Source organism: Brienomyrus brachyistius, unplaced genomic scaffold (genome assembly GCF_023856365.1).
Source record: "Brienomyrus brachyistius isolate T26 unplaced genomic scaffold, BBRACH_0.4 scaffold90, whole genome shotgun sequence".
Lineage (NCBI taxonomy): Eukaryota > Metazoa > Chordata > Actinopteri > Osteoglossiformes > Mormyridae > Brienomyrus > Brienomyrus brachyistius.
This window is the reverse complement of record NW_026042365.1, coordinates 452,695-739,661: the sequence shown is the minus strand read 5'-3', so window position 1 is coordinate 739,661 and position 286,967 is coordinate 452,695. Positions and strand designations below refer to the sequence as shown.

Genomic DNA, 286,967 nt, shown 5'->3' with positions numbered 1-286,967 from the left:
ATGCAAATAACAAGGGCTTCGATCTGTAAGAGACCTCAGAGTGACAAAAGCTGACCCAGCGATGGTGAAACGGTTAACGGCTCTGGTGTCTTCAAGAGGAAGTTGAAGGGGTCAAATTCCAGCACCTCATATATGTCATACACCAGTACGAACATAATGATTTAATTGTGTTTGAAACATGGAATTTTAATATCATTATTCCAGAATGAGTTATTCGGTAACATAAAGATAAGTTTTCTTTTCACTTCCAGTCTGACAGAAAGGATTTTTAGGCCAGGGAAATCTCATTGAAAATGTCAAAACATGCAAAGAACACACGATGATCAGAGGCAACAAGGCAGCACTGGGCTGAAATAAAGCAGAATTACATTTCATGCTTTGCGTGGGAACATTTTCAGGCCTAAAAACTCTGTGGTTACACGTTACCGGCGTCACGAGCAGGGACCAGCAACACGTTTTCTAAAGGTGGGACCGAAATATTCAACATCAGACTCCACATTCGGTGGAGAAAAACACAGGAGTACAACATGGACATTAAATTGTACTTCCTGTTAACCCCATTATTTGTTTTATAATCTGGAATGGAAGCAGAAATCAAACAGGAAACTATTTTTAAGCCTCCGAAATGACCCCGAACAGAGTCCGCAAAAGCAAAGGTTCGGACTCTTTACTCCTCAGGCCCCGTCAAGGCGAGAACTCGGGTCATTATCCAAGAACAATTAAACAGAGAGGACTTCCTAATTCGGCATGAACGGGGCCCAGTCGCTGCTGGGATACGTTAAAAGCTCAGAATTCATGCTGGAACGTTTTAAGTTACTAACTTTATGGTCTGTTCCCGTAATACGTGGAATGTGGCAACATCATTTCCACACGTACATTTAACTGGTGACTAAACCCTTAGGGAAAATGTGAGCGTCTAGACCGAGAGGGCTGCCCCTTTTAAAACACCTCCCTTTTTTGAGGGGGCGGGTAAAGCACCGTACCAGAGCACCAGCTGCACGTCGGAACGAAACCGTATAGAGAATCTTGCTGTTAGAACGAAAGTATACACTAAGCAGACTGCCCAAGACGCATGACGTCAAGCTGCCATCACATGTCAATCTCTCCCTCAGGAGATTTTAATGACTCCCGAGGCCGTGATGTAATGCGGCGCGATTATCGCTCATTTGGACAATTAACCTGACTTGTTTATTCGAAAGGAGGCAGTCTGGCACAAAATGGCCGCCCGACGGGGCTTTGCCACCAGGCCTTGGAGCAGCACGGGGACCCTGGTCGGACTCCCCTCCACGGCCTGTGGGTCGTTCTGAGCGTCCAGCCCGCTCCACTCCTGTCCGCTTTCATCCTGACCCAGCCAGAGGTGCAGAGGGAGTCGGGCATCATCCCAGCAGCCTTGTCACTGGGGGCACCCCGATACTCAGCTTCCACACAGTGGGGGCCTTATGCAAGGTTCTCATGTCATATACATACATAAATCACATGCACATATACATACATACACGTCCCCAAAAGGGCCCTCTAACCTTTAAATAATCTAATGGAATAATTTGTCAAAAATACATGTGGAAACTTCATATAATATTTCCCACTTCTTGACAGTGGAATAAAACACGTTTAACTTCGTGCCCATTAATGCGCAAAATGGTTTGGTGTGTGATTCGAAAAATTTTGCCACCCCCCACCCAGTGAGGGTGCTCAGAAAAGGAGATTCAAGTGAAACGTGAAAGAGAGGAAAATGATAGCAGAGGTGCCAAGGGACTTTGCGGCCAAGTACCTCCCATGCGAATCTGACGCTGAAAGCAATAAATAAAACGTTTATTATAAATTTTCCAATAAACACAATGTCAAAGCATTCGAGGCGGGAATGACAGCATGTCTCTAATGCGAGTGCATTTTGAATTTTGCTAGAATTTTAGCTTGTATTTTGGTTAAAACAGTGCTTGGTTTTTTTAGTGCGAGCTCTTATGCTGTGTGTGTTACCTGTGCACAGTTGGGAAATGTGTGTGTGTGTGTGTGTGTGTAGAGGTGGAGGGGACATCGTGGGGGGTCTCAGAGATCACCTTCTCCCCAGGTAAGAGAAAGGCACACAGCAGGCCTGTATATAATACAGACCCATTATGCACTAATTACCAGATCATACTCCACTCTCCACATGCACTTTCGGGCTGCAGACAGTCATCTGCGCTGCAGCTTATGTTCATGCTACATTTAGCTGTGGATGTAGATGCATGCCGCGGCCGGCGCATGCATGCCGCCATGATATTCCACCAGACCAGCACTGGGCAGATTTATTGCAACAAACACAAATGCAAGCAGTGTAATGAAATGGGTAAACTTTTATCAACAGTCTTAAAGTTAGCAGTTAAGGCTGAGAGCAGTATTACGGTAATAAGGTAAATGACAGCATTCCGAAATTCTTACGACAAAATCAGCCAGGATGCCAGTGCCCCAATCCACTGCACGAATTTTAAGGCCGAAATTGAAAATTGACGAAATAGTGCTGCTTTTTAAAATGCCGTATAATATCTGTACAGTATGAAAATTAGGCTTGCGGCTTCATACCGCTTATACGCCATAAGTACTACAGCAACATCAACTATTCTTCCTCTTCTCTTTCGTCGTTCACTGCTGATCTGTGAGAGTCCACGCTGCCATCTACTGGAGACACCTAGTCAATTACCTTGTATACGCGTAGTTGATGCGCAAAGTTTACGCTAGACAGAAAAAATGAGGGCTACAAGCACACTGACCACAGCTGTCCACAACAAACCCCCGATGACTAAATTTACACCACGTCCCCTCATCCACGACTGAAAGCTCCTGCAGAAAAGTGATGAGGTATGAAGTGCCTTTAAAGAAGTACTTGATCACTGTTTTCCCACAATGCAATGCTACTTCGTCCTCATAACAATGCCTGGAAAATAAAGGCAGAGGGGAATTACACTGTCGCATCTCAGTCTTGAGAAAGGGGCTGAAGTTTTATCATGAATCATTTCTTTGTCTGTGTTGCTGTTCTCTCTAGGGGGCAGAATGATTGATGGACTGATGATGATTGAGGGCACTGTAAGATCCAGAACCTAGATGCTAGCGTCACTGGGAAAGGCTACATAAAAGCCTGCTGACGGGTTCTCTTCCTCCCTCGGTGTGCTGTGCTGTTCCAGTTAATATCGTATGGATTTGTGCAACGTGGTTCTGCCTAACAAGAGCCATTATTAAAGTGTTTAAAGAAAATGTTTGTCTTATTTAGCAGTAAAAACGGTCCAATACATATCAGTCCAGTAGATCTCACAGGTGATCATTCGATTATTTTCCACGATCTTAGTACTCCTGAAGGTTTGATGGTAACCGTTATATTTACTGGATTTTCAGGAAGGTAGGTTTGATGGCCAGGCAGCCTGCGATTAACCTAAAAAAAAAAAAAACGAACTAATTACATCTGCAACGGTTTAGCGTTAGTCATTAAAGGTGACGAGGGACGGGGGTAGGCCTCACTGCGAGGCCACATCACGTGTCGGGCAGAGCCAGAAGCTGGCACCCGTACAGAGCCGCCTCCCACATGCACACAGACGTGCGTCTGTGCTGATTCCCCGTGGGCACGCCGGCGGTCAGCTCCCGGCATGTTTTTCCATGGGTGTCGGCCACTGAGACAGCCAGCTAAAGCTGCATCACACTCACATGGGATTGTGTTCGTTAGAAACCTCCCAATCGATCAGGGGCCCTAGGGACATACATACTGCTGAAGCATTCTGAAGGATACAGTCAAGCTTGCATCCCATCTAGGATGTAGGCCAACCCCTACCCTATGTAATTCTAGGTTCGTGCCATGACTCTTCTCCAGTTGAGTGCTTAGAGGATGGATGGGTGGATACATGGAAATTTAACACTCTGTGGTGTCACTTGAGCACTGTAAGAGTGCGCAAAGATTAACACTGTAAAAACAACACTCATTGCACTCTGTAAAGTGTTAAATGTAACACTGATTGGCATAGGACACATATCCCATCCCAGATTAAACGTATGGATGTATCTCAAATTAGCAGGGATATAAGGGTGATAAACTTTTAAATTAGTTTTCATCTAGGTTTTGAAGAATTACCTGGAGAAAGGTGTGTCCAGAGTGCTGACAAAGTGTTTAATAGCATCTAAGAAAGACCTGCAGCTATGATTTAATGTTAGATGACAGCACAGCAGAGAATAGTCACACTGAAGTCATTGGGAGGAAAAATGCAATAAGCAGAATTATTGGACTGTAGAAATACTTCACAATAAATATGTAATTTCTTTTTTTATAAATAAATATTTAATGATATGCTGGTATCGCAGCAAGTTACATGGCGTCAGCTGTGATCATCAAGCCATCAGACAGTATGCTGTACTTAAACTGGAACAAATCCCTAAGGCAGAGTTAACACCACACACAAGCCAGAAGGGGGTGAGTTCTACAGCCTACTGCCATTGTGACCACGACCATGATAATCAAGCGGTTGGTTTCCGTCCCTGGCCCATAATCACCCCAGCAGGTTAACAGGACATAGTGTTACAGAAATACAGTGGAACGGATTAGGCATGGAGTTGGGTGGGGGTGCTCTCCCACCAGAGCGAGGGTTTTGGGAATCCTGAGTACATCGCGGGACTCGGACGGCAGTAAACAGACGGTGAGCAGAGAGACCGCACACGCTGAGAGCGGGGGGAGGGGGCATCCGCGGGGGGGCATCCCAGATACCTGCCTGTCCCGTCCCATACCCCCCCCCCGCGCAGACCACCCAGGGCTGGCAAAAAGTGGGGAACGTAAACACTGCGTAAATGTCACAATGTGACCGACTCGAATTTCACAGAGGGCGCCGGATAAAACCAGCCTAGCACATAAACTGAACGTTTAGCCGTTTCCGATTATTACGTTTAATATTGATATTGCTGGCAAGGCAGCTGAAATGCATAACATGCTTCTCCGAATCATATGCATGCGGTTTTAATTGCGGCATCCTTTCTCGCCTGCAATGCATGGCGGCGGAGCCTGATTTCCGCGCTGGATGTCAGTGTGGTCTCTATCTCCGCATGTCTGTCGGTCGCTAACACGGACTTCCTGAACGCCCATTGCACTCGCATGCCGCGTCCTCAGACCTCGCATACAACCCCAGTCTCATTCTGTTCCATCCTGCCCTCCGATTTCTCCCCATTTAACAGCCACGGAGACTCGGACGACGAGCTGTGGCTCTTTCTGCGGCCGGGCGCACTTTAATGAAGATGCCGTCTCCAGACAGCTCGTTACCCCCAGTGGACACACGGGCTCCCGTAACGCCGCCCCCAACAAAAGACAGGGGGGCAGAGGCGCCCCCTCCCGTCCCTCCCCCAAAAGCAGCCGGCTGAGACCTTGTTTTAACCCTTACCATTCCAATCCAAAATGTACCCCCCCCTCCCCTGGCCACCCCACTGACAGCCAAAAGCACTGACGGATTCCAAGGTCATTTAGACACGACTTATTAATTTTAAATAGACTCACACAAAAACAAAGTGTAACTTCTAACGAAAGCAACCGACCACTACTGGCAGTATAAGGAGAGGCGAAGAGGCAGGATGGGCCCCTATTTCGGCAGCTCCAAGGCGGACCGGGGCTCAGCTTTTGGACGGCGGCGCGGACCTCCAGCAGGGGGCTGGGTTTGGCCGTCGAGGAATCTGGACACGATTCACTGTCAAAGTGGGCGAGAAAATCGCAGCCAACTTGTAAGCGACTTGAGGATAAAGTTGAGGGGCGGGGCCACAGCGAGCAGCAAGGCTTCTGATTGGACAGCAGGTCTTGTGTGACCCACTTCTGGCCTCGATACTGTGGGTCGTCCCCCCCGATTTCACGTCCACGAAGCCAAAGAGTGGCCGTCTAAACAACTGAGGCATCTAAGCTGAACGAAATGACTCTACCTAAAAAAAAAAACACCTACACTGCTTTTAACAGTAAGGTTTTGTTTTAGTGTTTTTTAAAACAACACAGATGGAATTTACATTTGGGGAAAAGTGATTCTTTTTCTCTCCCCCCACATTCCGCGATTCATTTGCCTCCCTCTGGTCTGCGCTGACTAATCCTGTTTGCACAGACGTCTCTGCGTATTACCTTGACCGTTCGCAAGTTCGCTTATGTCACTGTGCTCCCAGCAAGAAACGCACCAGTATGTAATCCTCACCGACGAAAAGGGCCCGGTCCATTTTGAAAGGGACTCTAAAGGAAATATGTGTATGTGCTTAACAACGTTAAACATGTGTGTTTTACATATCCTGCCTGCCATTTTTGGACCGACTCACCTAAGAGAAGCCATTGAACTTCATCCAAGGTATGTAAAGAATTAGGGTAGGGAGACATCAGCCTCTTATTCATTCAGGATTCGACTCTGAAAATGGCAAACTTGGGAAAATAAAGGTCTACAGGATAGACTGGGGACAATAGTTAATTTTTTTTATTTCAATTTTTAGAAATTGTATAAAAATAACAACTAAAACATTTTTTTTCTTTTCAAAGTAAAGTCATACCAGTTTACTAATCGTCAGTGGCGTTTGGAAGAATCTCAGTTATGCAGGAAGAATTCTGCCTTTGAACAACTGACCTCATTCCACAAGTCCATGATCTCCCCTAATGACCCAGAATCTGCACATTCATTCATTCATTCATTCATTCATTCATTCAGCATATCACAGTTCATATTATAAATATACCGTCAGGTTATTAACACGTCGCTCTCAAGCTGACTGTAACAATATCAGGTAATCTGACTGGCTTTTACGACGATAGTAAAACAGACCATTTACCCTCAGAGGACGGGGGCAGATGCCTCGGGGCTGAAGGGGCCCCGCAAAGCGTATAAATAAGATAAATCAGGCCGTCTGAAGCACAGTGACAGCAGGAGGCAGAGTCTGATGAGGCTACCGGCCGTGGCTATCTTTAACGGCACGCTGCTAAAGCATTCACACGCTAACGAGCGTGAAACGACCTCGCCCTTGGCGAAAACGCCCGGCGGGGGGGGAAACGCTCGGGCGACCTCCCTCTACGGTCGGTTTCCAGGACGACGGGTCTAACAGACGAGCACGGACGCCGGCCGGCTAAACCACTTTAGGGAGCCTCTTTGACCTGATGGGGCGCCTGGATCCTAAATCCTCTCAGTGCCACGTCCGAGCCTGTTGGCATTTGGTTAAAATGTCTGGCACCAGATTGCGAGACGTCCAATCACATGCTGAGGAGCAGCCAATGACAGCCCAGCCAGGTCCTCTGGCACAATCCAGCCAAGACATTGAGGCAGGCGAGCTTTCCGTCATGGACCAGCTGCAGGACACCTCCGCCCACGGGGGCCGCCCAATCCCATCCTGGAGAGTGATAAGTGATTACACCAGGACACACCCAGTTAGCTTAGTGCTCAGAGACTGTGTGGGACTCTGTGGAGTTGATCAGAAGGTTGTCGGTTCAAATCTTAGTGTCAGCAGAGTGAGGTCACCATTGGATCCTTGAGCTAGGCCCTTAATCTCCAACTGCTCCAGGAGCTGCCTGACTTCGCTTTGTAAACTGTATGTAGCTGCAGATACAAGTGGCAGCCAAATGAATGCACCTCTGAACGATTCTCTGCTCTTTAGCATCGTAGTCTAGAGGCAGGGAACAGAGTGTAACGGAGATCCAGCACTTATCAAAGCAAGGTGAAAAGGGGTCTGCTACTGCTCCTCCCAGCCACCAGGGGGCAACACCCACTCCTTCCTGTTTAGGCCACCGTTTGCTCTTTGGTCGACCACACATACAGCCACATGGATCCGTTCACGTGTGACACCCAACGAAAGCCACAGCGCCCCGACAGGAATCTGGCAGTGGGGAGGGGAGGTCACTGATGTCACTGAAAAGTCGCAAGGTCACTGGTCACTGCACACCCCCACACGCGCGTGGCTGCCTCTTAAGATTCCCGAGATAAGAAATGTGCTTTCTCTAAAACATTAACTTCCCCTGAATAAACACTGGCTTAAATTTAGGGAGAGTTTGGGATACCCAAGTGGATTTGCCGTCTCGCTGGACGACAATTTACTGGAGTGAGACTGAACCCGAGAAGCATAATTACTAAAACCAACAACCAGTTGATGACGACATAAATAACCTGAACGGAGGGAAAACACCATGGAATAGAATGTACAGGCTGTTGGGGAAGGGCACTCTTCGAATTTAAAACCAGCCATTTCCTTTCACAGCCACCACCTAAAGAATTATACCAGGGTTAGGAAAGACTCTCCTTCACAGCGATGTTTCTCAAACTGGACCCTGGGAGCTGGGAGGGAGCAACGGGCAGCATCTGGGGAACTGTGTGAGAAACGCTGCTCCAGACTGCGTTAGGCATTACAGTTCCCATAGCAAAGATCCCACTCATTTACATAAAAGTCACGTAAAGTCCAAGGTCCACAGTGCATAATTTTCTGAATTTCTGAACAGGAAAACTTTCTGTATGAAAACCAGCAGGACTGAGAAACATATACGGTTAACTGGTCAAACCTGCACAAGCCGGCACACTTCTCCAGTGCTGTGTGGCGGGGGATCCAGTTGGTCGGCTATGTCCCGAGGGCGTCCATACAGCAACTGATCTTAATGCTAAGCGGGTTCGTAAGTTCTGACCCCAGCCAATCCAGTTCTTGGGCACCCGCAATCAGTCCATGTTTTTGCTCCCTCCGCGCTCCCTGCCTGGGAGGGAAAAAGTGACCGGTATGTGCATCCCCAAAGACCGGACTGGGAAACACTGGTCTATAGGAACGGTGGAGCTGATCTGTCGAGTCTAACCCTTGCCTTTTGCTCATCTAGTTCTACATAGATTGCATTTCGTTTGACTGCTAAAACAGAAGTACAAGTGAGAATAACTTCATGTGTGAAACTACAAGCAACTTGCATCAGTTCCGGATTTTTAAAATTCAAATAACCAATATAAATGTGGAAAAAGATTAACCAAAACGCTGCCCATTACAACAGGGCGCAAGGGTGAAAGTTATTTGGATCAGATAAGACCCGGTAAAACCACGGGACCCCGGGGGGGTGGTTCAGCACGTGTTTCCGGTCCCATACTTTGTAACTCCGAAAAGTGGGACCCATACCTTGACTTCGGCCCATTCAAAGACACACATGGGGTCCAGGGGGACTGCTATTCCCCCAGGCTGCCAACAGGATGTGTGGCCAACATCCCCCTCCCCCCCAACCACACACACACCAGGAAATTACATAAGGAGTTCCTACACCCCCAGCCCAAGAGTAGAAAGGAAGGATCCAAATGGTCAATGTAGCCTTTGACTAAGTAAGCCCTTCTTCTCTCCAGCGCTCGGTGTTAACCTGGGGTCAGTGGAACGTGAGGCACATGCATCAGGAGGGTTGGCAGGGTGGCAGGCAGAATGTCTGACTGACATCTCATCACAAACATTCCACCTCAACGGCGATAACAACAACATCTTGTGAAACCGTAAAGTCAAATTTAAGATCATTAACCCCCATCTCTGCCCAACAGCGGAGGTTCAGTCGCTGAAATGGAAGCCTAAATCACCTTTGTGGGGTTACTTTGGGGCAAAATGTCATGGGCTCTTAGAACAAATGGGTCATTTATCAACTGGTATGCAAAATGTGTGTATCGGTGAACTGCCAGCAAGTAATAAGGAACTTAACCATAACTATGCCTATTTTCAAGCACTTGATGCATGACAAATATTTGCCCTATCAAATCAAATATTATCTTAGAATGCGACTGTCAAACCATTATTTAGAAACCTGTATACAAACACCACTGATTTAGCTATCCTCTTGCATATACTTCACTACAATTCAGGCTACCATTTCAACACTTCCTTTAAGCAGTTCCAGATTAATGTGTAATCCCGAACATCGTGCCACACAGAACAAAAAAAATAGATGCAAGACACATTTCCCCCGCAGATCAATAAAAACTTATTTTTAAAATTCAGCTTTAAAAAAACTGAACATCTTTCGCCAAATCGTTGTCAAAACACCACGTGAAGAACGGGTATGAGTTTTGTAGGGAAATCTTAAGGCTCAACACATTTAATGCCGGCTCACTTCATTACAGTTCTGAGGGTTAACCGTTCACACCGACTGATGCACAAGAAAAGATCAAATATTAGAGCCAAAACTCACGAAAGTCTATTATCACGTGGGGCAACTCCCTAAATTAATGTCTCCAATCGGTGGCTTCTTTGAACACTCTCAGGAAAAAATGGTAAAAATTTGTACCTTTGCTTGTCACTGGGGTTGTACCTTTGTACTTGTTCCTTTTAAAGTACAGAAATTGATTCTGATGAACATCCCAAAGGTACAAACAACATTAATGTACCATCAATGGTACAGAAGTGTTCTTCAGAGTCCATATCTGTACCTTAAATTAGACTAAACGGTACATTTACCTACAGCTAAGGGTAATTGGCAGACCCGTGAGGGTACAGCCCCGGTGACAAGCAAAGGGACATTTTTTTAAATTCTTTTTTCATTGGGAAATCAACGGCTAGAAACCTGAAAAACTTTTTGGGTCCGACAAATTAATTGTACATTTTGGGGAAAATGAAGTTTAAGTAGTTACAGCTCGCCCGTGGAAGCAGCATAACAAACGAGTATTAATTATCTTAAAGATTGTTAATGGTGCATGTTTTAGCACCGCTACGGACTCTGAAGTGGAAAGCGTGAGACGCTATTTCAAAAACTGAGCTATTATAGGGGTCATTTACTTAAGGAAACAAGCCATTAACAAATCTGAAGACAATGGCAGCCAAAAACGCCAAGTCCGAACAGTAACTCCTGCTAACGGGGAGGCATAGAGGTCCCAGCGTCTCCATTTGCTGCTGACACAGTAAATATACTAAACATGTACTCAATACACGCCGTTCAATACTTCAGACTTATCCGTATGCAAAGTTAGTTAATGAACGGAATTGCATGTTTATCATCGACGCGATGCACCCGAAAGTTAAGCAGTGACCGGCAAACCGTCTATAACTTTGATGCTAAAGAGATCTGGCGATCTAGCAGAGTCCATTGGGTCTGATCTGCCCCAAGATCCCGATCGCTGCGATCAGAGCGGGATCCCGCACATGCGGGCGTCCGATACGGGAACCAACAAACGGCAGCAACTTACTTTGGTGATAATGAGCGGTTCTCCGTGCTCCAGCCCCCCTTTCAGCGTGAAGCCCCAAGGAGCGCCTCCCTGAAGCTGGACCTGGGTATGCTGGAATGACACCAGTTGCTCCACCGTTTCCATTCTGTCTGTCCCGGAGTCAATGGAGGTCTGCCGCGCGATCCCACGTCTCCATCAGGCACCCTCGCCCGGGACGACAACGAGGGAGAGGACTGGGGATGGGGGGGGAGGAAATACCTCTGCACTCTCTTACATGGAAGAAGCGTGACTCCCGGGGAGTTTGAGTGGCAGGGAAATAGGGGGGGGGATCAGCTTCAAAAGTCCGATGTGGATTGCGGAAGGGGGAGGGGTCGCCGCTGCTGCAGCATCAGTTTCATTGTTTCCCCATCTGAGGTCCGCTGCAACCAGAGTTCCCTCGGCGCCAATAGTAAGCGCTCTTTCAGGGGGAAGAGAGCGTTCACGTAAAGAAAAGTTAAATAAATAATCTGCATTAGCGATCTCTCGCAAACGCAATCCTTCGTATGTATATGCAGCCTTATGTCTGTACATGAATGTGTGTTTGTACTCAGTATCAACATGAAGGCAACACAGTGCGCATTCAGGCGCTCTTCTTAAGTAAATAACTGCTCGGACTCCTCCCTGGCAGTGGAAATATTTGAGAGAAAATTAATGTGCTGCATTAATTAAACTCAATGCATCTGCCGTCCCGACCATCTATAACCAGTTTGCATGTGCAGGATTGAATTTCTGTTTGCCAAATACTCTGCCTTTCTAAATAATATAAACAATCGTCTTTGTATAGTAATACTACATGACTTAAAATGTAAATATATAATCACATCTATCAGCATGTCATTTTAAGCATTTGAAATTAGTGGAGTCGGTTACGCAATTGTATTAAACAGAGCAGGAGTTTTTAATTGTAATAATCCAATGTAAAATAAACCTACCGTTAAAAGTTGATTTCAGTGGGGAAAAAAACATTCTGTTAGGAAGCCTGTAACTCTACAGACATGTTGTGAAATTTTATTTTGGCTCCGTGCGCTGATTATCCCTGATTGGTGCAATTAACATTTTAGAATTCGCAAAAAAAATACTTATAGCTATTAACTTAATGAAAATGTTGAATGTTGTTAATGTGTGATTTATGTTCGTTTCTCCAAAAAATGTGAGGTCAGCTGACTGAACCAGCTGGGATCCTGAGTATATGGCCCCCACCCAGTCCCTTAAACCCTGATATATGTGCTTTTGCCAACTCAGATGCTAACTACACTTTAGTAGACAATGTAAAGCTCAATTACTGTTATATTGGAAATAGAAAGATATTACGTACAATAAAACCAACTTTTGGTACCAGATATTTTATTTTTGTTATATTTATTGAGCCTAAGCATGGCCACGGCAGAGGGATCGGGGCAAACACCCGATATTTTTGGAGACTAACTCATATTACATCTCTAGGTTAAAACTGACATTAACTGTCTTGTCCTACCCAGAACTCCAGCCCACTTCCTTAGGGATGACATTTATGGCAACTATAATTAGCCTGTCGAGATAAAAACGTAAAAAAACACTGTGCGAATTAACTGAATTTCCTCCTTGACTTCAGCGAGTGATGTCATTGCTCAGCACTGCACGATACACCGGTTTAGCGTCATCGCGCATGCGCAGCAATCACATCGCATTTATTGGCACTGGTCTGTTGACGCAATTCGCAGCAATCTGGCACACTTTATTAGCGCGCCAACACAATAGGTTCTGTTTGGCTGTGGTTTACTTGTGGTAATTGCATCTCTTTTTGTTTTGTGAATATCGCAATATAACTCGCATATATTTCACGTACGGCGATATGATACCGTGCAGCAATATCATTGTTACCGAAGGCACATATAGCCTATATACTAGAATAACTTAACTTTAATTATATTTGGAGCATATGCAGAAAGCCTAGACTAGGTCTGATAAGCAATAAAATGACAATTAAAATGCCCCATTTGTTTATCACACAGAGGGACATCCTGGCAATGATTATATTCATGTATGCATTTTCTAGAATTCTTAAAGTCACAGAGTGAGTCTGAGTGAGTCCCTAAAATCTGATGCTTTCACAAGCTTGGAGCGCTCATTGTTCTATAAGCTGCATCACAAAACCATAACAATTCTAGCCGTTCCTTCCCTAGAGAACAAAAATAAATCATCTGGTCTCGACATGGCTACCAGTGTGACCTCTCTGATTACAAGAAAATGGGCGTGTCATCAAAATATGCAAATATTTTGCTTTTCAGAGAATAACAAGGAGCAGCATGCATTGGCCAGAACAGAGTCCTACACTGAAATCAGCAGAAAACCTCTGCATTCCGGATGGCTGGGAAGGCAGCGGAGCTTAGCGAAGCCGCGAAGCACATTTGGGGGCAACGGCACCTGCTGTCTCACAAGAAACACTGCGGGTGCAGGTTCTTGGGATGGCCTCTCAATCAGCCAATAACAGAGGGTCCCCAGGACTGTTTTATTAATGGCTGATTGAGAGGTCGTCCCAAAAACACACAACAGCTCTCCATAGATCAGGTTCCCCACCTCTGGTCTAGGATCTCTACATCTATATCTATAGTGCATGTCTATGATGCATCTATATCTATGATGTTGGACCAGTGTTTCTCAACCCGATATCAGCTGCAGGTAATATCCACAGCCACCTGATGTGTTTCCTTTCCAGATTGTGCCATTTAAGGATTCATTTCTTTTTAATCCCAGAAGCACACACACCTATGCCCTCTATCATACCATAATGCTGTGATTGCGCCAGCTCAAATCCAGGCTCATCAGAGTGATGTCACCTTCGGGCCCCTGGGTGAGGCCCCTGATCCCCCAACTGCCTCAAAGACTGGCTGACCATGCTTTCTCAGCTGTAAGTCGCTTAGGATGAAAGCATATGCTAAATAAATCAACAAATAGTAATTGTAATTGTAATAGAAATAGTAATTGTGGGTAGTGGTGGCTTAATGGTTAGGGAAGCACACTTGTAATTGAAAGGTTACAGGTTCGAATCCCCGCCCAACAAGGCACCACTGAGGTGCCCTGACCAAGGTACTGCCCCCAAGCACTGCTCCCCAGGTGCTGAATTAGCTGCCCCAGTTATGTCACAGTGTCACATATGGGTTAAATACAGAGGATGCATTTTGTTGTTGTGTGCTGCGGTGTGTCAGCAATGACAACAGGCCACTTAATTCTAAACAATGTGGGTCCCCTTGATCGAATGCATTTTATTGACGTGTACTGTAACTGCCAACAGCACAGCACTAAACATATTCAGTTTAAAGGAGATGCCCCCCCCCCCCATCTAGAAGAGTAACAGACATTCCCAGCATTCTTCCACAAACACCCATGGAGGCATGAGGCCCTGTCACACAGGCATCAGTCTCTGCCAGGTACCCTGCTCACTGACCCAGTGGTCTGGGACACACCAGACTGAGATTAAGGGCTCCTCTGTATAATTACAGGAATCAGAGCAACAGTGCAGTTCAGAGAGCCTTTGATAGAGCTGCAGCTCACTTTTAATTTAGCTTTATTAAACTAATTCAAGTTTCAAACCGATTTTGACTTTGTAGAAAATTCCTCTATTAAGTTCGCCATACCAAAATGTCAAAAGCAAATACGTGCACGTCAAGATAAACCGTCGTGGTAATTAAAACCATTCCATAAATCTGTTTCTTTTTTTACGGGTCTAACTTTGTAAATATCTGTTATGTAATTGGACAGAAAGAAAATGATCTCTGCCAGCAAGATCAGAGCATTCCTTCGTTTTCCATGTAAACAACCTTAAAAGAAACGTACGGTCTTTCCATCAAATGGTGGGTTATACAAAGATATAAGCCATAATAACGCGTGCTCAGGAGATATTTATACATGTTAATGAATGTATACTAATATAGGGTGCATCATCGGTCTTTTCCAACACACACTACAAATGTTAAGGAAACAAAGACGTATAAAGAGGATGTCAAACGGAACTGCATCCCTTCGGCGTCATGAAGCGTAATTCGGCGGCGGACGTGGAGGGTTAATTGGGGTCACAGGAAAAAAGAAAAAACATCACCGTCAAATACAATACGTGGGGTGGCCGGTGCAACGTCGATGTCTGGCCTTACGAGTTTTGGACGATGGTAGCCTTTCTGGGTGCAAGTGTTTGCTCCAGAAGTTAAACATGAAGGCTGCCGGCAATTGCACATTTTTCCGGTTTTTAGCACTGATGCATCTGTTCCCGAAGCCGTCCGCTTTCAAGCCGCCGGCGTGGCTCGGCGACGCGTCCCCGCTGCCCCTTGGAGCTGATCTGAATTTCAAAACGCTGACGAAGGAGCAGCACGCCGATCAGGGCTTGCAGTTCATGCTGAATCTGTACCGAAGAGCTGCAGACGAGGACGGGAGACCCCGGCAGTCTCGGGCGTTTGGCTGCAACACGGTCCGCTTGATTCGCCCGAGCCGCCCCGACGCCGGACAGAGGCGCCGCGCCTCCGTCTCCTTCGGTGAGTTACTCCAGCCACTTTCTTTCCCCTTTGTTTAGAATCGTCATCAGTCGTTGAAATTTCACTAGGTCTTGTTTGTTCCAAATCCTTAACATCATTGCTTCTAGTTAGTGATTTTGTCGAATTGTACTACTTTAAAATACTGAGTGATTAACGTGGTACAGGCTGCGTGTTCAGGATTGCACTCCTTTTTACTGCTGGGTGTTTAATCATCTAGCCACGGCTCATGTACTGTTTTATCTTAGACCAGCAGCACACGTACAGGTTGGACTATGAGCTGAAGATCCTGCCCAGGGAGAGGCTGATGAGGGCCACCTTCATCCACCTGAGATCCTCTGCCTTATCGGGCCTGCCCGTGGCCTGCGAGGTCAGCATCTGGTCTCGGTCTGGGTCTGACCAAGGAGTTCCCTTGGAGGGCAGCGTGGTGCTCGGGCCTCTGGACCAGTGGGCCGAGACGGACGTCACCCCACAGGTGCTCGCGCGGAGGGGCAGCCACCTGACTCTGGCTATGCGGTACTGGTGTGTGAAGGGCAGCCTCTTCGAGCCTCTGGAGATGGAAGGATGGAGGCAGGGAGGTAAGCCTGGAATCTCCTCCTCCAGGGCCCTGCTGAGACTTCCTGCCTTGTTGCTCTACCTGGAGGAGGACGGGGCCCCCAAAGGCTGGGCTGTCCCCACCAAGGTCTCCCCATCCTTCACGTCTGTGTGGCCCCGGCGCCGGAGATCCAAGGAACCAGGCAGCATCGGCTTGGACATTCCCAATTACGTGCGCAAGAGCGCCTCCCCCAAGAACCAGTGCAAACTGCACTCGTATCGCGTCACTTTCCGGGACCTGGGTTGGGATCACTGGATAATTGCCCCGCATGCCTACAACCCCCACTACTGCCAGGGTGACTGTCCCCGCATCTTGCACTATGGCTACAACTCGCCCAACCACGCCATCATCCAGAATTTCATCAGTGAAATGATGGCTGGTGTGGAGGTGCCGTCTCCCTCCTGCGTGCCCTACAAATATAAGCCCATCAGCGTACTCATGATGGAGAAGAATGGTACGGTCACCTACAAGGAGTATGAGGACATGATCGCAGAGTCCTGCACGTGCCGGTAAGCTGGAGGCAGGGCCAGGTGTGTGGCCCCACCCCCCCTGGAGGTGGAGCCACTGTGCTGCACCATGATTGGCTGTTGGGTCTCTTGTTTTAAACTCGCTCGCCTCCTTCCGGGCTCGACTCTGCTCGACAGCGCCGCCCGGTGACCGGAGCACTTACGGAGAAGCAGGGAGCCTCCTGGAATGCGGTCGAGTGCGTGTCGCTCTGTCCCGATCCGGAGAAATTGACAGGCAGCACACGGGATTGGAAATGTGTGTTATTCCGCACTTTACCACTGTCAGCACCTGGTGGAGATCTGCTTGTTTTGGAGTGATGGGTTTAGCCTCAAGATTTTTTAAATGAAAGTCACTCCAATTGTTTTTTTTTTTTCTTCATTTTTAATCGGACGCAGGGAGCTGTAGGACTTCAGGGTTACAAACTGCTCCTCCGTCTCCCCTGATTCCCCAAAATCATGTCTTTTTGCACATTTTGTGGGTCGGCGCGAGTGGCCCTCCCAATGCATGCTTAAAAAAAAAAATGAAAAAAAGAAAAATATTATCTCCTGGCTGCTGTGGGGGGGGTGGGGGGGGGGATGTAATCTATGGGATGTGTGCAATGTGTTTCTGAAAATGTCTTGGCTCTGTTGATTGAATAGTTCTGTGCGAACACATTTTATGATTTATTGCAAGAAATAAAATAAAATGCATTTTTTTGTAAAACTGCTATGCACTTTGTATGCTCTGCTTGCAAATCGACATTTTCTTTTTTTTTTTGCGTGCACTTTGTCAACCCAGAAAGCCATAATGTGGATGGACGTGTTGAATATGATGCCTGTGCATGACGCTAGTGCCCCCTGGTGGTAGCTAGCGGCCTGACACACAGTCTCTCCAGGGTGCTACAAAGGGGATTAAATTTTGGTCTCTCTAGGCCTGAGGAAAGTTTTAAGCTAAGCGATTTTGTAAATGTAGCAGTATTTACATTTTTTTTCTTTTTTTTTTGGTTAATAGTTTTGCGCACTGTCTGTGTAAGCAGGTTGGCTTACATGTGATAATTGTACCCTTCCTAAATGGCCAGTTAATGGAGTCTGGTGTAGTTTAGCTTTGTGATGTGTGTGTGTGGATTGAGCATAAAGTAAGTTTTATGACTGCATTACGGCCTGTTTGCTTGCGTATTTATGTGAATGTCTCCTACTGGAATGGTCATTAACTCATGAGATCAGTTAGGTGTTAGACATGCTTTTAAAGCTACTTATCTGGTTTTGAGGACTGCTGGCCTCTCACAAAGCACTTTGTCCCTGCACCTGTCACATGACCACCTGCCATATTTCCCCGTATATGTGTGCCACTCACATTCACCTCCAGTGTTCGCCAGTCTCTGCTGGTTACACTGTAAGACATTCCTTGCCTAATGCTGTCTTTCAAATCATTTTCAAATCTGTCCTAACTGTCGTGGGACCCGGCAGATTTACGAAGCTCCTGTCGTGTGCAGGGGTAGGTTAACTTCTCTGGGGGGGCCCTAGGCTGACAGCATGGGCAATCGGATCTTGTTTAACAAACCGTTCCGTTTTTTTTCGAGGTGAGGTTTGGCCCTGATGATTGCCAGGCTGTAGCTGTTCTTTCATCCACCCTGGCTGTGCAGTGTTTAGCATTTCTGTCATTTTCAGGTATTACAGCAGAGAACCAACAGCCATATGTAGCATTGTTGACATGCCTCTCCCCCCCCTCTTGCTCTCCGTGGCCAACATGCGTGTTTTTCGTAAATTCCTGGCGCACGCGTTGCTGTAACCCTCCTGACTTCCTGCCACGCCAGCCGCTCTCAGTATTGCTTCCCGCCTTCGTAAACAGATCCTGCACTTTCTGCGCAGTGACCTAACGCAGCCGTTGAGCGTCAATGGCTCGGGGGCGTCCCTGCTGGCGCAAAAGATGTTCCGAGACGTGCTGGACTAGGGCGTCGCGTCTGTCTGCGATCCGCCAAAGGTCGTCCGCGTCTCCAGGTCGAGCGGGAAAGTACCAGCAAAGGTCACGGCTGCTCCCGCGGTAATCAGGCAGGCCACCCGGCTACTCGGAAATTCAACCGCATGAGGAAAGATGTTGAAATTTGTGCTATGAGCCTAACCCCGAAGTGACACTGTGAAATTCCTGTGCTGCGTATTTGGAATTATTTCACATGCAAATAATTAAACTCTGTGACTTGTACGTGGTCTTTGAAGGAGCTGCAGTGGTGACGTGTGAGTTGTAATCGCTTTCCCAGTTGAATATCACAACTGGGAGAGCAGGGCATTCACAGATGTACCTGCACGTCTCCAGTAAATTAAACTGAATTTATTGCTGCCCTCTGACTCAGATTTTTTTTTCTTTGAAATGAGACGCACTTGGGTGTGCGGGACTGCAGTTTGGGAACCGATGCAGCGGATCCTGAGAGCAGGTTCCTGATCTCCTTGGAAGTCGGCAGGGTTATTGGAAGCTTAGGCAAACGCCCTGTAAACAAGAAAAAGCTTGGTCCCGTTTTTCTCTTTTTAAATTTTTGTTCATAAAAACATTTATATTCTTTATGTAGTCGTTGGACTGGGGATGGGATTGAAAACAGACACAGGTTGACAAGGGTGCCTGAGCAGGGGCACAGGAACCGGGGCGGGGGGGGGAACGTGTACCCCCCCAAATATTTCATTTGAATTCCTCCCCCCCTATAAATATTTACACTAAGTTTTGTCCCCCTCAATATCAAACTCTCTCCTATGCTGTTGTGCCTAAGGGTACAAACCACCCTCCAGTGGAGGTCAATCTCCGTACCTGTGATGGGTTTGCAGGCTCGCCAATTTCAGAGGCACCCTTGGTGATTATATTCTGCACCCGCACTGGAAAACACTGATGTAGTTCAGTTTGTACGGTCGATGTTGAAGACCGAACCGAAAAGTAACGCTCTCTGCCCCGTATCCATTGTGAGGCGCCTTGGGCTGGCTGCTTCTCCAACGAACAGCGTGCTGAGCGACAGGCAGTGTAATCGCAGGGTTCGTGCAGTGAGACTGCCGAGTGGCTCCCTCGTTTCCGTCGTCTCGCATGAACCCATGGTGTCATTTAGGGAAACATCCTTATTCTCTTCCTTGGGCTGTACACCTAGATACACTAGTAATTCGGTAATATAACACAAACTACAGGCGCACAACGTCGTACACATAAGATATGATGTGCTTCATTTTATATAATAGGGGAAAACCTTGTCCATAGAGTGGCAAGGAACATAAAATGTACAGATAAAAACATATATTGCAGACAAGTTTAAACAATGCACGGTGCACGAATGGAATATTCTGGAAGTGGAATATCATTCAGGAAATTAATTAACGGTAGGTACATTGTATGTGTGACTAAACAAACATGAATTTGTTAGCAATGGCTCCCTTCCTGCTAGGGGTTACGGCCGGGTTGGGGGGGGGGGGTTAATAAACATATATAAATAGGTATAACCCATACGAAAGTCCATACTGATGAGTAAAAGAAGGATAGCGAGGGCGCAGACATTAACGGCTGTTGTGAAAATTCTGCAGATAAGCCAAGAACACTGTGAATGCTGCCTTTCGGATAATGACTTTTGTCCTCTTCTGAGTCTTCTGGGTCACAGTCCATGAGTCACATGTTCTGAGACCTGATTGGCTCATCTGCTTTTTGAGCTGTTTGTCATCAGTAACGCTTTTGAAATATACCCTCCATCCATCCATCCATCCATCCATCCATCCAACCACCTATCCCAGTCAGGCTTGTTGGGGGTGAGGGTCCCTGGAGCCCATCCTAGGCAGCATGGAGCACAGGGCTAAAGTACGCCCTGGACGGGATGCCAGTCTTTCGCAGATGTACAGTGTATCCCCTCAAGAAAGGCTTTATGTGTGCCAGCTGTTTTGCATTTGACCAAATGCTTTGCTTAACATGCATGCGTGAGGAGGAAGGAAGACTGTTTTATTATGGGAGAATTTCCATTGTTATATGAAGTTTTAATTAGAGTGGAGAAGAATTCTGGAAGTTTCCAGTTGTCCAGTGCTGCCTCTGAGGGCTCTGCAGGGTGGCATCCCCCAGCGTCTGTGGCGCCTGTGATGATCCCAGTGACTTCCTATAGCTCCGGGTGCCGGCCTCCGATTCCGTGTCCCTGCTGGCCCCGAGCTTCCACCCTTAACTTATCCTCCCGCCTTTGGTGCTCAGAGCTGTTGACTCATAACAGGACCCACCAAAGTACATCTGTCGGCTTCGAAAGCATCTAGACCCACGTGACCCCCTACGAGGGTTCGGAATGACCCCGGCGTGTAGGGGGAGGGGGGCAGGAGAATCCTCGGTGGAGCTGACGTTGGATATAAAGAGGCAACGCCATGCTTGTCCCCCACAGAAACATCTGTAAGCCATTATGTCCATGGCCTGCTCCAGAAAGACTTCCTGCAAGAGGCGAGCGGAGATGTACAGCAGGACAGGCAGGGCCCTGGGCTTGCTGCTTATCCTGGTTATCCATCAGGTAAAGAGACATTTTCTACTTTAAACTCTTATGCATGGAATATCGTTTATCAGCATTCTTTAATGTAGTTTAGTTTATCCTCTCTTTAACTCAGGATTAAGTAGATTAATCTCGTATCTTAAAAATTCTACTGCAACTGTTATTATGACTATAAATATGAGTAATAAAAGTGAATAATAGGGAGGAAATGACACAAATGTTTTTCACTGATGTCGTTTGTAATACACTGCACACGTCTGTGAGAATACAGTGGTGTGATTCTAAGAACAAACTTTTCGTTAAAGTGCAGTTTAGTGCAGACTCCAGTTAAATGTCATTTTTCTTTTTGGTCTCTGTCAGCTGCGGTTGATGTTTAGGAATTTGAATTTATCATACAAATCCGAGTATACGATGAAGTTTATAATAAGCCGATCCATCATTCAGCTGGTTATCCAGTGCTGGGGGTTACAGTTAATACATTATCATTATATCCAGAGGCGGACTGTTCAGATGCAGAAAATGCAAATGCAGACCAAGATGTCATTCCAACCAGGTAGTTAAGTACAGGAGGGGGGCAACTGCAGCCCTGGGGGGGGGGCGGAGCCCTGTGTGGCTTAGTTCTTTCCCTGTTCCACCATAAATGGTTCAGCTCAAGAGTTGTGGTTATTAGCACAAGGAGATGAATCAGGTGTGTTAAATGAGGGGAAACCCAAAAATGTGCAGGACTCTGGCCCCCCAGGACTGGAGTTGGGCTCCCCTGGTTAAGTATAATACGTATAACTCAACTGGTGGATTGAAACTAAATCTTGATCTGGATTTGCACTTTCTAAACCCTAACTACTCTATCTACACCATCTCTGCTTATAACATGCTGTGATGTCTGCAGGGGCCCTAGGCTGTAGCCTATGCATTAAGTCTTAGAGATGTTGCATTGGTCTTTTGGTCTCCACCTCCCCACAAGGAGAATCTCTGCTGCTGTGTATGTGACAGGTGTCCAGCAGCGGCAGGCCAGACACGGGCGGGCAGCCTGCTCACAGAGAGTCCACGTGGCCACTGAGACGGGCAGTGCGCATGACGCCTCTGTGGAGGACCCTGGGAAGCAAGCCCCTTGGGGCCTTCTGCCGGGACAGCTACGAGTGCTCCACCCGAATCTGCAGGTGGGCCGCCGGCCTCTGCGTTTCAGCTGCCCTCATTGTGAAACTAACAGAATCAGAACTCAATTCATTGGCGGTAGTTACAAGGCATCGCATGACTCTGCCGAAAATAAAGGAGATAACAATTTTACATACAGGATAAACATTTCACAACATACTCAGTGTAGATAATAGGGTTCCCTCCTAATCCATATCAGGGTGGATACTATGAGTTTCGTTTCCTTGATTGAAAGACTCATCTTGCTGTTTCACATTATCATTAGTGACACATGCATGATTATAGTAGACTGACCAATCAGCATGCAGTAGGAACTCAGTGCTTATGTGAAATCCAGATCTATCCATCCATCCATCCATCCCTGTAACTGCTTAAACTGGGGTCACCAGAGCTTATACTGGGAACGATGAGCACAGGCAGGAACCAGTCGCCAGCCCACCACAGGGCTCAGACACTCACCCATTTGCAGGGCCCCCTTAGATTCACCAGTTAATCTATCATACACACTTTTGGACCGTGGGAGGAAATGAACACTGTGACACCCCCAAGAGAAACCCATGCAAGCTCCACACAGAAAGGACCTACACCCGACCTGGGGACCAAACCCCGGACCTTCTCGCTGTGAGGCAGCAGCACTAACCACAGCGCCACCTGAAACCCTGTCGTAGCTCATAGTGTCCCTCCTGGCATGGAGTAGGTGGTGACCCTAGTAGGGATACAAATAAGAATACAAATATTTACAGTAGACACAGTGCAAGACATCTTAACTCGATACAAAAAACATAGCGCACAAGTTCGAATGACATTGCATGCGTATCACGTCTGACTACAGGAAGAGGGGACCATGTCCCTGGGTGAATGGATCGCACCTGGGCCATGTTTCACCACTATATCAGCATATCGTTCGCCTCCTCTTAGGAATGGTCATTGTGGCTTCCACCAACCAGCGATATCGTGAAGGAAGACAATGGAGAGAGAAGAAAGGTCTTCGGAGGAACTGGAAACCCGCTTTTTTACATTTACGCTTTACGTCTACACTCTTAGATTAACGTAGGGGGGGTGAACAAGCATAACGTCGAGGCTTTACTCTGATCCTTTCAAGAGAAATGTGTTTCGTGGCCGCATGCAAACACGTTTTTTTGAGGTGGGTGTAGTTCGTCGTATGTTAGTCTGTAGCGGTGTTTCTCAACTCGGTCCTCAGGGACCCCCAGACGGTCCACAGATTTGCTCCCTCCCAACTCCCTACCCCGGCGCAAAAAAATGTGGACCGTCAGGCAGGGAGCTGGACCAAAATCACGGACCGTCTGGGAGTCCCTGAGGACCGGGCTGGGAAACATCGCTTCAGAGCGTACAAAGGAAGCCAGGTGTATCATTTGATTGCTAATAGCGCTGGTTTTGAAGGCTATTCCCTGAAATAATAGTATGTGTGTTGCTGGTATACAGTTTGCTATGTGCATGAGCTATAGATGCCTAGAGCTGAAACCTGGACTTACTTAAAAACATGCGGAATAGCAAATATGGTGCCTAGCTTTGGAATGTGGGACAGACTGCTCCCTTTGTATCTGTAGGATTTTATCTGCCCCTAACGCTGCCCCCCCACGTTCCTTATTACCACAGCAGTCATTCCTCCAGAGAGGAACGTCACACCATGTAATGTGTGATATTATTCACCGCATTGAGGGATCTGAGACTGTTCACTGGGGGAGGTCACAGTGTTTATGTGCTGCATGAGTGGAAAAGCTTTGGAACTTTTCGTCTCTCTGGTTTGTAGGCAGAGTATGAAACAGGAGTGAAACGCCATGTGGAATGAGAATCGAGACAATAACACGATGAAGATAGACCGTTTGAGGAATTTGTCTGGGTGAAATCACATGTATTGTCCACTTATTTAAAGAAAACATTCTCATATATATGTCCATGTTAGTTACTCTGTGTTTTTTGTCCTGTCATTGTACTGTAATTCAATTTGTTTTAAATTTACAAGTATACTGTCTATCAACAACTTGAAATAAATAAAATCAGACTTAGAAATTAAAAGAATCTGTCAGTGTTTATGGTTTAAACTCTGAGTTTCGTCCCTTGTGTGCCTTAGCTTGCCAAACTGTCTTGTTATTAAGAAGCAGGGATGGGGGCAAACTGGGGGGGGGGGCGGGGTCCCAACGCTGCTCTAAATACCTGCTGTCTGCATGTTCTTTCTGCTTGATATGTTATTTTAAACCAGTCATTTTACAAATAGAAATATGAGGATTTCTGTACATGTGTTATTGAAACAGAGGGACAACATCAAGTGTTTATTAAAATCACAAACGTAATGGATCGTTGCAGTAGTACTGCCATCTAGTGGGTAATTTTCAGAAAAAGAAAAATATCCATCCATCCATCCATCCATCTATCCATCCATCTTTTTCCTGGTCAGGGATCCAGAGGAGCACAAGGTTGGTATACACCCTGGATGGGATGCCAGTCCATCACAGGACAAGCAGTCACACACGAAAGCTGGCAGTACATGCGTCAGCAAACCATACTGCATGTCTATGCACGATCAGAGGAAACTGGCAAACATCCATCCATCCATCCATTTTCCAAACCGCTTATCCCACTGGGTCGCGGGGGGTCCGGAGCCTATCCCGGAATCAATGGGCACGAGGCAGGGAACAACCCAGGATGGGGGGCCAGCCACCACCATTCACTCACACATGCACACCTATGGGCAATTTAGCAACTCCAAAAAGCCTCAACATGTTTTTGGACTGTGCAGGGAAACCGGAGTACCCGGAGGAAACCCCATGACGACATGGGGAGAACATGCAAACTCCACACACATGTGACCCAGGCGGAGACTCGAATCCGGGTCCCAGAGGCGTGAGGCGACAGTGCTAACCACTGCACCACCATGCCACCCCACTGGCAAACATTTAATACTTTAATAATTCCTTCTGTCTTATTAAGTGAAATGAGGCTTTATTTGCCATTTTCACACGCATGAGGACATGCACATTGGAAAGTATTTCTTCACATATAGCATCCTGCTAAGACACACCCCGGGGTGACGGCTGAGCTTCGGCTTTGTGGACGGGGTCAGCCATACATTCAGCAGCCGTGGCGCATTTTTAGGGGGTTATGGACACAACAGAGATGTGGTTCTTCTATGGAGCATGAGATTTGAGCCAACAACCTTCTGATCACAAGCACACAGGCCTTATCCATTACACTCCAAAGTCATGAAAGTTTCTTCATATTAATAAAGGTGATGCTACTATTCTCTCAACTAGGGGAGCTTATAATCACTGACTCAGAGCCTCAGACTATAAAGAGTGACCCTGACGTGATTCGAACACGCAACCTTCTGATCTGGAGTCAGACGCGCTACCTTTGCGCCACAGGGTCAAGACTTGTCGCAGTATTACGATCAGGTGCCAACAAAATGACGTCGACTCTAACCTATACAGACGACACTCCTCTGCCGTCTGCCTTGTGCAGGATTGTCTGCTGAAATATAAAACAAACAACCTATATTCAAGCTGCAATATTATGAATTAATAGAGAGAATGAATTAGTGAATCAACTGTTTATCATTTTTACATTCATAAATATACAGTAAAACTAAAATAAAATAGTTTGTGTTTTGTGGGCTATAATGCAGGTTATGCATTTATTTACTGTATTTATAATGTCTATTTATTTGGAGCTGATTGATTAAAAAACATTCCAAAGATATTTAAGCTTGCAAAACAGTGTCAGACTATCAGCATTATGTAATAATTAGACTGAACCCCATTATTTTGCATATAATGCAGGGTGCAGGACTGAGTAATATAAATGAAATATTCACTTATCGTCATATAAAATTTAAGAAACTGAGGAATTAAACTGTCTATATGGGGCATTGCTTGATAGCGCGCGTCAGCCTATCATATCTCAGAAGGCAACACAATTCCAGCCAATCATATGACAGTATTTTACGAACGAGCAACTTAAAGCCCAACAAACACACATTAGGGACTGGCAACACCATCGATTTCTTTTTTTGATCCAGTTTGATGGAAGTACTGACCCCGATACCAATATTTGGATCCAGCCCAACTCTGACCGTAAAATTTGACTGGGGGGATCGATAGCTCAGTTTCCCTAGTTATTAGTGTCTGGGTCCCTGAAAATCTTCCCCTTCCCCCCCCCATGGGCGACCCTGCATGGCCTGCCCTCTATAATAATATATACATTTAATAATATATACATTTAAATTACCAGATTTAAAAAAGTGTTTATAACATTACAATGATTCTCCAAGTCAGCCATTAAAATTTAAAGAATCGATATTTGAGTATCGATCTGCACATCCATACTTCAAATCCCTGTCCTCAGTAAATAAACGTCGGCCAGGCTTATTGGCAACCTGGAAGGGACACAAATATATCCCTAAGCTTAATGTATTATTGGTGAGCTTCTGCAACAGCTGAGGCCAGATTAATATCAGAATCTGTCAGGGCTATTCAAATCACGGTCCTGAAGGGCCGAGCCCTGCTGATTTTCCAGCCTTCCTTTACCTGTGAGCTGGGTGTGAAACCTCCAGCCAATCAGAATCAGTAATTATTAAAGTAACTACCAGGGGGAACTGAAAACAAGGCCTGGATTTGGAATCGGGGTCCAGATTTGAAGAGCCCTGATCTATGTACTGAATGTTTCATTTACTCTATGTATATTTCATTGATGATACTGCATTGTAGGGTATTAGTATTGGTTTAATTCCTAAATAGGCCTGTTTATTTACAAGCAATTGAATATCTATATGGTGTAGTGCAGTGGCTGGCACTGTCCCCTCAGTCCAGGCTTTGAGTTTCTGTCAGGGCTCCATGCGTGTGGAGTTTGCATGTTCTCTCCGTGTCATTCTGCAATATGCAAAGGGGATTCAGAATTATTAAAGTGCTAATCCTGTGTTGCTCCTGTAGGTTCGGGGATAAGGTCCGCCCCCCAAGTAATTAAAGCTGCTACAGGAAATGGATGAATATATTGTATTATACCTGAAAATGTACATAAAAATTCTTATTAACTTGTACTGGTGGAAAAGCTTGATCAGGGACCCTGTCAGGTGTCCATGATCCATGGAGAAATAATCACTCATGTAGTAGCAAAGAAATTCTTCACGTCACGCTGGAATGTTCCATTACTCGGTGGGGGTGATTTTAGGGTGGGGGTTGGGATTCTGTGTAAATCCACTCCTCTGAGGCAGGCAGAATCCACATAGAAATGCAAACATGTGTAACATGCATATACTACACAGATTAAGACATCGGCAGCTTTTAGAAGATTCTGCTCTGGGAACCAAAAAGCACCAAAGCAAACGCCACTATCTCATGCAAAAATGTTGGTGAGGTCCAAACAACTGGACTGGACGAAGCAGGATCAGAACATCTGATTGGTTGGTCCCGACTCCTCTAGATTCTTGGACCCACCTCCTCTACAATCTAATTGGTTATCTCTCTGGACCAATATTTTTTGCATAAGTAGAACTCCCATGAGCTTTCCCTTGCTCCTGGCCTGGCTATGCAGTCAGGGACAACCCCATGCAGTGCTGCATCTCTATTGCGGCTGCTCCATGCACAGGCCGCAGGCCAGACCCACCAGCACCTCTTGGATCAGGACCAACAGGAGGTCTGGCAGGTGGTACTGACAGGCTGCCTAGCCCAGGGACACCACAGTCAACAGAATCAAATAAAGATCCATCTGCACACACTGGACCACTTGGCATCTGAGCATGAGCAGGGGCAGAACAGCCCCCCCAGTGGGCATGCCGGTCGATGCAAAGATGACAGTACTGCTTAGTGAGGTAGGTGAGGATGAAGCCGCAGAGTCCCCCAATGGGCGGCGAGCAGCAGGAGAAGAGGCACCACCTTGCTGCGTTTCTCAGTCTCTGTGATCCACTGCTGGCAGCGCAGCAGTATCAGGACCTGGATCGGCGAGGCCAGGGCCGTCGGAACCGCCTCCACATCTGTCATCGCCACCACTGCCGCTGCTGGACCCCAACCCATGACCAGGTCACACAACGGCACGTAGGGCCTCTTCAGGAGCGAGTCACAGCCACCAGGAGGACCTTCATCCCCTGAACAGCTGCCATCCACCTGGGAGAGGATGAGGAATATCAAGGGGAACAGCGTCACCGGCACACAGAGAAGTAAAGAGAACAGAATCATCTTATGGGTGGAAGAGGTTTTAGTCCAACAGTGTACTGCTGAGGTGGAGGTATCACAGGTCACAAACAGAGCAGGTCACAAACTGAGCAGGTCTGAAACAGAGCAGGTCACAAACTGAGCAGGTCTGAAACAGAGCAGGTCTGAAACAGAGCAGGTCTGAAACAGAGCAGGTCACAAAATGAGCAGGTCTGAAACAGAGCAGGTCACAAACTGAGCAGGTCACAAAATGAGCAGGTCTGAAACAGAGCAGGTCACAAACTGAGCAGGTCTGAAACAGAGCAGGTCACAAACTGAGCAGGTCTGAAACAGAGCAGGTCACAAACTGAGTAGGTCACAAACTGAGCTGGTCTGAAACTGAGCAGGTCTGAAACAGAGCAGGTCACAAACTGAGCAGGTCACAAACCGAGCAGGTCTGAAACAGAGCAGGTCTGAAACAGAGCAGGTCACAAACTGAGCAGGTCACAAACTGAGCAGGTCTGAAACAGAGCAGGTCTGAAACAGAGCAGGTCACAAACTGAGCAGGTCACACACTGAGCAGGTCTGAAACAGAGCAGGTCACAAACTGAGCAGGTCACAAACTGAGCAGGTTACAAAGGAGCAGGTCACAAACAGACTGCTCCGACGTCTGAGCATCATACTGAGAGTGTGTGACTGCGGGCACGTCGTTAAAAAGCAGAAAGCACCACTGTACAAAGTCAACAAGCTGAACAGCTACACGAGTGTCACAGTACGTGTGTGTGTGTGTGTGTGTGTGTGAGAGAGAGAGAGAGACCGAGAGAGAGATTAAAGGCAGTCACAACACAAAGCAGCACCACATATATTTGTTATGTCAACAAATTGGTAGCTCTTTATTTATATTTATTTGTTTGTTTAATCATAACAGTGAGAGAAAAGACAGCAGACTGAATGAGAGACAGTTGTGCTTACGACTATGGACAGATCAGACGGAAATGTGAAACAGTGTGTGTAGGAGCCCAGGACACCGGCAAAACAGAAATGAAAATTGCCCCAGACACATGGTGGCACATGCACGGGCCCCCACACGTGTGTTAGCCTGAGCAGGCATCCTGTTACCACTGAGAGCCTACAGAGAAATACGGCAGGACTACATTCCTCAACAAGTGAAACACAGCGTGTGCCTTTTAGGCGAAATTCAGCACTCAACTGATAGGCTGGAATGGTTTCGCAAGACATAAAAACTGTCGCGGGCTAACGGTGGGTTTTTGCAAATAAATAAAACATAAAAAACAAAGATTTTATGTAGCAGAAAGTACCACTGGTTTGCGAGTGAAAAGGCCAGGTCACCATAAAGGTAAGGACTCGTTAATTTTGGGTTCATAGCCACCTGATAATTAAATCCACCCTTATTGTTCTGCAAGATAAACTGCAACTAAATCAGGAGACTCAAGGTGCTGCCCCCCCCCCCCCCCCCACAGTAAGGAGTTTTACTGTCAGCATTTCTGCACATTTCATGTAGCCTAATATTTTATTTGGCTTCATTTTTCACTCCCAAAATAATAGACCTTTGCATTTCAATTATTTAGTTGCCCCCCCCCCCCCATATCAAACTCCCTGCCCCTTTGCCCAGCAGCACAGGTGCTGCAGGTCTTACTGAGGGGTGCTCTGAGATGATTATTATGACAGTTGGCGTCTTGCTGTTTGTTTCCTCGAGAGTAAATAAAACCAAGAAAGTTTCAGGGGCCGGCAAAGGTGTGTGACAGGGCTGCTTATTCGCAGCGTGCCCTAGCGCAGGCAGGCCAGCAGGGGGTTGACTGACTGAGAGCGTGGGTTTGCGCCCTGGAGCCTGTCACTTAGTGGCAAGCTGCAGCTGCGGTGGACTCGCCTCGATCAGCCGTCCGCCTGTGTCGCTTCAAAAGAAACACACATGCGATAAATCTGAAAAAAATGTGGTAAAATTCCGAGTCACTTTGGGAACAGAAAAAGCAGAGCAATAATTAAATCAGGCGAATATATTCACAGTCAGCCTGCTGATACCCTGCATGGCCTATAGATGGCAGCACAGCACACCTGCCTTGTCCTTCCACAGCAGAACTAAGTTGAAAAGTTCAAGTATAACAGAAGCACGGTAGACAGTCCGTGCCAAACAGAACACCCACACCTGTGGCAGCGACGGGGACCCCTGCAGGTAGGTGCCTCCTCCGTCTGCTCTTCCTCGCTCAGGTGACACTGTTAAGTAAGGCTTCATCTTTAGGGTCTGATCATCAAGACAGTGACAGCGCTACAGGTAGATGAGTGAGTTTTCCAAATCGGTAACAGCATTGCAGAACAAATGGCAATAACAAACAACAACACGTTGCATAAGATGTGCAACGAGCCAGATTTCAGTGATGTAGTGGGCACAGTTTGTCCACCCTGCCTGCCTTCATTTATTTTTGTGCGTTATATGATGTGTCTTCTTGACTTTTATGAGGACGCTACATGCCCACTTTCTGTCAAGGATTTGCTCATTTCGATCTTGATCTCTTCATCCATCTGGATCTCGTATAGCGTCCACATGGGATGAAGCGGACGTCATTCAGAATCTGCCGTTCCACACGGAAGGTGGCAGCGATCCCCCTACTCTCAGAAAAACACCCTGCAGCTCGCCATCCACACCATCATGTTTCCTTTCCGTTTCGAAAAACAGATACACGGGCCTGTTTACCATTACAGGGTTCTTTGTTTGTAAGGATTCTGGTATGTGGGAATGGAGAGAAGTCCAATTAAGAGATGACACAGATCGATGCCAGCTCCATTGTGCTTCCCAGTAATTAATACCTTAAAAAAAAGTCTTATTGTAATTCACTGCATTTTTCCATTGATTTGAATCTATAATATCTCTTACAACTCTTTGTGCAGTATATACTACAGCGTAGAGTTGCTGGAATCGGTGCGTTCTCATACCACATAACTATTCAGTGTTATGGCTAAAGACCTTAAGATCTTTGGCTCTAGTGTTAGTACTTTATTTACCTCATATACACCGAGTTGTCACTACATCTGAAGGTGGATGGATAGATGGATGGATGGATGCACCAACTATGCATCAGTACCAGTAATAGGCAGACGCCATAATGAACCCAAAATGCTGCATGCCGCATAATGGTTTCCATCTTTCACTCATCATTACATAATGCAATTGGTCGGGGACACTTATTCCACACAGCCAGCTGGGGCAGAGTTGCCCCCACCACCACAGACAAATAGGGATCGCCTAGGGCCCCATTTCATTAGGATGGCACAAAAGAGTGAGTGGAAAAAAATCTGAAAAAACATCTCTGGTTGCATTTTCTGACATCACAGTTAGTTCTAATATTTCACTACCTTTCTTGTGAAACAGACTAGTTAGTTAGCAGAATCTCACCTCGGGTGCCAGAACACCTATGGCCCGCCCAGAGCTGGGGGATTATCGTGAGCAGTACCATCAGCTCTCCAGAGTGAAAGGGGAATTGCTGGTACCTCTCTTGTACAACTTACAAGTTTCCTGAACACAGAATCAAGAATATGGCCTGCGAATCAGGGTGGACATGTTGTTTAAATCGAGTATGATGATTGTGAGAGACAGAAATAGTTAATGTTTCCTAATCTGTTCATCGGGGACCCACAGACAGTCCACATTTTTGCTCCCTAGGGAGCTGGGAGGGAGTTCAGAGGGTGCAGACACATGGACTGACTGTGAGTCCCCGTGGACTGGATTGGGAAACAGAGTTTCAGCTTCCATAGACATGGGTGCTGGTGTGTTGACTATTATTTCATAGCCAGTGTCTGCAGTTGGGAACATTAATGCCGTAAACAGGACAAAGGAGGAGGTCACTTGCTGCAGAGGAATGCATAAGGTCACCCTTCATTCGTCTTATTCAAGAATCAACACGATCTGTCATCACCTTCAGCTCGATACTCTCTGCTGGGACGATATGGATGATGCCATTCCTTTAGAGATGGCCACAAACCCCCCAAAAAAAGTAAATATTGTTTTAACCATTGTGCATTTCTAACTATTGGTTACTGGTCAGAAAAATGTCAGTAGACCTCTACTGCCACCTACTGGCTGGGTCGACATAAAACGGGTTTGTTTACTCTTAGTGAATTTCAGAAGTAAGAGTGTTACAATGGACTGCTAGATTAATGTCGTTTTTCACCAGCAGTCCAAGAGGCTTCATCATCAATCTAAAGAACAACTGTGTGAGAGTGTGAGTGGCCACTGGTCTGGGTCTTCTTCATCCTCGATGGGATCTTCAGCAGCAGCCCGGAGCAGGTTCTGTCTTCCTGGAGCTTCTGATTGGATTTAAATGATGCCAAAGTTAGTTAAGACTCAATGAAATTGTTCTGCTGGTCTGGCTGTGTGGGGACTTCACCCCACTCATGGTGTATCCCACCCCGTAACGTATTATAAGGGAACTGAGTAGCTGCTCCAAGAAAAACCACTGGTAGATCCCTAGCACATAGTTGGCATCTTGGTACCCTTCAGGTGCAAGAATACTAAGAAGCCCTGGGTCGGATTCTGATCAGACAGGCAGCTGGTTCTTCATTGCTTTGTGTCCTGTTTCTGCATACTTGCATTGCACTAGCGGACAAAACTGTGGAAAAACACTTTATAAAATAAATTACACTTTATAAAATTTCTACATGCATATTGTCGGTAGTGTTTATGAACAATCACAGAATGTTACAAATATCATACATTGGGCGATTAAATAAGTAACTGGAACAACAGCTGAATAAAGTTCAGCAATCCTACAAATTGGATCCGGAACATGTCACCTTCCGTTCCAGGGTATACTGGCCCTGGGGGAATTGATCCTCTCAACAGGCATTTCTTCACTGTCCCAAAGCCACTTGTTGTGGTTCAATATGTTTTTCCCTATCTGCAGATGTGGGAAATGCAATACAACATGCAGTATGCATGCGACATAACCGGCAAGGTACATGCAACTTAACCTGTGGTATGCATGCAACATAACCTGCAAGATGTAGGCAACATCTGCAGTATGCAAGGGACATAACCTGCAGGGTGCATGCAACATAACGTGCGGTATGCATGGGACATAACCTACAGGGTGCATGCAACATAACCAGCACTATGCATGGGAAATAACCTGCAGGATGCAAATGTATAGAAAATGCAACAGCACAGAGCTGGTACTTATGATAGCGATGTTTTATTTCAGTTTCGTTTAGTTTGTAGTTGTGGTGGGTCTGTTTAATTTTTTATTTATTATAATTACGTGTTTATAAACATTTAACGTAATTAGTATTGGGAAACAGCAGGCTAAAAATCCCTGTGATGAAGCTTGGATCTGAAGGTAGCATTAATTAATGTTGCCTTTGAATGTCTATTCTAGCAGAGACAGAGGAAATCAGGGAACTCTTGGAGAGTTTTTGTATATATACCCTCCATCTGTATGGCCATACTGAGTGTGTGTGGATTAGCTTTGTATTACATTGTGGGGACCAAATGTTCACCACAATGGAATAAAAACCTGTTTTTTTTTTACATTGTGGGGACCATTTTTCAGGTCCCCACAATGATCTGTGAATGCACAGTAAAAGAGTAAAAATGCCAAAAGCCTCATATTTTGTTTGGTTAGTTATGGTTAAGGTTAAGGCTGGGTAGGGGTTAGGGTCGTCATGTTGGGATTAGAGTTGTCCCCATAGAAATTAATGGAGAGTCCCCACAAAGATAATTACAAACCTGTGTGTGTGTGTGTGTGTCCATCTTACAACTCACCTCACTAACTGTGCAATAGAGGGTCATGGGGTGCGTGTGATTATATGTAGTTTATATGAGTGCATGTTTAAAGAGTTTTTCGTTTTTTTATGAAAGGTGGCTGATTGATGAGAAGTTCCTTTGAATGGAGCCCGTTGTCGTGCAGGTCCACCTGAATAGCTTTAATTAGGCCTCTCCTTCGCTCCCTCCTTCCACACAAAGGGCATAACCAAAGACTGGTAGGCCCTGTCGTCAGACCCCAGTTCCCACCATCATCTGTTTCACTCCGCAGGTAAGAACCCATAATGTTTGTTCTTTCCATACATTCTGCGCTCTGTAGCTCTGTACTGCGGTTGACGTAACATCTTCAGATCTACATTACGGTCAACATCTATCTTCTCCAGAGCTACACAGTAGGCAGCTAGCATGTGTGAATCTCCTGCTGTGGAATTATTACCTAATACGATAGAAACTGGGTAGATGATTGATAAATATCTGGAAGAATGACGCCCCGCTGAAACAGAAGCTGATTGCATGTAAACACCATTAACTTTCACGCGACAGCTGCTGGAGCACATTCGTGAACAGAGAACATCTGATTCTAAATGACGTGTAATCAGCCATTTGGACATTATTCTGGAAGCTTCTCAAAGTGCTGAGCTCACTCCCAAGCTTGAGTTTTCTCCGCTCGGGATTTGGCAGCTAGCCCCATCATTCCCAGTACTGTACACGGCGAAGCTGCCTAAATTAGATCATCCGAAGATATTCCACATATCCTCGGCAGATGGGACTAGCGACGTTCTGTTCGCAAACGATCCAATTCTTTTTACCGGCTGCTTGGTACAAACATAAATAACCGAGTCGTACTTCAGAGCCATTCTTCTTATCATTGTGTCCAAATTGCACTGCCGCCCTAAACTCATTTCACTCGCCTTTACCTGATCAGTGAGGTGGACAATTCCGCCACAGGAGGCAGACGTGGCCGTGTCGGGTTTCTTAAAGAATGAAGCAGAATTCATGCCAATGAAAAGGTTTCTAAGCCAGCAAAGTGTATCTTCTCTTTGCTATTGCTAGTTGACAACCACAAAGCTGCAATCCCTTTGCAGCTATAACAGCTGCCACTCTTCTGGGAAGGCTTTCCACAAGATTTTGGAGCGTGTCTGTGGGAATTTTGGCCCCTTCGTTCAGAAGAGCATTTGTGAGATCAGATACATACACTGGACGTGAAGGCCTGGCTCACAATCTCCATTCTAGTTCATCCCAAAGGTGTTCGATGGGGTTGAGGTCAGGGCTCTGTGGGTCCAGTCAGGTTCTTCCACACCAAATTCACTCAACCATGTTTTTATGGACCTTGCTTTGTACACTGGGGCACAGTTATGCTGGAACAGGAAGAGACCATCCCCAAACTGTTCCCACAAAGTTGAAAGCATAGAATTGTCCAAAATGTCCTGGCATGCTGAAGCATTAAGAGTTCCCTTCACTGGAACTAAGGAGCCTAGCCCAACCCCTGAAAAACAACCCCATACCATTATCCCCCCTCCACCAAACGATGCAGTTGGCACAATGCAGTCAGGCAGGTAACGTTCTGGCAACCGCCAAACCCAGACTCGTCCATCAGACTGCCAGACAGAGAAGTGTGATTCATCACTCCACACAACATATGTCCACTCTTCCAGTCTAGTGGCAATGTGCTTTACATCATGCAATGCTTGGCACTGTACTTGGTGATGTGAGGTTTGCATGCAGCTGCTCGGCCATGGAAGCCCATTCCATGGAGAACGCAGTGCACGGTTTTGTGCTGGAGTTAATGCCAATGGAAGTTTGAAAGTCTTCCGTTATAGCACTGCCAACTTTTACACACTATGGGTTTCAGCACTCAGTGACCCCACTCTGTTACTTTACATGGGCTGCCACTTCATGGCTGGTTTCTGTTGTTCTTAAATGCTTCTACTTTGCAATAATACCACTTAGAGTTGACTGTGGAATATCTAGCAAGGTAGAAACTTCAGAAATGGACTTATCACAAAGGTGGTACCCTATGGCAGTACCACACTTTAATCAGAGATGGATGGGCCATGCTTTAGTCAGAGATTTCAATTTAAAATACGTGTTTAATTACTTTGAAGTATTTTGTCATTTGTATTTTGCTGGATGGGAAAAAAATCTGATGTCTTTTATAAGAGTATACTTTGAGTGTACTTTGAGTATTTTATATATTTTAAATATTATAAAACATTATATTTTTTTATATATTTATTTTCTGTCATTTTACGAACCATTATCACTAGCTTTACAGGCGTTCAGATATCACCTATCACCACTTTTGGATAGATGCAAGTAAATAACCTCTTGCACACCTTGCTCATTGGGAAACAACCAGTAAACCAAGGAGATAAGCTGCTTTGGTGTTCGCTGCAAAGGTGGTAAGATATATTATCCGGATGTCATTACAGGATAGATAGATAGATAGATAGATAGATAGATAGATAGATAGATAGATAGATAGATAGATAGATAGATAGATGGATGGATGGATGGATGGATGGATGGATGGATGGATGGATGATAGATGGATAGATAGATAACAGGTAACTTCACAGACATGCTCAGGCACTGGCATATTGTGGCTTGTCATTTATGGAAGCCATCATTAGCGATAAATCAACTGCTTTTGTTCCTAAGGACAAAATTAATTTCTATGAGCTGAAACTGAGCATTTTTATAGCCACCGCGCCTATATAAAAGGCAGAATGGACTGGTGAACTTCACCTTAGGAATTATATGTGTTACAGGTGCTGGTTTGTTTGTTTTTTTTGAGCGTAGTTCTTCTTAGAGTGTGGCACCATACTGTAAGACAAAGTGGGAGATTCATGCATTATGATAATTAACGTTGTGCATCGCTTGGGCTCACGCACACACCGGTACCCCTGCCAGCCGGCACCACTAATTCTGCGGGGAACACTGGGTATAGATTAAGGGTGCAGTGGTTCTGAAACCGAGACTGAAGCCACGATACAAGCATTTATAATCTCCTATTGTGGTTCTGGAAGACAGAATTGCGACACACCCCCTATCCCCACTCACGGTTGCGGCTGCAGCCTGTCGAGCTCTCATTGCATTACTAATGTTACAAAAGTCATTTCTCCTTTCGCAGTTAATAATCCAGGCATTTCACACATAACACATGTAAATCACACAATTAATATTCCGTTTACACTTGTAAAGCTGGGAAAGCTGTATAGTTTGTTAATGCATCACGCGACTAGGGCTGAAATGGCACATGTGTCTGTTGTGTACCGTTACTATTTTACATGTATTTTCAAATTACAAATTGTATTTTAATTGCATACATTTTCTCCCACCAGTATTTTATTTTGTTCCATTTGATGAGCAAGTATTTGTGATTTGCAACAAGATTTGTTGCCCTTTTTAAATGTATCTGTGCCTATTCACTGAGCTCTTCTGAACGACTCATTCTTTTACAAATATTTACAAACTTGACTGCATGGCAGGATGCTTGATTTTATGCACCTGTTGTGCAGATGCTGAAACAGACTCCAAAAGTCTTGGACCAGCTGGACATCCTCTATACTTTTTCAAAAACAACTGAGGCTCTGCTTTACTTTGCTTCTACAAGATAAGGTTACAGCCACAAAACACAGTCATGTTTATACCCTGACCACCCCTGGTGATGTTTTTTAGTTTACTGGCAGTTTATCACTCTAAACTAATTAGCAGCAGGGTACTTAGTAGGGTACTGAGTAGGGTACAGAGTAGGGTAGTGAGTAGGGTACTGAGTAGTGTACTGAGTAAGGTACTGAGTAGGGTAGTGAGTAGGTTACTGAGTAGGGTAGTGAGTAGGAGCTGTAACTCGAAGGCGGCTGGTCCAGGTCAATATGCAGTTTCCTTATGAGAGTTAGCCTGAACTGCTTCTGTAGAATATCCATTTGAGACCAAACGAACCCTGAATTACGGGAATTTAGCAACGAGGAACAGATTTATTTACAAAGTAGCATTTTGCAGGGTTAGACGGGGACAGGGAGGAGTTGGGCTAACTCAACACACTCACGAAGAAACAGCTGGGCTTGCAAAACACAAAAGCAAATGCGAAGGGAGATGCATCCAGGGCTCGGGACTGAAGCGATTGTTATCACGAGTTATTTGGGGGGGTTAGAAGAACGGAACATGCCAGTCTCTGTAGCTGGGGGTTGTGGGACAGTTGGGATGGTTGAAATTAGTCAAAGTGTAAAATTGCATTCATCCCATAACAATTGTTACCAAAGATCTCAGACACTGATAGACAGTGCAAAACATAGGGGTTTAATTAGCATCGATGGGGAAACCCTTCTATCACCCCACACGAAACCACCAAAACATCAAGCTGAGATTTGACAATGTCCAAAAATAATGGAATCAAGTCTTTATAACTTTCACCAGGGATGATTCGCCTTCTGGCTGCAAAACATCGTGTTGATCAAATATCAAGGATTCCTCAGTAGCATCCTCGCCGAATGAGACCAATCTCATGACTCACTGCACCCCAAGTTCGTTCTTCGAAGGCAAGTTAGAAAGACCGCTCTTGCCAAGACCACAAGTACGGTCCTTGCATTCTTGGTATTGAGATTCACTCCCTGTTCAAGAGTCTTTCCCAAGATGGACTCTAGAGCTCCGCCTTCTCTGCTCAAGTCAGATGACTTCCTTCCTATTTTTTCCTTCCTTCCTCTCTTCCTGCTATCACTAACAATCACAGTGGAAAAACAGGCGTGTCCCCCCTTTACCTTACATGGATTAGCCTACAGAGAGATCACAGCTGAGCCACTATGCCACCCTCATTGGCTAACTGAGCCACTATGCCACCCTCATTGGCTAACTGAGCCACTATGCCACCCTCATTGGCTAACTGAGCCACTATGCCACCCTCATTGGCTAACTGAGCCACTATGCCACCCTCATTGGCTAACTGAGCCACTATGCCACCCTCATTGGCTAACTGACTGAATTAAAATAAATAACAGTATATGGTGCAACGTCTGTGGCTGTAGAGTATCTAGGGCTGGCTCTACCTTTTCCCAAGGCAAAGGTTTACATGGGAGGGTCCTACTAAGAAAACTGATGATCATTCTGCTTCCTCCACAACATGGCAAATTTGGGGCCCCTAGATAGCTGACTGTTCTGCCTATTAGCAGAGCCAGCCATTTGTGTGGGCATCGTGTGCTCTCTGGTGTGTCTGCCAGGGATGTGCGTCATGTAATGAGCTCTTCACTCCTATACAGGTGTCCAGTTTTAAGTAGCTGCTGATCATTGTTCCCAGGCATGCTTGGGCACATGTTGAGACATAAGAGTCAGACGTCAGTCTGACTGACTGAGCAAAGTCATACTAACAAGGAATTTCACTTGACGTTCATTCCAAGAAAATTACAAGATAATAAACATTTAACGAAGGTCAACGTACGTGAACGTAAACTAGAAATTGTAAATGTCATAAATATATATACAGTCAACCTGAATCTTATTTGGTATTTGAATGATTGCAGATAAAAAAAAAGAATGTAATATATAAGCTTTAAAACCAACCAAAATGCACAATTTCAGACTGGACTGCAAATTGCGTAAGCATGGATTGAGCGCGGTTTGTGTCAGCATGCTGTCTGTTCAAATATTCACTGGCCAGCATCCTAACTCAGTTGTTGTCCAGCACTAGTTAGTGGCGGAGCTGCATTCACTATTTGTATACGGTACTATAGCATTCCCTAATTGTGCTGTTTTTGAGCGTTCGCTAATTGTGCTGTTTTTAGCTTTCGCTAATTGTGTTTTTGTTACCTTTTGCTATATGGATCCTCAAAAAGTTTGTGGCAAAGTTAGTATACTGTACTGTGTATGTACAATAATTTCCCCCTAAACTACTGTACTGTTTTTACATAGATTTTATATTGTATAGGTACAGCTCTATAATCCAGGCATTATTATACATATAAATATATTGCTAACTGGGAATATGTGTATATACAAAGCAAATATGCACTTTTACGTAAGGGTCATGAATGTACATTGCGGTGGATTGTGGAACCAATTGACCATGTAAGATGCAGCAGCACTGTATTCCACGTGGCGATGCAGACTAGTTCTAACCAACGCAAGATTAAATAGTGAGGTCACTGAATGGCTGTGCAGTGTATTCTATGTAGCAAGATAAGCAATATACACAGTTCTACGTACCTAACATAAAGCAAAGAGTTCTGAGCTGTTAGAAGGTTTTGGCACAAGTGTACTGTTCAGTCTTCCAGGTGCAGCATCTGTGTTACTGTAGGAGAGATCTGCACATACTGTCATTGAGCTGGGCCACAGCCTGTGGGAAGGAACTCTCAGCCTTGAAGTGCTTGTTTTTACAGTCCAGTACCTCACCCCTGCGAAATATAGGGTTGCCAGTCTTGTGTTACTCTCTTTCTGCATCTGTTGTAGTAGATCTGCAATGGAGGCAAACTGCATCTTCTCTACTGAGCTTATGATGAAGTTTTGCCTTTTCCCTCGCAGTGCATGATCCAAACCAGGCAGTAAGGGCAGACTCTACGGCAGCCATGTAAAACTCCACCAGCACTGTTCGTGGAAGCTTGAATTGTCTCAGCTGTCGGAGGAAGAACATCCTCCATTGGGCCTTCGTGATGGTGGAGGCAGTGTTGGCCTCCCATCTATGGTTTTGAGAGATGTTGGTCCCAATGTTTCCAGTTGGTTTACCGCCGTCCCATTTATCATGACAGGAGGTGGTTGACAGCGTCATCTACTGAAGTCCATCTTGACAATCTTCTGAGTATTAAACTCTAGGTTGTTTCAGCTGTGCCAGGTAACTAGCTAGGTTACCTTTGTCTGTCCACTGGCTCAATGCCATCATATATGAGACCAATTATCGTGGGCTCTTCTGCAAATTTCAGAAGTTTTACAGATGTGACTCTGGAGACGCAGTCCTTGGTGTATAAAGAGTAGAGCAATGGAGACAATACACAGCCCTGAGGTGATCTGCTGCTGAGGGTCAGAGTCAGAGAGCCTGAGATGATCTTCCCCAGCCTGACATGTTGCTTCCTGTCACTTAGGAAGTCAGAAATCCAATGGAATGCGGCATCAGGCACAGACAACTGGAAAATGATCTGTAACAGAAATGGAATATTGGATGCCGAGCTGAAATCAATTAACAGGATCCTTGCATAGGTTACAGGAGACTCCAGATGCTGTAGAATGAAGGAGTCTCCCATGCGGACTGTATAGTCTGCAGATCTGTTATACACAAACTGCAGTGTCTAGCAGGGAGTCTGTGCTGGATTTGAGGTAGACGAGCACAAGTCTCTCAAGAGTCTTCATGACTACCGATGTCAGGGTGACCGGTCTGTAATCATTCGTGCCTTGTACAAGTATTTCTTGGCTTTTTGGAGACTGGTATGATTGTTGAACTTCTGAAGCAGGCTGGGACAATGCAGACGTTAAGGGATTGACTAGAGGTGTCTGCAAACAGTGGTGCCAGCTGATCCGCACAGCACTTTGAGGAGGTTCGAGATACATCACCAGGGCCAGGTGCTTTCTTCTGCTTCTTGAATAGGCTGCTCGCCATTTTTTCACAGGTAGTTCACGGTGGTGAAGGGAATACTGAGGACGATGGCCATGTGAGGTGTCAATGGAGCACAGGTGATGGGCCTGGCATGAGACGTACAGATCAGCAGCAGAAGGTGTTCGGATTGTTGGCTAGTTGACAGTCCTTAGTGGGAGGTTGAACATTTCTTTTTGTCTTGTATAATGGCTTGCAAACCTTTCCACACCCAAGAGGAGTCGCTGAGGATTGTTCTTCCAGCTTCCCAGAGCACCTATTTTTCACTGCCCTGATTTCCTTTTCCAACCTGTATACAGAATTGTATACAGTAGGAGATCCTGTTTGGGTCGGAACTGACAACATTAACAAACGAAGGCAAATACAAAACAGCAGAGCAACAGGCCATGGGGGCTGCCTCTGGTGCCATCTTGGACCAACCTGCCACATCAGAAGCCCCCGACAGTGGACCTTCCCCTGGAAACACGTGAGAAGAGCAACTCCACTTAAGTTTGTTTACCAAGGCATAAGTGTTAGGGAGTTCAGGGTAGCTGCGTGTCCAGTCAGCTTCAGCATGTTAGCATTAACATCCACTCCAAATGTGACTGTGTTTCTTGCAGTATCTGACATTTAGGCTACGTTCACACTGCAGGCCTTAAAGCTCAATTCTGATTTTATGCTCAGATCGGATTTTTTGCTTGCCTGTTCACATTACTCACACTACTCTTTTTAATGTGGGCGATATCGGATTTCAGTGTGAACGGTTCACTGTACCGAACTGGCCCGTGTGGACACAAAACAACAAAGACGCAGTGAAGCTCACGCCCCAAAACAAAAACGTCAATTTATTGATGCAGGAAGCCAATCATCAGTATGCCAAAAGTATCTTCGAAAACTTTCGAAAAACTGCCCGGTTACGATATGAACCTTCCGGTTTTGCCTGAACAGATTTATCTCCCCGAAATGCTTATTAAATCCAGCACCTCACTGTCCCTCCACTGGCCAGCTTCTGCGCTCTCCTCCATGTTTGGAGGACGGAGACATATGGCGACTGCGCAGAATTGTGACGAACGTCGACTGAGAGTGACAAAGCCGCGTGAATTCCGATTTCGCTGTTCAGACTGACGTCGCATTGCCAAAAATCAGACCTGTATCCGATTCACGACCACATACCGAAGTGGCCCGAATCGGAATTAAAAAAATTGGATTACATGTGACTTGTGCTGTTCATATTGTCATGAAAAAATGCGATGTGAGTCACATATGAGCAAAAAAAAAATCGGATTCGGACCACATTTGTCCTGCAGTGTGAACGTAGCCTTAGATTCCAGGTGCCATGGCGCTGAAATCCGATCTCAGCCTTTGATGTTGTTACTTAAGATCACTTGGCCGGCTTTGTGCTTATCATGGTCTTCCTGCCAATCCGCAATCAAGAAGAACGAATGACCAGGAACCGGCAGCTAACGAAAGACAGCAAAAGTGTTATGGAAATTACACCTCGGCCGGTCCAAGACTATGTACTTATTTGTTCATCATTGTTGAGCGTAATTTCACCGCTGAACACTATCCATTTAACTTTTGGAGAAAATAATTCGCCTTCATGACAGAACTGATGGGTTATAAATATATAGAATCTTGTGTGCTGGTTTATGAAATGGAATGCAGTACAAATCTTATTAACTAATGTCAACGGCACTAAGCAGCTTCTTTCCACACTCATTTTGATGTCTGTTCTTATGGATTTTTTCCTGGAGTGCAGTGATGTTTGCAGCAGTGCTCCGGAGGTGTTACTTAATTGTTATTAATAGATAGATCTTAGATCCAGCATCTGAGAGAATTGCCTATTTTTAAATGTTTTCCTCTTTACAGTCTTTCCTAGACCATCCATCCATCCATTTTCCAAACCGCTTATCCTATTGGGTCGCGGGGGGTCCGGAGCCTATCCCGGAAGCAATGGGCACGAGGCAGGGAACAACCCAGGATGGGGGGGCCCATCGCAGTTTCCTAGACCATTTAATTCACATTTAGCAGATCGAGGCTGGTGTGAGTGACCTTGCACCCTCTCATTAATACCTGTACTTATAATACATTGTAATATGGGGAAATAAAAGCAGAATTAAGATGAAACTACACTTACAATGTGTGCTTTTTAATATCCTAATATTCTCAGTATGAGTTAAAATGAAGGAAAATAGAAAATCAGTTGAAAATGTTAAAAAAAAATGAACATTGGGTACATTATGATAAATGAACATTAATAAGTAGTTTTACACTTTTAGTGACAATTTATTACACAAGATGAGAAGCCTGAGCTCTGAAAGGTGGATTTGAAATGCCGCTCCCTGCACACTTTGTGAATTGGCACAATTTTCACTGTTTTCAAAATAAGTTAAGATCGAAATGTCACTTATGTGATCTCTGAGATCGTTCAGAACGCAGGGAGTCTGTTTTATAACACAGAATCCATCTCCTCATCCGATTGCGATGCGATTATGGGATGTATGAATTGCGCACATACAAGTATAACGTGTGGTTTATTAAGTGAGGGATTAACCATGAGGAGGTGTGTGGTTACATGACAATGATCAATGACAACTTGGTGTAATGCTCCTAACCAATTTGGAGTTGATTATTTTTGTATAACTGTACACCTCAAAGTAGTTTATCTCGCTTGTATGATAGCTAATAAACAAATAATAATAACAGAATGAACTAGTCATGGTTCATTTTTCAGAAGCAAATTATTTCAAATAGTATTTAATAATGTCCCAATGCACTTTCAGAAATATACTCCCTATAAGGGTAGAATGTCTGGGCAGGCAGAGCCCAGACTGGGAGTGGGAAGGCCGTTACGTTACCATAGAAACCGTCAACAGATAGACCATTGTGTTTTGAAAGCCAAAGAAAATTATGCTGATAAGAATAGCTGGTTATTTATGAGTAGAAAGTCACACAGGTTTTTATATTAACATGTTTAATAAAACATAAATACACACTAATATGGAACTGTTATTAGGCTCTTGGAATTACCTCTCACGTTACACAAAAATTATCGACACCCATGTGACATCCCTGGACCAATAAGAAAACAGTATTGACTTAACCTGTAGTGCCTGACAGTACATTAACATCCAAACAATCATTGACTCAGTACTGAGATGCAGGGAAGGAGGCCTACAGATTCTTTCTCCGTTACACAGAGGAACAGACTTTCTCCCATCAAGTTCCTTCAGGCAGGTCTTGGCATTCTCTGAGCCTGGGATAGTTGCCAGGGAACATGCATCCACAGGAGACAGCCAGATGGCACGCTTATACCACCTGATCGCTTATACCAGAAAGCATGGAAGATCTCGGAGAAGGTGGCATGTTAGTGCCAGAGATCGTGTTTATGAAATGCTCTGTTCTTCCGGGCTTGTGTTCGCAAAAAATGGCCACTTGGGTTTAATGACCGAAGCTGGTGCTGCTGCAGCCTGGTGACTCCCTGGATATGACTGCTGACTTACAACGCATTGACAAGGGGTTTGAATGCAGTTAGCGCTGAGCTAACATTCCCTCCAGTGTACACTACCTCTGGGCATTCTGCTTTCTGCCCAAAATCCAGATGTGCTGCTCGCATGAGCTTCTGACTGTAGATGACTGAGAGTGGTTATGAGAGCTTGGTATAGTGTACACACACTCTGCTTCCTGAAAAGGCTCAGGAGAGCCTTAATCCTACCTGAACATGCAGGATGCATGGCTGGAATGATGGATGGATAGCTTTACAGTCACATTACTCATCAGAATATCCGAACGCAAGTCTTGCTGGATGTCTATGAAGAAATCTTGTTAATTCAATAATTCCTCTTTGCTAGGTGTCATGGCCTGTCGGCTGAGGGGCGTGTCCTTCCTTCATCAGACACGAGAAAGCTGTGGAAATGGGCAATTGGGCATTTCATCCTGGGGTGTGGTACTTCTTTGGAACATTCTCATGTATGTGTATTGGTAAGGATGCACGCACATTGCAGGAAATGACACTGAAAGCCACTCGTTAGGAACTGAAGTCCAGAAATGTAAAATACATGTGCATCTCAGTGCCATCCGGGTAAAATTTCAAAGAGTTTCTGGTTTTGTCGAGCGGCGGAATAGAGGGGAGGGTCTCCTGAATGGCGAGAGTAAGCTCTTCCAAGGAGGAGTTTTAAAGGGTGCATTTAAAATGCTACCCTTCTGCACCATTTGTGCACCAGCTCTGCTGTCCGTGGTTAATAATAATGAATAAATGAATATTGACATGTTAATGCTATATCATTATTGAACTGACTTCCACCGTCACGTGATCTCTGAGATTGTCTACAGCTTCGGGTGTCTTACAGCTCGCAGTGTATCCTACACCTTAACCGCTTACCCATCTTCTCGACAGATGACCCCTGGTGGAACGACCATCACCGTGGCGACCACCCCAAAGCACATCCCCCTAGCGCTCTGCACGTTTGCTGGGTTTCACATGCCCAGCATCACAGACGTTATCCGCATGGACACCATTACCCACAATGCCAGTGACATATTCTGTTACGACCAGGTCAGCGTCCAACCCTGCAGATTTCACACGCCTGGTGAACGATACTGTTAACTCTATCACTCCCACTGTCATGTATATGCCACAGAAAGCCCTGGGCACGAATGACAATCTCCTGGAGAAAGACCGATCCAACATTATTGGCAGACTTCTATATGACAGCGCCCCCCTGTGGCCAGTTTGGCAACATGACTTACCTGCTTAAGGCTGTGCCCACCTATATCCACGACTACCTGCCTGGTGGATCTTGTGCAGACCAGTCATTTAAAATATGTTTTTTTTTTTTTTAATAAATTAATAAATTAAATTAATTTCCACAGCATTGTTCAGCATGATAGACCTCACTTCAGAACTTTATACACAATGAAGTTAGAAATCCCATAATCTCCCTTACTCTTAAATGAGAGACAGACATGTCCAGTTATATTAAAAAGGACATTTTCAAGCTTCTACTACTTACTTTTCACTTATTGATATATGTTTTTCCAGAGCTGTGTGTGTCTGTGTGTGTGTGTGTGTGTGTCTGTGTGTATCTGTGTGTGTGTGTCTGTGTGTGTGTGTCTGTGCGTTTGTGTGTCTGTGCGCGTGTGTTTGTTTGTGTGTCTGTGCGTGTTTGTGTGTCTGTGCCTTTGTGTGTGTCTGTGTCTGTACGTTTGTGTGCGTCTGTGTGTGTGTGTGCGTTTGTGTGTGTGTGTGCGTGTGTGCTTGTGTATGTGTCTGTGCGTGTGTGTGTGTCTGTGTGCCTGTGTGTGTGTTTGTGTGTGCGTCTGTGTGTCTGTGCGTGTGTGTTTGTGTGTGTGTCTGTGCGTGTTTGTGTGTCTGTGCCTTTGTGTGTGTCTGTGTCTGTACGTTTGCGTGCGTCTCTGTGTGTGTGTGCGTTTGTGTGTATGTGTCTGTGCGTTTGTGTGTCTGTGCGCGTGTGTTTGTGTGTGTGTCTGTGCGTGTTTGTGTATCTGTGCCTTTGTGTGTGTCTGTGTCTGTACGTTTGTGTGCGTCTCTGTGTGTGTGTGCGTTTGTGTGTATGTGTCTGTGCGTGTGTGTGTGTCTGTGTGTGTGTTTGTGTGTGTGTCTGTGTGTGTTTGTGTGTGCGTCTGTGTGTCTGTGCGTGTGTGTTTGTGTGTGTGTCTGTGTGTGTGCGCGTTTGTGTGTGTGTGTGTGTGTGCGCGTGTGTGTCTGTGTGTGTGTTTGTGCGTGTGTGTGTTTGTGTGTGTGTCTGTGTGTATGTGTGCGTGTTTGTGTGTGTGTCTGTGCGTGTGTGTGTCTGTGTGTGTGTGTGTGTCTGTGTGTGCGTGTGTGTGTGTCTGTGCGTGTGTGTGTCTCTGTGTGTGTTTGTGTGTGTGTCTGTGCATGTGTCTGTGTGTGTGTGTGTTTGTCTGTGCATGTGTCTATGTGTGTGTCTGTGCATGTGTCTGTGTGTGTGTTTGTGTGTGTGTCTGTGTGTGTGTGTACGCGTGTGTGTGTCTGTGCGTGTGCGTATAAAATAGAGTTCTGGAAAAAATTAAAAGACCACAGCAAACTTTTTGTTTTACTCATTTCTTAATTTATGGGTGTGTGTCTGTGAATAATATACATATTTATTTTTTGCAAACTGAAGCCTGGTTCTTCTCTCTTTCTCATTCTTCCTTCAGTGCTTCTTCCTTGTTTTATGGGACTTTATATCTACTGTGAATAACCAGAGGAAAAGAAAATCGGACAATAATTCTCAAAACAGCTTCATTTATTTCTCCTGGGCAACTATCAGATCTTTGTGAACCCAAAATAAGACTCTGGCTAATTTGACACTTATATGATCAGAAAATAATAAAATGACTTATGTTCCTTGGGTTGTGAATTTATGCTATACTGCTTTAAATCTTTCAGTTTCTCATTCAGCTATTTCACATACTGCTTCAACCACATACAGTAGCGGTAAAGTTCACCCTTTTGTAGTTTGTCAGTTTCCTCCTTATCTTCAAATCCAGGGGCGTATTTGTGCAGGGTTGCTGAAGTGCTCAGACCCTGTGTATCGCACTGCACCTACACTCTTTATTTCTCCTCGTGAGTTTTTGGAGAAACTAAAATGAGGCTGAAATGAAAATCACAGCCATGTCACCCCCAAGCTGCAGAACAGCAAGCTTTGAACAGTAACATTTTCCTCTGGGAATGTGAACTTTATATGCTTGTTTGCTCTGCTCTTCTTCAGCTTTTATTTTTGTTCGCTTGCTTTATTGGCAGCATGTGGAAGAGAATACAAGGAACTGAATTTTGTAGACACTGCACATATATCGATAAATTGCTCGATTAATGAATCTTAGCCTCATCAGCATAACAGTGTCAGTTTGACTATTGAAAGTCACGTTTTGCGATGTGAATGGTGGCCCTCCTTCTCAGCAGCGAGCTCTTCCGGGGAGATACCCAGAAGCTCCCAGGCCAGCCGAGAGATTTACCCTCTCCAGCATGCCCTGGGTCTGCCCCACCGTCTCCTCTTGGTTGGACATGCCCAAGGCAGGGAGGCGCCTGGAGGCATCCTAGGTAGATGCCCACACCACCCCTGGTTCCTCTCGATAAGCACTTCCTCATGCTAACCTGAGACCCTGGATTAAGTTTGTTTCCTGTACCAAGAGATCACGGTCAGTGTCTTTCTACTAATTAACTAATAGGTCGACTTTCCCTCTCCGTTGTCAAAGTATTTAAGTCGCACTTATTTTTCTTTGAAAGCTCTGGATGAAGAACATCAGCAGCGTGCGGCCAGGGGCCTCGACACCCAAACGGTTCCTGTTCTGCAAGTCGGGTCGGCGTCTGGGTTCATCTCCTTCATGTGGTTTTGCAGCGTCGTCAGCCTGATGCACTCAGGGCTGCCTATGGGGAGACCTATGGGACCTGGGGGGAGCGATTCAAGAAATGGATTTTGGGTCAATTTTGCACAATATGCAGTGAAATATGAGCCTTTATGCTTGCGATGTTCTGAATTCACCTGCTTCCGTGTGATTTATCTCTGTGTCAAAGTGAACTGCATCCCCTAAATAACTTAGTGCAAAATCTACTTAGTTATATTGGCTCATTCTTTTATCTTGAATGATCATTCGGTACAGAATAGACTGCATGTGTGAGCTTTCAGTAAGAGGTTCTTCTGTTAAGGAAAATAGATTGCAGGATGGAATTACTGATGTGAAATAAATCATGCAGGGTTCACGCGGGTCTTGGGCCAGGACTGCGTCTCGTTGCCTTTTTTGGGTTTTGCTCTTGTAAACTGGGCGGCCTTGCTGGTTTAAGGATATCCTGCTTTATATGGCTCCTATTTCTAATACAAACAAACCCAAGTTTGTCGATCCAGAACCGCACCTGAGATTATAAAACTGGATTCGCTCAGGAAAGTTGCAGTTGCCACAAAGATGACAGATTGTTACATCTGTTTTCTTGCTAATATAAATTTAGCTACAATAAAGTTAATGGCAGAGTATAATATTTCTATACTGAAATTGCCGGAGAATGTCAATAATACTTAACCAGACCAAAATACTGTTTCAAAATACAGGAACTTTTACCGGAAAAAAAATGTCTGGCAATACAGTCAGAAATACTGACTTAAAACACTTACCAGTAGGTGGCAGTATAAATTTGACTCATCTGACATCCCGATTTCTTGCCGTTTTTTGTGAACCTTAGAATCTGAGAACTGAGTTTGCTGCTTATAACTGGTCATACAAGGATGGACAGCAGATAAAGGGAAAAGATCGAGATTTGACCAAGCAGTATTTCAATCCATCTCCTAGGTGCAGTACAGTGCAACTGCAGCCTATCCCAGGTTATGGTACGGCATGGTGCAAGCAGTGAAAAGGTAGGGTGACCAGACAATCCATGTTAGGGAGGACACATTGAGCTAGGACAGGATTAAAAAAAAATCATTTTAATTAACAGAACCTGGATCTCGGTTAAGCGCAGAGTTCTTGCTGCGTGCTGATTGGTCAGTCTCCTATAATCATGCATATGCCACTAATGTTAATGTGTAACAGCTGGACAAGTTTTTCAATCAAAGCAGTCAAAGCACAAGAAGACGTGAGCTATTTAGCCAAGCGCAGGTGCCTTTCAGCTTTAAAGTAGTTTGTAAAACCCGGAGTGTCCGGGATGACATGGATTATCTGGTCAGCCCTATGAAAAGGGTGACGGTCCACTTAGCGGCTCGGAGACAAAAGGGGTTTATTAACAAAAACAGAACAGCATGGGAAAGGAGCAAAAGAAAAGGACCACAAGAGGTAGTAACAAAATGGGAGAAATCAGAATGTAACAAAGTGATAAAACGAATACACTGATGAAGATGGGGAACAAACACAGACTAACTAACCACAATGACTGACTGGAGAAATGAAGGCAGGCACTCAAATACACAGGTAATGAGGACGAACAAAGGGCTGATGTTAGTCAAAAACATCCATCCATCCATTTTCCAAACCGCTTATTCTACTGGGTCGCAGGGGGGGATTGGACCCTATCCCGGTAGCAATGGGCACAAGGCAGGGAACAACCCAGGATGGGGGGCCAGCCCATCACAGGGCACACTCACACACCATTCACTCACACATACACTCCTACGGGCAATTTAGCAAGTCCAATTAGCCTCAGCATATTTTTGGACTGTGGGGGGAAACCGGAGTACCCGGAGGAAACCCCACGACGACATGGGGAGAACATGCAAACTCCGTACACATGTGACCCAGGCGGACACTCGAACCCGGGTCCCAGAGGGGTGAGGCAACAGTGCTAACCACTGCACCACCAATCAACAAGGCTATGGAACAAGACACAGGTGAATTAAGTTACAGTTAACAGAGAACAGGGACCAGGGAACCTAACCAACACTAAGGGGTAACAGCACTAGGGAAGATTAGGAACATATACAAGCAAAATCAAACAGGACACAGGCAGGGCAAACTGAAACAGGAAAGCAAAGACAACTAATAACTAACACGAGGGAACAGAAAACCAATAAATACAAACAAGAGGGGAGGCTGGCCTAGCATCCATGATTGGAGAGCCACAGCGTCAGTGCTACCGTATATATTTAACCCACTGAGTCACACAGCAATCTACAGAGCAAGGACAACACACAAGGGTCTAGTATGAAGACAGATGAGGGAACAGGATGGCCAGCGACACCTGCTGGTCAAAACAGGGAAGAGACATAAAGGTCTTTTTTTTTGCTTAAGGCAAAAGGATGGGGTGCACCCTGGGCATGATGGTAGTCCTTCACAGGACACATAAATGTTCGAGCGGGAGACAGTATAGGGGCGCCAATTAGTGTAACTTCAGGCAGAAACTGGACATGGGGAGAACATGCAACTCTCAACGAGGCACAGCAGCGACAGACAGCTATACCCACTGAGCTGCTTTTGGAAAGACAATCGACTATAATTATGGCAAACAGCATATTATTGCAGACGAAGACGTGACGGACATTCTGGTGCAAGCAATTACCATGTTAATGAAGCCAAATGAAAAGCAGATGATTATACAGTGTGGGGTGCGATTGCTGTCTGTATCAATAAATAAACACGCAGTGTATGAAGGAGAAAGGCAAGGTCTTCATCGACTCAGAGGCAGGGGGAGCAGGGAAGCGGGCAGACAACTGAACCAGGTCAGAAGGGCCAACAGATGTCAGGAATCAAACTGGGGGGGGGGGGGGCGTGATTAGTGGAAGGCATTTTACTGGCACTGGGATTCTCAGCTATGTGACAAGAATATTTATATGCCTGATAGATCAGCTGCATTATTTATAACCTGGCTGCATTATTTACATACATACCAGTCACAAGGTGCCTTTTTTGCTAAGAGTCTCCCAGTCGATCCGGAATTACACTGTCTGTGGTGGACGAAATTGACCCCAGACGTGGAAAGTCTGTCTATTGCAATTCTCTTACATCCATAATTTAGGGAACAGGGAACTGAAAGAGGAGATATTTTTCTTTGAGAAGAATTGACTTCATCCATAGTGTTTTTTATTTTGAAATCGGGATAAACTTGATAACCTGGTTAATATATCATGATGGTCTGAGAGAAGATCAGGGTTTAACCGTGAATATTTTCTTGTAATGCATGTAAATGTTGTTCTGTTGCTTTGGTCTGTTGTTTGACTTTGATCAGGGTGACTTGACACGTATAACAGATACTTTCCAGATCCAGTGAGGTAAATGTTACATGTTTGTATGTTTGTTAAAGGCAGAATGAGAAAGTCGAGAGGCCAAACTGCACTGGACAGACGGAGGGGAACACGGCCCATGCTGGGGTACCAAGGAGAGAGAGGGAGCTTGTAAAAGTCTGTTTATAAAGGGCCTTTGTTCAGGGGCCAAGCCTCATCTTTGGCTCTCCTCAGACACAGTGCCGCATGCAACAGGGGAAGCGTTTGACTTTGGAAGAGAGACGCATTGCAGAGGGTGTGGATCTGTTGGCAGGAGGAGTCCAGGAGGTGCCAGAGCTGCTGGGCCAAGTGAGCAGGCAGCAGAGGAGCTGAGGAGACCTGGAGGGAGGAGGAGAGAAGGAAGGAGTGTCAGGGGGGCACAGAATTCAGCCTGCTATAACACCGCATACAGCACGTCTCCTGTAACAGGCAGCATCTCCTGCTATAACACCGCATGCAGCACGTCTCCTGTAACAGGCAGCATCCCCTGCTATAACACCGCATGCAGCGCGTCTCCTGTAACAGGCAGCATCTCCTGCTATAACACCACATGCAGCGCGTCTCCTGTAACAGGCAGCATCTCCTGCTATAACACCGCATACAGCGCGTCTCCTGTAACAGGCAGCATCTGCTGCTATAACACCGCATACAGCGCGTCTCCTGTAACAGGCCACATCTGCTGCTATAACACCGCATACAGCGCGTCTCCTGTAACAGGCCACATCTGCTGCTATAACACCGCATGCAGCGCGTCTCCTGTAACAGGCAGCATCTGCTGCTATAACACCGCATGCAGCGCGTCTCCTGTAACAGGCAGCATCTGCTGCTATAACACCGCATACAGCGCGTCTCCTGTAACAGGCTACATCTGCTGCTATAACACCGCATGCAGCGCGTCTCCTGTAACAGGCAGCATCTGCTGCTATAACACCGCATGCAGCGCGTCTCCTGTAACAGGCAGCATCTGCTGCTATAACACCGCATACAGCGCGTCTCCTGTAACAGGCCACATCTGCTGCTATAACACCGCATGCAGCGCGTTTCCTGTAACAGGCAGCATCTGCTGCTATAACACCGCATACAGCACGTCTCCTGTAACAGGCAGCATCTCCTGCTATAACACCGCATACAGCGCGTTTCCTGTAACAGGCAGCATCTCCTGCTATAACACCGCATGCAGCGCGTCTCCTGTAACAGGCAGCATCTCCTGCTATAACACCGCATGCAGCGCGTCTCCTGTAACAGGCAGCATCTGCTGCTATAACACCGCATACAGCGCGTCTCCTGTAACAGGCCACATCTGCTGCTATAACACCGCATGCAGCGCGTCTCCTGTAACAGGCAGCATCTCCTGCTATAACACCGCATACAGCACGTCTCCTGTAACAGGCAGCATCTCCTGCTATAACACCGCATGCAGTGCGTCTCCTGTAACAGGCAGCATCTCCTGCTATAACACCGCATGCAGCGCGTCTCCTGTAACAGGCAGCATCTCCTGCTATAACAATGCATACAGCGCATCTCCTGTAACAGGCCACATCTGCTGCTATAACACCGCATGCAGCGCGTCTCCTGTAACAGGCCACATCTGCTGCTATAACACCGCATACAGCGTGTCTCCTGTAACAGGCAGCATCTCCTGCTATAACTCCGCATACAGCACGTCTCCTGTAACAGGCAGCATCTCCTGCTATAACTCCGCATACAGCGCGTCTCCTGTAACAGGCAGCATCTCCTGCTATAACACCGCATGCAGCGCGTCTCCTGTAACAGGCCGCATCTGCTGCTATATCACCACATACCGTGTGTTGCATCTCCATATTGCAAAAATTCTTAAATACGGGTAAAATAGATCTTTAAAATGAGTGGAGTGGTTTGAACACTTTGTTAAGACTGTATAAAATACAACCTTAGATTATTGCAGCACCCGGTGGGGGCACAGTACACAGGCTGGGAAACATATGCATATGGTACCGATTTGGTGTCCCTGAACTTTGGCCCCCCAGTAACAATTGTTTGTGCCTGAGGTGCCTGGTGAGTGTTAATCGCCCCTGCAGCCACTGGAGGTGGTCCTGTCCTTACCTAAGCTAATCTGCTCTGTACTGAGGACTTGGAGAGATCCAGGAGCTCAGGGAGGGAAGGTCTGAGTTGTATACAGATAGAGAAGCAACATTCAGGATGCTTCAGTGGGGTAACATTCCAGTGCAGATAATATCACATCCTGCAAAAGAACAGAGGAGTCTTAAAAAACTGCTCTGGGTAAAAACCACGTCGCCGTCATTTTGGAAACTGCTTTGAAACTGCCTCATAATTCTACCCATAATCAAGGCAGGTCAGATAAAAGTATTGAAAAGTATTAACAGGAGAGTGTGTGTGTATGTCTGTCTGTGAGTCTTTCTGTGAGTGTGTGTTTGTGTGTCTGTGAGTGTATGTGTGTGAGTGTCGGTGAGTGTGTATCTGTGAGTGTGTCTGAGTGTGTGTCCGTGTGTGTCTCTCTGAGTGTGTCTATGACTCTGTGTGTGTTTGTGAGTGTATTTGAGTTTCTCTGATTGTGTGTCTGTGAGTGTATGTCTGTGTGTGTTTGCGAGTGCATGTGTCTGTGACTTTCTCAGTGTGTTTGTCCATGTGTGCATCTGTGTGTCCATGAGTCTGTAGGTGTGTGTGTTTGTGAATATGTGTCTCTGTGTGCATCTGTGAGTGTGTCAATGTTTGCAGGATTCTTGTAACATAAAGGTTACAGGGACAGTTGAAATACATATGAGTTTAATATGTGTTACATGTATACTTCTCTGGCATGTTGAGTAGCACACGCTGCTACTGGCCCCGCCTTCTCGGTCACTGGTACTGCTGCACACTGCAGTAAACTGTCTTTACATCACAGTGGGTTCAGTTTGCTACAGATGCTGTGTTTCCATGCAGCGCCTATGTCCTCCTCTAGGTGGTGCCCTCTGCGACGTTCTGCTCCCCGCCTGTGTGCGTGTGCGTGTGCCTCAGGCTCCGTCTTTCCAGAGGGTCACACACTCTGGCTGGTCCGTGATCCATTAACGGCTCCCAGCCACCATGATGTGATTGCTTCCTCATGACCTCCCACAGGATTGTTGAGACGGACACACACACACACACACACACACACACACGCAAACACACACACACACGCGCACACACACAGACGCAAACACACACATGCGCACACACACACACGCAAACACACACACACGCGCGCGCACACACAGGCACACAGAGACAAGATGTAAATTAAATTAATAAAATGCAAATTCATTACTACTCTCATTAACTGCTTTCACTCTAATGGCTGGATGAAAATTTCGATAAAGCAAAACAAGGAAGCATAATAATATTGGGCCTATGGTGTTATCATAGAACAATTTTGGTGGCAGAAATAGTGGTGATGTCACCATTTCTCACCTTCTCCTTAATATGTAATGAGACCCCTGCAAGAAGCACTTTTCCTGCACTGGATGTGCATGTGCATGTTTAATGAACTTATATAAACTTTTTTTAGATAGATAGATAGATAGATAGATAGATAGATAGATAGATAGATAGATAGATAGATAGATAGATAGATAGATAGATAGATAGATAGATAGATAGATAGATAGATAGATAGATAGATAGATAGATAGATAGATAGATAGATAGATAGATAGATAGATAGATAGATAGAGTTCTGACTCGGAAAGTCGGAGAAACCTCTGCAACCAAAATCCAAGATGGCTGCACCCCCTTGTGTGCTGTACCAGAACACAACTAACTCTGGTGTGACGTCATTCCCTGCTCTGGCTTCCGACCTTCGAGGTAAATGGAGTTAACTGCCATCAGTCGACGCACTATACCTCATTATGCATTTTTTCAGCTTTTGTAAAAAAAAAAACACAAAAAACTCCCATACTTAAAGTACTTCAATCGTTTACTGTGACACTCCAAAATGAGCTCATCCTGCTTTTCTGTCATTTCTGAGACGTCAATAGATTCTGACTGTATTCCACCGGAAGTGATCTTGATGGAACCGAGCTGAAGAAGGCACACACCTGTCTTTGTAAGATCACGCAGCTCACAGGCTGCGTCTGAATTCAGGGGCTGCACACAACAAGGCCGAGTGGCTCATTCAAATGCCTCTAGAGATGCACCCTCCTTTTGCTGCGTTGCGAAGGATCTTCCCGATGAATCCTACGCTGCCCGACATACCCCGAGATTCTCAGCACAGGGGTAAAATGGGCGTGTCCCGGCTTGGCGATAGGAGCCGCGCTTGGTGACCACCAGACTGTCCCATCCGGAAACGCTTTCCCTTCGACCTCCTAGACTACGCCTTCCTAGACCACTTCCTTTGAAGGACGCAGCCCCTGAATTCAGACGCACCCACAGTGTGTGGCAGACCAAGCAAGAACCACATCATGGAGTCTGAGGAACTCTCTGTAGACCTCCGTGACCGTGTCAGTATATCTGGAAAAGGGTTTTAAAATTAATGCCGAAGTGCTGAAGCTTCCCGTGAGAACAGTGGCCTCCATCACTGATAAAATCACATAATCTGTGTTAATCAGGCCAAAAACTGAATGAGTAGATGCACCTGAATATGGAGGCATTTTTAATGTTTAGGCCAAGGGGGGAATAACAGATAAGTGGGCTTCTCATAGCGGGAGAGTCAGTTTACATTTCTGGCAAAGAAATCTACCATACAAAACAGTGTATTTAAGGGGTTACCGTAATTTATGGACGCGTTTAGTAATAGTAATCTAGTATAATTAATAAATATGACTTCATGTAAATGTGGCTGAGTAGCCTTTTAATCGCACATTTCAGTCACCCAGCTAGAACGCGGTAACCATGCTGAAATGAGCGCGGATGACGCCGCACTTCTCACATTATTGTCCATTATTCAGCAGGAACAGAGAGGACCTCACAGTGGCTCGTCCGCAGGTCCTGTTTCCGTGCTCTGGGGAGCCGGAGCGCCCTTACAGGTGCCCTTGCCTTTCATCTCCCGGCTCTGGGCCGTCCCTTCCGAAGCACCTCTCAGCTTTGTAACAAAAATCTCATTCATTTGCCAGACGCCCCCCCCCCCCCCCCCCTCAGCCATCCCTCCTGTCTGACTCCATTGGTTTTTTTTACTCAGGGGATGCTTATTTAAAACGCTATGAGGTTTTTATGTCGGCCTGATGTGCAGGTAAAATATTTGGTGTGAGTGTTTTGGGACGGGGGGGGGGGGGTTCTGCTGATTTGAAGGCATTGCTTAATGTAGCATCAACACTACTGGGCTTTCCCTTTACACACACTCACACACACACACACACACACACACACACACACACACGTTTGTACTCATTTCTTTATGGGGACTCTCCATTAATTTGTTTGGGCAAAACCCTAATCCCAGCAATGACACCCCTAACCCCCACCCAGCCTTAACCTTAACCATAAGTAACCAGACAAAATATGAAACTTTTGGCATTTTCCGTTTTTTGATTGCATTCACAGATCTTTGTGGGGACCTGAAAATAATATGTAATATAAACCTAATTCACACAGACACACACACACACACAGTGTTCACAGGCATGGAGCTTATTTGCAGACAAATATTTTGTTAACATCAGACTATGAGATGGAATTAAGAAATAGGTCCGATTGTGGCTGTATTTACGGTTTTAAATGTTCTGTCTAGGTCTCACCGACAGACACGCACACGGAGGTACCGCTTGGGGTCGGTGAGCAGCGCGGAGGCTGCCGACGCCGCGCCTGAAAGCCCGTCGCTCGACCCTCCGTGTCAGTGGTGTGATTTTAGCACCGGACCCTGTTGTCCCTGCTGGATAGAAGTATCTGCTGATGTAATGCAGTCTGCAGCACCTCATCCGGTCCTGCTGTTTGCCACAGAATAAACAAACACGTTATTTTGCTCCGATCCAAAGCAGGCCCGCTTGGGTCATTACCAAAGGTCTGTCTTCCTCCGGTGAGAGCATTCTGCCCCGTCTGCCTCCGGTCGCCCTTCCCCGCCTTCTCTGCAGACCGCCTATCCCCGTCTTCAGTCTGCACTTGGGAACGCTCACGGCTGGGCAGCGTTTAAGCGCCCCCGCGGGAGTCAGAAGGTCTGCACCGCTACACTGTCAGTGACTAGGGCTTATTGACGTCTGCTGGCCATCTCTGGCAGCACGTCTTACCGTAATGGCGCAGTCCGATGACGAACGTGGCGTATATTTGGTATGGATGGTAGGGACTATATTGTGGGAGTGCCATGTGCGTTTAGGGGGGTGGGGGGTTTGGGGCAGATTTGGTCCCTACCAATGTCGAACACAAACCTACGCCCTTGATTTTGAGATTCAGTGGAAGGTTCCAAGCTGTATGAACTTGATGCAAACGGGGGTGCAGTACCTACAACCTGCGCGGTTCTCTATCCTCATCACTTTTACCATCTCCTGACCCCCCCCATCTTGCCTGGCATAGTACGCTCCATGATTCTATTGCCTCTCTTCTTCTCCTCTCCTCTTCAGATGCTTTATTCAGAGAGATGAAATGTACAAATTGATTGTGCACAAAGAGGCCCTTGCGGATATGGCACCCCCCCTCCCCCCCCCCCCCCCCCCGTCCTCCCCAGGTTGCCTTGCCTGCCAGTTTTAGCCCAGGCTGAGCATGCCAGTGACTAGCCAGGCCATCGTGCCAAGCGGGCACCGGCAGATGAAGATCTGCAGTGGCTCCTCTTTCAGCTCTCTAGCGCCCCCTGCCTTCGCTGAGTCATCCCCCTAATCAGAGATGTCCGAGCGCCTCAATAAAGCAGCTTGTTCTCAGGTGCTTAAGGGGAGGCCTAACAATACCAGACTTTGTCCCTACAGACAGACATAGAGCACCTTGTATTCCTTGCTACCTTTGCATATTTTCTGGAGAACCTAATGCAAGCTTTATTCCAAATTGGGCCCTTTTTTTGAGGAAAGGTTGAAAATTCCAAGATAATTATACAAGAAAGGAGACATGGAGGGGTGGGCAGACGAGGCTCCAGTCTGCTAACCCCCCCCCCCCCAACCCAGGAAACACAAAGAGAGGCTTTGAGGTAACGTAAGATTTTTTTCTGTGAGCGCAAATAAAAGATGTTCTTGTTTTTCTAAGCATGGCCTTTATTCTGCACACAGCCTCTGGCCTAATTAAGATACAGTGATCTGAGGCGTCCTCACGTCCAGTGAAAGGCAGGATATACCATCAATTTGTTGGTAAAACTACTTAAGGGGACACAAATAATGTAGTGTCCTACTATTTATGTATCGATTAACCACAAACTAAGTCTTAGTTATGTGTTGATCTCATTGAACTCGTCATTAATGAATTACGATATGCGCATTTTTGAAGCAGTTATTGTATCTGTTACTATATTTGCCAATTATATAAACCTTTGTGAACTGCTTAAGGAACTACTAGAGGAACAATAATGAATAACACAAGTTAAATACCGATATACTGATCTCATGTCTGTTCTTTAACGAATCGTGACGAATCTCAAGTAGCTGCTATATTTGTTCACGATCGGTGACTGTAGTAGTAACTGAGTTACTGATAAGTATTTGTGCCCCATAAGGTAAAGTGTTGCCAATCTGTATGGAAAAAAAAAATCTCATTTGTGTTTATTAAAGCGGAATTTCTGCTGCTAATTAGTAACATCTTAAGGACTCATGGTCTAATGATCTCAAAGTGCAACGTCAACCTGCTGCCCGAGGAATAAAACAATATGGATAATTCTGCCTTTGGACGTCTTCATTTTGACATGATATCTAAGTAAATAAATCAATTGAAACCTATTAAGTGGAAGAACAGTCTGCTAACTGAATAAATTTATAAAGTTGATGTGGATGCATTAAAGAGTTTAACAGGGTCCCGAAGAGAGAAAGTCACTGAACGTAAAAGTGGCACATTCAGAATGCAGGGGACTGACTTGGGAGGTGAAGGATGAGGGGTCACAGTTTAAGAAGTTCAAAGGGACTAGATTAGAAGGATGTGTTTGTTCCTCAGACACCTGCCTGCTCCTTGTGATGGACTGACAAACAGCCCCCACAAAGGGCACACGCTGTGCTGGCACCTACGCGCCTTTAGGACAGTGTCGTTCCCAGCTCTCCCGCATCTGCAGCTTTGTGTCTCTGCTCTCCTTTCAACAACCTGTGAAGAGACCATCCAGCTTCCCTGTCACCCCCATCATCCATCAAAGGCCAGACTGCCCCCCCCCCCCCGCCCCACCTCGGCCCCCTGCATTCAGCCGCTACCTTGATGTTTGTTTGTCCATTCGCACCGAGCAAAACAATTTAACCTCAGCGGTGCTTGTGGGAGAGACTCAGCAGAGGAGAGCAGGGAGGCAGAGTCTTCACTGATTGGGGGAAACGACACGTCCTGTACCTGAGCAGGGATTCCCATTGGACTCTCCAGCTGTCCGTCTGCTTTCAGGGCAGGGCAGAATTATCGCATAGAACAACAAAACCTGAGACAAGGAGCTCTTTCACAAAGGGGACACCCTATAGAGTGTGTTGCCTTTAATGCCTTTTAGTGCCCAGACTGGCCAGCTGGCTTTGTGTGTTACTGAGCAGCAGGCTGACTGGCTTCTTTATAAGAGACTCCAAAGGAAGGAAGATGTGAGATGGTACATCTGAGGTCAGAGAAACGTTTCCCAGCCAAGATGGCCGGAGAAATAGCACCCTACATGCGTGTAACTCCACGTTTATTTAAGCACCTTCTCCCAGCGTGAGTCAGCAGGGTCAGGCGGCGCCTGGAGTGACTGAGGGGTCCAGTGATGAAGTCGGCAACCGTGGAATGTGAATAAGCGACATTCCAGTGACAGGCGCTGTGCCCTATCTCACTGAGTCATCGCATTCAGCTCACAGGGGACCATTATCTTTATGCTCAGAATGCATATATATACAGAGAGTATGTGTGTGAGAAAGAGAGAATGCATATTTCATTTTTGCATAACATTGTGTTTATTGCACAGTTACCTCCGTGCCATTTTTTTGTTGCCTGAAAGCAGAGGGGCAGACGCCCGTGTGTCTGTAATCGCACTGGCTCACTCACCTGAGGAGTGAAGATAAGGAGATTTCCTCTGGGGTCGCGAATGACCCCGCTTCCCGATCCAGCCCTCAGGACTGCCGTCCTGAACACACTGCCATGCCTGCTAAAATGTCCACATTCTGTCCTCGGTGTACGCACTATGGGCTCTCATTCTTTCTCTCTCTCTAAATATATATATATAGCTCTCTCTCTATATATATATATATATATATATATATATATATTTCTGTTTATGCTTTTGGGTGGATTTCACCTAATCACCTTCGGCAGGAACTCTGGAAGCCCCCAAAGACTGGGGTGAGCGTGTAGCGCCGTTTCCTGCCGCGGTGTGAACTTTGCCCAGATGCCGATTTCCTCGCAGAGGACGCCGTCAGAGACGGGACCTGTGGTCTGATGAAAGCACGACGATCCAAACAGAGCCGTAAGACCTGCGCCCGACCCGCTATATCGCCCAGTCACTAATCCCCGCGAGACAGACATTCCCACTGAAATGAAGCGTCGTGGCCAGGGTCGCGCGGAGTTTTCCGGAGTGCGCTGGAAAAACAATAAGCCTGTTCTGCCCTCAGACCAAAGGTTGTCTTGTATGTTTGTTTTATCATGGATTGTATGGTGCAATTATAGGTTGAAATAAAAGCAGAGATGATGTGTTGTTAGTGAGGTCCACGCTGCTTTGGCCTAAATGAAAGGCAGAACCAAACCCTTACGTCCCCCTCAAAAGCAGCTCATCAGCTCGACTCTGTCCAATATACATACTGAATTACTGCATTAAACAGTGACACAAGAACAATTTGTGTTTTTCACCCCTGATAACATTAGTGCCTTTGCCACCGTGGAGCAAATTCTGCTGAATTCATTTGTTTACTAGAAATCATCTGGAATCCAGACAGTGCTTGGTGTCCGGTAACTTTCTGAAATGTGCATGAAAACTCTTGCACTCGCACATATATGTATGTATACATGTATCGGATTAAATTATGTTTACAAATATTGTGATCGCAACCTACAAACGTATCATAAGCAGAAACAAATGTGACTAACAAATGCTAGTAAGAAATAATTTGTGTAGTAGATGACAGTTCACACTCACAGGGACACAGGTTCGAATCCGACCTGCCTGTTCACCTCGGTGTCATGCCGATTTCCTCTAGGATCCAAAGGCATGCAGGTAAGTTAACTGGTAAGGTTGATTGGTCCACAGAGTGCGACAGCATGGGTATGTGTCCTTTGATGGACTGGCATCCCATCCAGGCTGTGCCCATACCTTGTGCCCTACGCTGCCTGGGACAGTCTCCAGGCCCCTCTGTGACCTTGACTAGGGTAAGTGGATGGAAGATGGATGGATGGATTTTTTACTGGCATATTTAAATCCAGCATTTCATATTTACTTAGATAAGCCTCTTCCTAGCTTCTAGGAACGATGAAGATCTTCAGGGGTGGGGGGGGGGGGGTGAGGTTGTGGGTATCTGACTCTCTGACACAGTTTATGTTTACTACTGTTTCTCCATGATGAATGAATTGACCCCCCCCCCCCCCAGCTGACCAGAGCATGACAGGAACCTAAGTAACCTCCACACAGATGGGATTTGCAGTGGGCACGTCAGCACACCCAGCGATCCCGCAGACATAAACCCCGCCTCCATATTAATCAGAAAGGCATTCTGTTTGAAATGGCCAGGAAAATGTCTGGGCGCTGGCCAAAGCCACAGATGTTTAGATAATGACCGAAATCCGTATAGCTCTCAGTCTGGCAGTTTGAATAATATGACTTCCACTTCAGAAATTTAAAACTGCTCTTCGTCAAAACAAACGACTGAACAAATGACATTAAATGTCAGGGAAAGGCAAGGGGATCGTTTGAGGAATGCAGGCACGGGGTACGTGGCTAATGGATGGGTTTACTGAAGTCAGTAAATCAGCCATAAATAGTTGCTTGGAAAAAGGAAAAATTGTCCTTAGCAGTTATGTTTGCATTTATTTGACGAATGGCTTGTTTTACACTTTGGGCTGCGACTCAGGGCTTGAAGTCAGTATGTTAGTTTACTTCCAGGTTTCCAGAGTGAGAAGGTGGCTTATCAGAAACTGCAGGGGTTCAGGTCATACTCACACTTGTTCCGGTTGCCCTGTACTGTGCCTGAGCACGATTGGCCCCCATCCCCACTCCCCCGCTGGCTTGCACTCACGTTGCACGTAACAGCCCTTCCTGAGCACTGAGCTTCGTCATCACCGTGCAACTTTTAGTGTTGAAGTAAACGTAGGAAGGAAAGCGCTATCTATCTATCTATCTATCTATCTATCTATCTATCTATCTATCTATCTATCTATCTATCTATCTATCTATCTATCTAAATATCTATCTATCTATCTATCTTTTTATTTGTTTGTTTATTTGTTTATTGTACATTCGTTTAGAGACACTAATTTAGCGTCATTTAGCATAATGATGGTTATGTATCACAATAAACACAAAAAAGGTGCTAAACATGATGTAGCCATAAATAACTATAGTGATGTTTTACCACCGAGCAGCTGACTATATAAAAATGTAGAGATATAAAAAAATGACCAGATAACCAAATAGCAATTAGCACCAACATGTCAAGGGTGTACAGAGCATGAGAGCAAGTCGATCTTCTACATAGTAAGATATATTGTTTCACAAGTCATTTTCTCGCAGTTAAGTTGTCGAAACAGGGAATGTTCCATGTTGTTATTGAATTTTAAGTTTTGTTGTTACGCCAAACCAGTTCAGAGATTTCGTTTGCGCGATTTCGTTTGCGCAATTTCGTTTGCTCGATTTCGTTTGCTCGATTTCGTTTGCTCGATTTCGCCAGGCAGAATTCTAGAGACTCAGAAGAAGCCCTCGTAATAATTGCCAGAATTATTTTAGGCCAAGGAGGTTTTTTGAGAGCCCTGCTGACAGGGTAAGTGGCTTTGGGGTGTCCTCCCCCCCCCCCCCCCCCCCCCACCCCTATGGAGCAGATGGAGATGCAGGGAGGTCGCTGGAAGGAGCATCGTTTGTTTTCCTTAAACCGCCAACTATCTGAAACCATTCTTACTAGAACATCCCGACCTTCTGGAGGAACAGAAAAGAAGAAAACAAGTGCATGACCCCTGGTCAGACATCATACGGGAGGACGAGGGAGGGGCCAAAGGGGAGGCTGCGGGCCCCTCATCGCGTTCAACGAGCAAAGAATTACATCCACCTGCCACATCTGCGGGAATCTGATGCAACCGGGGGAGACTCTGGCTAAGGTAGCTGAGCATCACTCTTTCCTGCTTGATAGCGGACAGCCAACAAGTTTAAAAAAAAAGCATTTTGAACCGGGCAACTATGTTTTCTATCATCGGCTAGCTAGCTGACAATGCCGTAAAGCTGATGATAATTTAATAGCCCGTGTAATTTGTTAGAATAAAGACCACTTCTGGTAAGCTTTCAAAATATATTTATGGGTTGCAGGTTGCACAACACGGAGTCGTACAGGTAAGACGATCTGCCTGGACTGCGGATCGGACCTAAATTCCCCAGTGAGCTACCCTGCTAATCCTTCATTATGCAAAAGGACTTTCCATAACAGGTATTAATGCACCACAATGTGGAGCAGAAGTTCAGAGCAGAGCGTCCATCTAGCTTCAGCAACGGCTTAATCAAATGTAGACCGTGATGATAATGGGAACCTACTTAGTGCATCATCTGGCAAAATGTGGCTGTGAGGAATGCATGTCACAAATAAAATATATTATCATTACTAGTCTCCCTGTGGACTAGTATTCCTCCGGATACTCCAGTGTCCCCCCACAGTCCAAAAACACGCTGAGGTTAGTTACCAAATTGCCCATAGATGTGCCTGTGCGAGTGAATGGTGTGTGTGTGAATGGTGTGTGTGTGAATGGTGTGTGTGTGCGTGTGCCCTGTGATGGGCTATCGCCCCTTCCTGGGCTGTTCCCTGCCTTACACCCATAACCTCTGGGACAAGTTCCGGACCCCCCATGACCCTGAATAGGACAAGCAGTTCCAGAAAATGGTTGGATGTATTTTATTATGAGCATTTAAGATTAACTTCTATGGGAATCTCCTGCTAATAAATCTCTCTATATGCTTTGCTGTGTATCTGCGTCTATACTCTCCCTGGGCTTCCTCCCACGGTACAATGACATGCAAATTGCCAGCAATGTATGATGTGTGTGAGTGTGTGTGTATAGATCCTGGCCCCCACCCAGGGATCATCCAGGGTGTGTACCATCCCAGTGCCCTGAGGTAACACTTGGAGATAGAGACACCTCTGTGGTGCCAACCAGGCCCTCACCCACTGATGCCTGGTGCCCTTCTCCTGCCTACCAGGACTGTTCTGAGTGCTGGAAGGAGAACACAGCTATCAGAATGTTCTAGCACTCAGCGTCATTTTAGCCCAGAGGCAGCAAAAAACGAGTGATGTTCAGGGCTGGGCCGGTGCTGTGTGTTTGTCCAGAGGCTGTTTTATTTGGACTAAAAGTGCGGCAGATTGCTGCTGATGCCGACTCTCCCGGTAGATGAAGACTTCTGGATGCGAACGGGGCGGATGACAGGGTGTTTGATGACCAAACTACTTGGAAAAAGACTGGGGAAAGTTTTGCTTGATGCAGTTCAGGAGATTTGCTGACAGACACCCAAAAGCAACATTCCTCACAGGGCAGCAGGTAGCAGACGGGTTATGGGTGAAGGCTTGCGACTGATTCAAGGACGCGGCTTCGAGTGCAATGAGGGCCATCGCTGAAGTGCCCTAAATTGCTCTTCCCGGGTTGACAGGGTGGAAAGTCGTCCCAGCTGACTTGTGCTAACGTAACACGACGGTGTCAGTGCAAACTGGGTCTTGTAAGCACTTAGGCGTCATTTAGCTCCATTGGGTCTCCAGGATGGACTGAGGCCTTGAAGCAGGGAGTCAGAGAGCGCGGATCCTCCTTATTACAGAGGATATCTTGCTTATTTTCAGTGCCTGCTGCCTGTGGCCAGGCCAGCTGCACTCGGTGGTAAGGATCAAAATGCGGAGGAGGTACGGCTTTTTTGAAGAGGTCTGTGGAGGCTTGGCGGGGGGGGGGGGGGTGATGGTTGTGGGACATGGGCAGCTTTGCCAGGGCGGGCAGGGAACCGAGAGCTCTCGATTTAGGAAGCGGGAGTGGAAACCGGCCATTATGGGTGGAGGTTTGGTACGCAGGCTGGCGCGTGGCACGCACATGCCCTGGGGGCAGCAGGAAACCGGACAGCTCTGTGACAGACACAAAAAAGCACAAAGGTTCAACCTTTCAGTTACTGACGATGTAAATGAGGCATGTAGGAAGGCTGAGGCCTTCTGGGTAGAGCTTCTGTTCCTTCACATAAAAAGCCACTGGTGTGTAACACAGACTGTTTTCAGACACGTCCATTTTCCATTAAAGACACAGAATGACTGCACTATTAAACACTTTAATTATTTCTCCATACTGTTCCATGCTACCACGAATACTGAAGCCAGGGGGTGGGGGTTTATTAGCCTGTCCTGTGACGATACAGTCTGACTTTGAGCCTGGCTATTTTTCTGCTGTTAATGCTTTATACTGTGTTTCTGATTGGGTGGGTCATTTTCGCCCCCGGACAGAATGAACTGCTGCAGGAAGGGGCTTGGGGTGTCCCAAACGCCTCACTTCTATCACGACCACTCAGGAGCGTTTTAACACTTAGCCGACACAGAATAGCCTATCCCAGTGCTTCTCAAGCTAATGTTTGCTGTTGTCTGGGGGTCCCACAGGACTGGGTTGAGAAACACCAGTTTAGACAGATTAAAATCATGAATAAAAGCAGAACAGCATCATCTGTTTATTGGTGCAGTGGCAGTGTGCATTAAGGAGAATGAGTCAGAGTTTATCTTATGACTTAACTAAGACTCTACACTATAAATACTCATAAACTAATACACATTTCTGAATACTGGTTATGCAAACTGCACTAGGTACTCTATATCAGCTGGACTGGGGATAAACCCCATTTTATGTGTATGATGTGCTAAATCAAGCATTAAAATTTAGATAGCAGAATGTAATGTGGAAATTTTGACAACAGAACTGGGTCAGGCTTTGAAAACCTTCATTTGCGGAACTGTACTGCGTTTAACACTTCTTAAATGCGATACGTAATTGCTTTCCAACGCGAACTTTGCGGGCGCATGCCTGATTCTGCTTTAGCAAATACAGCCGGTATTTTGTTTTCCAGTAACGAACAATGTTTGTAGAAAGTAAAAATTGGCAAATATTCCAATGGAAAGCTTTTGTAGAGAATTAGAAGTGGGTCGAAATGTGTGTATTATTAATTCTACACGATTTTCCATGCACACGCTTCAGTTTCTTCTTGCTTGTTGTTTACCGGGAATCTTAAGAATGCATTCGAGAGAAGGCTCCAGCTCAGTCTGCCAAATCCGTACCGCTACGATAATGAACACAGTATGTGAAAGCGATCACCAGCGCAGGCTTTGGAAAACATTACTCAAAGATTTCCAGGGATTTTTTATAATGTGAAATCCAGTGTGCTCATTTCTCCTGGTTCACCATACCTCCAGTTCTTCGAAAACACGGCAGAATGTGCAGAGAGTGGTAATTCCGCACCGATTTCCAAAGATCTGGACAAATGCACGGGCTGTCCATTGTACATTACATGGAAAACGATCCTCTTTTATAGATCTTGAACCGAGAACTCTGCTGGCTTTCAAAAGGACAAGCAGGACGCGGTGCTAACAACCAGCCCCTACGTTTGGAGGCGCCAAATCTTTGCTAATAAAAGTCTGCATTTGCAATTAATAAATGAGTCGTTATGTATAGCTATAGGGCAACCAGTAAATCAGAATCACCTGACATACACCCTTTTGGGAAGCTATAGTCACAGGTCGATAAAAACACAATTATACTTTTTAAAAGTAGTTGAACATTTGTTTCAAGGTCAACAGCTTGCATGGCTGAACTCTGGAAATACATGTACATATACACCATTTTCTTACATTTCGATAGGGTATTTTTGGTGAGTCAGAGTCCATCAACACCTCCATAACCTTGGAATAGACAAGGAATGTCAAATTTCCAAAGATATTACCAGGACTAAAAAAAGTAGGGTGTGCAGATATTCAGAATGCACAATAGAGACATTTTCCTCAGAAGACTAGTGGCTGAGTGAGTAATTAATGCTCTTACTGAATTCAAACTGCCCTTTGCGTGAGGTTATAACTGTTAAATTGCATGACTCTCCTCTTGCCCAAAGGTAAACAGTTAGAGTAACTGGCATCTTTAACTAGCAAATAGTGTGTGTATATGAGTCTGCTGTTCCGGCTACGGTGCACCGTTGACTTGCCCTAAACTTCCAGGGGACACTAATCAGGATAATTATCTTAAGAAATATAGCTTTATATTCTAGGAATTCATAAAAATGTTGTAGCTTCAAAACGTTGCTTTGGAAGCCTATAACAATACGTTTCTTTAACTTAACATTTTTCTTTTAAAAAGCAGTTTTCTCCTTTTAAATGCCGCGTAAGATGTAATTAAAGATCATACTCGAACGAAATCCCAGGTTACTGCAGGATTGACGATTCGCGTCTACAGATACACGTGTTGCGCATTTGTAACTAATTAAAGTCAAACCCAAGTCGCTGAACGGCTGCGAATGTAAAACTCGTCAAAGACGTTTGGGAAACAATAAAAACGCGTCTGTCTCGTTTAAGGGTAACAAAAAAGTAATTGCATCTGGCAGATTTAACAACAGGAGTGGAGAGATGAGGAGTGGAAAATTATTTTTAAAAAATAATAATAAATAAAGTACTTATGTGAACGCTACTATCATTCTGTCACAGTGGTAGGTTGAAGAAGAGTTGAACTACATATTTGAGCAGTAAATCCTCTTGTAAAGTTTCATGCAAAATTAACTCGATGTACCCCCTAGCTACAAATAGCACACTTATACGCAACATGTATTGTATTATTTTATAGGTTACATGGTGGTTATTAAAATAGTACTCTTCTGTTGTGAGCTTTCTACCGCAGGGCACCGACCTGAGGATGTTAGTGACATATTTATTAAATAAAAAAAGCATGTTTGGCTTTCGACTGGAAACCTTAGACAAAATCGTGGTCGAGCTCATTTTATATAACCAGGCAATGGGGCGACTGTTAATTATCACGAATCTGTCCCGCCGAGACATGCGTGTCTGTTATTCGTAAAAAGGCAAAAACATAGAAAACGAAATTTGATTATGTCCACAGAAAAACATGATTCTTAAAAACATGTCCGATCGACCAGCCTATATAATTCACTATTTTGTTATTTTTAAATCAAAGTTGGGTCTGTCTGTATTTTAGCTGTAACAGCGGTTTAAATCCGAAACGAGAGACGGCTCTATGTGACAGGAATTATGCTACGTATTATAGCCTTATGTTAATATGTTAATGTTGCTTTTCACGAGAAAAGTTATCCAGTTACTAGGCTGAAGTAACTGGCTTCCTCTTACTAGAAAATGTAAGAAATCAGTTACATGCATAATACATGCACAATTAGGTCTACGTGATAATAAAGAAACGATATGGCTATATTTTCAAAACAGTAATATATTTTATTGTTAATTCGCTAAGATATTATTAGATATTTCCCTTCTAGTTAAGTGTAAAACAACATTCAATTGCTAAGGTCAGCCAGTGCAAAATCAATTTTGTGTGTTTTTATTAACTGACACTCAATGTGAAATCTGTCAATAATGTTTTATTTAATGATTTTGCAAAAATAAATGTGAAGCCTGGTATGAGGTCAAAACGACTTTTCATAACACAGAACATCTGCCCACTTAAAACCACTTTATGGCGGAGAGATATAAACTGTAGAGGAAAAAATCCGGTTGTGCTTTCCGAGGACCGGAGTGGTTATATACCAGAACCAAGTGGGATAAAGTGCATATCTAATCTGTTAACAAGATGGTTACGCTTTACCAGTTTTCTGAATTACTTGAGCCACACAAAACAGACTCAAGAAGTAATTCAGTGGAAGGGGAGAATTTAGTGCGTTTCCCAGCAAAAACAAACAAACAACCAAAAAAAAAAACACACACAATACGCCCGAAACCTCAGCAGCCGTGGAGAGGAGCGCGTCTCGGTCCGATCCTCCGCTCGCTCCACCCCGAGTTTTCCCGGCTTCCCTTCGGAGTCTCGCCGCTTCTCGGTGCGGAGCCGCTGTGTATATATGCTCTATGCGCCGCGGCTTTGCTTCTGGGAGAGCATTCAACGCCCTGGACAGGTGGAGGTGGTCATGCAAACAGGTTCATACTTTGAGGAATAAGTCAACGTGCCCCCCCTCCCCGTTTTCTCATTTAAAAAGCCTCGGATTTTAAATGTATCTCTAACTACGTTAATCAGTATATATCTTTTACTCGTTAGTCTAGTGTGTCGTACTGCAGATTGAATGTTGAATTAATAATCCCGATACCTACAGCACAGGTAAGTTTTTATATACCGTGTTTTGAATTGTGAAACGTATAGACTGATTATTTAAAGGCGCGATCTTATGTGAAATGTTAAGAAATAGGATTGATTTTGAAAGTCAGTTGAAATTAGCATTATATAGGTGACCTGAGTTTACAGTTTCCACCGAATTATGTTTTAGGCATTTTGTTTAATCTTTAATGTTTATTTTAAATAGCTACAATAATCCTTAAAGGGCCGTGCTATTGTTATTTAACGTGTTTAGTTAAACCCAATAATAATATTAAGATGTCATAATACAAGGTAATTTATATTTTTTAATTCTAAAAATGCTCTAAAACTTTTAAACTTGAACATTTGTCAATCTTTCTACAGTTGCTACTAAAATAAGATCATGTCAGCATTTATTTCTATCATCTTTTTAGAAGCTTAATTTATTCCACGATGTTTTTGGCAACTAAAGACCATCAGGAAGAGGTTTATTAATTTAAGTTTCCTCTGCTAGTCACATGTGTTGGGTAATTAATTCAAACACGAATCCCATTCGGCGCACCAACAAGCTAAATGAGACGAACGCTCACTTAAGGCTGAGCTTTTCTCAAGGTATTTACCCTTCCGTACGAGGAAATAGATTCTTCGATGATACGTCTGGTGTGGTTAATACATTTAAAGTAGAAAATAGAGTCTTATAGCTGAAAATAAAAAATGCAATTGTTTTAAGAACTATAAATATGCGTAACTGGCCTCTTGTCAGAACCAGATACTTAAATTGTAGAGTCCTGTAAAGTTACGTTGCTGTTCAGCCCTCCTGCGTTCATTTGGCCATCGGAGCCCGTATCTGCGTGCCTGATGTAATTGTCCAAGCTGACAGTCTGTGAACAGAGATGCAGATCAGAGGCGGGTATGAAGGCAGCACATGGGCCTCTTTCTGGAAAGGAGGCTGTTGCTGCCTGTTGCACAACAGGCTGATTGCAGCTGCTTGCAAGACTTCAGCGATTATGATCAAACATAAGCTCAGGAATGGTCCTCACCCTTAAACAATTAACTCACTTCAAGGAATTCCCCCCGGCAAGAGTGTGAGCTGGGGGTGTGTGCCTTGTCCTGTATCGGAGAGGGTGACCTAAATATCCTTTGAGTCAAGTAGTTGTTAAGGGTAATTTGGAGGGAAAATGTGATTGGATTGGCTATTTTTATCATGCCAATTCTGCTGAAGACTCAGTACTTGCTGTGCGCCCTCCCAAACCATCATCCTGCCAGATCTGTGTATAATTTCAGGTCTTCTACTGTTTTGAATGTAACAGCCTTGTTAGTGACGGATAGAATGCTAACTTTAAATCAGGGAAATAATTGGCTTCTAAAAGCTGAGGGCAGAATGAACCTCTGCATTCTCTGGATTCCTGGGAACAGGCTTCGAACCCCATCCTTTTTAAATGGGTTCTCGCTTTTACTTAAATACTTGTCTTTGAGCTGAAACGAGGCACTGAGGTGCTTCCGTTTACTCCTTTGTGTATCTTCTCGCTTTCCTCCAGCTTCACCCCGGGCAATGAGCTCTCTGCTGCTGTCCAACTGCACCATGAAGGACTGCGAATCCGTTCTCCACTACTCCGCACCGGGGAAGGCCGGCGTGCAGTTCTCGTCCGCTCTGCACTCCCAGCCCAAGTCCCAGACTTTCAGCCCGCAGTCGGGGCCTCACCTGCTGGCCAGCATTCAGCTTCAGAAGCTCAACAGCCACTACCAGAACCTGGCGGCGGCCTCCACCCCCAGTGGCGGACCCACCCGGGGCTGCAGCACAGTATCCGCAGGTGCCGGGCAGCCGGGCTCCGCTGGCACGGGCCAGTGTCCTGGCATCTTTGATTCCGACCCTGTGGATGAAGAGGTTCTCATGTCCCTGGTGGTTGAGCTGGGCTTGGATCAGGCTAACGAGCTGCCGGAGTTATGGTTGGGGCAGAACGAGTTTGACTTCATTTCCGACGTTTCTGCCGGCCGCTGACCAGCTACGGCGCACTCTTACACAGTATTTAAGGAATACAGAGTTTTTTTTCTTTTTTGAAGTGTCTATTTTTGTGAGCCGGCCTAGACAGTGCCTCCCTCTGCATTGTGAAGCCGTTTCTCCTTATTTTAAAGTTCAAGGTGAAGCTCGGATAACATGGTGTTCTTGTGAACTTTGGAATCTCGTCGCGACTTGACGGTACCTTCAAGCTGAAAAGCCAAAGGGAGGATTGTAAACTACTTTATTTGACAAAACCTGTTTGGTTTATTTTCCTTGGATTTATTGTTTTTTTTTTTTTTAATTAAAAACCTATCTATGGCTCAATCTGAGTCTCTAAGTTGAAGATGCGAGGTTTTTCCAGCAAACTGACTGAAAACAGACTTTCTTTGACTTTTTTTTTTTTTCAGCCGAGTCGAGGAGGCAGCTCTACAAATAGCCTTTTGAAGACAAACGGCTTCACCTGACCCCCTGGTCTGGATGGATGGATGGCCGCAGTTCTTTCTTCCCAGGCCTTATTGTGGCAGGCAGTGTGCTGTTACAGCCCAGTAACTGAAGGAGGCCCTGAAATGCGGGCCTGTCCTGGCCCAGTCCCGCCCACCACTGTCAAGCTCCGCCCCTTCAGTGTGCGCGATCAGAGCCATTCCATCCGATCTGTGTGGGCAAAGGAAAAGTTTTTTTTTTTTTAACAAAAGCTGTGTGTGGCTTGTGGGTTAATTTTTCCTGCTTTCTCTGAGAATAATTTTGGTCTAAGCTGCCTTTAAATATGTTTATAAGAGAATTGTCAAAGACCTTCTTGGAAAGGTGAAAGTGACGACGCACGGCAAGTTCCACACTGAAGTTTGGTGTTGGATTTCTTTAAAAGCTTCGGACTAACGCACGGCTGAAGTCAACTCTCCTTCGGTTTTCAGCACCGTCACCTTTTCGGATGGGGTTGTAAATATACCCCTGGGTGGGAACTTTTATTTTTTGGGCAGATGTTGGGGGGGGGGGAACATGAAGCTGCTGTGGTTGCAGGATGGGAACGGGAAGGCGTCCAATGGAAAGCAGGCCTGTGAAATCATGTTTGCATCTAGTAAATATAAACTTTTTTTTTAACCATTAATCTGTTTATCATTTCAATCCAGATCTTTTTTTTCTAAGCACTTATGGTCCACAGTCAAGGACACAACCATACAATTGTATAATTTCCTGCACATTTTGAAATAAATTCTGGAATGAAAATCGCTTGTTTTTAATGATAAATTAACTATGAAATCAGAACACACAAGTAAGTATCTAAAATTAGTGCTAATACTTTGAACATTCGTGCTATAGTACTAGTAGTAAAGAAACAATTGTTTGTTACGTATGTTTTCTGTTGGATGGAACATCTAGCTCCTACTGTGTATAACAAGGCTGTTGAATTGTGCTCGTACACTGCTGCCCATTTCAGATTTCTGTATTCTCTCTAACCCAGTTCAGGTCCCGTGGAACAAGGCTTACAGATGCTAACCCTATCCAGAGGACAGACACGTCCCGGTACCTCTCCGTACACCGATCTTAGCTTTTCCACGATTTTCGCTAGAGTTGAATTTCGGCTTTTTATTATACTGCCATCTAGTGGCTGTTTCGTAGCAACATGCGAATACTTCTCAAAGTTAAATTATTGACTATCTTGCACGCCTGTTTTAACATCAGTGCCGAGATGACGATAGTTAATTGCACTGTATTGCAGCAAATATATTCTCACTGTCAAATATGATCCACACAAACAGTCTTTAATAAATAAATAATTTTTCTGTGTGGATGACTAGCTGAATTAGAGTTCTCAACTAGCATGCAAGAGACAGTCGGATTAATGTCTGCATCCTCCAGGTTTTGAGGATTTCCCTTTGGGATGAATACATTTTCTCTTAATTAAACATTTAATTTAAATATGGAAACGCTTGCAGGTGTACATGCTAGACAGGAAGTCAGTCTACAAAACTAACCGGTTATGAAGTTGTTCTACTAACATTGTACTTATCAGATGCTTTTGTCCAAAGAAATCTACAAGTGAGAATGGGGTCAAAACGACCCATGGACCCAACAGCATCAGCACCCCACCCATCACAAGACTGGAGCCAATAACATGCCCAGAATGGCCATGAGTTCTATCCCACAAAAGCACACGTCACCCTGTTTATGTGGCTGAGGCATGCAAGCAGCCTTTACGTTCATCCAGCCGTCGATGTCAGAAGGAGTTTCACATTGGGGGAGACCAAACTTGCCCCAGTGGCGGGCGGGCGGGGGGGTTATATTGTTGACATCACAATGGGCACACCTATGAAAAGGATACAATGTAAGGAAGATTTTAAAATAATTTAAAAGATTTATTTAAAATGAGACTCACGTTACAGTGTATCTTCTAAACACAGCTAAAATAACTCCTGAAAGGAGCTTATCTGATACAGGTCTACAGTCTTCGTCAGGAATAGGTTTTATCGCTCTCTGCATGCACAGCGAATTGGCCTCAGATTCATAGTGAAAGATAAGGAAAGCGCTCATGTATTTATAGAGAGGGGCCTCGGATATTAAGGTCTGTCCAATTTGTGACACCCCTGCATCCATCCATCATCTCATATCCTCAGGTTACCTCCAAGTTCAGATAAACAAACATATGGCTGTGAAAACATTAAAACTCTATGCCTGATTTCACTTGATACGTCCGATCTTAGTGGTTCTTCAAATAAGTTACCAAGTTCATCTATCTTCCAACCATTTAGCCTGGGCAGGGTCAGGTGGAGCTCATCCCACGAGGCACACACTCACAGGCATAAACTACGGTCAACTACAAGCGCGGCACCAATGTCTTTGGACTGCAGGCAGAAACTCACATAGAGTGACATTTGTCACTCCAAAGGGAAGGTGGGGTCCAGACCCCGTCACTGAAGGTATGAGACAGTACTGCTGATAAAATATGTAAGGTATCTTTTATTTACTCGGACATACAGACCAGTGTATTTGTGGTTCAATACATGCAATGATTCTACCATTATGTAAGTACAAGAGGCGGTGAGTATGTCCTGGGATGGGTTCTAGTCTTTTACTCCTGAGTGTGCAGGTTAACATAAACAGCAATAGTGCTGGGTGGCAGGGGGGCTCAGTGGGCAGCACTGTTGTTTTACACCGGCAGGGGTGCAGGTTCTAATCCCACCTCTGGCATGTGTGGAGTAAGTATATGTGCCCATGTGGACATCCTCCTGCAGACAGTACTGCTGGAGCAACTGGGGCTAAGGGCCTCGATCAAGGACCCAATGATCACATCATTCCGCCAGCCAAGGGATTTAAGTTGATAACCTTCTGGTTATGGACACAGAGTCCGAACCCAAACAGATACACACCATCACTTCACCTTCACTGCAAAGTAGTTACATAATGATTTAAGGGCCACTAACCATGACAGTTTATTTAGTGCAGGATTTCAAAAAACACACAGAGCATAAGACAGCGGAAAGCATGGGGAGGACGCAGGGACATCGCAAAGGACAAGGCAGGGGACACCGTGGGGAGGACGCAGGGACATCGCAGAGGACAAGGCAGGGGACACCGTGGGGAGGACGCAGGGACATTGCAGAGGACAAGGCAGGGGACACCGTGGGGAGGATGCAGGGACATGGCAGAGCACAAGGCAGGGGACACCGTGGGGAGGACGCAGGGACATTGCAGAGGATAAGGCAGGGGACACCGTGGGGAGGATGCAGGGACATGGCAGAGCACAAGGCAGGGGACACCGTGGGGAGGACGCAGGGACATCGCAGAGGACAAGGCAGGGGACACCGTGGGGAGGACGCAGGGACATGGCAGAGCACAAGGCAGGGGACACCGTGGGGAGGACGCAGGGACATCGCAGAGGACAAGGCAGGGGACACCGTGGGGAGGACGCAGGGACATTGCAGAGGACAAGGCAGGGGACACCGTGGGGAGGACGCAGGGACATGGCAGAGCACAAGGCAGGGGACACCGTGGGGAGGACGCAGGGACATGGCAGAGCACAAGGCAGGGGACACCGTGGGGAGGACGCAGGGACATGGCAGAGCACAAGGCAGGGGACACCGTGGGGAGGACGCAGGGACATCGCAGAGGACAAGGCAGGGGACACCGTGGGGAGGACGCAGGGACATGGCAGAGCACAAGGCAGGGGACACCGTGGGGAGGACGCAGGGACATGGCAGAGGACAAGGCAGGGGACACCGTGGGGAGGACGCAGGGACATCGCAGAGGACAAGGCAGGGGACACCGTGGGGAGGATGCAGGGACATGGCAGAGCACAAGGCAGGGGACACCGTGGGGAGGACGCAGGGACATGGCAGAGGACAAGGCAGGGGACACCGTGGGGAGGACGCAGGGACATGGCAGAGGACAAGGCAGGGGACACCGTGGGGAGGACGCAGGGACATCGCAGAGGACAAGGCAGGGGACACCGTGGGGAGGATGCAGGGACATGGCAGAGCACAAGGCAGGGGACACCGTGGGGAGGACGCAGGGACATGGCAGAGGACAAGGCAGGGGACACCGTGGGGAGGACGCAGGGACATGGCAGAGGACAAGGCAGGGGACACCGTGGGGAGGACGCAGGGACATCGCAGAGGACAAGGCAGGGGACACCGTAGGAAGGACGCAGGGACATCGCAGAGGACAAGGCAGGGGACACCGTGGGGAGGACGCAGGGACATCGCAGAGGACAAGGCAGGGGACACCGTAGGAAGGACGCAGGGACATCGCAGAGGACAAGGCAGGGGACACCGTGGGGAGGACGCAGGGACATCGCAGAGGACAAGGCAGGGGACACCGTGGGGAGGACGCAGGGACATGGCAGAGGACAAGGCAGGGGACACCGTGGGGAGGACGCAGGGACATCGCAGAGGTCAAGGCAGGGGACACCGTGGGGAAGAAATTCACCTAGGATGCACGTTTTTTTGTGGGAGGAAGCCAGAGGGAACCCTGAAGCATGCACTACTGCTATACAGTGTCAGAAAAATGGTACCCCAAGGTACAAACGACATTAATATACTCTTGATCGTACAAAAATGTTCCTCAGGGTCTATTCCTGTTCCTGAAAAGGTATATTTGTCTACAGCTAGGGTACAACTGGCAAACCCTTGAGTGTACAGCCCCAGTGACAAGTAATTGTACCCACAAATGCTTTTTCCTGACATTGTGGTATGGACAGGGTTACAGTTTTTCTTGATTGCTTTAGCACATTTCATGAAACAGCTCACAAAAAGCATTTCTCAGAACAGTCCATGCATATAGCATAACACTGTGGATTAGCTACAAAAGGTTGTATCTGACCAAAAACAATTACGGTTTTTGTCAGTTGCTTGGACACATTTTGTGAGAGACTTAACATTCTCAAGAGTATAAGAGCATTTCTCAGAACAGTTCATGCATAAAGCACAACAGTGTGGTTTAGCTGCAAAAGTCCGAAACAATTAACTCAAGTTCTAAAGTTCTTCCTGCGTGCTGATTGGTCAGTCTCTATAATCATGTCCGTGTCTCTAATGTTATTGCGTAACAGCTGGATGAATCTTTCAAACAAGGAAACAAACCAGTCAAAGCACAAGAAGAAATGAACGGTTTAACTGAGCATAGGAGCCTTTCAGTTTTAATGCAGTTTGTAGAACCTGAAGTAGTTCAAGGTGTCCGGAATGACATGGATTATCTGGGCACCCTAGTGCAGGGGTCGGCGACCTTTAACGCTCATAGAACCATTTGGACTCGGTTTCCATAAAAGAGAAAACACCGGGAGCCGCACATCCTTTTCGTATCTAAATTGATAACACTACATATAATGTTTTTTTTTTACTTTAATGCTATGTGTAAAAACTAGGCTAGTGTATTGCTTATGAACTTTTATTCATGCAAAGAAATTATTTTGAACTGTAAAAAAAAACACGCGGAGATGAATGTCTCTTTCAAATGAATTAAAAAGCCGAACTTAACATCCTTGCAACAAACCAAAATTGCCGCATGCCGTAATCCTTTCATCGCCTGAAAAAATAAACTATTTCACTGAACAATGTAAAATACACATTTGCAGAATATCTTATTACAATATGTATTTTACCTGGTTAATGAGACTTTTGCTCTTGAACCTCAGCTCACAGCGTCCGCCAATCCGGGCTGCAAGATTCACCTTCATCTTTACGCCGGATTGTAAGCAGTACTGTGAGGCGTGAGCGACGGATATTTTTCAGCAAAGGCTGTGTGTTTGTTCTGGAAAAGTCTTGCAACATTTGACTTTTCATTGTTGGCCAATTCCTCACCACATATTAAGCATACTGGTAATTAAGCGACTCTCGTCGGAGGTGAATGCAAATGAATCTGCCCAGGCATCATTATATGTTCTATTTTCTTAAGATATTTTTATTTTTTTATATTTATCCATGTTTAGCCTACCTGGGGTGGAAAAGCTTGATAAATGCACGGCGGTTTGGCGGACATATACCGGCTTTCCTGACGCATATCTTGAGCGACAAAAAATGAAACACGCCCGATCCTTCCGTGTGCCACGTGCCCCTTGCTCCCGACTCTCCGTTTCCCGGATCCTTATTCCCCGATCCCTGTTCGACCCTGCTGCATGACAATTTTAGTGTTACAAGATCACAATAATCTTCAAATTTCGAACTACAATAAAAAAAAAACTGAATACTCATTATTTATTTTCCAAAGTCACGGCGAGCCGCAGCATAAGGATGAAAGCCGCATTCTCCTGAGCTCCACAATTCTGAATGATAGTCGGTTCTCATTTTCTCATTGTCACTGACTGATCGTTTGTCGAACTAATACCCATTCATGTCAAAGATACAAGTTTCAATATTGCAAGGCTCTTCATTACAGTACGTAAAGTTCACCGGCAAGAGGAAGCGCTCGCGTGCGCATGTAACTTCAGATCTCAAGACACTGTACAACAGCAAACAAGTGACAGCACCGTATAACACACAAAAAACAGCAAAATGGCAATACAAGAACAACAAAATAACAAAATCATGTAGGACTACTGCGGGAACCTGAACGCAACAATGCCGTATCAGTACAATGGATGAAATGTATTTAAAAATCATTTTGGAATCTTGGTTTACCGTTTTGCATATCGTAATACACTGATGACACGCATATATAATTTTGGAAAACTTTGTAATCTTTTTTGACCAATAAAACAGAATTTACTGAAAATTGTGTCAAATGATGACAATCGTACAAAGCTATTTGCATACATGTGCTAAAACATCTGGGAATGTGCATGCAACAATGAGAAATGACGTTCTGCTGTGCAGAAGTGACATTTGATGTGGGGTTTACATTTGTTAAATGTTAATTGTCAAATTTGCACTAAAGCACTCGTGAAAAACTGTGATATACAAGCGGAACTTTCGTTTGCTTTCATGAGGAGATGCCTTATTTTTATTATTGTAAAACATGACCTACCACACAAATCCTGTCACACTACATTTTGCGATGGTGTTTAATATCGTTTAATAACTTTGGAACACTGTAACACCGCTATACCATTTAAATTATATGGGTTAAATAGAAAGTAACATATACCTTCATGGGATTCCGGTATGAATAATATTATTTCATAATATATTTTATCGGTACCAAATTATTTTTTGTTAGAATTTGGCAGTAAAAGAGCTCATGGCAGAGTTTGTAATTCCGCTCCTGTTGGCCTTCTCCGGCACCCGTCCGCTTCCGCGTTTCAGTTTTCACGCGCTACGTTGCGACGTCCCTTTTCCTGCTGTCTTCGCCATGGTGAGTTTATATTTCTTGCCTTCCGACAGTGAATTTAGCACAAAACATCGTCTTTTCTATAGACGATAATGCATTCCAGTTTTTATTTATAGCATATTCAAGCCATAACGACATTATATTTTACTATATTTCTCTAAACCCCTCTATATTACAACAATATTTTGTCACATTAGCAACTTGTAGCTAATGAAATGCTGTTGGCATTTTAGCACTCCGTAGTTCAGTGCTTGTGCTTTTTTAAAATTGTATTTAATGTATTTTATATGCCAAATTAACCGACTTTATTAGGCCGTTTATTCTTAAAGTGTTATAAAGTGTAATTTTTATCCGTTTTAAGTTAATATGGGTAACACGTCCATGCCGCTACTGACACAGAGTTGAAATCCAACAAGCACAGGCTGGACTTTTCTAGATATGCTTTTGAACGCGAAAGCGCGATGTCCGACACTTTTTCCATCGTTATTGCGATGTTAATTCGCGTGCATCTGTCGGTGATCTTGTATTATCTGATCCCTCCAGGCTCGAGGACCGAAAAAGCACCTCAAGCGCGTGGCAGCGCCGAAGCATTGGATGCTGGACAAGCTCACCGGAGTGTTTGTAAGTCTGATTTGGCTTAATTTGGGTTTCTATGAGGCAGACCGTTGTAAAAATGTTCCAGGGCGCTCAGACCGCAGACTTTGATTTCCTGTGTGTGTATGCCTTCAAAAAAGGAGAGCATGATGGGATATGTGGAAGAAATATTCCAGTGTATCTGTTCTCGTGCGAGTGGCTTATAAAGCTTCATTTTCCCACGTCATTTCATTCTTTGTCATTCAGATGATTAGTTGAATTTGTTCTTTCCCGTCTGTCAGACATCTGCCTTTAGCTGTGAGTTCTCGTTCTGAGGTCCTGTTTCCCCGTTCCCAGGCTCCTCGGCCGTCCACTGGTCCCCACAAGCTGAGGGAGTGCCTGCCCCTCATCATCTTCCTGAGGAATCGGCTGAAGTATGCTCTGACCGGAGATGAGGTTAAGAAAATCTGCATGCAGAGATTCATTAAGATCGACGGCAAGGTCCGCACGGACATCACCTACCCCGCTGGCTTCATGGGTGAGTCCTGGAGCGTGCTGTGGGTTCCGTCCTTCCCTTAACACTGAAGCCTGACAGTTGATTTGAACCTTGGTAGTTTTATGTCCACAAAACCAAGCCTTATACAGTTTTAGGGATGGCAGCAGCCCTCTGATCTGGTAGTGTTCGGCTCAGCGGCTTAGGTGTCGTGCATGTGATCGAAAGGTCATCACTTTAAATCCCACAGTCAGCAGAGTGGTTTCTGCACCTGGGCCCTTGAGCAAGACCCCTAACCCCATTTGCTTCAGGGACTGTCTGATTTTGTCAAATCTGTGTTTTGAATGAAAGCGATAGGTAAATAATCTTTATCTATACTGGAGATGGACTGCAGCGCAGTGTATGGGGTGTGGCTCGGTCCCAGGGAGAGTCAGTCCTGTGGGTGTTGGGGTCGGTGTGCTGATGGGCTAATCTGTAAAATTCAAGTGCATCACTTTATACTTTAACCTCTGTCGGCTGTCCCGCCGGCGTGATCTGGCAGAAATTACGGCAAACCGTTTAAATAACTGCGAGTTTTTTCATGTAAACATTTAAAAAAAAACACACATTTGGAAACCTTGGACGGTCTACTTTTGAAATATATATAGGTAGAAACTAAATATATTTTTACAGTTTCATGATACGAATAAAAAGAACAAGAGTGACTGATTTAAGCTTCTGCGTCTCAAAGCAGCTCTGATCGCCCTCCCACTTGCAGATATTCGTGTGAAAATAACATGATAATCTGATAGTTGGAACCGGGTAAAGAAATATGTGAATATATATGAATATATAGTCCATTGTGACTAACAAGAGCACATGCCTGAGTGGTGTTTACAGTGATCGGCTACAATATGGCACACGGATGTGCTGCTGAATCTTTGCACTACAATTCCCACTTTCAGTAGTGAGTCTCGTACCTGTGTTATTTGTCGCGCTGTTTATTCGCATGCGAATGCGGTTTGAATACATGGTAATGCGGCTATTTAGAATGCGAGTAGCGATCTTCATGTGACAGCGGTACTACACGTCCCCGATGCGAGCAAAGCAAAGAAAGGTGACGTGATTTAATTGTTTGCCTTTAATACTTTCAACAATGGACGAATTGTCGAAGACAGATTTCGGATTTAGTCGGGACGATGCCCTCATCCCCAGAGGGTTAATAATAGTGAATTATTTTATTTCCGTTTACTCTGCGTAGGCACTGCATCATATTTATCGCTTTCTACATTTATATGGTCACAGGTTTTCATTTTTCATTCCATCTACCAATAAACTGTGAAAGGATTTTATTGTTGCTGCTTTTGTTGCGTTTCAAACTCCTTTCCAAAGTGATGGGCGTGGGGTGCAGTGACATTCCAGACTGATGGGCCACTGACAGCATGCAAACTGCTACAGGTGTGGGGACACCTGTCTTATCCATATTCATTGTGTGGGCCACTGACTTTGAGAAAGTGTCACTCCAAAGTTATAACACTTTAGTAATCAAACCACATGAAATTTCAGAATGTCTCATTCACCTATGTGTAGCCAACCCCTGTGTCTATAAGCTTCAGGGCTCAAACGTCTTGGCTAGAAATGTTTATAATGTGATGTTTTTACAACTCCTCAGCATGTCTGAAAATAGGTTTTTGAGAAGTGTATGTTTAACAGAAAATAGAATAATAACATTCTAAGTGGTTTCAGATTATTGGTGCTGAATTTATGTTGAATGAAAGCACTTTGGGATAAATGCTCTTTAAATAGGTGAAATATATGAAAATATCAAGGCATGTCAGACTACTCCGACTGTGGCTGAGAGGCCTCTGACTCCTGAGGGTTAAACCACATGTCCGTGAAGCCAAGTGGCAGATGCACCCAAGATGTATAGTTAGCCAAACCATTTAAGAATCTGATCCAGTCCCTGGTTACCTCAGTGATTTACACGATGCACTGAGCACCTCAGTAACATAGCATTGTAATTGGAAAGTTCCGGGCAAACTGTTGTAAATGTATCTGTGGTTGTGAAGGCAGAGTTGCAAAAGGCAGTGAGCCTCGACCCCAGCTGGTAAATGGAGAACGTTCAGGTTGTGTTCAGGTTCATGCTGAAACGTTTGTTCAGACTGTGAATCTGGATGACTGGCCATCAGTCACAAAACCGATACAGTATAAACTAAGGCTGCACGAAGTTTGTGTGTTTTGGTTGTATCTTTCTCAGATTGGAGTGCGCAGGGAAACGAGTGGATGTTTGTTTAGACTCGGGTGGAACTTAAATTCACAATTAAATGTTCAACATGGAAATTGCGGCTGATGCTGGTTAATCAGTCGCACTGGCAAAGCGAGAGCCGGAAGACACTCCTCACCATTTAGAACAGTCGTTTAGGAACATTTTGGTTTACCAATCAATTGCCTGAACACTGGAGAGTGAGTAGTTAAGACCAAGACTCTCTGTGTTGCTGGAAACACACCCAGCATACTAATTCATCTGACGATCATCTGCATATATGAACGACAGGAGCAAAGCAGAAACGTCTGCAACTTAGTCTCTCTGTGGTATTTAAGGCACTTCTGCCAGGAAACTGTGTACCATTACATGCTGAGTAAAAACCTGTTTTACAGAACGGCCTCTTAAGCAAAGTCGATGCTTAAATGCTATAATTTATTTTCCACACTTGTTTTCTTGTTGGCTTTTGAGTTGGGGTTACACAGATAAATAACAAGGGATGATTAGGGGGCTGATGGTTTATGGTGCTGTGGGTTAGGATCACGTCCTTGTGAACAGAAGGTTGTCTGTTCAAATCCCATGGCTGCCTGAGTGATTTTTACTTATGAGCAATTGAACAAGGCCCTTATCCTCTGGTCCTCACTTTGCTGTGGACAAAATTGTCTGTTAAATAAATTAACGTTGATGAATAGAAGACAGTATCCGGACTCATTTCCAGTGTGTATTCTGTCCTGGGGGGGGGGGGGGGGCTTGATGTCTTGAATAATGTTCAGTAGTAGTACAGCCTTGCTGCTGACCTTACACACGCACGTTTTGACCTCAGATGTGATTAGCATCGAGAAGACTGGAGAGCACTTCCGCCTCATCTACGACGTCAAAGGTCGGTTCGCCGTCCATCGCATCACGGCAGAGGAATCCAAGGTGGGTCCTGAGCCTGAGGCATTACCACGGTGTTTCATTCGTGATCGCTGATAGTGTGTGTGCGCTAAAATTCTCATGTGATCTTTCCCTCAAGTACAAACTTTGCAAGGTGAGGAAGATCCTTATCCGTAACAAGGGGATCCCCCACCTGGTCACCCATGATGCCCGCACCATCCGCTACCCGGACCCCCTCATCAAGGTCAACGACACCGTGCGCATTGACCTAGAGACCGGCAAGATCACAGATTTCATCAAGTTTGACACAGGTAAAGGCCGTGCCTTGGCTATTGGTGGCCCTGAAGCCGGGAGGATTCTCTCATGAAGACGTCTCGCTTTGGGCTGTGGATATCTTGCATTCCATCTGTACTTACCAGCAGAGTTGGGTAGTTCAGGTCCAGAGACTAAAAGTCCAGACCAGGATTTTGTTTCAACCTACCAGTTGAGCATAAAGAGTCACAGTCACAGAGTACTCAACTGGTTGGTCGAAACGAAATCCCGGTCTGGACTTTTACTCTCTGGACCGGAATTATTCAGTTCTGCTTACCAGCCATTCGGCTGCCTGCTGTGATCTCTGCATTCCTGGCTTTCTTGCATTTGGAGGAAAACCTGTTTACCTCTGCAGGCAATATGTGCGTGGTGACTGGTGGGGCCAACTTGGGGCGTATCGGGGTGATCACCAACCGAGAGAGACACCCAGGCTCCTTCGATGTGGTCCACGTCAAGGACAGCACCGGCAACACCTTTGCCACCAGGCTGTCCAACATCTTCGTGATTGGCAAGGTAAGAGCCGGAGGCGACCGCCCCTGCAACCTCTGGCCGTTTTTACACGTATGTAAAACCCAGTCAGTTATCTTCGGATGCTAGCAAGCTATTAGCGTGTGGAAAAATTACCAGGGAGCAGTTATTGTGTCCAGCAGAAATGTTAGCTGTCCCAAACTTCACTGCATTGATTTAATACTTGTGCTTCTCTAAACTAACATTGCAATCTGGAAAAAAAACTTTTTTTTGTGGTTTCTGTTGCTAGTATAACTTGCTACTGAACTTAGTAAAACTTGGGTATCCCTGCTTGCATAGGAAAGCTAAGTAGACTCCAGGTTTTTGTGAGAAACTTTCAGAAACGATGACACACTAAGAGAATATTAAAGTAATGTTTGAATAGGAGCGTGTGCCCATCTGCAGAGGAGTGACCTTGAATGAGATGATAGACTGAATTCCGTGTAAATATTAATGCATGTTTTACTAGTGTCCGGCATAAATGTGTGTTCTCCACATGCATGATGCGATGTGTGCTTTCTGGAGGTCACTAATGGCATCTCCCGCGGTCTGCACTTTCGCTCTCTCTCTCCCTGCCCCTTCTCCCAGGGCACGAAGCCATGGGTTTCCCTGCCCCGCGGTAAGGGCATCCGCCTGACCATCGCCGAGGAGAGAGACAAGAGGCTGGCCGCCAAGCAGGGAAGCAGCTGAGCTCGGTGGAGACTGAGGAGTCTGCAGAAACGATTTCAAATAAAATGTTATTTACAAAAAAAAAAAACAAGCGTAGTGTTATTCAAAGGGCTTGGAGGTGTTTAATAATTTACCTGGAACTGGATTAAGCATCAAATGGAGAGAAATTCCCCTCAGAGTTTAATGGCCTCACATCTCTTGCTAAATTTAAATGTTCTATCTTACTATGGTGGTAAATGCATTGTTCTAATAGTGAGGAAGAAGCCTTTAAAATGTCTCTCCTGGGCTTAGTCTGTGTAGTTTATAAAGCCAGCTGCGGGTATTTGCTGGCAGTAGAGTGATGCTGTTTTTTACGTCTGTAGTCTTGCTTTCCACGGTCTTATGAGTAGCTTCAGTCAGTTGGGTACTGACTGGTACTTGGAGTCGGCCTGGTTTTAACGCGACCCTCCTGTCCCTCACCTCTCCTGCCTCTGTTCATCGTAGTGGTCAGTGACAGTCTTGCAATGGGACCGAAGGTTTTTTTTATTTATTTTTTAAAGGGACAAGTCTTTAAAAATACAAGCTCTACCTGAGATTTTCTGATGCAATACTGAAATAGGCTTTGAATAAATTTGCTACTCCGTCCACTAAAAATACATCCCCTTAACCTGTGTGCCGGTGTGGGGACACGGTGACGGCCCTTATTTCCCGGCGCGTCGGCGGGCGCCGTGGATGTGTGGGCCTGCGCACGTCCTGTTCTCCCGGCTCTGACAGCTCCAGAACGCCGTATGGGTCCTGCTGGGCAGCGAGCTGTTCTTCCTGCGGCTCTGGTCGGGAGGCTCGGCACAGAGCACAACAAACCCTGCAGGAATCTGGACCGGCGCAAGCCATTACGTCCTTGGAATTATTTTAAGGTGCATGTGTAAACGACCGGACCCTGGTAAAGTACCACTGATAATTATCATTACGGTGGTCAAAACAACATCGAGTGTCCTGCAGATGCTGTGTGTTTGTGATATGATTAAAAAACAGGCTTCGGTAGTCCGGCTGAAATTTTTCGGCCCGTCGTCTATCCGATAGATTTTTAATTAACCCATAGGATCAAATCTAGCAACTTAATGCTACTATTTTATATTATATCATTTGATTCCTTTTAGATTTATCTATGAGCAAGAATACACAATCTGCCCAATTATAGATTAATACATTGTAAACATCCGTCACACTTTCATGTTACATATTTATCTCCCAAGTTCTCTCTCCAACCTGTTTTACTGCATGGTTATCGACCTGGTATTTATGCCTTGAAGATTTTGATTCTTGCCCTAATTTTTGCACCGAATTTCGGAGATCGAGATCACAGAGCCCCGCTTTTCTCATTGTGAGGGTAGTATTCTTCATCTTCACCTTTTTAAATTTAATCTCACTTCGTCATTTTAATGGTGGAAGGAGGCGCCGCGTCTCCCGCTTCTGTTTTAGACTTTTTTTTGGTCTCTTTTAAGAATCCTGGGCCTCAAGAAACCCTCCGCTTACCCGTAAAATTCATATTCTCTATTTGTCCAAAACAAAATCAAATAAAGGAGCCTCTGATCTTTATATACCATTTAAAAAAGCTTTTTATATATTAACTAACCTGGGATTTGTCTGATTCTTCGAGTTCACATGGAGAAGCGAAGCAGATATTTTATTAAAATCCATAAGTGCCTGATAAGATTATCTGTACAGTTAGTGTACGGTCCGTAGACCATCTATAGACCATGCATATATGTTTCCACTCGACGGGCCAATACAGCGCAGAAGCAGTTTATTTCGAACTGTCTTTGAGAAAGAGGGAACCATATGTGTAAAGCACATTGCATTTCCATTCACTAGTTATATAACATGTTTTAGCTCCTGAGAGAACTTATTTTTATCCAAAGTGACTTACACAGTATGCTACACATTATGTCGGTGGGTATTTTCTGCTGTGACTGCATGCTTGGTGCAACAGCAAGATCCCACCGGGGGCTTTAACGAGTCCCACAAGTTTATCAAATACTTCCTGATTTCTAATTAAAATCTCCTCCTGGATGTTCATTTCTCCGCCGGAGTGTTGACTGATTTAATCTTGCCATGTGCTGACAAGCGGCGTAACATCAAAGCATGTTGATCGGCTGTAAACAAACAGACAGACGTCACAATCCGCCCTAGACGTGGCCGAAAACACAGGGATACTGTCCACGGCGTGAGCCCTGCCCCTTCACATGCTGTGCTTTATGGCAAATGCATCGCTCAAGACAGCTCCACATAGCGGACGATTATTCGCAATGCAAAAAGAGGAAAACATGAAAGCAACTGCAGCTCCAAGCAAGGTTTCGTAGGAGAACCGCGGACCATTCTTCACGAAGAAGGAGCGGGCATAGACGCCGCAGGAGATGCCGTTTTGCAAGAGGCTGATCGTCCCCAAACATGTCTGCAGAAGTGAAGACAGGAGAGATGGAGAGATCTTCGCGGATCTGGTGGATGTGTGCAGCTTTACTTTGTGCAACCTGCTCCGACAGCTTTCGGATTTATCCCGGCTCTCGGTCAGCATCCTGGAGGATCTGGAGGGAGAACTTCTCTCCATCTGTCAGAGATCGGGGACACTGGAGAGCAAAGTTATCAGTCTGCAAAAGCACGTTTCGGCTTTCGTTACCCGGCCGCCGCTAAATAGTAAGCACTTTTTGGGGAATCATCCGTAGGGATTGAAAATAGTTTGGATTGTGGGAGTCAGTACAGGTGCTTGGTGGCCCCTGTCGTTGCGTAAATTACTGTACTTGAGTTGTATGAATAATCTTCGGGCTGTAGTATAGGTGCAAACATCGCACCAGCGCAGAACCTGCATCTTATGGTTAATTGAAATGCTTTTATCCATAATTACATATTCACCCGCCAAGTTCAAATTGTTGAATGGCTTTAGTGAAGTGTCAGATAAAACAATAAGGGTATGTTTACACGTGCGTAACATCAATGCAGTGTTTTCCTCGCGATAAACGTGAGACACCCAGGACAGAATGGTTTGACTAAGTAATGTATTTAATATTCAAACTTTAATTTTAATTCTAATTCAGTTTTAATTTACGATTTCCATTGGTGCTTGCTCTTCGATGAAACGTAAACGTGGTTTTCCGAAATAGAAATAAATGTCACGCATGTGTTTCGTTCAAATTAAAACATGCGTAGAAATCTGCAAAACGCAGACATGGGATAGTATCAGCTTTCTTTATTATAATAAACATTAATTACGTTTCTGACGATCTGATGCTGATCTGAAATAAGTGATATATTTGTGTTCATCAGTGTCTAACTTCTCTGAGTCATGCCGTAGGACCAGTGTCAAGTGGCTGTGTCGTGTTTGGTATTGCGTAGGCGTTGCATAATGAAAACTACTACGGAAACTTAATTTTAAAGATTATTATAGGTTCGGTTTAATAATTGAAAAACCATATGTATTACTATAACTTGGTTTGGTAAATCTGGCCAAATCATACAAGAGACAAAATGTGCCTTAAGATTAATTCCGCTAAAGTAATTTAAACATTTTACAGCCGGTAATCCACTTAATAAAATCATATGTACTTACTTTGCGCAATCTTATTAAGAGCTAAAAAAAACATTGAAAAGCTTTCTTGCCGTACAGGCATTTTAGAAAAATATTAGAATTGTTACAGTAAATCCTAGTCGGAATTTGATCAGAAACCATTGGTCCTGATGAAATGAGTTCATTTGGACCAAAAACCAGGTTGAAATGCGGAGTGTAAGAAGCCAATCTGTGCGTAATATGTCCCCGCGGAGGACGGGGGGTTGGAGGCGTCTGGCAGGGAGTTGCTAACAGAGGTGCGCTTTTAGCCGGAGTCGGATGGGGTCCCTCCCGGATTAGGATGGCAGAGCGGATCATGGGAGTCGGGATTAGAGCCGCACTTCTGTCTGCCTGATGAGTTTGCCTGTCTGTGGCAGTGATCGGTATTAGCGTTAGGCTTTTGGTTCATTTTGGAGTCTGAAATGTCACTTGTATTTAAACAGAATATATAAGGATATTTTAAATTGTTGCCCCAGTTTGAGGGGCTCAGTGAGAATCATCGGTGTTGAACTGCTGTCTCCGTTCTCTGGGTACCTCGTCTCTGCCCCTAGGCTGAGTGTAAGGCTGCCCTTCGAGGGGGTGGCATCCTGTCCAGGGTACGTGTACCCCTGCCTTGTGCCAGGCCATCCCACATTACAAACTTTAAGTGTTACAGGGTTATTCGATTAAAGACCTTTAAAAATGAAGAAAAAACACTGGTTTTGAAAGATGAGCCGCTATTCCAGGGATTGGGACCTGCATTGTAAAATAAAGCAAAGCGTGGCGGAGTGAGTCTCGGTCAGCATTACTGCGTGACTTTGATTTAATCCTGTGCACTTTTCACACTTTTCACGCTGTGTGGCCGGCATGGTGCGAGGCCAAGTTTGAGTCAGCCAGAAGCCCCCCCCCCCCCCCCCCCCCCCGCATAAACGGGTGGGAAGGAAAACGCTTTAGCCAAGTTCTGGAGGTGTTTTATACTGGTGTTTTATACTCTCCCTTGTTCCACCGGCCCTTTCTTTCATTTCAGCGCTGCAGATAAAGAGCATGTTAGGTTCACCTAATGTTTACACTGATAACAGGAAATATTCGGCACCTCATCTTGCTTTCTGTCCATTGATGGAAATGCCCACTTCGCCTCCCCGGGAATGGGCCGATCTGGAGGAGAGCGAGCCTGGCATTTTACGTGGGTCTCCGTCACGATGTCGGTGACGGAGAGTCAGTGCGGGGGGCGGAGCGCAGTTAGCCAAGTGTGGGAGGGAGGTGTCGCTCACACTTACCGCACACTTACTGCACAAGCCTGTTTGCTATGAGTGTGATGTGTTTGTTTGTTTGTGTTTAATTGCTGGGCTTTCTGCTGGAGGACCGACGAGACGCGTCTGAGCTATTATATCAGCAAAGTAGAGATTTTATCATATTTCACCGTATTTAAATGGTAGAGGCGACGGCATCAGAAAGTCATTCGGCATTTATTAGCATTAGCGTGGTGTTCAAAAAGAACATAGGGAAAAAAATATGTGGATTTTATTTCTCGCACTTTTATTGACTTTTGAAAGAAATTTGAAAAAGTATATAATTTTTATGATGTCTTCCTGAACTGTCCTACTGCAGGGTGGGTAATTCATATATTCCTCCTGGCGGTACGGGACACCCACGGGGGTCTCAGCCCCTCTGAGACCCTGGTATGGACGGGGGGGGTATTGGAGAGCCTGGAGCTACACCTGTACCCTCCTCCTCGTTCAAGCCTCCATCACCATAGCGACCGTGTGTCTAGGAGGTATGGCACAGATGTGAATGCTGACCCCCTGCTGAGATACTGAACGAGACTCATCCTGCTCCTACACTTTTGTTTCTTGTTCTATCTGGGCATCCGCCATCGATAAACTCTCCAGAACCGCAGGTCAGAACAGGTTTTAGGAGACGCCATCGCAGCTGTCTGAATGCCAGGACCATGAAAGCAATTAGGGCTATTAGCTAATGCTTTTAGCTTTAGCATCGTGGCGATTTCCTCCGCTTTACTGTAAAGATGATTTTCAGCAATTCTGATGCAGTTACTGTTTAAGATCAACAAACTGGCCCATTAGCTGGTGCCAGCATGCCGGGGAGATCATTCCCAGATGTGCGGTGTTTGAGAGGAAAACAGAAAGCGAGTGAGCGGCTGAAAGCCGGCGTCTGGCTGCTGTGTCACTCGGCAGTGCGGGCAGGACGCGCCGGAGCTTGAGGGCCACCGGTGCAGAGTGAGTGAATGAGCAGGCTGGTGACAAACACGCCGAGCTTTAAAGTCTTTCGTGGGTGAGAGAGTGATGTTCAGACCCTCTGCCCTCATAGCGGTGCAGTGACTGCACTGGCTTGGGCTTCTGTTAATGTGGCCATCGCCAGCGGAGGCCAGCAAGTTACTGGTCACTGGCATGTTTGTTTAACGGGGGAATTGAGTGGCGGTAAGCCGTCTGGTTTTTGTCTGGACACTTATTCATGGAGGGGGGCACGGTGGTGCAGTGGATAGCATGACTGCTTCATACCTATAGAACCAGAGTTCTAGTTTCCGCCTGGGTTCCATGTGTGTGGAGTTTGCACGTTCTCCCCATGTCATCATGAGATGTTCTCTGGGTAATGCAGTCCCCCCCCCCCCCCCAATAAAGACATGCTGAGGTTAATTGGAGTTATGAAATAGCCCATAGGTGTGCCTGTGTGAGTGACTGGTGTGTGAGTGTCTGTCTGTCTGTCTATCTATCTATCTATCTATCTATCTATCTATCTATCTATCTATCTATCTATCTATCTATCTATCTATCTATCTATCTATCTATCTAATTTACATCCTTACTTACTTAATTACTTAAAAATCCCGCCTACGGAGGCTCATTAACTGACACCAAAATTCACACTGCAAGACATTCCTGTTTTAAATTACCCCAACACCTCTCCCCTCCCCTGTAGGAATGGGGTGCCCCTTTCCCAGAATTTTTGGGAGCATCACACAACAAATCGACCAACAGTTACTTAGTAATTAAACAGCTTTTAAAATCAGGCTTATTATTCAAAGGCTTGCTTTTTAAAGTAATACACAAGAGTATTGTGGTTATTCCTCTCTCATAATTGATTAAAAAGTATCAATTCACCTATGAAGGTCACTATTAAGCAAGAAAACTGCATATTAAGGAGGTTTAGCTCAGTTGTAATTTCTTCAACATGGCTGTGATATTTAATTATTTCTATTAATGAATAAGAGTAAAAACTAAGGTCAGTGTGGTAACAAAATGCTAAATTAATTACAGTTAATGGTCTGATAATGGTGGTGCAGTGGTTAGCACTGTTGCCTCACACCCCCGGGTTCGAGTGTCCGCCTGGGTCACATGTGTGTGGAGTTTGCATGTTCTCCCCATTTCGTCGTGGGGTTTCCTCCGGGTACTCCGGTTTCCCACCACAGTCCAAAAACATGCTGAAGCTAATTGGAGTTACTAAATTGCCTGTAGGTGTGCATGTGTGAGTGAATGGTGTGTGAATGTGCCCTGCGATGGGCTGGCTGCCTCGTGCCCATTGCTTCCGGGATAGGCTCCGGACTCCTTGTGACCCGGAAGGATAAGCGGCTTGGAATATGGATGGATGGGTCTGATAATGTCTATTATCTAGAGCAGGGGTGGTCAGTCTTACCCAGAAAGGGCTGCTGTGTGTGCAGGTTATCGCTGCAACTCCCTAATTAGTGGAATGAAGACTCCTCACACCTGGGCTTGAACAGCTGAAATAAAGGCGATCCCCAAAACCTGCACATGCACTGGCCTTTTGGGTGTCCCCCACGTTTTTGCTCCCCCCCAAAAAGCATGGACTGCTTGGCACAGAGCTGGGAGGGAGCAAAAACGTGGGCGTCCCCAAGGACTGGGTTGGGAACCACTGCTCTAGGGAAAAATGAGGCAAGTTAAACTCATTTTGACTTCTGGCAAGTAAAGTAGAGAACTGTTCTCGGGTAACATTTTATCGCTGCTTTGAAGTAGCAACTTTACGTCAGTTTACATTCCTTCTAGCTATCTAACTGTGACGTGCAATTTCAAGAGAGTTGCAGTCTAAATTTAATCTAACATAGTTAGAATACCTTATACCGAAGTAGGTAATAGAATAATACAATGTAATAAAATGATTTCAGAAATTACAAACACAACACAATATCAATAGATTTTAACATCCGGTCTACTGAGGGCTACATTTTAACATAAATTGCTGGTCTGCTTCATTTTCTGGCTTTTTTCCTCCTAAAAAAGTCTGAAATCGGGGCCAGATTCATTTGGCGATGACTAATTTCCCCAACACCATTGACTCTGAGCCCAGCAGAGAAGCAGGGAGGGTAACCAAAACAATACTGAAAACTATACTCAAACTATACTCAAACAATACTTTACCAACACCGCATACTTTACTAAAACCAGGGCATTTTCTTCCTGTATCGCCACATGCATGCTGATCGATCATAGCAGTCACTGGTCGCTGCTTTATTGAGAGCCTACAGTTTTTTAGCATTTGCATTCTTTCCCTGTTAATTCCATCCATCCACCCATAGCCCTAAGCAGTCCGTGGCCTTTCCGGTGTGGTTGTGTGTTGCCGCAGTTGGGATTTGCCACTCCACAGTGAGAGAAGGAGCATCTCTGGGCATGGAGCTGACCGCATTGGCAGCAGAAGGTGATTAACATTACAAAGCTCCCATGCCTCTTTGAAGGAGTGATTTTTCGTGTATATTGATGTGTGTGTGTTTATGTTAGTGGGTGTTTGGACGCAAAAAAAAGCTGGTTTCCTGTCTGCTCTGGGCCGCTGGAATGTTGGCAGGTCTACAAGGTGAGTGAGGGAAGGACGAACCGGCATATTTCTTTGTAGCCCACTTCAGCAGCAGTGAGGCGTATCTGTGGTGCTGGAAATCAGCCTGTATTTTAAACGTACCCCTTTTAAAACAAAAACAGCAAGCTTTCCTTATAGCGTGCCCACAGACTCTCGCTAGCCTGGAGAGTCCCGCCTTTTCTTATAGGAAGGAAAAACCAGTCTTAGCAAATCTATCTTAGCATTTGCATGGCAGTTGGGCAAAACGTTCATGTTTATTTTTATACGGTCCGAATTGTTATTATGGCATATTTTTGAACGTCGGCTGCTCTTCAGACTCTTCTTTGTGTTTTCGTTTGATTCTGCTTCTGAAGACTGTGCAAGAATATTCACCACAAAGGACACATGGTTTCTGTGTATAGCTGTAAAGCATGTCTTGCAGTAGCTGACGATTAAATGGGACACGACGCAAATGTTTTAGCTTTGCGTGGAACCGTGATGCAGAAACAGAACGTAAAATGGGTGGAATCCTGTTCCATCGTTCTGCAAAATGCTCGCCCAGGTGATGCCTGTGATGGCCCAGAATGCTTTGCGGCACAGATTTGCATTTGCATGCTGGTTCCCCCAGACAGGAGAGACTAGGGTTACCAACTAATCCACGTCTGGGGAGACACTGTCAGCAAGCACAGGATTGGTAAACTGAGTTCGTGCTGTGTGCTGATTGGTCAGTCCCCTGTTACCATGCCTGTGTCACTAATGTTAATGTGAGTCTTTAGTTTGTGAAACCTGAAGTAGCTCATAGTGTCTTCCTGACATGGAGTAGGTGGTCACCCTAGGGGAAGTTTGGGCGTCTGAGTGTGCAGACTTCCTCACTGTCCCGTCCAGAGACTCCTGGGCATCCAGTTGGCATGCTGGTAGTGTTTGTTTATTTATTTATTTGAACAAATCTCTTAGATGTACTTTTGATATGCACGCTAAGAGGGTTTTGGTTTTGAGCAGGGACTCACATCGCCTTTCCTGATGAATTCGGACCTTTCCCGGCCTGTTCCCTGGTCACCTGACCAGAGCCCTGCCTGCTCGGAGTATTGAGCAGGTATCAGTCCTGGCTTTGCGGAAGAGTGGCGGGGAAGTACCCTCCCCCAGGCCCGTCTCCGAAAAGGTCAGTCAGGAGAGCGCATCCGGCAGATTGGGCCGGAGCCGGTGCCAGGCTGCCGAGCGCGATTGGCTCCACTTGGTACCTACTTAGCAAACACCCGAGTCCCTAAATGTGCCGGCAGATGGCCGACTGAGGACCTGCCTTGTTTCCCTGCGAAATGTCACGCTTACCAGTTTATGATCAGAATCTCGGTTTTTAGCTTAAGTAGGTTTGCTGATTTTAGCGCCATTTCTGCTGTTTCACCCAGCACAGGCACTCAGATCCTAACTACCGATGGTCTTTCCTCCCTGTTCGCTCCTTATCTGTTATGTTTCCATCTCAGGTCATTCACTGACAAACAGTTCCGGTCTTTGGCTCTCATAGGCCCCTGTTAATATCTTGTGGTGTGTTTGAGGAAGTTATTGCCTCTGAAATTGATGTTACGGTGTCCTGGGGCAAATACGACGAATCTGTCCTATTACGGATTCCCGATCACGGTGTTCATGGTGTCTACCTGGAAATGCTGTGGATATTAGCTTTCTTGGAACACGTTGGATACAAGGGAATTTTAATCTCTGCTGTTGTGCTTTGTAGCTGAGTAGCACGAGTGGAAAATCACTAATATCCCATTTTCCTTTAGTGTAAAGGCTCACACTAAACTGTTGCGTATTGTAAGTCTTTTGGGTTTTTTTCTGAGAGGACTTGTTATATAACATCTATACTTTTGGTATGTTTTTATGAAAATTTCTGTTCGTTATGAATAACGTTAATAATAATCATTCGCTGTGACCCAATAACCTTGTGTTACTGAGCTTGGCTTTCCTTGCCTGTGACTATAGACATTACCCACTGCAGCAAAAACCTCATCACACATTAATTTAGAAGCGGCTGGCCCCCGATAGCAATGCGATGGGCGTGTCTTGCTCTTACGCATCACTTCCTGTCTGGCCCGGCTTACGCATGCATGTCGTCCCTCTGAGGGTTGCTCCTGCGCGGGACACAGTGAGAGGTGCTCCCAGGAAGGGGGGCTGAAATGAAACAGCCAGTCCCGTCCCTTTGCTGGCCCCCGCCGGCAGATTTGATGGTGCTGAAAGGAGCTTTTGCGAAGCCCTCCACAGGGCGGCGGTCCGCTGAGTGAGGGGGAGGAAACAATGGCCACTGTGCCCAGGGAAGGTGTGTCACTGTCCTTGCTGGGCCCCCCTGCAGTCCGGCTATAAATGTACCTCACACCAGCTGCCCTCCATCGCACACAGAAGGCAGTGTTCACAGCGATACGGCCGTGCTCTGTAAGAAATATCGGCTTACATCTGGAGGTTGAACCTAGCTTCCGTACCCCGATTGCCGGCTCATTTCACCCAGAGAGTAATTGGGAGTCTTGTCTTTGCTGAGCTTTGGGTTTTATGGCAGCCTGATGAGTCCCTCTGCTTGGCCACGGGCGTCGCACCTGGGAACCGCGTCGTTATTAAAGACCGACTTGAGAGGCAATGACTGTAAAGGGTCTGTCACCCCCCCCTCCCCCAACACACACTCGGGGGGGGGGGGGGGGGGTTAGAAAGGCTTCTGTCATATGGAAAAAAGTCACCTCCTCCTCTTGACAGTCTGGAGGAGGTGTGACGTTGATGTTTGGGGACATTGTGTGACGATGTCATCGCTGGGTGTGACAGGCAGGAGATGTCCAAGTTTAGGGTTTTGCCACCACTGTATTCTCAAGAGTTTTTTTTTATAGAGCTGGACTTCTGCGTCCGTGATTTATTTGAAGATGAAGAGGTGTTGGTGCGGCCGACAGGTTAGCCCATCCTGCGGCCTATGTGTGTCCCAGTGCCCCAGTGCAGTGACGGGTACACAGTGTACTGTGAAAATGTCCCTCAGATGAGATGTAAAACTGAGGTCATCAAAGATCTCTCTGACTCTCTGAGGTCATCAAAGTTCCTTGGGCATCTTTTGAACAAGTATGGGTAGTTCCCTGATGCCCTGGCTAGAATTGCTCACTGTGGCCCTATCAAATCTGGCCTGCTGATCATCCGCTATATCTGATTGGTGGATTCTCTCCTGTCCCTTCACCACCTTAGCTGCGGTGTGGTGAGCGTACTGGTGCAGAACAGCTATTGTTGCATCATCCAGGTGGAGGCTGATGGAAGTGGCTCCCTGTTAGTTCTGTAAAGCCCTTTGGACGTCTTGAAAAGCGTTTTATGAATGTAACATTCATTCATTGATCCATTCATCCGTTTGCCAAATAAATCTACTGCTCTTGGTGAAGCTATGAATTGCCTCCAACAACGAGCTCATTCTGAGAGACCGTCTTGACTTGTAACCTAATATCGAACGCAGTCCTCCATGTGAGGCTATTAGCCTGTACGTCTATACCATGCGGTCTGCACCATGCAGTCTGCACCAACGTCCAATAAATGTGAAGGCTCTTGCAAAGTGAAGACCTACCAAAAGACATTATTTGGGCAACAAGAATAAGCCAAAGAGCTGAATGGCCATAAAATAGCCCTTGGATGAGCTGTAGTGCTTTACCCTCAGCTGTGTGGTAGTACATTAGCGGCGACAAAGGACAGAGGGGATGAAGAAGGCCTTTATGACAGGGCCTAACTGAATCGAAAAGGACCGACAGAAAGACATAGTGACATCTTTATGCGTTATGAGACAGACAGGCCCAGTGCTATGTTGGCCGGCAGCCCGGATGGTACTGTGAGGAGGGCCGGTCGCCTGTCAATGCCCACTTTCAGTGTGTCCCTCGGCCCTCCAGAGCTGTCGGGCTGCGGGCACGGTCTCAGCCTCATCGCTCGGTGATCTCTCCCCCCAGCCAGGTCTCGCGCCTCTAGCCGTGGCAACTGGCTCAGGCCCAATCAGATGGCGAGCACAATCTGCTTTGTTCTGATTAGGGTTAGGGACCGGGGTGACAGCCTATCGGCATCGCTGATACTGAGGAGTGGGTGGGCACACGGGGCTCGGTGCACCCATTCCTTCTGCACGGCGAGTCCTGTGTCGTGTGCCGTTCAGAAACTCGCTCGGGCGTCGCCTGATCAGCGCCTGGTACATCTCATCTCCCTGCGTCCTGTACGGCCGGGGGGGGGGGGGGGGGAGCAGGGTGACATGTGTAGCTGCCAGCGTGCCAGGAACAGCGGCTGCATTGAGCGGGGCCCACGAGCTGCCCACACGCCGGGCCCGGGTGGACTGGCGCTTACGTAAGCCGAGCCGCATGTGCGCGCTGATCCAGGGCAGGGCTGCTGGCTGACCTGCCGAGGTCACTCTTCCTTTTAGCTCTGTTACAGCATTGTTTGCGTCTCTAAAGACTCTCGCCATTTTTTTGCCTACAGTCTTACTCTCAAAAATGCCGTCGTCCCTCCATATCCTTCGGGCGTTGCTTCCAGGACCCCCCAGGGATGCCACAATCTGCAGATGCTCAAGTCCCTGATATAAAATAGCGTAGTATTTGTAAATAACCTTTACACATGCTCCTATATATTTTAAATCATCCCTAAATTACTTATAATACCTAATGGAATATAAATCATATGTAAATAGTTGTTATACTTCATTGTTTAGGGTATATTTATAAGGAATTATCAGTCTGTACGTGTTCAGTACAGACAACCATCGTACATATATCTGAAAACATTAGAATACTTTGAATCCATGGTTTTATTTGACTCCATGGATGCCGAGGGCCACATGTATTTTCAAAGGGAGCGTCACACTTTATCTTATATGTTTACGCATCAAGCAGACGTCTCTGCACGTATCCGTATGAATTTCGCCCTTATGCAGTGTGCAGCCGTTCCGCACGATGCATAGTTGCTGTTATTTGTTGATCTCTGTGTCTGGGCTGTATCGCACAAAATGGTGTTTTTGTTCGAATTCGAGAAGTAAGAAAGAGTAGCAGGACGAGATGGGGGAGAGGGAGAAAGCCCTTGTCTGTCTGACACCAGCTGCTCAGGACACCAGCCCTCCGGCAGTTTCCCCTGCTCATGTACGCTCTAGACTTCCTGTTATTTCTAGCGACGTTGTGGTAGGGACAGGGGTTTTTCTCATTCACCTTCTTTGCTGAAACAGAAACAGCCTGTATTTTAGTATCTGTAACTCAACAAGTGGAGCATTGCGCTAAGAACATGACAACAGGTCGTGGGTTCGCATCCCAGGGAGCATACATAATTTGTAAACCCTCTGCTGTAAGTCACTTTGGATAAAAGTGTCAGATGAATTAATAAATGTGCAAAATAAAGTTTACATGCTCGTCATTTAGACATCTGGATCTTTTGTAGATTATGTACTTTGGATCTTAAAAGCTGCTGTTTTGATAACGGCACCAGAATTTAATAATGTAAATTCTTATGAAATTTTCCATATGTTATTTTATAATTTCGATGTATTGATAATTATTCTAAAATGTGGAAATGCTACAAGTAAACGATTTCTATGGGTAGAGGTCTCTTACCTAATTATTATTATTACTTAATAATAATTTTTCATTGCCTAGTGCCATCTATCAGCTAATATGCTGCATTTATGAGGATAAACTGAACATGGTGGTTATTAAAGACTGGATTTGCTTTTCTTGTCACAGCACGTAGCCAATTTTTTTTACCATGCGCCATTTGTACATGGACGCGTTTTGCATGTTGCCAGCAGGGGGCAGTAAAGGGCTTTGTCTAGCATTTCTGCTTTAGTGGTCACCGCAATGTAAAGTGTCTGTATTTCGTCCATTTCCGGGCTTTGACTGAATATATTCTTACGTCATTTGATGATTATTCCTGAATTGCTTCTCCAAAGATTCTTTACATTTGGTTCAAAACTGCAGTGAACTGCAGAGGAAATGTTCCACAGCTGTAGATCACACACACATATTCATATCCCCGACCCGGATTCCTGGGTAGGGGAAGATAATATGGACCGGCGCTCCATATTCTGATCGCTTAATTATGTCCCAACGGCAGCTTGATGAGTGCAATAAGGAGACACGAGGGCGAATCCTCTTCCCCATCTGTTGGTTGCAACGTCTCCCCCTGGTGGACAGAGGACGCAAGCTTTAATTATCAGATTAACAGCTAAAGCGCAGGAATTACAGTACAGATACGACCCCGTGTGTTATGCTGAGGCAGACGGAAGGACCGCATCCGCAGAAACAGACAGGCGAGGAGCTTTTCAGTCAGGATTTAAACCCATGAAAAGCAAACAGCTCTCCTCCCTGCCTGATAGGGATCCGGCCCTGATTTCCTGATACTCACCAGCCGGCTTACATAATTTCCCATCTCAGTTGGTGTGTGAGAGCCTGCAGGGAGGCTTTCACACTTTATGGTGCAGGGCGGGGCTGCCTGGAAAAGCTCCTTACTAAGTGTGGCACTAATGTTAAAGTGTGCGTGGTAGACGGACAGTACATCCTGTAAGTAATATTAGGAAATAAATAATTATATTAGGTATGTGTGTGTGTCTGTATACAGTCACAGAAAAAGTTAAGAGACCACAGCTCAATCTTTTATTTCACTTATTTCTCAGTTTATGGGTGTGTGCCAATATATTGGGTCTTCCCCGTCTCTCATTAATGAAGGGCTTCTTCCTTGGTTTGTGGTACTTCAGTCCTGCTTCTAGGAGCCTGATACAAACTATCTCAGCAGTGCACTTCACACCTGCACTTACTGTTTCCCACTCCTTTTGAAGGTCACTTGAGGTCATCCTCTGATTTCTGAGAAGCTGTCGGATAAGTTAACGGTCGTCTCCGGCATTAGAATGTCTCTTCTGCGCCGACCCGCCTACAGTGGACAGTGATAGTGTCACATTAAACCTCATGAAACTGGCATGGAGGAGACAGTAGGGTCAACCAGTCCCTGGAGCAACTGGGGTTAAGGGCCTCTTTCAGGGGCCCAATGGTGTGATCAGTCTGCTGACCCCGGGATTTGAACCAGCATCCTTCTGAGTCCCAACCCACAGAACTGCCTCCACCTAACAAGTTTTTTTCAGTGCCTAGTTTCATAAACTATTTTATGGTGTTGATATCTTTACAGGGTGCAGTGGTTAGCACTGTTGCCTCACACCTCTGGGACCCAGGTTCGAGTCTCCACCTGGGTCACATGTGTGTGGAGTTTGCATGTTCTCCCCATGTCGTCGTGGGGTTTCCTCCGGGTACTCCGAATCCCCCCACAGTCCAAAAACATGCTGAGGCTAATTGGACTTGCTAAATTGCCCATAGGTGTGCATGTGTGAGTGGATGGTGTGTGAGTGTGCCCTGTGACGGGCTGGCCCCCCGTCCTGGGTTGTTCCCTGCCTCGTGCCCATTGCTTCCGGGATAGGCTCCAGACCCCCCGCGACCCAGTAGGATAAGCGGTTTGGAAAATGGATGGATGAATAGATGGATATCTTTACAATTATTCTATAATGTAGAACATGACCCAAGTAAACCTTTCTATGGGTAGGGGTCTCCAAACTTTTGACTGGTGCTGTATCTATACAGAGGGAGATATGACTGAACTTTGCTGAGCTTTGCTGAGGTGTCATGGCTGGGAGGGGGGGGGGGACCTGTCAGCAGGAGGGGTTGGAGTTCCTGGGCTGATGACAGTGAGTTTGCACATTTAAAGCCGCAGCTGTGTCCCTGGAAGCGGCTCCCCTGAGCTGTTTCAGTCCCTCTCCTTCTTCAGATTTAATAAAACCACCCACGACTAATTTTATCTTTCCAGAACATTTGGGTCAAAATCTGGGCCCAAGTATGTGTCTCCCAGCTTGTGTGGTGGTTGCTGTCTCCTGGTCTCCAGGCTTTGTGGGTATGAAATCCGGGACAGAGACACGGCCCGTCTTGGGGGGGTCATTTTAACGGCCACTTTTTCTCCGGCGGCTCAGTCTGTGTCGAGCACCATGGATTTCCATGTACCTGATGCCCTGATTAAAACATTTTTAAATCAGTGCCCCTGAGGGCAGCAGGTTTGGGAGTCTGACTCTCCTTCTGTTGGCTGGCGCTGCAGTCTTTCTGTTTTAAGCTCTTTTGCTCTGTTGAAACACAGTGTCCTTCAAAAAACCCCCTTAGTTATAAATCAAGATTTTTAATAACCCTGCTGAAAAAAAACAGCTAAGAACCAGCTTATACTGGTAGCTGGTTTTGGCTGATTTTAGATGGTCTAAGATGGTCTTAGGTGGTCTTAGGTGGTCTATGGTGGTCTTAGCTGGTCTAAGGTGGTCTTAGGTGGTCTTAGGTGGTCTTAGGTGGTCTATGGTGGTCTTAGCTGGTCTAAGGTGGTCTTAGGTGGTCTTAGGTGGTCTATGGTGGTCTTAGATGGTCTAAGATGGTCTTAGGTGGTCTTAGGTGGTCTATGGTGGTCTTAGCTGGTCTAAGGTGGTCTTAGGTGGTCTTAGGTGGTCTATGGTGGTCTTAGATGGTCTAAGATGGTCTAAGGTGGTCTTAGGTGGTCATGTCCCAGCTCCTGCTGCTTTGATGGTTTAGCTGGGCGGGTCACCAGTTGGTCATGCTGGTATGACCAGCTGAACCAGTCAGAATGTCCATCATAAACTGGTATGATCAGCCAAACCGTCATTCAAAAACATATCTTAGGCTGGCCAACTATTATAAATTGGTCAACCAGTTTAGCCAGCTTGAACTGGTCAATCTGTTTTTTTCAGCAGGGTATTCTCAAGAAAGCCTATCAGTGTACTGGGTGTACGGTAGAGAGGGGATGGCTGGCAGCTATCGAAGGCAGCGGAGGGCAGGGTGCCCTGAAACACGTTAGGCGCGACTAGCCCTGTAGGACGGCCTAGAAACTGTAGGAGGGAGACCTTATGTCTGACACTGACCTGTGGTTTGCCGTCTCCCCCTGTGTGGGGCAGATGTTTCGGTAACCAGCCCCCGGTGGTGATTCCTCAGTCTTCATGGGAACACAGGCTCTTGCTGTTTCCCCTCAGAGTCCCTCTGCTGACATGTATCACTGGGCATGGATCCTGGATCGTGAAACACTGCCAGATCGTGCTGCAGATACACGGTACAATGTCTTGTGCTGTTAGCTGTGTCTGTGTGTCATCCGCTGTTGGCTGTGTTTGTGGATTATCCTCTGTTAGCTGTGTCTATGGATTATCCTCTCTTGGCTGTGTCTGTGGATTATCCACTCTTAGCTGTGTCTGTGGATTATCCTGTTAGCTGTGTCTATGGATTATCCTCTGTTAGCTGTGTCTGTGGATTATTCTCTGTTGGCTGTGTCTATGTATTATCCTCTGTTAGCTGTGTCTATGTATTATCCTCTGTTAGCTGTGTCTGTGGATTATTCTCTGTTGGCTATGTCTATGTATTATCCTCTGTTAGCTGTGTCTGTGGATTATCCTCTCTTGGCTGTGTCTGTGGATTATCGTCTGTTGGCTGTGTCTGTGGATTATCCTCTGTTAGCTGTGTCTGTGGATTATCGTCTGTTGGCTGTGTCTGTGGATTATCGTCTGTTGGCTGTGTCTGTGGATTATCCTCTGTTAGCCGCGTCTGTGGATTATCATCTGTTAGCTGTGTCTGTGTGTTACCATTTGGAACAACGTTATCTTTAAAGCTTAAATATTATTGTAGGCATTAACTTCATTGGTGTCTAACCAGATATGACAGAATTAATATCGATATATAGAGTTATTTCTGTGGTTTTCTCGCTTGTCTGGGAGGGGGGGGCTAGTGAGTAGGGGGTAACTAGTGAGTTGTAACTTGGTAAAATCGTGCTAAACTTTTACACTCAGTTCCTAGTGGAGTTACCATCACCTTCTGGCCCCTAAATTGGCAACACTTTACGTGTGTGTGTGTGTGGGGGGGGGGGGGGGGCACAAATAATATAGTAATGAGCTATTACTTATGTTTTAATTAACCACAAACTAAGTCTTAGTTACATACTGGTCTCACATTTGTTCATCATCAATGAATCGTGATGCATCTTTTATATCCAGTAGCTACTATATTTGTAAATGAATAAATGAGTTTTCATCCTGACAGAGACGTGCCTCTCTTGTTGTCTCAGGCCCCTAATCCGCTTCTTATGGGCTGACCTCGCACGATCGGGTTGTGTGTAAATGGATCTTTCGAGAGTCACCGCGCGGAATCTGGGGGCGACCGGGCAGGCTAACAGACGTCCCTGTCCTTCAGTCGCCTCCCAGTGGGATCCTGCTGTCTGCTGAAGTGGTTAGAGTCTGCTTTGAGTTACGGAGGCTCTGAAAAAGGCTGCCCCCCCTTCTGTCCCCCTAACGCCCAGCCCCCCATAGCCTCCCCCTAAACCCACCCTCATTTTTCCTTCTGCAACTGCACTCGTCTTTGAAGGCTGAAGTTCTCTGCCGGCGAGCAGGGCTGGGTCCCTCAGCGCGGCCATCCAGCTGCCCTCCTCCTTCTGCTCAGTTTGTTTAGAGATAACCGGCCGGCTCCTTCGAAATACCGCCTGCGTGTTTGTCTGTGGTGTTCTGGAGATACAGCTGTGTGCTTTGTGAGAATGCCGTTGCTGTAATTCCTCCATCCATGAGGTAAATTATGTGCTTTTGTTACATTTCAAGTGTCTGGAAAGTTATTTTCAAATGAACAAAATTGTTCTGGGTGATATCGGTATTTTAGAGTGACAGCGGCATAGGAATGTGTCGGCAGACACAAGGGCAGACATAATCCATAAATTGGCTGTGTTTTTCTGAACTTGAAATTACTTGAATGAACTTAATTTCCCGACCTTAGAAACAATAACCGCTGTTGTTTGTAAAGAAATGCTTCAGATCTTGGGCTTTGTAATTTTGCATGCATCCAAACTCGCAGACTTTCAGAAGTGCAGATAGGAGAGACTATGTTAAACTTGAATGACTTTCTCTTTCCTTCTCTTGGTGAATGCAGGATGTTGAAAATTAGCCAGAGGCAGCTGATTTCTCTTAGCTGTGTCCAGGCGCACTCCTGCTAGCTGCACGCTGCTCCTGTGCTGTGCCTCTGTCATCCAGACTGGCGTGATGCAGGTGTGATGCAGGCACATTCCTGAAATGATGCAGGCATGATTCAAGTACTTCGCTGGCATGATGCAGGCACGATGCTGTCACGATGCAAACACTATGCAGGCGTGATGCAGGCGTGATGCTATCACGATGCCGGTGCGATGCAGGCGTGATGCTGGCATGATGCAAGTGTGATGCCAGCGTAATGCAGGTGTGATACAGGCGTGATGCTGGCATGATGCAGGCGTGATGCTAACACGATGTAGGCGGGATGCTGGCGCGATACAGGTGTGATACAGGTGTGATGCAGGCGTGATACAGGCGTGATGCAGGTGTGATGCTGGCGTGATGCAGGCGTGATGCAGGCATGATGCAGGTGTGATGCAGGCGTGATGCTGGCGTGATGCAGGCGTGATGCAGGCATGATGCAGGTGTGATGCAGGCGTGATGCAGGCATGATGCAGGTGTGATGCAGGCGTGATGCAGGTGTGATGCAGGCGTGATGCAGGCGTGATACAGGCGTGATGCAGGTGTGATGCTGGCATGATACAGGCGTGATACAGGCGTGATGCAGGTGTGATGCTGGCGTGATACAGGCGTGATACAGGCGTGATGCAGGTGTGATGCTGGCGTGATGCTGGTGTAATGCAGACACATTCTGCATAAACTATAAACTCATGGAATTATGTACATGCGGTTTTTTGAAGCATCTTGGTGCCCCAAGATCCGTTAAGTCTGCAGAGGTCACACCATCCAGAGATCATGATGTGTTGTGGACCATTTGATAAGTAGAAGTGATTTCAGTATGGAAACAAAGCAGGAATGTTGTATTTGAAACACAATGTTTAAGTCAAGACATTGTTCAGTAAAGTAAACAGTTGCACTAATGGTCTGTGATTATTTTTTGGTATGGTCTGTGAAGACAAACACGATTCAGCACTGACAGCTCATTGTCCATATTAGAGAGATAATAGGTGCAGACCTTCAGTTGATTTCTGGGGCATTGGCTCCCAGTGCTGTCTGTAAGGGCCAGCTTTCCGATATGGGACCCAGCCAATATGCAGGTAGAGCTGTCCAAGAGAAGAGGTTCCAGAACTTACCCTGCCCCATAGGCCTCCTGTGCAAAGCCTGCAATCCCCGAAAATTTACTTTAGAGGGCAAATGCTTTGGTTTCCATCGGGAGACTGGAATTCACAACCATACCCTTCCCACTGTGTCACTTCTGTCCCATTTAAGTGGCTACTGAGACAGGAAGAGAGAATTATGGGTGATATTCTAATGATGCGGCATGTGGGTCATTTGTATAATATACTGCGGGAAATGAGAGAATGAATGGTGGCGGATTAAAGAGTCGTTTTGAAGGTACTTGGAGACACTGTGCTGATGCTAGAACTGTGATGAGGTCACCACTGTTTCAAAGACCATTGGCAGGTTATAACCCCACAGTGAAGCCAGACCCGCAGGCTGACAGCCAAGTAGCAGTATTACACCGGAAAGATCTGCTGGTGATCCCTCACACCAGACATCTGCTCTGCTGAATTTTACCTGATGGACTGACAGATCGATGCTAGATCCTCGCAGCCTATGGTGTTTGAACCCAGGACAGGTTCACCTTGATGAGAAAGGCCTTCAGCTAGGAGGTCCTGCTCTCTTTCTGCTCTGGAGGACTGAGCACTCTGGCTTCTTTTGCCTAGGACCAGCTAGACCCAAATGGAGTTTCTTTCAGCGTTGCTCTTCCAAGTGAAATTTGATATTCAGGGAAATCCCGGCATTATGGATGGGACGGTTTGGCTCAGGGGTGGCGTAGGGGGGGTGCAGTGGTTCGCATCATTGCCTCTGTGGAGAAAATCCGTGAAGGCATAGAAATGAACACAGCTTGCATGCATCACTGCTGTGGGCCTACTGGCCTTGAGGTCTGCACTGTAAACTGTCTTTCCCAGTCGCCTTCTGCTATCTTGTAGCCGTGGCCCTAAGACACTGTCTTTCCCCGTTTTTACTGGCCTTCCTCCCTCTCCCGTGGATCTGGGAGGATCGCCTTGTTATCAGGTCAGGTGCTGTGCCAGGCCGGAGTCTATGGGAATGTTCTGTCTAGTAGAAAGTGCTTTCGACAGCATCTTAGAGATGACGTAATCCACTTTGCTCATGCCCTGTATCTGCCCTGAGCTACTTCGACCTTGGTGGATGTGCATGTGGGCCCTGCTCTTCTTATACTTTAGTGATTGCTAGTCCAATTATTCTTATTAAATATTTTCTTCATATACAAAGCAAGACTCCAGCTTTAAATTTCTGCCACACTTCACGATTCTGAGATCTTTGCCAGGGTTCCCTGTGTCATCGTGGGGTTTCCTCCAGGTACTCCGGTTTCCCCCCACAGTCCAAAAACATGCTGAGGCTAATCAGACCTTCCAAATTGCCCAGAGATGTACCTGTGCGAGTTAATGGAGTGTGTGAGTGTGCCCTGTGATTGGCTGGCGCCCCATCCTGGGTTGTCCCCTGCCTTACACCCGTAGCCTCCGGGATAGGCTCCGGACCCCCTGAGACCCTGAACAGGACAGGCGATTACAGAAAATGTATGTTTGTATGTATAAGATAAAACATTGTGCATATAGGGTTTGGTACTGTCTGGTTTTGCTCCATTGGCATATAATCCTCTGGGATTCTTGGAACGCACACCCCCCTGCGGATAAGGGGGCACTACTAGTCTGAAGCTGTAAAATATTTCATATTATTGTAAATGTGACTGACCCCTACGGATTATACAACCAAGTCAGTTTTTAATCACAGATTTTTAATGTTCACAGACTGATCGTTTTTTGCGTTTCGTACCTTTCGCTATGTGTGTTAAATGTGATCTATGACAGTGATCTCTGCTGTAATGAGATATTGTCGTATTGGCAAATATATGTCTCAGAGCAGTGATATGTTTTTATGCAACCTCTGGGGTTTAATATAGACAAAATTCATATATTGTATTAATGTACATGTTGGAAATATATAGCATTTTTTCAGTATTATGTGACATTGATAGAATGTGACATTAAATTGACAAGATATTTGTGGGAAAATGTATGGTTTTTAAAAATAGTGGAAAGTATTATATGTGTCACATAAATAATAACACGAAGTATATATATGAAAATTTGTTGTTTTTGACTTTTAGCAGGGGGGTGGCATGGTGGTGCAGTGGTTAGCACTGTTGCCTCACACCTCTGGGACCCGGGTTCGAGTCTTTCAATGAGGCTTTCTCCATGTTACATGGCTTTTCGTTTTCGGCGGGACTTCCAATCTAAGGGGCCGTAACTCTAGTTGATGTTCAGTTTTTTTTTTGTAAAATGAAACCCATAAATTTCTTAAAAACTGCTGATGACGTATCACCTCCTGTGACAGAACTCTGCAGTAATTTCCTTGAAGGCATGTGCTGTGTTTTCCTTAGAAGGCATCATTAGGGTTATGCTTAGGCTTTGGTGTAAATGGTGGCAATTGAGAAGGCATTTAAACACATTTAAAGGGTTCGTGTTACTGTATTTCTGAAGCAACAGACACAGAAACACAAGGAGCTTATTATTATATTAAGTTACATATTTATATGTCTTGACAATTAGCATGGCTTTCAGGAAGTCTGGTACCGACACCAGCTCAAAGGCACCTAATAAATAAAATTTTAATAATTTGTTTGAAATATAATTTTTCAAATTTGTTTCAGTAGTCTCTGGAATGGACTGCAGACGTGCCCCCGCCGGCATCTCCCGCAGAGAGCCTGGCACACACCCCGGACGGGGTCATCAGGAGGGCACCTGGGCAGACGGCCTGTGGTGAGCACAGCTTCCCTGGCACTGCACTGGCTCACGCCGCCAGATGTTCCGGATGGAGAGCACAGTAGCCTGTGCTTAGCAGCAACCAGCCAGAACCTTGGCTAACTATGCTTAAAATGAAGCTGATTATTCAGTTACTCTTGGGGAACTGTGAGAATTACGTCACAGTGCGCAGTTATACTTGGAATATAATCTGTAATTCAATGTAATGCACTTTCGCTGAACCCTAAAGCAGTGCTTTCGTTTTATGAATTAGGGTAAAAATTAGGTTTGGTGATGGGGCGTGGCCAGGATCCAGTGGCACGGGAGGGATGCGTATGATTGGCCGTGGTTGAGAGGGAGGCAGGCTGACATTGGTCAGCACACTGCCCTGGAGAGTAATACAGGGAGCACAGTAGGTGGCAGACACTCTATTGTCACTTTTCTAATGGAATGCGTTCTTGGGTTTGGAGAGAGACAGTGATATAAAAAAGACAAGATGCTTACTTACTGTTCACACTGTGTGCATTATGGTTTACTTTGTGTTAATCTGTGTTAGCACGTCTGTGAGAATCGGCGTGTTGAATGAATGAATGAATGAATGAAAGTTACATTTATATAGCACTTTTCAAGAAACCCAGAGCACTTTCACAGAAGCAGTGGGGAGCTACTTCGACCACCGCTGTGTAGCCCCCACCTGGACGAGACGGCAGCCATTCTGCACCAGTACGCTCACCACACAGGAGGTGGTGAAGGGTGGTTTCATCTGTTAGTTATAGGGGATGATTAGGAGGGCAGATTTGATCATGTTTAAGGGCGTTTAACGGAAGCTCAGTAATATTCATGAGAAGCACTACCCGATTGGCTGATGAACGCTAAAACTCATTCATGTCCTGATCCCTGGACAATTTTGCCTCACCAAATATGGTTGCCCTACAAAGGGCAGCACCATTTTTACAGTACAATATCCGTGCAACTGTACTGGGGCATTGGGATCCATACAGAGCAGAGGCCAGGCTAACCTGTTTCAGCAGCAACCCAGTACTCCATGTTAGTGTCCCATCCACCAAGCGTGCGAAGCTACATCACCTGTTTGTCACAATGTGCGATGCTACTAGTAATTAATAATATATAGAATAAAGGCTTTTTCCTTAAGATAATTCATATGCTGATCACTGGTATCTCCATGCATTTCAACCAGTCAGATGGTGGTGATGCAACCAGCTCATTCAGGCCATGGTCTTGTCCGCGTAAGTACTACGTGGGTGCAGTGGTCTGAGCCTGTTCTTCAAAGCGCTATAGGTGGGGGACATACAGCCAGCCTGTGCCCCCACTTTCCCCGCTACACTGAACTTTCCAGGACTGTTTCCTTCCAGCCGCCCCTTGGTTGTTTGTTCAGGGGGGCCAGGCGCTGGGGTGTGTCTGTGTCATCCGTGCTTGAATGCAGTGCAGCTGCGTAGGGTAGCGGGAGGGGGGGGGGGTTCTTTGTGTGTGAATCTTCTTCTTTTTTACTTTTTTTTTGCTGTGTAGTTTCGGGTCACTGAGACGCTGGGGGCCCACGGCAGCCATAGCCACGCACGTGAGCTGAAGGCGACCGAGACTGATAGACTGCGACTTAACGACGACCTTCCAGGGCACCAGATTTCTCACATCGACATGCGCGGCTTTCAGAATGAAGCCGAGCCCTGCGAGGTGCGGCTGCTTCCTCGTGCAAAGCAGAGGTGCCCGGTGTCATCGACAGCTCATCGCGTGCGTCATACATGAGACATGTTAGCAAAGCGCACGGATGTGCGTCTATCCTGGGCCCCCACTTCTTTGTATCCTGTGTAGGGCTGCAGACACCTAAGATGTATTCATGCGTGTGTCGCCGCCCTGGTGGCAGGCCGTGCTTCCACAGATCCCTTCTTTCTGCATCCTGTCTTTTTGTGCTGGGAAGTGACACTCACTCGTCCTGCTTTTGCTAAGCCAGCCCAAGTATTTTTACGTTTCCAAGGGCCTGCTGTCAGCCTGCCCCCAGCTGGTGAGAGAGGGAGTCAGACCCCATATTATCAGTGTTCTCTCACCCCCCCAGGCCGGCCCGGCGTAGCCAGCCCTCCTCAGGCACCCTGCTGTCTGTCTGCCTCCTCCCCGCCTCCTCCTCAGCCTTCATCTGCTGTTCTCCTCCTTCTGTCTCCCATCCCAAATTATTTATCCTAATCCCCCATAACTGCCAGTCCACCTCACCGGCTCGTTTTAAAATTCCGCTCCCAAATCTCTGACCCCGATCCCTACACACCTCTTACAGTGCGGTTGGGGAATGATGTGCACGTCACAGAGTAACATCTGAATGTACGGCCCTTCTCTTTTCTCCCTCTATTTCTGCACACACACACACACACACACACACACACACACACACACTCGGTCATGCCCAAGCCCGCAGTCATGCTCAGCATTGGCTAACTTCCTCTCTCAATATCCCACCTCCTGTCACAGCTTAACACGTATCCGTTCGGTCTCTCCTTCCCCAGCAGTGGTGTGTAAGTCAGCAGCCGGTTCCGCTGTGCTGACGGTACCACTGCGGGACCTGTTTGGCTCGAAGTCGGGCCCTTTAATCTTACACAGTGGGGCGTCTCCTCCAAGGGGGGGGGGGTGTAAATCCAGCCCCAGAGTCTTTCATTTTCACAGAGCGCGTGTCTCAATCCCTGCCAGTCAGTCAGTGTGTGTGATGGAAGATCTCCTATCCTTCAGTTCACCTTGGTGCTGCACCCCCCCCCCCCCCCCCCCCCGGGGGGGTGTGCATGTCCTCATACAGAATCGGGTGTTTCTCAGTATAAACACCAGTCATTGCTGATCTTCTTGCCTTAATCTAATATACATGTTGTGTTCATATAGGCGAAGACCAAGTAACAGAAACACCATAGTAACAGAAACTGGTGTGATTTGTCATACAGTTTAGTGTCTGTGTATCTTTACTGATTTGCTGAATCAGTAGCTGCCAATTTCTTGCCTGGCTGACAGTGGACAGCCAGAATTTGGCTTCTACACGCCCCCTGTCCCTGTCTGGGCTCCTCCTCACACCCCCTGTCCCTGTCTGGGCTCCTCCTCACACCCCCTGTCCCTGTTTGGGCTCCTCCTCACACCCCCTGTCCCTGTCTGGGCTCCTCCTCACACCCCCTGTCCCTGTCTGGGCTCCTCCTCACTCCCCCTGTCCCTGTCTGGGCTCCTCCTCACACCCCCAGTCCCTGTCTGGGCTCCTCCTCACACCCCCTGTCCCTGTCTGGGCTCCTCCTCACACCCCCTGTCCCTGTTTGGGCTCCTCCTCACTCCCCCTGTCCCTGTCTGGGCTCCTCCTCACACCCCCTGTCCCTGTTTGGGCTCCTCCTCACACCCCCTGTCCCTGTTTGGGCTCCTCCTCACTCCCCCTGTCCCTGTTTGGGCTCCTCCTCACTCCCCCTGTCCCTGTCTGGGCTCCTCCTCACTCCCCCTGTCCCTGTCTGGGCTCCTCCTCACACCCCCAGTCCCTGTCTGGGCTCCTCCTCACACCCCCTGTCCCTGTCTGGGCTCCTCCTCACACCCCCTGTCCCTGTTTGGGCGCCTCCTCACTCCCCCTGTCCCTGTCTGGGCTCCTCCTCACACCCCCTGTCCCTGTTTGGGCTCCTCCTCACACCCCCTGTCCCTGTTTGGGCTCCTCCTCACTCCCCCTGTCCCTGTTTGGGCTCCTCCTCACTCCCCCTGTCCCTGTCTGGGCTCCTCCTCACACCCCCTGTCCCTGTCTGGGTTCCTCCTCACACCTCCCTGTCCTTTTTTGGGTTGCTTCACACTCCCCCTGTCTCTTTCTGGGCTCCTCCTCACACCCCCCTGTCCCAAATCCGGCTCCTCTACACGCCCCACTGTCCCTGTCTGGGCTCCTCCACACGCCCCCCTGTCCCTGTCTGGGCTCCTCCACACGCCCCCCTGTCCCTGTCTGGGCTCCTCCACATGCCCCCCTGTCCCTGTCTGGACTCACATCCCCCTGTCGCAAACCAAGCTCCTCCATAAGCCCCCTGTCCTTATGCGTGCTCTGCTCCGCCACATGACGCCCTGTTAGCCTCCCTCATCACCTCGTGTGTTTCAGGAAGCGGCTCCAGCACCGGGAAGGAAAGCATGACTGGGGGGGTGACAATGACACGGGGGGCTGGGTGGGGGCACCAAAACAGCAGGTTCCTGCTGGCTTCCTGCCTTTCTCCCCAGACGTAGGGGAGGAAGCTGGCCCCCTCTGCTCTCCCTCTCTCTCTCCCTTTCCCTCCCTCAATGGGAACCCCCCCCACGCCCCCTGCTCTCCAGTCGTGCGTCTCCCTTAAACACGCTCTCCCTGCTCTCGGCTCCTCCGCGGTTCCCCTCCAGGAGATCAGGGTTCGCACTCACGCTCCGGGGTCTGCCCGGGACCCCCTGCAGACATGGAGCGGCTGGAAGCATTCAGGGGCAAAGGAGGTAAGGAGGGGGTAAATGGGGTGGTGGTAGGGGCAGCATGAGCTTCCTCAAGGGACTGGGAGGCGTGAATCTAACAAGGGCAGTGCAGTGCTATGCATTGTGGTGCGTTATTCTGCCAGCTGAGCTGGTCTTTGGCTGCTTGGTCAGTGAAGTCCTGGAAATGCGTTTGAGGGGAACGTACTAGTAACAGAATACACTAGTAAGGATCATTTTAAGAGGTTTTGTAGGGTATCCTGTCGATCACCGTTCCCCCTCGTCCTTTTGAGGGACCCTGTACGTCCCGCACACGTGTATCCGAGTCGCCCTCTCTCTCCCCCTAAAACTCGCAGGAAATTGGAGGCATCAGTGCCTGAGGTGTGGAGTGATGTCATGTCACAGATTAAGGGGCCGTGGGCTCGGCGCTGGTCAGCGTCATGGAGCGCTAAAGGCGTGCTCCAAAAAAGTCCCTTGTTTTGGTAGATTCGGTTCACGTTTCCCCACAGGGCTACCGACTGGACTGTAATCATGATGTGAGCCAGAGATGTGAGGGATCCCCAGTGGGGGTCTCACACTGCCAGGGTTATAAATACACACGGAAATGAGCATTAAGCCTCATGCAGTTTTCATGCTAATGGGCCTGCTAACGAGGGCTCTGCATCACCGCTGATATGCCAGACGCTGGTGGACAGGTTTGGGCCTCAAGAGGTTTAGGATATTTGGGATAATAAGAGGCTGAAGCCCTAATGAATGGAGGAGGCTGGCATCACTCACTGCAGATTTATCCTGCGAAGCTTCTCAAAAACCAATCTGTTTTAGCTCCTCCCTCTTTAGGCCCCACCCACTTTGGGCCCCACCCACTTTAGGCCCCACCCATTTTAGGCCCCACCCACTTTAGGTTTGGTGCTGCCTTGTGCTGCTCTGAGGGTTTTGATTTAATTGGCCGGCCTTATGGCTAGCAGTCCTCTGAACCAAGCGTGACACCCCAGCTGAAGGCGCCGCCATTCCGCCTCACAGATGTCAGCAGAGTTGTCGTTACTGCTGGGAGGGGAGGGGGTCTGTCTCCGATGTTACTGCTGGGAGGGGAGGGGGTCTGTCTCCGATGTTACTGCTGACATCTCTCACTTCTCCTATTTCACTCTTCCCTGCTCTCTGCCTCCTCTTCTCTCACTCCTCCGCTCTTCCTTCTCCTCCTCCCACCTCTCTCTCTTTCCTGTCTTCCTCCTCCTGTCTCCTTCACTCACTCCTCACGCTTTTTAATTCAGTTGCTTTTGATGCCCATTTCACCAATGGGCGGTGGGAACGAACTGCACCTGTAAAAGCTTCTCTGTTGTCTTGGAAATGGCTGATCTCCCAGGCTAATGAATGGACTCTTGTATAGGTCTAAGTCAGGAGGAGGTGTGTGGCTCTGTGGGTTAGAACCTGAAGGTTGCTGGTTTGAATCCTGGGCCTGTTGCCATTAAACCTGTGTGCAAAACCCTTGACTGAAATGCTCCCTCATCTGAATGTGTCTCGTGCAAGAAGAGCTATGTGGAAAAACATTTAAAGGAATTCTGTGGCTACTGTAATCATCAGTTGGCCAATAACATACTGATTACTTACTAAATGAGAGTGTTACTTTAAAGGCTCATTACTTGTGAGAGTGTAAATAGGCAGCTGGATCGTGGCGGGGTAGGCAGATCGTTACCCCTCCTTCCCATAATCCCGCAGGCGGCCATTTGACTGTTACATAACTCGGCTGCCCTTCCTGTGTGTTCACACTGCCAGGTGTGGAGCAACAAACAGAAGCTGCACTGCTATCGCAATCCCCATGCAAAGGTGCAGGTAGGAGACGAATGTTGCTGTTAGCTCCCAGCCTCCCAGCATGCATATTGATCCCTACCGTGGGGGGGGGGGCAGCGCCCAGCTCAGATAATCAATAATCACAAAAGGGCGCCGTACTTCAGCATGACCTCGCCTGATTGGCTGAGCTTGAGTAACCATGTAGTCTAAACGCAGAGGGTGCTGAACGCGGGTTCTAGTTGCCCTCCCGCGTGTGGCCCACGCCGCTGCTGGTGTCCCCCAAAGTGGCCTGCTGTCCGGCCTATTGGCGCTGGGTTCTGGAGGATGTCAGCACACTGCTGGCCAAAATAAGTGACATAATCGCTGGCCCTTCCCGAATGATTGTTCTGGAGTAGAGGCAAACAAATCCAGGACAGGGGAACAAAAGCCCAGCCTGGCAGGCGACCAGCTCCCGCATGCCACCCTGTACTATTCCCATCATTCCTTAAAGCCATAATCTTAAGGCTAACGTGGATTTACAGGCATAGAGCCCACTGAATAATTTACACAAACGGGACTGCATTCCATCCGTCCATCCATCCATCCATCCGTCCATCCATCCATCCATCCATGATCTGCTGCCTATCCGGGGTCAGGTCACAGGGGCAGCACGCTGAGCAGGGATGCCCGGACCTCCCTCTCCCCAGCCACCTCCTCCAGCTCCTCCAGGGGATACCAAGGCGTTCCCAGGGCAGCCGAGAGATATGATCACACCCAGAACTGTATTTTAAATTGTAATACAATTTTTAATTATACGACTCTCTCTATATACTCTTTTGATATAGATGCCTGAGTATGTGCACACTGCCAGCCGCCTGCGAGCTTAATTCTGGAGGCAGGGGGGGCCACTGTGCCTAGACTCCCAATGCTGCGAGTTCAAATGCCGGCAGAGTGAATTGACAGTTGGGCCTGTGAGCGAGTCCCTTAACCCTGAGCATGTATGTAGATTTAGACTGAAGTGGCTGCTACATAAATAAAACGAAAGAGAAAATTGTTAGAATAGAACACAGTGCAATATAATAGAATAAAATAGAACAGAATAGAATGTTTATTATTATTGCACAAGTCCGACTGTCACTGCACAGTTACAATGAAATTTAGCATTTTTGGCGTTCATGCTTTAAAAACTACTACACAAATATTGCCGACAATGTTTAGAAACAATCAAAGAATGTTTACGAACATCATACATCGGATGATTAAATAACTGGAATTCTGCAGTCTTTAAAAACTTGAAGCGTTTCCACAATTTTGGCAGGTATTGTATTACTGACAAAAACATCCATCCATCCATCCATTTTCCAAACCGCTTATCCTACTGGGTCGCGGGGGGTCCGGAGCCTATCTGACAAAAACAGTAGACAATATAAACAGTATTGACAGAATGAACAGTGTTAACAGCATAAAGTGTCCAGCGGTATAAAGGGTCAAATCACTGTATTAGTCCTTGTGCACTGGGGTTGTTGGTAGTGCAGTGACCAATAGGCAAACAGGCAAGGAACGGGTGTTAAATTGAAGGTCTGTGCATCGAATCAGAATGCTGTCTGTGTGGCAGAACTGGACCTCCTGTGAAGATGGATCTCAGCGGTTCTGATGAGCTTTCATACAAGGACTGTCGACTGCTTTTATTCTTAGTTTCGGAAATGACAGAGAAAGTTATTCAGTCTAAACCAGCCTCGTGCAGAGAGAGATAATCGCTGGTTCCAAGCTGGAATATAGAAGCACAGAAACTTTAGATGAAGATCATATTTCATACCAACTTGTGGGCTTGAGTTTTATTCATTCGATTCTCTGTTGACTATTTATAAAAGAGCACAGTTAGGATCAGGTGACAGGATGTCAGTGAAAGCCGTTATTATCTGTGCATCGCACTGACTTCAGGGTGACAACGGTGGGCCGAGTGAGTACCGTCCAGGATATTTGTGGCAGTGTGAGGTGTGGGTTTTCAGAGGTCAACAAGCTGAATTGGGGTGGGGTGGGGGGTTCCTTATTTGTGACCATCTCCACTGTGGTTTCCTCTCTCAACGCCTCTGCGCTTTAATTTCCTCTTGGGTGGGTGTGGTGCTTTCGGTGAGTGTTTAGATACAGGAGGAGGGAGGAGCCCCCCCGTGCATTTGGGCGAGAAGTCGTCCCTGCGGGTGGCTGTCGGCACGGCGCGCTGAAGCACTGAACTCCTTATCCGGTAAAATACCGTGCGCTTTTCATTTATTTTCCGAGTTGTTGATTGTTAGTTGCAGTTTATGAATCTGCCTCACTGTTTTGGAGAAAGACACTGCATATCTTTGCTACCGTGGGTCGGTGTCACTGTATATCAGGTGTCTTAGCTGATGGGTATGGAGAGCTGTGTTGTTTCAGTGGGATCTCTGTGGGGATGTGCGCACTGCGAATGTGTGCACCAGCCTGGAGCACAGTGGGATGTGAAATCTGACTGACGAACTTTCAGGCGTAGAGAGACGGCCGATTGGAGGACGGGAGCATGTGACCCAAACCAAGGGCATTTTGTGGGGAGGGGGGCTGGAAGACCAGTAAGGGCGCAAGTATGGGGAAGAACCACGCTGATGTTAATTGTCGTTATTTCTGCATGTATTTCATCATACAAGAACAATGAATCAGAATCAGAATACTTTGAGAATTTTATCTTGTGTTATTCAGTTAAGAATTTGAAGTTATATATCATTTTGTTGATTTATCCGTCGTAAGTGTTGTAGCTAATAGATAAGTCGTATTATGTTCACTCAGATGCTGGTGCTGTTTATTTTCTCCTCCACGTTGAGGCTCTTCCACGGCTTAGTGTCCATTTAAGGTGCAGTGTTCTAATGTGGAGTCTGACAGACAGTCCCGCTGAAAGAGGATGGTCCATCCGCCTAAGAGCTGAGATGGAGCGTACCAGTACCAGTCAGCTGACTTGACTGCATATAATGCTCCACCCTTTTCTCAGAAGCAGTTGTTTTGCTGATATTTGTGTGTGAGGTGTGTATTGCAAAGCCTACAGTAGCAGAACTTGTCCTCGATGTCCATCCGGTCATAAGCAGAAGTTGCTGAATGTTGCTTGAGTGAACTTTCACAATGTCTGTGCCCTGATGCCCAAAGGAAGGCGCCATCTGCTCTTAGCTTTGGCCTCATGCTTTCCGAGGTGTAAACCCAGCCTGTCGACCCTGCCATTGTTCTGCTCCTGTCCGTCCCCATGGGACACACTGCAATGACACAGGAACATCTGTAGCCTTGGGCTGTCAATTGAAAAGACGGTGGGTGGCAAAGTCAAGTGAGATCCTCTTTTTTTGGTGACAGCTGAGGCGAACCAGGCAACCCAGCTAACTAACATTAGTCTAGGGACCTCCTATGGTTACCTATACAAGAACCTTCTCGTAATGTTTCGGGAACGTTTGCTCCAGGTTATTGTGCATCAGAACATTCCACAAATGTTTTGGGAACTAAAAACTCTAACACTACATAAATGTTCCTACGACATTTAGAAAACCTAACTGAAATATTGTTATAAGCTTTTTTTGTTATAAGGTTTTTTGTTTTGCACTGATTAGGGGGATGTTAATACAAACAAACAGAAATGTTGTCTATAGGTTATACAAAAGTTCCCACATTACAAATGTTAGGAGAATGTTTCAAAAACAAAACCATGCAACCAAAAACTAATGTAACAGCTTTTAACGAATGTAACAAAATGGAACAAAATGGAACAAAATGGAACAAAAAACAGCTTTCCTGGCAAACCATAGGTTCCATAACCAAAAAAATTACATTCAAAAACCAAAAATTGTTAGCTGGCAATGAGCGTAAAGAGTGTTTAGACTATTCTGGTGTTGATTAAGATGGAGGTTTGATTCCATCCTCTAACGTATTGTTGTGGATCAGACAGGCAGATATCTCAGATATTCCCCGTAAGAAGTAGTCATGAGAATGCCCTGCAAATGTGAGGTCAGGTTTCAGGTTTTATTTTTCTGTCACATGTGTTGGGAGGGGCGCAGTGAAGTTGTTTTGCAATAGTTGCAGGGGAGGGGACCGTACAGGGGGACAGTAGGACAGACGGCAGTGCGATAAATACGCTCCTCTACTTACGAATGACATACGGTCTGAACGGCCGTTCATAACTTAAAATGTTCGTAAATCGATATTCAGCATCATTTTAAGGGTATACGTAAGTACAAAGAACTAGGATGCTGGGAGTACGTACGCTACGCTGCTGCGTGGTGGGAGTAGCGGCCATAAGTCGTACTAGGTGGAATTGGCGCGTACAAAAAAAATATATGTTGTGGACAGGAAACGGGAGCCCAAGGAACACAATTTGGACTTACAGTCCTCTTCGTTCGTATGTCTGAGAGTTCGTAAGTTGAAAGTTCGTAAGTAGAGGAGCGTCTGTTCAGTACAAGGCAAAGATGCAGGACATACGACAGTATGCAAGGGGGACAAGAATGTCCAAATGGGGTTCCTTCATTTTACTGGCTTCAGACACACTCCGCAGTTCTGTTTCCTGCAGACGCTGTAACACCCGCAGCCTTGATGGTTGTGTTCTAATTTTCTCGTTAGTTTACAGCCATGTTTTAGTACACTAACATGTTTCCTGCGCACAGAGATTTTGTCATGGAAGGTGCTGGGGCAGAAAGTGGGGGCAGGGAGCCAGTCCCTCCCCATGAGAAACCTAACCAGTGTGACATGGTTCGAGGAACCCGCCCTTCTCAGAGGTTACATCAAAGCTTTCTCTTATGCCTCGACAGATATAGAGTGACCTCGTGTGACAGTGAGGTGTGGTCAAATAGAAACCCACCCAGCTTTCTCTGGGTTAAAAACATGCACACTCTCTGTGACGCCTTACATGTGAAATGTGTAGGAGACATATGATTGGATGGACTATATCTGTGCACTGAATGTTCAGCATCGTTTAATAGACCTTATGAGTAAAAATATTTAAAAAGGGGTTTCATTTGGCTTTTAAAGGTAGAAACACTTTGCAATGATATTTTCTGTTACATGTCACAATAGTTTGCACATTTTCACTTAACTTGTTTTGTAAACCCAGATACAGCCTCAGGTTTCAGTTTCTGCATCAGGGAGTGAAAATAATGCTGTTCGCTCTTTGGGGCGTAAAGGAATGGAAAAAAAAAAAAAACGTTTACGTCTCTTACAAAAAGTCCCTTATGCCCAGAGGAGAGTAAGCAGAGCTCCCCTTGTGTTACCTTCAGCTGAAGTGTCTTTTACCAGGACTGGGATCCCTCTCACTAGGTGTAATCATATCGATCCCTCTGCTTGGGTTTGGTTCCTGGCAGTGCCGGGTATCCTGGCTTGGGTGTTTCCCAGGTTCGGGTGTCCGCTGTCCTTCCGAGCTGCATTCTTCAGCGGTGGGAAGTCCTCAGTGTCTTCTCACGTCCCCGACCTTCTTCATGAAGTTTATGGGCTTTATTGATCCTTATGAGTCATTCATGCGCATACAGCAGTAAGGTGCATAGAGGACGAGTAAAGCAAGTACGAAGGCAATGCATAACGCAGTGAAGTCAGTCCACTGCAAATAAACTAAAAAGTACACGGTGCATATATAGGATATCCTGAAAAACAGGGTAGTAAGGAGGTAAAAAATGTATTAAAGATGAATAAATAAGCAAACCAACAAATAAATAAATTAGCAGAGATGCGATTCTCCATGGGTGTCGTTAGGTCGTAGCACTCGAGGTTATCGCTCCGTGTGTTTTAAGCTGAACCCTGAGTATTTTTAGCCGCGATGCTAATCTCACTTAAGGAAAATACAGTCAAGCCCCACTATGGTGCTCTGATGGCCAATAGGAGCTGATCTCTTTCTGACTGATATCTGCTCCAGGTAAGAGCGCCATACATTTATATTCACGTTAGTGCATTTTAACCCCCTCTTTTTCTGTCCTCTCTGTCAGACACCACTGACTTGGACTTGGAGAGCAAGCAACCGGCCCACTTCCAATCGTCATGGCAACAGCACGTGAACGTGTTCAGCCCGTGGAATAGGCCCGAGTGCGTTCAGGAGCTGCATCAGGAGGCACAGGTCAACCTTCATCGGCTGCTGCAAGGTAGGGACGTGGGCGCGCGTGTGGGGGGCGACCCTTAACGCTGACACTGTTAGGCGTTTGTAGGCCACACCCATTTCCTCCGCCATGCCTGCGGATTTCAGCTGTAACACGGCCCTGCCGCGTTTTCCTTCCTCTTGCCTGTTTATCGGTTGGGCAGAATAGGGGACACTTCTCCTTTTTAAGTTTTTCTGAATTTTTGCATACAGTAAAACTGGATTTTTTTTTTTTGCTGGTTTTTGGACATTTTTGTGCATTCGACGATCACTGACGGGATTAGCATTTAAAATTTTTATTCTAGAATAGAGGGACATTCTGCTGCCTTCCTAAAGAGCGACAGTCCCCTCTATCTTACTGTTTGCATTATCTTGTATATTGATGGCTGCAGGACAATGTTGTTGTTTGGTGTGATTTGTAATTTATCCTCTGCTTAAACAACAGGGTGTCGGACCTCATAAAGACCACAATGACATCACACACTAGTCAGTCTAACAATGATAATGCGCTATTAATTACTTAAACACTCAAACATCCACAAGTGCTGCTCCTCTTCTGAGTCTCTGCTTGTTCTCATTAGCATTAGCATCCATGAGTGCTGCTGCTCTTCTGAGTCTCTGTCTGTTCTCATTAGCATTAGCATCCACAAGTGCTGCTGCTCTTCTGAGTCTCTGCTTGTTCTCATTAGCATTAGCATCCATGAGTGCTGCTGCTCTTCTGAGTCTATGCTTGTTCTCATTAGCATTAGCATCCACGAGTACTGCTGCTCTTCTGAGTCTCTGCTTGTTCTCATTAGCATTAGCATCCATGAGTGCTGCTGCTCTTCTGAGTCTCTGCTTGTTCTCATTAGCATTAGCATCCACAAGTGCTGCTGCTCTTTTGAGTCTATGCTTGTTCTCATTAGCATTAGCATCCACAAGTGCTGCTGCACTTCTGAGTCTCTGCTTGTTCTCATTAGCATTAGCATCCACAAGTGCTGCTGCTCTTCTGAGTCTCTGCTTGTTCTCATTAGCATTAGCATCCACAAGTGCTGCTGCTCTTCTGAGTCTCTGCTTGTTCTCATTAGCATTAGCATCCACAAGTGCTGCTCCTCTTCTGAGTCTCTGCTTGTTCTCATTAGCATTAGCATCCACAAACACTGTTCCTCTCCTCACTGTCGCTGCTTATTCTCACTAGCATTAGCATCCTCATATCCATAAGGTATTCATATTGTAGCAATGCTCTTTATGCCCTGTGTGAATCAGGAATATTTATATGCTCTACACTATATATTTGGATCATTTCAGAATAATTGTGAGAGATCTAGCTATTCAGCTGAAACCCATTCAATTCAGTAGCGGTAGCCATTTCCACCAATCATGGTCATTCATGGTGCCATGCTTCTGTAGGTGCCACATCATTATGCATGCCTATTGGTCCACGGGGCACCTATGCAGTCCAGCTGACCTGGTCTGTACTGTCCTCCAGAGTTCAGCTAGTAAACTTTAGGAATTGCTCAATGTCAAATTCCACATCAGGACACATATTGAATGGGTGTATGTAACAGGTCTGATCAGGACTCAGGCTCGGACTGCCCATCAGGAAGCTGGGGTAATGAGGGCTAGTGAGGGCCAGCAATATATACAATAGGGAAGCCGCCCCCCCCCCCCCCCCCCAGCCAGCGAAATATACATCACAGACGGTCATTCATGGTCATAGAAAACAATGAAAGACTACTTCAATATCAACGGTGCCTTTGCCATCATGGTTCTCTTCATATGGGCCAAAGGGCCATGGCAGTATTGTAATATGCATATTGGGACTGTTAGCCCTCATTAGAGTTACCTGGCACTGTCAGTACCACCCCCCCCCATTTTGGGTTCAGAGGTGCCTGACTGAGGTGTTTACAGACGGCACCACAATCTTGTAAACATCTCAAAGTGAGGAGTCCGTTCTGCGCAGGTGGGGTATAAAATCTCTGTCTGCTTTGTGACGGGTCCCTAACTGCAGACGGCACAGGCAGCGCGTGCTTAACAGGCTCGGCACTCTCGCCAAGCAGGCCGCCCTCGCTTCAGAGGCGTCGCAGGAGGCTCCCGTGCAGCTCCGGTCTCTGAAGGGAGCATCAGCTTTCGTTTGTGTGTGTCGTACGTTTGTTCCGCTTCTATCGCGGGTGGGGGCAGAGTTCAGCCCACGTTGCCTGGGCTGATTTCCATTTAAGCCTGAGGACAGAATGGGTGGGTGTAGTTAAGATCTGGTTCGGGGGAGGGTGCAAGGGGGGGTGGTCATAATGAGTTGCTGAAAGCTGTGGCGTAGTAAATACTTTTCTTTACGGGAGTCTCTGAACGGCACTGTGAGAGTTTCACTCGCTGCCCGTGTCACAAGACCCCACTCATTCAGGAGACTTGTGGTCTCTGTGTTACATCATAAAGGTGGTCTGCTTAACGTCACGAAGGCCATCTGTGTAAATAAGATATGCAGTTCTCGCTTCGAATATGAGGTTTCCATTCTTTGTAATGAATTGCAAACGTCGTTAGCGCAAATGTGACACCCATACCGTGCACCTTGATCATATGCTCGACGGGCTTTATGCCTTGGGTCAAGTTACGGTGTTTACTCCGGGCCCTGAAATGAAGAAAGGGGCGGGGCTGGTGCCTTTTGTCTCCTCCAGCGATCGGCCATTGTGTCGGACGGCCCGGCATCGCTAGGCAACCTGGCACTGGGCTCCAGGCATCCATATTTTCCCAGAGTGCAAGTTCATTTTTCCCATCTAGACCATCCTAGGAGCAGGACGTGGGGGGTAGGGAAGCTGCAGATGCAGGGGTGGGCATGAGTATTCGGGGTGTGGGGAGCCTTGGGCTCTGTAAGGAGTAGGATAGTAAGTAATCTGTTTACTAGGCCCTAGGGTGACCAACAAGTATGGAGGGCTTTCACTTTGAGCTGAGCGTACTCCAAAAACTTCCCTCAGCCCAGTTCAGCGTCGTGTCTGTTTGTCTCCCATGTAGAATTCGAGGAGCAGCTTTATGACCACAAAGTGGTGGGACAGACGTTCCGGCAGCCGTCGTCTGAGAGCTCAGAGGAGGCCTCCCACGGCAGATCACCCCTGGCAGTACCCAGACGGCCTCACATTGTCTTCCTGGTAACCTCTCCTGCTTTTTATCTCACACTTTATCTCACTTCAGATGCTTTTCGTATGTTTTGCTAATTTTAATGTTGCCAGTTTTTAAGTATATTGAAATATATGCTTATTTGACACTTTCGGCCAATTACTGAACTGTGGCTCTGTTGGTATTTCCACAAGAATGCATTTTAGATTGCATAAATGCGAAACGTAATTGCTTTAATTACTAATTATGTGTTTGCGCTGGTGACATTTATGTCGCATGCAAGCTGTCTGAAAAATAAATGTAGCGTAAAGTCCAAGTATCTTGTTTTAATCATTTTTATAGTTTAATTAGGGGGTGATAGTTCCAGAGAAAAGGAGGCAGTTAGCACTGGGACCGGGGTTTGAGTCTCTGCCAGGGTTCCATGTGTGTAGAGTTGGCATGTTCTCCCTGTGTCATTGTAGGGATTCTACTGGGTACTCCGGTTTGCCCCCCACAGTCCAAAAACACGCTGAGGTTAATTGGAGTTACCAAATTGCCCATAGGAGTGTATGTGTGAGTGACTGGTGTGTGAGTGTGCCCTGCGATGGGCTGGCCCCCCATCCTGGGTTGTTCCCTGCCTCGCACCCATAGCCTCCAGGATAGGCTCCGGACCCACTGAGATCCTGAATAGGAGGTACTAGCAGGTACAGAAGATGGATGGGTAACTGTTTAAGTAAGAACTGCAAATAAGTGGCCACAACAAAGCAGCTGATTTGCCCTTTCAGAGGTGATTGGCTGTTATTTTTAGGTGTTTGTTCTAGAACACTTCTCTCCTGCCACCCACCTGCAGCCAACCCCCAAGCGTGCGAGCGACTGCAGCACCCTCACGACCTGGTCTGTGAGCTCGGCCAGCAGCAGCCCGGGCCGCTCCCAGCGGTCCTCCCGCGGCCCGCCCGTTGCCCAGAAGCCCCGCTGGCACCTCAGATGCCACACTCCCGCTCACCTGGGCGCTGCTGACGCAGGTACCACCCCATTTTTCCAGCCGCATGCCCAGTACACCCTGCTGCATGATGAAAGTCTCTGTTTTATGTACTCTGCAATATTGCAGAATCAGCTGCCTGAACTGAAAACACTGCTGTCTGTCTGTGTCCTTCAGGGGATGTTTGTCTTCCAGAAAGGACACTGACCTTTGACCTAATAAAAGGCACCCTCTCACCTGAGCCCCTCTATCTCAAGCATTTAGAAAGCGGCGTTCACCATTTTCCACTGCGAAAGACCTTCAGCGATTTGGACCAAAGTGTGCCCCAGTCTCCAGAAAGGATGGAGCAAGCCAGCCTTCTGTGTGCCAGTTCATCGTGGAATGGGCCCAAGGGCTCCACTTTCTCCCCTACCTGGAGCAGCTCTTTCAGCACCTTCCCATTAGCGGCCGAGCTGCTTTCCTCGGAGCACTCAGCTGGCACGGTCCCTTGCAACTTTGGTGACAGCTCAGGTCATTCCGTGAGCTCAGGGTCACGTACTGGTTCCTTAGCCTCCATCCCAACTGAGTTGTCTGGCAAGGCTCGGACCACTCCTTCAACCGATGCTACCCGTGGACAGAGTGGAACCGAGAGCTCTGCAGGAAGTCCCAGAGAAAAGGAGGCGGGACCCAAACGAGCTGATGCTTCCAGAATGTTCCGTGGGCGGTCCCTCTCCACTCCCACCGACTCAGACTCGATGTGTTCTGTTGAAAACCAGGGCGTGGAAGGAGAGAGCTCCACCCCACAGTACCCGAGTGGAAGCTCAGAGGATGGAGTCAGCACCAACAGCGTTTCTCCATCAGGGGTGGACCTCCTACCTGATGGGAGTTCGCGCTTCAGGTCCCGCAGCATCTCACTGAAGAAGCCAAAAAAGAAACCTCCACCCCCTGTTCGTAGTGTGTCCCTGAGGAACGGCGGCACCACCGACGGCCGTGAGCACCCCAGAGACAGCAGGCCCAAGAGCCTCGTCATCCCCAGGGAACACCAGCTGCACTTTCAGCCTGATTTCATCTCCAAGCCACCACAGCAGTTGCAGGACCTGTCTAAGTCCGGCGGGAGGAGAGCTGTAGAGACCCGGGAATTGAAACGAGAGGCAGATCAGTCGGCCACTCTGAACCAGTGTAAGCTTACCAACCCAGAAAAGTTGGTGTCAAATTCAAGTGCAGAGCAGGGCGCCACTGTGGTGCCGAATGTGAAGGTGTGCAGCAGCTCCGAGTCGCTCGCCTCCCCTCCCAGCTCCCAGGCTACTGCACTTTCCCAGCTTTCAGCAGAGACGGAATCAAAAACATCCCAAGTCAAACCATCTGGACTGATGTCTCCATCTAGTGGTTACTCCAGTCAGTGTGAAACTCCCACTCCAACCATTCCCACCTCTACCATTATGGGACCCTCTCCACTGGGCTGCAGGATGCGACCGAAGATCCCACAGAGAAAGTCGTCTTTGCCTGCCCCATCTCCAGCAGAGAGGGCTGCCAGGTGCCGGCTGTCGTTCGAGCTGCCCGTGACCACGCACCTGGACCTGTTCTCCATCAAGCCAAAGTCGAGAGCCAGTCGGCGACACTCTGACTCCTCGGCTGCCATCCGCTCTGGATACAAACTGAGCCCGAGTCAGTCGATCATGCCCTTGGTGACCCAAATGGATTTACGGAATGTTCGGCTGCGCTCTGTCAGCCGCTCGGAAACTGATGACAGTGTGGATGGGTCCTCTGGCATCCTCGAGGAGGAGCAGACCTGTGACCCGTCCCCTTGTGCAACCACAAACGTCAAACCTAAGCCCCCGGTGGCAGTGAAACCACCTTTACCTAAACGACCTCCCAACTTGAGTTTGAAGTCTCCCGGTTCCTCCTCTTCCTCCTCCCACACCTCTGGCTGCCAGCCATCCTCATCAGCAGAACCTCATGGGGGAGACATCTACACAGAGGTTAGAAAACCCAAGAAGCCGCCAAAGTCTCCGATCACGCCTGGCTGTATTCCGGACTCTGGTGGGCAGCTGCAGCAGAGGGTCGTGGAAGATCAGCAAGGGGCAGATCGTTGTTTGCAGACCCCGTCCATCAGCCCAGAAGCACAGGGCAGTGGAGGATCGTTGCCTAGCAGAGTTTCCACCCCATCTGTGGCTGAATTGGATAAGAAGGGGAATAAGGTACCTCCCCCTATTCCAAAGAAACCGAACATTGTTTTTGTGTCTGCGAACACCTTCCACGCCAGTATACCTACAAACAGGCCAGGGAACTCAGTGGAGAGCTGCAGCACGCCCACGTATCAGATGGTGTCCGGGAAACAGGAAAAGCACTCCGATTCATCTCCAAGGGACTGTGATAAAGATGCTGACCAGAGAGCACCTGTCTCCCAAGCAACATCCCGTAAGCCATCGAATTAGACGCAACATTTCCTGCCGTACGAACGACATTAAATCTCTCAACACTGCAGGGAACCGTGAAGCTTCCCATTTCACAAACATGACAAATATCATAAATGTTTTTTTATTCTGCCAAAAGCTGGCGATGGGGGAACGGAGAGAAGTTCCGAAGATTCGGAGAATGAGAGGAGCATGCCGGGTAACACGGACGAGGACTCTGACGATGTGTTCGTGCAGAGCTCGCGGCCGGCTGCCACCGAAGACCTTTTCGCCATCATCCACAGGTACGGGAAACGTGGGAACTATTGGAAGAATCCAAGTGTGACGTTCTTGGTAGCAGGTAATACTGTTCCGAAGGGGAATTCAGCCCACAAATTATGGATGACTTCCTGTATTTACAAAAGGAGGCTGTCCTACATGCTTCATGGGCAGAGAACTTGGTCTTTTGCCATCTTACGCAATCAGCGGATAGTTATAAGCTACAGAGTGTGGAATTTACATGCTTGGCGCATCACCGATGTTTCACCAAGCCCAGCATCGGATAACGGTGTGTGTGTCAGGCCTTGTATTGTGTCTTTTCGTATTTTTTATATTTTAAGAAAGGCACGCAACAGAGCACTCCTCGTTGTTAATTGGTAATCCACTGCCCATGACTCTGTAGCCATAGGGAAATGGTCAGTGTACTTAATATGGAAGCAGTCCTGCAGAATGAAGACCAGAGAGGGTTCTAAACCCTATTTAGAGGGCTCAGTTTATCAAAAAACCATTTATCCCGGATTATCATAAACATTTCGTACCCTCCAGACTTCATTGTGGGGATCCCGCCTCCACTTGGCAAATTTAATGGGGGGGGGGGGGGGGGTTGACATCCCCAAAGACTAGGGACACTGGGGGCTGCCCTCAGGAGCCCCCTCCCAGCTCGGGCCCTAGGCAGTTGCCTGCCTTGCTTGTCCTACGCCTATGCCTCTGGACGTCCCGTCATTCGTCAAGGGCCTGAGCCCCCCTAAGGGTCAAATTTTAGATTCTCCACTGATGAAGACACCTTCTACAGCTTTCCATTGGGATGGTCTTTTTGGTAGATCGATATAAAACTGCAGGTTTACAGTCGCACACCACACATTTACATGCTAAAAATGACATTTCAGACTTTAGTAGACAGTAACAATAAATGATAAACAGCAGAAAACAGTAACAGTGTAAAGAATGTCATAGAAAGTATTGCGCAGAATTCCATAGTAATGCCTGATAAATAAATAGTATAACACAGTCTGTTGTTCAGTGAATGAATGAATGTTCTGTGAATGAGCATAAAGAATTCTGATCCATTCAGACAGTCGTTTGCCACTTACCAGTTGCCATTGTAGGCTTATTTAGATGGCAAGTGTCACATTAAAACATACAAAACTGTCTTGTTTCAATGGAAACACTATTCATGACTTCACAGTGTGTGCTGTCTGTCTGACCACATGATTATGCTATATGCTAGTTGTCATTCATGGCTGCGTTGCTAGCAGGTTATTTTCAGTTTAACTTGTGAACCTTTCTTTGCATCTATGGTTACCTGGGCGGACAATCATCGACTAGCACAGAACGTAAAGAAAAGGTTTATCATCTTGACTGCCATGCTGGACAGAAATAGCTGAAAGTGAAACTGAAAGTGAAACTTGCTGTGCCAGTTTTATTCAAAACATAGTTCATTTATCGCTTTCCTTCCAAAAACCATCCCTGAAGGTCAAAGCGGAAAGTTTTGGGCCGCAAAGAACCGTCGGACCAGTTTGGCAGCAAGCAGAGCTTGACATCTCCCGTGAAGGGCGACGGCGATCAACGCGCCACCGGGGCGGCGCTGTGCTACAACTCCCGCAATGATACCTTCATGGCCCTGCTGCAGAGGAAGAACAGCAAGCCCAGCGGCAGCAGGGGCATGTCGGCCGCCGAGCTGCTGCGGACCACCAACCCGCTGGCCCGCCGAGTCATGGAGTTCACCATGGCTGATCCGGAGCTGGCCCCCAAACCCAGATCCTCACAGGGAAAGTGATCGCCGTGGGCATCGCTGTGATGCTTCTGGATTGGTGCTAAACATCTGTGCATATCTCGCCTGTTCAGTAAATGAGCAGCGAGGCTCCACCAAACCTTTTGTGTTTTTACAGAGTATGTCGGTGGATGCCATTTTTTATTGCTCTTCTGCTGAGGAGAGGAACGGTACCACACACAGTTTCAGGACTAAATCATTACTAAGGTGGAAGATTGACATCAGAAATGCCTGCTGAAAGTGGCCCATTTTAGCCACGCTGAGGTTGCTAAGCCATGGCAGAACCTTCTGAAGACAAGGCTGATGATTATTTCGGGGTGTAACCAACTACACACATAATACATTCTACAAAGACTGTAAATACGACTATTGAAGGATTTAGAAAACCTTTAAATGAAAAGTGCTTTTGTTATAATCAAGGAACATTTTTGTTAGCTTTTTTTTTAAAAAAAAAATCTTTTATTTTGGCCTGTAAATAGGTGTAAATAAAGAATATATCTTTAGAACTATATACACAAATAGATGTCCTATGTATAATGAGATTAGTAAAAAAAGAAAAAAGTTTGATTTAGTCTCATTTGATGACAGAGAAATGTGAGATGATGGTGATTCTGCTGACAGTGTCGATCCACCTGAAGTGTCACAGATGGGTCATTGCTTGAGGTGAAGGCATACAGATGTAGACGGGTGCATTTAAGAGGGCAGGTTTTTGCCTGGGGGGCTTAAGCAGGTATATTTGTGTTTAGGGCATTTGGATGGGCAGATTGATTGCTCAGGTGTTTATTCATGCTCAGGAGATTCGTTGGGGTGGGGGGGGTAGGGGGGTGTTCGCTGGGAGCTGGCTTTATGTTTATTATTATTATTATATATTTTTTTATTTGTACTTCAGTTTAGTGTGTTATCTCATCACGTCCCTCAGTCTGACCGTGATGATCCAGCATCCTGCGTACGTGAGACTTTTTGTGAAAAGTCCATGTTCCAAAATGCCTCTGCATCCAAGCTGGGCAGGATCGGTGTCATGATCAGTGTCAGTCAGGCTGGCCTGGGGTGGTAACGATTCCTGGATCATCACCGGGTCACACGGTCAGTCATAGACCTGTCTGCGTGGTCTTGGTAGCTGCATGTTTCAGTTTGTGGGGGGGACGTACCAACACCTGAAGGAACACAAAGGAACACAAAGGAACACAAAGAATCACTGAGGGGGCGGAGCCGGCTGGCACAGAGGAGACGAATGCGCTCACGTGAGAATGGAGTTCTGACTGTAGGAAGGAGTCATCTCAGATTTTATCTGTATTATTATTATTGGTCATGTGATCTATTTTCCAAAATTTAGCAAAAGAGATCAATGGACTGAATGTTGCTTTAGTCATTTTTTCCCCCCTAATGTTGCATGGTGCGACGCTACTGGAGAAATTCACCACTTCGTTATAATCGTCACCACTGTTCTACCACCACTGTCAGCATTTGTTTTTGCCTGCAGATTGGAAGACTAGTAGCAGTAATAAGTAAATGCGGCACAAATAATTAAAAACCTTGAAGGCAAAAATAGAAGGATACAATGGTTCTGGACAGTCAAGCAATTTTGTCTGATGGTTTTCCAGTCAGAATCTCGCTCTTGCTAATCCAGACACAGATCTACCTAGTAGTAACTTGGGGGTTGATCTTGGAGCAAAGCACACGGTTGAGGTTTCCGAGAAGCTCGGCGGTGGCCATATTTCGGAAAAACAGACGGTCTCTGTGTTGATTCTGAGTAGCTTCACTCTCTGTGTTTGCCACCAAGTATGTAAATAGATGCTTAATCCTGCCACTCGTGAGAATATGGGGTGATCTAAGTGTGGCACACAAGGCTTAGTCCACCGTGGTCTAAGCCAGCGTTTCTCAAACTATGGGCCGTGCTAGTCCCCAGGACAAATAAGTTTGAGAAACGCTGGTCTAAGCTACCTTTGGATAGGTATGAAGGTGCGTGTGTGTGTGTGTGTGTGTGGTCAAAGTCCATCCTATTCATTAGATTATTATTTTTTTTTCAATCTTAAAGAAAAGCAAAGCCTATGAAAGCTGTAACTCTATAGAGCATAGGAAATATATAAGAAATAATCTGGTGTAACAAGACAATGCTGAAGTTGTGTAAACAGTTTGTACTGATGCTGTGTTGAGGTCCAGCCGGGAAGCTCTGTGAGGGATCGTGCTGAAATCCAGTAGATATGAATTGTCATCAGGAGTTCAACATGCAGTCGTGCATTTGGCTGATTTGAATTCTGTAATTTCAATAAATTATTTTTTTCCTTAACATCGGCTTTCTTAAAGCTTTCTGCGTGTTTTACTCTACTGACCTTTCCTGTTGGTGTTTCTGGCTCCACTGTTGTACATTTCTATCCAATCTATCCATCCGTTTTCCAAGCGCTTTTCCCAGTGAGGGTAGCAGTGGCAGCACGCCCCGCAGGACAAACTACAAACAGCCTCCAGCTCCTTCTTGGCATCGGTCGTAGCTGCCAAACCGGCTGGACGATACAATCCTTCCTGCATGTCCCCGGGTCTGTCACAGCGTCTTCAGCCAGTCAGCTATGTCCAAAACGAGCCCCTTGTAAGTCAGTCACGCGATTTCCAAACAACCTCAGCTGACTCCTCGTCTTCAAATAGAGCGGCAGTTTTATTTTGAGGTCCCTCCAGATCTACAAAGATCCAGACCATTTGGCAACCTCTCAGGGAAGCCATAATTTGACCACTCGTACTTACAACCATGTGTTTTTATCATTACCAAATGCCTATGACTATAGGTGAGGTCTTCATCTACCCAATCAAACTGCCTATAAGCCCACATGCTGTTAGTTATGCTGAAGGTCCCAGAGCACTTACACTCTCCACTAGGGTCGCCACCTAATCCATGTCATTGGGACACACTATATTAGCTCCTGTGTTAAATAGTTCAGTTCTTCTAGCGCATTGGTTTGTTTCCTTGATTGACTCATCCAGCTGTTTCACATTAACATTAGTGACACGTGCATGATTATAGGAGACTGACCAATCGGCACGCAGGAAGAACTCAGCGCTTAAGTGAAACCCGGGTCTTTACAAACCCTGTCGTAGCTCATAGTGTCCCTTCTCACATGGATTAGATGGTGACCCTAGTCTCTCCCACCCCCCTTACCTGAAAGGATTCGCTCTCACGCTTATTCCCTCTGAGGACTGCAACCTCTGCATGGTCTGAAGGTTTGTGTGTTTGACGATCCACTGAGCGATATCATCTCTCTCGGAACAGCTATGTTATGAGAAACCTGACAAACCACAATCTAACAAAGACCCAATGAAAGGCAGAGTTAAATATTACAGCACCCCGCCCAGACTAGGGTCCTGGGACACCAATGTAACAGCACTGGGCTCAACCAGAAATGGCTATTCGGCGCCATCTTGTGGCCCCATCAGGTACAAGGTAACGGATGGGGCTTATAGCGAAACGGCCATTTGGGGGCAGCAGGTACAAACAAGAAGGGCCCAAATGGATGAAATGTGTTATTGCAATAACTGATAAATAAAAATGACACTGTTCAAAACTCTTTGGAAAGAGTGCATTTCAATTTTATTTAGAAATACATTCAGATAATACAGAACGTGACATTTTCTTATGCTACCCTCCTGTGATTTATAGGCATTTTTAAACTTATTAATTCACAAGTGATTGAAATGTATATTTACCAATGAACTGGTGTAAGAGATCCAAATTACAGGGATTATCGAATCAGCTTTGAGTTTTTCACCTGTATACTACAAATCATACCCTGCACATGAAATGAATATTTATAAGCTTGCAGTGCAGATGAGCTTCAGCTGCCCTGTTAGCTGCAGTGCATGCCAGTGAGGGTTTGGAGCCCAGAAACTGCACCTGGCACTGGGCATATAGGTTGTGGGCTCTCGTGGGTTTTCCCTGACTGAAATCCCACGGTGGGCTGACGTGACCCTGTGTTTGTAGGGGAATGTCCTGTTTAGAAACTCCTGCACGTATGCTAAATGCTTCGTTAAATGACATTTTCCTGTGGGAGACCTCTGGGATTCCGTGGGACCATTGTAATAACTAGCTGAAGGGGCAGAGAAAAAAACCCTAATTGCTATCCTGTCCTAATCTCTTTTTCTGCCTTTCTGCTGTTTTCCCATCACATCACCGCATGTGTCAGTCCTGAACCGTTTTTGAAGAGGCTTGGACACGTTTGATATATTAAAAATGGACTATTTCTGTTATGTGAAGAAATTACTTTTGAGGTCCTTTCAAGCTGATTCCTGTCAAAGTGTAAGTGCTCATGTTTATTATTTGTCTTTAATATTTTTTTTTGTATAAAGAGGCTCATACATGTGAAGGTGGGAAAAGAGAAATATATAATTTTTGAAAATAAAACGGTAGTTTTCTTTCGTTTCTTCAAGCAAATGGTCATTACCATAGTAGCTGATTATTTTCTTGAACAATGGAACTTGGAGAAAACAGTTATAAATGTCAAGTTCAAAAATGGTTTCTTAGTTCGTGGCTTATAATAAGATAATGCATTTTCTATAACCTCTACCTGTTTTCATGCACGGTGTCAAATCGTACATCCATCTATCAGTTTCATCTTTTCCCCTTATGTTCTTCTGTATTGGTTTATTAGTAATTCCGCGTGACAGTCAAAAGTGAAAGATCTTTGACATGAACATCGTTTTTGAAATCTAACTTTCTATGCCATGCCTGGAAAATATCCACGTTTTACCAGGAGATGGCGCCAGAGTCGAACGTCAATTGTATCTCCTACCTGGTTGTTCATACTATACCTCTCCAGCGTCCATTTTTTTCTGTAGTATTACCATTTCAACACACCTTGTCCGGTTTTGTCATGCTATTTCAGTTCGTGTTCGATCTTGGTTTTTGTGCTTTTGGAGCTCTCTCGTGGCAGACCTGGAGGGCCCCGTTCCGAGCACTTCTCAATCATGGTTCGTTCGTCTCACATAGCCTTTTATTAGTGCTCGAAATGTTCGCTGAGGCCTTATTAGAGAGAATACGGCTTCTCCCCACGGCGGCAGGCTTAAACGTTACGTACCTGAAAAAGCAGTGTCATTCGCGTTTAACTGAATGAATTAGTGGAAATAATGGATACTAACTAATATAACATACCGAAAAATGGACCAGTTGTAGCTCACCATTATGCAATTTGTGTACTATGACACATGGTGTTTACCGCAGTGAGTCAATGGGCGCAGATGGTTTGAACGAATAAAACATCAAGGCACGCCTATAGTTTTTTATACTGCCTTTTGAGTGATTGATTAGTTGCCTCACCGAACCCCCTTCGTTGATTTGGAAAACAGTTACACACATCATCCAGAAAGAAGAAACATTTTATACGATAGCTTCTTATAGTTTTTAAACTGCCATTCTATTCATATATTCATTACTGTAGCCTGATGAGTAATTTCTCCCCAGGCTATTGCACAATATCCGCATGATATATTATAGGCAGCAGTTCCAGTTGTGATTATTATCTGGCGGCGATCAAACTGCGGCTCTTACTTTCCACTCTTCCATGGTAGGAAACACATGCGAAGCGACCGCTATTCGTGGTATTCATGGCAAAATGACCTCTAGGCTTAGGGACGTCCTGCATTCTTCCATTCGGCTTTCATAATGAGTTTTGTTAGATGAGGCAAAGCTCGAAACGTCCCTATTTGCCCGACGTTCGTATGATGCGTTGACAGATTATTTTCATCTATTTATGAGAATATATTTTGGGATTTCCTGGATAGATCGTCAAATACGCCATAGGCAGGGATTTATCATGTTGTGCTGTTGGGATGGCTTTTACAAGTTTGCTATACCTTTAAACATCCATTGCATTGCTTAGATATAAAAATGCATGAAATTGAAGGGTGTCTAAAGAAGTTTTACAGTGTACTAATGCGGGGCTAATAAATACAAGCCATTTAATACCAGTTTAATTTGACTGAATTATCACACGTCATTTGCCAGCAGTAGTCAGAGTTGATGTGGCGCTGCACAGGGCACCATGCAGTGTCACTGTCGCCAGCAGAGTAAGAAGGGAGCTGATATGATTAAGAGAGTTTACGACTGTGACGGGAGGAGGACATCGCCTTCCTGCCCCTGTTTACTCTCGGTTATCGCTGATGGGGAGAGGTTGCCGGGGGTGGGATCGTTGCTGCTGTCAGTCGGGCTGTCTCTATCTCTCCCCACCGCTGGAAGCAGCTCCTCCGCTCTCTCTCAAAAAGTATTTCTTCTAAGGTACAGTGTTTTCTTTATTTATTATTTATTTTGTCTTGGGGACTACTGTAGGTGTTGATTTTCCAAGTGGTTTAAATGTCGGTGGAAAACTGTCACCTGTCCTATGAATTGCCTCACCCGCACAGCCCCTCCCGAATGCACTTCGGGACACGGCATAGAAACGACTGGTTTCTGTGTAAATGAAAGTGCAAGATAATAATCTTTATTACGGTGCGTCGATCAGTGCTGTAAATCTGACTGCGTCTGACTTGAAGGGTTTGGAGAGTGAGGATCCAGTTCAGGTTGCAGGGTTAAAACTCATTAAAAGTAATTTGTCTCAGCCAGCTTTGCATCTGAAAAAAGGCGGGTGACAGGCAGCTTTGGAGAGAACATATATTCTCCTTCAAATACGTTGCACAATCTTTTGCGCAATAACTTGAAAGTTATATTACTCATAAATCACACCTTTGGTAGATTTTATGAGTTCAGCTCAGGTGTATCGTCTTTCTTATATAGGCTAACAAACATATCGTTAGCTTTCCACTACTATACTGTTACTATAGGGCTGAATAATGTATTGAATATTATTATGGAGGCTGAATGATGTTAGAAACGTTGATTGCCGTGGCATATTGAGGACAGTATTTATGCAACTGCGACCGTATTTTTTGCAGTGTCTTTACAGAAAGTAAATACCCCCCCCCCCCCCCCCCCCCCCCCGCCCCTCCCAATTTCCCAAATTTTGTTTTGTGGCCTTATTTTACAGTTGAATGAATTAATGATCTATTGCAATCAATCAGTACAAAATACGTCATAATTATGTAGTGAAAACCGGTTTTTAATGATTACTTTTCAAATTTCTTAAATATTAAAAAAATCCAGGTTATATAAAGCCTGCATACTATTTACCATGAAATTCCAAATTGAACTCATCATATTTAAAATAAAATATTCTTAAAGACATCTCTATAGAACCTGACTGTGGTCCAAACCAAATTTATGTGATTGAAGAGGACAGAGTGAGAAACAAGCGTCATCGAGTCTGAGGAACTCTCTGTAGACCTCCGTGATTGTGTCGGCGTATCTGAAAAAGGGTTTTAAATGAATTCTGAAGCTTCCTAGGAGATCAGTGGCCTCCATGACTGACAAGGAGAAGAGGTCTGGAACTGCCATGACTGTGCTTAGAGATTTAGCCAGATTGGGTATTTGAGCACAGAGGGTCCTGGTCAGAGAGGTGACCAAGAACCTTACGCCCACTGTAACAGATTCAGAGTTCCTGTGTGAAGATGCGGGAACCTTCCAGATGGACATCCACCTTGTGTTTATGGATAGAAGCTTCTCCTGAGTTAAAGGCATTTGGCAGCTGGTCTGCTGTTGGCCAGGTGGACACTGAAGGACACTGAGAGCATGAGGGAAAGATTCTCCTGGCCCTGGTGATGTGGCGCTCATCACCCCGCTAATGACGTCTTCTGTGAAGTATGTGGTGGTGGCAACACCAATGGGGACAGAGAAACTGGCCAGGATTGCAAAAGAGATGAACTGAGCCAAATTCTCATACAGAGAAGTTCTTGAAGAAAACGAATGTTTAACATGACCGCAATCTGAGGCACACAACCAAGACAATGCTGGGGTGGAACAAATCTCTGAATGTCCTTGATTGGCCCAGCCAAAGTCCGGGTTTGGTCCCCGAGTGGAAAATCTATGAAGGCTGCAGTTCAGAGAAACTCCCTTTCCAATCTGGCAGAGCATGAAAAGATATGGAATGAAGGAAAACGCTCAGATCCGGATGTGCAAAGCAGGTAGCAGCTTCCCAAGAAAAGAAAACACACAGCTGTAATCATCAGTACGGATGACCCCCAAAGTACTGAGTACAGGATCTGAATTACTTAAAAGGCTGAGTTCAGTTTTTCAATAAGCTTCTAAAAATACTAAAAATGTGTTTTCACTTTATCATTATGGGTTTTTCATATTGATCAAAGTCAAGAAAGAATCAATTAACTAATAAATAATAATAAATAATAACTAAATAAGTGGAAGGATCTAAGTACTTAGGATGACAATAAAAGTTTCTTCCAATATTTTAACTCCAAAAGAGCTGTAATAGCTGAAATCACTCATCTGCAGGATAGTAAGGGCCTTATAATTGAAAATGAAAATTGATATAGTAAATGAGTTTAATGATTATTTTACACGGGTGTTCACAGTAGAGGACATGATTAACTTACCAAATACAGCATCATATTTGACCAATACACGTATAACTGAGGCTGATGTGGTGCAAAGCCTAGCTAAGCTCAGTATAAATAAATCGCAGGGCCCTGATGGCATCTTACCTATAGTTTTAAAATAGATGAGGGATATTATTAGCCAACCTTTTACTTTACTGTTTCAGAAATCCTTATCTGCTGGTGTGGTACCTTCTGATTGGAAACTCAAGCAAAGGAGACTAAGGGGGGACATGATCCAGGTATATAAGATTCTAACAGGTCTGGATGCTGTTCAGACAAATGGCTACTTCAATATTAGTTTCAATACTATAACTTGTGGTCATAAGAGGAAATTAGCGGGAGAACATTTTAAACTGAATTTGAGGAAGCACTTCTTTACACAGCGTGTAGTTAGAGTATGGAATAGTCTTCCTGCTAGTGTAGTGCAAGCTAAAACCCTGGGTTCCTTTAAATCAGAGCTAGATAAGATTTTAACGACTCTGAGCTATTAGTTAAGTTCTCCCCAAACGAGCTTGATGGGCCGAATGGCCTCCTCTCGTTTGTAAATTTCTTATGTTCTTATGTACTGAATACGGATATAGGAACATACTACATTATCAGTGGTCATTCGTGATCATCCTGTGCTCATCCAGCAACTATATCTTATGCTGTTGTTACTAAAATTTGTCAGATTAGGACAGGAAAGCCTTATTTTATCTGTTAAACAGAGAAACAGAATTTCACAAAGATCTTTAATTTCACATTCAACTTTTTCCACCACATTGGTTTATCTCACGGTATCCTTTAATATTCAGAGTGAAAGCTGAATTGGTTCAGTTGTTTTCTGTTATAAAACTGTGATTCGTAAAGGCGACTTGTGATGACAGTGAAACTGGCTTTAAAGAGAGTAAACAAACACCCCATGGCGATGAGACCGCAGGGTTATGAGAGGGAGAGGAGGCGGCACTCAGCAATGAATCCCAAAAGGAAAAATATTACTCACTCGTTCCGTCCGGCTGAGATTTTACACTCATAGCGGGTGGCATTACAGCTAGACAGAGCAAATAGAAATAATAAAAATAGTGCAAGTGCACCATGACCGTAACCCACCTTTTAAAATCATGGATTTCCCAGTTTAACATGAACCTTCCCCCCATATTGAAAGTATTGACTTGTGAGACCACTCATATTGTATCTCCAGTTAAACACATCTGACCAATCCCAGATCTGCATCTTCAGTTATACACATCTGACCAATCCCAGAGCTGCATCTCCAATTATACACATCTGACCAATCCCAGATCCGCATCTTCAATTATACACATCTGACCAATCCCAGATCTGCATCTACAGAGCAACAGAGGCTGCAACACAATTTTGGAAACAATCCACCAGCACCACTGCAGTCATTATTTTGAACCCCCGGTCTATATTTCAAAGCAATTTCCCAGGAAGGCCCCTGATCGTAATACTGTTCTCATTTCACTCTAGATTTTTTTAGCACGAATCTATTCCTTGCGGTATACATAACAAAGAATTATGCAAGGGTTATTTTATTCCTAAACGCGCACCATATTATAAAACAATAAACAATATACGCTTATGATCTCCAGTTTATTGTAGCTGTAAAAATGTTCAATGTTCAGCAACGACACATTTTTTTTCATCAGTTAATTGTTTTTTTTTTTTTATATATAACACTGGAAAACAAACCTGCAAACACAGCTTCATCAAAACGATCTCATCTGCTCTGTGGACAGTTACATGGCAGATACCTACAGATGTATCAAACAAGTCATGTCTAATAGAACCGCTCATAGTTTAGCACCATATTATGACCAGGTTATTACACGAAATGCTCGCTAAAGGAGCATCAGCTTGACCACAGCTGTGCTTGTGACTTTAATTCAGCCTTCCGCTCTCGATTACGCTACTTTTACCCTTAATGAAGCTGACATTTTGTCTACTAAAAAGACATCTCTCAGTCTGACATGTGATGTCATCCCTGTGAAATTTGGTATTGGTCGGAAAATGGATCTTTTCTTGTTGTCGTATTTGCTAATGATCGCTAACCGAAGTAGTGTCTAAACGAGCGATGTTTGTATTTCAGTCGTATTATAAAATATTATCAATAATGTAACTATTAAAACCGGTATGTGTCTTTGGCCTCGTGGCGCAACGGTAGCGCGTCTGACTCCAGATCAGAAGGTTGTGTGTTCGAATCACATCGAGGTCAACTTCTGCAGGGCAGCTTCTTTGCTTGTATTTACTAGGCCATCGGATTTGTTCCATGTGGTCAAAAGTTAATGTGTGCCAATTTATTTCATAATTGTGTAATATTTACAGGTCACCCATCACAAAACGGATGATGTTATACACAGTATATTTAACCCTTATAGTTAAATTGGGATTCTTATAGTCAACTTATAAGCTCTGTTTTAATGCACAGTTCTGTGGTGTCACAGTCGCTAAAGTTCGGTCTTCCTTGTAGTAAGATGTAGCGGACGATGATCAGAACAACCTGCAAGAGAAACTGCAGCTCATCTTCATCCTTAGTCAGTGTCTTGTATTCCTGGATCAGTGTCACTCCCCTCTCTGCAGTGTCATTGACAACTTTGAGTGTCGATAGGCGACGTTTTGCACCAGTGTATCTATCCGTCCTGCGATGCCCAGGTATCTGGATCAGTGGCCAGGAAGTCAGTTGGCAAGTTGAAATGAAACAGATTGATGGAGTTGCTGGTTACAAACTTATCCAGAGTGAACTTAAAACTTCAACAATAAAGACTGTCAATGCATGCAGGTTACAGGTCAATAGCCCATGAAAAGTGAAAATTAATGTAACGTAAAAAAATGCAATATTGAAACCAGAGTTTTATATTTAGAAATTACAGTTAAAACTGATGAAAACTAGGACACATGAAGTTCCTCTCTCTGTTCTCCAGCTTATTTAACTTTGTGTCTTAGCCCATAGCCCTGTAGTAAAACAAGCTACTTACTTGTTGTAATAATGCAATATAAACACATGAAAACAATGCATTTCATTTATTGCAATGCATGTATTACCTTCTTTTGATTGCAGTTGAATAAACAGCAGCTTGATTATCTCTGACATTACTGTGCTCGACAGTACACTGCAAACTGAACAACTGGTGAAAAATAGCAATTAAACACCAGCAGAAAACAAGATGGCTGACTTTGTTTCGTTTCTGCTTTCACAAAATAGCTAAAATATCACTGTCAGAAATATAAATAAGTAAGCGATTGGTGTGGTTACTGAGATTAGCGAGAGAGGTATCTGTGAAAGCGTGGTCATCATGAGGCGTAATTATGCTAACAATGCTAACATTTAGAGGCCTTGGGCTACCTGTAAATGTTAATATTTTTAAGTGAAATTTTTTCTGGGTCCATTTTATCACCAACAGAATAGATCTAGGTGGTGAGAGATGTGTATTTCAGATTTATATTTTTAAGTGACACCCTAACATACAGTACATGTTAATGTAAAAGCATTAAGACAGCGAACGGGGAACGTTCCCCGAACCTTAGCCAACGTTATGTGAAGGTTCTCTCAAAGGTCGGCAGAGAATGTTCTTATTGTAACGTTAATTTCGACGACATACATTTTAACAAGGGTTCTGTTACTGTCAGAATGATAACTTTATTGAGCATCCTTTTAATGCAATTAATGTTGAAAAATATCGTTTTATAAATGGTTCAGATTCTGAGTTATATATCTTTACTGCAGATGTACCATGCAACTTGGAACCCATGATCTATAAGGTGCAAAGCCATCCAACATTATCATTCATAGCTGTAATAGTGGCATAATATTCTGGGAACTAAGGAAAACCAGACACTTTGAACGTTTCCATACCTTAATCGTAACGTACTGCAAACGTTCCTATAATGAAAAATTGTTAGCTGGGAACCTTTTTTCCGTGCCAAGTGCGCATGCCCACATTACACCTTCCCAGCTTCCTCACTTAATTTTAACAGATTTATTAATTTTATTATTAATAATTTCCTGCAGAATTAGCAGCATTCATTGATGTTCTGTAAACTAGGCAAGACTGCATTTGCACTATTTCATTTTTTTCTAGTAATATGATCTCTAGTAATCATAGGCAGTTCTAGACTCTGCTTAGGGCTATTTATAGATTTCTCCGATATTATCGTAAATATTTTGTACCCCCCGCTCGGAAAATTAAATCACGGGAGCCCTAGGGAGGAGGAGGAGGTGTCCCGTAATTCATCATGGGGTCAAATCCTAGATTCGCCCCGGCTAATAATTAACAGAGCCTTGCTGTCAAAAAATATTGAGAGCAAACTTATACCAGATAGTGTTTCTGGAGAACCGCGATGGGAGCAGCATTTATCGGAAGTGGCGTTTCTTAGGAGCAGCGTTGCTTGAGAACATTTACATTACATTTACATTTTTTTAGTAAACAATTTTGTTTAAAGTTAGCGAAAGAAAGGCAGACGTGCATGTATCAAAGAGCCAGTTTATGCTGTTTGTGCTCCAGCGAGTATCCAGTAAACACTAAAGGATGGTTATGGGAACTAAGAGATATACAAATAACCACAGAACCTTTTTTGTATCATGATGGTATAAGAGTTTACAGGAATTAACTCTAAGCTCAAACTACAGCAGAGCATAGAAGTGTGTAGTGAAACTATTTGGATTCATGGATATTGAAACTGGGCAGGATCAATATTGTAGGATCAGGCTAGTTTAGATGCTCCCAAATGATGCTGCTCTTCAGATGCTTCTTGACAGTTATGAGTTAGGTAGCTCATTCCACCATTGAGGAACCACGATTCCAAAACAGCTAATGACTCTTGTTTTCATGCAGTGGAGGAATCACCAGATTTGATGATCATTGAGGGTGAGATGGAGCAGAGGTTCTGATAAGCCGCTCGAGCTTGGTTAGCATGTGCAATACCATTAAGGACCTATAGGGGGCCGAAGGTGAGGGCCAGCACTGGGTACACAGCTCATTGGGGGCAGTATTCTTTGAGGGTAGTATTTGTCAGGCAGGAGATGCTTGTTTTTAAAAAGACTAAATCTGAATACATTTCAGAATCTGCTGCTGTCTTGGAGACTGTTTTCAAATTTTGCAAGGCCTGTTTTATGTTTAGTGCCAGAATAAGAAGGCTGTCATCCCTGCATTGCTGTGCTTTTACATGTTTTGGTTACCGTTCATTTCGAGGTGCCTCCACAGTGAGTTGGCAGGTTCAGATTGTTTCAGCCGAGAGGCTGTGAATGCCGCTGAAAGACGGGTACAGGATGCAGGGGCCACAGAGCTAAGGCTGGAAACGGGAGACTGACCAGCCGCCCCTCAGAGCTTGGCGCTGTCCCCATGAAGGGATGTGACTCAGTCTTTGTTGTGTGGCATTCTCTAGGGGAATATACTGTATGCAATAGGGGGAAAAGCATGCAGCCAGCAGGGATCTGGCAGGCAGAGCCCGTTCTAGGGACTCTGGGGCCCCTGGGCGAAAAACTGTATGGGACCCCCCAACTCCCCCTCCCCCTGCATGGTAACATTTATTAGCTTTATTTTACTGTGAAGTGTAAATTTAATAATAAACACAAGACCGTAATTCTGACTTTCATGAAAAACCGAATACACAAATAAAGCAGATTTGTCGTTGCGATGTACTATGCAATCGGCCGCCCTCGGGAACCCCCTCCCAGCTCGGGGCCCCGGGCCATTGCCTGCCCTGCCTGTCTTGTCACTGTGCCTCTGCTTGCAGTGTCACTGAAGAAGCCAGATGCTGATGAAGAGAGGAGGTCTGGGAGGGGCAGGGCTTGCTGGTTTGCTCCCTGACACTTGGTTGCTCCCTAATCATTAGTACAGATCCACTGTCCCCAGAGTTCCACCCAAACACGATTAAAGCTTTTAGCACAGTCCGGCCTATTTACACAGCCAATCTCTGACAGCACGCAGCTCTGGCAGCTTCCTCTCCCAGGAATCTGTGCCGTCTGTCAGCTGCCCCACTGATCTTCTCAGTCTGGCACAGCATGATGCATCGGTGACGGTCACATGGGTGTGGCTTGCTGCTCCAGGCGCGGCCCAGTGACTGAGCTGGATTGCTGAGGTGACAGAGCAAAGATTTAAGCTTCAGTACATGGGAAGTAGCTTCAGGTGAACCTGAGCTCAGTCCTTTGTTCCCCAGGTGGAAAAGCATAGGCATCATCTCGGGTTAAGTATGCGGGAGCTGTAAAAGCACACTGCTGCAGACCACTGTCCTACATGCACTGTAAAAAAAAGGTCCCATTTGAATTTATATCAGCAAATACTTAAGAGCCAATGACTGGATCATTATTACAGCTCAGCAACGTTATGCAGCAATAACCGGAATCTACTGAATGCTCAGGTTACGCCTCCATCCGTCATCAATGGATCATTTTCTTCCCTGTTGGCATGAGCATATTCCAGGACAATAATGCCAAGATTCATTGGCTTCGAACTGTCAAAGAGTGGTTCAGGGAGCATGAGGAATCATTTTCACGCATGACTTGGTCACCACAGAGTCGTGACCTTACCCTCATTGAAGGTCTTTGGGACGTGCTGAAGGAGGCTTTATGGAGTCGTTCAACTCACTTGTCAATACAGGATCTCGGTGAGAAATGAATGCGAATCTGGATGAAAATAAAGGCTGAGATGTTGCATAAGCCTGTGGAAACAATGCCATGACAAATAATGTTAAAGCTAAAGGCGGTTCAATGAAAAATTGAAATGCCGACTTCTTTTTTTGTCCAGGCAGTGTATATGGTTGTTCTTCTTTTGTCAGATTTCTCGCCATGCTCTGATTCGTCTTCATTGTGCCCCCTCTTCCCCTTGTCTCCCTCAGAACACCCCGCCCTGGGCCGGAATGCTCACACACGGGGTGAGGCTGAGGCCCGTCCCCATACAGAGCCTGTCGGAGGTGGAGCGAGCGCGGCTTCAGGAAGTGGCCTGTGCACACCTGGAGGAGAGGGAGCTGGACTTCAAGATCAGCATCCCCCGAGGTGTGTCTGCGTGGCTGGCCTATCACCCTCCCTGTCACACTTATCACACTCACCCTGCCTATCACACTCACCCTCCCTGTCACACTTATCACACTCACCCTGCCTATCACCCTCCCTGTCACACTTATCACACTCACCCTGCCTATCACACTCACCCTCCCTGTCACACTTATCACACTCACCCTGCCTATCACCCTCCCTGTCACACTTATCACACTCACCCTGCCTATCACACTCACCCTCCCTGTCACACTTATCACACTCACCCTGCCTATCACACTTACCCTCCCTGTCACACTTATCATAGTCACCCTGCCTATCACACTCACCCTCCCTGTCACACTTATCACACTCACCCTGCCTATCACAATCACCTTCCCTGTCACACTTATCACAGTCACCCTGCCTATCACACTCATCCTCCCTGTCACACTTATCACACTCACCCTGCCTATGACACTCACCCTCCCTGTCACACTTATCACACTCACCCTGCCTATCACGTCACCCTCCCTGTCACACTTATCACACTCACCCTGCCTATCACACTCACCCTCCCTGTCACACTTATCACACTCACCCTGCCTATCACACTCATCCTCCCTGTCACACTTATCACACTCACCCTGCCTATCACACTCACCCTCCCTGTCACACTTATCACAGTCACCCTGCCTATCACAGTCACCCTGCCTATCACACTCATCCTCCCTGTCACATTTATCACACTCACCCTGCCTATGACACTCACCCTCCCTGTCACACTTATCACACTCACCCTACCTATGACACTCACCCTACCTGTCACACTTATCACACTCACCCTACCTATGACACTCATCCTCCCTGTCACACTTATCACACTCACCCTGCCTATCACACTCACCCTCCCTGTCACACTTATCACACTCACCCTACCTATGACACTCACCCTACCTGTCACACTTATCACACTCACCCTGCCTATCACACTCACCCTCCCTGTCACACTTATCACAGTCACCCTGCCTATCACACTCACCCTCCCTTTCACACTTATCACACTCACCCTGCCTATCACAATCACCTTCCCTGTCACACTTATCACACTCACCCTGCCTATCACACTCACCCTCCCTGTCACACTTATCACACTCACCCTACCTATGACACTCACCCTACCTGTCACACTTATCACACTCACCCTGCCTATCACACTCACCCTCCCTGTCACACTTATCACACTCACCCTACCTATGACACTCACCCTACCTGTCACACCTATGACACTCACCCTACCTGTCACACTTATCACACTCACCCTGCCTATCACACTCACCCTCCCTGTCACACTTATCACAGTCACCCTGTCTGTCCCACTCACCCTCCCTGTCACACTTATCACAGTCACCCTGCCTATGACACTCACCCTCCCTGTCACACTTATCACACTCACCCTGCCTATGACACTCACCCTCCCTGTCACACTTATCACAGTCACCCTGTCTGTCCCACTCACCCTCCCTGTCACACTTATCACAGTCACCCTGTCTGTCCCACTAACCCTCCCTGTCACACTTATCACAGTCACCCTACCTATGACACTCACCCTACCTGTGACACTAATCACACTCACCCTGTCTGTCACATTCACCCTACCTTTCACAACCCACCCTACTGTACCTGTCAGGCTTATCTTACCTGTCACCATCAGCTTATCTTTCAGGCTCACCTTAGTTTAACCCTAAACCTAACTTTCACACTCACCTTACCTCTCACACTCAGCCTACTTGTCAGACTGAATTTCATCACACAAATATGTAGTATCTTGAAGAACATACATACTATGGGAAAACGTTCCGGTTTAAAGTTGCAGGACAGCAAGTCAGATTGTGTGTCCTTCTCATTCATCATCACTGCTCCTCCATTTCTACGCATTCCACGTATTCCATCATCAATACTCTCCTCTGTCATATACACATTTTTCATTAAAAAAAATCTCTAGGTTTCAAAGGTATTGATGTCTAGTTGGGCTGAAAATTGAATGCACCATAAATGATTAGTTACATCATAATGACTTTACTGCATGATCAGGGTGGTATTAAGGTGTCACGTATGTGAACATTTAAAGACTGCATCATGCCCCCCTAAACCAGGGGTAGGCAGCCCTGACCTTGGAGTGCCGGTATCCAGCAGGTTTTCTATCCTAACTGATGACTTAATATCTGGCTGGTCCATGAGAAACCAGGCAGGAAAACCTGCTGGATACCGGTACTCCAAGGTCAAGGTTGCCTCCGCTTGCTGGTATCTGTCCTTAGAGGGACCAGAAGAGACAAGATCCAACTGGGTTTCGAATGTGTGATGGATGGGTCCACTTCACTGCATGGGGATATTGACATTTACTGTAACATCTGATGCAGGACTCAGAATAATAGACCATGACGGTCATTCTGCCTTCACATCCTTACCACTTTTAGAGCAGTGTTGCTCTCTTGTGATTTTTATTTTTACTTTGAGTTCATCCTCGGAAGGAGACCCATAGAGAGCACTGCAGGCTCATGGTGTTTGACTTGCACAAAAATGTTCTAAGAGCAGAATGGAAAATGATTGGTTCTGAGAGATAACCAATCAGATTGTAAAGGAGGTGGGACCAAGATATCTGACTGGTTGGTCCTGCTTCCTCTAGTTGCTTGGACTCACCTCCTCTACAAATTGATTTTTCTCTCTGAATTTTTTGTTCGGCCCACAGAACACTTCTGTGTAAGTAAATCCCCCATGAGCCAATGGCAAGATCGCCGGTGTGTTTATTCTCTGTTACTAAGTTTTCTTTTATGTTTTCCCTCAGGAGGTCATAATCCATTACAGCAGTGTTTCTCAAATGGGTCTTCAGGGAGTTGGGAGGGAGCAAAAACTGGGGGGGGGGCAAGGATGGGGTTGGGAAACAGAACCTTAAAGCAGCAGCTGTTCCTCCGCCCCCTTAATCACCAGCCCCGTATGCCAAGCTACGCATGCAGGTTAGCTGACGTGCAACGCTGGCTACTGTGCTGCTCTTGGAAACTAGCTTTTCATTTCCTGCTGCCGTGAGAATTTGACCTGGCCCAGATCTTCCATAAGGATCTTTGGGCATTCCTACACACACCAGTGTGAACGTAGCAGAACTTCGGATAGACAGCAGGGAAGAATCCTTATGGAATATGAAAAGCCCCTTTCGAAGTCCACAGGGGTTAAAAACAGAAGCAAAGATTTTGTTAGGTCATGGGCAATAGCTCATGTTTAATAGAGATGAGCACAAGAAAGGTCATTTCCATTCTTGTTCCATATTTATTTTAATGACCCTGCCTATCACACTCATCCTCCCTGTCACACTTATCACACTCACCCTGCCTATCACACTCACCCTCCCTGTCACACTTATCACAGTCACCCTGCCTATCACAGTCACCCTGCCTATCACACTCATCCTCCCTGTCACATTTATCACACTCACCCTGCCTATGACACTCACCCTCCCTGTCACACTTATCACACTCACCCTACCTATGACACTCACCCTACCTGTCACACTTATCACACTCACCCTACCTATGACACTCATCCTCCCTGTCACACTTATCACACTCACCCTGCCTATCACACTCACCCTCCCTGTCACACTTATCACACTCACCCTACCTATGACACTCACCCTACCTGTCACACTTATCACACTCACCCTGCCTATCACACTCACCCTCCCTGTCACACTTATCACAGTCACCCTGCCTATCACACTCACCCTCCCTTTCACACTTATCACACTCACCCTGCCTATCACAATCACCTTCCCTGTCACACTTATCACACTCACCCTGCCTATCACACTCACCCTCCCTGTCACACTTATCACACTCACCCTACCTATGACACTCACCCTACCTGTCACACTTATCACACTCACCCTGCCTATCACACTCACCCTCCCTGTCACACTTATCACACTCACCCTACCTATGACACTCACCCTACCTGTCACACCTATGACACTCACCCTACCTGTCACACTTATCACACTCACCCTGCCTATCACACTCACCCTCCCTGTCACACTTATCACAGTCACCCTGTCTGTCCCACTCACCCTCCCTGTCACACTTATCACAGTCACCCTGCCTATGACACTCACCCTCCCTGTCACACTTATCACACTCACCCTGCCTATGACACTCACCCTCCCTGTCACACTTATCACAGTCACCCTGTCTGTCCCACTCACCCTCCCTGTCACACTTATCACAGTCACCCTGTCTGTCCCACTAACCCTCCCTGTCACACTTATCACAGTCACCCTACCTATGACACTCACCCTACCTGTGACACTAATCACACTCACCCTGTCTGTCACATTCACCCTACCTTTCACAACCCACCCTACTGTACCTGTCAGGCTTATCTTACCTGTCACCATCAGCTTATCTTTCAGGCTCACCTTAGTTTAACCCTAAACCTAACTTTCACACTCACCTTACCTCTCACACTCAGCCTACTTGTCAGACTGAATTTCATCACACAAATATGTAGTATCTTGAAGAACATACATACTATGGGAAAACGTTCCGGTTTAAAGTTGCAGGACAGCAAGTCAGATTGTGTGTCCTTCTCATTCATCATCACTGCTCCTCCATTTCTACGCATTCCACGTATTCCATCATCAATACTCTCCTCTGTCATATACACATTTTTCATTAAAAAAAATCTCTAGGTTTCAAAGGTATTGATGTCTAGTTGGGCTGAAAATTGAATGCACCATAAATGATTAGTTACATCATAATGACTTTACTGCATGATCAGGGTGGTATTAAGGTGTCACGTATGTGAACATTTAAAGACTGCATCATGCCCCCCTAAACCAGGGGTAGGCAGCCCTGACCTTGGAGTGCCGGTATCCAGCAGGTTTTCTATCCTAACTGATGACTTAATATCTGGCTGGTCCATGAGAAACCAGGCAGGAAAACCTGCTGGATACCGGTACTCCAAGGTCAAGGTTGCCTCCGCTTGCTGGTATCTGTCCTTAGAGGGACCAGAAGAGACAAGATCCAACTGGGTTTCGAATGTGTGATGGATGGGTCCACTTCACTGCATGGGGATATTGACATTTACTGTAACATCTGATGCAGGACTCAGAATAATAGACCATGACGGTCATTCTGCCTTCACATCCTTACCACTTTTAGAGCAGTGTTGCTCTCTTGTGATTTTTATTTTTACTTTGAGTTCATCCTCGGAAGGAGACCCATAGAGAGCACTGCAGGCTCATGGTGTTTGACTTGCACAAAAATGTTCTAAGAGCAGAATGGAAAATGATTGGTTCTGAGAGATAACCAATCAGATTGTAAAGGAGGTGGGACCAAGATATCTGACTGGTTGGTCCTGCTTCCTCTAGTTGCTTGGACTCACCTCCTCTACAAATTGATTTTTCTCTCTGAATTTTTTGTTCGGCCCACAGAACACTTCTGTGTAAGTAAATCCCCCATGAGCCAATGGCAAGATCGCCGGTGTGTTTATTCTCTGTTACTAAGTTTTCTTTTATGTTTTCCCTCAGGAGGTCATAATCCATTACAGCAGTGTTTCTCAAATGGGTCTTCAGGGAGTTGGGAGGGAGCAAAAACTGGGGGGGGGGCAAGGATGGGGTTGGGAAACAGAACCTTAAAGCAGCAGCTGTTCCTCCGCCCCCTTAATCACCAGCCCCGTATGCCAAGCTACGCATGCAGGTTAGCTGACGTGCAACGCTGGCTACTGTGCTGCTCTTGGAAACTAGCTTTTCATTTCCTGCTGCCGTGAGAATTTGACCTGGCCCAGATCTTCCATAAGGATCTTTGGGCATTCCTACACACACCAGTGTGAACGTAGCAGAACTTCGGATAGACAGCAGGGAAGAATCCTTATGGAATATGAAAAGCCCCTTTCGAAGTCCACAGGGGTTAAAAACAGAAGCAAAGATTTTGTTAGGTCATGGGCAATAGCTCATGTTTAATAGAGATGAGCACAAGAAAGGTCATTTCCATTCTTGTTCCATATTTATTTTAATGACCCAATTGTTTGTCTGAAAGCCATGGTGATTCAGTTTGAAATACAGGAACTCATCCCTATGGTCTAGAATGTAAAGAACAGATGCTAATTGCATCCAGCCTGATTTATTCTCATACTCTAGTGAAAACAATTAGCGTGCATGATATTATATCTAAAATATTTGCATTTCGAACATGATGTTATTTGTTGAGCGGTTAGCACTGGGGCCTCATGCAGCTGGGGCTGCATGTCTGACCCTGCCCTCTGCTCTGATGTGATCATGTTTGGTAACATTTTATATCAGTGCTTCCCAGTCTGGTCCCTGGGGACCTACAGACAGTCCGACAGGGAGCTGGGAGGGAGCGAAAACGTGGACCGTTTGGGGTTTCCCAAGGACCGGGTTGGGAAACACTGCTTTACATTAACTGCACCTTTATAAGCAGCATGTACGTATACCGTACCATCCTAACAAACCTTGACAGCTTTAATATACATTAACAACAGACATTTCAATTGTATTATCTTATAATAAGCGATGGACGTAACTGGTACGCAAGTACGCATTCACCTTTGAAAATGATACGTGCCACAATCGATTGTTTGTAACAGCGCAAATGCGTGTGTATTTTACGTAAATATAAAAGAAAATACCTTGCATTTTAACCTGTATGCAGCAAATGAAGTATAGTTACCATATAAAGATCAAAATGAGTTATATTTTGTTTTCATATCGACACAAATGCACATAAAATAAGTACGCATTTACACTGTTACCACAATCGATCGTCACGTGTCATTTTTACAGGTGAATGCACCAGTTATATCCATCCCTGCTTATAATGTTTGTTATTTATGTATATCAAAGCTGCTAAGGCATGTTAGGATGTTAAGATGTACTTACATGTTGCTTATGGATGTTCTATTATGAAGGTGCACTGAATGTACTATACATGCTTTATGAATGCATTATGAAGGTGATGTTAATGTAAAGCATTACATGATGTTTTTTCCATATTTATGTGAGTTTCTTCCTACCAGCCAGGCACATACAGTTAGGTGCTGCCCCCACTAGTTGCTGCACGTGACCGATTCTGAGTAGGAATGTGTGTTGAAGTCTGTGCAGATCTGTACTGGATCCATCAGCTGCACAGAAAATGGTTGGATGGATCATATATATTGATTCATGCTATATTTCTGGTGATCAGTGAACATTGTTGAGACACCACCGTGAAATGCATCCCCTGTGACATTGACATATGTGACATTGTGACATAACAGAGGGCAGCTAATTCAGCACCCGGGGAGCAGTGCTTGGGGGTGGTACCTTGCTCAGGGAAACTCAGCGGTCCCTTGCTGGTCGGGAATTCAAACACTGGCCACTGTATGTTAATAGACTAATTAAAGTAATGAATTGGCTGCGTGATTAGCAGTCGCTACGGTAAATTCAAGAGACATGCCTGGCACCGATATCATTCTCTTCTCTCCAGCAGTTCGCAAGAGGACAAAATCACTGCGCAGGAGGTTTGATTCCTTCTCCAAAGAGAGGAAGGATAGAGGTGAGTCCCAGATGCGCTGTGTATTCACCCCAACTCCTGTACTGTAATGGACCTGCACCCTCAGAAATGCATCAGAGGAAGTGCTGCACTACACTAATTAACCTGCTGGAAGGTGCGATTTAACAGAAAGAAATGTAGGATATTTTTATATGGGTATATTATATATATAGCTTTTCTGATATGAAGTTCTATGCACATGCCGTTCAGTGGGTTGACCCCCTGTCCTGGGTTGTTCCCCCAAACCTGGAGTGATTGTAGGATTTGACCATTTGCGGGGATCACCCCCAGCCCCCCACCTCCCCACTGCTTATGCTCCAAATCACATTAATCACACAGATGGAGTCTCCCAATTATGTCAAACCTGTTTAAATTAGCCTCACTCATCCTGGAAACTGACACCGAAATGATTTCAGCCAGTCCCCTCCCTGTCACACGTGTATGGGGGAGCCCATTACATTCATGCTAATTCAGTCTCTTTTCCCCTCACCTGCACCTGACTGATGGCTCCACACCCTCCATCATTTAGGTCCAGCGGCTGACGAGTCTGGACTAGTCGTCTATAGCATGAGCACTGCAGTCCCTATGACGTTCGTAGGATAAACCAAATAGCATGCTATGCTACTTCAGCTTCTAATCACAGACGCTCCCTCCTCAGGCTGGACAGGAACCTTGTTGGTCACAGGCTTACGTTGTTTGAGCTTTAAGAGGCTTAGGAGGTCATGCCTGAGGGTGCCTAAGTGGATTCCCTTCCTGACCTCTTCCCCAGTCCAGTTTCTAACGGTAACATGGAATTAAATGCTAACAGGTGGGCATTAGATTGTGTGAGCCTGCAGAAGAGCTCAGGTACCCAGACTTTCTAGGTGTTTACTAATGAGTCAAATGCTTCAAACATAAAAAGAAGTTAAGAGCGGTTAAGAGAAGTTCAGGGTTTTGAAGGCTTTGAAGGCGTACGGATTCTGCCACCTCTGAACTCTTGTTGAAGGGAGATTGTGGTATGGCGTTCAAGTTTAAGAATCAACATTCAAGGTACTGGCGATGTGCAACAGGTGCATTGGAATGTGTACTCAGTTACAAAAGTCTAATGTGCAAAACAACACAGACAGTGCATTACAATACAGACAATGCAAAACAAAATAGATAATGCAAATCAACACAGGTAGTGTATAACAATACAGACAATGCAAAACAGCACAGACAATGCAAAACTATACAGATGGTTTACAACAATGCAAATGGTGCATAACAATACAAATACTGTGCAAAATTGTATGATGTGTGGTCAGAGGCTGATCCAGTGCAGTAACAGATCTAGAACTGGTATACATGTCATGAATATGAATGGGGGGATTTGGACATTAGAAATCTCTCTCCTCTGTTATTATCTGGCTTTTTCTTTATTTAATTTCCTTGTCTTCTCTGTTCTCTGTTTGTGAATTATACTGTATAAATGATATAGGGGTGCATCACAACACACCCATGTAAAGCAGCTCGGGGCAACTCTGTTGTGAAAGGCGCTATATAAAATTGAATTGAATTTAATTGAACTGAACTGAGTTGAGTTTATTCAGTTGTTTAATTGCCACTTGACCAAAACTAGTGGAATTTGTTTTCGGTAAAGCATATTATATTACTCTGCACACAATACATAAACTAATTTGAACTGAACTGAACTGAATTGAACCTGTTCCTGTGTGTGTGGTTTTCCTCGGCAGAGGCGGCCCCCAAGGCATTCGGGATCCCCCTGGTGCAGGTCATAGCTAACGACCGGGCTCACAAGCGGCGGCAGGACGCGCTGAAGGAGAGTCAGCGAGACTCCCTCGAGCTGGAGGCCAGCCTGCTGCACTTCCAGGCCGAGAGGCAGAAGCAGCCCGGCTCCGACAGAGCCTGGTGCGGCCCGGCTCCCTCTCGCGCCGCGCCCCTGTCCGCAGGGACCCGCAGCAAGCTGCCCTCGCTCCCCACGCCGGACAGCAGTTGCAGGACCCGCCGCAGGGTAGGCTCCCCGGCCCAGATACACGGCGCCAACCAGGCATGCATCTAAGGGGTGGCCGGGGCCCCCTAACAAATACAGGGCCGTCCCAGTTGGGAGGCCTTCCCCAGCCATGCTCAAACACCGTCCTCTCCCTGCTCCAGGGCGGCCTCTCTGTGGACTCCATCTCAGACCTGGTGGAGAGCCAGTCCTGCCTGCTGGAGGCTCTGCAGCTGTCGCACCCCTACGAGCTGGACGGCAAGAGGGCCGCGGACCGCGCCCAGGCCCGGCTCAGCCTCAACCCCATTTACCGGCAGGTGCCGCGCCTGCTGGAGCTGTGCTGCGGGCACATCGAGGCCCACGGTCAGTGTGCGGCAGCCTGGCCTCTCAGCGGGCCGGACCACAGCCAGGGTCTCATAGCATTGTTAAACATATGCCAATCTCTGATATTTTTATTTATTTTTTATACTGCATATGGACTGATGGAGAAAAAGTATTTTCCTCTGTTAGATGAGAAACAAGGGGGGTCAGTTAGGACTCCACGTTCAGAAGGTTGCTGGTTCGAATCTCACGGCTGGCAGAATGATGTCACCTTTGGGCCCTTTAGCAAGGTCCTTAACCCCCAGCTGCTGTGTGGGTGCTGAGTGTTGACTGACCCCACCTTTTGATGCCAAAACGTACTCTTTGTATATGTCTTTGTGTCTCAAAGAGAGTGTGATGGAGTGTGTGAAAATGCCACAGGGATGAATAGAGCATCACTCTTACTATATGATTATAATGGTATCTCTTTGCAGGGCTGCACACGGTGGGCATTTTCCGTGTGGGGAGCTCAAAGAAGAGAGTGCGGCAGGTGAGCTTCCTATCAGGCTTTATGGCTCCGCGGCGTCGCTGAACTCTGTACGGTGTCACACCTGCTCATGCTGCTCGTGCTGTATGTGCTGCTGTCTCTGTTCACCTGCTCGTGCTGTACGTTCTGCCGTCTCTGTTCACCTGCTCGTGCTGCTCGTGCTGTATGTGCTGCCGTCTCTGTTCACCTGCTCGTGCTGTACGTTCTGCCGTCTCTGTTCACCTGCTCGTGCTGTACGTTCTGCCGTCTCTGTTCACCTGCTCGTGCTGCTCGTGCTGTATGTGCTGCCGTCTCTGTTCACCTGCTCGTGCTGCTCGTGCTGTATGTGCTGCCGTCTCTGTTCACCTGCTCGTGCTGTACGTGCTGCCGTCTCTGTTCACCTGCTCGTGCTGTATGTTCTGCCGTCTCTGTTCACCTGCTCGTGCTGTACGTGCTGCCGTCTCTGTTCACCTGCTCATGCTGTATGTTCTGCCGTCTCTGTTCACCTGCTCGTGCTGTATGTTCTGCCGTCTCTGTTCACCTGCTCGTGCTGTACGTGCTGCCGTTTCTGTTCACCTGCTCATGCTGTATGTTCTGCCGTCTCTGTTCACCTGCTCATGCTGTACGTGCTGCCGTCTCTGTTCACCTGCTCATGCTGTATGTGCTGCCGTCTCTGTTCACCTGCTCGTGCTGTATGTGCTGCCGTCTCTGTTCACCTGCTCATGCTGTATGTGCTGCCGTCTCTGTTCACCTGCTCATGCTGTATGTTCTGCCGTCTCTGTTCACCTGCTCGTGCTGTACGTGCTGCCGTCTCTGTTCACCTGCTCGTGCTGTATGTTCTGCCGTCTCTGTTCACCTGCTCGTGCTGTACGTGCTGCCGTCTCTGTTCACCTGCTCATGCTGTACGTGCTGCCGTCTCTGTTCACCTGCTCGTGCTGTATGTTCTGCCGTCTCTGTTCACCTGCTCGTGCTGTACGTGCTGCCGTCTCTGTTCACCTGCTCGTGCTGTACGTGCTGCCGTCTCTGTTCACCTGCTCGTGCTGTACGTGCTGCCGTCTCTGTTCACCTGCTCATGCTGTACGTGCTGCCGTCTCTGTTCACCTGCTCGTGCTGTACGTGCTGCCGTCTCTGTTCACCTGCTCATGCTGCTCGTGCTGTACGTGCTGCCGTCTCTGTTCACCTGCTCGTGCTGTACGTGCTGCCGTCTCTGTTCACCTGCTCGTGCTGTACGTGCTGCCGTCTCTGTTCACCTGCTCGTGCTGTACGTGCTGCCGTCTCTGTTCACCTGCTCATGCTGTACGTGCTGCCGTCTCTGTTCACCTGCTCGTGCTGCTCGTGCTGCCGTCTCTGTTCACCTGCTCATGCTGTACGTGCTGCCGTCTCTGTTCACCTGCTCATGCTGTACGTGCTGCCGTCTCTGTTCACCTGCTTGTGCTGTATGTTCTGCCGTCTCTGTTCACCTGCTCGTGCTGTACGTGCTGCCGTCTCTGTTCACCTGCTCATGCTGTACGTGCTGCCGTCTCTGTTCACCTGCTCATGCTGTACGTGCTGCCGTCTCTGTTCACCTGCTCATGCTTTACGTGCTGCCGTCTCTGTTCACCTGCTCGTGCTGTATGTTCTGCCATCTCTGTTCACCTGCTCGTACTGTACGTGCTGTTCGTTTTGCTGCTGTCGCCCGGTTCAGTGTATCTGTACATAAAGCATGGGGGGCCTAGAGTGCTTAACATCACTGACAGCACTACAAGAACAAAGTTAAAATGGTGGTCAGTGATGTGATGAATTGAAGTTCATCAAATTAGTTTATGTATTGTGTGCAGAGTAATATAATATAGTTTTGGTCAAGTGGCAATTAAACAACTGAATAAACTCAACTCAGTTCAGTTCAATTAAATTCAATTCAATGGTACAGTGTGTGATGTAAATAGCTCCACAACAGATAGTGACCAGTGTGTTTGTGTCTGTGTGTGTGTGTGCCCGCTCCAGCTTCGTGAGGACTTCGATCGAGGCACAGACGTGGTCCTGGATGAGGAGTACAGCGTACACGATGTCGCCGCCCTGCTGAAGGAGTTCCTGAGGGACATGCTAGACCCCCTACTGCCCCCTGAGCTCTACCTTGCCTTTCTGCACGCTAACAGTATGTCTGCCCTTCTTAGCCTTCTCACTGTCACTGCTATTCAGGTGATTCACTCACTGCTGCTAAATCACACAGGCAGCTGGAAGCAACCATGTAGAGTAACGGTCCTGATCTGGTTTTGAAGCGTTAGCTTCATGTTAAGCTGTGCTAATCCACAGGGACGCTTTAATGCCCAGGGGTCTCCAGTAAACAGGGGCCTAGACCTAACCTAATTTAATACAATTTTAGATATAACATTGAAGACATAGAGTGGTCACCCGTCCTATATTGTACAGGATCGTTCCATATTCTAAAATAACACACTTGCCAAATTCCCCTGTAGCCCTGAAGGGTGTGAAGCAGGTCCACTATGTGCAGCTGACAAGCGCCCCCTGCAGGCTGCAGGCTGACCTTCCTCTCTCCCCGACCCCTACAGCCCTGAAGGGTGTGGAGCAGGTCCACTATGTGCAGCTGACAAGCGCCCCCTGCAGGCTGCAGGCTGACCTTCCTCTCTCCCCGACCCCTACAGCCCTGAAGGGTGTGGAGCAGATCCTGTATCTGAAGTTGCTGCTCTTCCTGCTGCCGCCGGCCAACTGCGACACGCTGCTACGGCTGCTGACTCTGCTGCACACCGTGCATGAGCACGCCGAGGACAGCACCGGCCCCGGCATGCAGCAGGTCACACCGCACACCCGTGTGGATGGATGGATTTGAGGATGGATGGATGGATGCATGTGTGGGTGTATGGATGGAAAGATGGATGGGTGATGTATGCATTTGTGGGTGGATGGAAGGAAATGAGGATGGAAATACGGATGGGTGGATGGATGGATGGATGGATGGAGATAAATTCCATGATTTCCCAGGAAGCCTTTGGTGTGATTTTCCAGCTAAACCTTTAGTGGATTGACCTGTGAATCGAATGATTCTGTTAAATATGAAATCATTGTGATTTAAAATGACATTAAATCAAATGCTTTGACTTTTTAATAAATGTTTTAATTTATCTATTCCAAAAAGTATTTAATTCTAGTTAGGAACAAGGGGGGAAAGATAAGAGCAGTGTGTTGTAAATTGAGTTAGAACACTGTGCCTGTAATCGAAATCCTGTGGTTGGCAATGTTACTTTACGTTTGGCCCCTGAGCGAGGCCCCTAACCCTGATTACTCCAGACACTTATTGACCCATCTTTCTCAAAATGTATGTTGCTTGGATAAAAAACATCTTATCCAAAATAAACAAACAAAGGGAGCCTATTGTACTGTCACTGTATTTGAATCATGGACCATCTCCTCAATGTACCTCCTTCATGCCAGTCTTTGACCAGCACCCTCTATAATCCATGCTGTCTGTGTGACAGGTCCCTGTGCTGTCTGTGTGACAGGTGCCTGTGCTGTCTGCGTGACAGGTGCCTGTGCTGTCTGCGTGACAGGTGCCTGTGCTGTCTGCGTGGCAGGTTCCTGTGCTGTCTGTGTGACAGGTCCCTGTGCTGTCTGCATGACAGGTGCCTGTGCTGTCTGCGTGACAGGTCCCTGTGCTGTCTGCGTGGCAGGTTCCTGTGCTGTCTGTGTGACAGGTGCCTGTGCTGTCTGCGTGACAGGTGCCTGTGCTGTCTGCGTGGCAGGTTCCTGTGCTGTCTGTGTGACAGGTGCCTGTGCTGTCTGTCTGACAGGTCCCTGGCAACAAGATGACAGCAGCCAACTTGGCTGTGATATTCGGGCCCAACTTACTTCAGAAGGAGAGGGGTTCTGAGAAGGACTCGAGTCCACAGGTGACGGGCATAGAGGACAGCGCCGCCATAATCTCCGTCACTCTGCAGCTCATCCAGAACCACAAGCACCTCTTCATGGTGAGTCACGAGGGGCAGCGCTGTACTGCATGCCAGTCACCACCTCCGGGTGGGACGGGGAGCTCCACGCAAATTATCACGGGAGCCGACAGGAGCGGATCCTCAGACGGTCTGGCGCTAGCCTTTTGCCATCAGCTTGGTGTGTATCCAACTTAAGTATAACACACAAACGTAAATGATTTACTTTTCTTATTTATTTATTGCATTCATTATTTATATTTGAAATGGGATTCCTGGTTACAAAGGAATCTGTAATTTTATGAAAGATGTACTAAATATGTTTATTAAAGCTGATATGCTTTCAATTTTAATTCTTAAGTATTATCAAAGGATTATTAAGGGAGCAGATTTCTGGATAGAAACATTTTTGGAGTGTCCATGCCTCAAATATCTCCCCTTTATTTGGGAATATGTTAAAGAGAAAATGAACAATAAGTTCATTATAAATAAATAACCGATAGTACGGAAAGTACGGTACCTGTACGTTAAAATAACGTTACATTGATCAAGGACTTTTTTTGATTAAAAGACACAACAGGAACTTGATAAAATCCTTTTTAAAAAGCAGAACCACTTCATCTCTGCAGTCCCATTTACCTTGTTTGAATCATGCTGTTCTTTAATTAACGGTTAAGTCGAGGCTAATTAATTAAGCGTTCAATGAGAACAGAAGCCGGCTTGCACTGTAGCCTTCCAGCACCAGGATTAAGGAAACTGCTCCAATTCCTTTATGTCCTCAGCCACCTGGTGAACTCATATGTGATCTAAATTGTCATTGTAGGCCATAGCTAATCATTCTTGATTCATCTGCACATCAAAGAATCTTGCAAATTCAGATAACGTTAAACAGTGTTAAGTGCTACTAACACCTATGCTTAAAAACTATGTAATGCTACCATGGTAACCCTCAGATCTCCCAGGAAATGGGCTGAATTCCTGGCCTAGTTCTGAATGTGGGGAATTTTGAATATTCTGAGTCAAGATGTAGGCCACTCGCTCACTTGCTTTGATCAATTAAGGGAAAGGATTTGTTATTCTGAATAGTTAAAAAAGTTAAACCACAGCGGACATACTGTATGCTTAATTGAAAGCTAAATATTAGGAATGTATAAAAGTTAAAAGGAGTGTATGAAGTCACACATTGTAGACAAGTATTTCCAAAACTGGTCCTTGGGAACCCCCAAGTGGTCCATGTTAGCTGGGAGGGAGCAAAAACGAGAACTGTCTGGGAGTTCCCGAGGACTGGACTGAGGAACTGTTTCAGACAATGGGCCCACCGTAATGGGACAAGCATGCAGTTTAAACAGAGATCACATGACATGCCGAAATCCATCCATGTTCCATAACTGCCCATCCAGTGCGGGATTTCAGAGAGCCAGGAGTCTATCTCAGGAAGAACTGGACATGAAGCAGGATGAGGATCCAGGCTGCCACAGGGCACATACATGCAGACTAAGGGCATTTCAGGGACACGCCTAACTGCAGGGAAATGGGGCAGCCAGAGGACGTGCACGCAAACAGGAAGTACACATGGGGAGGGGGGGTGGTTGAACCCCCAGCCCGGAGGGGGGAGGTTAGGCCATGTCGCCCCCTTTATAAATAACATAAGCCGAAGCTGTACAGAAAGAGGTAGAATAAATAAGCAGGTTTACATGTTCTTTACTCTGCAGGTTTTCCAGAAATCATCTAAGATGATTGAAAAATTCTTCCAAATTAAGAATGTCCAACTTACGGACGACGTAGTCACACAGACTGCCATGAAGCCTGTTACATAAAAAATTCAGGTTAAATACAGTTCGTCGGCTGGAGGTACAGTACTGTATGGGCGCTTTTCCACCGCACGAGGTACCGTACTTTCGGTACTATCGGTACTTCCATAAAGTACCAAAAGTATGGTACTTCTTTTGTGTTGGTTTTTCCACTGGCATAAAAACTGGTACTGGCACCAAATGACATCATCAGTGACTGCCCCTGACTGACATCATCACAAAGCGCGGTGCTGTATTTCTTTTTCTGTATTTAAACATGTTATTATGATCCTTCACTTTCCTGTAGTCCTGCTTAAGTTTTATTATTTTCAAGCGGCATTGTTCGGGGTGTCGCGTGTGCCCTTTTTCTTGCTTTTACGGCAAATACTTTTTAATTTCGAGTCGTGCATCTAAATCCCGCTGGATCTGTTCATCTGACCATATGGCGATTAAAGCCTGTGTTTGTCCCTCCTTCCATTTTACTTTTATTATATTTTTTTCTACTGCTTTTTATTTCGTTTCTCGCTGTTCGCTGTGTGTTTCAGTAGATGTTGGTTGTATTTTGTGTTTCAGCAGCAGGCTATTTGCATAACCAATCAACAGCAAATACGTTTGCCAGTCCCACCCCAAAGTACCAAGGTACCAAAGAAGTACCACAGCTGGTTTGGCACTTTCGGTACTGGTACTCCACCGGAAGTTAACGGAAAAGCAAAAGTATCGTACTTTATGCGATGGAAAAGCGCCCTATATAGTTATTTTTATTATTACTGTATAATTATTATTATTCCAACTTATCTACGAATTTGACTTAAAGACAGACTTAGGTGACAGATCTCGTTCATAACCTGGGGACTGTCTGTATAGCAATTACATTGTAATTTACTCAATCTGCTATAATTATGAGCTAAACTGGAACGAGGAGGCCCTTCTTCAGGAAGGCATACTGCTAGGGAGATTACGCTGGTCAGGAGAGGGAAAGGCGTAAACAAGGCTGTGGGCAGTGTACATGGGAGGCCGGCTTTGTGACACGTCTCTCATTGTTTGTTGAGGTACCTGTGGCGTTCCAGCAGGAGGTGCTGGTGCGCCTCATACAGACAGACCCAGACATCATCGTGTACCTCCTTCGCAGGAAGCTCAGGTAAGACGGCTCTGCAGTGAGGTGTGATGCATGCCGGCTGCTGTCGTAGGGCTTCGGAGATTGGGTCGGTACGGGCACTGATGATCCCGCTCCCGAACAGCACCACTTATCCAGCGACAGATGATGATGCTGGAGGATGCAGTGTCGTTAGGGATTCGCCGGAGCCCGCGGAGCTGTCCAATGGGGGTCCGTCACCCCTGGATCCCACTGTGGCCCACTTCCAGGGTCCCCGTGAAGAGATCAGCTTGAGCAGTGAGGTCATCTTCAGCGCACCGAGGCACAGCCAGATACGGAAGTGTGAGTGGCACAGAGACCCTGGGGTCTGCCTGTTTCTCGGGGTGTTTCATCATGATAACATAAGGTGAACATCTCTTAAGGGCATTACGGCATTTTCCGTAATCTTCATTCTGTGATTTGTTCCTGTTGTTAATCAGACGCCCCTGATGTCAGGCCTGGCAAATCCATGGCTCGTATCCGCCAGTTCCACTCCCACCACAACTTGCTCAGCCTGGCCCGTCCGTCGTGCCGCCCACTCTCCGAGGACAGGGAGGAGGCGGGGCCTGCTGCGGAGAGGACTGTCTGCTTCAGCCTGGGGGAGGACCTTGGGGCAACTCAGACCCCAAGCCCAAAGGACCAGCCTGGTGTATGGGCAAAGGACAGCAGGCCTGCAGCCACTACTTTCTGGGACTTATTCACTCGAAAAGCTCCCAGCTCTGAAGCTGCTCTATGAGCTCATGAGTAATAATGGTGAGAAAAATAGGACTCTGTATGCCAGAATTTCTCTGAGGTGCAGACAGCCACATACATGGAGTCTGTGGTCAGTTTATTAGGTACGCCTGCTTGTTAAACAGCCTGGGCATCCAAACAGCCAATCACATGGCTGCAGCTGCAGAACAGTCTGGGCCTCCAAACAGCCAATCACATGGCCGCAGCTGAAGAACAGCCTCGGCATCCAAACAGCCAATAAAATGGCTGCAGCTGCAGGACAGCCTATGCCTCCAAACAGCCAATCACATACAAACCAAGGTCAGGAAGTTCATTTACTGAATGGCTGATCATTAGACTGGCTAAGATAAATGCAAGAGATGTAAGAGAATTTAAACCTGGCGTGATTGTCCATACCGGCCGTGGTCCCAGCCTCTCAGAAACAGCCACCCGCCTGGGATTCTCACACATTATGTTCTCTAGAGTTTATAGAGAGACGTTGTGTTGAATTATCGCCGTGGCCTCTGGTTTCCTCCCACGGTCCGAAAGCGTGCAGTGGTTGATTGGCGAGTTTAAATATGCCCTGTAGTTGTGCGAGTGTCTGTGCCCTGCGGTGTGTTGGCGACTGCCCGGGGTTGGTTCCTGCCTACGCCCATTGTTCCCTTGTTGAATGGTGCGATTAACAAAAGGTATTCAATCAGTGGCAGCTCTGTTGTCAAAAACACCTTATTAATGGGAGAGGGCAGACTCATTAAAGCTAACAGGAAGGCCAGAAGTGCAAAAAGTAACAGCTCAGTATAAATGGTTTTAGGGGCATAAGTGGCTCTACCTGGTGCTAGCTTGATGTACCTAACAAAGTGGCCACTCGGTGTACAGACATTAGTAAGGGTATATATACAGGCAGATATATAAGAAAATATGCTTCCATGGTGATGCGTTAGGTCCCCTGAGCCCAGGCCCAGAACATTCATGTAGCATTTCCTTCAGAACCGCTGTAAGTTCTGCTGCAGTGTACCATTCCCACAGTGTTCTTAGGCTTGTGGAAATGAGCTCTCAGTCCCACACAATTTGTCTGTAAAGGTCTTTGTACGGTTTATTTTTTGTAAATTACCATGGCCTCGTGAGTTTGTGACCTCTAACCATGTCTGAAAACACCCATTCCATTCACATGAAGTCGAGGACAAGAAAAGACCAAAAACACAGTAAAGTAAGGGCACGGTTTATAATCCGGGACGAGTAAACAAACGGACTGTCATAAAAGCATTTTAATACCTGACCGAGCCACAAGGGGGAGACATAACACACAAAACTCTGAGCGAACCAAACCGGGTTATTATAATTCCTAATATTCACGTTACTATTAAGTTATTAGACTTTTACACAGTGTGTGTAAATAACAGGGTAAAAGTACAAGAATTTTTCTGTTGTGTAAAGTGATTATTTCATTACAGGACATGACATTTCTCTGTACTCTGTGTAATACCTCAATAAACTTGCTATATTCCTGGACCTAATTATATAGGTTAGTGGTTCACTAACTGTGGTTCACGAGATGATATTCTGAATAGGCTAAAATTATCTTTATTTGTCAGTGGGCTGCCTAGGGTGATGGCTTCTCAGGGATTCTGGAATAGCAGACAGCCGATTTGACTTTGACTTGGAGGGGGCACACTGCCACAGTGGGCGGGGTGAGCAGGGTGTGACCAAGAAAAAGCACTGCAATTGAAGCAGGAACAAGCAGAAGAACAGTTCACAGTGAGCAAAGGTTGTTAAAAGGGCTGCCAATTTTATTTTTCGATTATGCGGTTAATCCAGAAGCATGAATTTATTATACAAAATTAAACAATAATAAGTCTTAATTCCTTCTTCACTCTTATTTCCACATTTACTTTGGTGCCAGCTGCGGTTGGCTTTGGGGGAGGGGGATAGTGACGTTCCCCAGGGCGCCACATGGACTTGGGCTGGCCTGCTTCAACTGCACATGGATTTCATATTAAAAATCAATTTGTCGGGCGATATTTATCCAGTTTCATGGGGTGGGTTTGAAAATGGCATAATCTTTTCCATGGCACCCCATTCCATCTGTTGCTGATCTGTCAGCAGCGGCCATGCGATGGGAATGTTTAGCTCGCTGTGTTTCAGTCACACCTACATGCAGTACAGCCGGCATCCAGCACGCTGATCTGTCAGCAGCGGCCATGCGATGGGAACGTGGAGCTCGCTGTGTTTCAGTCACACCTACATGCAGTACAGCCGGCATCCAGCACGCTGATCTGTCAGCAGCGGCTATGCGATGGGAACGTGGAGCTCGCTGTGTTTCAGTCACACCTACATGCAGTACAGCCGGCATCCAGCACGCTGATCTGTCAGCAGCGGCCATGCGATGGGAACGTGGAGCTCGCTGTGTTTCAGTCACACCTACATGCAGTACAGCCGGCATCCAGCACGCTGATCTGTCAGCAGTGGCCCTGCGATGGGAACGTGCAGCTCGCTGTGTTTCAGTCACACCTACATGCAGTACAGCCGGCATCCAGCACGCTGATCTGTCAGCAGCGGCCCTGCGATGGGAATGTTTAGCTCGCTGTGTTTCAGTCACACCTACATGCAGTACAGCCGGCATCCAGCACGCTGATCTGTCAGCAGCGGCCCTGCGATGGGAATGTTTAGCTCGCTGTGTTTCAGTCACACCTACATGCAGTACAGCCGGCATCCAGCACGCTGATCTGTCAGCAGCGGCCCTGCGATGGGAATGTTTAGCTCGCTGTGTTTCAGTCACACCTACATGCAGTACAGCCGGCATCCAGCACGCTGATCTGTCAGCAGCGGCCCTGCGATGGGAATGTTTAGCTCGCTGTGTTTCAGTCACACCTACATGCAGTACAGCCGGCATCCAGCACGCTGATCTGTCAGCAGCGGCCCTGCGATGGGAATGTTTAGCTCGCTGTGTTTCAGTCACACCTACATGCAGTACAGCCGGCATCCAGCACGCTAATCTGTCAGCAGTGGCCCTGCGATGGGAACGTGGAGCTCGCTGTGTTTCAGTCACCCCTACATGCAGTACAGCCGGCATCCAGCACGCTGATCTGTCAGCAGCGGCCATGCGATGGGAACGTGGAGCTCGCTGTGTTTCAGTCACACCTACATGCAGTACAGCCGGCATCCAGCACGCTGATCTGTCAGCAGTGGCCCTGCGATGGGAACGTGCAGCTCGCTGTGTTTCAGTCACACCTACATGCAGTACAGCCGGCATCCAGCACGCTGATCTGTCAGCAGTGGCCCTGAGATGGGAACGTGGAGCTCGCTGTGTTTCAGTCACCCCTACATGCAGTACAGCCGGCATCCAGCACGCTGATCTGTCAGCAGGGGCCATGTGATGGGAATGTTTAGCTCGCTGTGTTTCAGTCACACCTACATGCAGTACAGCCGGCATCCAGCATGCTGATCTGTCAGCAGGGGCCATGTGATGGGAATGTTTAGCTCGCTGTGTTTCAGTCACACCTACATGCAGTACAGCCGGCATCCAGCACGCTGATCTGTCAGCAGCGGCCCTGCGATGGGAATGTGGAGCTTAGGAACATGACACTGAACATCCCCTCTGTGACAGGAAACCCACCCAATCTGCTATGAACATCATCCTTGACGAAGAGGAAAGTAGATGTGCGTATGTTTGGGGGAGGCAGAGGGGGCATAATAGCCCTTCTGTTTGGAGGCTTTCGGAATGTCCTATATGTAGAGCCTGATTTTATTTGTGGATGAAAAACACTGTTACTGTAACCAGGGCCAGTCTCTCTGGCACCATAGGGGAGATTCTTCTGAGCGTCCCCTTCCTTCCTCCAACCACAGAGCAATAGAAAACAAATTTACACATTTTATTCATATTACAAACATTATGGTAGCACAGGGTATCTGGCTGCTAACTAGCTAGTTAACTCGCCTCTGTCTTACAAGAAAGAACCATAATGTCACAGAATGCAGTCAGATGTTTTTCTTCCTATTTGTTGTCACACACTCTTTCGTGCCCCCGGCGATCGCCTGTGCCGCCTTTAGGAGGCGCTGGTTCTGTAACAAACGTAGCACTACCCAAACCCCTCCATGTGTGGGGGTTTGCATGATCTCCTACCTCCACATCCCCATCGGGACAGAGAAGCTGGAAGCCATAATGGTTTTTAAACAGTTTCATCCGACACATCGAACATGTTCCGTTTGGGAGTAGCGTCGCTAAATTGGCCATAGTGAGTGAATGTGTGTGAATTGATTAAAGATGTTTAGAACAATTTTAGCATGAATTTCTCACCAATAGTTTGTTGTGTCAAAATCCTATAGGGGGGAAAAAAAACCTTCTTCAGAAATCTGTAAAACATGGAAGGTTTCAGTCTTAAACAAAATGCTTTTTTTTTGTCTTTTGGCGAGCATCTGTGTCTAATAAACAGAATGTGTAGGTATTTGCAGTGTGTGAGGCATCCAACAGCGTCTCCCCTACATGCGGCTGCTGCGAGAGACCTGACGGCTTTGCTGACATTAGAGAGCAGCTCCTGAAAGACAGCGCAGATGTTTAGAAACGGCGTCAGCAGATGGACACTAATGTAAACGATGGAAAAACATACAGCAACGAGAAGTAGCCAGAGTTAGTGTGGTCTGTAGGGAGTTTTTTTTTTTGTAAATACGGAATAACAAACAGATGTTTACATGGCTGTCGATAAATTTTGTGTATATATATATACACATACACACACACACACAAAGTGCTCAAACACTAAATTCTGTAAAATGTTGCAAATGTAATGGTTGCATAAAAAGTCATTTCCTTAAGTGCCAATTTTTTTTTTTTTTACTAACTAATTCAGTTCTGTTCCTGGTCTTTTGCTATTAATTGCAATTGTGGCCTTTGGCTCCCACAGTAATACTAAACACAAATGTTCGGCGTTTTATGTCACTGCAAAGGTGTTACCAATTAAAAATCACCAAAAGATGCTGCTTGTCAACGACCTTTTTAACTCAGGTCATCTTTCAGGACGATAATGTGAGTTTCAGTTTATTACCACATGAACTTAATGTTTATTTAACACCAGAGGATGTTTCTAATGTGATCTATACTTATAATCACTTTCACTTTTTTTAAAATGAATAAAATAATGATTTGTTATACAACCGATAAATTTGCATTTTTTTTATTGACTTAAACAAGCATGCCAGGACTTCCTGTGATCACTGCATATGAAAGACACTGCCAAGGAAGAGCAGCAAGAACTGAGTCGCTTTTCCACATCTTTATTCAAGAGCTTCAGATTAAATCTCCAGATCACCAAGAAACGATATTAGAATCAAACTGGGGCATCAGTCCTCACACAGAGAGTCACCAGAACGTCAAGTCAGACGGCAGTAAATGCATCCCCAACATGTCGATCGCATGCGGAGCCCCTAGCGGCTGCGACAGGCTCTCTCAGAGAATCACGATGAATGTACTAGATAGCAGCTTGGACCACCCTATTCGCTCCCTTAACACAGGAATGTGTCTGTCTGAAGTTAACAACTCAGTGCTTAAATAAAAGCTTTTCGACTTGTGGAATGCTGAAAATGAAAATCTTTTCCCCCAAAATTCAAGCTATTATACAGTCTATTCAAATGATTAGAGCTTGATTGGTACTTCATGCTCTCTCTCTCTTCTGGGCTCACACGGCTTAGGACAAACCCACCACCAGTTTAATGGCAGACTAAACAAGAAATATACATATATAAAAAAAAACAACCATCTAGGGGAAAAAGGTGACCTAAAAAGGTCTGAGTATCAAACACATGGCTGGTTAATCTGATCGTACTTCTCTGTTCCAGTTGCTTGTGAGCTTGGTGCTGCGGTTGTCAGTATGGTTTGCAAGAAGTGCATTAAAGCAGCCCCTGAATTATGTAAACGTGTTTATTCCTGTAGCTGTGTAGCGCCATGCATTGTCAGGACGATTAAGATGATTGCCCACGAGCCAGCGGCCGTTTTCAAAATAAGCCTATCAGAACTTGACAGCCACCTTTCCGTTTGACCTTCGTCCAATCAGAGACTTCAGTTTAACACTCACAGTGAAGGCCATTAATAAGACCTTTGTGTGTGCCCCCCCTCCAAGACAAACATTCGCTCCACCATCTCATCCGTAATCCAGTTCCACCCTGGAAATTCACCCGTTCACTTAATAAAAGGTTTTCATGTAGTGCTCAAAAGGTAGTTTTTAATCACAAAAATATAAATATATATAGAATATATGCAGGCTGTAACTGTAAAAAGCAGTGTGTGTGTGTATCGCTGTAAAAGCAGTGTGTGTGTATCGCAGACTAACTCCAACGGCGGAACTTGAAGATTAGTGTCTCTCGACCCAGTCTTCAGTGGACATGGGAGGGAGCAAATACATGGACCGTCTGGGGGTCCCCGAGGACCGGGTCGAGAAACACTATTGTAGAGGACAGTCTGGGAAAACAGCTGCACATGTGAAACAAAAGCCACTATTACTGCCCTGTAGCTTTGTGTATGTTAGCAGGAATTCGAGGAGTGGGCCCATTTGGGGCAGTGCGGTTCTGCTCACCAAGCACCACAGAGGTGGGGGTAAAGTAGGGGGCAGGCGACCCTGGTCCTGGAGTGCCGGTACACAACAGGTTTTCCATCCTACCTGGTCTCTGATGAGTCATACCTGATCTCAGGCAAATAGCAACTCATCACATAAGATAGAAAACGTGCTGGATAGCGACACTACAAGATAAGCGCTGCCTATCGCTCGCATAGACCATCTCCACCAGTCAGGTTACAAAGGTCACGGCGAAGCGGTAATTACCCACCAGATGACATGTAATCTGTAGGTTGGTACTTAGTGCAATAAGCTTGGAATTGTGACTTCTACATTAATGACAGGTAAGCTGCACCTGCAAAGAATTATGGAGGAACAGGCCAAGCACCACACCGTCTTACATTCTTGCTTAAAGATGTAGTCTTAGTGTCATAACCAAAACTGCCATTATTTACAGTCATTTTCGCAAATGAGAACATCTGGCTATATTACCTCAAAATGATCTTAACAACTAGCAGCACATTTATGTTTGAGAAAGTAACGCTGAAAAAATGTTTGTGATACGACGGTCAGTGGTATGGTACAGTCTTAAAGCAATGCTCTTTTGATCACAGGGGTTCAGCAGAGAGAAAAAAAATAAATAAATAAAAAGAATGACAACCAAGCGTCCAGTTACATTCCAAGACACGTCTGCGGCGGAGAGGAGGAGCTGGAGCTATGCAATCCCTGCATCCGAGACAGCGGGCATCTCCAAAGCGCGGCACGGCTTCTGTCCAACGTCCTGCTGACCCTGCTTCACGAATCCCGCGGAGAGCGCCAGTGCTCCGCCATGCGTCCGGTGAATTCGCTGACACATGCAGAATGCGTCATCTGGCCAGTAGCCCTGGGCTGGGAGCCCTGGCGTCCACACGATGCCGCCCCCCCCCATGTGAAAGTGGAAGTGGCCGGCACACTGCAGACGTGGGCATGTTCGACATGTGCGTGTGTCCGCAGTTGGGATGACCGGCTCCCCTGCCTTGGCCGGCGCTACACTGCGTCTGCAGTGGACCCTCGTCGTGGCAATTAACCCAGTGCACACCTCCCAGTGTTGGTGCAGTTCACACACAAAGAGAAATGTTCCTCATGGGTATCCCTCGGTTTAACACCCAGTGCAGCCCTCGAGCAGCAGCCACACTGTAGAGCCCGTCTGAGCTCACAGCGGAGGGTGACGCAACAGGCCAACTACAAAATCCAGTGCAGGGCGTAGAGGCTCACCCTCTGGTCACCATCTCCCTGACTCAGAGGACCTGCACTGCTCCAGTGAGACGACCTGATCTCTGGCACTTACCCTGCACTGCACTGCACTGGCCCCAGAAGGAAGCAGTGTCCTGCCCGGTGGCCGCCACCATGCTTCAGTCTCTGGACTGATAGAAGAGGATGTAACCGGACTCGGAGTTCTTCGAGATGTCTGAAGTGAGTCCGTAGAACTCCTCGATGGCCTGGGCGTCGATTTTCTGTACAAGCGAGGGACGGCGGAACATGAGTGCGTGTGGGAGGGAAGGAGAACTCAAGGAGCTGGAGCTTGTTGCAACTAATCTGCACCAGATACCAAAAGCCATGTGCACACCCTCGTCATTTAATTTGAAGATCAATTTTAAAGAGTTCATAAGCTACAATTCTTTACTCAGCATTTCTGCGGGGAATACAAGATACACATTCATTATTACCTTGTTTGGTACATTTCTCACAAGAGGAGGCGGCATCTTAAGACCTGTCTGAATACTTAATGCCCAGTCTTTCGGGGCACCTCAATCTATAAGAGGATGTTCTACTGTACATCTGCCTATATCCACACAAAACCTCGTAAATCACCCAGAGACACAAGACCTGACTCCAAGTGACCAAGCTGCATGTTGCAGCCCGACCGTTTATAAACAGACATAAGAACATGGGACAGACTTTTCCATCACTCTGTACTGGGGGAAGATGTTTCTAATCCAAACATTTCCTCTCCGAGTCAATAACAACCTGAATTAAAAGCCCGTCTGCTTAGTACCACGCCAAGCAGAATCTCCGTGACACGATGGCCAGACGTACCTCCACGATGTCGTCATCAAACAGAAGCCAGAAGCCGTGGCTCTTCACGATGGTGATGTAGTGACCTCGGTTTGGCCCGCTGTCAAAAAGAGGACACAACCTCCATATTAGGTTCACGGGCAGGGAGAGGGCGGGGCTTAAGTGCGAGAGGTGGCGGAGGAAGCCCACCTGCCGCAGTGCACCACCACGGCCACCAGGTCGTAGAGGCGGTCGGGGTTGGTGGCGTCCCCCGACGTGTTGAAGAGCCGCAGCTCCAGCGGGAAGACGACGCGGTAGGACAGCTTGGTGTAGCGGTGCAGCTGGTCCATGTACTTGAACCTCTTCAGGTGCAGAGCTAGGATCATGGGCAGCTTCTTCACCCGCATCCTGGAGGTCAGAGGGCGGAACATTACAGACCACAAAACGTAGACCGACCGACCGCCGGTGCCACACAGACTGACCAACTGGCCGACCATCTGCCCGCGCCACAAAGACCACCCACTTGTCCACGGTGCACAGGCCAACCAACCGTCTGCTCATGCCACACAGACTAACCTACTGGCCACACCACACAGACCACCCACTTGTCCACGGTAGATATAGCGACCGACCATCTGCCTGTGCCACACAGACCGCCTGCCCGTGTCACACAGACTGAGAGACCCCCCACCCACTAACCATACAGCTCTGGAAAAAATTAAAAGACCACTTTATATTTATAAAAATAAAAAAAAATCTGCATTTTTAAATCCTGATTTAATCCTGGCTCAGCTGGCAAAAGGCTACACTAAGCAGCAGGTGTTTTCCAGGTTCAAAGTTACTAAGACAGCAGGACACAAGAACAAAGTGAAGCCGGAGACACTGAGAACGATTATAAATCAGCCAAGCAGAGGGCAGAGGCAACTGTCCAATGGCAGAGGTGAACGTTAACTTATCCGACAGTTTCTCATGAAACAGAGAATGACATCAGGTGACCTTGGAAATGGAATGGGAAACGGGCGAGAGGTGCACTGCTGGGATACTTCCTAAGAGGCTCCTAGAAGCAGGACCGAAGTCCCATAAAGCAAGGAAGAAGCTCTTCATCGATGAGAAGCACAGAAGAGCCAGGCGGCAGTTTGCGGAAAAATATATGAGTGAAACAAAGAAAAATGTGCTGTTTTCTAGAGCTGTAATTATGAAAAGGAACACAGGACAATAAAATATCCTCCAACACGGTAAGTTTAATAACAATGTATCACATCCTCTATGGCGAGGAAAATTCCCAGTATCAGCACTGGTCATCCTGTCGTGTGAAATGCTGAAACGGGTTTATGTCAAAACGCGGGAGGGGGAATATAGTCATTAATGAATGATCAATATGCAAATAGATCTGCTGTCCAATTTAGAAAGGGCCAAAAAAAACTCATGTATTTCTCCTTATTTTAAATACCCTTAACGGTGCCTTCAGGTATTTAACCTTTAAATTCTCTGGCGACTTGATGCCAGTGATAAAAACTGTTAATATTTCATTTCTGCCTTGAAAACTTTAAACTGTAAGCCAGGGCAGGCAGACTCACCTCTTCTGGGCTTCCTGTTTACTCCGACACTGCTCACAGTAGTACTTGTACTCGCTGCACAGCGTCTCTGTGTTGCTGAACCCTCTGCCCTCAGAGAAAAATAAGCAAAATAAAGCGGCATTCTGGGACCCAGCCACGTAGAGGCAACCCGCAGAGCTGACAGAGGGGCACACGCTCACCTGAGGCAGTGCGTGATGGAGGTGTTCTGCTCCACATCCACCGACAGATCGAGGAAGTCCTCATCTTTGCTGCTGACCTGCGGGAGGCGGGGCCACAAAAGTCACATGACCCCAACACCCAGAGGGCGTCGCTGCTAACGGTACAGCGACGGATCTCCTCGTTTATTTATGACTTAAAGCTGCAATAAGATTCACTTAGTTTTACCGGACCACTGTGCAGTTGTGCCCTTGAGAGGTAAAGTGGGCTATCCCACATTTTTGACCCCGGCCCCCTTTTTATTAAATATTTTCAATTGGATAAGTTGTTATTATCTAAGCCATACCTCTGTGCTGCCTATGATATATATCAATTGTAGGATATAGGCACACTGATTTTTTTTTATTTTATTTCAACTTTGGAGCTCATGTTCTCAAAACTTTGTTTTTGTGCGATAGCCCAATTTACCTCTCAAGGGCACAATTCTGAAATGACAAAGTTGCATAACAAGTTCCATAGCAGATACTATTTTTCCTATTTTTAATTCCTATTTTTAAGCCCAGCTCTCCAATTCCACCCAATATCTTTCAAAATCGAAATCCGTCAATTGTAGAATGGCGAGAGTGTTTGATTTCCATCTCCTCTCCGCCTCGCTCCCGCATCGCCACCTGACCTCCTCCCACCTCACCGCTTCGCAGTTGAGGCACCGGGTCTCATTGGTCAGCGTGCCCTGGAAGATCTCATGGACCCAGGTCTGCTGAGTTCTCTCTTGTTCCTCCGCCTCGGGGCCGTTCCCGCTGCCGCCCCCTCCGCCGTTGGACACCAGCTTGCCGTTCTGCTGCCTCTCCTGACTCTTCTCCTCCAGCAGGAGATCGGCGATGGTATTGAGCAAGTAGTTGAGGAACTCGTGCGCATCTTGCTGCATGTAATTGTCGAAGAGCTCTGGAGAAGGACGATGGGATTACCAGGGGCGACGAGGTATTTTTCTGACTACAACAGCCATCAAATGATAACGGAAATGTTAACGTAGCCAAACCCAAGGCCAAAGAAAGCAAAGCAGAGTTTAATTTTAGAACTGATTAATACTATGAGGTAATGTACAAAACAAACTGCACGCATGATTTCACACAGAGGGAGTTTGTAATGCAGGGGTGGGAAATCATCCATAAGGGGCTAGCGTGTGTGCAGGTTCCTGGGATAACCTTTAATACAGCTGTTAAAACCCAGGTGTGGGGACTCCTTGGCAAATTAGTCATCTAATCTAACCCAACAGCCCTTTCTGGATAAGACGGGCCACCCCTGTTGTAATGGAACAGATCTTTCTCTGAACTCTTCAGGTCTGTTAACAAAAAGACCATCTGAAATAATGCAAAAATGACAACCTGCTACCATTGTTACAAAATCTAAATGCTTAACCCACTGATTCTCAACCCATGGGTCGCGACCCAAATTTGGGTTGTGGCAAAGTCTGAAAGGGTCACGAGGCAGAGTTGGAAATGTAAGCATTTTAAAGCCAGGAAGCTCCTATGCTGATCCACGATCAGATTTCCCAGCCCCAATCCTAGAATGATCCTATATAAACGGGTCCCGGGTCAGCAAACGTTTAGCGCAAAACTCGTGAACACTCAACCAATCCAAGAAGCCAAACCAGACGCTTAATGTAAAATTCACTGGCACAACCAATCGGATTTGTGCAATAGGCATCGATTGGTGTAAACTGCAGAGTGCATCAGTGCGAAAAGGTTAAAAACCACTGGTTTAGCATACGCGCACCTTTCGTGTTCCAAAAAAAGTACCTTATAGATTGTAAACAGAACCCCCCCCCCCCCCCCCCGACACAGACAGCAGACACACACATCCTCCTTCACTCACACCCTGTTGATCTCACCGTTCTCTTTCCGCAGCCGGGAGATAAACTTCTTGGGCGGGATGACGCCCACCTTCTTCTTCTGCGTGGCAATGCTGTTGAACAGGTCGGCCAGGCAGGTGAGCAGGTTCTCCTTTCGCCGCGGCTGCATCTTGTAAGCCAGCACCTTCTCCCTGAACGGCCGGCAGAAGTACAGCGCCTGTAGCACTGAGTTGCAGTAGCAGGTGTTGCCGAACTGGAGCACAAGGGCAGACAAGAGAGAGAAACGTCATTAAGGGGAGACCAAAAGCAACTCATCTGGAATAACATGAGGGAATTAATAAAGGAGCGGAAAATAAAATAAACCAACGGCAGAAAACTCAGGCCATTTACACTTGGTTTTTAAATGTGTCCTAGGCAATTGGATCACAAGTGTTGAATACGAGTGTACAGGACCATCACTACGCATTGTGACCCGATCAGTCAAACCACTAGCTGAGGTGGACAGGGACGCGTTTGACCACAGTCTTTTGTAGTGTGAACGTTAATGCGACAATAACATTGTCAAATCATGACGAATAAAAACGATGAAAATATAACTGCATAAACACACAAGCCGAGCTTATAAGGGCAGGAAATTTAATTCGGAGACAATATGATGGATTACAGAAGGCTGGGGCATCCAGATGGTTAATAATGGAAGTCGTGTAAACAGTTTATTACCCAGTAATGTCTTGCATTAGGAGACGGGGATTTTTATAAGGCAGTTTCACTTTAATTTGTCTGTAGGTCACTACAGCGCGTCTAAAAATAAATCCTGGCTTTGGGGAGCAGCCTGTTCTCCGGTCCGGAGCTGGCAAACAATCTCAGTGCCATTCCAAGGGTCCCTGCACAGGGCACTCATTCTCTGCCTCACGACCACGCTAAGAATAAGCCAAAAAGAGGGAAAATCCGAAGTTCGAGGTCAAGGTCAAATATTCTGGCAACAGCGGGTCTGACTTTGCTCTTGGAATAAAGTCTATTGTGCAAGCTGGTTTTAATATACCTTAAACACACCAACGTATTATAAATGTGTGGCTGTAGCACACCAACACAAAGGTCTACAAGTGTGTGTGGACAAGGTCATGCATTAAGATAATCAAATCACAGAACGTGCACCACGTGCAGTTAAGATAAAGGTGACTAAAGCACTAAATGATTTAACCAGGTACTAAGATAATCCAGTGACATACTTTTTAAACATGGGATTGCTGCGGGGCAGCTTAACCTATATAATGTCTGAGGAACACTGGAAATATTTCGTGTTCAGTACCCACTAAATAAGCCCACAAAGGTAAAATAGAGAACAGTTCAGTACAGACGTAAAACAACTGGACTGGGAAACGACAAGAATATCTTTGTAAAGTAATTGATAAAGGAATAAGAGTTACTTTGAAGAGTTACTCATTTGCCAGTGGCTGCTTCCAAACAACAGGGAGAGAGCAGACAGCTCCGCATGGACCTGACGTGACAGCAGAGTCGGGAAAGACGGAAAGCCATCACGCATGTAAGCAAACACAGATGTGCATCCTCACACTTGTTTGTAACGGCACCCAATGCCCGTAAACACAAACTACTCAACGATGCCGACTTGTGAATTCTAAACAGCACCTAGAGCATCCCTAAATACAACCAACACTGCTATGATTTAAAATGATTTTACCATTTACCACTCAACTGATACCAATATTGCTCAATGTATGCACCCATTTCTTTTAGGGGTGGGACTAGAGAGGGGATTGCGCAAATAGAAATACAGCAGACTTGCATGACACTTACATTCACCAATCCAAAGTAATGTTCATTTACAGGAAACTGTTCTGGTCCAATCTCCTTCTCCAAAGCAGAGGCATTGGCGCCCTACATGACAAAAAAAATAATAATAAAAAATAAAGAAACAGCTTGTGTCAGGGGTAAGAAAAAGTTAAACCTTCACTGTCCCAGTAATATGAATCAAACAGAATAGCAGAAATCTTAACTGCTTCTGACATGACATTTTGGACGTAAGAGGAGATCATGTTACATGCAAGTTGCATTCTGTGTAGATATATAACCCACATCCAGCCCCGGGTCCTTTGCTGATGACGCAAAGTCACACGCAATCTGACATGCAGGACATGGCTGGAGAGCCTCCCGGCTGCCGTGGAGTCTGCTCTCCACACCAGGCAATCGGCAACCCCTGCATGCACACTCGGTCGATGCGGGGAAGTTGGGATTGCTCCGAAATGTCCCAAATCCTTGCTGCTTTTCAATAAATCACGTGACAATGCCTGCGGGCCAAGATAATATTCGAGCCAGACGTATTGGCCGACCGCTGCCAGGAAGAGAGGATGCAGGATTACTGTGCCTGTGATGTGATCCTTCAGCTGAAGAGCTCCGACGCTCAGCCAAACCGCAGAATTCAAGTGTCTTTAAAAAAAAGATACGTAGCATCTTACACGGCCCAAGGCACCCCTCCATTGTGCCCGTCCATATCGGGATCACACCGCATGTTCGGGCTATGCAAAGGTGTGAAACTGCTTGAGAGTTTAAACACCCCGCAAAAGACTGCAGGAGAGCCGGAGAGTAGCAGTCCCGAGAGTAGCAACCCCCGCACACTGCGTTCTACCAGAGGCTGGAGGGTAAAATAACGCTGGCGCTCAGGAGGGCATCGTACCACGCAAGCGACGGGCTTCATAAAAGGTGCACCAGGCCGCCTCAGCACGAAGGGGAAAGCGGGCCGCCGGAATACCGGAGTAGAAATGCGAACCTTTGCTTCAAAAACTCATAACCGGCATGTGCGGTTAGAGAGCCGGCAGTGCAGGCAGACGGTAGGCGCTTGCTAACCGCTAGCCGCTGGGGTAAGGTGGCCGGGCCGGCCCGTCCGCTGCTCGGCCCTGCAGCTGGTGCGTAACGAACACACTAAATACGCCTGACTTTAACGGTTTCCGCAATAATAATAAAAATAATAACAGTAAAAAAATTAAAAATAAAACTACAATAACGACGAGCGCAGGGGATGGGTTCACTTCCTGAAAGCGTCGCCCTCGGAGCCTCGCTTTGCCCCAGCCGCGGGCCCGCAAAGCGGCAGGGGCAACGCGGTCTCTGGTTCCCGGGGCTCTGCGCGCGGAGCGGCGTGAGAAGCGCTTACCATCGTACAAATCGAGGCGATCTTCCGGACTGTCATCAGTATTTCCATCCGTCCGCCGCCATATTGGACCGAACCCCCAGCTTAAACCGTGACAGCCGCAACGGCGGGAGTTCCGGGACGAAGTTCCCAGCGAAAACGAAAGCGGGGAGTGTCGCTGGGAGACGCGTCCGGCGCAGACGCCCTCACCACGCCCCCCCCCCCCCCCCCCCCCAACATCTCCAAATTACACCAAAATGCAATCTATATTACCTATTATGAATTACTTAATTGCATAACATTTATATGTTACTTTGCAATAATCCATATACGCTAAAATAGGCGTGAAAACACAGCAAGACAGTAATAAAACAAGAAAAATAATCCCAAAGTAGAATAAATGCAAGTAGAATTGACTGCTTTTATAGTTGGTGTACAGGGATGAGACGTTTCAATCATTACACCTCCGGCTATAAGGACGGTGTTGCTGCTTCAAATCATGGGATTAAAGTTAGGTACCGACCAAATAGAAGCAGTGCCCTATAAATAATGATCCCGACGTGATTCGAACACGCAACCTTCTGATCTGGAGTCAGACGCGCTACCGTTGCGCCACGAGATCAATTTCAGTTTACTGTATGAGGTCCAGATCTCAGATACAATACATACAAGAATGTTAGCGTTCATACAGGTCTGGTATAGTAAACACTCAAAAGAACGGAATAAAAAATTAGATCATGACTGCATGAATTAGTCTGGATATGGGTGGGGGTGGGGGGAGCAATATAATATGCTTTCGTTGAAGCCAAAATCTCTAAAGCAACGCCCCTGACCGTTACTGTAATAAAAGTGTATGCCAAATTAGTGGTTTAGTCGGTCAGTTCTGTGCTACTTTTCATTGTTATGAGGAGTTTTTTTTAATCAAACATTTTACATTGTTTCAAAATGGTTTCTAAGACTGTGAACCCGAACTTCAGGTTTTTATATGTTGCCTGTGTTATATTTGTAGATATGTTGTAGATAACTGAATGCTGTATGAAGACAAAATCTATATGCTATAATCGAAAAATGTATATAAAGTTTTGTGAAACGACGCGAAAAATTATAGCAATGGCATTTTTTTTCCAAAACATTTTCACATTATGAGATTGCGCACAGCGAACACTAGGTGGCCCCATTTCTGCAGTTTCGGATCAGGTCAGTTTTGGGATGGGTAGGTTACCTGCTTGAGCAAACCTCAGAATTAAGTTAATGCTTGATGGGGGACAGCCGAGGGCGTAAAGTGTAAATCAGTGAGCCACATTACTGTTGCATAATTAAATTAATGAATGTAGCCTAACGTGTAGAATCGGCCTCAAACTAGCATACCGCATTTAATAATTGGAGGTTTTGTTAAGGTGTAATATAGAATATCCATATTAAAACTATTTCGTTTAAACGGTTAATATTATAATGTTATTCTTACACATTTATTTAAACTATTAATAGTACTTTATGGACCATTTAAAATTTCAGTGATGTTTCAATTCAGTATTTCAAGTCCTAAGTGAATTCATCTAACATCTATATCAAACATCTGCTTAGAAAATGGTTGAAGTAAGCCTAGTAATAACGCAGAGTTTATAAATAGCGTTTCATTTGGGAAAATGCATATGGGGTATTTAAAATAAGCAGCATTCCCTGGGAGGTGAGCAGCGGAGGTCTGCTGTATCAGCATTTCTTATTAGTTATCATGCAGCTTCCTTGTCAGCGATCTCCTCTCGTATGCAGTCCCTCCTCGCTAAGGTTGACGCCTTAACCATTCAGTCTAAGCTAAGAATAATTCCAGTACTTTTTGCTTCTTTCCACAGTTTAGATGTTTTTCATCAGGACGAACGCTTTATGGACAAACGGCAGAGGGCTGCTTAAGTTATAAAGTATCTTTGACAGCCGGCTGACTTTTCGGCGCCCCGGGAAGCGGAGAAACCCCCGACTTAAACAGTACAGGCCGGGATAAATGGTTATTGCTGCCGACTGTACAAGAACAATGACCAGCGGTTCCAGTGGCTTTTTGCTAGTTCCCATACCGGAATATCCCGCGTTGGACCCCCAACCTTATAAAAACATCAAGATCGTTGTTTTGGGCGCAAGTAATGTCGGAAAAACAGGTAAAAGATGTGTTCATGCTGCAGTGAACTGGTCTCACATCTGTATTACAGCCGAATGCAGTTCATTTAATCCAGGACCGCAAGATAAACGATCATAGCTTTATAGTGGCATTTTCTACTTTATATACAGCATCATTACAACTTTTACATGAAGACGTTAGTCTCAACGGAGAACTCTGCCAAAACGCGTCGCCGCGCTTTTAATTGTCGCGAACAAAATTTATTTTTGGATATTTAACATTTAAGAAAGGATATTAACGAGATTCCTGACCATGTTCAATAGAAATTACAGAGATCTTTGGGGAGAGTACGGCAATTTCATTGGGCAAAATAAAACGGTTGCTGTAAATCGCATAACGCTGTTGAACAAAACACATTTATTTAAGACGGAGGCAAATGTAGGACTAGAATTTTTTTTATCTGACTGTGTATTTGTGTTTTTGTCTATTTATTTATTTGATTGATTGATTGATTGGATTATTTCGTTCCTTTCGTTCCCAGCACTGATAGTAAGATTTCTGACAAAGAGATTCATTGGGGATTATGAAGCAAACACAGGTTAGTTGGCTCTTTCAATAACCTATAAACAAGAGCATAACTTCAGGGACTGATTACGGACCGGGCCAGCGGGGCCGCTGCCCAGGGGCCCTTGGGGTGCAGGGGGCCCGTGGGGCCCCTAGCCCAAAACAATTTGCAATGCTTATCAACAATGTATTTTCGTTTGTCTATTTTAGAGGACCTACATTCTTTGATCCTCTGCCTACAAGGGCCCCTGACCCTATAGGGTGGGCGTTTGGCTGCCAAGGGCCCTTGAATTGTGGTGGTGGTGGGGGGGGCCCTCGCGAACGATTTGCCCAGGGGCCCACACAAGCCATAATCCGTCCCTGCATAACTTCTGGTTGAGCATTGGAGAGGGGGCTGGTTGAGGTCTCCACCTATTTAAGGGAGTTGTATTGCCCCCCCTCCTATACCTGTAAATATCCACTTCAAAGTGTGAGAGGAACATCATCCAAGCCAGCGTAATGTGAACTCAGAGATTCAGGTGACCTTTGTTGGATTTAATGTACTTTTATTATTATTTTAGGGGCTCTGTATTCAAGGACTGTGAATATAGATGGAGAACAAATGTCTCTACAAGTTCAAGACACCCCTTGTGTATCTCTGCAGGTAAACCCTTTACAGAGGCACACACATATACCCTCTCCTGGGAGCTCTTACCATCCAGCTGCTACAAGTTATTAAGTCTAACTATAAAATCAGCTTATTCACTAGAAAATATCTTTCTTCCATAAATGGCACATGTCCAGTAGTGTAGATTCTGATTGGTTGCTTTTGCAAGTCACTTGTTTATATACATTGATGTCACTGGCTAATAGTACAGACACATGATGCAAATGTGTTATGTTTATTTTTTTCCATAACTCGTTAATAACGTTTGTTTTTATTGGGTTGCCTATCAGGGTCGGCTCCCATCTGATCTTGCTCCTTTGTGAGCCTTCCATGTTCTGTCCAGTGCCCAAGTGTGTTCATGTTCACTGCATAGCTCACTGGGCTGAGTGTGCAGCTTGCACTTATCATGTCTCCAGTTGTGGGTTTGAGACTGGCCAAAAAACAGCCTGAACTGTTTCGTTTGTTCATTGTGTTTCAGATTTCTATAAAGTTTGTTAATGCTTCTTTGCTTCCCAGTTTTGGTTGGCCCTGCCTGTGTCTGATTTAGATTTTTTTCCCCTCTTTTACTACTATAGTCAGTTCTGTTATGTTCCCTTGTCTCCAGTGCTTCCCTGACTTGCTAATTGTTATAGTTGCTCGTGCTCATTTAGTGTTACCGCTTCCACCTGTTTCTCATTGTTCCTGTTCCTCTCCCGATTGGTTAATTGATTGTTAGTTGCACCTGTTCCTTGTTTGCCCTGGTGTTCCTTTGTATTTAAGTGCTTGCCTTTGTTTTACTCTTTCGTGAGTCTTTGTGAGAAGTCCTGCTCCCTGGTTTTCTAGTCCTGCTCCCTGGTTTTCTAGTCCTGCTCCCTGGTTTTCTAGTCCTGCTCCCTGGTTTTCTAGTCCTGCTCCCTGGTTTTCTAGTCCTGCTCCCTGGTTTTCTAGTCCTGCTCCCTGGTTTTCTAGTCCTGCTCCCTGGTTTTCTAGTCCTGCTCCCTGGTTTTCTAGTCCTGCTCCCTGGTTTTCTAGTCCTGCTCCCTGGTTTTCTAGTCCTGCTCCCTGGTTTTCTAGTCCTGCTCCCTGGTTTTCTAGTCCTGCTCCCTGGTTTTCTAGTCCTGCTCCCTGGTTTTCTAGTCCTGCTCCCTGGTTTTCTAGTCCTGCTCCCTGTCTAGCCTGGTTCCTTACTGGTTTCATTAGTGTGTTCTTATTTCTCCCAGTTTGTTTTTGACCTCTCATGGCCGGTTATTTAGTGACTTTCCCAGTGTGTGTGTTTCTTTTGGTTTCTTTACTAAGCCCCTTTTTCTTGGAGCCGTAAGTGGATCGTCACCCTTATTTCCCACCTCTGTCATGCCGTGCCGTAACAGAATGACCGGCTGCCTGCTAGTCAGAACAGCGAAGGAGCACGATGGGGCGGGGTCAGATGGGTGCCCATCCTGACAGTCACCCTTACTATGCAGTGTATTTTGGACAACATTCTTTTTGCAAATAAGTATATATTGTTATTTGTTTCACAGCTCAGACACCTGAATTGTGACAGTTTTAGCCTAGTTTCACAAAAGTCATCAACTTCTCTTGCTAATAACTAGTGGTGAGGAGTGCAGGCTGATTACAGCGTGTGGCTACAGTCACCACATGATGAACCACCTCGGGGGGGCTTAAGCCCGCTTAAAACCACTACGGCCGTCTTTCTCTTTAGTTGACCAGGCGGCTGCATTTCTGCTTAATTGACCAGGCGGCCGCACTTCCATCTCGCCCATTCAAGGGGGCTTACTTTTACTTGCCTGTGCAGCTCAGGCTGTGGGGGTTCCACTTGGGGGGGGTGAGCCCATGTGCAGCTGTGCGGCAGGTGACACCTCAGCTCCACACTCATTCCAGTGGAATGGAACAGTGCGAATATTTTCCAGTAACTGGAGAGCCAATGCTGCCACCAACCCCTGATTTTCTTCCTGAAAGTTGGAGGGTGTGTTTGGCTGGATGTAAATTTAATGTCATATTCAGGGTGAAGCAGTTGCAGGCCAAGCGCTCAGTGGGGGTTGGATCTCCTGGTATTCTCAGGATTTGAACAAGCAACCCTCCATGTTTCAGCACAGACCCCTAGCCTCAGAACCACCGCTCCACTGATAATAAATACCAGTTCTGCCATTAAAGGGGGGAATATTAGGATGATTCCAAGAGCCCCTGAATGACAAGACCCCATGTTAAAACATAATTGGATTGGTCTGAGTTGGGGCCCGTTATGATATCCCAACACGGGGCCCAAAATCTATAGCAGCGCCCCTTATCACTACATCTACTTCGGTATTATCAAAACTATTCCAGGTCTTGCATTCATTTCTATAAATTTTTTCCCCGAAAACAAATATTGCTCACATTCATTTTTAATGAATATTGTTTTGAAATATTTATCTACATTGCAATGTTCACCCTGTTTCCAAACTTAAAGATGAAGGTAAAGATGCATTTCCGTACAGGGCATGTACCTGCGCACTGGTATAGGCAAATCAGCTGACAAGAGTCTTTGGACCATGAAGCACAGGGAGCACATGCAAGCGCCAAACACATAAAAAAATGTCTAAGAAAAAGTTTAAAGGGCAAACCCGGGATTTTGAAGTTGTTTAGTTACATCTGTGTGCTTAGATCATAAATTAGACCCGGATCTGGCGGCCCCTAGTGGTGAAGCGAATCAGACACTATGAATCAATTAACAATATTGAATTAACAATTGAATTAACAATAATGAATCAATCACAATATTGCGGTTGCCAGCTTTGGTCATCTGACTGGAGTGAGATTTTCCATAAGAAACATGTCTGCCAACGCATTTACATGTATGTAGCAGTTTTATTACCTTGGCAATAGTGTGTAGGGTTTGCAAACTACCCCAACACTTCTATGTAGGTAATTTTAGGTTTATAATGGAATAATATAGTTTTGCCGTAAGATTTCTTGCGTGAGAGTCTGAAAGCATGAGTTTCATGCCAGACGCATCAGCCTTGGCAACCCTGGTATTTATTTGGTATGGGGCCAGGAATTATTTGAGCCCACTGGTGTCCGTGCGAGGGAATGGTGTGTGAGTGTACCCTGCGATGGGCTGGCCCCTCATCCTGGGTTGTTACTCATCGATGTTGACACATCCTTAAAATTTCTCCAGAAGTTCTGTCAGTGAACTGATGACATAGAGTGCTGCTGTACTACCCAGCTAGTGAGGTTAAAGGATTGTGACATGTGCTCCGCCCACAGCAGGTCGACGGGGAAGGCCTTATCTGTCAGGAGCAGATCAGTCACTCCGTCTGCTGGGCGGACGGCTACATGCTGGTGTTCTCCATCACAGACGACAGCAGCTACCGCACCATCCATCCTCTCTACCAGCTCGTGCGTCGCATTCACCCCAACGGCAACATTCCCATCGTCCTCGTGGGTAACAAGAGCGACCTGCTGCGTGCCAGGCAGGTGGCGGTGGAGGATGGCGAGACGCTGGCGGCGGAGCTGGGGGGCGCGTACTTCGAGGCCTCAGCCAGGGAGAACCATGAAGGGGTGCGTGAAGCCTTCCTGCACCTGTGCCAGGAGATAAGCCGGACTTTGCGAGGCGCCAATGGGGAGAAGCGGCGGGCAGGTCTTCACCAGGGCAGGCCCAGGTCGCCCAACATGCAGGAACTTAAGAGGAGGTTCAGGCAGGCTCTCTCCTCCAAGGTCAAGTCTGCTTCTGTTCTGTGAGGTACAGCAGACACCCCCGAGAGACACACCAACACGGGACAAACTTCCAAGTGCCCCATCAGCGGGTGGCTTAGGGCACATCTGGCGGAGCAACACACCAAGGAGTCCCTCAGGAAGAAAGATTCCTATTCCACTTGTTTTAATCTAACTTCTCATCCATCAAAAGGAGGAAATCCCACCAGCTATGGTTCCTGTTAGCAATCAGTAACCTTTGATTATGCATTATTTATCTGTCGAGGTACCCAAAGATCATTACTAAAAGGATATTTATTGAAAGGTATATTAAAAGCTTATTCCAGCCCCAAAGTATTTAATTATACCCATACATCTGTTGTTCAACAAAATCTCGTTGATGGTCATTTACAAGCAATATGCATGTACTGAGGTATAGTTAATTATAAGTGTAGCTATATTTGAGAATAAAAATGGTAGCAACGGATATATTCATCATCGACAAACATGTTTATCAGAATCAGGATTAATGTTTCCCTGGAACAAAGATACAAAAGAATTTATGATGATAACGTAATTCCAATAAATCATCTGTGTATTGCTTATAATGTCATCTTTCTGTGTCCCGGTGCACTGTCCCTGGGCTTAACTTCCTCCTCAAGATCAGCCTTCAGATCTGCTGCCAGGAGAATTACTCTCTCTTAGTCCCGACTTCAGTCTCCCTCCAGAAGTACAGACATTGATAAGTGACAGAAACGTCACAGTTTTCAGTCCTTGGCTGCTCACCTGTTTCATTTAGATCCTCTCATAAACGTTTCTTCTTTATTTTCCTTCCTGTTAGAGCTTCCAGTGCAGCTTGATGGTTTTTTTTTGAGAAAAATTTGTAGTCTGAAGAAGCTGACCGGCTGCAATGAAGAAGTCAGCCAAAGCTTGCAGTCTTGATTATAGGGAAACTGAACTTTTTTATATAACATTCACCGTCTTTGATCCAGTAGGAATGTACATGCACTATATTGCCAAAAGTATTTTGACACCCTGGCAAATCATTGAATTCAGCTGTTCCAATCGCTTCCATAGCCACAGGTGTATAAAATCAAGCACCTATGGCATGCAGACTGCTTCTACAAACATTTGCGAAAGAAAGGGGCGCTCTCGGGAGCTCAGTGAATTCAGGTGTGGTACCGTGATAGGATGCCACCTGTGCAATAAGTCCATTTGTAAAATTTCCTTGCTACTAAATATTCCACAGTCAACTGTTAGTGGTATTATAACAAAATGGAAGCAATTGGGAGCAACAGCAAGTCAGCCATGAAGTGGTAGGTCATGTAAAATCACAGAGCGGGGACAACGCATGCTGAGGCGCACAGTGTGCACAGTTGTCAACTGTCTGCAGAGTCAATAGCTACAGACCTCCAAACTTAATGTGGCCTTCAGATTAGCTGAAGAACAGTGCGTGGAGAACTTCATGGAATGGATTTCCATGGCCGAGCAGCTGCATCCAAACCTTACATTTCCAAGTACAATGCAAAGCGTTGGATGCCGTGGTGTAAAGCACGCCGCCACTGGATTCTACAGCAGTGGAGACATGTTCTCTGGAGTGGCGAATTACACTTCTCTGTCTGGCAATCTGATGGATGAGTCTGGGTTTGGCGGTTGCCAGGAGAACGGTACTTCCAGGAGAACTGCATTGTGCCAAGTGTAAAGTTTGGTGGAGGGGGGATTGTGGTGCGGGGTTGTTTTTCATGGGTTGGGCTTTACCCCTTAGTTCCAGTGAAAGGAACTCTTAATGGTGCAGCATTCAAAGCCATTTTGGACATTTTTATGCTCCTAACTTTGTGGGAACAGTTTGTGGACGGCCCCTTCCTGTTCCAATGAGCACCAGTGCACAAAGCAAGGTCCATAAGGACATGGATGAGCGAGTCTGGTGTGGAGGAACTTGACTGGCCTGCACAGAGCTCTCACCTCTACCAGATAGAACACCTTTGGGATGGATTAGAGTGGAGACTGCGAGCCAGGCCTTCTCATCCAACATCAGTGCCTGACCTCACAAATGCTTTCCTGGAAGAATGGTCAAAAATTCCCATAAACACACTCCTGAACCTTGTGGACAGCCTTCCCAGAAGAGCCGAAGCTGTTATAGCTGTAAAGGGTGGATCAACTCCATATTAAAGTCTATGTATTAAGAATGGGATGTCATTAAAGTTCATGTGCGTGTAAAGGCAGCTGTCCCAGTACTTTTGGCAATATAGTGTATTTGTGTTGCATAACACTCCCTTTGTGAAACTGGTTTGTGTTGCATCAGCATGTGGGTAATTGCTGGTAGCTGTTCGTTTCTTGCAGCTTCCAAGAAGTAGTTAAATATCTTCTGCATTTGTGTTCATGCTTGCAGTGCAGTTTCCTGGAACCATTCTTATAATGTATAATCCATTCATGTCTGAATGCCATTTTTTAGAAATAAAAGATACATCATTTTTCAAATAATAAACACTCTTAATGCTTTACTTGTCATGCAGAGACCTTGGCCTGTTGGTTGTGTGGCCTGCATATCTGTCCTAGCTAGGAGACGTAAAGATTTGAGCCCCACCATGTGCTCTCCCTTGTGGAGCGGAATCCATGTTATCTTCTAACACAATTTCTTTAGTGCGTTATATTGAAATCAGAGGTGGAAAGTTCAGCTTCAGAAAGCTTCGACTGAGTAGAAAGAATCGCAGTCACGGAGTACTCAACTGGATGGTTGGAGCAAAACTTTGGTCCAGATTCGTACTTTCTGGACCCAAACTTTCCACCTCTGATTAAATCCCTGTGGGGATAGTTATTTCTGAAATAATGTTGTTTGTGAGCTTGCTAAAGAAAAGGGGCTTTCAGCCAAGGGGTTATTCAGGCAGTAAAAACAAAGATAACTGTGCTAATGACCTTACAAGGCACAGCTGTTCCATGACCTGCAGTGTACTTATCACTTGTCATTTTTTAAAGAACCCAGTTAAGCCAACAGCAAATGTAGGGACTGGGATAGTAATTGATGCTACTCTGTTAATCACAGAGTCTTCAAGCCAGGCTCTGGTTTGATTCGCTCTAGGTTATTCTATTCAGTGAAGTATGGCTTCGCATTTGAATTTATACATTACAAAGCATTGTTTCCTGTGGACTTTAGGTCAATTAGATTAAGCATTAAAATTAGTAGAATATGTATGACAGACAAGATCTCGGTTAGAACACGGTTTGCAGTGGTTACAGTATGAAGCTGAACTTTTCGTTCTCACAGTTCTTGACAGTGTACACTTCTAAATGCCATAAAATAACAATAAACCTCAATATTTTTGTCCTTCAATCAGCCCTGTAGTGTTACAGCATGTTTACATAATGCATTCTTGGTCTTTTACACCAGACCAGTTTTCTTCCATGACCTCTAGTTGATTCCAATCTTGTGTCAGAATTGATATTGCTGGTCTGCAATTCCGCCCCCCCCCCCCCCCCCCCCATCAGTTAACTGGAAGGCAGGAAGTTCTTCCAGTGAATATGCCAAACCAATCACAAGGCACCGTGAGTCACATGATGGCATGCTTCGACTCGATTGGAGGAACGGGATCTCAAGCTGATGCTGACCTATCAGATGCAGAGGGGGTGCGTATCCGGAAGCCAGATGAGACGTCAGCAGACCTGAACCCTCTTTCTCATGGCTGAATGCTGGCAGCTATCCGTCATGCTCAGAGACCGAAATAGTTCAGATTACGTCTATGATCTGACTTACAGTATAGGAAGCATCCTGAGCAGAGATACATGCGCTTCACCTGCTACCACACACAGGCGTCCGTACACTTTTTGAATGTATTTTTGTTCCGTCTAATATGTTATACTGTTGTCGTTCTGGCCCTTTAAGGTTGTTGGTTCAAATCCTGCCTCTGCTGTGTGTCTGGGGGGGGGGTATGTATGTATAACACTGAGGGGACCAAATGTCCCCACAATCTGAGAAAAACCTGCTATTTTGACATTTAGGGGACCACCCATAGTACCCATGAAAATCTGTAACTGCAGTCAAACTAAAAAGGCTGGGTGGGGGTTAAGGTCGTCATGTTGGGATTAGGGTTATGCTCATGGAAATGAATGGAGAGTCCCTAGAAAAATATGAAATTGTGGACTGTGTTTGTGTGTGTGTCTGTGTGTGTGTGCGCGCACGTGTGTGTGTGTGCGCGCGCGCATGTGCGTAGTTTCCGCATTTTCCCTGTGTCATATGGATTATCATCATCATCATCAACCACAGAAAGCCAAGGCCCATTGGGGGGAGGGGGGGTTGGGTTCCAGACAGTAGATTTTGCCGCCCGGGGGGGGGTTGATCACACGGTGTGGATTACCAGAGTGCACCGTTTCAGTGCCCCTGAGATAGACTGTGTCCCCTGTAAGGCTTTGGCATCCCTTGCTATTTGTGAAATGTATAGTCCAGGCTCTCGAATTCTTATGCAGAAGATTTCCACGTTTCCACACTTGTCGATATCGTGACTTTATGGAATTTGCCGTGGTGAGATGAATAAGGACACTTTATTCTTTAGGCAGATTTGGGAATATGGAAACAGGAACTGCAGCATCTGGTTTTTATTTCTATTTAAGAGAAATGACCAACTTATCAAAGGTAGGATGTTCTCTTCCGAGGGGTGTGGTGCAGACTGACAACAAAAACCAGCCCGGGAATTTGCTGTCCGGGGGCCCCTATTTCATATTTAACCACCAACCAGAGGTGGTGGTGGGGGAGAGATGGTATATTTTCGTTCCCCTTGGTATATTTTGCCAGTCAGTATCTTACAGGGCAGCGACCGACAGGACTGGCCCACCTGGAAAATTATCACACTTCCCGATAGTCAATCTAGATCTGGAACAGTCTATAATACTACTTATTTAGGAGATTTCTGGGACCCCCAGGTTGGTTGGAATAAAACTTTGGTCTAGGTTGATGGGGCCTTGTGGCCCTTTACCAGCTTGCCTCGGCGGGGGGGCTGTGGGTGGGACTGGGGGGCTCGCCGCCTGTCCCGCCTCTACTGGCCTCCTTGTATGGGGGTTGGCGCCCCCTTAGTCCCTCGCCGGCTCCCTCTCGGGTTGGGCGGGTGGTTGTCCCTGGGACACGGGACCGTGGGCCCTTATGCCGTGGGGGTGGTGGGGTGGCCTTGGTTTCCTGGTTCCTCCTGCCTTCACCTTCGCCCAGGAGTGAGGGGGGCACTGTCACGCCCCCCGACGGCATCAAATGCCAGCACATCCAATGACAAATCAACTCTCACCTACACCTGCACATACAAGAATGGAAGTATAAGAGGTTGAGCGATCAATATCATTATTATTATTACTTTTTAGCGTATGTTATAGATATAGGGATTTAAATATACATTTACACTCTTTACACTGTACCTTTAATTTTATGTAAAAAAAAAAGTTGTCCTCTGAAGAGGGGGGGTGGTGGTGGGCAATAAAAAATAAATAAAAATTTAGGAGATTCCTGCAAAACAACCATTTAGTGAAAATTAGTGACTATTTTGCGAAAAGGCAAAAGCAGGGATAGAGAAGAGGAGAAACTCCGCTGTGTTCTGGAGTCCAGCAGTGATTTCCTGCCCAAAGTCTGCTTGTCGTCAATGCCCTCCTCATTTTTCATCGTTTCATTCCTCTGTCATTCCGTACGAAATAAAAACATTTAAAAGTGGAAAGGGAGGAAAACTCTGGGCCAGTTCGCTACTTTTTAGTTGTGGGAGGATTTCCTGTGCGGAGGATGGTCGCCCCACATTTTTTCTTCTTCCTTAATTTCCCAGGAAACCCTCTCTCCCCTTTTCCCACCCATCCAGACTGAGTGCTGATGTTCTCACAGTGCTGCACCGCTGACACATGTGAAGGAATCTTGGCGCTGACCAAACCACATTTGCAATTGTGTGTTTATGTATATGGGCTAATGTTCTTGAATTGGCACGACTGTGGCATCTCCAGAGGGTCCTACACAGAGCTTTCCTGGACAGTCACTGAGTCGGTGAATAGTGCCAGTGGCAGGACAAAATGGAAGGCAGGTGTCATTCGATGAAGTGCAGGTAGACACTTAAGGACTTAATTGTGTTTACTAGCCAACAGCAACTGCACATTCTTTGGAGAAAAGAACAACTACTAAAAAATAACTACTCAGTCACCCTCAGAATAACTACCCAGGCACCCTCAGAACAAATACCCAGTCACGCTCAGAATAACTACCCAGTCACCCTCAGGACAAATACCCAGTACCACTCAGAATAACTACCCAGTCACCCTCAGGACAAATACCCAGTACCACTCAGAATAACTACCCAGTCACCCTTCAGAACAAATACCCAGTCACCCTCAGAATAACTACCCAGTCACCCTTCAGAACAAATACCCAGTCACCCTCAGAATAACTACTCAGTCACCATCAGAACAAATACCCAGTCACCCTCAGAATAACTACCCAGTCACCCTTCAGAACAAATACCCAGTCACCCTCAGAATAACTACTCAGTCACCATCAGAACAAATACCCAGTCACCCTCAGAATAACTACCCAGTCACCCTCAGAATAACTACTCAGTCACCCTCAGAATAACTACCCAGTCACACTCAGAATAACTACCCAGTCACCCTCAGAATAACTACCCAGTCATCCTCAGAATAACTACCCAGTCACTCTTCAGAACAAATACCCAGTCACCTTCAGAATAACTACCCAGTCACCCTCAGAACAACTACTCAGTCACCCTCAGAATAACTACCCAGTCACTCTTCAGAATAAATACCCAGTCACCTTCAGAATAACTACCCAGTCACCCTCAGAACAACTACTCAGTCACCCTCAGAATAACTACTCATTCACCCTCAGAATAACTATGCAGTCACCCTCAGAATAACTACCCAGTCACCCTCACGTAAATAAAAAGTAAATCCATAAAAAAATGTATTTATGAATCACACAGCATATGTACAAGGTGAGGTGGGAGCACATGCCACTGTGAAATTTTGCTTCCTATTGAGTGGGTCATAGTTCAGGGGGATTTCTACTGCTCAACAAGTTAACCAAACATTTAATCATAAATAGTTCTTTAGAAATCTCCTGATGACACTAAATGTTATGTTTGTCTGTGACTGCAGGGATCTGCCACATTATGACCAAGTTGGGCAGCTGGAATGAAAAAACTCTGTGAGAAATAGGCAGTAGATTAAGGGTGTAGTGGGTGGGGGATTCTATAAATAAATGCCTGCAACTCCACTTCAAAAGTTCATAAGTTCAGATTCATCTGTATGCTGACCAAATCGTACAAGTGTGTGACACTGCCCCCTAGAGTTAGAAAAGTGAACTAGCCTGCATAAACAGGCAGTGGTCTATTGAGCGAAATTCATGCCACCTTGAAATGCAAACACGACTTTGGCATGCGTTGCAAAAACAATTGATACGACGTGCTGGTGTAGTGAGCAGAGGACAGAAACTGTGTCATGTGGAAATGCAGTACACAAGAGGCATTGCTTTTCGGTGAGTGTCATGAAGAGAACGTGCCACAGTGAAAAGCAATATCATTAGGTTTCTTTGCATCTTATTTAACTATCACCCAGAAAAACAATTAGAAGGGTTTACCTTACACGCCATTAATTGTGTCACCGAAATGCAATGGCCATCTTTGCTCTGCTGCATCGGCTCGTTTTCATTTTCAAAAAGTACATGCTGAAATCATGCCTCCATCCATCCATCCATCCATCCATTTTCCAAACCACTTATCCTACTGGGTCGCGGGGGGTCCGGAGCCTATCCCGGAAGCAATGGGCACGAGGCAAGGAACAACCCAGAATGGGGGCCAGCCCATCGCAGGGCACAGAAATCATGCCTCCATGAAATGTAATTACTGTCCAATCACAGCTCTCTAGCAAGTGGGGGGCGTGGTCATGCAAAATAGGCTGGGATAACTGCTTAAGATCTAATCGATGAGGTGACAGCCACTATATGACAGGCTACGGCCACAAACACTACAGCAAGCTGTGTCCAGCTGCCTCACTTCATAATGTCTACTACAGAAATATTTAGGCACAAAATGCTTCAGCAGGTAGAAAGTAATGCTGTGAGCTAGGAGTTTGTCATTTATAAAGTAGACTGGCTCCTGGAACACTTGCAGCAGGCAGTGGCTGTAAGTGGCCATTGGATGGAAGAAGCCAAAATTGACAAACTGTGAACCTTTTCCTTTATCTCTGCATATACAAGTAGACATGACAAATGTAAAGCTGAACAGTTAATTGACGCATTCATTCATATATTTTAACTTAACAATGACTGAAAACGGTGGTGGGCAGCAGCAGTAAGGGGAGCATTCAGACCTTCTGTGCTTGGTTAGGACTCCTGAAGAAGCTGACAGGTACCAGCCGGCTAAGCAGCATGTGGTTATGACAATTGCCGAAGAACACTCAGGTTTGGCAGGAGTTCAGTGAGGCCATGGAAAATGGTGTTGGATCAGCTTCTGCAAAACCGTCAGGCAACTCAAGAAGGAGAAGCAGCCCTGCTGACCTCAAATGGGGATATAGTCACACAGTGGAAGGAGTGCTTTGAGGACCTCCTGAATCCCTCTAAGATGCCTTCCTTGGTGTAGCTGCCCTTGGTCTTCTGGAAATAACACGTGAAGAGTCTTCCACAGGTGCCTCTACAATCTTCTGGTTAATCAAACCCTACCATTGCACCACGACAACTAAAAACATATACAAAACACATACATCCATCCATCTCCTACCGCTTTTCTGAGTCTGGACGTGGGGCAGCAGTCTAAGCAGAGAAACCCAGACTTCCCTCTCCCCAGGCACTTCGTCCAGCTTCTCTGGGGGAATCCCAAGGCGTTCCCAGGCCAGCCGAGAGACATAGTCCCTCCAGCGTGTCCTGGGTCTTCCCTGGGGCCTCCTCCCAGTGGGACATGCCCGGAACACCTCATCAGGGAGGCGTCCAGGAGGCATCCTGACCAGATGCCCGAGCCACCTCATCTGGCTCCTCTCGATGCATCTGGCTCCTCTCGATCCCAGAGCCTATACTCTGAGTCCCTCCCGAATGACTGAGCTCCTCACCCTATCTCTAAGGGAGAACCCAGCCACCTTGCAGAGGAAACCCATTTCGGCCGCTTGTACTCGTGACCTCGTTCTTTCAGTCACTACCCACAGTGAATGTAGATTGACTGGTAAATCGAGAGCTTTGCCTTTTGACTCAGCTTCTTCTTCTCCATGACAGACCGATGCAGAGCCCACATCACTGCTGACGCCGCACAGATCCGCCTGTCAATCTCCCAAATCCAAATACAGATCTTCATGTTAAATTTCACCTTTCTTCCATACACAGGTGCACGCACTACATCCCTTGAAATTAAGGGTTGTCCCCCCACATGACAGTTGGCACGCATTTCTTAAAGGGGCAAAGGACATCGTGTCATGTATGGAATACCAAAGGACATCCTATGTTCATACATGAAACATCCTCCAAAACAAACCACAAATACGGAATTCACAAACTACACAAGTCTGCCATTTACGCTTCGAGAAAGTGGTATTGGAAAACTCAGAGGTAATCAAGTAGTCAAAAGCCACTCTTCAGCAGTAAGGCTCCAGGAGTGGATAATACTCTTCCTGAGTTCTTGAAGGCGTTGGATGTTGTTGGGCTGTCTTGACACACACATCTCTTCAACATTATGTGAACGTCAGAGAAAGGGTCTTTGGAGTAACAGACTGGGTTGGGGGTCCCAATCTTTAAGAAAGGGAGTCAGAGCATGTGTTTCACCTTCAGAGAAAATCATATTCTTTAGTCTCCATAGAAAAGTCTATGCCAGAGTATTGGAGAGAAAGATGCATCTGTTGGACAAACCTTGAATCAAGGAGGAGTAATGATTGATTCCATCCTGGCTACAAGCCACTAAGACCAGCTCCATAGCCTTACAAGGATGTTGGAGAGTTCATGGTAGTTCATGGGAGCTGAAGTCGGTGGTCAGGCAAGGGGCATTGGGCAAAGCAAAACCCGGTGTCAAAGGCAAGACAAACGTCAGACGATGGACATTACCAGATCAGAGGGCACAGCAAAACTTGGAGTCTCAGGGAAAAATTTTAACCATACCTGGGAAGGGGCGTGGCCCCAAATAAGATGCACCAAATCACAGGCAGGATGAGCCAATGACAAATGAGTCTCCTTATTGGCTTATCAAGTTTTTGTTTTTCTGCCCACCAACGCCCCCCGTCTTCGGAGAACAACTTTATTTTAACTTAAAATTAAAGTTTAAAGATATTGAATTCCACTGTGGCCACTCCGAACTCACCCGCCCTACTACCGTGATTATACAAAAAAAAAAATAATGGAGGGAGGAGGACACAGAAACAATAATCATAACAATAACAGACATGGGGAAAGAAAAAAAAACATGACACACATAACATTCATTACAAGGACATCAAACAAGAAAACAGTAACAGCAGGCTGATGGTGACAACAATAAAAAGTTATAAGAACAATAATATCAACAACAACAACAATAATAATAATAATGTTACAAATAGGTATTATATATATGTAGCATACATACATGTGATCATACACATACAAATTGAATATTTCAATTCCTATATCTATAAGTTACTTTAAAAAGTAATACAGTGATCCCCCGTCTATCGCGGGAGATGTGTTCCAGACCCATCAGCGATAAGTGAAAATCTACGATTTTTTTTAGAATTTAAGCCTTAAAATACCCCCCTCCTCCCACGCTTTAAACACATGTAAACATATTAAAACAACAGATATGGTATGCTGATGTCGGGCTAAGGATATGAGTAACATAATATATATATATAATATAACATCTGTAAACGCAATGGAATATGTAAAAATAAAAACATATATGGCTCTTTTCATTCTTCTGTATCGTACCGTCAATCCATTCAAGCCATAATGGTGGGCAACGTCCGAATAACGCTTTCCTTCTTGAAGCATATCCAGGTATTTTACCTTCTCCTGAATGGTCAAGGTCTTCCTCTGGCGCTTAGGCTCACTACTACCAGAAGGCTTAGAAGATGCAGGACGCTTGGGAGCCATCGTAGGGCTTAAAACAAAACGAAGACAATCGGACCACAAACAAGGTACGCGATACGCAGACAACTACGCAGACAAAAATCCGCAATATAGCGGTAGCTGAACCATGATATAGCGGGGATCACTGTAATAATAATGATTTTGATCACTCAACCTCATATGCGCCTATTCTTGTATGTGCAAGTGTAGGAGTGAACTGATTTGTCATTGGATGTGCTGTTAATTGATGCCATCGGGGGTCATGACAGTGCCCCCCGCCCCGGGCCCAAGGCGAAGGCAGAGGGAACCAGGCCACCCTGTCGCCCCCATGGTATAAAGGTCCACAGCCACGCATCCCCAAGACAACAACCCGTCCGACCCGAGAGGGAATCCCACGAGGGACTAAGGCGGCGCCAACCCCCATACAAGGAGGCCCGCAGAGGGGGGATGGGCAGCGAGCCCCCCAGTGCCACCCGCAACCCCCCCACCGAGGCAAGCAGGTCCAGGGCCAAAGGGCCCCGCCAACCGGAAAACCACTGCCCCCCCTAGCGGAGGGCCCCCCAAACGCCAGAGTGGCCCCAACCCCCTAACCCCGCAGCAACCCGGCACCCCCTTCGACACTGCAGGATGACTGAAGGAAGGCCCATATGAAGTATCCCCCCCTCCACCGTTGAGCGAACCCCTGGCGACCAGAGAGTGGCAGACCCCCCGTCCGGCCCAAGCCCAACCCCCCAATTCGCCTAGAAGAGCCCAGAGCGTCCCAAGATACCCCGGACCGCCCACCAGGGCCCCACCACGGTGCAGCAGAACCAAAGACCACCCGGCCCGCGGCCCAGGAGAGGAGGCCGCCCACACCAGCCAGGGCTGCCTGCATCCCCCGCATGATGGATCCTCCTCACGGTGGGCCCCCCGCCCGCACAGGGCCAGAGACAGAGAGTTAAGCCCCCATTGCTTCCCTGTCCCCTGTTAGTGTGAAGTGTGCATGTATATGTGTGAGAGAGTTGTGTGTTTATGTTTACAATGCATTAAAATTAAATTTGGGTATGAGGGCCCCACCCCCCTCCCTGCACCCCAAGGCCCTAATGCAATATGGACTGTGTACATAGCTAAAGTGCAACAAACGGGTGAGCAGCTGAGGCAGAAGAACCCCACCGCTGGCAGACGGCAGAGCCCCACCTGCCTCAACCCACCTCCTCAGCCCTAGTGTCATATGGTGTCTAATATGCAAGTAAAAATTGAGGGGCAGTGGCTCGGCGCACCTCCCCACTGACCCTCAAAGCCCTAGTGTTGTATGAAACGTGGTGTCGGGCCCAGGGGAGCAAAAAGGGCGTGCCAGGAGTGCCCCCCCAACTCCCCCCCGGCACTGGGGCCAAATCCCCGACTGGAGTCCCCATCCCCGACCCCACACAGCCGGCAGAGGCGGCCAACCGGGGGGCTCAGGGGCACCACAAACTTTAAAAATTACTGCATGAATATTAGCAGTAATGTTCATAAACAATCAATGAATGTTACGATCATCATATATTCGGCAATTAAATAACTGTAACTGTATCAAAGTATCAAATCAGACTAATAACAAGCTTAATTTTCGGTCTTTTTGTAGATTGTGAAGTGGCACCACTGTGTCCAGGGGATTCAAGAAAAACTGTGTGCACACAAGTGTAAGTATCACCTCTTAGCAAAGATATAATTTTCTATTTCTGTATATGCATTGATTATTAGATATAGGATTTGAATACGGAACTTATGTACATCCAGAAGTCCTTATATGTCCTGCCACAGATATAAAAGTGATGGAAGACAAGATAATACGAGTACTTCTATGGGACATGGTATAGCAATTGCTCATGTAGTAGGAACTGAAGCAATTTATTCGTTCCATTTTTTTCTATGACCTCAGAGGGGGACATAAATGGGGGTGTCGGACCTGTAACCAGCTGAGGTGAGGGGGCTGTAGCCTGCGCTGGAACGGGACGCAGGGGGGTGGGATGAACCAGGGCTGGAGCTGGAGATGGATCTGGAGTTGGGCTTTCAGGTGAGGATACGCGAGGAGACGAAGGAGGAGAGTCCATAAAAAGAGATGGAGATGATGCAAAAGAGGATGGGACTGGTGACGGATATAGGAAGGAAGTGGAGGAAAAGGATGAAAAATAAAGCAAGAGTAAAGGCTATGTTGGTCAGAGTCTTTTCCATTATGGTGGGTTAGTAAAACACAGCAGCTGAATGTCCAAATGAGTTTAAATGAGACATTAAAATGGGCAGATATGGGCCACCCATGTTGTACCTGTGTGCCACACATATGGGCTTGTAATCTGGGAAGAGGTGGAGACTCATTGTCTTAACACTCTGGGTTGTTAATTGAACACTGTAAGAGTTAATAAATATTAACACTGGAAAAACATTATTCACTGCACACTGTAAAAGTGTTAAAGGCAACACTGACTGATGTGGACACATTTACACACCATACAGTGTTAATTTAACACTGGCAGACGTTTTTTTTCCTGACTTTTGCTTTACTTGTGCATTACATTTGAGTTAGAGAAAAAACACGGAAAGCTTTCATTATAAATGTATTTATTTAAGCATGAAAAATGTAGGAATATTTAGCTCAGGTAAATTTTAATATCTCCACCAAAATGAAATCTGTGATGATTATTAACTAATTCTTATGCCAAATGGTTGGTTAATGTAAATCTGTTAATGTGAAACTTAAATGGGATTTACTAATTACCAGTATCGCTTAGTAACCTGGGTTAGAAGGCTCGTCCAGCGAGCTGCATCACCAGGTAATGTAAACGATCGGTAGCGAAGCTCCCCTCATGGCTGATGAGAGGGAGTCTCGCGATATTTCAGGCGAGTTTGAGGTTTCAGAGCTCAGTAGCCAAATCAGTGACTTACAGTGAGCTCTAAATGAACGGAAGCTGAAGTGGTGTAATAGACATGCATTTATTCCTAACTAACACTATAGCATGACAGATATTACATTTAACATAAACCACAAACACAAAATAACGGAATAGAAACAAATAGGATATAAATTATGGAAATGCAATGACCGGATTTAAATGAGTAACCTTAAAAGGGAAATACTGTTCGGCAAAGCAAGCACAGTTTGTGGAAACACGACCCTAAAGTCATAAAGCAGGCTAACAGAACTGCTTAGGTTGTTAGAATGAAAGGAAGCTGGTTTACTTGTTTGCAGAGTGGAGGGGGTCTTGGCAGTAGGTCGCAGAGGTGATGAGCTGAGGGAATGGTAGCACCCAAGAAGGTGCGGCGTCTGGAGCGGTTGTTGGAGTGGAGCCCCTTGGATTCTCTCTCCTTGAGAAGCTTTAAGGTGAAAGGCTCTGTCTTGGTTGCAGTTCTCTGTTGGGTAGCAGGCCTTCACCGGCAGGCTTCAGGAGGGCTTCTCACGGGCTGCTCTTCTCCCGGGGCTTCTCTTCTCCTCCCTCTGCGGGGCTGATGTTCTCCTCTGCTCCTCTCTCTTTTTCCAGCTGCTCTGTTCTGAAGTGCCAAGTTTTATGGTCTAAAGTTCATGAATAGGGATGACCAGGAATTTGACACCTGAAGCAATGGCTGATCATCTAGTTAGCGCCTTTCAGAGGGGTGTCTGTTTCAGTCCTTTTGGTATTTATGACTAGACTGGTACCATTTTACCGATAATTTTTATTAAACTGGTGTAACTTTTGATACTTTTGACTTGGAATCAGGAGTGATTCATACCATCTGTATTAATTGATTAACAATTTCTGATATTATGTATGTTAATTAATCTCATCCATATACATTATTGCTCTTTTGCGTTGCACATCAACAGAGGTTAATTTGTACAAACACGACATTGCATATTCACATTTAAACAGCACATCTTACTGTAATGATCGCTGGTCGGTGAACAAGCAGGAAGTGGGGAAGTACGAGGCTGGCAGCCGAGGATGCAGGATATGGGGTTTTATTCAGGAAAAACAGGGCAGACGAACTGACATCAGTGACAGACCTGGGGAAACAGACTGAAACGCGGAATAAATACAGGACATGACAGCAGACTGATGGAAAACAGCTGGGCACAATCGGGGAAGCACACGTGGTCGATCAGGCGGGCGTGGCACACAGGAGGACTGGACGTGCAGGTCATGACACTTACCCTTAGACAGGCGTAGCCGTTAGTTTGTTGCAATACCAATTTATATTGCACATCTGGGAACAACATATTTTGGTTGGTGTGGCTTATCCCAATTATCTGCTCTCCAGAATTGATAATATACACTTTAATTCAGTCCTTTAATACAGAATAGTAGAGGACACTGCGATGGGCTGGCCCCCCATCCTGGGTTGTTCCCTGCCTCGTGCCTATTGCTTCCGGGATAGGCTCCGGACCCCCCGCGACCCCGTAGGATAAGCGGTTTGTAAAATGGATGGATGGATGGATAGTAGAGGACAAAGAAGTGCTAACGGACCACAAAGATCAGATAAGGGCCACAGAGGAATGTGGAAAAGGGGGGTTTATTAAACAAAGAAAGAAAGAACCTCTGATAGTTAGAAGCCACCCTAAGATACCTGCTTACATTATTTAATCTTCAACATTCTTCTGGGATAATCATGAGAGCATGTATGCAGGGGTAGCTAAACACTAAGATTGTCTAAGGACTCGCACAAACATAACCTATCTGGGTATCGAGACTAGTAGTCATGAGTAAATCAATATATAGGGAATACAAAGGCTGAACTTAAAAGAAACTTTCTTTAGGGTGTTGGGTGAATGGGTGGTATGTAAGGCAGGATGTATGGGGAGGGGGTTGCGTGCCAAGTTGAGGGGCTCCTGTCCTTGAGGTCCACTCTGCTGTCCGTAGGACCCTAAATCTTTGGGCCATAAAAGATGGAATTCTGGCCTCCCTTGTTATCTGTGTGCATCTGTGTGTGTGTGTGTGTGAGCTGTGTGTGTGTATGTTTAAGTGTGTTTGTCTGTGTGGGGTCACTAACCCCCCTTTTGTACCTAGGCCAACGAGTACCTCTCATGCCAGGTCTTGTCTCAGGCAACCTGGAATCTCAGCCCTGTCGTATGCGCTTGTGTGATCCTACAATAAGATAGTATTCTTCAATCAGGGTAAAAACGAACCAATCGAGCCGTCCTGACAATCACCTGTAGTGAATAAAATGTATGGAACCAGTCTTGGTGAAATCCAGTGAGAATTTACTGTTAAACAGCTGTATGCAATTCAACATATTTTTGTGACGACTAGACCAAGACAGTCAAATGAGTTCAATTTACACCATAGAGTGTCAAGTCAATAAGTAAAAACAACACTCACTGCACACTGCAAAGTGTTAAAGGTAACAATGAATGGTGTGGACCCATATAAACACCATGCAGTGTTAATTTAACACTCGCACATTTGCTGTGTTACGCATTTAATTTGTCGGCCACTTTTTGCCAGCCATATTTTCTGATTTGGGCCATTTTTTAAGTGTTTCCTTTAGTACATATTAAATCTTTGAATTCATCATACTGGATATTGATACTAGTAGTCGGCATGGTGATGGCTGAAGGATAATCTGTTAGTCTTTATGGATCTAAACCATCTGCCCGAAGACAGGCATTCAAACAGTACATGTCCAGGGTGTGATGAGTCCTGAAGAATTTTCTCGATGTTCCCGAGACAATGGGAACTGTGCGGTTCTTCAAGTGAGGGGAGAGGACAGCCGACTATCCGCTGGGTGACCTGAGTGACCCTGAGGAGCTCGTTCCTCTGTGCTACTGTGCAGCGGTAAAAGGACACCAGCAGTTTCTCAGGGATGTCGTTTGTCCTGAGAACTCTCAGGAAGCAGAGCCTCTTTTGGGTCTTCTTCACCAGTTCAGCGGTGTGTGTTCCCAGGTCAGGTCTTCCCTGATGGCGATTCCCAAGAAGCGGAAATCTGAGGCCATCTCCACACAGTCCCCGTTGATGATGAGTCGCTGGATATTGTCTACCTTCAAGTCCACAATGAGCTCCTTGGTCCCTGGCTGTGTTGAGGTGCAAGTGGTTGTTCCTACACTGCACTGTCAGCCGCTCCAGCCCATCCCTGTAAGCAGACTCCACTCCCCTTCTAGAGATGAGTCCTACTACTGTGGTGTTGCCAGCAAACTTAACAATGGTGTTACTGTGGTGGGCAGGAATGCAGTCGTGGGTGTAGAGGGTGTAGAGCAGGGGGCTCAGCAAAAATCCCTGTGGGGAGCCAGTGCTGAGGTTAATGGATGTGGAGAGGTGGGGGCCCACTCTAACCCTCCCTGTGTGGTCACTCAGGAAGTCCTTGATCCAAAGGCAGGTGGGGTGTGGAAAACCTATATCCAACAGTTTGGTCACCAGTCTGTGAGGGAGGATGGTATTAAAAGCAGAGCTGAAGTCTATGTAGAGCAGCCGTGCACAGCTCCCCTGCTGCTCCAGCAAGGAGAACCGTAGCCACAGTGTCCTCCATAGACCTTACAGGAACACTGTAAGCAAACTGGTAAAGATCAAACATGGGAAGAATGAAAGACATGATGTGGTTCCTGATGAGCTTCTCGAAACACGGAGGACCTTAGGCAGGGTGGCAGCGTATACATTTGGACATAGAGACTGATGCCTTCAGCAAAGGTTTCCTGTCCCTCCTGGACTTAGTTGAATGTCACCAACACGTAACAGGACCAACGCATGTTCACAATCAGACACTAGACTTAGAGTTTCTGCTCATCATGTATCTGTCTGTCCACTGGATACGTCCTTCTCCGACCATTTTCTGATCACCTTCGTGATTGAGCCGCCCTCTTTGACTAGGGCGGAGAAGATTATTAGGACGCGTCACCTAAATGATAGATATTCGCTACGATTTATTAATGCAGTAAGTAATGTGAACTTCACGTCTAGTACATACGTCATTGAAGTCACCCATGACTTAAATACAGTGGTTAGGCGGATTTTAGATGAAACAGCTCCTTTGAAAAATAAAGTAGTAAAAACCAGCAAACACTCGCCATGGTTTAATGATCACGCACTCTTACAAACAGGAGTGTCGCAGACTGGGGCACAAATGGAAATCGACAGGCTTAGAAGTGTTCAAGTTGGCATGATCTGACAGCCTGCAACAATACAAGCTAGTTCTTCATAGGGCACGTTCAGCCTACTATTCTAACCTCATTTATTGCAATAAAAAAAAAGCCTCGTTATCTTTTTAATGCTAAAACAAATATGTAAAAAATAATTTATTTGCCATGAATTAAGTTTATGATATTGAATGAAATGTGTGACCATGCCCCAGTCAGTGAAAGTGTGTTCCCTACCCCTAGACCGCAGAGGGTTAACTATCATTCCTATGCCGATGACACCCAAATAAACATTTTGGTTACGCCTAACGACACCACACCTATTGTCACCTTAGCTAACTGTTTTAACGAAGTTAAAACCTGAATGACAGAAAACGTCTTACCACTGAATGCTCAGAAAACAGAGATTCTGTTGTATGGAGGCAGGTCTGCAGATAGGAATATTATAATCTCTACCCTTCACTCCAAAGGACTGAACTTTTCCCTCAGCAGCTCAGCCCGTAACCTAGGCGTCATCTTAGATACAAGATTCGTATTTAAATCACATGTAAATGCAGTATCGAAGGCGTCCTTCATACAGCCGGGCCAAATCACCAAGCTGCAACGATTTCTTACTATTCAAGACACTGAGAAATTGATACATGCCTTTGTATACAGTAGGTTAGACTACTGCAGTGCTCTATTATCTGGCAGCACACACTGCACACTGCACACTAAACACCTTGCAGCGTATTCAAAATGCAGCAGCTCGAATTGTCACCAGGAGCAGGAAGTTTGAACACATAACCCCAGTTCTTAGTTCCCTGCATTGGCTTCCTGTCAGATTTAGAGCTGACTTTGAAGTTCTCCTACTTACATATAAGGCACTTAAAGGTCTAGTTCCTGCCTACCTGACAGAATTACTTCAAGTTTACAAGCCCCGTCGTCCAGCGTGTCACGCCGTTTGCAACCCTGAAAACGTACATTTTGTAATAGTTTCACCTGAGTTGATTTGTATAAAAATAACATTACTTTATACAGTTGTTAAAACGTGGAAACTTTGACAAACAAGAAATCACCAATAAATTGCATTTTATAAAATTTATTCAACATTTTATAAAATGCATTCTACATTTGAAAACTTCTCAGCTGTACGATTTCAGGACAGAGCAGCCACTCTCTTAGGAACATTACGGCTTTTTGGTTGAGAGTGTTAGATTTCGCTGCTGGCAAACTATTTTACAGTATTGTCTTGTATAATAGGACATAAACATTAAATTTGATAGTTATAAAACATTTCATAATGAAGTTACATGTCATATTTCACACAGTGGTGCAGTGCATAGCACTGTCACGTCACATGTCTGGGACCAGGGTTCAAGTCTTTGCTGTAACTACTAGCTTCTTAGTGTCAGCTACATCCGCCTTGGTTCTAAGTGTGTGAAATTTGCATGTTCTCCCTGGGTCATGGTGGGGATCCCTGTACTCTGGTTTCCCCCAAAGTCCAAACACATGCTGAGGTTAAATGGAGTTACCAAATTGCCCATAGATGTGCATGTGTGAGTGAATGGTGTGTGAGTATATGGTGTATGAGTGACTGGTGTGTGAGTGACTGGTGTGTGAGTATATGGTGTATGAGTGAATGGTGTGTGAGTGACTGGTGTGTGAGTGAATGGTGTGTGAGTGAATGGTGTATGAGTGAATGGTGTATGAGTGAATGGTGTATGAGTGAATGGTGTGTGAGTGACTGGTGTATGAGTGAATGGTGTATGAGTGAATGGTGTATGACTGCGCCCTGCAGTGGGTTGGTGCCCCATCCTGGGTGGTCCTTGCCTTGTGCCCATAGTAGCTGGGACAGGCTCTGGACCCCCCGCATCCCTGAATAGGACAAGCAGGTGCAGACAATGGATGGATGGACGTTGAACAGCATCTTACCTTAGGAACAGCAGTATCTCAGGGTGTCGACAGAGCACATGTGCAAATCTGTGTCTGTCTTCTTCAAAATGAATGAGAGAGCCCCCACCTCCCCCCCCACCCCGATACTCTAAATTAGGACCCATGGCAAATATGAGGAATTTAGTGATTGTTACTTAAGTCTTTGACATCAGTTGGAATGGCTCCTTTACTCATGTGTACGCGATTGTAAAAAGCTCCACAGTACTGCTTGTAAAAGAAAGATAAAACAAATGTTTATTCCTGAGTATCTTCCACAAGAAAAAACCTAAAGCTTGGTTATTGTTAATGAGGCATCACTGGGGTAAGAAAAAATTATGTGACTCCCTCACTAAAGCCCCAAAACTGCCAGGTTTTCAAACATGTCGGGAACATGAATCCGACTACAAAGAAACGCATCCATAACCCATAAGATTTACATAAACGTCTTTCTATACACTCTTTACTATTTATAAGAGTACCATACATTATAACTTTTAAACATATAAACAACATTAATACCAGCAAACATTGACTGATTAAATAGTTAATTTTATTAAAACTGCATAGGTGGAATTGGGCACTTTTGACTGGGGTTCCCTGGGACCCCAAAACATTTATGTTTTTAAAAAGCACTAATCAAAGTAGAAATAGAAAAGAATGATGTGACATCGTTAGGAACAAATTGATTGACAGTCATAATAGCTTGCAATTATTATTATTATTTTTTTTAAACTAAAGCACCTGTGAGATACGACAAAATCTATACCTCTGAGATGTGCAGGGACCACTGTTGGTAGGATGAGGCTTAAGGTTGCCATAGTTAGCATTAGCATTTTTCCCATAGAGATGAATAAGCGGTCCCCACAAAGATATGATTACACGACCGTATGTGTGTGTGCGTGTGAGCGAGAAAGAGGGTGAGAGAGATTCTTGACAAAATAGGTAATAGAAGATTATGAAGAACTACACATAGATTATATCTAAAACTTCGATCCTCCAGGGATCCCAAACACAATCTTCCTCCAAGCCGCTAGGAACCATTCCGCAGTTGGGGGGCACCCAGGCTGTGTCATATCCATGGTCATGCCAGGTTTTTTGGAGGGGGTGTCCCTGCCGGTCGATCTTCGTTACTTTTCCTACTCGAACCCTCAGCTTGAGTACAACTTTCCGCTCGTACAAGGGTAGATATATTGGGTAAGCTAGGGCCTTCAGAAGGCTCCGACTGACATAGACTCCACGTCCAAGCATGCCATCGCTGGACTGCTGAAATCCGTGCTTTTTAATATTTAATGCGGCTGTTAATGTGGTACCATGGTACATGATGTATGTCCCACTACCAATCCATGTGTCGTCACGCTCCAAATAGGACTGAAGAGCTTTACAGCAGGCATCAACACATTTTAAGAATTCTAAATATCCAGCCAAGCTTGCCATACTTTACTCTGAAAACCAGTAAATTTTGATTAATCAACAGATGTTTTCTGTACAAGCAAAAACAGTTTGGTATCAATTCTATTACTGGACAGAAAACTAAATTTAGAGTTAATTCAGATATTAAGTTTAATTTTAATAATGTTTTATTCTAAAAATGTTCATTATATGTTATATTCTAAACCGAATGAGAGGGAATTAGACCATGGAGTAGCAGACTTACCTCTTGTACTGAAAATCCACTTCAGAGTAAAATCACTTCAGACCAGTGAATCGAGTTTTTGCTGTAGTTTCAGTTTCACTTAAACTGAAAGACAGACACGTTATATAGATGGCTTTGCCACACCTTTTTGCATCATAGAAAGAATTTCTCCTTCTCACATCTACAAATTAAACTAAACACAAAAAAACAAGTTTGCATACTTGATTTCACAAAACAGAAGATAGAAAAATAACCTAAGATGAAATTATTGCTTTAATTAAAGGTGAGAATTGCTCTCAGCAGTTTTATTCACTACTCACAAGTAAACTACAAGGTAGGATTCGGTTTTGCATGTTTTTGTAAAGAATAAAGGAAGATTCCGTAATATATATTGTATATATATTGTACTTTATGAGAATCACTAAAATCAGGTCTTATTGGGTGTGGAGTTTCCCTTCCCATGGTTACAGGGATGGGCAGGAACATGAAGGTCACACAAAAACATTAAATTCCCAATGAGAGAAAGTATAGACATGTAACTTAGTCATTTCAGGTGAGGAAAATGAGAGAGGATGGGATCAAGGCTGTTTTACTGGGGTTTCAATGATCACAAACATAGAATTGGATGTAACTTTGTGTGGCTACTTGTCAGATATGGAAGAACATTCTCAAGTTTGAATATAAGAATATTGTGCCTTATTACAAACATTTGCATGAATAAATTTATTGCCACAAATCCCTAGTATTCATGCACACAAACTCATTCCCACAGCATCTTAATTACGGAGCCCTGGTAGTGTCTCACACAGGGTTTTTTCATACTACATCAGACACACAATTTAGTTTAATGTGCCCATGAAATACTACATCGAGTTCATGAAATCCCTACAATGTGCACACAGTTTACTTTCCCGCACTGTTCATGCCCCCTACAGGCTCCACAGCATCTAGTTACCTGAACTGCTATTTCGTGAATGACTGATTAAATACAGAGACCAGCCTGGGATTTAAAACGCCGATCTTTCGGGCACCTGCTGAGTCACGCATGACATATTGGCAACCTTTTTTTTTTATTATTAAGAAAATGCAATACAGCTTCAAAATACTATATAGTATATTCCCCTAATATTGCATAATTGTGCTTAAGTCATTAAATATCATTCTATACAAACATGTTAATTCACTAAACATTTGACAAAATATTCTAAAGCATTTACTCTATGTAACTAGTTGCAGTTTATCAAATTGCATTAAACGTCTAATTCTGCTGCAAAGTATAAAATCCCAGTATATGTGTTAAAGAGGGGAGGATTTAAGGGGCGGCCACCCCACATCAAAATAATAAAAATGAAATATGGATTATTTTACTTTCTAAGCATAAATATAGATCAGTCCCAGTGCAGTGCGGCCGCCCCCATAAAGGTAACTGAGCCCTGAGAGCCACCCAAAGAAAAATGTTTCTGCAGATTCCACAGGTTAAACATTCTCATTTTATCAGTTACATCTGTTGATTATAATCTTACCTTGCAATGCAAGTATCTTTAAATCATTCCGGAATCTTATTCGTGTTTCTTGCTGAAATGGAAACTAAATCTCTTTCACTTTCATTTACAGACAGGGAATGATCAGCTTCCTCCCAAATGCGGAAGCGGTCTGTGGCCCGGTGTGGGATATTTGGGTACATTATCCATTATCCATCTCCTGCCCCCAAATAATTCGGTCACAGCTCCAGGGCCGTGCAGAGACCTTTAGAGGGGCAGGTGCTCAGATTTAAAGAGGGGCGCATGGATGAAGATCTCAGAACATCAGCTACAGCGTAACCTGCTGAACCACAGCAACCAACATTCAAATAGAAGATAAATCCTATAACAAACCGCATCATACTTTATCATTACACCTTAGCAGAGTTTTATCACAGTCTCATTGTAATTATTATTTAAGCCCTTATTCTCAGAGTTGCAGATTACTGTCAGGCGGTTAGAGGACATGGTCAGCTGGTGCACCTGGACATTGCTGTTTATCAGTGTCTGCTAGGGCTGTCAGCAGACAGGAATTTATACCAGAGAGCCCTGCTGTACACAGAGCAGTCCCAGATAAGTTAGGGAAGGCTGTCAGTGCCTAAGGCTGTTGACTTATGAATCAGTACCGTATATAATACTTAATAATAGAAATACGAAACAAAATGTCATTTATTACACAAAACAACAAAGTCATGCTTATAACCAGTAACACCAGTTTGTAATCTACAGCTGCTTATTGGTTTTGCACCAAAAGCTGATTTATTTCTCACTGATGGGGTCCCAGCTGCCTCAGCAGATCGCTGCTGTGGCCAAGCTCTGGGTCACGGTCCCCTGCAGTCAGCCCTGTCCCAGTGCCTTCCTACATGGACACACAGGAAGAGACAGCATCTTATAATGACTACTGAGGGTTCAGTGCTGCTGAATAACTGCCCAGCCAAAAGAGCCACACAAGCAATGTAACCGTGTGTTAACAAATGATGTTCAATAGAAGCATAACTGAGCAGACAGACGTACTGATCTGTAGATCCTGAGCACATTTAAGGCAGAATCTCCTTTTCGTCACGTCCTGAAAAAGGTCTGTTGTGGTTCTTTGGAACATCTTTTTCAATCAGGTCTCCGCTGACTGAACCCCACTGTTTTCCAGCTGTTACGTCTCTTGTCTTCCTGCTCCTTTAAAAGGGGCGGCAGCTGAAACATACATGACATCAGCACTGGGAGAATATGCCAGTCCTGGGTGTCTCTCATAGCAGTGCTTTCGAAATGACCGCCCTCCTTCTTTCACTGGAAATGGCAGCACTGCTTAGCAGTGTCCAATAATATTGCACATTGGATGAAGCCTCATCTATGCTGAATTTTAACACATGAGCAGGATGACTTGGGTATTGTAGGCTACCTAGATTAGGGAATAATGAAATGGTAATATAACAGGTGAATATGTCCCTGTATTGTAAATCAGAAAAAGCAGAAATCTTAGTTTAGGTACCTTGACAGTGAGGAATTCATGTAATTTATGGAAAGCGTAAGACATTTAAATGATTTGTTTTAATAGTCAGTTCCTGATGCCAGCATTTGCATTGAGTTGGCTGCTATATTTGGTGCATGAACCTTTCCAGTGTTGTTTTTCGCCATAATGCTGTTCTGCATACCAGGGAAACTGTGCACTTACTGGCATGTTTTTACAGGTCAGGCTCCCCTACTAAAGCGCAGGCAGCCCAATCAAGACCAGTGCGTAAGTCCCCCAAGCATGTTTCCTGTCTACAGTGAGACGGCAGTATTTTTCTCAGTACTCAACACTGCCAGGTGTGCTGTCAGTGACTAACGCCCATCAATTGATTTGTAACTTGCATTTTTGCATAATTTAACCATCATTTTTTAGTTTTTATTCTTTGTTTGATTCTATTTTTACGGTAGTGCTCTCACATTGGTGATGAGTGAGTATGTTTTTCATCTGTTGCATGATTTGATACATCCATCCTCCAACCGCTTATCCTTCTGAGTTGCGGAGGGTCCAGAGCCTATCCTGGAAGCTACGGGCACAAGACAGGGAACAACCCAGGATGGGGGGCCAGACCATCACAGGGCACGCTGACACCTATTTAGTATAGATACTAATTTAGTATCTCCAATTGGCCTCAGCATGTCTTTGGACTATGGGAGGAAACCGGAGTACCCAGAGGAAACCCCACTACGATATGAGGAGAACATGCAAACTCGGCACACATGTAACCCAGTTGGAAACTCGAACCCGGGTCCCAGCGGTGCAAGAAGCAGAGAGGGAGGGTATGCAGTGAGCAGAAAATGAGGAGACAGAACCCTTAGTAAAAAAGGCAGACGCTGAGCCACAGCCCACAGAAAGTGTGCAGGGAGCAGTGAGTGAGGAGACAGAGCCTGTAGTAAGAAAGGCAGACGCTGAGCCACAGCCCACAGAAAGTGTGCAGGGAGCAGTGAGTGAGGAGACAGAGCCTGTAGTAAGAAAGGCAGACGCTGAACCACAGCCCACAGAAAGTGTGCAGGGAGCAGTGAGTGAGGAGACAGAGCCTGTAGTAAGAAAGGCAGACGCTGAGCCACAGCCCACAGAAAGTGTGCAGGGAGCAGTGAGTGAGGAGACAGAGCCTGTAGTAAGAAAGGCAGACGCTGAGCCACAGCCCACAGAAAGTGTGCAGGGAGCAGTGAGTGAGGAGACAGAGCCTGTAGTAAGAAAGGCAGACGCTGAGCCACAGCCCACAGAAAGTGTGCAGGGAGCAGTGAGTGAGGAGACAGAGCCTGTAGTAAGAAAGGCAGACGCTGAGCCACAGCCCACAGAAAGTGTGCAGGGAGCAGTGAGTGAGGAGACAGAGCCTGTAGTAAGAAAGGCAGACGCTGAGCCACAGCCCACAGAAAGTGTGCAGGGAGCAGTGAGTGAGGAGACAGAACCTGTAGTAAGAAAGGCAGACGCTGAGCCACAGCCCACAGAAAGTGTGCAGGGAGCAGTGAGTGAGGAGACAGAGCCTGTAGTAAGAAAGGCAGATGCTGAGCCACCCTGGTGAGGTGTTCCGGGCATGTCCCACTGGGAGGAGGCCCCGGGGAAGACCCGGGACATACTGAAGGGACTATGTCTCTCCACCGGCCTGGGAACGCCTAGGAATTCCCCCAGAGGAGTTGGATGAAGTGGCTGGGGAGAGGAAAGTCTGGGTTTCCCTGTTGAGACTGCTGCCCTCGTGACCCGACCTTGAATAAGCGGAAGATAATGGATGGTTGGATGGTAATACCCAATTCTAGGAAGTATATAAGATGAAGTGTACCTACTTTAACAGTACTATCCTATAAGATTTACTCAAATTAATTAAAGCAACATTTTTGCACTTATTTGTTTGTGTAAATTTTATTGTTTTACCAGTAAAGTAAACCCAAGTTTAGCAAATAACATACCCGATGTATTTAAAGAGTCCTCTTCAGCCTCTGATGCAAAGTAGAATTAGGTACAGTGCAAGTCTCTTTGCCAGCATAGCCTGATAGAGTTTGCTATCCAGTTGGGAATTAAGGGCTTTGCTCAAGGGCCCTTTGACATGGCTATTTTGCCAAAACTGGGCATGAACCAGTGCCCTTCTGATCACAGGCACTAACACAGAATTTTTACAGCATTTTGTTACAGTGCGCGAGTCAGAAATTGTATCACGTCACATGCGTGAGTTTGCAACCCTGAAAACATACATTTTGAAATTTTCACCTGAGCTGATTTGTATGAAAAATAATATTACTTTATACAGTTGTTAAAAAGCGGAAAACAAGAAATAACCAATAAATTACGTCTACATATTCAACGTTTTATGCATTTGAAAACTCTTCAGCTGTACGATTTCAGGACATAGCAGCCACTATTTTAGGAACATTACGGCTTTTTGGTTGAGAGTGTTAGATTTCACTACTGGCAAACTATTTGCAGTCTTATTTTGTATAATAGGACATAACCTATGGTTGCGTTCAGTCAGTACCAGGATCTTTCCTTCGATAATGGCGGAGCCGCCTTGCCTTTTTTAATAAGGGCCACATTTTGTCTATGGCCGCTTTATCTTCTGGGGACAGAGCTTCAGTAATACGAATATTATTGACACGGAGGATCTCTCTCCCTCCAGATTAGGTCACGGTAATAGAGCCTCATAGAGAAGAGGATATTGACCGAACGAGGGGAACCATCTTTTCTTCACGGGCCAAGGCGATGTACAATATCCGCCACCTCCTTTAGCTTGTCCCGAACTTTCGGCGCTACATTCTCCAAAACATTAATAACCGCCCTTCTTATATCCTCATCTTCCTCTTTCATTCCATGTAGCTTAAATGACCATCTGCTGCTGTAGTGATTAACATCGGCGACAGCGATCCTCAGGGTCTTATTTTCTGCTTTCAGCTTTTCAACCTTTTCCTCCAGCAGAGCCATGTTATATTTCTGTTCGCCCACATTGATAACAAGCTGGTTAACCGTCGTAAAAAGCCATGCAATACCATCTGAAGCTGACAAAGCTGCACTGTGAGGCAGTGGTGTAGATGCAGGATGCACTTGTGTTTTGTGCTTGTTGAAGCGGTTGATTAGAATTATTTGGAAGTGTTTGTGTGCCAGTACGGTTACGTGGGTGGTTGTTGTTACAGTTTTTTCTTCGATCGGCGTGAGTACTTATCTGTCTTTGTTAATAAACAGCGCGAGTGTTACCGATAGCTGCGAGTGTCGCGCGAGCGGCGTTTCTGCCGCGCAACTTCGCGACAAACATTATCTAATATTATCTAAGTCGGTAACATTAACTCGAAAAAGGACAGTCGCTCCTGTAACTTTGCTCGGTCGCCAGTCGAGGGCGTGAGAACATTTTCCACTTTTTTACCCGCTCCGGCAGTATCCCGCTTTGAGAGGGTTTTTTTTGTGGTTCTTCGGCCTCTTAAGAGCAACTTCGCTTTATTTTAGTTAAACGTGATTCAGTAGGAAGTAATTCTCAGGTAAGTAATTGCTAATTTGGTTATTTTAATTTCTACGGTTATTATCTCTGACTCTATCGGATACTTTTAAAAGTTCCGTTTTAATGCAAGTCTTGATTTAGTCTTTTATTGTACTTGGCACTTTATTATATTAACTGTATGTTAATTAAATCAAGTAAAAGTTAAATACGCTATATTAATATATTGGGCTGGGAGTAAAGGACGGGGTCATAGTGAGTTGGGTAATTATAGGGCCAGCTCAGTGCTGGGTTTGCAAGAAGTAAACCCAAGTTTAGCAGTTTGCCCTTCTGGATGTTTGCGTTCAGTCGGACTTCATCTGTGAGCGATGTAAGTTAGTGGACTCACTCATGGTGAAGGTTCGGTACCTCGAGGAGCAACTGGCTGTCATCCAACACAACAAGGAGTTAGAGGAGAGAGTTAATACGCCTTTTGGGAAGACAGTGTGTATGTCAGAAGCAGGGAGGGGGGGAAATGAAGGGCAGAGAAGTCGAGAGATTTGGGTGATCGTAGGTCATAGACGTAAGGAAGGGTGTACACAGTTCACAGAGGCGGCATCACCTGAAGTGACATGTCTAACCTATATATATATATATATTTGCCATCCGCATTTTTTTTGAACATTTGCATATCTATCTATATATCTATTCCCACCTTTACTGTGCTCTTAACTGTACATACTGCATTTAACTGTACATACTGCATTTAACCATACATATCACATACTATATTTATTGCACTTGCTGCTCTTTGCACTTCTGATTAGATGCTAAACTGAATCTCGTTGCCCCTGTATTTATACATGTGTAATGACAATAAAGTTGAATCTAATCTAATCTAACCGCTTTCAGATGCTTCCAGCTTTAGAGCCGGAAGAGACTGGTGAGGCAGGAGGGTCCTTGGGCACTAAGGAGCCCCCTCCCCCCCCAGGAAGAGGGAGGTTGTGGTAGTAGGGGATTCAAGTATTAGAGGTGTAGATAGGTATGTGTGCACCTGTGATAGAGGGTCCCGTACGGTGTCTTGCCTGCCTGGTGCCCAAATGGGGGCCCTTCCGAATCGTGTGGACAGGCTTTTGCCCCCAGCTGGGGTGGATCCAGTGGTCGTGGGGCATGTTGGCACCAACGACATAGGCAAGGGTAGGAGGGCTGTTCTGCCGGATAAATTTATAAAAGTCATGGATAAGCTTAGAAGCAGAACATCCACGGTGGTATTCACTGGAATACTTCTTGTGCCACGTGCAAGCCAGACTAAGTTAGCTGCGATAAGGAGATTAAAGGCGTGGCTAAAAGGGTGGTGTAGGAAAGAGGAGTTTAGGTTTATGGGGCACTGGAAGACCTTCTTGAAGAGGTGGGACCTGTTCAAGCCGGATGAGTTGCATCTAAACCAGGGGAACCAGTGTATTGGGGAGGCGTATGTGTAGACTAGTTGAGGAATGTTTAAACTAGGGCCTGGGGGGGCAGGGAGGTTAGTTAAGAATATAGGTGGGGGGAGACGGAAACCCCTAATTAATATTAAAAGTGGGCACTGTAAAAGACCTACCCTTTGCAAGACTGTATTTAAATGCTAAGAGTATTACAAACAAAATTCATGAATTAGAGGCTTTAATTTCATCAGATTCTTTAAGATATTATAGGAATAACAGAAACATGGATGAGTAACAATGATGGAGAAGAATATAATATGGATGGTTATACGTTGTTCTGTAGAGACCGGATAGGCAAGAAGGGAGGTGGTGTTGCAGTATATGTAAAAGAAAACTTGCAGGCAAGGGAACTCACTGATAAAATAAAAGTACAGAGGCTGTATGTGTTATGACCTGTTCGTTCTCTCTCTGCTCTTGTGTGCCACGCCCCCTCGTTAACCATATGTGCAAGCCCGATTGTGACCAGCTGTTTCATGTCATTTCTTTTGAGTCCTGTGTATATTAGTCTGCGCCTGAGTTTGTTTCCCAGGTCTGTCATTGAAGTGTACTGAAGTGTGTCCCGCGTTGTTCCTCGTTCCTACAATGAAACCCGTTTCCCGAACCTGATTCCCTGCTCGTGCACCCGGACATCACAGTATGGCTAAAACTAGATGCTAAGAACTCAAATGTCTTAATTGTTGGTGTTTGTCATAGAGCACCAAATGTAGCTGCAGAGGAAAGCAGAATGTTATGTGACGACATCAGGATTATGAGTAACAAAAATGATGTGGTGGTTATGGGTGATTTTAATTTTCCTGGGATTCAGTGGGACACAATCTCTGGCTCTTCTGCAAATGAACTTGAGATGGTGGAATTAGTACAGGATTGTTTTTTTACTCAGTTTGTTAATACCCCTATCAGGGGAGAAGCCCTTCTTGGTCTTGTTTTCTCTAATAACCAGGATAGGATTGGAAAATCAGAGGTTTTAGAACCACTGAACGGTAGTGAACATAACATGGATAAATTTGAGGTTAATTTTAGTGTCTGAAGAGCAAAATCCAAAATAAGAATATAGAATGTCAGGAAGGCTAATTTTAATGGTATGAGACTGAAACGCGGAAATGTAAGCTGGATGGAATTAAACAGCAAAACTGTTGTAAAGGCATGGGAATTTTTTAAAAGCACATTGTTGCAAGTGTGGCACCATGAGGTAGATGATAAAAAATAGTGCCCCCCCCCCCATTTTATTTTTATGCTTATTCACTTTCTAAGCTTTGGTTAATGTCTATTTTGCCATAATATGATGTAATATAGGTTTCGCCAGCAGAGGGGGCTCGGTACCTTACCCATCAGTACCCGATGCCACAATAGAAGTCTAATCAGTACGTAATGAGGCTGTGTACAGATCGCTCCTATTATTTCTCTGTTTTTGCAGGTAAGCTGGGTGGTAAATAATCTATAAATAATAGATAACCGTAGTGATAGATTATAAGCGCCTTAGAGTCTAACGGATGTCGAGCTAGAGACTCAATTCGCAAGTTTATGGAGTTTGTTAAAGTGACTCACAAAATGGTATAGCTCGAAAGGTGCACTCGCGGTTTGTAGCGCTCGCGGTAATGAACCGGAGAAAGGTTTTTATGTTTTTGTGGGTTAAAACTGCGCTATGTATTCTCTTGGTAGCCAGAGAAATTGTCACATACTTTATGTTCATGTCCTTAAGGCTAAATAAGATAGGAAATCAGTAAAAGGCATTGATTTAAAATGTTTAGTTTAAAAAATACAGTTCATAAGCGAAATTCATAAGAGTTTAAAACAGTGATTAAAAACAGTAGTTAAATGCACTATATAAACTGTAATCAGAGTTCGTTTAAGTATTGGTTCATAGAGTAAAATACATTTTTATGGTTTTGTCCAGTTTACATTAAAAAGTCCCTTTAGGGAATGCTTTAGCCACCAGATCTGGGGCCTCATGTATAACGACGTGCGTAGAATTCACACTAAAACATGGCGTACGGACAAAACTAGGAATGTGCGTAAGCAAGGAAAAAATCCAGATGCATAAAACTCGACAGATCGACATACATTCCCTTTATAAATCCTAAGGAGTGCAAAATTTTACGTACGTGAACGAGCCCACAGCCACCCCCCCCCCATGCCCCGACCCACCCATGATTATGCATATTTGCATATGTAAATCTGTATAAATACCCGCTTTGTTCTGTTTTTCTTAAACAACAATGGGTAAACCATGTGGGAAAAATAAGTGTTTCAGCGAGTGCGAAGTGGAGGTCATGTTAGCAGAAATCGAGAAAACATAAGCGGTGATGGTGCTGCTGTGCCGAGCCCATCTTTGGGCGCTGGCTGCACACATTCCTGTGCCTCGGAAACCGGGGGGGTGACCGTCCGGCCGTGTGCTGACTGAAGCTATGCTGCAGTCACAAAATGCAATGGCACATGCTGTAAGAGCTGTGGCCAATGAATTGAAACATCTAAATGATACGCTGTGTAGTATTAACAACACATCAAAAGAATTAGTTAAAAAATACATGCGGTGTTTGGTTACCTGCTTCACATTCTTGCTATTACATTCAATCGAAGTTGTAATGCAGAAAAGTTATTTGGCAGAAAATTTGGCGGCTCAGGTTCAGGTTCAGGTTCATTTTGCCTAAACTCTTCAGATACCGGCAAGCCACGATGTTGTGCCAGATTATGCAGCACGCTACATGCGTGTACAATGCGACACTTTTTGCGGACTGTATAGTAGCAGCCCACTGGTCTTGTCCAGGCAGCGCCAGCGGCCTTCAAGCTGCCGTACAGTGCGCTCTACCACCGCCCGACAAGGGGGGGCATCATTGTAACGCCGCTCCTGTTCATTCTCAGGGTTTGCAAGCGGCGTGAGAAGCCACGATTTCAGTGGGTACCCACTGTCCCCTAAGGAACTGTCAAATGGTTAAATCAGACAAAACTTACAATACTGGACCAAATTATAAAATGGGGAAAATCTTACCGATCAGCCTGCCATCACGTACCACCCCATTTTGCATTTTCCCAAGTTTGTTTCCATCACTACTGTTTCTGAGAATGAACGAATCGTGGGTTGAGCCAGGCCATCTAGCCACAACATTTTGAATGTGGGGGGGACACACTGGCATAAAACTAATATTTAATGTTAAATTTGGGGGGATCCAAATGAATAATTATGAAATGTGAGGGGGACGTGTCCCCCTCAGATTTAATGGCGGCGATGCCCATGTATTAATGAGACGAATGTCCAAATCTCACATAATTTGTACATTAATAGAGTGAAAGTGCTTTATATTTACATAAGCAAGTTCGTTCTCTGAAGGTGCCTTTATAGCAATGTGAGTGCAGTCGATAGCTCCTATTACATTGGGAAAACCGGACATTGCTGCAAATTACACTTTAATGTTTGCCTGTTTGACCACAGTGTAAGGAAATTTTATATATCTGGGTGACAAGCGGATTATGCCATCCCATACAGCTGGCATGGTGCAACTTAGTGTTAACTAATTCACTATGATCCCTGAATACACACTATCTTCTAATTCTTCCATAAGCTACGTCTTCCAATAACGTAAGAGCTGCCATGGCAGTTGTAATGCCATGGAAGCTGCCATGAGAATGTGCGTAGCGGTACGCCAGGTTTTGTTTTTATACATCTCGACGTGAGCGTGGAAACAGATGTACGCAACTTTTTCGTGCGCACGCACCGTTTATACAAGAGGCCCCAGGTCATTTTGATGTGTACACTAATTTTATTGTTTCTTTGCCATTTCTACTCATGTCTAATAATTAATCAATGAACCCCATCACATGACTTTCACTACACACATGAACAGTAACATGACAGGCTTGGGAGAAAGCTCTTTTTTACTAAATTCAACTTCCAACAATAAGGGTGCCCTGTCAGCAGTGGGTGTCACAGTAGAGTAATGGGAGAAAGCCAGTTGCTTCATCAAGCTGGAGTTTCTAATGATTGGAAAGCAGTGGTTTCTGTAAAATTCCTCCCTGGGGCCATAGTTTCTGACATCACAGTGAAATTGGACTCCCACTCCAGCCCACCTTGGTTGTTCACGCTGGAACTAATAACATAAAGTCCCGAAAATCCGAGGTATTAAAGAGGAGCTTCATTTTTATGTGTGAAAAAGCTCAAATAAAATGTCAAACTCTAATTGTCTCTGGTTCCTTGCCAATTCTCTGAAGAAGGGATGTAACCTATAGCAGGCTACTCTCCCTAAATTGTTGGTGAGAGACTTGGTGTGCATCTCAAAACACTGCCTTTATCGGTAATTGGATCCTTTCCTGGGAACGGCCTGGTTTTTATAAAGGGGATGTTCTTCATCCTAACTGGAGAGGATCATTTATGTTATCCCAAAACATAGCGAGTGAATTACCTGCCTGACTGAGAGCAGCACCCAGGCCTCAGCCTTGTGACCTTAAATCGAAGGCTGCTTAGTCTCCCGCCTTTAGATCATGTTCGACCTAGCGACTATTTAGGAAGAGTCGAGTGAGCACAGAATGAAAATTGTAAGTATTATCAGAGCAAAACTTAGATATAAACGTTCCACTGGGGGCTCCTGTGTGGATAAAATAATATCAATCCCACAGATAAAACTGAATGAGTTATAACATTAACCCACCATAAAATGTGCACTATTGAACGTTTGCTCTTTAGGACGTAAATCACTTCATTTTAATGCTATGGTGCTGAACACGTGCAGACCTGTGCTTTTTAACTGAAACCTGGCTCAGACCCACAGATACTCTACCTCTTGTTAAAGACTCACCTGACCAGTTTAGTTTTGCACAGAAACCACGTCGTTCTGCACCTATTTTTAACTCAACGTTAAAAATATAACCCAAGATTATCAAAGATTTTATAATATTTGATACATTGCTAATTCACATGGTGTCCAACCCTCCCGTCTATATTCTTATAGTCTACAGACCACCGGGATCATTCACTTTGTTTCTGACGGAACTTGGGGAATTTCTCTCTGACTTAGTGATTAACTTAAGGAACATTATACTACTTGGAGACTTCACTATGCATGTGGACATAGAGACTGATGCCTTCAGCGAAAGTTTCCTGTCCCTCCTGGACTTTGTTGAATGTCATCAACATGCAACAGGACCGACGCATGTTCACAATCAGACACTAGACTTGATAATTACTCACAGAGTTTATGCTCATCATGTATCTGTCTGTCCATTGAATGAGTTGATTTTCTATAAAAATAAAATTACTTCATACAGTTGGTAAAAAGCAGAAACTTTGATAAACATGAAATCACCTTTAAACTATGTCAGCTTATTCAGCATTTTATAAAATGCATACTGCATTTTATACTGCGAGTCTCCGCCTTGGTTCCAAGTGTGTGAAATTTGCATGTTCTCCCTGGGTCATGGTGGGGTTCCCTGTACTCTGGTTTTCCCCCCAAAGTCCAAACACATGCTGAGGTTAAATGGAGTTACCAAATTGCCCATAGATGTGCATGTGTGAGTGACTGGTGTGTGAGTGAATGGTGTGTGAGTGACTGGTGTGTGAGTGAATGGTGTATGAGTGAATGGTGTATGAGTGAATGGTGTGTGAGTGAATGGTGTGTGAGTGAATGGTGTATGAGTGAATGGTGTATGAGTGAATGGTGTATGAGTGAATGGTGTGTGAGTGAATGGTGTGTGAGTGAATGGTGTATGACTGTGCCCTGCAGTGGGTTGGTGCCCCATCCTGGGTGGTCCTTGCCTTGTGCCCATAGTAGCTGGGACAGGCTCTGGACCCCCCGCATCCCTGAATAGGACAAACAGGTGCAGACAATGGATGGATGGACGTTGAACATCATCTTACCTTAGGAACAGCAGTATCTCAGGGTGTCGACAGAGCACATGTGTAAATCTGTGTCTGTCTTCTTCAAAATGAATGCCCCCCCCCCCCCCCCCCGATACTCTAAATTAGGACCCATGGCAAATGCGGGGGATTTAGCAATTGTTACTTACGTCTTTGACATCAGTTGGAGCAGCTTATTTACTTTTCTTTACTTTTTACTTTATTGTAAAAAGACAAACCTCCACAGTACTGCTTGTAAAAGAAAGATAAAACAAATGTTTATTCCAGAGTATCTTCCACAAGAAAAAACCTAAAGCTTGGTTATTGTTAATGAGGCATCACTGGGGTAAGAAAAAATTATGTGACTCCCTCACTAAAGCCCCAAAACTGCCAGGTTTTCAAACATGTCGGGAACATGAATCCGACTACAAAGAAACGCAGCCATAACCCATAAGATTTACATAAACGTCTTTCTATACACTCTTTACTATTTATAAGAGTACCATACATTATAACTTTTAAACATATAAACAACATTAATACCAGCAAACATTAACTGATTAAATAGTTAATTTTATTAAAACTGCATAGGCGGAATTTGGCACTTTTGACTGGGGTTCCCTGGGACCCCAAAACATTTATGTTTTTAAAAAGCACTAATCAAAGTAGAAATAGAAAAGAATGATGTGACATCATTGGGAACAAATTGATTGACAGTCATAATAGCTTGCAATTATTATTATTATTTTTTTTTAAACTAAAGCACCTGTGAGATACGACAAAATCTATACCTCTGAGATGTGCAGGGACCACTGTTGGTAGGATGAGGCTTAAGGTTGTCATAGTTAGCATTAGCATTTTTCCCATAGAAATGAATAAGTGGTCCCCACAAAGATATGATTACACGACCGTATGTGTGTGTGTGCATGTGAGCGAGAAAGAGAGTGAGAGAGATTCTTAACATAATAGGTAATAGAAGATTATAAAGAACTATACATAGATTATATCTAAAACTTCGATCCTCCAGGGATCCCAAACACAATCTTCCTCCAAGCCACTAGGAACCATTCCGCAGTTGGGTGGTACCCAGGCTGTGTCATATCCATGCTGATGCCATGATTTTTGGAGGGGGTGTCCCTGCCGGTCGATCTTCTTTACTTTTCCTACTCGAACCCTCAGCTTGAGTACAGCTCGCTGCTCATTGACGGGTAGATTTATTGGGTAAGCCTTGGCCTTCTGAAAGCTCCGACTGATATAGACTCCAGGTCCAAGCATGCCATCGCTAGACCGCCGAAATCCGTGCTTTTTAATACTTAATGCGGCTGTCCGTGTGGTACCATGGTACATGACGTACCTCCTCCTACCTCTCCATGTGTTGTCAGACTCCAAATGGGATTCAAAAGACGTGCAGAAGTCATCAGCGTGTTTGGTATAGCTTGCCATACTTTCCTCTGCAAACCAGCAAATATCGCTTTAATAGCCAGATGTTTTCTGTAGAAGCAAGAACAATTTGGTATCAATTTCATTAGGGGACAGAAAATGAAATTTGACTACAGTCCATTTTAATTCAGATATTAAGGTTGTTTTTAATGATGTTTTATTATAAAAATGTTCATTTTATGTAATATTCTAAACCGAATGAGAGAGAATGAGACCATGGAGTAGCAGACTTACCTCTTGCACTGAAAATCCACTTCAGAGTAAAATAACTTCAGACCAGTGAATCAAGTTTTTGCTGTAGTTTCAGCTTCACCTAAACTGAAAGACAGACATGTTATATAGACGGCTTTGCCACACCCTTTTGCATCACAGAAAGAATTTCTCCTCACATCTATAAATTAAACTAATAACACAAAAAACAAGTTTGCATACTTGATTTCACAAAACAGAAGATAGAAAAATAACCTAAGATGACATTATTGCTTTAATTAAAGGTGAGAATTGTTCTCAGCAGTTTTATTTACAATTCAGAAGTAAACTGCAAGGTAGGATTCGGATCTGTATGCTTTCACAAAGAGTAAAGGAAGCTTCTGTAATATATATATTGTACTTTATGAGAATCACTAAAATCAGGTCTTATTGGGTGTGGAGTTTCCCTTCCCATGGTTACAGGGATGGACAGGAACATGAAGGTCACACAAAAACATAAAATTCCCTGTGAGAGGAAGGACAGACATGTAACTTAGTCATTTCAGGTGAGGAAAATGAGCCACATGAGAGAGGATGGGATCAAGGCTGTTTTACTGGGGTCTCAATGACCACAAACATTGAATTGGATGTAACTTTGTGTGGCTACTTGGCAGATATGGAAGAACATTCTCAAGTTTGAATATAAGAATATTGTGCCTTATTGCAATGATTTGCGTGAATAAATTTATTGCCACAAAACCCTAGTATTCATGCACACAAACTCATTCCCGCAGCATCTTAATTACGGAGCCCTGGTAGTGTCTCACACAGGGTTTCTTCATACTACATCAGGCGCACAATTTAGTTTAATGTGGCCATGAAATGCTACATCGAGTTCATGAAATCCCTACAATGTGCAGACAGTTTACTTTCCCGCACTGTTCATGGCCCCTACAGGCTCCGCAGCATCGAGTTACCTGAACTGCTATTCTGTAAATGACTGATTAAATACAGAGTCCAGCCTGGGATTTACAACGCCGGTCTTTTGAGCACAGGCATCATTGTGCTTAAGTTATGAAATATCATTCTATACAAACGTGTTAATTCACTTAACATTCGACAAAATATTCTATAGCATTTACTCCATGCAACTAGTTACAGTTTTCAAATTACATTAATTAATCTAATTATGCTGAGAAGTATTAAATCCCAGTATGTTTGTTAAACAGGGGTGGATTTAAGGGGTGGCCACCCCACATCAACATAATACAAATTAAATATGGATTATCTCATTTTTGAAGCTGAAGCATAGAACAGACTCGGCAGGGTGCGGCCGCCCCCATAAAGGTAACTGAGCCCTGAGAGCCACCCAAAGCAAAATGTTTCTGCTGACGCCTCAGGTTAAACCTTCTCATTGTATCAGTTACATCTGTTGATTATAATCTTACCTTGCAAAGCAAATATCTTTATATCCTCCGGAATCTTATTCGTGTTTCTTGTTGAAATGGCGACTCTGGCTTTAAGTCTTTTTCACTTTCATTTACAGACAGGAAATGATCAGCTTCCTCCCAAATGCGGAAGCGGTCTGTAGCCCGGTGTGGGATATTTGGGTACATTATCCATTATCCATCTCCTGCCCCCAAATACTTCGGTCACAGCTCCAGGGCCGTGCAGAGACCTTTAGAGGGGCAGGTGCTCAGATTTAAAGAGGGGCGCATGGATGAAGATCTCAGAACATCAGCTACAGCGTAACCTGCTGAACCACAGCAACCGACATTCAAAAAGAAGATAAATCCTATAACAAACCGCATCATACTTTATCGTTACACCTTAGCAGAGTTTTATCAGTCTCATTGTAATTATTATTTGAGCCCTTATTCTCAGCGTTGCAGATTACTCTCAGGCGGTTAGAGGACATGGTCAGCTGGTGCACCTGGACATTGCTGTTTATCAGTGTCTGCTAGGGCTGTCAGCAGACAGGAATTTGTACCAGAGAGCCCTGCTGTACACAGAGCAGTCCCAGATAAGTTAGGGAAGGCTGTCAATGCCTAAGGCTGTTAACTTATGAATCTGTACTGTACATAATACTTAACCCTCTGCGGTCTAGGGGTAGGGAAAACACTTTCACTGACTGGGGCATGGTCACGCATTTCATTCAATATCATAAACTTAATTCATGGTAAATAAATTATTTCTTATATATTTGATTTGCCATTAAACTCATCTCAATCTTAAGAAAACCTGTACTCTAAAACCATAACTCATGTTACAATTTCTGGCTCTCTTCATTGAATATGTAGCAACTTTCATGTGTATGCATGAGCCATTCCAACTTGGCCACATCCCTCCCTTTTATGGCGCTGATGGGGATGTATCTGAATCACGTTTCACCACTTGTTGTTCATCTAATTACCATACAAACACGATTTGAATACGCGGAAATGCAAATAGCGATCTTCAGGTGAGGGCGGCACTACACGCCCCCGATGCAGGTAAAACAAAGAAAGGTGACATGGTTTAATTTTTTGGCGATTTAACCTAATTTTTAAAACTTCAAAATTTCCGACAATTGCCATTTTGAGAAGAAGACAGATTACGGATTTAGTCAGTGTTTTTCATGTTTCTACAATACGATTTCAGCGAGTTATGAACTGAAATACACGAGAAAGATACGTGGCATCGCCAACGATGCCGTCGACTCCAGAGGATTAATGAAACGAATACAAAACAGAATAATATATTACAGCCGTCGTTTATTACACACCTTTCCTTGGATTGCCACCTTATTGTGGTGGAGGGGTTTGCATGCTTCAATAACCCTGGAGGCTATGTTATTTAGGGCAAGTGCTCCTGGTAGGATCTCCCAAGGCAAGAAGGTCCCAGGTGAGGGGCCAGATGAAGAACAATCCAAAAACCCCCTGATGAATAATTACTATTGCAAGTTCTCGTTTCCCTCGCCCAGACTAGGGTCATCTGGGCCCCATCCTGGAGCCCATTGCAAGTGCCTGGTGGCCGGACCTTGGCCTATGGGGCCTGGCCGGGCCCAGCCCGAAAGAGTTACGTAGGACTGTCCCCAGGTGGGCCCACCACCTGCAAGGGGAATGTCAGGGGTTTGGTGCATTGTGGATCGGGTGGCGGCCAAGGGAGGCCCTGGTGGACCTATCCCTGGCTGATAAAACTGGCTTTCGGGACATAGAGCTTCACCTCACTACTGGGGAAGGAGCCTGAGATTGTGCGTGATGCTGAGAGTGACTGGCTATATATAGTCGGGCTCACCTCATCACATAGCGTGGGCTCTGGAACCAATTGCTTGGAGATGGGCTGGATACTCTTTTCTTCTGGAGTTGCGACGACTGAGCGATGCTGGGCTTGGGTGGGGCGGAGTTTATCCCAGTGACTGAGAGGGCTGTCTCCATGCGTCATCGTTGGGGACAGGTCTGTCATCTGTGTTTATCTGCCAAATGGCAGTTCAGAGTACCCAGCCTTCTTGGAGTCCATTCCATCGTTTTGCTGGGGAACTGCAACACTAACGTGGGCAACAACAGTGTGGCCTGGAGGGGGATGATTGGGAGGAATTGATTTTATAATCGCATCAGCTGATCTTCGGCCTTCTGTCTTGGACACTCGGGTGAAGAGAGGGGCAGAGCTATCAACTGATCACCACCTGGTAGTGAGCTGGCTCAGGTGGCAGGTGAGGAGACCGGTCAGACCTGGCAGGCTCAAGTACATAGTGAGGGTCTGCTGGGAACGTCTAGCAAAGGCTCCTGTTTGCCAGATCTTCAACTCACACCTCCAGCAGAACTCCAACTGCATACCGGGGGAGGTTGGGGACATTGAGTCTGAATGGACATTGTTCCAGACCTCCATTGTGGAAGCGGCCATATGGAGCTGTGACTGCAGGGGGGTCAGTGCCGGTCATGGCAGTAAACCCCATACCTGATGGTGGACACCAGAGCTAAGGGGGGCTGTCAATCAGAAGAAGGATGCCTGCAGGGAATTGTCTGGGCTCTCCCTTAGAGATAGGGTAAGAAGTTCAGATATCCGGGAGAGTCTCAGAGTAGAAACGCTGGCTCTCCACGTCGAAAGGAGCCAGATGAGGTGGTTTGGACACCTAGCATGGTCCTACAGGGAGGAGGCCCCGGGGCAGACCCAGGACGCACTGGAGGGATTATATCTCTCGGGTGGCCTGGGAATGTCTCGGCACCCCCCCCCCCCAAACAGCTGGAAGAGGTGGCTGGGAACAGGGAGATCTGGGTATCCCTCCTGAATTTGCTACCCCTGCGATCCGAACCCTGGACAAGTGGACGGTGAAGGATGGATGCGCAAAGGTTTATTACGCAAAACAACAAAGTCATGCTTATAACAAATAACACCAGTTTGTAATCTATAGCTGCTTATTGGTTTTGCACCAAAAGCTGATTTATTTCTCACTGATGGGGTCCCAGCTGTCTCAGCAGATCGCTGCTGTGGCCAAGCTCTGGGTCACGGGCCCCTGCAGTCAGCCCTGTCCCAGTGCCTTCCTACATGGACACACAGGAAGAGACAGCATCTTATAATGACTACTGAGGGTTCAGTGCTGCTGAATAACTGCCCCGCCAAAAGAGCCACACAAGCAATGTAACTGTGTGATAACAAATGATGTTCAATTGAAGCATAACAGAGCAGACAGATGTACTGATCTGTAGATCCTGATCACATTTAAGGCAGAATCTCCTTTTTGCCACGTCCTGGAAAACGTCTGTTGGGGTTGATTGGAACATCTTTCTCAATCAGGTCTCTGCTGACTGAACCCCACTGTTTTCCAGCTGTTACGTCTCTTGTCTTCCTGCTCCTTTAAAAGGGTTGGCAGCTGAAACAAACATGGCATCAGCACTGGGAGAATATGCCAGTCCTGCTGTGTCTCTCATAGCAGTGCTTTCGAAATGACCGCCCTCCTTCATTCACTGGAAATGGCAGCACTGCTTGGCAGTGTCCAATATTATTGCACGTTTGGATGAAGCCTAATCATGCTATTATAGGTTAGCTAGATTAGGGACTAGCTTCTGTCTGGCTTTATTCTCAGTATCCTGAGGTTCTATTCCCTGCACACTTTCTGTGGGCTGTGGCTCAGCGTCTGCCTTTCTTACTACAGGCTCTGTCTCCTCACTCACTGCTCCCTGCACACTTTCTGTGGGCTGTGGCTCAGCGTCTGCCTTTCTTACTACAGGCTCTGTCTCCTCACTCACTGCTCCCTGCACACTTTCTGTGGGCTGTGGCTCAGCGTCTGCCTTTCTTACTACAGGCTCTGTCTCCTCACTCACTGCTCCCTGCACACTGTCTGTGGGCTGTGGCTCAGCGTCTGCCTTTCTTACTACAGGCTCTGTCTCCTCACTCACTGCTCCCTGCACACTTTCTGTGGGCTGTGGCTCAGCGTCTGCCTTTCTTACTACAGGCTCTATCTCCTTACTCACTGCTCCCTGCACACTTTCTGTGGGCTGTGGCTCAGCGTCTGCCTTTCTTACTACAGGCTCTATCTCAACATGGAAAAGGTATATAACAGTTGTAATTAATTGTTTCATCCCATGAAAGTAGTGTGTAATGTCCCTTGTAGAAAGAATGCCTTGATTCTTCTCTGCTGTTGTAACTGCTAGAGGAGGTTACTTGATGAATCAAAGATATGACATTTTCTTGCTAATTAAGGTACTCAAATGGCAAACATCCTGTACATTTATTTGTTATCCAAGAGTATTTTCAGTAAATGAGCATCATATCCTGGCAGGGAAGGAGACAAGCGCAAATAGAAATAAGGAGGCACTTTAATACCACTGACGACGGAGCAGATGAGAGGCAGCTGGAGTGAGTCACACGAGGGCTGAAACGAGAAGCAAGACAAATGATTAACAGGTGTGGCTGGTTAGAGGCATACTGGGGAGAGTGAATGGGAGGGATCGAAGCAGTGCGTGACAAAGAGTGAGTGAGTAACATGGAAACGTGGAATATCTCAGTGTGTGCAAAAACGTTTTGCTGGTAGTCCGTATTTATGTGATGTAAGTGATATTTTCTGTTAAAATTATACTTGTCACCACCATTTCTGTCTGTGTTTCTCTCCACAACCAATGTTACTCAAACGATGGATGACATTTCCACTTGAAAATGTATGGGGGAAACAACATATATATAGAATAGTTTTGTATATTTAAAAAATATATATATTTCCATATCCCTTTATAAACACAACTATATCATTTTTACGGACACTTTATCCTTGTGAGAAGGAACGTCATCAAGGTGTCTTGCCCTCACCACTTACATGGGATTGGTTTGGTTCGCACACATCAAGAACATGCGGAGGACTGATAAGCTGCACCGCCACCCCTTCCCAGCTTCTGTGATACCATGCTACAGGTTCAAGGCCATCTCTTCTTTCCTGCCCATGAGTGATCCAGAGGCTGATGTCACCGACGACAGGCTGAAAGGGACTCCCGGCTATGACTCCATGTTCAGATTGAAGCCCCTTCATGATGACAACATCATATCCCGTAAAGCATACTACCACCCATATCAGAATATCTCCACTGATGAGTGCATGGTTGCTTCCAAAGGTAGATAAAGCATGATAAAGCAGTGCATGGAGGACAAGCCAACAAAATGGGGCTTCAATCTGTTTGTCCAGGCAGACAGTCTGACTGGGTACATATTCAAATGTAACGGGAAAGGGCTGAGTTTCGATTCTGTGGTCAGTCTCCTTCCTATGTGCTTTCTGGGCACTGAATATGGAATCTATGTGGACAATTTGTATACCAGCACGGCTCTCTTCTCCCATCGATACTATCAGAGCATTGCAGCCTGTGGCACTATCAGGGAAAATAGGACTGGCTTCCCAAGAACCAGGGCAAATGATCTACCAAAGAAGGCTCCGCGAGGGGACATCAGGTGAATTAGGGAAGGTCTCTCCTATACGTGAAATGAAAGGACACAAGGGAAGTTACCATGAGTTCTTCCATCAACAAGGCTTTCAGTGGACATTGGGTTTCTCGCCGTATGAAGGTAACTGATGGGTGGAGACAGCAATATGTGCTATTACCTGACGCAGTGTTGGACTATAATAAATACATAGGGGGCGTGGACTTATCTCATGCCCTCATCAAGCAAGATATTGCAGTGGTGAACAGCTTCATCATCCATACGGTCAACGCCAGGGAGAAGAGGCAGAGGCCTCTCACACAGAAACGCTTTCGGGAGATTCTGTGTGAGCAGTTGTCTGCCCGTGGACGCGCTGAGGAGGAGACCCAGCCGGACACAGCAGCAGTGGTGCCAGAGCCACAGCCACAGAAGCAGATGTACGTCCCAGCGGCCATCACTGACACTTCAGCTGTGGACTCCAGGCTGAAGGCCACACAGGGCAGGAAGGACTGTGTGCACTGCCACTGCAAGAAGCTAAGCAATAAGATGATTTACAAATGCTTAGCATGCAATGCGGCACTCTGCATAGTTGGGGACTGAATCTGTTTCACAGAGTGGCATTTGAAGAAAGACACATAGAGGGAGGGGCAGTGCAATTTGAAATTTCTTGTGGAGTTTTGTGTGTGAATAAAATACAGTTTTTTGTATAGAATGTGTGGTCATGTTGTATGGAAGAAATGCTTATTATGAGCCATAAGTGGTAATGCATTTAGAATAAAAGAGGCAATCCTAAGAAACTACCAGTTACACTGTAGCCGTTTTGGATAGGTTTTGGATAGGTTTTGGATTGGCCTGGCATAAGTCATATGAATAAAATATAGTTTTTTCTCCTAATGTGTGCTCATGTTGTGTGACACAAAGACGGTGAGCCTTGTTTTTGCACCAGGTGGGCACGGATGTCCAGGACATTTTCTCCACTCTGCCGAATACGATTGCGCGCACTGACTACAATGCAGTTTGTAACGAGATTATGGCAGGCTGAGAGGGACTGTGATTTCGGGGGGGGGGGATTTTAGTGACAATCAAATCAGAGATGCAATTCTCAGTAAATGCACGTCGGACTCTGTCAGGAGAAAGTTACTGGAAGAGCCCGGACTGCCTTCAGTGTGCGCCTTAGACTTGGCAGCGCAGTGTGAGAGGGTAGAGATGCAGATGGCGGCGATGCAGGCAAGCGCCCCTGCTCCAGATGATAGTGGGTCAGTCAACCATATTGTTAGGAAGGAAAGGGCAATAAAGAGCATAAAAAATGCTCAGAGAGGAAAAGGATAGGCCAGACAAGGTGTGCTTTCCATATTGCTAAAGAGCCAGCATGACCAGCCAGAGGCCAACAATGCAGAAAATGCAGTGGGAAGGACCATTTTGCAAAAAATGTGTAAAACAAAAAAAAAGGTTAAAGAGACATGCAGTGGAACCAGAGACATGTGCATGCAGAGACATGCAGAGACATGTGCATGCAGTGGAACCAGGACCTCTGGGAAGTGATGATGCTTTTACAGTAGGAGACAACACAAATACAGAGAGGATAACTTTCAATGTGGGAGGAGTCAACCTACGGATGCTTACTGATTCAGGAGTCTCCGCCAACATTGTGGAGGAACACACTTGGGAAGACTTAAAGAGGAAAAAAAATAAAATGCGAATTCAAGACAACTGCCAGCAGACCTCTATATACTTATTCATCACAGGAACTATTGTAAATGAAAGGTGTGATCAAACTGGAGTAGGCTCGCGACATACACAGGCCGAGTTTGTAGTTAAACAAGGCCGAGGTTAGCCCTTGCTAGGCAAGAACGTGGCTTATGAATTAGGAGTGCTCAGGGGAGGTGTCAACATTGCTGCTGTGTCAGCTGTAAAATCAAAAATAATGAGGCAGTTCCCAAAGTTATTCGATGGGGTGGGCAAGTTGAAGACCAAGCAGGTTTCCCTGCACATACATAAGAGTGTGACACTGGTAGTACAGCGTCTAAGACCATTCCATTTGAGGAGTGCGGTAGAAAATAGAATCAAACAATTGCTGGCTGGCTATAGCAGCCGATTCATTACATAGTTTGCAAGCATATCCAAACCTCTGCATAGAGTAACCAAAAAGGATACAATATTTGAGTTTGGGCCTGACCAGAGGAGAGCTTTCTAGATTGCTGAAGGAAAAACTGGCAGAAGGAAGCACACTGGCATATTATGAAAGTAATTGCAGATGCAGGGCAGGTGGGTCTAGGAGCAGTGCTTGTGCAGGAACAGGTTGTGCAGAGAAATGGTTCCTATATGCTGTTTGAGTAGAAGCCTGACTGAGTGCGAGTGGAGATACTCAAAAACTGAGGAAGCGCTAGCACTAGTTTGGGCTTGCAAAAGACTATCCATATAAATACGGTAAACGATTTGATTTGGCAACTGATTACAAGGCCCTAGAGATCATACTGTATACGACCCTGTATCAAAACCATGTGCCCATATAAAGTTGCAGCCATATGACTTATGAGTTGTTCACATCCCAGGGAAGGACAACATTGGTGACCCCCTTGTCTAGGCTGCTGGGGAAACAGAGGACACAAGAGGAGCACTCCCATGGCGCAGAGGACTACGTGCGATTCATGGTTGTGAATGCAACCCCTTGGGCCATGACCACCAAGGAGATTGAGGAGGCCTCTGCAGTCGACAAGGAACTTGGATAGGTAAGATAGGCAAACCGGAGTGGTTGCTATGATAAGTGCCAGGCATATGCACTAATAACCAATGAACGCTGCACGGTGAGACAATCGGTATTGAGGGAGACACAACTTGTGTTACCCTATGAATTGCGATCTAGGAGCCCTTACATTGGCTCATGAGGGACAGTTAGGCATTGTAGGCACCAAACAGCATCTTAGGAGCAAGACGTGGTGGCCGGGAATGGACCGGGTGGCAGAGAAACATGTAAAATCCTGTCACGCATGGCAAGTAGTGGCACGATCCAATGAGCCCAAGCCCTTAATGTCAACACCATTACCAGAAGGACCATGCCAGGATCTGTCCACCGACCTGCTGGGGCTCCTGCCATCAGGACACTCAACATTAGTAGTAGTAGATTACTACAACAGGTTCTATGAATACGTCATCCTGCAGTCACCCACAACAGACAAGGCCTTCCAATTGCACTCTGATCCCACAGTTTCTGTCATCCCAGTTCCAGGATTTCTGTCAGACAAATGGAACAAGACATGTAAAAACAACACCGAAATGAGCCCAGGCCAATAGAGAGGTGGAGAGACAAAATGCATCAATGATGAAAAGAATACACTTCGCACAGGCTGAAGGCCTTGACTGGAGGAAAGAGTTACGAAACTATGTGACTGTTTACAGGTCAATTAACCACTCCACCACCGGCCACAGTCCAGCTGAGCTGCTCTTCAAGAGGAAAGCGAGAGGGAAATTCCCGACATAAGCACTCCACAGGATGATCTGGAGGTCCGGGACATGGACGCAGAACAAAAAGGGAAGTACAAGACAGCTGCTGATATTAGGGAGACAGTGGCAGAGTCGCTAGTGTCAGTAGGGGACCAGGTTCTCCTGAGACAGGACAACGTTTAACAACAAAGTTTAACAAGACGCCACACAGAGTCATGAGCAAAGTCGGGAAAAATGTTGTGGTCTAGAAGTTTCAACAAGAAGACCCAATACCGCAGTCAAGAAGCACAACGCAAATGGCATGGACTGAGGAAGAACAGAAGAGAGATTATCCTGCCCCAACGGGCTTGGCTGAGACACCACAGGCAAAAAAACTGATGCAAAAGAGGGTCAGACCTCACCAGAAGATCAAGCTACCACCACAACTGCTTGATTATGTCATAAAATGATTGACAGCAGGTTATATTGGGAAAGTAATGTTAAGGTTAAAATTCAGATTAATGTCATGTAAAAACAAGGGAAATGTTGAAAAGAAAAGAAAGATGTTTTGTTGACAACCAGTACCTGTTCAATTTATAAAAGAGTTTCCGCAAAATGACAAACGTGCATTAGGGACAGCAATGGTGTAAGAGAGGGAATGTGGATGAGAATGTGGAAGAAGGAAAATAATAAAGATGGGGCAGTTGTTCTGAACTCGTATCTGTGACTGAGCGAATGGATTATTCATGATATAAAGGCTGGGGATCTAACAGATATGACAAGATTATCGTGTATTTTAACCGTTACAGTGGTGCCTGCGGTTCACGAACACAATCCGTTCCAGGAAAGTGGTCGTGAACCAATCTGTACGCAAATCAAGGCAATTTTTCTCATGGGAAAGCATTGAAATTCGATGAATTCGCTCACAAACCTACCAAATCATCCATCCATCCATTTTCCAAACCGCTTATCCTACTGGGTCGCGGGGGGTCCGGAGCCTATCCCGGAAGCAATGGGCACGAGGCAGGGAACAACCCAGGATGGGGGGGCCAGCCCATCGCAGGGCACACTCATACACCATTCACTCTTACACATGCACACCTATGGGCAATTTAGCAACTCCAATTAGCCTCAGCATGTTTTTGGGCTGTGGGGGGAAACCGGAGTACCCGGAGGAAACCCCACGATGACATGGGGAGAACATGCAAACTCCACACACATGTGACCCAGGCGGAGACTCGAACCCGGGTCCCAGAGGTGTGAGGCTGCACCACCATGCCGCCCCTCTACCAAATCATAATTTTTGTAAATAACTCTTCCGGTTTTTATAGTAAAAACTTTAAAGAAACACACAATATAGTGTGGCGATAGGTGGACCCATCTATTGTTGTTGTTGTTAATGGCTGCATTTTCCTATTGTCGCGTGTGTGTTTGCCCGTGTCTTATGTGCACCCGGTGCAATCCTCACATGTATTTAGTGTGTGTAAATCTTCCACCATGTGTGCATCTTGCAGTTTGTCATCTGACAACCTGGTGTTCGTTGGTTACCTGTTGTGGTCCTTCTATGTATAATTGCAACACCAAAACGATCTACTACAGTTAATAGCTATAAAACTAAAGAAGACAGGCACATCTAGTAAACTGTGCATTGATAAGCGGCCTCTAGGGAACAACGCACACCCCTTGGATTTTCAGCTTTCTGTCTCTGTAATAGTTATTATATTGTATACACAATAATATGCAATAGGGCAATACACAAATACAGACATGGACAAATTTGGTGGTATCGTCACACAAAAAGACAAAAAAAAACATCTCTGAAATAACTGGAAACTGACAAAAGTTAAATGGCTTCCTGTCATGACCTGCTCGTGTGCAAGTACCAATTTGTTGTTTATGCCTCTCCGTCTACCCATTAAAGTCCTCTTTCCCCGATCCTGTGTCTCCCTCGCCTGCTTCCCTGGTCCGTACCCTGCATGACTCCCCGAAGACGCACAGCGACGGACTGAGGGTCAGCGCATCAGTCTACTGCAGTAAGTGGTTTATTGGCTAAATCAGCCCGAGGTTCAGGAGGAACCCGTAGCTTTCGACTTAGTCAGCCAGAGTAAGAAACTCCTTAGCGAGATTTCCTCAGCCGGGAGCATGGACCCCATTCGTGTGGTCCGTGATAATCTCCGGCAACTCACGGAAAGAATAACAGAGAGGCGGCTTCGGCTGGTCAAGCAGCCTAACGGGGAAGGTACCGCACGGATGCCACCTCCGATGCCTCGTTGGTCGCCTGCGGATTCCCACGCGTTGACTTGTCTACCACCTGTGGTTCCCACCACTCCAGCTCATCGGTGGACGGCACCTTCTCCCGCTGTGGCAGCACCATTGCCTGCTACGGCTACCCCTCCCTCCTCACCTGTGCCATGGTCCCCTCCACCTACCTCCTCACCCCCTGCGAGGTCCGGCCTCACGGTTGCCTGCAGTCCCTCCAGCTGCCACCACTCGCCCACTGCGGTTCCCTTGGGCTCCCTATTGTACCCTGTCTTTTCCCTTCCGGCCTCCTGTGTTTGCTCCCTGTCCCTCTGTGTCTCCTCCGTTCACTCCTGGTCCTTTAATTCCTCTGGTTGGTGTTCCCCTGTGTCTCCTTTTCTGGTCTGTCTGTCTGCATTTGCTGTGTTGTCAGGTTTTGTCCTACTTCTTGTCCCTGTGACTGTTCTGTGTCCCAATCTCCCGTTAATGGTCTTGTTTTGGTCAGGTGGCAGCCAATGTTTTTTTGTCAGCCATTCATGAGTGAATTTAGCTGTATGTTTTGGGTCGTTATGCTATTGGAAGACCCATGACCTGTGACTGAGGCTGAGCTTTCTAATTGTTCCTTATACTTAACATGTGATTATTAAGGCTTAGAATTTAGTGACTTTTACTTATTATTGCTACAGCTAAACTTACCTAGAAAATGCTTGCTCAAAAATTTTTTTATTAAAATTCTACACAGCATTTTTTCCAGCACACCCTTAAAATAACAGAGAAATACTGCACCAATGACTTTGGGCCAGGTTTTGTTGTGTGGGGCAGCATGTGGATCAGTGGGCTGTGATTGGTTCATGACCATTATTGGTTCATGCCCAACCTCAGCAGAAAAGTCGCATGTATAGGGGCCCTTGAGCAAAGCCTTTAACTCCCAGCTGGACAGGAAACTGCATCAGGCTCATGCTGGCAAAGACACTTACATTCTGCCTGCTGCCAAATAGAGCCTTTAATTGGCATTGGGCATATTCCTTGTTAAACTTGGGTTTGCTTTGCTCATAAAACTGATAAAGAAGTGAGTAGAAATATGTTGTCTTAATTAGAGTAAATCTTATACTTTACAAAAAAAAAAACATCAGTTTAAATTTACTCAGAATATTTAAGACAAATTGTTACCTCATTTAATCTGAATAAATTCTATAGGTTATTTTTCTCAGTGTATATTACTGATGTTCATCAAGTGTAATTTTGTCCAATTTGCCGTATTTGTATTTGACCCCACTAGATGGTGATCTCTGTTCAAAAAAGGACACAAATAATGTCCCAAAACGAACCAAGATCGCCATCTAGTGGGGAGAGCAAATACTACTAGTACACTTACACATACAGTGAATCTTCATTCTGCTAATACCAGAGGATGAGAGGAATATACGACCCTGGGTATAAACTACCGCATTCCTAGAAGGATAATGTTCTGGATGTTATAATTAATTCACACCCAGCATTAGTGGGGCTTGAATTTAAGTAGATAGTAGTGTTATTGTAGTTCGGATCGATTCTAGAAGATCATCTGATTACAATAGTCATCAGGTCTGATCGTTCACTCGTGTTATTTTTTCCATTGATTTTTTTTTCGCTCACCGGGTCTTTTCGTTCACTCGTTCGTTCGTTCTTTGGTTCACCAGTTCATTCGGTTCACATTGTTAATTGAATCTTCCGGTTCACTGGGTCTTTCGGTTGTTCTCCGAGTCTATGGGCCCTACACTGACTATATAAGTGCAGTGACATCTATTGACCAGAATAAGTATTGCCACGAGCCTGCCATAGCGTGTATATGCTTCTGTGCTAATTATAATGAGCTAAATTATAATTATGATAAAAAACTGAAACGTTAAATGAATAAATGAACAAGGTGTAACTTTTAAACTTTTTATATATTTTACAAATCCATTAATAATACCTAAAAAGAAACTCACACTTCTTTGTACACATTCTCAAAGGATGAGTCTAATTGGTCAGCATCTGCATGCACAGTGTGTGTTCAGTGGCGTGCTGCTCTCTGGTAGTAATACAACAAATATTTAAGAGAGCAATATGGCTGAGAGACAATGGAGTTGTCTTGGCTCCCGGCAGCTTTGGCTGTGCGGTCGGGGTGGTGGGGGTGTCGCAGCTGCCCCCCACATCAATTACTAGCACATCCATGGTGTTACGGTCCAGTATAGGGTTGGAACGCAACAGAAAGTAAAAGGGAAGAGGGAAAGGGAAAAACAGGACAACCAGGGGCGGAGGAAATGGAACACGGGACACAAAGGGATCTTTTTTATAGTTTCTTTTATATTTTGTACACACTTTCACAACAATAGGTGCAGCAGACTTCGGGAGTGACATGGGCCAAAACAATAAACAAAACACCGCTACCGAACGATTCCCCAATCTAAGCTAATCCTGCGTGGAGAAACAACAAACAAAAACGACAATGCTAAGTCCTATCTCCCTAACCAAACCAACAATAAATCACCCGTCACGCAGAATGAAAACGGCAGTCACTCCGTACGCACCAGAGCACAAACACAGAGGAAACACAAAAGTCAAAACGACTGTGTCCGAGGGGGCAAGCAAAAGAATAGTCAACAAGCGGGTGGGAGATCAAGACCAAAGAAACTATCAGAACCGCGGAGAAGGTACAGAGAAAGGGCGAGGCGGAAATCAGCTGCCCAGGGGCCCTTGGGGTGCAGGGGGCCCGTGGGGCCCCTAGCCCAAAACAATTTGCAATGCTTATCAACAATGTATTTTCGTTTGTCTATTTTAGAGGGCCTGCATTCTTTGATCCTCTGCCTACAAGGGGCCCTGACCCTATAGGGAGGGCGTTTGGCTGCCAAGGGTCCTTGAATTGTGGTGGTTGTGGTGCTGGTGCTAGTGGTGGGGGGGGGGGGGGGGGCCCTCGCGAACGTTTTGCCCAGGGGCCACACAACCCACAGTCCGTCCCTGCAGACACGGATAATCCAACCACAATACAGCAAACCAATAATCAAAAGCAATGAACTAGAGCTCCTGAGGTGGCCGAGCCGCCGTCTTTTCTTCCCAGGACCCGGAAGTGACGAGCGGTGCATCGGATTGTCGTGGGCGGGGTCTGGACGGAGAGGCGGAGCCGAAAGTGCAGCCGGCGAATCGGGACGAGGGCAGGAGGTCCGAAGAATTTGTAGACCTTCTCTCAAACTTACGGCACGTAACACATGGACAAATCGTTACACTCGCACACATGCAAAAATACATACAGATATAGGTATACATCCACACTCATCTGTACACCACACACATGCACATACACACATAACCAATAGTACACATACAGAGGTAGAGGCTACACACATGACTATTTTAATGATAATAAATTTGTATTATGTTGTGCTTAGTGTTGCTGTTACTATTAATTATGTTCCCATTATGGGAATAAGGAGGCAAGTGGCCGAAAACTAACTTTATTTGGCTGCTATGGGCCATAGGCACGGCGTACACTTTTGTATTCAAAAGAACAAGCCGTAGAACAGTGCTGCACTACACCCATTCCTTACTTATTCTACCCCCCCCGTTGTCTCTCTCCTTCCCCACAGCCTCTCTCCACTCTCCCGCCTCCTGTCGCTCATCCCACACACTCTCCCCAGGATGGGTGCACGCCCACAGAAAATATCCCTCCCAGCAACATGTGTAACACCATTCCTGAACACGCTACAATATTATTGTATCACAGTTGCAGCTGCATTTGTTATCAATGATGTTATTGATATTACTGTTGTTATTATTGTTGCTGCTAGTTGTTGTTTCATTTTTATATTATTTTATTACTATTATTTTCATTTTGTTTTTCTTTGTTTTGTCTGTTTCTTGTCTTTTTTGTGTGGCAGTGTGCTCCTATTTTCTTTATTTACCCCCCATACTTCTTCCCCCCACCCCTGTTCTCTGTCTCCCCTAACCTCTGCTTCTTGTCTTCGTTATATAAAAAAGAAGAAAAAAAGAACGAATAAACGATTCAAAGAATCAAATCATTTCAGTGAACTGAATGAAATTAATGGAATCACTAAAAAGATTCCGTTTGCACATCACTACAAGCAACACTTCCTGAACATAAAAGTGCAGCCTTTGTAAAAGTGTTGGTTTTTAAACTAATTGCAATCGTAAATCTGACTACAAAGAAACACATCTATAACCCATGAAGTGCACATGAATATCTGTCTATGCTTATACACTATTTACTATATATAACAGTACCATACTTTATGACTTTTATACATAATATGCCACAAGAAACATTAACTGATTAAATGGTTCTTTTTTATTAAAACTGCATATGGGGAATTGGGAACTTTTGACTTCGGGTCCATGGGACCCCAAAGCATTTGTGTTTTTAAAAAACACAAATCAAAGTAGAAAACAATTATGTGACATCATTAGGAACAAAATGATTGACAGTCATAAAAAAACATATACCTCGGGGATGTGCAGGGACCCCTGTTGGTAGGGTTAGGGTTAATATCCCTACTTAAAATACAATGCCCTCTCTTCTATTATTGACATCATTTCATTGAGACTTTTTGAAAGTATTGAAATTACACCTGTACATCACAAGTCTAACTTAAACGATTTAACAAATATTATGGGTCATTCTCAAAAATGTAAGAATCTCTCAAAAAAAATGTTATGGTGAAGTACAGTGTTTTTTGTGTTTAACAATATGCATCACCTTAACCTTTTATCCATCCATCCATTTTCCAAACTGTCTATCCTACTGGGTCACGGGGGGTCCAGAGCCTATCCCGGAAGCAATGGGCACGAGGCAGGATGGGGGGCCAGCCCATCGCAGGGCACACTCACACACAATTCACTCACACATGCACACCTATGGGCAATTAGCCTCAGCATGTTTTTGGACTGTGGGGGGAAACCGGAGCACCGGAAGGAAACCCCACGACGACATGAGGAGAACATGCAAACTCCACACACATGTATCCCAGGCAGAGACTTGAACCCGAGTCCCAGAGGTGTGAGGCAATAGTGCTAAGCACTGCACTACCATGCTGCCCCCTGCTTAACCTTTTAGGTATATTAAATTTATGTAAATTGTTCTTCTGATTTCATGATTTTTTAGCAGTGTGTGTGTGTATGTGTCAATGAGCAGTCTCCATAAAGATATGTTTACCTGACGTTTGTGTGTGTGTGTGTGACAGAGAGAGAAACAGAGATACATTTTTAACAAAATAGGTAATAGAAGATCATAATGACCTACACATAGATTATATCTAAAACCTTGATCCTCCAAGGATCCCAAACACAATCTTCCTCCAAGCCGCTAGGAACCATTCCGCAGTTGGGGGGCACCCAGGCTGTGTCATATCCATGGTCATGCCAGGTTTTTTGGAGGGGGTGTCCCTGGTAGTCGATCTTCTTTACTTTTCCTACTCGAACCCTCAGCTTGAGTACAGCTCGCTGCTCGTTGACGGGCAGATTTATTGGGTATTTTTGGGCCTTCTCAAAGCTCCGACTGACATAGACTCCAGGTCCAAGCATGCCATCGCTGGACCGCTGAAATCCGTGCTTTTTAATATTTAATGCAGCTGTCCGTGTGGTACCATGGTACATGATGTACCTCCTCCTACCTCTCCATGTGTTGTTAGACTCCAAATGGGATTCAAAAGACGTGCAGAAGTCATCAGCGTGTTTGGTATAGCTTGCCATACTTTCCTCTGCAAACCAGTAAATTTGCTTAAATAAACAGATGTTTTCTGTACAAGCAAGAACAATTTGGTATCAATTTTATTACTGGACAGAAAACTAAATTTGACAACAGTCCATTTTAATTCAGATATTAAGTTTAATTTTAATGATGTTTTATTATATAAATGTTCATCTTATGTTATATTCTAAATCGAATGAGAGAGAATGAGACTATGGAGTAGCAGACTTACCTCTTGTACTGAATCCACTTAGGTGTAATATCACTTCCGACCAATGAATCAAGTTTTTGCTGTAGTTTCAGTTTCATGTACACTGAAAGATAGCGACGTTATATCGACTGCTTTGTCAAACCTTTTTTTGCATCACAGAAAGAATTTCTTCTCACTTCTACAAATTAGACTAAAAATACACAAAACAGGTTTGCATGCTTGATTTAATGAAACAGAACACAGAAAATGAACTTAAAATGAAATAATTCCTTTAATTAAAGGTGAGAATTGTTCTCAAAAGTTTCATTTACCATTCACAAGTAAGCTAAAGGTAGGATTCAGTTCTGTATGCTTTCGCAAAAAGAAAAGCATAGAATTGGATGTAACTTTGTGTGGCTACTTGTCAGATATAGAAGAACATTCTCAAATTTGAATATAAGAATATTTTGCCTTATTACAAACATTTGCATGAATACATTTATTGTCACAAATCCCTAGTATTCATGCACACAAACTCATTCCCGCAGCATCTTAATTACGGAGCCCTGGTAGTGTCTCACACAGGGTTTTTTCATACTACATCAGACGCACAATTAAGTTTAATGTGCCCATGAAATACTACATCGAGTTCACAAAATCCCTAAAATGTGCAGAGAGTTTACTTTCCCGCACTGTTCATGGCCCCTACAGGCTCTGCAGCATCTAGTTACCTGAACTGCTATTCTGTAAATGACTGATTAAATACAGAGCCCAGCCTGGGATTTACAACATTTATCTTTCGGTCACAGGTACAGAGTCCTGACCCACTGAGTCACACAGGAGTTATTTCCTACCTTTTCTTTTTGATTATTATGAACATGCGATACAGCATAAAAATACTATTCAGTTAATTCCCCTACTGTCCCAAAATTGTGTTTAAGTCATTAAATATTATTCTATACAAACATGTTAATTCACTAAACATTTGACAAAATATTCTAAAGCATTTACTCTATCTAACTAGTTGCAGTTTATCAAATTGCATTAAACGTCTAATTCTGCTGCAAAGTATAAAATCCCAGTATATATGTTAAAGAGGGGAAGATTTAAGGGGCGGCCACCCCACATCAAAATAATAAAAATTAAATATGGATTGTTTTACTTTCTAAGCATAAATATAAATCAGTCCCGGTGCAGTGCCTATAAATATAACTGAGCCCTGAGGGCCACCCAAAGAAAAATGTTTCTGCAGATTCCACAGGTTAAACATTCTCATTTTATCAGTTACATCTGTTGACTATAATCTTACCTTGCAATGCAAGTATCTTTAAATCATTCCGGAATCTTGTTCGTGTTTCTTGCTGAAATGGCGACTAAATCTCTTTCACTTTCATTTACATACAGGGAATTATGGCTTCAACGCGGAAGCAGCCTGGGGCACGGCCTAGGATGTTTGAGTTCATTATCCATTATCCATCTCCTGCCCCCAAATACTACGTTCACAGCTCCAGGGCCGTGCAGAGACCTTTAGAGGGGCAGGTGCTCAGATTTAAAGAGGGGCGCATGGATGAAGATCTCAGAACATCAGCTACAGCGTAACCTGCTGAACCGACATTCAAAAAGAAGATAAATCCTATAACAAACCGCATCATACTTTATCATTACACATTAGCAGAGTTTTATCACAGTCTCATTGTAATTATTAATTGAGCCCTTATTCTCAGAGTTGCAGTTTACTGTCAGGCGGTTAGAGGACATGGTCAGCTGGTGCACCTGGACATTGCTGTTTATCAGTGTCTGCTAGGGCTGTCAGCAGACAGGAATTTATACCAGAGAGCCCTGCTGTACGCAGAGCAGTCCCAGATAAGTTAGGGAAGGCTGTCAATGCCTAAAGCTGTTAACTTATGAATCTGTACTGTGTATACTACTTAATGAAACAAATGCGAAACAAAATAATATATTTTAATTGTTGCTTACAATTAAGAAATATTACTAATAAGTGTATAGTGCTGCTGAATAACTACTCAGCCAAAACAGGCACACAAGCAATGTAACTGTGTGTTAACAAATGATGTTCAATAGATGCATAACAGAGCAGAAAGATGTACCGATTTGGAAAATGTCCTGGAAAATGTCTGTTGTGGTTCATTGGAACATCTTTCTCTATCAGGTCTCCGCTGACTGAACCCCACTGTTTTCCAGCTGTTACGTCTCTTGTCTTCCTGCTCCTTTAAAAGGGGCGGCAGCTGAAACAAACATGACATCAGCACTGGGAGAATATGCCAGTCCTGGGTGTCTCTCATAGCAGTGCTTTCGAAATGACCGCCCTCCTTCATTCACTGGAAATGGCAGCACTGCTTGGCAGTGTCCAACATTATTGCACGTTTGGATGAAGCCCCATCATGCTTTATGCTGCATTTTAACAGATGAGCAGGATCAGTTGGTTATTGTAGGTTGGCTAGATTAGGGAATAACCCCAGTCTGGCTTTATTCTCAGTATCCTGAGCCTCTGTTCCCTGCACATTTTCTCTCAGTCTCCTCATTCACCGTATTATCATGGCACAGGCAGGGGAATAAGGTGATTATTTACAATGCAGCTCCAAGGCAATAAGTGTTTAATGTAATAAAGACAAAACATTAAGAAAAAAGCATAAAAATAAAGGACCACAAAGGGTCAGAACTAAACAGGGTTAAACACTAATTACAGAAGCATAAATGACCTACAGTACAAAGGAAAACCAGTAACAAAGGGAACAGAGTAACACACACATCTCACACACAAGAACATGAACAATGACCTGCTAAAGAAATGAATAAAGGCAGGAACTTAAATACACTGATACAAGGAGTATGAAAAGGCAGGTGTGAATCATCAGCAACAACCATTCAACAAGGGCAGAGGGCAACAACATACAGGAGAAGCAACTAACACTAATGAACAGAGAACTAAGGAACGAAAGACCTGAAACTAAGGAAACAGGGAAACACTACACTAGGAAAATAAACAAGAAAACAAAGTATAACGTAAAACCATAACAGCAGACAAGTAAGGCAAACCTGGAATAGGAAACTCAAAAGGACACATAGAACATCGTGGAATAGAAACTCAAATATGAAGAAAGAGATAAGGCTAATCATTAGCCAGCCTTGAACCCAGGAACAGGGAAAATGCTGCCCTTCAGACACACACTCAGCTTGTAGAGCCATGTGGCAAGCTATGCTTGTTACAGATGCAGCCACCTCAATTTTCCCCTCCCAGCCGGCTGCCTGCCATAAGCCAGCCAAAGGGACTGACCCCCCTTTTTCTGGGGGTGTGCCTAAATTCTCATCTAAACCCACCCATTTATTCACTTGCAGGGTGTTACCATGAGATGGCACTTTCTTTACAAAAACACATTTTAGTTGTGGTCACAAGTTTACACACACAAGTACAACAGGTATCAACCAGAATCTTTTGGTAGCCATTAGCAAGCCTCTGGCATAATTCTGGCTGAATATTTGACCACTCTTCTTTGTAGAATTTCTAGTTCATTTAAACTAGTTGGGTTCCTGGCACGGACCCGGCTTTTAAGCATGACCCACAAATTTTCAATAGGGTTGAGATCGGGGGTACTTCACAAAGCAGAATTTCTTGCTTAGCCAAATAACTTGCTAAACTGAAGACACAGCCGAAGATTACAACACCAGAGACAAACGGCTAGGTACTTGGCTAGCGCTCATGCCGGTACATTATAATCCAGCGCTATGATATTATACAGTACATACAAAAACCCCTCGGAAGTGCAAAGCATGTGCTTTCTATCTCTGCCTTCAAGCAGACAGGAAGCTTGGCATCTGGATCCGGAGTGATAATTTGTCGTTTTAATATTCAGTTATTGTTTTGTATTATTCCTGTAATATAATGTAATTGCACATTTTATTCATCAACGTTTAATCCGTTGCATGTTATAAACTGTAAAAAGGCTAGTATTGTGTCTTTTCTTACCGTTTTTTTTCAATTGCTAAGGGAAGTATGTAGGGTAATATCCCTTCACATGCATGATCCATCCTTGGCATTGCTCTGGAGAAATATCTTGACATACAGCATTCATTGTTTGATCTTGTGTCAATTGACATAATTTGTTTATATTATGTGGTTTTTACAATCTATTTTAGAAAGGGTCTTTTGAAGCGTTTAGTCATTGATTGCATTTTGTAATTGAATTGAAATTGTAATTGAAAGCAAAGCAAAATGCTTAACAGTTTAACCCACATAAGCTAATATTGTGGTGACTGTATGAAAAGTTTTGAGAAAGCAACTTCAGTATTGCAGTATCTGTCTTAGCAATTGAAAAAAACTGTAAAATTCACACTGCCTTTCCAAACTGATTGGTGTGAGGAGCAGTGACAGACATTCCAGACTGATGGGCCATTGACAGTATGCAAAGGTGTGGTGACTCCAAAGTCACTTCAAAGTTGTAACACTTTAGTAATAAAACCTCATACAATTCTTTGAATGTCTCATTCACCTTTGTGTAGCCAGCCCCTATGTCTATAAGCTTCAGAGCTCAAACGTCTTGGCTAGAAATGTTTGTAATGTGATGTTTTACAATTTGTCAGCACCACTGAAAACAGGTTTTTGAAAAGTGTATGTTTAAAGTAGATTTTAACAAAAACAATAGAATAATCACATTCTAAATGATCTCAGATTATTGGTGCTGAATAAAAGCATTTGTAGCAATTTTGGATAAATGTTTTTTAGATAGGTGAAATATTTTACAGTTTTTCTGAATTGTTGAAATATTAAAAATCATTTTGGGAATTGCCAATTACCAAACATCATTTATTGAATAAGTCACTTTTAACCATACTCATCTAGTTAGACACAACTTGCAGATCTCAGTCATCCTTTTTGCAAAACTCTAAACACATTGTCATTCATCAAAACACATTTTGCGCTTTGGTGAACTTTTTGATTTTGATACAATATATAAAACACAGGCCGCAGAGGTTAAGCGCAGCCAGCACACAGTAGTCATTTAAACACAATGACTCACAACTGTTCACACACATTTCTAAACATTTGAAGAAGCCAAAGAGTGACTAGAACGTAGAATATGTGCCATAGGTGACAAGGAGCTGAATTTCGACGTCAAGGTACAAATGGATCACACAGAGGATTTTTTCTTTCCGTGAATCTGGCTTGGCAGTTGCACAACATTTTACTGTAATATGCCTCTCATATTGTCATAACTCTACACACAAATCAAAACACACACACAATGGGCAAAACCCTTCAATTCTCTTGCAAAATGAAACTTTACATTCAAAACAATGTAATTTCTTCTCAAAATGGTATTTTGCTTTCAAATGACACAAACAAACCATCATATGAATAGACATTTATAAGAACCAGTTGATCACTGATGTGCTTACAGTTTTTTACGATTGTTTACACTGTAAAATAAAAATTTCCACACAATTTGCAAAAGTCTACTCCAAGGAGCAAAACACCGCCACAGATTTGCACAACATTACACACAATGTCTGCTTCACTCTTTTTGCAAAACATTACACACAGTGATTTGTAAAACTCTACACACATTTCGACAGCTTAGACACAGATAAGGATTGTGAGGTTACTTTCTTGTCATTACAAAGCCCCAGATTGCCAATGACCACACTAGTGAACTAATTGGATAAGCACATCCATAAGGTGTGGAAGCACACATGTGCTAATTAGAAAACGCAGCACTCAGGTGTGCTATAAAAGGCAGCAGGTGAGTTCACCTGTATTCATCAAAAATGGAAGGAGCTAGAAGAAGAGTGAGAATGAGAGGGGGAGCTCAAAGAGGAGAAGAAGAAGGTAGAGGAAGAGGCCTAGGTAGAGGAAGAGGAGAAGGAGGAGATAGAGGAAGAGGCCTAGGTAGAGGAAGAGGAGAAGAAGAAGGTAGAGGAAGAGGCCTAGGTAGAGGAAGAGGAGAAGGAGGAGATAGAGGAAGAGGCCTAGGTAGAGGAAGAGGAGAAGGAGGAGATAGAGGAAGAGGCCTAGGTAGAGGAAGAGGAGAAGAAGAAGGTAGAGGAAGAGGCCTAGGTAGAGGAAGAGGAGAAGGAGGAGATAGAGGAAGAGGCCTAGGTAGAGGAAGAGGAGAAGAAGAAGGTAGAGGAAGAGGCCTAGGTAGAGGAAGAGGAGAAGGAGGAGATAGAGGAAGAGGCCTAGGTAGAGGAAGAGGTAGAGAAGAACTTGAAGAGTTGACAGAACCTGAACAAAGAAGACGAGGACCAAATTTGACTCAAGAAATCCGTGCAACACTTATTGACCATGTTCTCAACCATGGACTGACACTGATGGAAGCTGGACAAAGAGTTCAACCAAATCTCAGCAGAAATACTGTTGCGTCAGTAATTCGGACATTTCATCGAGAAAACAGGTAAGCTAACCACACAGTACATTGAAACTTAAGCTTGCTGTACTTGTCATCAATATTGTTTACTGTGACATTTGAGGCTGCATGTGTATTTTTTTATATATACAGTATATTTTTCACATAGGATTGAGGGTCGAGGACACCAAGGTGGAAGGGGCCCTATGTTCACCCGTGCACAAGAGGCCGCCATAGTGAACATGATTGTGGCCAATAATTGTATCAGGCTGCGAGAAATCCAAGCCAATATCATCAACGATGACCGTATTTTCAATAACATCCACCGAGTCTCTCTGTCAACATTAGCTCGAATCCTCAAGAAAAAGCAAGTACACATGAAGCAACTATATCGGGTACCATTTGACAGAAATTCAGAGAGAGTGAAACATCTGCGCTCTGAATATGTGGAGGTATGTATTGTTCATTTTACTGCTATGGTGTGGTATTGTGCACTGCTCATAATGTTCTGGCACAAAAAAAAAATGTGCAATAGATATTGAATAGCATCCTATTGTCTTTTACTGTGTTTCAGAGAGTCTTGCAAATGGATGCAGAACAAATTCAGCATGAATTTATATATGTGGATGAGGCTGGATTTAACCTTGCAAAAACACGAAGACGAGGGAGAAATGTAATTGGACACAGGGCAATCACCAATGTGCCAGGGCAGCGAGGGGGTAACATCACCCTCTGCGCTGCTATCACACAAAATGTTGTCCTCCACCACCATGCAAATCTGGGACCCTATAATGAAAATCTAATACTTGCATTTCTTGACAGATTGCACGAGATTGTCACAGCATTACACAAAGTGGACCAGATGCGGTACATTGTCGTTTGGGACAATGTCTCATTCCATCGGGCTGCTCTGGTCCAGAATTGGTTCCATGGTCACCCTGATTTTGAAGTGTTATACCTTCCCCCATACTCCCCCTTCCTGAATCCAATCGAAGAGTTTTTTTCAGCGTGGCGGTGGAAGGTATACGACCTGCGGCCCTATGACCGTTTGCCCCTCATTCAGGCCATGGAGCAGGCATGTGATCAAATCGACGCAGCTTCTGTGCAGGGGTGGATTCGTCACTCAAGGCGATTCTTCTAACGGTGCCTTGCAAATGAAGACATAGCCTGTGATGTGGATGAAATCTTATGGCCTGATCCAGCCAAACGGAGAGATGAGGAATAGTTACAGTATTTGTGTTGCTTTTTTTTCCAGAGTCAAACTGTATGTACTTCAGGCAGTAATTTTTATTTGTCTACAGATTTTATTTGTTTCATTGATTTCATTGTTGGTTGATTACTGTAACTGATTATGGTAAGAAATACTGTATTTCTTGAATTGAAATAAATACCGGTACTTGAAATATTCAGTCTGCAGCATCAGTGTTGTGCAGTGCTTGGTAAGTTTATAGTAGGCCTATTTGTGTACATTCTCCCTATATCTCAAACTAATCATGAAGAATGTTGTGGGTTTGTCACTATTTTTTGTCATCGAAATGATCCCTTACATAACATCTGCCCAAAAATCTAGCACATGCTATTTCCTAAAATTAGTTTTTCTACACATGTGTTTTTTATTTATCACAGCAGTGTGAAACTGTCTGCAATAGTGTCTGATCATTGAGGACTGTGTTGGTTAAATGAAAACTAATAGCATTTTCACAAATATGTGTATATGTTTTGACTGATATGTGTATGTTTTGACTGAAGTGTGTCATTTTGCAAACAATCTAGGAATTCTGCAAATTGAGTGTGGTGTTTGGATAATTGTGATTAGATTTTGACAAAAAGAACCTGCTTTTCAAAATTGTGTGTAAACAATCGTAAAAAACTGTAATGTAAAACACTATGACCACTTCTTCTCCATTCATCATAGTGACTTACTGTAAGCCTTCTTTTGTTCAGTGTTACACTTACTACAGACAGTACACAGGCCTACATAAGTGCATAGTAAAATATTTCAGAATATTGTTTTTATACAAAACACACAAGTACACGGTATCAAAATTATTTTACTGTATTTTTCCCACAAAAACAATGTACACAGTGTTCATCCCAACCAACAGGAAGTTGCACATACCGTGGTCTACATATACAAACAACAGAAGGATTTACTGAACACAGTTACAGTAAAAAAAAAACGACTATGCTGCATCCTCTCTTCTGTTTCGGTCTGGCCACTGCACCTCATCCACGTCACAAGCAGTGTTTGCCCTGGCCAAGCAGCGGGGGAAATATCGCCTAGCATGGCGAATCCAGCCATGAAAAGCATCAACTGCCATATCTCCACATGCATCTTCCATAGCTTGGAGAAGGGGTATCCTTGTGTGTGGATTTCGGTCAATAGGATTGAGGAATGGAGAATATGGAGGGAGATAAACAACTAAAAAACGTGGGAGGGCAGTGAAACAGTTACGAACCAGAGCAGCCTGGTGGAAACTTACGTCGTCCCAAATGACAACATACCTGAGCTGCTCTGGACCATCTATCTGATCTGGTGAAATGAGTGTGTTGCATAGGATTTCCAGGAATGTGATCAGATGGGCAGTGTTGTAGGGGCCAAGGGTAGCATGGTCATGGATGACACCATGGTTTGCAATTGCTGCACACATTGTGATGTTCCCACCACGCTGGCCAATGACATTCCTTCCCCGCCTTCGTCTTTTTGTGAGGTTGAATCCAACCTCATCAATGAAGATGAACTGGTGCTCCACTGCAGGCACCTCTAGCTCAAGGACTCTCTGAAACACACATGATACGTAATGCAGACTTGGAGTGGTCACTATTGTGAAGCACAATCAGGGTATGATTACTGTACAGTACTGAAATATGTATACTGTAATTTATACAGTGTTGAGAGTATGCATCGATTGTGGGATTGCATGGGACTTACTTAGTTATATCGCAATTCTTTGACTCCTTCTGAATTGCGTTCAAATGACACCCTGTAGAGCTGCTTCATCCTCAGATGATTTCTGTGTAAGAGACGGCCCAGTGTTGATGAGCTTACCCTGTCAATATTTTGAAATATGTTGTTGTTTTCTATTATTTTTTCTTTGTATTTGCTGTAATGTTATGGCCTTATTTTCTAGAGCCATATTTATGATTTCCTCCTGTTCAGGAGACAGAAGACGTTCCCAAACCACCTCATGTTGGTAACCTTTCAGTTCTGCAATACAAATAGTATACTGTAAAATACTGCAAATAGGCCTACTGTGTAGGATTACAAAGTAGGAATACATTTCCCAAATACTTGAAACATCCATCCATCCATCCATCCATCCATTTTCCAAACCACTTATCCTACTGGGTCACGGGGGGTCTGGAGCCTATCCCGGAATCAATGGGCACGAGGCAGGGAACAACCCAGGATGGGGGGCCAGCCAATCGCAGTACTTGAAACATACTTCACAGTATTTTCACAGTCCACAGGCAATACTGTACTACAGTAATGTACTCATTGAGTACAGTGAGATATCTTACCTATTCTCATTTCGGGAAGGTTCGGATGATGGATGCTACAGTGTACCTGCTCAAATTTGGCTGTACTCTTTGCCCAGCCTCCCTCATTGTTAGACCACATGGTCAACCAAAGTGGCTTTGAGCTCATCAGAGATTATGCTCCTTGGCCTTCCTCGTCCTCCCTGTCCTCCTCCGCTTACTCTCACTCCTCTGGCTTCCAACGTTGGCATCCATTGCTCCTACACAGAAGAGCTCACCTGTTGCCCTTTTATAAAGCTCTGATTTCTAAATTGCAATTATGTGTGACAGGTGTTTACCCATGTGATGGGTTAGTATGCAAAGTAGAGCAACTGACTTTACAATTTTGAATGACTTCCTTGTGAAAACAAGAGATTCTCTTCATGAAAATTGTGCCAAATGCAGAGAATTGTGTGTAGTGTTTTGAAAAAAGTGTGTTTTAAAACTGCCATTTGAGTGTAAAGCAGGAATTGTGCTTGTAGTTTAGCAGAATTGGTTCAGGGGGTTGGAGCAGCAGTTACATGTTGTTGTCATTGTGTCTCAAGTACAAGTAATTGTGCGTCAACAACTAAAAAAAACCTGCAACTGACCGGCTTGATGCATGATCTGAAAGCCGTGTTTGCTTTTCAGCAAAGATAATACAGTTTTAAGAAGATTGATTGATTTTGCAAGACGAGTTTAAGGTTTTGTGAGTTTAGCTTGACTTTTAAGGTTTATCCTTAGTGGTTTGATTAAAAGAGAGGAGATTTTAGAAAATGTGTTTTAGCAATTCAGAAAAACTGTAAAATGTTAAGGCACGTCAGATTACTTTGAAAGTGGGTGAGAGGCCTCAGACTCCAAAGGGTTACAGTAAATACTTATCATGCTGTTTCTTTTATGTTCCTCTTTTTGAGTCTGGTACTATGACAAAAAATTCCCAATCTATCTATCCAGTGCTACTTCATCATTACATCCTCTTTGTGCAATGTAGTGATGTAAAGTGCTGTCAACAAAACAGCATGATACTACCACCACCCTGCTTGACCATTGGTTCAGTGTTCTTAGGTTAAGAAAGAAACCTCACCTTGATCCCCTGCAAACATATCTCTTTTCATTGTGGCCAAGCAGAGAAGTTAATGACACATTCACACGTAATTGTGACTGCCCCCAACTCCACCCCCTGAATATGCAGCCATCAGCAGCCTTTCAGACTGTTAGCCAGACAGAACACACTAAGGAATGTGTCTGTTTTATTCAAGCACAGTACAGAACCATATGTTTTTTTATTTTTCATTTTCCACTCTGTCTACCTTTATTCTCCACAATCAATCTTATTACTTTGTTTAGGCCTGTAATTAGTCTGTTACACACATCTTGGGTCACTCTCCTCTCCCAACATAACTCTTGCTTGGACACGCTGCTGCTTTGTATCTGGCTTGGCCTCCTTGTGGATGAAGTATTTCATCATGTGCCAAACAAGCTCAATGGGCTTCAAATCTATTTAATTGTCATATACCACACTGTCCCTCATTGCTTGACAATATCAATCTTCTTACTTTGGTTAGGCCTGTAATTATTGTATTGCACACATCGTGGGTCTCATCTCCAAAAGGTGAAGTAAAATACAAAATCCTAATTTCATCAATAAAATGACTGAAAACACATTTTGATAGATTTAGGCCATCTTTGCCTCACAACAGAAACAATTTCTTAAATTTCAAAGGCCATTTATTGCAGTGTAGTCAGTTTATTAACGAAACTGGATTTTTCTCTAAATATAAGAAAATTATACTTGCTTAGAATTTCATTTTTTGCAGTAGAGTTACAATACCTGATTTCAGGTATCTTACCTGATTTCATGATTTCAGGTAAGTCACTTTCAGCTTTCATAATCACTGCTCCCCCTGGTGGATGGATAAATCATTGCAAGTACTTTACACACAAAGAGGCAAGGGGCCGATCATGCCGGCCCATTTGTTCATTACATCATCGTGGGGGATCTCATTATAGTCAAGATCCCAAACCCAGAACCCAGCAGGGGCCAGTCAAGGACCAGCCAAGGACCAGCCAAGGCCCCATCATGGAAACTGGGGAAAATTCAAGTGGCTACATCTGTACACCCACATGGTCCTATCTGTCAACATATCTGTCATATCAGCATAACGGAACACAACCACGTGGATCTGTCTATCAAAACCACATCTGATCAATCAGAATAAAGAAACATGCCCCCTCCAGGGAACAGTGAGTGAGGAGACAGAGCCTGTAGTAAGAAAGGCAGACGCTGAGCCACAGCTCACAGAAAGTGTGCAGGGAGCAGTGAGTGAGGAGACAGAGCCTGTAGTAAGAAAGGCAGACGCTGAGCCACAGCTCACAGAAAGTGTGCAGGGAGCAGTGAGTGAGGAGACAGAGTCTGTAGTAAGAAAGGCAGACGCTGAGCCACAGCCCACAGAAAGTGTGCAGGGAGCAGTGAGTGAGGAGACAGAGCCTGTAGTAAGAAAGGCAGACGCTGAGCCACAGCCCACAGAAAGTGTGCAGGGAGCAGTGAGTGAGGAGACAGAGCCTGTAGTAAGAATGGCAGACGCTGAGCCACAGCCCACCGAAAGTGTGCAGGGAGCAGTGAGTGAGGAGACAGAGCCTGTAGTAAGAAAGGCAGACGCTGAGCCACAGCCCACAGAAAGTGTGCAGGGAGCAGTGAGTGAGGAGACAGAGCCTGTAGTAAGAAAGGCAGACGCTGAGCCACAGCCCACAGAAAGTGTGCAGGGAGCAGAGAGTGAGGAGACAGAGCCTGTAGTAAGAAAGGCAGACGCTGAGCCACAGCCCACAGAAAGTGTGCAGGGAGCAGTGAGTGAGGAGACAGAGCCAGTAGTAAGAAAGGCAGACGCTGAGCCACAGCCCACAGAAAGTGTGCAGGGAGCAGTGAGTGAGGAGACAGAGCCTGTAGTAAGAAAGGCAGACGCTGAGCCACAGCCCACAGAAAGTGTGCAGGGAGCAGTGAGTGAGGAGACAGAGCCTGTAGTAAGAAAGGCAGACGCTGAGCCACAGCCCACAGAAAGTGTGCAGGGAGCAGTGAGTGAGGAGACAGAGCCTGTAGTAAGAAAGGCAGACGCTGAGCCACAGCCTACAGAAAGTGTGCAGGGAGCAGTGAGTGAGGAGACAGAGCCTGTAGTAAGAAATGCAGACGCTGAGCCACAGCCTACAGAAAGTGTGCAGGGAGCAGTGAGTGAGGAGATAGAGCCTGTAGTAAGAAAGGCAGACGCTGAGTCACAGCCCAGAGAAAGTGTGCAGGGAGCAGTGAGTGAGGAGAAAGAGCCTGTAGTAAGAAAGGCAGACGCTGAGCCACAGCCCACAGAAAGTGTGCATGGAGCAGTGAGTGAGGAGACAGAGCCTGTAGTAAGAAAGGCAGACGCTGAGCCACAGCCCACAGAAAGTGTGCAGGGAGCAGTGAGTGAGGAGACAAAGCCAGTAGTAAGAAAGGCAGACGCTGAGCCACAGCCCACAGAAAGTGTGCATGGAGCAGTGAGTGAGGAGACAGAGCCTGTAGTAAGAAAGGCAGACGCTGAGCCACAGCCCACAGAAAGTGTGCAGGGAGCAGTGAGTGAGGAGATAGAGCCTGTAGTAAGAAAGGCAGACGCTGAGCCACAGCCCACAGAAAGTGTGCAGGGAGCAGTGAGTGAGGAGACAGAGCCTGTAGTAAGAAAGGCAGACGCTGAGCCACAGCCCACAGAAAGTGTGCAGGGAGCAGTAAGTGAGGAGACAGAGCCTGTAGTAAGAAAGGCAGACGCTGAGCCACAGCCCACAGAAAGTGTGCAGGGAGCAGTGAGTGAGGAGACAGAGCCTGTAGTAAGAAAGGCAGACGCTGAGCCACAGCCCACAGAAAGTGTGCAGGGAGCAGTGAGTGAGGAGACAGAGCCTGTAGTAAGAAAGGCAGACGCTGAGCCACAGCCCACAGAAAGTGTGCAGGGAGCAGTGAGTGAGGAGACAGAGCCTGTAGTAAGAAAGGCAGACGCTGAGCCACAGCCTACAGAAAGTGTGCAGGGAGCAGTCAGTGAGGAGACAGAGCCTGTAGTAAGAAATGCAGATGCTGAGCCACAGCCTACAGAAAGTGTGCAGGGAGCAGTGAGTGAGGAGATAGAGCCTGTAGTAAGAAAGGCAGACGCTGAGTCACAGCCCACAGAAAGTGTGCAGGGAGCAGTGAGTGAGGAGACAGAGCCTGTAGTAAGAAAGGCAGACGCTGAGCCACAGCCCACAGAAAGTGTGCAGGGAGCAGTGAGTGAGGAGACAGAGCCAGTAGTAAGAAAGGCAGACGCTGAGCCACAGCCCACAGAAAGTGTGCATGGAGAAGTGAGTGAGGAGACAGAGCCTGTAGTAAGAAAGGCAGACGCTGAGCCACAGCCCACAGAAAGTGTGCAGGGAGCAGTGAGTGAGGAGACAAAGCCAGTAGTAAGAAAGGCAGACGCTGAGCCACAGCCCACAGAAAGTGTGCATGGAGCAGTGAGTGAGGAGACAGAGCCTGTAGTAAGAAAGGCAGACGCTGAGCCACAGCCCACAGAAAGTGTGCAGGGAGCAGTGAGTGAGGAGATAGAGCCTGTAGTAAGAAAGGCAGACGCTGAGCCACAGCCCACAGAAAGTGTGCAGGGAGCAGTGAGTGAGGAGATAGAGCCTGTAGTAAGAAAGGCAGACGCTGAGCCACAGCCCACAGAAAGTGTGCAGGGAGCAGTGAGTGAGGAGACAGAGCCTGTAGTAAGAAAGGCAGACGCTGAACCACAGCCCACAGAAAGTGTGCAGGGAGCAGAGAGTGAGGAGACAGAGCCTGTAGTAAGAAAGGCAGACGCTGAGCCACAGCCCACAGAAAGTGTGCAGGGAGCAGTGAGTGAGGAGACAGAGCCTGTAGTAAAAAAGGCAGACGCTGAGCTACAGCCCACAGAAAGTGTGCAGGGAGCAGTGAGTGAGGAGACAGAACCTGTAGTAAAAAAGGCAGAGGCTGAGCCACAGCCCACAGAAAGTGTGCAGGGAGCAGTGAGTGAGGAGACAGAGCCTGTAGTAAGAAAGGCAGACGCTGAGCCACAGCCCACAGAAAGTGTGCAGGGAGCAGTGAGTGAGGAGACAGAGCCTGTAGTAAGAAAGGCAGACGCTTAGCCACAGCCCACAGAAAGTGTGCAGGGAGCAGTGAGTGAGGAGACAGAGCCTGTAGTAAGAAAGGCAGACGCTGAGCCACAGCCCACAGAAAGTGTGCAGGGAGCAGTGAGTGAGGAGACAGAGCCTGTAGTAAGAAAGGCAGACGCTGAGCCACAGCCCACAGAAAGTGTGCAGGGAGCAGTGAGTGAGGAGACAGAGCCTGTGGTAAGAAAGGCAGACGCTGAACCACAGCCCACAGAAAGTGTGCAGGGAGCAGAGAGTGAGGAGACAGAGCCTGTAGTAAGAAAGGCAGACGCTGAGCCACAGCCCACAGAAAGTGTGCAGGGAGCAGTGAGTGAGGAGACAGAGCCTGTAGTAAAAAAGGCAGACGCTGAGCTACAGCCCACAGAAAGTGTGCAGGGAGCAGTGAGTGAGGAGACAGAACCTGTAGTAAAAAAGGCAGAGGCTGAGCCACAGCCCACAGAAAGTGTGCAGGGAGCAGTGAGTGAGGAGACAGAGCCTGTAGTAAGAAAGGCAGACGCTGAGCCACAGCCCACAGAAAGTGTGCAGGGAGCAGTGAGTGAGGAGACAGAGCCTGTAGTAAGAAAGGCAGATGCTGAGCCACAGCCCACAGAAAGTGTGCATGGAGCAGTGAGTGAGGAGACAGAGCCTGTAGTAAGAAAGGCAGACGCTTAGCCACAGCCCACAGAAAGTGTGCAGGGAGCAGTGAGTGAGGAGACAGAGCCTGTAGTAAGAAAGGCAGACGCTTAGCCACAGCCCACAGAAAGTGTGCAGGGAGCAGTGAGTGAGGAGACAGAGCCTGTAGTAAGAAAGGCAGACGCTGAGCCACAGCCCACAGAAAGTGTGCAGGGAGCAGTGAGTGAGGAGACAGAGCCTGTGGTAAGAAAGGCAGACGCTGAGCCACAGCCCACAGAAAGTGTGCAGGGAGCAGTGAGTGAGGAGACAGAGCCTGTGGTAAGAAAGGCAGACGCTGAGCCACAGCCCACAGAAAGTGTGCAGGGAGCAATGAGTGAGGAGACAGAGCCTGTAGTAAGAAAGGCAGACGCTGAACCACAGCCCACAGAAAGTGTGCAGGGAGCAGTGAGTGAGGAGAGAGAGCCTGTAGTAAGAAAGGCAGACGCTGAGCCACAGCCCACAGAAAGTGTGCAGGGAGCAATGAGTGAGGAGACAGAGCCTGTAGTAAGAAAGGCAGACGCTGAGCCACAGCCCACAGAAAGTGTGCAGGGAGCAATGAGTGAGGAGACAGAGCCTGTAGTAAGAAAGGCAGACGCTGAGCCACAGCCCACAGAAAGTGTGCAGGGAGCAGTGAGTGAGGAGACAGAGCCTGTAGTAAGAAAGGCAGACGCTGAGCCACAGCCCACAGAAAGTGTGCAGGGAGCAGTGAGTGAGGAGACAGAGCCTGTAGTAAGAAAGGCAGACGCTGAGCCACAGCCCACAGAAAGTGTACAGGGAATGGAACCTCAGGATACTGAGAATAAAGCCAGACAGAAGCTAGTCCCTAATCTAGCTAACCTATAATAGCATGATTAGGCTTCATCCAAACGTGCAATAATATTGGACACTGCCAAGCAGAGCTGCCATTTCCAGTGAATGAAGGAGGGTGGTAATTTCGAAAGCACTGCTATGAGAGACACAGCAGGACTGGCATATTCTCCCAGTGCTGATGTCATGTTTGTTTCAGCTGCCGCCCCTTTTAAAGGAGCAGGAAGACAAGAGACGTAACAGCTGGAAAACAGTGGGGTTCAGTCAGCAGAGACCTGATTGAGAAAGATGTTTCAATGAACCACAACAGACATTTTCCAGGACATTTTCCAAATCAGTACGTCTGTCTGCTCAGTTTTGCATCTATTGAACATCATTTGTTAACACACAGTTACATTGCTTGAGTTGCTGTTTTGGCTGAGTAGTTATTCAGCAGCACTATATACTTAGTAGTAATACGTTTAAAATATAAGTAATAATTAAAACATATTATTTTGTTTCGCATTTGTTTCATTAAGTAGTATACGCAGTACAGATTCATAAGTTAACAGCCTTAGGCATTGACAGCCTTCCCTAACTTATCTGGGACTGCTCTGTGTACAGCAGGGCTCTCTGGTATAAATTCCTGTCTGCCGACAGCCCTAGCAGACACTGATAAACAGTAATGTCCAGGTGCACCAGCTGACCATGTCCTATAACCGCCTGACAGTAATCTGCAACTCTGAGAATAAGGGCTCACATAATAATTACAATGAGACTTTGATAAAACTCTGCTAAGGTGTAATGATAAAGTATGATGTGGTTTGTTATAGGATTTATCTTCTATTTGAATGTCGGTTGCTGTGGTTCAGCAGGTTACGCTGTAGCTGATGTTCTGAGATCTTCATCCATGCGCCCCTCTTTAAATCTGAGCACCTGCCCCTCTAAAGGTCTCTGCACGGCCCTGGAGCTGTGACCGGATTATTTGGGGGCAGGAGATGGATAATGGATAATGTACCCAAATATCCTACACCGGGCCACAGACCGCTTCCGCATTTGGGAGGAACCTGATCATTTCCTGTCTGTAAATGAAAGTGAAATAGACTTAAAGCCAGAATCGCCATTTCAGCAAGAAACACGAATAAGATTCCGGAGGATATAAAGATATTTGTTTTGCAAGGTAAGATTATAGTCAACAGATGTAACTGAAACAATGAGAAGGTTTAACTTTCCCCATACAGGGACCAAGAAATGTGTATATTATATCCATTCTATATTAAAGACCGCGACCCAATAGGATAAGCGGTTTGGAAAATGGATGGATGGATATATTAAAGATTATGAGTTATTTTGTCATTTTAGTGATTGTCAAAAATCTGTTCTTTGTAGGTTGCATTGTGACTTTGAAGGTGACATTGTTGCACTGTTGCCTCACATAAATAGGGCAGAGGGTCTGGATCAAACCATAGTTATGATCCTCTGAAAGGCCATGATGACAGAGCTGTTGATAAATACTTTTTGTGATCATTGAGACCCCAGTAAAACAGCCTTGATTCCATCCTCTCTCATGTGGCGCATTTTCCTCACCTGAAATGACTAAGTTACATGTCTGTCCTTCCTCTCACTGGGAATTTCATGTTTTTGTGTGACCTTCATGTTCCTGCCCATCCCTGTAACCATGGGAAGGGAAACTCCACACCCAATAAGACCTGATTTTAGTGATTCTCATAATGTACAATTCTTTCTGTGACGGAAAAAGGTGTGGCAAAGCCGTCTATATAACGTGTCTGTCTTTCAGTTTAGGTGAAACTGAAACTACAGCAAAAACTTGAGTCACTGGTCTGAAGTGATTTTACTCTGAAGTGGATTTTCAGTACAAGAGGTAAGTCTGATACTCCATGGTCTAATTCTCTCTCATTCAGTTTAGAATATAACATAAAATGAACATTTTTAGAATAAAACATCATTAAAGTTAAACTTAATATCTGTATTAACATGGACTATAGTCAAATTTAGTTTTCTGTCCAGTAATAAAACTGACACCAAATTGTTCTTGCTTGTACAGAAAACATCTGTTTATTAAAGCAAGTTTACTGGTTTGCAGAGAAAAGTATGGCAAGCTTGGCTGATTTTTTAGAATTTGTAGACGACTTCTGCACGTCTTTTGAATACCATCTGGAGCATGACGACACACGGAGAGGTAGTAGGACATACATCATGTACCATGGTACCACATTAAGAGCTGCAGTAGATATTGAACAGAACGGATTTCAGCAGTCCAGCGATGGCATGCTTGGACCTGGAGTCTATGTCAGTCGGAGCTTTGAGAAGGCCAAAGCTTACCCAAGAAATGTACCCTTCTATGAGCGGAAAGCTGTACTCAAGCTGAGGGTTCGAGTAGGAAAAGTAAAGAAGATCGACCGGCAGGGACACCCCCTCCAAAAAACCTGGCATGAGAGTGGATATGACACAGCCTGGGTGCCCCCCAACTGCGGAATGGTTCCTAGCGGCTTGGAGGAAGATTGTGTTTGGGATCCCAGCAGGATCGAAGTTTTAGGTATAATCCTGGGTGCAGAGCCTGTCCCAGCCACTATGGGCAAGGCAAAGACCACTCAGGATGGGGCACCGACCCACTGCAGGGCGCAGTCACACGCCATTCACTCACACGCCATTCACTCACACACTATTCACTCACACACCATTCACTCACACACCATACACTCACACACCAGTCACTCACACACCAGTCACTCACACACCAGTCACTCACACACCATACACTCACACACCAGTCACTCACACATGCACATCTATGGGCAATTTGGTAACTTCAATAAATCTCAGCATGTTTTTGGTCTGTGGGAGGAAGCAAGAGTATCCAGAGGAAACCCCCACCTCAACCAAGAGGGAACATGCAAACTTCACATACTTGGAACACAGGCAGAGACCCAGGCAGAGACCCAGGCCCCAGAGGTGTGAGGTGACAGTGCTACCCACTGCACCACTGTGTGAAATATGCTACATAACTTCATAATGGAATGTTATATAACCATCAAATTTTATGTTTATGTCCTATTATAGAAGATAAGATTGTAAAATCGTTTGTCAGCAGTGAAATCTAACACTCTCAGCCAAAAAGCCTAAGAGTGGCTGCTCTGTCCTGAAATCGTACAGCTGTAGTGTTCAAGCGCATTATGTATTTAATAAAACATTAAATGAGTAGATGTAGTTTATTGGTGATTTCATGTTCATCAGAGGTTCCGCTTTTTAACAACTGTATAAAGTAATCTTATTTTTTATACAAATTAACTGATGTGAAACTATTTCTAAACATATGTTTTCAGGATTGCAAACTCACTTGAATTAATTTGAGTAAATTTTATAGGATGGTTCTGTTAAAGTGGGTAGACTTTAGCTTAATTTATTTTAAAATATTTCCTAGAATTCAACCCCACCATCAGGTTTTAAGTAATCTGCCCACGTCACTTATGGGAAGTGAGGCAATAATCAAAGTGATGATCTTGCCAAAAATTTACTACATGTTCTCAATGGTTCCGAGTCAACCTCCGCTGACTTGGTTCAAATCACTGGACTCCTTAATTTCAAAATATTTATAGAAATCCAAACCACCAGGAATAAGTTTAAAAACATTACAGAAACCCAAAAACTGAGGTTACAACTGAGGCTACGTGGTTGGTGTCTCTGAGTGCCCGCTGGCCTGGCCTGTGGGGGACGGTGTGGGGGGTGGAGGGTTCTGCCACCCCCCTGGGTGAGCGGTGCGCTGGGGGGGTGTCGGGTTCGCTGGGTTTCACCTGCTCTGCTGCGCTGAGTGTGTGGGTTTGGGGCGGGGGCTTTGTCGGCTGGGGCCGCTGCTCCAGCTCCTGGGCGGGTGGTTACTCGCATGTGGGGGGGCTGGCCTGCCCGGGCCCGTCGCCTGGTGGGGGCGGGTCGGCGTCTGCCGTTGGTGTTCTTGGCACTGAGAATTTTACAGTTCATCTACTGTTATCCACTTCATAATACCACACTGAAAAAAAAATCTGTAGGATGTACTCAAATTAAGACATTTTTGCATGCACTTATTTTGGGTGAATGTATCTATTTATGAGTAAAATTATCCCAAGTTTAGCAAATTATTTGCCCAGTGCCAATTAAAGGGCTCTATTCAGCATCTGATACAAAGTGGTACCAGGCATGATGCAGGTGTCTTTGCAAATATCAGGTATGACAATTTTATTCCTACTCCTAGTATTTTTGTCATTGAATCTAATGTATGTTACCAATGTTATTGTACTTTTTATGTGTCCAACTACTGGCTAAATACTACTGGCTAAAAGGTATATAGATATGTGTACATACAGTAGTATGTATGTTGCACAAAGACCAAGTATAGTACTTGGCTATGGGTTATACAGAAAAGAATTATTGCACATCCAGAGAAAAGGGGAAGGAGGAGAAAGGGAGAGAGAAACAGATACAGTGCATGCTGAGGTTCACCGTTGTTGAAATTATTGTGATCTTTTGCACATTTCACTGAACAAAGTCTATGCGACCAAACCTAATTTCAGTATGGAGCCCCACTCATGACATACTGACAAAAATTATAGGGACATTCTGAAGAAACAAAGTGGGATCAAATTAAGAAAATGTGCCCATGATTTAATTAAAATGAGCACAACAAATGTGTCAGTGTTAAATTAATACTGCATCATGTTTATATGTGTCCACACCAATCAGTGTTATCTTTCACACTGTACAGTGTGAGGGCTGAGTACAGTGTTAGTCTTTATTAACTCTCATAATGTTGAATTTACAACCTAGAGTGTTAAGTCAATGTGTCTCCACCTCTTCCCAGATTACAAGCCCATATGGGTGGTACACAGGTACAACATGGGTGGCCCATATCTGCCCCATTTTAATGTCTCACTTAAACTCATTTGAACATTCAGCTGCTGTGTTTTACTAACCCACCATAATGAGAAAGACTCAGACCAACAGGGGCTTTTCTTTTTTATGTAAATTTTATGTCAGCTTAGTTTCTTATGATCAAAGAATTGTTTTTATATAAGCAAATTTGCTTGTGTGTTGAGGTTAAATAAGAGCAAGGACATTGAAAACGTTCATTTTAAATGTGTTTATTTAAGCATGACTAAATAGATTTTTTTCAGTTAGGATAAGAAAGAACCAGTCAAGCCCTCCTAAGAACCACCTGTGGTATAAAAGAGAGTGAAACGTGTGGCACCAGTCACCAAACACTGATTATGAAGCTAGACTGTGTTAGACTGCATAACATAATTATTTATCGGGGCTGAGAGCTACCTTAGTGGTTGAAGGACCGCATTCCCCTTAAAGCAGATATAATGGGTGTTGGCCTCGTTGCCTTTGTGCCTCAACTTAGGATAGAACAATAAATCAAATCAAGTTTGTTCATTTTATATTCAGATTTTAATTAAGCTTAATTTTTAGAAACCAAGGCATATTATTTACAAGCCTGAGCAAAATCGAGGATGGTATGGCCCTGATATTAGTTCCTAATGCATAAGAATCGATTTCTGTCGTTTTTTGTTCTCTCGCCTTATTTATCACAATTGTGATAGATTAAAAAAAAATCTGTGAAGTCAAAAACTGTCCTGTGTCATGCTGTGCAAATATACATCCAGCACCATTGGTCTACAGGGGAGTGGGCGGTACCAGGAGCTGCACAGAAAAGGGTATCAACTGTCCTGACACCTTTGTACATATGTTAATTACCCAAGGGCAGGACTGGCAATCAAATACACTCCCAAACCATTAAAATATATACCACTCTGGAGACTTGCCTCAATCTCAAAGAGTTTTTCCTCTGACTCACGTTTAACATACTATAAGACCACATAGCAGAAAAAAGTCAACAAGATCTCCTGCTTGGAAAGACGCACCACGCCCTACATTAAGGCCGCTACTGCAGCTGACACCAACACACCTCAGTTTGCGTACAGGGCAAACGGGTCAACAGAGGAAGCCATAATAACAGCTCTCCACACAGCCCTGAAACATCTGGACAACAGCAACACCTATGTGAGGGTGCTGGGTCTGGACTTCAGCTCCGCCTTTAATACTGAGCAAGCTGGGCCTCAGAAGCTCACTGGATAATGGACTTCCTCAGCAACAGACCCCAGAACATCAGGATAGGAGACCACATTTCTCTCCTCCTGAACACAGGCACGACGTAGGGGTGTGTCCTCAGTCCTCTCCTCCATTCAGCAGCTGAGGCAATGGTGACAGTAATAACCTGGAACTTAACACACACAGTGGACTTCAGGAGAGCCAAGCCAGCTAAGCACTCTGCCCTCTACATCGACGGAGAAGAGGTAGAGAGGGTGGAGAGCTTCAAGTTCCTAGGGGTTCACAAGCATCTCTCACCAGGTGGGGAAGGCACAATAAAGAACGTACTTCCTCAGTGCCCCCTCCTCAGGCCCACCTCCCCCAAAAGCTGCTGACCAGTTTTTACCACTCTACCATTGAGAGCCTATGGTAGAAAAATCAATGGTTATGCAAATTCAATTGTAATTTCAATCAGTAATTATCAGAGAAATTCATAATGACTGTGTTGATTTAAATACAATGATTTTTTTTTCTGCCCACCACCATCCCCCCCTCTTCGGAAGACAACTTTATTTTTTTAATTAAATTAAATTTAAATTAAAGTTACAGTGTAAAGATATTCAATTCTAGTGTAGCCACTCCGAACTCACCTGCCCTACTACCGTGATTATACAAAAAATAAATAAGTAGATAAATATGTGTGTGACTGGTGTGTGAGTGTGCCCTGTGATGGCCCCCCATCCAGGGTTGTTCCCTGCCTCGTGCCCATTGCTTCCGGGATAGGCTCCGGACCCCCCGCGACCCAGTAGGATGAGTGGATTGGACAATGGATGGATAATAAAGGTGGGATGGAGAAAACGAAGTGTAGGGGAATGCAGAGAACAAATTAGCATAACACACATAACATTCATTAAAAGGACATCAAACGACAAAACAGTAACAGCAGGATAATGATGACAACAATAAAAAGTTATAACAACAATAATATCAACAACAATAATAATCGTAATAACGTTACAAATAGTTATTATATATATGCAACATACACACATGTGATCATACACATATACACAAATATTTTAATTCCTATCAGTTACTCTAAAAAGTAATAATAATAAAGATACTGATCACTCAACCTCGTATGCAGCCATTCTTGTATGTGCAAGTATAGGTGTGTTTCACTCACACAGCATTCAGTCACACAGCATTCAGTCACACAGCATTCAGTCACACAGCATTCAGTCACACAGCAGTCACTCACACAGCAGTCACTCACACAGCATTCAGTCACACAGCAGTCACTCACACAGCATTCAGTCACACAGCATTCAGTCACACAGTAGTCACTCACACAGCATTCAGTCACACAGCAGTCACTCACACAGCATTCAGTCACACAGCATTCAGTCACACAGCAGTCACTCACACAGCATTCAGTCACACAGCATTCAGTCACACAGCATTCAGTCACACAGCAGTCACTCACACAGCATTCAGTCACACAGCAGTCACTCACACAGCATTCAGTCACACAGCATTCAGTCACACAGCAGTCACTCACACAGCATTCAGTCACACAGCAGTCACTCACACAGCAGTCACTCACACAGCATTCAGTCACACAGCATTCAGTCACACTGCAGTCACTTACACAGCATTCAGTCACACAGCATTCACTCACACAGCATTCAGTCACACAGCAGTCACTCACACAGCATTCAGTCACACAGCATTCACTCACACATGTGCATCTATTGACAATTTGATAAATGCAGTTAGCTGGGGGGGACTGTTGTACCTGGAGAAAACCCCCCAACAACACAGTGTGAGGTAACAGTGCTAATCAGTGCATCACTGTGCCCTCCCCCCCCCCATGGTTATATTTTTATCTTCTTTTACATTTTCTTTCAAGAGTGCACAAAATCAAATCCAAGTTTCTAGCTTGCTTCAGGATAATGAACAAAAATGTAAGACATGTAATGAAGGTAAACTGGTTTTGTCTTTTTAATGTACTGGTTTGTATGGAGGAGGAAGAAATTCTTTACTGTGACACAATATGGGCACAATTGCACCACAATTGGAGGTAGACCTGAAGGCCAAATGTGCAGAGATCTGCCAAGCCTTTTTGTTCGAAACAAGAATATTTTGTATGCATATATCAGCTTGGCCATGAAGCGAGCTCAATGCAATGCACCAGGTTTGGTAATATGAACACGGGGAGGCACAGCACCCAGAAACACAATGGCTAGTTCAAGTAGTTCTCTGTAGTCATGACAGGGTTATGCAGTCTGCAACTGAGAAACGTGTGACTTCTGCTCGGAAGTCGTCTAGCATTAGTTAGTGAATGTGATGACGGTAAGCCAAATACAGCAGGTCTGAATTAATCTTGCCTTCAAACAACAAACAGGCACTATTTTTTTCGCCCAGTATTGCTCGCTGTGGTATCAAGACTGAGTGCTTTTATACGATCCTTAATTCCCCATGACTCAACCTCTTCCAGCGTTGCATTAGCCATTGCTTCACCAGTGCTAGCACTCAGTTTGGCAATACGAAGAAGTCGATCAACTCCAGACCCAGACACAGTGATTGGAAGGTGGTCCACTGTTTGCCTTCAGTTCACTTGCTCTGAGAAAATGATGCTTTTGCATGCATGTTAAATGGAAGAGTGGTTGATATTGAAGTCGTCGACTTTCTGCCCAGAAGCATGAACAGCAGTGGAGAGTGTGTGCACTGCACTGCGAAAACTTGTTTTGGTGCAGCCAAGTGATTCTACAACATCAGCAGTCAGTAAGTTCCTTCCTCTCTTTCAGCTTATTTTGTTTTCTACAGCCGCACGTCCAAACACTCTTTATGTTGAATCAGAAGATTCAGAGTGACTTGAGGAGAGTGCAGTACTTTGGTTCAACAAATCTAGTTCCGCTTTCTGTTTTTCTTCCCACTTACAGCGTTTATCCGGTTAATGATCAGTTCTGCATTTTTATTTAATAAAACTAAAGCGACTGTTGGTGGTAAAGCATTCTGCTACAGGGACCCTATACAGTGGAATGGCTTACCAGCCTATGTTCGGGATGCTGAATCGGTCTGTCTTTAAATCTCGACTGAAGACCTATTACTTCAGCTTAGCTTACCCACAAGTTAACACTTAACACCGTAATTATGGCTGCTGATGCTGCTGTACGTGCCATTTCTACCTACCGTGCTTGTCCATTAATGTATCAGTGCACTCTTTGACACCTGCACTCTCTGCCTTCCTTCCCACACGTCTGGAGGGTGCCTGAGGGGGCACCTTCTGAGCTGCCATCAGGGTCTACGGAAGGGTGCCATCACAGATGTGACCTGCGATCTATGACGATGTCGGTGCAGCTTCCATCCTGCCACCCGACACAGGCCTATGTGGAGGACTGTCTCACTGATGGACTTTAACTAGGACCGGATCACAGTTTACACCTTGCTCTTAGCAAACAATCCGGCTACTTCTCTACCTTTATCCAGTAATGTTAGCATGCCCAGGGGGGTGGGGCTGCCAGTTGACCTTGGACCCCCAGAGGTTTTTTTCTCCCCACTTGGGAGTTTTTGGTTCCTGCCCTCCACTGTCATCTGACTTTCTCTTTCATTTTTCCATTTTCACTGTTTCTGTGTTCTGTCGTTATCTCTGTTAAGGATGTTTCACAACACACTCCTGTAAAGCGCATTGGGGCAACTTTGTTGTAAAAACTGCTATATAAAAATAAATTGAATTGAATTTACCAATGGAATGTTACATGAGTTTGGACATACCACACAGCCATAATAGACAATTACAGTCTTTAGACAACATTCACACAAACCACAGATGCTAATGGATTAAACTGCAGAGAGTATACATTCTGATTCTATAATGCAGAAATTGGCCAAAAAGATTAAGAGTGACTTGAGGAGAGCGCAATACTTTGGTTCAACAAATCTAGTTCCGCTTTCTGTTTTTCTTCCCACTTACAGCGTTTATCCGGTTAATGTTCAGTTCTGCTTTTTTCTTTACCGACGATGCATCCACGCCTGCCATGACACCCTTTCGGCCTTGTTCACGTTGTGCAAGCAGAAAGGCTTTGTCTTCTTCAGCAGTAATTAATGACAATGCATCTGGTGAGCAATGTCAAATAAATCACAGAATGTCTCTGTGAAGCCTTCTTCGTCTGCTGTCTGCGATTCAGTCCGACGTCCTTGGTTATTCTTTAGCCTTTTTTCCATTTATAAGGGCCACCCTAGTGCATAATATAATCATAAATAGGGCTGTCCAAAATGAAGGTGTATATTATGTGATGACAGAAAAATGCTAACTGTTTTATTAAATATTCTATCATTTATTACATTGTGTTGCAAATCACAGTTAGTGGTAGTACATTTAAGCTATTTTATACATTTGAATAATACATTAGACAAATAAAAGTTAACAAGACATAAGGCTATCCTTGTCATCATTTTACATAAACTATGCTTTGAACCTACAGAAAATGTGCTATATCCTGATATGTATCAACGAGATATGAAATGACCTAAAATGTCACATGAGTTTGGACATATCACACAGACATAATAGACAATTACAATCTTTAGACAACATACACAGAAAACACAGATGCTAATTAGATAAACTGCAGAGAGTATAAATTTTGATTGTATAATGCAGAAATTCTAAGCCTGAAATCTGCGCTTAATTCATTGCAATGAAATGGTGCAGGAAAATGACTGTACCTTCTACAACGATCTCCCCTTTGCAGCTGTCATTCTGGATCACTGGAAAATGAAGAGTCCTCTTCTATCGCCTTGGCATTTTTCTTGGCTTTCTCATAACTTTCTACATAAAAAATATGCCGAGAAAAACAAATACAATCAGTGAATGAAATATAAAAACTTTTTTGGAGCTGAGTGGGTGATATGCCTCAGTATAATGGTGCTGTATACTAACAAATTAGTGTTAACAAATGGTCAAGGTTAATTCACTGACACACAAACTTACCTGTTGAATAGGCAATTTCACCTGCATAACACTGCCAGGAAATGTCAGGTTTTACCTGATTGGTTGCAGCTTTTCCTATTTTGTCTGGCGAAACAAATGTTGGCCACGGACACTTCTTCTCCCCCTTCATCCAGTGTTTGCTCACTACTGCTACTTCTTCCCGCTCAGGAAATTCCACCACATAAAATTCTGCCATCTACATGATTAGAAAAAGTGAAATCTAACTGCAACAGCATATTAAACTATCCATCCATCCATCCATTTTCCAAACCGCTTATCCTACTGGGTCACGGGGGGTCCGGAGCCTATCCCGGAAGCAATGGGCACGAGGCAGGGAACAACCCAGGATGGGGGGCCAGCCCATCGCAGGGCACACTCACACACCAGTCACTCTCACATGCATTCCTACGGGCAATTTAGCAAGTCCAATTAGCCTCAGCATGTTTTCGGACTGTGGGGGGAAACCGGAGTACCCGGAGGAAACCCCACGACGACATGGGGAGAACATGCAAACTCCACACACATGTAACCCAGGCGGACACTCGAACCCAGATCCCAGCAGTGTGAGGCAACAATGCTAACCACTGCACCACCATGCTGCCCCATGCTGTGATTCATTTTCAATAAATGGCAAAAATGCTGACCCTACGCTATTTATTGCAAAAGCTTACACTTCCACACAGCTTTCTGGACAAAAATCCATTGCGACATACATTGTTTTTACAAAATACAATGCATATTTACTCATTAACAAGCTGTGCCTGCATTTTTCTATTATATGTGTGGAATTAGTTTCAGCTGAGACTCATAATAGAGGGTGGTAGGCTACTCGTAATATGAATTAGTTTCAGCTGAGACTCATAATAGAGGGTGGTAGGCTACTCGTGATATGAATTAGTTTCAGCTGAGACTCATAATATATGGTGGTAGGCTACTCGTGATATGAATTAGTTTCAGCTGAGACTCATAATAGAGGGTGGTAGGCTACTCGTGATATGAATTAGTTTCAGCTGAGACTCATAATAGAGGGTGGTAGGCTACTCGTGATATGAATTAGTTTCAGCTGAGACTCATAATAGAGGGTGGTAGGCTACTCGTGATATGAATTAGTTTCAGCTGAGACTCATAATAGAGGGTGGTAGGCTACTCGTGATATGAATTAGTTTCAGCTGAGACTCATAATAGAGGGTGGTAGGCTACTCGTGATATGAATTAGTTTCAGCTGAGACTCATAATAGAGGGTGGTAGGCTACTCGTGATATGAATTAGTTTCAGCTGAGACTCATAATAGAGGGTGGTAGGCTACTCGTGATATGAATTAGTTTCAGCTGAGACTCATAATAGAGGGTGGTAGGCTACTCGTGATGTGAATTAGTTTCAGCTGAGACTCATAATATAGGGTGGTAGGCTACTCGTGATATGAATTAGTTTCAGCTGAGACTCATAATAGAGGGTGGTAGGCTACTCGTGATATGAATTAGTTTCAGCTGAGACTCATAATAGAGGGTGGTAGGCTACTCGTGATATGAATTAGTTTCAGCTGAGACTCATAATAGAGGGTGGTAGGCTACTCGTGATATGAATTAGTTTCAGCTGAGACTCATAATAGAGGGTGGTAGGCTACTCGTGATATGAATTAGTTTCAGCTGAGACTCATAATAGAGGGTGGTAGGCTACTCGTGATATGAATTAGTTTCAGCTGAGACTCATAATAGAGGGTGGTAGGCTACTCGTGATGTGAATTAGTTTCAACTGAGACTCATAATAGAGGTTGGTAGGCTACTCGTGATATGAATTAGTTTCAGCTGAGACTCATAATATATGGTGGTAGGCTACTCGTGATATGAATTAGTTTCAGCCAAATCATCTAACAATGAACTGTGTTACTCTGTGAGGGGGTGTTGCATCTTTGCTATTTGTGCCCTTGAGAGGTAAAGTGGGCTATCCCACATTTTTGACCCCTACCCCCTTTTTATTGAATATTTTCAATTGGATAAGTTGTTATTATCTAAGTCATATCTCTGTGCTGCCTATGATATATATCAATTGTAGGGTATAGGCACACTGATTTTTAGACAAAAATTCAACTTTGGAGCTCATTTTCTCAAAACCTTGTTTTTGTGGGATAGCCCACTTTACCTCTCAAGGGCACATTTAGCAGGCTAGGTGTTGAGCTTTGATTATACCTTCTGCATCCATGAGTATAACGCTACACTGCAAGGGCATCAACTTCACAAGCACTGGGAAAGCTGTTATCCAACAGTTAGCTTCTGTACTGCTTTAAAAATCCGAAAACCTTATGAAAGTATAAACCAAAAAAGAATGACTATGTTTTACATCTTCTCTGAGGTCTTCAATGGAAAACAATCAGTTGTTAATCACAAGCAGCTGCTTGTTAGGAAATTCACTACGCAAATGTCACAAGCAGCGCAGTTACAGAAATCTTTGATCCTGTTCTCACCGAGCAGCCACACGCCACTTTCTTGCTTTCCACACTTTTAATGCTTTAATGTTAATGTTTTAACATTGTCAGAATGAACGAACAAACGAATGAATCGATGTCTATGGAATATAATCATATAGTCTGTCCTTTGCAGGTGCTTAAAATGGTTAGCGTTGTGATTTATTGTGCTATGTAATTTTCTCATAGTGTTAAATAGAATGCAAAGTCTTCATATATTATAGACCATAAATTTTCCAAATCCAAGTTCTCTGAAATGGGTGAATCTGAATACAAAAGAAAGTCAAATGGGAAAGTCAAATGGTAACAAACCTTCACATTATCCAAGACATACGGTAAAGATTAAAAACAAATCAAATAAAAATGAAACTAGTCTTTTTCAGATGATTTTCTCAGTCGAGTCAGTCAGAAACTATCAACATGGAAATGAATGACTCATTGGCCTAACGCACCCTGATCTTATAACCAAACTATTTCTTTTGTGCAAAAAGCGCCATCTAGCGGTCATTATGTGTCAGTGACAGTGTCCTTATCAAAAGACTTACAGCTAGTGCCTTTATGACCGCCTAGCCGCACTATAAGTAGATAAAACCAACACGGCACTTCTAGTGTTAACTGTTTATTTGTGTTACCATTTGTGAGGAGTCTGCAGTAGACTGAGTTTCGGTGGGTTGTCGGATGGACAGGGTTGTGATAGGGTCACTTTTATGACTGCATGAAGTGCTCTTTTACCGTGGTCCACAAAATGACAGTAAATTTATTCAATAGTGACACTTCAAATGTGGCATTTATTATAAGTGCGCAGGCTTCATCATTCACAGGCTTTTCAGACGGGTGCTCAAACAGGGGGGCATGGCCGATGGGTACTTTTTGCCGCTGAAAATATTCGTGATCGCGTGGTGGGGGATATGGGCAGGATTCAGTGTAGTGTAGCACCAGGGAGATCCGTGCATCCCAGCATGCCTTGCGAGCACTCGTGTATGTAGCTCTGTGTCTGTGTAATTGTAAATAGCCCTTGTATTGTTCTTGTTATGGTCAGTTGTTTTCCTGAACGTGGCATGTATGTTTACCCATAAACAACATGTCTTGTGTGTGCCCTGTCCAGTCCTCACATGTTCCTAGCTTGTAGAACTCTCCCATCATGTGTGCACCTTACAGTTTGCCGTCTGACTGTAGAAATTGATTATATTGACATTGAATTACTGTAAATATTTGCTTATCCTTTGATTAATGATTGACACATAGTCATTGAATCACTGTAAATACTGTACATGGTTAACATATGATTAATATGATTAACATAAGAACTACTCCTACATTTGTACTACCGTGTAAGATATTGTGTACGGCCTACTGCGACTGCTTCATAACTACAGGTCTTTGTGCACCAGTTGGGGCAGCTTCAAATCCCTTCATCCCCCTCCTTACTCTGCTGTTCGTCTCTCCAAAGTCTGATCTCTCTTCAGGGTCTGCGAAACCAACCGCAGGCAGCTCTCATGAGGCAAAGACACTTAGTATTTAAAATAATCTCTTCTTGCTTAAGGCCTAAGACATAACATATCATTGAACTATATCTACTATGAAAGTTACTGAAGGAACATGTAACAAATAACACAAGTGAAATACTGATGTCAACAAACATGACTTTCACCTCAAGTAGCAACTATATTTGTTAATGATTTGTACTTCAGTGGTAACGGTGTTACTACTAAGTATCTGTGTCCCCTCAAGCAAAGTGTAATCTCAATTTCTTTAATTTGTGATTTTGAGTTTATCATACTACCTATTGAATTATTTAATTATCATAAACAGGTGTCACAATATTATAAAATGTTGTAATCACATAATTTCGCTCCTCGCAATAGTCCTCTTTGGAATAATAGATATTTTTACGGAGGACTGAAATTATATTCAATAATCATTGGATAGAAAGGGATAGCTGGCCTATTTTTCATTTATTGGATCATAATTATGATTTGTTATATCACAGTCTATTTGTTCTAAAATAGGGGGCGGCATGGTGGTGCAGTGGTTAGCACTGTTGCCTCACACACATGTGTGCAGAGTTTGCATGTTCTCCCATGTCGTCGTGGGGTTTCCTCCGGGTACTCCGGTTTCCCCCCCACAGTCCAAAAACATGCTGAGGCTAACTGGACTTGCTAAATTGCCCATAGGAGTGCGTGTGTGAGTGCATGGTGTGTGAGTGTGCCCTGCGATGGGCTGGCCCCCCATCCTGGGTTGTTCCCTGCCTCGTGCCCATTGCTTCCGGGATAGGCCCTGGACCACCCGCGACCCAGTAGGAAAAGCAGTTTGAAAAATGGATCTTCTAAAATATAACATTACTTAACTTGTTCAGTTAAAAGATTTTTTTTTGTGTCTGTGAGAACCTGTTTGTACACCTGTATGTGTCTGTGAGAACCTGTTTGTACACCTGTGTGTGTCTGTGAGAACCTGTTTGTACACCTGTGTGTGTCTGTGAGAACCTGTGTGTACACCTGTGTGTGTCTGTGAGAACCTGTGTGTACACCTGTGTGTGTCTGTGAGAACCTGTGTGTACACCTGTATGTGTCTGTGAGAACCTGTTTGTACACCTGTATGTGTCTGTGAGAACCTGTGTGTACACCTGTATGTGTCTGTGAGAACCTGTTTGTACACCTGTGTGTGTCTGTGAGAACCTGTGTGTACACCTGTATGTGTCTGTGAGAACCTGTTTGTACACCTGTGTGTGTCTGTGAGAACCTGTGTGTACACCTGTATGTGTCTGTGAGAACCTGTTTGTACACCTGTATGTGTCTGTGAGAACCTGTGTGTACACCTGTGTGTGTCTGTGAGAACCTGTTTGTACACCTGTATGTGTCTGTGAGAACCTGTGTGTACACCTGTATGTGTCTGTGAGAACCTGTTTGTACACCTGTATGTGTCTGTGAGAACCTGTGTGTACACCTGTGTGTGTCTGTGAGAACCTGTTTGTACACCTGTATGTGTCTGTGAGAACCTGTGTGTACACCTGTGTGTGTCTGTGAGAACCTGTGTGTTCAGCTGTATGTGTCTGTGAGAACCTGTGTGTACACCTGTATGTGTCTGTGAGAACCTGTTTGTACACCTGTATGTGTCTGTGAGAACCTGTGTGTACACCTGTATGTGTCTGTGAGAACCTGTTTGTACACCTGTGTGTGTCTGTGAGAACCTGTGTGTACACCTGTATGTGTCTGTGAGAACCTGTTTGTACACCTGTGTGTGTCTGTGAGAACCTGTGTGTACACCTGTATGTGTCTGTGAGAACCTGTTTGTACACCTGTATGTGTCTGTGAGAACCTGTGTGTACACCTGTGTGTGTCTGTGAGAACCTGTTTGTACACCTGTATGTGTCTGTGAGAACCTGTGTGTACACCTGTATGTGTCTGTGAGAACCTGTTTGTACACCTGTATGTGTCTGTGAGAACCTGTGTGTACACCTGTGTGTGTCTGTGAGAACCTGTTTGTACACCTGTATGTGTCTGTGAGAACCTGTGTGTACACCTGTGTGTGTCTGTGAGAACCTGTGTGTTCAGCTGTATGTGTCTGTGAGAACCTGTTTGTACACCTGTGTGTGTCTGTGAAAACCTGTTTGTACTCCTGAGTGTGAACCCGGACCCCAGACATCCAGAGGCCCCCCAGGGCATGGGAGCCCCCAGAGGACCACCGCAGGGAGAATAGCAGCCCCTCACCCAGAAAAGGGCAGAGGAGAGCTCCGGAGGGAGGCCATCCGGCAGCCACAGTGCAGGAGCCCCAGGGGGCCGTGGCGACGAGCCCGCAGGCTCTGCCGGTGGCCGGCCCCACCAGGGCAGACCGGGCCCTGGGCCCAGAGATCCAAGGACCCCCCACCCCCCAGCAAGGGCCCGACAGAGCCAGGAGGGCCAGATCCCGCCAGGCAACCGCCGAGGGTGAGCCAGCACCCACCCGAGCATCCAGCCCCGGACATCGAGAACCACCAACGCAGCAGCGGCCGGGGGCCCCATCCACCGGCAGGGAGTGTGGCGGGGGGGAATAGAGCCCGAGATGTTCTCAGGTGGAGTCTAGGACCCAATCTGACACATGCGTATAGACAAACAGGCACACACATATACAAGCATACGTTCCCACATAAACAAATATTCACACATTCATCAAACACAGACACACAAAAATGAACGCCGTACACATACTCTCACTCCCCATATATACTCTATATGGACCCCTATTTTACCTCTGGCGAGGAGACCAGAAGATCACCCCGGACCCCGCAGCAGCCGAGAAACCCACCAGCCCAGACCCCGACCAGACGGCCAGCTCTTCCTCTCAGCCCCCAGCCCCAAATGGCGAACAGAGAACAGAGGTGTGAAAAGACCCCATGCCCCCCTTCGCCCGCTCAGATGTGGTGTTGGTGTGTGTTGTTCTAAAGTGCTTTTAAGACAGGTGAAGGGCATAGCACTAACCACCCCCTGCCGACCAACAGCTGGTGTTAGCTTGGCCTCTCCCCAGAGCCCTCAATGTCTATGTGTGATTAAAATTGAGATGTGGGCCCTGGCACCAGAGGTAAGGCTGAATGAACAGACCGCCCTCTGGATGCCATTCTGTGTGCCCATCCCCAACGCCCTAAATGTATGTGTCATGAGAGAGTAAGTAATGAGAGTGTCTACGTTGTAGTGTATGAATGAGGTACAGGTGGTCGCGAGGGGACAGAGGAGGAATACCTACCCTGCATCCCAGCAATGCACCTACACCTCAAAGCCCTACATGTGTGGTGGTGTGATGGAGCGGGAGGAGGGAAGCATTTAGGGATTGGGAGGAAAGGAATGGGGGGGGGGGCAAAATACCTCCCCCCCCGGAGCCAGCTCCCCCGCTGACCCCCATAGGCACTCCCCGTTCCCCGAAATCCATCCAGGGAGGGGGGCCCAGGCCCATCCAGACTGTGGCCCAAGGCAGCGGCACCACCGGGCCCCACAGAGCCCAAGGTGCCCCACCGGACCCCACTGCAAAGGAAAAGCTACCCCCACCCCAACAGTCTGTTAACTCCCAGATTGCATAAGACGAAAGACATCCAGGTTGAGTCCATCCTCCTCCTCTATTGGATTCCCCCCCCCCCGCAGAGTGGATACCCCAAAAGCAGGGACCCCCTGCGGACAGATGCCCCCCTGCATGCACCAACCCACACCCCAGCAACACACCCACCAGGACCCAAGCCCCCCCAGCCCAGCCGGAACCCTGGCCCGGAGGCAGAGCGCCCCCAGAACCCCAAGCCCGCCCCGGATCTACCCAGGAGCAGCACGACCACCAGGCCGGTAACCTACGTCCGCCGGCACAGGCTCCCCCAGCAGCGCCGCCTGCAGCCGCCAGAAGGACCCCACCCAAGAGCCACCAAAGCCCCATCCAGGCCAGGACCGCAGTCCCATCGCCGAACCCCCCCAGCAACCCACCCCCAGGGAACAGCAGTGACCAAAGTGGGACAAAACCGTGACCCCCCACCCCCACTAGGTGATGGAGCTGATCAAAGGAGCCCAGAGAGATTAATCTTCCCTTCATTTCTAAAATTCTGGAGAAAGTTGTTGCTCACCAGCTGTCTTCCTTTCTTCAGAAAAATAATGCTAACGAACTATATCAGTCTGGTTTCAGACCCAATCATAGCACAGAAACGGCCTTAGTCAAAGTCATGAACGACTTGCTTATGGCTTCCGACCGTGGCTGTATATCGCTATTATTCTTACTGGATCTAACTGCAGCATTCGATACTGTAGACCATAATATTCTTCTGGACCGGCTGGAAACATTGATTGGCATTAAAGGGACAGCACTCCTGTGGTTTCGTTCCTATTTAACTGATCGTTACCAGTTTGTCCATGTAAACAATGAGTCATCCAAAGCCACTAAAGTAAGATATGGTGTCCCACAGGGATCAGTGTTGGGCCCACTACTGTTCAATCTATATATGCTACCACTTGGTAACATTATTAGAAACTACGGTATTAATTTTCATTGTTATGCTGATGATACACAATTGTATCTATCTGTCAAACCTAGCGACACATCCCAGCTCTCTTCCTTAGCCGACTGTCTGCTAGACATTCGTTGTTGGATGGCAAGGAATTTCCTCATGTTAAATACAGAAAAAACTGAGGTTATTTTAATCGGTCCTAAGGATGCTCGTAATAAGTTTGTAAACCCCAACCCTAGCGGCCTCCCTACTCAGTTTAAAACAGTGGTCAGAGATCTTGGTGTCCTGGTAGACTCCGACCTCTGGTTCAGTGCTCACATAAATAGCATTACCAGTACAGCATTTTACCATCTACGGAACATAGCCAAGCTTCGGAAGATGCTTTCCTTTCAAGATGCAGAGAAACTAATACATGCCTTTATAACTTCCAGGTTGGACTACTGTAATGCCCTCCTTTCGGGTTGTCCATCTGGATCCTTACATAAACTTCAGTTAGTACAAAATGCAGCAGCCAGAGTTCTCACAAAAACTAAAAAATTTGATCACATTAGCCCTATACTGTCCTCCCTGCACTGGCTACCAGTGAAATCTAGGATTGACTACAAAATACTGCTATTAACCTACAAAGCTCTGAATGGCCTTGCACCACAATATCTTAATGATCTTCTGGTCCCTTACAACCCTTCTCGCCTGCTTCGATCACAAGGAGCAGGATATCTGTTAGTTCCTAGAGTAGACAGGACTACGGCAGGCTGCAGAGCATTCTCTTACAGAGCTCCGCAGCTGTGGAATGGTCTCCCGGGGGATGTGCGGGATTCAGGCACACTCTCGCTATTCAAGTCTAGATTAAAAACGCACTTGTATAGTTTAGCGTATAGGAAACCTAGTTCTAGTTCCAGCTGGTTGCTCACTCCCAGTTAGACTAACAGTATGAGGTGAAGAGCTGGGTGGGGATCGGTGCCCTTGGCTTTGGATAAACTGATGCGTCAGTGCTGTCGCTCTAGCCTTTCACTAGAGTGTTGATGTTCAGGGAGTCCCCATGCCTGTGTTCCCGCCTGTCTCTCCCTCTTTCTCATGCTGCTATAGCCAGATCTGCCGGAGCCTAGATGAATATTGCACTCAATCATTTTGCTTGCACTGCCTCTAGTTTCCTCAACTCTGGCTAATACACTATTTTCTTACTTCCTCCCCCACCCCTTCTGGGGTGTGCTGCCCGGAGAACCATAACATCGAGGAATTTATGCTTCTGCTGCCTGCAAGACCACTACCTCCACTTCCGGCAACTACCCTCCAGCCTGCCTGCCCTTGGCTCACGGATGCCTCTCCTTCCTCCCCTGCATATTAGCTTAAACTATATAATTCTTGTTTTGTTTGATTTTTCTGCTGGCCCGTGGAGGATGGGCCCCCCCTTGGGTCTGGTTCCTCCCAAGGTTTCTTCCTCTTAGGGAGTTTTTCCTTGCCACCGTTGCCTTTGGCTTACTCACTGGGGGGTCTTTACGTGGCAGAAATGTAAAGCGCATTGAGACAATGTAATGTTGTGATAATGCGCTATATAAATAAAATTGCATTGCATTGCATAATCTAGTGTGGCGGCAGAAGCTGTATCAAGACTAATATGGTTCAACAAACTGTCTCTATATTGGTTGATATTAAGATTATTTTTATTTTTCCAGTTCATAAGGACAGTCAGGGGCGACATGGTGGTGCAGTGGTTAGCACTGTTGCCTCACACCTCTGGGACCCGCGTTCGAGTCTCCTCCTGGGTCACATGTGTGGAGTTTGCATGTTCTCCCCATGTCGTCGTGGGGTTTCCTACGGGTACTCCGGTTTCCCGCCACAGTCCAAGAACATGCTGAGGCTAATTGAACTTGCTAAATTGCCCGTAGGTGTGCATGTGTGAGTGAATGGTGTGTGAGTGTGCCCTGCGATGGGCTGGCCCCCCATCCTGGGTTGTTCCCTAACTCGTGCCCATTGCTTCCGGGATAGGCTCCGGACCCCCCGCAACCCAGTAGGATAAGCGGTTTGGAAAATGGATGGATGGATGGATAAGGACAGTCTTCTTAGCAATGCATAAGGTGGTGAAAGCCATGTGGGTTGTGTTAATCTCTGTAGTGACACGATCTAGGTCGCCCATGACTGAAGGAGAGGCTGGAATGGTACATTTCAGAAAGTGTCCTGTATATTTTAGGCAGTAATTTGGGGGTTTTGAGATTAAGGAATTCTGCCACACTTGGTGGTATTTGTAATTTGATTTGATTAGACCTTAATTTCTTTTTTACTATAGATTTAACTTGTTGATATTCTAAAAATCTATTCTTGTTAATCCCATATTGTTTAACTAATATGTCAAAGGGAATAAAGTCTGGGGCGGCATGGTGGTGCAGTGGTTAGCACTGTCGCCTCACACCTCTGGGACCCGGGTTCGAGTCTCCGCCTGGGTCACATGTGTGTGGAGTTTGCATGTTCTCCCCGTGTCGTCGTGGGGTTTCCTCCGGGTACTCCGGTTTCCCCCCACAGTCCAAAAACATGCTGAGGCTAATTGGAGTTGCTGAATTGCCCGTAGGTGTGCATGTGTGAGTGAATGGTGTGTGAGTGTGCCCTGCGATGGGCTGGCCCCCCATCCTGGGTTGTTCCCTGCCTCGTGCCCATTGATTCCGGGATAGGCTCCGGACCCCCCGCAACCCAATAGGATAAGCGGTTTGGAAAATGGATGGATGGATGGATGGAATAAAGTCTATTCCTTCGAATATATGTTCCAAGTATTTAATACCTTTACAACTCCAATCTGGGAAGTTTATCATATTATTATTTAGTAGTACATCAGGGTTGTTCCAGATGAGAGTACGTTTGCATGGGATTAATGAAGACTCAGTCGCTTTTAGAAACTCCCACCACGCTGTCAGAGAAGAGCTGATACTGATGCTTTTGAAGTATTCGTGTCGTTTAATGTTTGAGCTAATGAATGGTAGATCCGAAATCTTTATATTATTGCATAGTGCTTGTTCTACATCTAGCCAAGGCTCATCTAAGAGGGTATGTTTTAACCACCCTGAGATGTTTTGGAGCCTGTTGGCTAAGAAATAGTGGTGAAAGTTAGGCAGATCTAGTCCTCCTTTGTCCTTAGTCCTTTGCAGTGTTTTTAAGCTAATACGTGGGGGTTTATCTTTCCAGAGGAATTTAGAGATGGTGGAGTCCAGAGATCTAAACCAGTCAGGTGGTGGTTTGCTCAGGATAATTTCAAATAAATAATTAATTCTTGGCAAAACCATCATTTTTATTGAGGCGACCCTTCCCATAAGTGATATGGGTAGGGACTTCCACCTAACCAGATCATCCTCTACTTTTTTTAAAAGTGGGGTATGGTTTAGTTTAGTTAAATCTGCCAGCCTAGGTGAAACGTTAATACCTAAATATTTAATATCTCCAGACTGCAGTGGAGTGGGAGAATTATTCTGGAAGGAGCAATTAATTGGAGAACTGTAGATTTTAACCAATTTATCGAATAATCTGAGACTCTTGAGAAAGAGTTTATTAATATAATTACCTCAAAGAGAGTGCTTTGTTAATGCTGGAGAAAAAGTAACACATCATCCGCATAAAGACTTACCTTATGTTCTACATTCCTGCGTTTAATGCCTTTGATCACTATAGCCTGTCTAATTGCTGCTGCTAGTGGTTCAATAAAAATTGCAAATAGTGAGGGGGAGAGAGGGCATCCCTGCCTGGTGCCCCTCTTGAGACAGAAACTGGAGGATGTTTGGTCATTCGTCCTGACATATGCTGTTGGGGAACTATATAATATTTTTAACCAGTTTTTGAAAGAGTTTCCGAAACCCAATTTGCGTAAAGCTGCAAATAAAAAATTCCAGTTAACTCTATCAAATGCTTTTTCTGCATCTAGAGACAATATTGTAATTTGAAGGTTTTTATTGCATGAATATTCTATCAGGTTAAGTAATCTTTGTGTATTTGTTGATGAGTGCCTCCCTTTTATGAAACCAGTCTGGTCAGGATGAATTATGAGAGGGGTTATCTTCTCTATTCTTTTTGAGAGAGCTTTGCAGATTATTTTAAGGTCAACGTTAATAAGGGATATTGGACGATAGCTGGTAGGCAATGTAGGGTCTTTGCCTGGTTTTAGCAAGAGACTAATGTTAGCGAATTCATATTTGGTGGTAGCCTACCATTTTCCCTGGTTTCTTGCAACATTCTGTATAATGCTGGTGCCAGAATTGTCCAGAATTCTTTATAGAATTCTGCTGGAAATCCATCTGGACCTGGCACCTTTTTATTGGGCATACCGTTCAGGGCTTCCTGGAGTTCATCTGGAGTCAGCGGAGAGTCCAGTGCCATCGCTTGATTGTCTGATAATTTCGGATGGGTTATACTATCAAGAAACTGATCAATTTCGTCTTTAGATGGGTTTATCTGTGGTGAATATAAAGATTTGTAAAAGTCCCTGAAAGTGTTGCTTATTCTGTCAGGATCATATACTGTATCCCCAGTTGAGTCTTTAACAGCACATATAGCTGTTTTTTCTTATTTATTTTTAACTGATTAGCTAAAAATTTACCTGATTTGTTACCATGTTCATAATTTTGTCAGCGAAGCCTTTGTGCTAAGAATTGAGTTTTTTTATTAATAATTTCATTTAATTCTAGTTTTGCTTTACGTATTTTATTCAGCATTTCCTGTTCCTGGGATGATACACAGGCTTCTTCTAAGGATTTGATGGTTTCTTCTAATTCCTGGATACACTTGTTTTCTTTTTTCTTTTTATGTGATGAGAATGAGATTATTTTACCTCTCATCACAGCTTTGCCTGCTTCCCAGAGAACAGATGCTGATGTTCCAGGCAGGTCATTATAGTCTAAATATAAAGCCCACTCTTTTTTAAAATAGTTAATAAAGTCTCCATCTTTAAGCAATGATGTATTAAATCTCCAGTTTCTACTTGGTGGAATGGCCTTCCTATTTATTAGGGTTAAAGAAACAGGATCATGATCGCTGACAGCTATAGGGTGTATCTCTGTGTCTGAAATGTCACTCAGCAGTGAGCTACTGACTAGGAAATAATCCAGACGAGAGTAAGAGTGATGGACATGTGAGAAGAAAGTATATTCCCTAGGGGTGGGGTGAAGAGAACGCCATGCATCGCAAAGTCCGTAGTCGCTCATGTACTGTTTAACTATATTAGTGGATTCCCAATTGCGCTGAGCAGCTGTACTGAGCCTGTCCATTTCTTTATCTAGTCCAAAGTTGAGGTCGCCCCCCAGAACAAGTGCGCAATCTAGGTGTTCAGAGAGTGCGGTAAAGAAAACGTGGAAGGATGAGGGGTTATCAACATTTGTACCATATACTGTACTATATACATATACTAACAATATACAACTTTTTGTTAAGTATAGATAATTTAATGATTATAAATCTACCCTCTGGATCTATAACTGTGAAACTGACATTAGCACATGCAAATGAATGAGGTATAAGCGAGCGTGTACACGCTTGTGCGTGTGTGTGTCCTATGTGTCTGTGTGCGCTATGAGGTCAGAGTGGTTTCGGATTGGGAACAGAACTCTGCGTCGCTCCAGGATCTCTTTGGGGAACTGGTCGTTTACGCCAAAGTCCGTTCCTTTTAGCTCCCTGCCGCGGCTCTTCACCTGCTCCTTCTGCTTAAAATGTCCAAATTTAGCCACAATAGGACGCGGTCTCAGTGCACCAGGCCTCTTGGCTCCCAGCCGATGGACTCTCTCAAAGCAGATGTTTTTCAGGTGGGTCTTCATAAAGGTTTTAACAGTAACTTCTGCGTCCTCTTCGGCAGATTCCGAGATGCCTGAAAACACCAGGTTATCGCTCATGTTACAGGCCTGTAGATCAATGACAGTCTCTTTCGTTTTTTTTTTTCTTCATTTAGATGGGTCACATTTTCAGTTAGAGACTTAACCGTTTTCAACAGAGAGTTTCCACCTGCTGCTGGCTGAACTCCAAAGATTCCCTCAGGGATTTGAATTCCTGATGTAGAATCTCGACCAGAGCCAACCTCGCGTCGAAGCTGGACAATCGCTTGTCGATTGAATCCAGGATGTCGGCAAAGTCTTTACCAGTCGGCGATGCTGTGCCGGGGGAGTCTGCCGGGCGACTTCTCTTGGAGGACGGCGTCTCGCTTTTGGCTGGAGAAGATGCATTTGCGTTCTTCTTCATGACTATAATGTCGAAGTACCAGTCGATGTATTCCTGAAGAGATTCCAAATTCCCCTCGCTGTCCTCGCTGTTCATTCAGATTTTCCGCCAAGTCTCCGGCGTCTGACGTCACCTACAGCATTTCTTTTTGCTTTAACAAAACGATCCTTATACATATTAAGAAAAAATGTTAACTACAGTACATTGTATATATGCCTGGTGATTTTTGATTGAGTTTGATTATCAAACTCTAAAGGTCAGTCCTTGGGGTGTGCACTTGTGTGCGTGTCTGGGGTTTTGTGTGTGTGTGTGTGTGTGTGTGTGTGTCTGTGTGTCTGTGTGTGTCTGTGTGTGTCTGTGTGTGTGTCTGTATGTGTGTGTCTGTGTGTGTGTCTGTATGTGTGTGTGTGTATGTGTGTGTGTGTCTGTATGTGCGTGTGTGTCTGTGTGTCTGTGCCTGTGTCCTGGGGGTCAGACTGGAGAACCTGGCGGAGGTGTCTGAGAGGAGAATGCTGAAAAAGCTTCTCAGCATCATGGACAGCCCCTCCCACCCCATGCACGCTGCCATGATGGGTCATCAGAGCTCCCACAGCAAAAGACTCATTGCCTCCAAATGCAGAACCGAACGACACAGGAAATCCTTTCTCCCTGTGGCAATAAGACTGTATAACTCTTCCTCATTTTGTAGGTGATTTTTTCAGAACTGTCATTAATCCTTATTTGGATTGTGCAATATTACACGTCTGTTTGGTATTGAATGTTTGTTCTATCCCATCATCACATGCTGCTATCTCAATTATTCAAGGCACTACACTAAGACACTTTTCATTACCACATGCACTAATAATCTGTTATTTTATATTTGTTATAGCTTAGTTACAGTTTTTTTTTTTTTTTACTTTGTACAGAGTATGAGTATTTAGGAGTATTTATATAGTTATAATACAAAGTATTACTCATAGTTATTTGCACTATTATTTTCTTTACCTTACCTTTATTCCTATTGTTGCACTTAGCATGTAAAGGACAAAAGAATTTCCCTCTGGATAAATAAAGTTTTTTCTTATCTTATCTTATCTGTGCGTGTGTGTCTGTGTGTGTGTGTGTCTGTGTGTGTGTCTGTGTGTGTGTGTGTGCGTGCGCTCGCATGAGTGTGAACAAACATTTACTGAAAAAGCTTGTTTATTAAAATAACTAAGGCATTATTCTACCAAAGTTTTAAAATGTTTTTAATGTATGTCACTACTGTAAATACTGGGCACTAGTTCCTATAGCTAATACATGTAATTAAATAAACCGGGGGCGACTTATTTAAAATAAACTAACAAAATACAGCTAAAATGTTTTTGGTGCTGGTTGCTAAATGCCGCTCACTACACAGCAAATGTGCCAGTGTTAAATTAACACTGCATGGTGTTTATATGGGTCCAGTGTTATCTTTCACAATTTACAGAGTGCCTTGAGTGTTGTTTTTACAGTGTTAATCTTTATTAACTCTTATAGTGTTCAATTTACACCATAGGGTGTTACTGTAAGTCACCGAGTCTCCACCTCCACATATCTGCCCTATTTTAATATGCGCACAAGAAGTCATGAGGATCAGAAGAGCCGTCCCACATTTACCCACCATCATGAGAAAGACTCTGACCAAAAAGGACCTTACAGCTGTTTCTTGGTTTATATTGAAGGTTTGCTGGCTCAGTTCTGGCTGATCCTGAAGGTTAGAGAGCTGTGGTGCTGGTGGGTTTATAGCATGTTGGTGTGAAGTCAGCAAAAATCTCTTGGAAACCGACAGCACACGCCTCCAGAGTGGTATATGTTTTAATGGGGTGGGGGTGTATTTGATTGCCGGTCCTGCTCTTGAATGTTTAGCATATGTGGAAAGGTGTTAGGACAGTTGTGATGCCCTTTTCTGTGCAGCTCCTGGTATGGTGTGAACCCATATAGACACCATGTAGTGTTAATTTAACACTGGCACATTTGCTGTGTACTTTAAATAAGTCAACTATTTAGCAGAGCTGGGCAGCTTTATAGCTATTCAGAGTTTCTGTCAGTTTTTGAAATCCCAATAAGCCCTAAAGTTTGCCATTGTTTTTGATATAATCCCTGATGGAGTAGTTATGTTGTTGAAGAATTTTGTTCCATCTATGGATCCTGTTGAATCTGCTGTTGGTAAGGTATGTTTTTCTATACATTCTTTTCAAGAAATAATAATTAAAAAATCAGGACATTCTTTACCCAAAACTACACCTCCGTTCCATATGTTGTTTCATACTGGAATGGCATAGTGGATAATATACCTTGGAAAAAGGTGTGGACTTTACCATATAAGTTTTTATTAACAAATAATGTAGAAGAAGTCACCTTTAAATTGTCACATAAAGTTTATCCGTCCAAATATTTTCAATCTAAAAGGATGAGAGAGATTGACACCAGCTGTTCTTTCTGTGAATGTGACTGCAAAACTAATGTTATTTTGGTCTTGCCCTTTTTCTGAAAAATTCTACTCTGATATGCTTAACATGATACAAACAAATGTATGTCATAATTTTCAGTTTTCTTGTAAAGATGTTTTTTGCGGGTTTTTTGTGACTGGAAGAATACATGTCACGATCGCCGTCGGGCGAGCAGGGAGCGGAGAATCAGTAACTCCGGCTTATTAGGTAGAACAAACGGACGAGGCAAAACACGGAGCACGACGTCTATGACGGAACTGGGGATATGTACTCTGACGTGGACTTAAATACACAGGACTGAATGAAACAAGAAGAAACAACTGATAACGTCCGGGTTCCATATGAGGTTAACGAGGGGGCGTGGCACACAGGAAGATCGTACGAGCCGAGCGTGACAATACAGATAAATTTAATACTACTAATTTTATATTCATAAATGTAAATACAATAAATCTAACCTATTTTTCCTTGTTCACAAATTAGACCTAATAAATTATATTAATCTAATCAGAAAGTCTAAAAATAAAAAACAATCAGAACTGTATCCTGATTTGATGCGTTTTTACCTGATGTATAGACATAGTGCTCAAATGTTCTGTTATATTTGGTATTGAGATGGTATCTTTTACTTTGTAATAACTCTGTCTGAATATCATTTTTTGTTTTTGTTTTGTTTAATGTTCTGTCTGTAAAATATATTACCTGTACTTGTTGAGTATTGGAATTTTTTTTTAAAGTGTGATTCAAGTGTTTAGTTTGACCTTTACTTCGCTACACCAGTTAATATATTTTGATGAAATTATAAAATTACACAGTTTTGTCTTTGACCCCCCCCCCCCCCAAATACCTTGGATTCCTCCATTTCTAAATTTCTCAAATCGCCACTGTTAATGATTTAAGTGTTACT

At 45.3% G+C, this 286,967-nt stretch overlaps 11 protein-coding genes, 6 long non-coding RNA genes and 3 other non-coding genes across 30 annotated transcripts in view; 11 read left to right on the top strand and 9 right to left on the bottom strand.

Annotated features, from left to right (window-relative positions):
- LOC125727194 (protein Shroom4-like) overlaps nucleotides 1-11,405 on the bottom strand; it is a 33,952-nt gene extending 22,547 nt beyond the window's left edge. For all 3 annotated transcript variants that reach the window (XM_049003907.1, XM_049003908.1, XM_049003910.1), the window contains exon 1: nucleotides 11,127-11,405. In XM_049003907.1, coding sequence (XP_048859864.1) covers nucleotides 11,127-11,249 — 123 coding nt within the window. In that variant the 5' untranslated portion in view covers nucleotides 11,250-11,405. The remainder of the gene's footprint in view (nucleotides 1-11,126) is intronic.
- A 3,727-nt stretch (nucleotides 11,406-15,132) lies between these two features.
- Nucleotides 15,133-17,303, top strand: bmp15 (bone morphogenetic protein 15). Its single transcript, XM_049003911.1, has 2 exons — nucleotides 15,133-15,646; nucleotides 15,892-17,303. Exons 1-2 carry the CDS (start codon nucleotides 15,328-15,330, stop codon nucleotides 16,749-16,751), a joined length of 1,179 nt encoding a protein of 392 aa, XP_048859868.1. The 5' UTR covers nucleotides 15,133-15,327; the 3' UTR covers nucleotides 16,752-17,303.
- A 3,720-nt stretch (nucleotides 17,304-21,023) lies between these two features.
- LOC125727196 (liver-expressed antimicrobial peptide 2-like) lies at nucleotides 21,024-24,416 on the top strand. Of its 2 annotated transcripts, none has more exons than XM_049003912.1 (3): nucleotides 21,024-21,222; nucleotides 22,192-22,358; nucleotides 23,186-24,416. In XM_049003912.1, the coding sequence occupies exons 1-3, from the start codon at nucleotides 21,118-21,120 to the stop codon at nucleotides 23,400-23,402; spliced, it is 489 nt and encodes a 162-aa protein (XP_048859869.1). In that variant the 5' UTR covers nucleotides 21,024-21,117; the 3' UTR covers nucleotides 23,403-24,416. The 2 variants fall into 2 exon arrangements, with proteins under 2 accessions (XP_048859869.1, XP_048859870.1); XM_049003913.1 differs by having other exon boundaries at nucleotides 21,077-21,222; nucleotides 23,272-24,416.
- Nucleotides 24,417-25,668: 1,252 nt separating this feature from the next.
- Nucleotides 25,669-25,740, bottom strand: trnaw-cca (transfer RNA tryptophan (anticodon CCA)). The gene has a single exon. It is a non-coding gene; the product is annotated as a tRNA-Trp (tRNA).
- Nucleotides 25,741-70,829: 45,089 nt separating this feature from the next.
- Nucleotides 70,830-74,120, top strand: LOC125727191 (cbp/p300-interacting transactivator 1-like). Its single transcript, XM_049003903.1, has 2 exons — nucleotides 70,830-71,043; nucleotides 72,558-74,120. The coding sequence occupies exon 2, from the start codon at nucleotides 72,572-72,574 to the stop codon at nucleotides 73,016-73,018; it is 447 nt and encodes a 148-aa protein (XP_048859860.1). The 5' UTR covers nucleotides 70,830-71,043; nucleotides 72,558-72,571; the 3' UTR covers nucleotides 73,019-74,120.
- A 6,557-nt stretch (nucleotides 74,121-80,677) lies between these two features.
- Nucleotides 80,678-86,529, top strand: LOC125727190 (40S ribosomal protein S4-like). Its single transcript, XM_049003901.1, has 7 exons — nucleotides 80,678-80,794; nucleotides 81,314-81,391; nucleotides 81,701-81,881; nucleotides 84,902-84,999; nucleotides 85,094-85,265; nucleotides 85,622-85,779; nucleotides 86,362-86,529. Exons 1-7 carry the CDS (start codon nucleotides 80,681-80,683, stop codon nucleotides 86,461-86,463), a joined length of 903 nt encoding a protein of 300 aa, XP_048859858.1. The 5' UTR covers nucleotides 80,678-80,680; the 3' UTR covers nucleotides 86,464-86,529.
- Nucleotides 86,530-88,569: 2,040 nt separating this feature from the next.
- On the top strand, nucleotides 88,570-132,667 carry LOC125727184 (NHS-like protein 2). 2 transcript variants are annotated; one of them, XM_049003892.1, is made up of 7 exons: nucleotides 88,570-89,112; nucleotides 121,771-121,923; nucleotides 124,899-125,032; nucleotides 125,830-126,001; nucleotides 126,136-128,355; nucleotides 128,491-128,635; nucleotides 130,083-132,667. In XM_049003892.1, the coding sequence occupies exons 1-7, from the start codon at nucleotides 88,836-88,838 to the stop codon at nucleotides 130,384-130,386; spliced, it is 3,405 nt and encodes a 1,134-aa protein (XP_048859849.1). In that variant the 5' UTR covers nucleotides 88,570-88,835; the 3' UTR covers nucleotides 130,387-132,667. The 2 variants fall into 2 exon arrangements, with proteins under 2 accessions (XP_048859849.1, XP_048859850.1); XM_049003893.1 differs by lacking the exon at nucleotides 88,570-89,112 and adding an exon at nucleotides 113,926-114,079.
- LOC125727187 (uncharacterized) lies at nucleotides 131,353-133,651 on the bottom strand. Of its 2 annotated transcripts, XR_007388594.1 has the most exons (3): nucleotides 133,526-133,651; nucleotides 132,711-132,939; nucleotides 131,353-131,534 (listed from the first exon to the last, which is right to left on the bottom strand). It is a non-coding gene; the product is annotated as an uncharacterized LOC125727187 (long non-coding RNA). The 2 variants fall into 2 exon arrangements; XR_007388593.1 differs by lacking the exon at nucleotides 132,711-132,939.
- An 872-nt stretch (nucleotides 133,652-134,523) lies between these two features.
- Nucleotides 134,524-165,613, top strand: LOC125727185 (rho GTPase-activating protein 6-like). 3 transcript variants are annotated; one of them, XM_049003897.1, is made up of 12 exons: nucleotides 134,524-134,659; nucleotides 145,675-145,831; nucleotides 153,343-153,411; nucleotides 155,124-155,401; nucleotides 155,542-155,740; nucleotides 156,172-156,227; nucleotides 158,187-158,337; nucleotides 158,846-158,994; nucleotides 159,989-160,165; nucleotides 162,963-163,051; nucleotides 163,152-163,348; nucleotides 163,486-165,613. In XM_049003897.1, exons 1-12 carry the CDS (start codon nucleotides 134,594-134,596, stop codon nucleotides 163,779-163,781), a joined length of 1,884 nt encoding a protein of 627 aa, XP_048859854.1. In that variant the 5' UTR covers nucleotides 134,524-134,593; the 3' UTR covers nucleotides 163,782-165,613. The 3 variants fall into 3 exon arrangements, with proteins under 3 accessions (XP_048859854.1, XP_048859852.1, XP_048859853.1); XM_049003895.1 differs by lacking the exon at nucleotides 134,524-134,659 and adding an exon at nucleotides 135,706-135,923 and having other exon boundaries at nucleotides 158,753-158,994; XM_049003896.1 differs by lacking the exon at nucleotides 134,524-134,659 and adding an exon at nucleotides 135,706-136,633 and having other exon boundaries at nucleotides 158,753-158,994.
- trnaw-cca (transfer RNA tryptophan (anticodon CCA)) lies at nucleotides 140,984-141,055 on the top strand. The gene has a single exon. It is a non-coding gene; the product is annotated as a tRNA-Trp (tRNA).
- Nucleotides 165,007-171,218, bottom strand: LOC125727186 (uncharacterized). Its single transcript, XM_049003898.1, has 2 exons — nucleotides 167,165-171,218; nucleotides 165,007-166,714 (listed from the first exon to the last, which is right to left on the bottom strand). Exons 1-2 carry the CDS (start codon nucleotides 167,274-167,276, stop codon nucleotides 165,786-165,788), a joined length of 1,041 nt encoding a protein of 346 aa, XP_048859855.1. The 5' UTR covers nucleotides 167,277-171,218; the 3' UTR covers nucleotides 165,007-165,785.
- Nucleotides 171,219-171,238: 20 nt separating this feature from the next.
- LOC125727181 (ubiquitin carboxyl-terminal hydrolase 12-like) lies at nucleotides 171,239-179,237 on the bottom strand. Its single transcript, XM_049003889.1, has 9 exons — nucleotides 179,081-179,237; nucleotides 177,730-177,810; nucleotides 175,954-176,167; nucleotides 174,754-175,007; nucleotides 174,089-174,165; nucleotides 173,910-173,993; nucleotides 172,543-172,740; nucleotides 172,375-172,453; nucleotides 171,239-171,791 (listed from the first exon to the last, which is right to left on the bottom strand). The coding sequence occupies exons 1-9, from the start codon at nucleotides 179,126-179,128 to the stop codon at nucleotides 171,690-171,692; spliced, it is 1,137 nt and encodes a 378-aa protein (XP_048859846.1). The 5' UTR covers nucleotides 179,129-179,237; the 3' UTR covers nucleotides 171,239-171,689.
- On the top strand, nucleotides 178,362-187,095 carry LOC125727182 (ras-like protein family member 11A-like). 2 transcript variants are annotated; one of them, XM_049003891.1, is made up of 5 exons: nucleotides 178,362-178,632; nucleotides 180,907-181,203; nucleotides 181,705-181,761; nucleotides 182,288-182,370; nucleotides 185,596-187,095. In XM_049003891.1, exons 2-5 carry the CDS (start codon nucleotides 181,053-181,055, stop codon nucleotides 186,067-186,069), a joined length of 765 nt encoding a protein of 254 aa, XP_048859848.1. In that variant the 5' UTR covers nucleotides 178,362-178,632; nucleotides 180,907-181,052; the 3' UTR covers nucleotides 186,070-187,095. The 2 variants fall into 2 exon arrangements, with proteins under 2 accessions (XP_048859848.1, XP_048859847.1); XM_049003890.1 differs by lacking the exon at nucleotides 178,362-178,632 and having other exon boundaries at nucleotides 180,808-181,203.
- On the bottom strand, nucleotides 179,607-179,678 carry trnaw-cca (transfer RNA tryptophan (anticodon CCA)). The gene has a single exon. It is a non-coding gene; the product is annotated as a tRNA-Trp (tRNA).
- Nucleotides 187,096-221,645: 34,550 nt separating the features above from the next.
- On the bottom strand, nucleotides 221,646-224,578 carry LOC125727176 (uncharacterized). 2 transcript variants are annotated; one of them, XR_007388586.1, is made up of 3 exons: nucleotides 224,473-224,578; nucleotides 223,070-223,153; nucleotides 221,646-222,886 (listed from the first exon to the last, which is right to left on the bottom strand). It is a non-coding gene; the product is annotated as an uncharacterized LOC125727176 (long non-coding RNA). The 2 variants fall into 2 exon arrangements; XR_007388587.1 differs by having other exon boundaries at nucleotides 221,646-222,846.
- Nucleotides 224,579-231,570: 6,992 nt separating this feature from the next.
- Nucleotides 231,571-239,640, top strand: LOC125727179 (uncharacterized). The gene is made up of 3 exons (XR_007388591.1): nucleotides 231,571-232,635; nucleotides 235,317-235,359; nucleotides 238,644-239,640. It is a non-coding gene; the product is annotated as an uncharacterized LOC125727179 (long non-coding RNA).
- A 1,674-nt stretch (nucleotides 239,641-241,314) lies between these two features.
- Nucleotides 241,315-243,333, bottom strand: LOC125727180 (uncharacterized). Its single transcript, XR_007388592.1, has 3 exons — nucleotides 242,786-243,333; nucleotides 241,519-241,600; nucleotides 241,315-241,335 (listed from the first exon to the last, which is right to left on the bottom strand). It is a non-coding gene; the product is annotated as an uncharacterized LOC125727180 (long non-coding RNA).
- Nucleotides 243,334-247,175: 3,842 nt separating this feature from the next.
- On the top strand, nucleotides 247,176-248,979 carry LOC125727189 (uncharacterized). Its single transcript, XM_049003900.1, has 5 exons — nucleotides 247,176-247,381; nucleotides 247,550-247,886; nucleotides 248,008-248,290; nucleotides 248,413-248,592; nucleotides 248,902-248,979. The coding sequence occupies exons 1-5, from the start codon at nucleotides 247,261-247,263 to the stop codon at nucleotides 248,977-248,979; spliced, it is 999 nt and encodes a 332-aa protein (XP_048859857.1). The 5' UTR covers nucleotides 247,176-247,260.
- Nucleotides 248,980-258,986: 10,007 nt separating this feature from the next.
- On the top strand, nucleotides 258,987-261,156 carry LOC125727177 (uncharacterized). Its single transcript, XR_007388588.1, has 3 exons — nucleotides 258,987-259,116; nucleotides 259,735-259,818; nucleotides 260,002-261,156. It is a non-coding gene; the product is annotated as an uncharacterized LOC125727177 (long non-coding RNA).
- A 3,753-nt stretch (nucleotides 261,157-264,909) lies between these two features.
- LOC125727178 (uncharacterized) lies at nucleotides 264,910-269,534 on the bottom strand. 2 transcript variants are annotated; one of them, XR_007388589.1, is made up of 3 exons: nucleotides 269,014-269,534; nucleotides 268,749-268,851; nucleotides 264,910-268,258 (listed from the first exon to the last, which is right to left on the bottom strand). It is a non-coding gene; the product is annotated as an uncharacterized LOC125727178 (long non-coding RNA). The 2 variants fall into 2 exon arrangements; XR_007388590.1 differs by having other exon boundaries at nucleotides 269,069-269,534.
- Nucleotides 269,535-286,967: the final 17,433 nt, after the last annotated feature.

What these genes read in the sequence shown, in the direction of transcription:
- LOC125727181 (XM_049003889.1), bottom strand. Translation starts at nt 179,128, where the DNA reads ATGGAAATACTGATGACAGTCCGGAAGATCGCCTCGATTTGTACGATG. An exon ending in ATTACTTTGGATTGGTGAAT is followed by an intron (nt 176,168 to 177,729) that starts GTAAGTGTCATG and finishes CTTGTGCTCCAG; the next exon opens with TTCGGCAACACCTGCTACTG. An exon ending in TTGATGACGACATCGTGGAG is followed by an intron (nt 171,792 to 172,374) that starts GTACGTCTGGCC and finishes TCGCTTGTACAG; the next exon opens with AAAATCGACGCCCAGGCCAT.
- LOC125727196 (XM_049003912.1), top strand. Translation starts at nt 21,118, where the DNA reads ATGTCCATGGCCTGCTCCAGAAAGACTTCCTGCAAGAGGCGAGCGGAG. An exon ending in TTATCCTGGTTATCCATCAG is followed by an intron (nt 21,223 to 22,191) that starts GTAAAGAGACAT and finishes TGTATGTGACAG; the next exon opens with GTGTCCAGCAGCGGCAGGCC. An exon ending in TGCTCCACCCGAATCTGCAG is followed by an intron (nt 22,359 to 23,185) that starts GTGGGCCGCCGG and finishes GTCTGACTACAG; the next exon opens with GAAGAGGGGACCATGTCCCT.
- LOC125727182 (XM_049003891.1), top strand. Translation starts at nt 181,053, where the DNA reads ATGGTTATTGCTGCCGACTGTACAAGAACAATGACCAGCGGTTCCAGT. An exon ending in GGATTATGAAGCAAACACAG is followed by an intron (nt 181,762 to 182,287) that starts GTTAGTTGGCTC and finishes TTATTATTTTAG; the next exon opens with GGGCTCTGTATTCAAGGACT. An exon ending in CCCCTTGTGTATCTCTGCAG is followed by an intron (nt 182,371 to 185,595) that starts GTAAACCCTTTA and finishes CTCCGCCCACAG; the next exon opens with CAGGTCGACGGGGAAGGCCT.
- LOC125727185 (XM_049003895.1), top strand. An exon ending in CAAGATCAGCATCCCCCGAG is followed by an intron (nt 145,832 to 153,342) that starts GTGTGTCTGCGT and finishes TCTTCTCTCCAG; the next exon opens with CAGTTCGCAAGAGGACAAAA. An exon ending in TGCCTTTCTGCACGCTAACA is followed by an intron (nt 158,338 to 158,752) that starts GTATGTCTGCCC and finishes CGACCCCTACAG; the next exon opens with CCCTGAAGGGTGTGGAGCAG.
- LOC125727186 (XM_049003898.1), bottom strand. Translation starts at nt 167,276, where the DNA reads ATGCCGGCTGTACTGCATGTAGGTGTGACTGAAACACAGCGAGCTAAA. An exon ending in GCCGGCTGTACTGCATGTAG is followed by an intron (nt 166,715 to 167,164) that starts GTGTGACTGAAA and finishes TACTGCATGTAG; the next exon opens with GTGTGACTGAAACACAGCGA.
- LOC125727189 (XM_049003900.1), top strand. Translation starts at nt 247,261, where the DNA reads ATGGAAGGAGCTAGAAGAAGAGTGAGAATGAGAGGGGGAGCTCAAAGA. An exon ending in AGATAGAGGAAGAGGCCTAG is followed by an intron (nt 247,382 to 247,549) that starts GTAGAGGAAGAG and finishes GAAGAGGCCTAG; the next exon opens with GTAGAGGAAGAGGAGAAGGA. An exon ending in TGCGCTCTGAATATGTGGAG is followed by an intron (nt 248,291 to 248,412) that starts GTATGTATTGTT and finishes ACTGTGTTTCAG; the next exon opens with AGAGTCTTGCAAATGGATGC.
- bmp15 (XM_049003911.1), top strand. Translation starts at nt 15,328, where the DNA reads ATGAAGGCTGCCGGCAATTGCACATTTTTCCGGTTTTTAGCACTGATG. An exon ending in CCGCGCCTCCGTCTCCTTCG is followed by an intron (nt 15,647 to 15,891) that starts GTGAGTTACTCC and finishes GTTTTATCTTAG; the next exon opens with ACCAGCAGCACACGTACAGG.
- LOC125727191 (XM_049003903.1), top strand. Translation starts at nt 72,572, where the DNA reads ATGAGCTCTCTGCTGCTGTCCAACTGCACCATGAAGGACTGCGAATCC.
- LOC125727184 (XM_049003892.1), top strand. Translation starts at nt 88,836, where the DNA reads ATGCCGTTTTGCAAGAGGCTGATCGTCCCCAAACATGTCTGCAGAAGT. An exon ending in TACCCGGCCGCCGCTAAATA is followed by an intron (nt 89,113 to 121,770) that starts GTAAGCACTTTT and finishes CCTCTCTGTCAG; the next exon opens with ACACCACTGACTTGGACTTG. An exon ending in GGCCTCACATTGTCTTCCTG is followed by an intron (nt 125,033 to 125,829) that starts GTAACCTCTCCT and finishes ACCCACCTGCAG; the next exon opens with CCAACCCCCAAGCGTGCGAG.
- LOC125727190 (XM_049003901.1), top strand. Translation starts at nt 80,681, where the DNA reads ATGGCAGAGTTTGTAATTCCGCTCCTGTTGGCCTTCTCCGGCACCCGT. An exon ending in ACAAGCTCACCGGAGTGTTT is followed by an intron (nt 81,392 to 81,700) that starts GTAAGTCTGATT and finishes CCCCGTTCCCAG; the next exon opens with GCTCCTCGGCCGTCCACTGG. An exon ending in TTTCATCAAGTTTGACACAG is followed by an intron (nt 85,266 to 85,621) that starts GTAAAGGCCGTG and finishes TTACCTCTGCAG; the next exon opens with GCAATATGTGCGTGGTGACT.